At 41.2% G+C, this 240,667-nt stretch overlaps 18 protein-coding genes and 1 non-coding gene across 29 annotated transcripts; 8 read left to right on the forward strand and 11 right to left on the reverse strand.

Moving 5' to 3' along the window:
- Nucleotides 1-377: 377 nt before the first annotated feature.
- On the reverse strand, nucleotides 378-1,899 carry LOC115796081 (transcription factor HES-1-like). The gene is made up of 4 exons (XM_030752314.1): nucleotides 1,599-1,899; nucleotides 1,401-1,496; nucleotides 1,055-1,142; nucleotides 378-968 (listed from the first exon to the last, which is right to left on the reverse strand). The coding sequence occupies exons 1-4, from the start codon at nucleotides 1,704-1,706 to the stop codon at nucleotides 517-519; spliced, it is 744 nt and encodes a 247-aa protein (XP_030608174.1). The 5' UTR covers nucleotides 1,707-1,899; the 3' UTR covers nucleotides 378-516.
- A 6,850-nt stretch (nucleotides 1,900-8,749) lies between these two features.
- On the reverse strand, nucleotides 8,750-31,219 carry LOC115796175 (probable cation-transporting ATPase 13A3). Of its 3 annotated transcripts, XM_030752456.1 has the most exons (33): nucleotides 30,948-31,215; nucleotides 28,149-28,218; nucleotides 25,721-25,894; nucleotides 25,223-25,402; nucleotides 24,960-25,030; nucleotides 23,883-23,966; nucleotides 23,714-23,783; nucleotides 23,473-23,607; nucleotides 23,245-23,317; nucleotides 22,945-23,076; nucleotides 20,996-21,163; nucleotides 20,699-20,856; nucleotides 20,426-20,614; nucleotides 19,541-19,602; nucleotides 18,353-18,503; nucleotides 18,100-18,222; nucleotides 17,976-17,993; nucleotides 17,612-17,762; nucleotides 17,397-17,517; nucleotides 16,559-16,683; nucleotides 16,300-16,463; nucleotides 15,422-15,553; nucleotides 15,221-15,300; nucleotides 15,074-15,116; nucleotides 14,710-14,819; nucleotides 14,456-14,552; nucleotides 14,050-14,122; nucleotides 13,783-13,960; nucleotides 12,803-12,984; nucleotides 12,438-12,526; nucleotides 12,183-12,263; nucleotides 11,806-11,901; nucleotides 8,750-11,246 (listed from the first exon to the last, which is right to left on the reverse strand). In XM_030752456.1, exons 2-33 carry the CDS (start codon nucleotides 28,191-28,193, stop codon nucleotides 11,007-11,009), a joined length of 3,795 nt encoding a protein of 1,264 aa, XP_030608316.1. In that variant the 5' UTR covers nucleotides 28,194-28,218; nucleotides 30,948-31,215; the 3' UTR covers nucleotides 8,750-11,006. The 3 variants fall into 3 exon arrangements, with proteins under 3 accessions (XP_030608316.1, XP_030608317.1, XP_030608318.1); XM_030752457.1 differs by lacking the exon at nucleotides 11,806-11,901 and having other exon boundaries at nucleotides 30,948-31,216; XM_030752458.1 differs by lacking the exons at nucleotides 8,750-11,246; nucleotides 11,806-11,901; nucleotides 12,183-12,263; nucleotides 12,438-12,526 and adding an exon at nucleotides 13,376-13,410 and having other exon boundaries at nucleotides 12,808-12,984; nucleotides 30,948-31,219.
- A 199-nt stretch (nucleotides 31,220-31,418) lies between these two features.
- Nucleotides 31,419-43,422, reverse strand: LOC115795780 (nucleolin-like). Of its 2 annotated transcripts, XM_030751856.1 has the most exons (16): nucleotides 43,307-43,422; nucleotides 42,811-42,868; nucleotides 42,612-42,722; nucleotides 40,890-41,006; nucleotides 38,835-38,906; nucleotides 38,601-38,724; nucleotides 36,626-36,783; nucleotides 36,223-36,294; nucleotides 36,015-36,138; nucleotides 35,749-35,906; nucleotides 35,096-35,222; nucleotides 34,120-34,280; nucleotides 33,911-34,000; nucleotides 33,643-33,766; nucleotides 33,342-33,550; nucleotides 31,419-31,716 (listed from the first exon to the last, which is right to left on the reverse strand). In XM_030751856.1, the coding sequence occupies exons 1-16, from the start codon at nucleotides 43,319-43,321 to the stop codon at nucleotides 31,661-31,663; spliced, it is 1,776 nt and encodes a 591-aa protein (XP_030607716.1). In that variant the 5' UTR covers nucleotides 43,322-43,422; the 3' UTR covers nucleotides 31,419-31,660. The 2 variants fall into 2 exon arrangements, with proteins under 2 accessions (XP_030607716.1, XP_030607717.1); XM_030751857.1 differs by lacking the exon at nucleotides 40,890-41,006.
- Nucleotides 43,423-43,426: 4 nt separating this feature from the next.
- Nucleotides 43,427-55,846, forward strand: gk5 (glycerol kinase 5). 3 transcript variants are annotated; one of them, XM_030751859.1, is made up of 17 exons: nucleotides 43,427-43,674; nucleotides 43,787-44,070; nucleotides 44,167-44,260; nucleotides 44,754-44,829; nucleotides 44,939-45,032; nucleotides 45,219-45,350; nucleotides 48,333-48,408; nucleotides 48,803-48,864; nucleotides 48,962-49,035; nucleotides 49,633-49,693; nucleotides 50,004-50,130; nucleotides 50,217-50,321; nucleotides 50,478-50,572; nucleotides 50,956-51,059; nucleotides 52,776-52,835; nucleotides 53,141-53,274; nucleotides 53,893-55,846. In XM_030751859.1, exons 2-17 carry the CDS (start codon nucleotides 43,945-43,947, stop codon nucleotides 54,063-54,065), a joined length of 1,593 nt encoding a protein of 530 aa, XP_030607719.1. In that variant the 5' UTR covers nucleotides 43,427-43,674; nucleotides 43,787-43,944; the 3' UTR covers nucleotides 54,066-55,846. The 3 variants fall into 3 exon arrangements, with proteins under 3 accessions (XP_030607719.1, XP_030607720.1, XP_030607718.1); XM_030751860.1 differs by having other exon boundaries at nucleotides 43,427-43,575; XM_030751858.1 differs by having other exon boundaries at nucleotides 43,427-44,070.
- Nucleotides 55,847-57,710: 1,864 nt separating this feature from the next.
- Nucleotides 57,711-64,155, forward strand: atp1b3a (ATPase Na+/K+ transporting subunit beta 3a). 2 transcript variants are annotated; one of them, XM_030751880.1, is made up of 8 exons: nucleotides 57,711-58,015; nucleotides 59,243-59,371; nucleotides 61,192-61,290; nucleotides 61,450-61,640; nucleotides 61,858-61,908; nucleotides 62,446-62,532; nucleotides 62,621-62,770; nucleotides 63,345-64,155. In XM_030751880.1, exons 1-8 carry the CDS (start codon nucleotides 57,904-57,906, stop codon nucleotides 63,402-63,404), a joined length of 879 nt encoding a protein of 292 aa, XP_030607740.1. In that variant the 5' UTR covers nucleotides 57,711-57,903; the 3' UTR covers nucleotides 63,405-64,155. The 2 variants fall into 2 exon arrangements, with proteins under 2 accessions (XP_030607740.1, XP_030607741.1); XM_030751881.1 differs by having other exon boundaries at nucleotides 57,712-58,015; nucleotides 62,621-64,155.
- Nucleotides 64,156-67,495: 3,340 nt separating this feature from the next.
- On the reverse strand, nucleotides 67,496-74,154 carry grk7a (G protein-coupled receptor kinase 7a). Its single transcript, XM_030751291.1, has 4 exons — nucleotides 73,558-74,154; nucleotides 71,933-72,388; nucleotides 69,063-69,343; nucleotides 67,496-68,812 (listed from the first exon to the last, which is right to left on the reverse strand). Exons 1-4 carry the CDS (start codon nucleotides 74,152-74,154, stop codon nucleotides 68,473-68,475), a joined length of 1,674 nt encoding a protein of 557 aa, XP_030607151.1. The 3' UTR covers nucleotides 67,496-68,472.
- A 4,764-nt stretch (nucleotides 74,155-78,918) lies between these two features.
- fbxo36b (F-box protein 36b) lies at nucleotides 78,919-81,132 on the reverse strand. Its single transcript, XM_030752606.1, is given in 5 exon segments — nucleotides 78,919-79,104; nucleotides 79,107-79,554; nucleotides 79,765-79,937; nucleotides 80,268-80,376; nucleotides 81,005-81,132. Coding segments are annotated over 5 exon segments (879 nt in total). The 5' UTR covers nucleotides 81,101-81,132; the 3' UTR covers nucleotides 78,919-79,051.
- Nucleotides 81,133-82,684: 1,552 nt separating this feature from the next.
- agfg1b (ArfGAP with FG repeats 1b) lies at nucleotides 82,685-93,609 on the reverse strand. Of its 3 annotated transcripts, XM_030752774.1 has the most exons (12): nucleotides 93,275-93,609; nucleotides 88,877-88,970; nucleotides 88,511-88,626; nucleotides 87,724-87,862; nucleotides 87,435-87,591; nucleotides 87,131-87,238; nucleotides 84,671-84,833; nucleotides 84,289-84,368; nucleotides 84,092-84,184; nucleotides 83,710-83,868; nucleotides 83,074-83,162; nucleotides 82,685-82,964 (listed from the first exon to the last, which is right to left on the reverse strand). In XM_030752774.1, exons 1-12 carry the CDS (start codon nucleotides 93,439-93,441, stop codon nucleotides 82,905-82,907), a joined length of 1,425 nt encoding a protein of 474 aa, XP_030608634.1. In that variant the 5' UTR covers nucleotides 93,442-93,609; the 3' UTR covers nucleotides 82,685-82,904. The 3 variants fall into 3 exon arrangements, with proteins under 3 accessions (XP_030608634.1, XP_030608635.1, XP_030608636.1); XM_030752775.1 differs by lacking the exon at nucleotides 87,131-87,238; XM_030752776.1 differs by lacking the exon at nucleotides 83,710-83,868.
- A 775-nt stretch (nucleotides 93,610-94,384) lies between these two features.
- Nucleotides 94,385-100,951, reverse strand: LOC115795927 (probable flap endonuclease 1 homolog). Its single transcript, XM_030752069.1, has 11 exons — nucleotides 100,683-100,951; nucleotides 99,222-99,288; nucleotides 97,979-98,081; nucleotides 97,726-97,780; nucleotides 97,534-97,595; nucleotides 97,298-97,434; nucleotides 95,483-95,543; nucleotides 95,209-95,340; nucleotides 94,974-95,119; nucleotides 94,664-94,802; nucleotides 94,385-94,571 (listed from the first exon to the last, which is right to left on the reverse strand). Exons 1-11 carry the CDS (start codon nucleotides 100,762-100,764, stop codon nucleotides 94,515-94,517), a joined length of 1,041 nt encoding a protein of 346 aa, XP_030607929.1. The 5' UTR covers nucleotides 100,765-100,951; the 3' UTR covers nucleotides 94,385-94,514.
- A 71-nt stretch (nucleotides 100,952-101,022) lies between these two features.
- On the reverse strand, nucleotides 101,023-109,443 carry LOC115795928 (mitochondrial fission factor homolog A-like). Its single transcript, XM_030752070.1, has 7 exons — nucleotides 109,295-109,443; nucleotides 108,456-108,676; nucleotides 108,068-108,246; nucleotides 106,079-106,170; nucleotides 105,763-105,933; nucleotides 104,259-104,334; nucleotides 101,023-102,509 (listed from the first exon to the last, which is right to left on the reverse strand). The coding sequence occupies exons 2-7, from the start codon at nucleotides 108,670-108,672 to the stop codon at nucleotides 102,378-102,380; spliced, it is 867 nt and encodes a 288-aa protein (XP_030607930.1). The 5' UTR covers nucleotides 108,673-108,676; nucleotides 109,295-109,443; the 3' UTR covers nucleotides 101,023-102,377.
- A 2,296-nt stretch (nucleotides 109,444-111,739) lies between these two features.
- stk25b (serine/threonine kinase 25b) lies at nucleotides 111,740-116,525 on the forward strand. Its single transcript, XM_030752568.1, has 11 exons — nucleotides 111,740-112,156; nucleotides 112,647-112,877; nucleotides 113,020-113,076; nucleotides 113,227-113,335; nucleotides 114,093-114,250; nucleotides 114,384-114,569; nucleotides 114,958-115,103; nucleotides 115,249-115,354; nucleotides 115,443-115,514; nucleotides 115,967-116,103; nucleotides 116,196-116,525. The coding sequence occupies exons 1-11, from the start codon at nucleotides 112,127-112,129 to the stop codon at nucleotides 116,233-116,235; spliced, it is 1,272 nt and encodes a 423-aa protein (XP_030608428.1). The 5' UTR covers nucleotides 111,740-112,126; the 3' UTR covers nucleotides 116,236-116,525.
- A 1,681-nt stretch (nucleotides 116,526-118,206) lies between these two features.
- Nucleotides 118,207-127,646, reverse strand: septin2 (septin 2). 2 transcript variants are annotated; one of them, XM_030751400.1, is made up of 13 exons: nucleotides 127,505-127,646; nucleotides 126,690-126,734; nucleotides 125,925-126,039; nucleotides 123,654-123,740; nucleotides 123,413-123,536; nucleotides 123,055-123,189; nucleotides 122,817-122,934; nucleotides 122,471-122,572; nucleotides 121,741-121,886; nucleotides 121,469-121,591; nucleotides 120,364-120,424; nucleotides 119,595-119,689; nucleotides 118,207-119,394 (listed from the first exon to the last, which is right to left on the reverse strand). In XM_030751400.1, exons 2-12 carry the CDS (start codon nucleotides 126,711-126,713, stop codon nucleotides 119,603-119,605), a joined length of 1,122 nt encoding a protein of 373 aa, XP_030607260.1. In that variant the 5' UTR covers nucleotides 126,714-126,734; nucleotides 127,505-127,646; the 3' UTR covers nucleotides 118,207-119,394; nucleotides 119,595-119,602. The 2 variants fall into 2 exon arrangements, with proteins under 2 accessions (XP_030607260.1, XP_030607261.1); XM_030751401.1 differs by having other exon boundaries at nucleotides 121,508-121,591; nucleotides 127,505-127,645.
- Nucleotides 127,647-129,523: 1,877 nt separating this feature from the next.
- trnap-ugg (transfer RNA proline (anticodon UGG)) lies at nucleotides 129,524-129,595 on the forward strand. The gene has a single exon. It is a non-coding gene; the product is annotated as a tRNA-Pro (tRNA).
- Nucleotides 129,596-138,218: 8,623 nt separating this feature from the next.
- LOC115796308 (transcription factor Sox-14) lies at nucleotides 138,219-138,944 on the forward strand. The gene has a single exon (XM_030752640.1). The coding sequence runs from the start codon at nucleotides 138,219-138,221 to the stop codon at nucleotides 138,942-138,944; it is 726 nt and encodes a 241-aa protein (XP_030608500.1).
- Nucleotides 138,945-140,994: 2,050 nt separating this feature from the next.
- cldn18 (claudin 18) lies at nucleotides 140,995-144,048 on the forward strand. The gene is made up of 5 exons (XM_030752917.1): nucleotides 140,995-141,214; nucleotides 142,435-142,599; nucleotides 143,405-143,552; nucleotides 143,636-143,749; nucleotides 143,952-144,048. The coding sequence occupies exons 1-5, from the start codon at nucleotides 140,995-140,997 to the stop codon at nucleotides 144,046-144,048; spliced, it is 744 nt and encodes a 247-aa protein (XP_030608777.1).
- A 3,044-nt stretch (nucleotides 144,049-147,092) lies between these two features.
- selenof (selenoprotein F) lies at nucleotides 147,093-155,257 on the reverse strand. Its single transcript, XM_030751638.1, has 5 exons — nucleotides 155,160-155,257; nucleotides 153,276-153,443; nucleotides 148,875-148,938; nucleotides 148,375-148,424; nucleotides 147,093-148,255 (listed from the first exon to the last, which is right to left on the reverse strand). Exons 1-5 carry the CDS (start codon nucleotides 155,205-155,207, stop codon nucleotides 148,124-148,126), a joined length of 462 nt encoding a protein of 153 aa, XP_030607498.1. The 5' UTR covers nucleotides 155,208-155,257; the 3' UTR covers nucleotides 147,093-148,123.
- A 264-nt stretch (nucleotides 155,258-155,521) lies between these two features.
- On the forward strand, nucleotides 155,522-185,014 carry hs2st1a (heparan sulfate 2-O-sulfotransferase 1a). The gene is made up of 7 exons (XM_030751002.1): nucleotides 155,522-156,162; nucleotides 177,512-177,762; nucleotides 177,906-177,991; nucleotides 178,240-178,378; nucleotides 179,225-179,322; nucleotides 181,073-181,230; nucleotides 183,685-185,014. The coding sequence occupies exons 1-7, from the start codon at nucleotides 156,039-156,041 to the stop codon at nucleotides 183,906-183,908; spliced, it is 1,080 nt and encodes a 359-aa protein (XP_030606862.1). The 5' UTR covers nucleotides 155,522-156,038; the 3' UTR covers nucleotides 183,909-185,014.
- Nucleotides 185,015-191,584: 6,570 nt separating this feature from the next.
- On the forward strand, nucleotides 191,585-217,814 carry pkn2a (protein kinase N2a). 2 transcript variants are annotated; one of them, XM_030751157.1, is made up of 23 exons: nucleotides 191,585-191,717; nucleotides 197,897-198,061; nucleotides 198,409-198,544; nucleotides 202,570-202,724; nucleotides 207,171-207,300; nucleotides 207,438-207,583; nucleotides 207,808-208,021; nucleotides 208,417-208,602; nucleotides 208,822-208,931; nucleotides 209,046-209,189; nucleotides 211,795-211,870; nucleotides 212,167-212,323; nucleotides 212,874-213,000; nucleotides 213,465-213,601; nucleotides 213,922-213,997; nucleotides 214,212-214,303; nucleotides 214,391-214,567; nucleotides 214,692-214,754; nucleotides 214,843-214,919; nucleotides 215,129-215,271; nucleotides 215,375-215,482; nucleotides 215,635-215,715; nucleotides 215,812-217,814. In XM_030751157.1, exons 1-23 carry the CDS (start codon nucleotides 191,697-191,699, stop codon nucleotides 216,013-216,015), a joined length of 2,925 nt encoding a protein of 974 aa, XP_030607017.1. In that variant the 5' UTR covers nucleotides 191,585-191,696; the 3' UTR covers nucleotides 216,016-217,814. The 2 variants fall into 2 exon arrangements, with proteins under 2 accessions (XP_030607017.1, XP_030607016.1); XM_030751156.1 differs by lacking the exon at nucleotides 191,585-191,717 and adding an exon at nucleotides 195,236-195,516.
- An 88-nt stretch (nucleotides 217,815-217,902) lies between these two features.
- On the reverse strand, nucleotides 217,903-230,178 carry gtf2b (general transcription factor IIB). The gene is made up of 7 exons (XM_030751158.1): nucleotides 230,093-230,178; nucleotides 226,203-226,315; nucleotides 224,710-224,843; nucleotides 223,000-223,146; nucleotides 221,065-221,194; nucleotides 219,992-220,273; nucleotides 217,903-218,415 (listed from the first exon to the last, which is right to left on the reverse strand). Exons 1-7 carry the CDS (start codon nucleotides 230,107-230,109, stop codon nucleotides 218,282-218,284), a joined length of 957 nt encoding a protein of 318 aa, XP_030607018.1. The 5' UTR covers nucleotides 230,110-230,178; the 3' UTR covers nucleotides 217,903-218,281.
- Nucleotides 230,179-240,667: the final 10,489 nt, after the last annotated feature.

Here is a 240,667-nt window from a genome sequence, read left to right on the forward strand (position 1 = left end):
CTTTTAGCTTCAGCACAGCCACTCAGGTTCCACACCTCATTAGCCAGAAAGCAGATTTCATTAACTGCAAAAGTGATCAAGTGATCATGACACTCAGAAGGGAGCTATATTTAGATGACTGCTTTGTGATGGAGTTTCTGTAAGCAACAGAGACCCCTGAATCTGAAGGCTGCAGAATTACTAATATCATAGTTCATAAAAGTGGGATTGGCGATGTAAAAATCACTTTTTTGGAGAAAAGAAAGTCACCAATGCTGCAAGTATTGCTGTAAACATCATAAAAACATTTTATTTCAGAAAATACAATGCTTTTTGGGAGCTTATCAACCCAAAGGAAAATGAACTGTGTGGTATTAAAAACAGAAAACCACAGCAAGCAAAGAATATATTTCTGATAATGTCCATGTAAAAAACACAACTGTGTCTAAAGTTTCCTCTGAGAAAAAAAATGTACAAAATATACAAAAATATGATTTACTGTGTTAGAGTCCTTTGCTCCTCACAATCTACACCTTCCTACCACGGCCTCCACACAGAGTCTGAGGTGACAGCCGGTGCAACCGGTGACACATGGTGGCTGTTTTGTGCGGTCAGAGGTCCGAGGGCTGCACTGGGCACGAGGAAAGCAAACTGTCCATCAGGCGTAGGCACCACCTGGAAGCCGCCGTAGAGTTTCAACGATTCTGGGGGAGCATGCACCGGTGAGCCGCTTTTGCAAGGCATGTGTGGGGCTGAAGCAACGGGAATCTGTGTGCCAGTCTGTCCGAGTCCCACTGCACCGAGGTGAGGTCCATAGAAGTTCAGAGCATTGATTTGGGTCATGCAGGCTGCCAAGTGGCTGAGGAGGCGAGTTCTCACATCTGTGTTCACCCCTTCACACGTGGACAGGAAACGGGTAACCTCTCCTACACACTCGCTGAACCCGGCTCTGTATTTACCGAGGATGAACGGGTCTGTGTTTACAGCAGCTGGAAAAGAAAGGAAAATTACATAAATATAGATAGATAGGTAGATAGATAGATTGATCGACTATCTAGAAATGGCAGTCACATACCAGTCATCTGAAGTCGCTGCAGGTTCCTGAGGTGCTTCACAGTCATCTCAAGGATGTCAGCCTTCTCTAGTTTAGAGTGTCTGGAGCTCTAAGCAGAAAAAAAAAAAGAAATGATAATTTGGATTTTAATTTGCTCTTTTAATTCCGAATTGTTGAATTTATTGGGAATATTAGTGTGTCATGCTAAAAATTATATGTGCAGAAAGTCGCTTAGAATTTTGAGAGAAAATAATCTACATTTTTTTTTTCATTTCTGCCATCCTAAACAGAAATGTAGATTGTTTTCACTCAAAATTTGAAGTGACTTCAGTTTTCTGCATGTACACTTTTTACTGGGTGTCCTTACGTCTTTCTTGAGCGCATCCAGGATGAGGGTCTTCAGCTGGCCCAGGCTCTCATTGATGCGCGCACGTCTTCGCTTTTCCATAATTGGTTTGGAGGACTTGAAAGAGAAATTAAAAAAAAAAAAAAAAACTTAGTTGAGAATGTTTTCCACAATATAGAAAACAATTAAATTCCAGTTTAAAGAGCTCATAAGGCCTACCTTTCTGCTCTCTGTCACAGTCCGGGGTTTCTCGGGCGTGGAGTCGCCACTTGCGGGGGTAGCGGCCACAGCGGACGGAGATGCCCTTTCTAAAGTACCGGCTGGCATCTTCACTTCAACGAATATTAATAACAGGAACCCAGTGGAAACAATTTATGAATACCCAGCAGCAGAGAGAGAGTCCAGTTCAGGGGAGTCCCGCCTTCTCCTGGCAGACCTCGGAGATGCTCGATGACAACACCACTCAGAAGCGACTTCTGTCCGTTCGCCAAGCTGGCATCCAGTCCGCTCCTGTTACCGGCTCCTCGGGTTTCTTTTATACATCTCCAGCCTGCACGCGAGCGGCTCGTGTGCGAGCTCCCCGGATTTCAGACGTCTGTCCAATGAGCGCGCGGGACACGGTGCCGGGGAGGCGGCGGGCTCGTGCGACAGGACGCTCCCATTGGCTACCTGTCAGATGCTGAAAGAGTGTTTTACGGAGACCAGTCAGTGAGAAGAGAAACGCATGAAAACCGGTGCTCCTGCTGCAAATGAGGCATCCTGCTCCATTAAAGACGCGACTAATGTGTTCGTGGGTGAATAACGCCTCAGACAGCAAACTGCTTTATCTGTTTTTAAAAGAGAGCATTAAACATAAATTAAAGCGTGGGGCTAATAAAAGTTACAGCTTTGGTTTAGTCTCTCCCATACTGGATTAAAAAAAAAAAACAGCAGTTGAAGTTTTTAGTCATTAAATTTTAGTTTGTCTTAATTTTGTTTCTCCTCGAATTAATTCCACATCTTTGCTTTAGACTAATTTAACAAATTTAAGATTCATTTAAGAGCTCTACTGGGTGAATTCAGTTAACTTTCTTGAGTGGTTAATTATTATCTTCATATTTTTAAAGGGAAAAGTTTCAAAGATTTTTCTTTTACTTGGAATATCGCATTAAACTATATAAAATAAAATAAAAAACAATAATCCTTTGAATAAAGAAACAAATCACAGTTACATTAATTTATTTTTGCATGTAATCACTGAGTGGTTCTGAGTTTGAAGTAAAGAGTTTGTCTTCTGACACACTCCAGGCCTGATGTCCAGAAAATCTCATCTGTACTCATCTGTCCTCTCACTGCCTTGACCTCTGACATCTCCTGTCTATTATCAGAGAATTTGGAGCAGAAAGTAAAGCTTAAGAGCTATTTAAAACCCATCTGAAGATGAAAAATAATAAAATGTTTTGTGTTTTATGACAAACCAAAACCTGAAATGATATTTTTACCTCTCCATCTGGCTGCATGTCTATTAGGCTTTCCTTAAGTATTCAGGCTGCTTTATCTCTTGTATTTTTGTGATTTCTTGCATATATTTATTGATGTGTGTGTGTGGGGGTGGGGGGGTATTTTTTATTATATTGTGTAACCCTTTTGTTTCATGTCACTTTGGTCAGTTTTGTTGTTTTAAGTGTGCTTTATAAATAAGTGTGTATTTGGTTTAGATAAAGTATTAAAATACTCATGAAAGACTGATTCTGATTTTCATTATGCATAATTTTGTGTGGCATTTAAATGTCATAATACCTTCTATATTTTTCTTACAGATTTACTTATAATTTTCATGTTTATTTATATGCATGTTGTTCTAAATTGGCAATTATTTACCAACAATCATGCTTATCTCTGTGATAAATCACTCATCTCCTACTATCAGTGCACATGCTGTCTGTAACATGTTTGATTAATATATTTGTTGAGAGATATCTCTGTCTGGTTTAGGTCTATCATGAGCCGGCTCGATCCTTCCAGATGGACTTCAAACAGTCTGCTTAAAGCTCCTAAACCCTCAGAGGTGAAATGACCCCAGAAGCAGGTCACTGTTTGCACCCAAGGCTTCCTCTCTGTGTGAGCCAGACAAACTTCAAGCACCATTGGCTTCCTGACCTGAGTCAGTAACAAGTGAAGCCAAACAAAATTGTCAAACCTGCAACCAAACTGGGGTTAACCTCTTACGTACCGAATTATAACCTTTCCTCTAAATGAAAAAAGTTCTCCAGTTGTCAATAATAAATACAGACAGTGTTTTCTTGCTGTCATTGAGGGTCTGAAAACCAAAGTCAAGTTGTCAGTGGGGTGCTGTTGCATCTTTGTCCTAACAGAAGTTTCACACGGTAGGCAGCTCAGACTCTCTGAAACAAGAAACCATTTGATCTCACACAAACACACACACACATCATCAGATTCAGTGGCTACTTACATTAAATGCTCAGTTAATCTTGTAACCAAATCCTTGCAACGCTGATAAATTACAAAGAGGTTCTGCTTGCAGCGGATGAGACGGTTTGTGCAGCACTGAATCACATCCCACTAGTTCTGCTGTAGCCAAATGAACAGCCCCTAATTGAGCAGATGGTGATGTAAAAATTAGGTTTACAGCACAATCCTGATCTGTATCAGTGTGGGAACTCTGGAGTTGGAGGTGTCCAAGCTATCAGGGTCCAACACATGATAGATAGCATCAAGTTGAAGAAAACAGGGTCTGAAATACATGAATTATTATTGATTTACTTTGACCACACTGTGTCAGAGCAATTAATGACATACAGTCATGGTCAAAAATGTTGGCACCCCTGAAAATTTTCCAGAAAATGAAGTATTTCTCCCAGAAAATTATTGCAATCACACGTTTTGTCCCTTTTAAATAAACGGAAGTTGATGATTACCTCCTATGACACCAGCATGGAGATAGTTCGTTTTACCTGCACCAGCAAAAACATACCCCCCCCCCCCCCCCCCCCCTTTCATTTCAAGCATCTTTTCAAACATTCTTTAAGTCCAGTAGTTTAACCTTCTTAGGTAAATATAGCTCTGGCATTTGAAGCTGCTCAGAGTCCCCTGCCAATACAGTAATCAGCACAGAACGTATCAGCACATAAGAGCCAATGTTTCAAAAAGCCTGTGCTTTCATGCCTTTAGTATAAAGCTGTTCTATAGTAGATAAAGATTCAGCTTTACCCTTGGGACTAATGAGTGGTTCCTTCCTCGGCTCATAGAAAGCAGAAAAAAGTAGTAAAACTAACTAAATCTCATATTTGGATAAAACGTCAGTGTTTGCAGTGGGTGGTGTCTACAAATAATAGGAAGTGGGGCAGCAGTCACATTCCTCTCCATCTTCACCTGAAGGCTGCGGCCCTGCTTCCTCCTCCACCCAGTCACCACCTCCATGTGGGCAGTGAAATGATCATCCTCATCATCAAATACTGCAAAGATTCCCTTTCAACTGCTGGCATGAAAACATCTCAAGCCAGGAGGGGAGGGCACAGACAGACGGGATCACTTAAACATGTCATCCAGCGCTCGGCTCGCTCTCCGTCTCTCCTTTGGCCTTTGAATTCCCCCTTAAAGAAGGAGGGAGGAGGCCCTCCCTCCCTTTGCAACTCCCAGCCCCAGCTCTGCCCGCCTATTGTCCCCCTCCCTAACACCAGTTTCTGCTCCAGAAGCCTTAGACAAGGCCTCCATTAATTGCAGGCCTGTGTGGAATACACGTGGGACAATGGGCCCAACAGAGTGTCCAGCCCCCAGACAAGGCTGGAAACAAGTGGTACAGGAATCCAGCAGAATAGACGAGTCCTGGCTGATGTCACTGAATACATTTACCTACCTCAGAGAGCATTCACTCTTTGCTTTGTTTTATTTGGACAAAAAAAAAAAGAAGGGGTAGGGGGAGGTAGCAGTATCAATGGAGAAGAGGAGCTTGGTAGGAGGAGGGGGGGGGGGTCTCTAGGATGGGAAATAACTGGTTGTCATGGTGATGTGCTGAATCAAAAATATGGTTGAATTTAGTGGAGGCAGAGATGTAAAAGGGGTAGAGGGCATTAGATTAAACCCTGCGTGAGATAAGAGAAGGCTGAAAACAGAGGTTTAGTTTTTTGGTGTATTCAGCCCTGTTTATACGGCAATAAAGAGCAGACAAAGGAGCGGGAGCTTAGCAGGCTCATCTAGGCTCATGTTTGTCAACAACAACCTGAGCAGTTTCAAGTCAGCTTATTCCAAGTCAGTACACCAGCCTCGGACGGGATGCTCGGCTATGGCAAGTGAAGCTGCGGAGGAAAAGGGGGACCATAGCAACTGGTATTTCAGCACAACAACCTGCCATCTGTTACCTAACATAGAGAGTTTCTTCTTTTAAAAAAAAAAAAAAAAAAAGCCAGCATTTAGATCTTCAACTTGAAGCCAGAGGCAATGAGACTGAAGTCTTATTGAAATCTGGGTCTCCCCCTTTGAAAAGGAAACCCAGTCATCGCCTTATCCCTCATCAAATTGAAAACCGCTTTGAGAAATTCTAAGAGAGGCCTCACATTTAATTTTTAAAACCCAGACATGAAAGTGTTGCCTAAACCACATTCAGCAGTGGAAACTCTTTAAAGCACTAGTTAGCATGTAGATTATATGCATTTCAGTGCATTGTTAAAGTATCTAAGTGTATTTACATGTTAATATGTTCAGGGATACTATCGTCTTGAAAAGGTATTGGGGGTAGATTGGTGAACTGAGTGTTTTTTTCTTTGGGAATGTGATTTCTTTGTGCCATCAAGGTTCAAACACATTCCTGTAAGGCCATGGATATCATGAGCACTGATTCTCTGCAGTTAAACAACCTACAAACCCGATGATCCTGCTTAGAAAAAGGGCTTTTTGTCTATAAATATACCATAAAGTAAACTTAGCTCAGGGTTAAATAAGACCTTTCTTGTTTTGTTTTTAGAGCTATGTTTGTTTATATAAGCAGTAAGCCAAAGGTGTCCCTCAAGAAGAGCCCTGCTGATGCCACATCATGTGGTGCTTATCCTCATCCAAGCTTAGTCCATATCCATGAGTGTGTTTGTTTTGGGATTTATGAATGTGAAGATGCCCTATTCTTGCCACTCAAGATGACTCACAAGACCAGCATTTTGGCCACTTATGCTGTGAAAGCAGCCTGGGGGATGCCCTTTCAGCACTCGAGGACCTCTGGCTGAGTCCCCTTCACACAGCAGATCAGCCTCACTTGGCAAAAAAAAAGTCCCTGCTCTTTACAGAGGGAGCCGTCCTGAGGGATGGCTCGCTCCTTGTCCCAGGGCCTCCCTTCTTCACCTGCCGGCTTAGCACTCATCACTTATGCACATAATCCCTGGTTAGTGCATGTGATCCACCAGCCCGGGCCCAGGCCCCTGGCCCCCAAGCCTCCCCTGCTCACATGCTTGCTGGGTGGCTCCTGGGTGGCCATGGCAACTCTCATCTTCTCATGACAGTTAGGCCTCAGTCATGCCTCTAAGTCCCTCTTCAGTCACAGTGCGTCTTTTTCTGTCCACTGTTTTCTGTCCTAAAGCCCTCCACTGTTTGTGTGTTGCTCTATGTATGGCTCTCTGTCTCTCCTTTCTCCCATTTGTGTCTGTTCCCATGCTTTGGCTCAGCTGAGCCTGAGAAAACAGCCATAACTCAGCAGCTCTGTGGCACCTTCTGGGGCCGCAGAAGTGCATCAATTCTATTCTAGTTCAAATTTAAATAGCGTCACTTCAAATTAAGGCCTGACCTGATTTTATTCTCAGTCTGATCTGTAAATGGAGATTGTAAGATACACTTGTGCGCTCCCTTTCAGTTTGGCCAGTGCAGGCCTCCGAGTGCAGATCATCTTACTCCAATGCAACCCTGCAGCCTCAACCATTAGTTTGTTTAAAGCGCTGAATATCGCACAGGCCCTCGGGGAGAGCAAGAGAGGAAAACCGGCAATGTTGTGTGGCCTCACTCTAACAACTGTCGCAGTGATCCGAACCGGTCCTCCCCCTGTGTGAACGCCATGTGAGAGGCGGCTCCATCCATGCCCCTGCCACCTCCGCACAAGGCCCTCCATTGACTTCTAACCTGATGAGAGACCACAGGAGACAAAGGGCCGCGGGGCGGGGCCCATCCCTCCGACAAGCCTGTGAACAAACGTTAACACGGCTGCAACTGTCCACCCCCTGAATCACTGAATTTATTGACCAACCACAGAGCCCATTCAGGCCTGGAAGGACTGATAAAGGAAGAGGGACAGGAACACCACGATTGCCCAGCGAGGGAACCCATGCTTATGGGACAGAAGGGAGGAGAAGGGCTTTGTGACCGTCTGGTGGGTCACAGACCTTTTACCAAACATGGGAGCCTTTGTGTCATCTGTAAAATGAGGCCAGGCGTAAGCGAGCATCAGGTTGGCCTTGTGTCCTGAGTATTAATCAAGACAAGGGCCTTGAGAGTGTGCAACAACTGTAGAAACTGCAGCACACTGGTGTGCGAAACTGTGTGTAGCACCTTAAAGAACAATGTGTGGTGGAGAAAAGTGTGTCTCAGGGGTCCTTGCGATACAAAATATTCTGAGCAGGCTCTGTTACAAACAGGAGACAGACTGTGCGCACAGGCCCACATCTTGAAAGTACACAACAGACAAAAAAAAAGAAAAAAGAAAACGAGTGGGGGAAAGAGAAAGGAGAAAAAGTCTAAAATGCTTGAAATAGCACACGTCTGAGTGCAAGCTTGAGAAAATCTTTTTCAGCGAGTAGCTAGCTGTGAGGAAGAAAGACTGTGTGTTTTAGCTTCTTTATGTCTTTCTACCACTCTCCATCTGTTCCCCTACTGATACAAAAGGAATACAGCAGAGAGTACACAAAAACCCATATTGCTTTGTGAAGAGGCAACACTATCCACAAAACTACATCGCAAACAGAGATAGAAAGCGAGACATCATGGCTCTGTACACATCGGTGTTTACGGAAAAGATGATCCCCGCAAGTTACAGAGACACACATGAATTCATGATGCCTCCTCATCCTCATCATGAATATTCCCAAAAAGGCTCTTCCCCTGATCTGTGGGAGATTCTTTTCTTTTTTGGTACAAGCGAGGACCCCCTTCTCTCATTCACAGTCCCCCCTAAATCCACCCATTCACTGCCTATAGGCCCTGATCTCCACATGAAATGATACCCCTCTTTCTCCTCCACTCTGGCGCCTTTAAGCACCCATATGCCAGGCAGCGAGGAGGCTGGGAAAGCCCATAATTGATCAGTAAGACTTGGCTGAAAAAGTGTGACCAAGGTCAGCCCCCCACGAAGCACGCAAGAGTGGCTTCATATACAGATTTATTGCAAAATGTAATGGAAGTTCTGCAGCACGAACACAAAACATTTTTTGTCACATCGTTGAAATAAGAAAATAAGCACAAATGCCATGTTACAGTTTCTGTTAAAAATGTTCTATTTTCGCATTAAGAACGAACATTTCATTACAGTGATTTAACGTTTTTTTAAAACTGACGTAAGATATGTTTACAAAATTAGATTAAAATCAACTGTTAAAACATTTTTATAGCAGCAAGTTTTTTAAAGATCGGCTCTGATTAATTACATCTGTTAAATTAATCAAAACATTGCTGTACAGTACCTTTGTGATGCTAAATGGCATAATCCAAACTTTCCTCTATTACATCCATAGATGCCTAATTAAAAAAAATAATAGTTAAAAAGTGATGTTTTTCTGCTTCTTGCTTCCACAGGAAGAAATTCATTCAGAGCAGCTCCTAAAAAAGAAAGAAATGCAGCAGTGGAATGTGTTCTGCCTCAGAAATAGGAAAGTACCAGTTACGCTCATGAACAGGCATTAAATCGCTCATGTTTCTTTGACTTTTTCTTTGAATTTGTACACCTTTGAAGTTCTAGCAGCAGCCAATGAAACTGAATGATGAAAAGAGCAGGAGGACAGTGGATCCATATGATAGATCTGATCTTTTGTTCAGTGTCAGACTTTGAGATATTTCAAAGAGTGGGACATAATGAAAACTCAAAACAATGGAAAGATTAATCTGATAATTCCCAGTGTCTAGTGTCTAGAACAGTACTTGCATTTTGTATGCTTCTAAGGATTGGGATTACATGACAGTACCATGTTTGCACAGTAACCAACAGATAATTAGCTTAGCACCAAGACTAGTAGCAAGAGAAAAACACCTAGCCTGGAATCTGATCGTCAGTGAACCTAGCTTTGCACAGAGACAGGCTACCCAATAAAAATGCCCGTGCAGGCCCACAGTGGGTAGGTGTGAGTGAACGGCGGGCCTGTGTGGGCAGGGAAAACCCATGCAGGCCCCAAGTAGGTGTATCCATAGGACTCACAGCTGGTTTGCCTTTTGGGGCTTTCTATGGGCAAACCACTATGTGTTGCCTACAGAAAACCCTCATGGGGACCCAAAAGGGCAAAATTGCTATGGGCCCTGTGTGGGGACACCCACCTGGGATAGGCATGGGATAACTGTGCGTTTGCCCTACCCACACAGCTCCACAGGGTACCCACACTTACTCGCTTTGGGGCTACACAGGCATGTTTGCTGCTATTACTTATAATAAAGAAACAAACACACACACACACACACACACACACACACACACACACACACACACACACACACACACACACAGGGAATTGTGACTCTTGTGGAGAAGAGGAGGCAACTGAACATCAATGGAATTGGAAGTTAAACTGGATCTTATTGATATACTGCAAAATAATTAAAGAAGTGAAAGTTATCAGGCCATATTCCATTTTCTATGATAGAGTAACTTGTTTGATAGGATCTGAGGGTTTTGGGGGTTTTATTGGGGTTATTTTTGGAGTGAGTGGCTCCACGGTGTAGTGGTTTACACATTTACCCAACATGAAAATGTTCCCTGGTTTGAGCCTGGGAGGAGATCCTTTTGGGGGTTGAGTCATGAAAAGAATCTGGTATGAAAATCTGCCAAATCAAATGTGGCGCTACCTGCTCTGGTGAGCACTTGTGAATAAGGGAGCAGCTGAAAGCAACTTCTTGTTTTTTGATATTCTGGTCAACTCTCCATACCAGTTGATGGCAGTAATGTACCATGGGGCACATGTGGGCCCCTCACTGTGGGGCCTGGGTATGAGTGTGAAATGTAGGGCGTATCTGGGCCCTGCACTGTGAGGCAGCCCATAGCATGGTCTGACTGTGGGCTGCAGAAGGACTCACAGTGGGGCCCATTGTAGGCCTGCAGCTTACCCACAGTATGCCCACACTCTTGATGTGGGCTGCCCTACTGGGACTATGTGCCCTACATTTCACACTGGTACCCATAGCTCACAGTGGGCTCTCCACTGTGGGCCATGTGGACCTGCCCACAGTGACCTCACACAGGTCCCAAGGTGGCACATTTACTGGGTAGCTGCTCCCCTTGTTTCCAGCCCTGGTGCTAGGCTAAATTAAATGGTTGAGACCTTAAACATTTACCAAAAAAGCAAATAATGCCATGCTATTCCTTTAGCAATCCTCTGGCTCAAGTTTATGCAGTGATAGCACAGCTTTAATGGAAGTGCAGGGTGTTTGTCCATTTTGATGAGGTGAATTAAACCATCATACAAGCTTCAGGGAAGCTTCAGGTTTAGCCTGTGTTGCATTTTGCTTGGCAGTCACGTTGAGGTCAGAGATGCTGGATCTTGGGTCACTGGCATAGGTGACAGTGGAGGGTTTGGGGGGCCAGTCACCATCTTCCTGCAGCTCCAGAGCCAGATGCATATACAGCGCCCTTGGTGGCTTGTTTCTCCGACAGAACATCCAGGAGAGGACAGACGAAGCCCAGCGGTCATTGGCCTCCTGAATGTGTAAAGTGTAAAATAGCTACTCAGTGAGTTACAATGTCAGAAACATGTCTGGAAGCATTCTTAACTGAGATTGCAAATCTCAGGTGATTATTTGATAAAGTTGTACACTGAGGTCTGTGGTGGGATTAAGTTGAGCCAGCCTTGCAAATTGGTGATGTAGTCCCCAAATGGATCATTTTCTGGGACTTCTTTTGTGAACTGATGACTTTAATCTCAGATTAAAACCACTGGTTTTGGATGGTTGTTGAGCTGAATATTACCAGCACTCTTTTTTTAATTAAACACTGAGGATATGGTGACAGAAAAAAAGCTAAATGACAGAAAGAACAGAGCTTCGAGCTGATGGGTTCATGAAACCAGCCAGATTTGTTCATTCATCACCTGCTGAATAATGCAAATGTTAACTTTTTGTTGCCTATATAATCAGCATTATTGACAGGTTATGAAGTGCGAAACAATTGGTGCAAAAAAGAAGGAGAATCAGAGTTAAGGATGATATGTTACTATCTACATGGCGAGAGAACAGAAAGTGTAGTGAAAAGCTTCCCAACCTGTGGTGCGTGAGCAGAGGAGGGCCGAGCAGGGCGATACGCCCCGCGATTGCCTCTGAAAACTAGCCTCCACAAGATGATGTCAAGGATCAAAATCTACGGGAGATTTCAGCAGGAACTTGAGAATCAGCTGATTATGAAGTTTGAGTTAGAAAGACAAAAACATCTTGAACCGAGAAAAAACAAAAAAAAGATTCACCGATTTCATTATTTAGCAGCAATGCACCACCGAGCACTGATTCAGTAAGAAAAAACAAAAGAAAAAGAAAAAAAAAAAAAAAAAAAAAAAAAATCAATGCATGCAAATCACAGGTTCCAGATTCTAAAAGGAGCTCAGTCACAGAAAGCATGTGGAGCGTGATGTTTCTAAGACGTACCTCCAACAGGAAAGAAACAGCCGCATTCCCAATGATAATGATGACCAGAGTAACACGCCAGTCATGGGGAACACACACGATCTGGGGAGGCAGAGGAGGACGGAGAGTGAATGCAGCGCTTCTGAGTCGCTGCAACATCCCTCACATATTCAAGCTTTCACGCGGGTGTTTCTCTTTTTCGGTCCTAATACGAGGCAACTTAAAGCCTGCGGCACGACAGCAACACGCAGAGAAAATGAGAGAAACAAAGTTTACCTCCAGGAAGCTGTCGACGGCGGGGAAAGGATGCAGCATGATGAGAAGTAGGAAAGTATACAGGCCGATGCAGGTCAGCATGAACGGCCCTCGTGGAATAAAAGTACAAGAGTTATTTTCACTTTTGCACCACATGCGACACATATGTGACGAGGTAGAGTCAACAGAGTCTCAAATTATATACATTTATACAAAAGTCTACTTTTATATTCCTTTTCTGTCTTTTTAAGACTGGATTAATGACTCCTTACTCGAGGTATGTTTAAAATCTGTTTACACACACACACACACACACACACACACACACACACACACACACACACACCACTGATGAAAAAAAAAAAATATTGCTACATTAGTCTTACAGTTCTTGTAGCTCGGCTGTCTGAAGGGTTTTCCCTTGGAGAAAACAATCGCGACCACTAAATACTGGAAAGTGGAGATGTAGAAGAGAGAGGTGTTCTCATAGTTCCTGATGTTTTTATCATTGTGAGGCCCTGTTACATTAACGCTGACAGAGAAACCAGACCTGGAAACATTACAGGCGCTGCAGGAAAAGAAAAAAAAGGCAGAAAATTATGACAAATGCCTGCTTTCATAAACTAAGAATCTAGGGGGAAACAAGGTAAAGGCAACTGAAAGTAAATGCTTCCCACTTTTCTGTAACCAGCTGATATTAAACATGTTCAGTTAAAATTAGAGCCCGACCGATTTATCAATGATAATGCCAGTGACCCCGCAATTAATATTATTATTTGTCACTCAATCAGCATCTGTATTTACAACTGCCAAAGAAGAGACGGAAGAAACACCCTTCAACCATCGTACGAGTGCTGAGGTTGCAGAGTTTGTCCACTAGAGGGCACTCTGCAAAGTCCCTATTGGAAACAGGTACATAAATACAACAAACCAGCTGATCTGAGCAGAACTTCACTCACCAAATGTTTGGGAAATCTGTTTATGTTTCCTGTGTCTGAAAGAAGAAAATAATCTGATGATATTGGACAGAATAATGGATTTTTAAATCACCAAATATCAGTATCAGTGTTAAAAATCCTACATCAGTCGGGCTCAATTTAAAGTGCTTTTTTTTTTTTTTTCTTTTTAAGCTGGTGTCACCAAAACCCACATTAATACTCCTAACAGACAGTTGAGGAAGAGTTGAAATATTTCTTAAACTGCAACTTTGTATTTAAAGAAGGCTGAGAACGCTCCCCATGATGGTTAAATCAAGTGCATTTTAATCTCTGTTATTTAATGACGTCATCATCATTCATTCAGCAGCTGTTAATTTCAAACCCTATATGTTGTAATATATATAAATAAATAAGCAAATATTACTCACTCTGACTGAGGCGTCCATATCTCGTACCAGCTCTGCTGTCGTACCAGGACAAAAGCCAGGACCTGGAAGACCAGGCAGGTGAGGATCTGGGTCAGAACTGAGCAGAGCAGCTGGCCTGAGATCAGACTGGACGGCGGGCGACGCCACACCAGCTCCCTCCACGCTGAGTTCAGACTCACTGGCAGAGAGGATATCGTCATTAAAGGGCTGTTACTCGAAAACTGACTGAAAACAACTTGATTTGGTGCTCGTCGTCACGCTGCTCACTTGTAAAGGCGATGGTTAGAATGATGATGAGGTCAATGAAGAGAAACTGGAAGTCTCCCAAGTTACTGAGAACCTAAAATATCAAAAGATCACACAGCGACAAATTAATGGCTCTATAATCTAAGCTGACACTCGCTGACTTTAAAGCTAACCTAAATTCCTGTGTCACACTGTGTCATTGTCATCCTTTTCCCAGCAGCGGCGTGTCACTTTGCTGTCACGTTCCTTTGTTTCACCTAAACTTCTATTTAAAGACACAACTTGTGGGAACCATATCAAAGTTCGATATGGTATACATTCCTGTTTGGGACCCTTCCCCCATTTTATTCATGGTGTCTCAAATGACACAATGTTTTCTCAGCAGGTGACAAAGGGAAAAAATTTGGAGGAACAAATATCTATTCACCGAGTAGAGCAGGGTGACACTGATGAACTGGATGATGCTGTAGAGAGCCATGAACTTAAACACGCAGAAAGATGTTATGAGGGCAGCCCGTCCCTCCCTACAGAAGGAAAGAGAGTTCAAATCGAAGCTCAAGGTTTCATGTTTTCAGCTCAGAAACAGAAAGAATCAGCTCAGGATTGGCTGTTTGTATAATTAAAAAAAAAAAAAAGCCATCAGTCTGTGAATCAAGTTGTAAAATACGTTTACTCTTCTACCTGATTAGGTTGGGGACACAGGAGATGTTTGAGGTGGAGGAGGTGAAGGGTGATGCGACTGAGGCCTCCAGCTCTGATAGAGAAATCCCGCTGTGAGCTCTCTTCAGAGCCTAAAAGGGAGAGAGGACTAAATTAATCTGGCTCACTCTGTTTTTACAGAACAACTCTAACCTGGAGATGGAAAGTCCAGGTTGAATGTGCTGCACCTGGATTTGAGTAATTTGAGGATTTGAGTATGACCATTAAATAAATACCTGTGTGTTGGTACATTAAATACTTAAAGGAGTTTATTGTTGTGGGCACAGAGTTGCAGTTTTTTGCTTTAGAACTATCAGTTTTTATTATAAGTTTAACTCATACTTACTCCACAGTCATTAGCACCATCACCACACATCCCAACGGTGTAACTGGAAGGCAAATAAAATATGTGAAAATACACACAGGCGACGAAGATCAACAGATTTTAATCAACAGATTAAAAATAAAGCCACAAAACAGGACAGTGACTCACTCCATGCTCTGCAGGACTTCCACAAGTTGAGTCTTCTGGTCTGGAGCCATTCGAGCAAACACGGTGGCTCTCAGCACAAGCTGCAGTGCCACCATGAGGGGACACAGAGAATTACATCACTTTACACAGGTACAAAGCTGATGGGGTCCTAATAACAGCCTGAGTATGTAGATGTTCATGTGTCCAAAGACGTGCCTGTACCTTCTGGATGAGATGAGGAAAGTGTTCGATGATGACAGCGAAGGCCCTCCCGCTCACAGCAAAGTGATAACTCTGCTCCTGATGAGAAACAGTCCCGTCCCAGGTCCCTTCACCCAGGTCAATTTCCACAGTCTGAAGCAGAAAAAGATGAGGCAGCCATACCATGGTACTGCTTTACATGAAGAATAAAACTTCTGATTTAACCCAACAAATCTTTTAGTCTTTTTTGCTGACAGATTCATGCAACTGAACTACTGAAAAATGTAGAAATGTATTAAAAGGGCTCTGCATTAATGCATTAATGCTTCAGTTCTCCCATTCTACATGAACCCAACACACAAATACTGTAACGGTAAAGAGATGCCTCAACATGTAGGTGTCAAAGCTAATGCAAACAGCAGAGTGGCTGAACAGGATTTAGAACATGATTTAAACACCTTAACAAGAGAAGATAAATCATCTGTCCAGGCATGTTGTGTTTGCTTTTAATTATAGTATCATGCAAGAGTCTCAATAAATCCCTCTTTTTTTTTTTTTTTGCTTCCAAGGAGCCAGATGTTTTTATAGTTTTTCTGTCTTTAGGCACTTTGTTACTGCCACTGTTACTGCCTGCCGCAAAAACACATCATTTGTTTGCATTTCTTTAGTTGAATCACAGTTTGAGAGGCATTTTTGCACCAACAAGGTGATTCCCAAAGAGCTACTAGAAAGCTTGGTATATCTCAGCATTCAGAAATGGGGGGGGGGGGGGGGGGGGGTCCAGCCACGTCCTGATGCAGGACGTGAGACATGCACCTGACCCTTCATCCATCTACTGTTTTTAATCCACTGACCGGGGATTATTTATTTCTCTGTGATTTTGAGACCTTCCCTTTTACCTCATTGTCCTTGACAGCCTGAGCTCGGTTTTCAGTGTATTGCCACGTGATCCTAGCAGGCTGGAAATCTTTGGGAGGCACAGCATCTGCTATTATGACCTTTGCATGTGGACGGACCATTCCACAGTCTCGAGCCACCGATATAGCCGTCAACATATTGTCACCTGACAGAGGATAACGGGGCGGGCAGAGAAATGAGAGGCACAAAAATGTAAAATTTCAGTCAAAAATGAAACACAGATTCACTGAGCTGGGTTACCTGTGACCATCAATGTGCGGATGCTGGCTTGCTGCAATTCACATAAAACTCCAGCAGTCTCTGGTTTGATTTTGTTCTGCATGATGAGCAGACCGAGGAACTCCATGTTGGTCTCTATTACGTCCCTATGAGACGAAAATCAAACACTTCTCAAAATTCTGCAGCTATTTGTCAGAAAAGTCATGTTTAGGGAAAAACTGTAACACGCTGCAACTTTTGATTAGACATCATAAATCTGTGGTTATCACTGCATCAATGTAGTTCAGGAGCTCAGATCACTTTTCTAACATCCTGCCTTCCTGTTAAACTGTCTTTGACTTTAGTTAATGATTTCCTACTTTTATCAGACGGACCGCAAACACCCGGAAACCAACACTAATACGCTGCTGTTCACCAAACAGCTCTGAGAGCACAAAGTAACCTAATAAATCATTCATATCGCAGTCATTCATATCCTCACCGCAGACGCCAACTCAGACTGTTTGCTGTCTTTGGACGGCGGGACATTGTGATAGGATAACAAAACCGTAGGTGTCAAATCATTCATTTCAAATATAAAAAAACTTTCAAATACTTCTATAAAACTTTCAAATATTACTATAAAAGCTGACACAAAAACTTTTCTTATCACGTTTCATAGAACAAGAACATTTTCTGCCCTGCAGCAGAAGCATTGTAAATATCCTCACTGTCCCAATCTGACCTAAGTTACTCGAGGAGCAGTTGCCAAACAAGCTTCATCAGCAAAAGATGATGTGACATGTTACAGGGATTTTTAGGTTGGGGCTAGCCACATGTACTGTGGACAGTATTATCTGAGGACACAGGTGTACAGTACCTGCTGAGGCTCTGGACTTTGTGCCATGAGAGTTTGGACTCTAGCTGACGATGTGCCAGGGCAATAACCCTGAAGCCCTGCCTAGTGTAGGTCTCCAGAGTCTCTGTGAACATCTGTGGGACTAAACAGAAGGTCAAACTATGTCAGTGTGGCCTTATTATATAACAGCAGATAAGAAATTCTTGTGTTTTATAGACAGGGAGGGCCTGTCTGACCTGTGTGCTGTCTGCAGAGGCTGGCCACGACCTCCGGTGCTCCTTTTAAAAAGGCGTCCATGTGTTTGACTCCCAACCTCCTGACCACCACACTCATCCTCTGCAGCGCCGAGGAGAAGGGGAACTGACGCACGATGCCGATCTCACAGGCCTGAAGAGCAGAAGCCACAAGTTTGAACTGAAAAAAATGTTTTGTCTAAAAAGATGTTGATTTTAATTTTCCCATAAACAACCAGTTAAAATTTGACAGCTGGTTCCAGGTTTCGTGCTAACCTATTGTCAACTAGCTGCGTCATATTTATGAGATTTAACACTCTACACACTACCCAAAATGTAGCTGCTTTCATGAAAAAAGGCAACTTACGGATAATTCAGAAAGCTCCTGAAAAAAAAACAAAAAAAAACAAATGTGTCATATTAGGAGTCTCAAATCAGGCAGGACTTACATATATATGTTTATATTAATTAACACATGGAGGTCACGGTACCATGCTCTGAGTTAGTGAATTGCTCTGATGGGCTTCAGGGGTGTTGTGCTTCGGAGGTCGTACGACTGTGGGCATTATAGGATTGTGGAGCGCGGTTTCTTCCTCTGTGGGTTCCTCAAGGATCTAAAACAAAAACATCATCTTTATGTCTCAAATCATTGAGCCATTTTCTGCCAGAGCGTGTGGCTGCAGAGCTCATTTATAGGCCATCAGTGCAAGCTATTGGTAACAAACACTGAAAATCGGCGCCTACCCAGCCTGTAGCACTGAACATCTTGAGGTCCAAAGGATCCCCGGAGAGTTCTCCTTCTATTTTGGTCAGTGAGTGGCAGGTTGCCATGCAGGCCACAAATGCAGTGTTCACCAGACTTTCTTTAGCTACCTCAGACTCAGGTGAAGAAAAGCTGTAATGAAGAAGGAAGCTCTGACTCAACAACTCGAGTCTTTGTGGGCGTGAAAGAAGGAAATCATCAAGAGCAAGGATGCTGTGCGACAGTGTGAAAACAACAGAAAAATATCATTTCATTGACAGACCAGATGGAATCTTTTCCAGGCCGAGATAAAAATCAAGGCAATTAATAGAAGCCGACAGTAACTACTGATGGAAAAGGTTTTGGATTTCTTTGTCCAGTGTTATAGTTAGAATTTACATAGTTATAGTTATAGATTTTATATAAAAGATGGATCTACTGGTTCGTGGACTACCATTTTGAAGTGTCAACTTGAGCACGGTCCTTGTTTTCCTTCTGAAAGTGGAAGAAATTAGCGAGGAGCGGCTCCAAATGAGAACCTGAGAAAAACTGCACACTCATACAGTAGCAGCAAGGTAGCCACGCCCTAAAGCATATGCTGTGTTACTTTAAACAGGATCAAAGGAACACTATATTTAATAAGACTTGAAACTAGTGACTTTGTCCATAACCTCACCAGGAAAGGATTTAGCGAGGTCATAAACCAAACTGAGCAGTAGGGTAGTTTTCTCACAGACACTCCCCCTGCTGGCCATCTACTGTATACAGTCTGTGACCAAACAAGACACACAATTACCTTTTCTTCAGATTTCTCAGGTGTAAAGTTGAGAAAATAGCAGTAAAATAGATGTGCTGTCTTTGTTATTCAGTAAATTAATAAGCTGACAAATGAATTCATTTTAAAGCTGCGATGCAAAAGTCATACATAAGTGCAATACTGCCCTATATTTGTGTCATTTTTAGTATTTGTATTAACAGGACAGTACAGAGAATAGACACAAAAGCAGGGTGCAGGGGAACGCCATGCAGGAAATGGCCTTGGGTGAACTCGAACCAGGGTCCCAACAATAGCCTTTTGGTTGCCCGCTCAACCAGGTGAGTTACAACAGCACCCTGCAGCCGGTTATTTGTAGGGAACTAATCCTAAAAGGAGTGTGAATGGCAGTACACCCAAAGAGATCACCTCCTACCTGCCATCCTCTGCCCTCTGAATGCCCCACAGGTCCAAACCATCCTCAGTCAGAGTACCAGTCTGAGGGATAAAAACAATTAGCAGCATATTAAGAGTCCAAACCAGGCCTCGTACTTCTCATCGACAAAAGCAGGAAATCAATCTGAACAGCCAATAATGACATTTAACAGTTTGGTCTCACATTCAAATTATGACTTTCTCAAAGGACTGAAATGTAACTTAACACGTCCATGTGAATGATTTTACTGTTTAGTACAAACTCTTACTACCAAATGAGGTCAATGTTAAAAAAAAAAAAAAAACCCTCTTCAATCCCTAAAAGCAAACAGATCCATCACCGATGGGGATATCCTCCTACGATTAATGAAAATATAAAATAAAGGTAGAAGCTCCAGTTCATGCTGCACATCTTTGAAGAGTAAAGAACATATATGCCAAATTTCAAGGCTCAAGTCCTTGTAGTTTTAGAGTCTGTAGACTGTAAGGTAAAACCTCACAGATGGTACGCCTGGAAGGACGGTATGACAACAAGATCTTCCCGCTTTATTTAGCATGGGAGGATATAAAACTTTGAATAAGGTCTGTGTCTTATTATTTTCTGTTTCTTTTCATAAAGAATTGCATAATCTAGTAAATGGTGGAAAATACTGGAAACAAATTCATCTTTATTGATCAGCTGGATTAGATTTAAGTGTATTGTCATTGCACAAGTGCAAAGAGTTTATGAGCTGGGTGAGAGGCATCCTTGACGAAGCGCTTGAACTGGAAGTGGGTTTGGATGCATTCTGACTGAGGGCTGAATCCAAGTCAACTATTACTCCCAGTAGTGATTCTGAGCTACTCTCTAAATCCTCCTACATTTTCTCATTGCAGATTAAATCACCTTGTCAAAGCAAACCACGTTAAGTTGACCACACATGTTAATCCTCTGCGGACTGATACAGAAGATGCCGACATGCTTCAGACGCCGCTGTGCATAAACAATACCAGCCGTCATGGCTGCCGGTAAGGCCGGGGGCACAGTGATGGTCACGATGTCCAGGGATTCAATGATGATGGTTTTAGCTGGAACCTGGACACGTTCGAGAAACAACCATCAGCATCTGGAATTTAGCTCATTAAAGACATTCATACGCCTCTTAAAGAGCAGTAATACCTTGTTCATGATACTGTGGATGATGGTGTATATGAAGCCGATCCCTGCTACCCCAACCAGACACAGCAGGAACAGATATGCGTCGTGGTACAGCTTGAAGTCAGTGGGTTTAGGGTAAAGAATGGAGCGCACCAGTTGGCCTTTCTCCGTACTAAAGCCTGAGGGAACACGCAAGTAACACCTGCTGATTATTTTCTTTCTCTCTTTTGAGTGTGCTCGGTCTGTCTGCAGCTAATGCTGGACCATCACTGAGGTTACAAGGTGTTGTTAATCCCAGTCTGTCTCTCTCCATCTTACCTGTTCTGACCACAACAGCTTTCACCAGTTCACCAGTGTAGAAGCGAGTCTGAATGACATGGGTACCACAGTACAGGGTGTGCTTCTTGTGCTCCTCCATGTTGTAGATCCTGACTCCATCCTTGCCGGCACTGGGCAGGCTGGTCTTGGTAACTGGTACACTTTCTCCTAAAAGAGAATTTTAACAAAAAATCAAAAAGAACAATTGCTGTAATGTTTGCACAAATATGAAAACTAGAAAATCACTTTTACTAAAATATGACAGAATAACTGATCATTTGTCAACCATAATTATTAATCCTGGGGGTATGCATATAATGAAGGTCTCCAGCTTTTAACATACAGGCATCTGAAAAAGAAAGTTTGGTTTCAAATAATACCAAAGTACATGCAAAAAATAATTTGAAAGTCCAACCATACAGCAGAGCACGAATTAAAGACTTACTGGATGGTGCTCTTTGCTAACTGACTGGTTTGGCTGGTAAAAGTCCAGTTTCAACGTACATCAGCGTGTTGTTCTTTAGTCAATGGAGAGTAAAATGTGAATGTGCAGAGATTCTTGCTTTTGATCCAGGTACATCTGGGTCCAAATTTTGGTCGAGTGCTTGACTTGGGTTGGTAGTCTGCATGGACCCCTTCATAAGTGCTTGCAATTCTAGTTTGCATTTGTATTCATTTAGTTACCTAACAGAAGTGACACATATAATCAATACTGTGCTTACAGGGCTTCTAGCCAAATCTACTTTGCAGACTATGTCCCTCGTTAGGCTGTTAAGATATAACATTGTAATACAAACATAAAAAGAGGCCGCACAAAAAAAAAAAAAAAAAGAAAAGAACAGCTAACAGAAAATAGGGTTCAAGGAGAAGGGACATTCTTAATATACTCAACTCGGGCACACAGGTGTGAGTGTGAGCACAGAAGCCCCACCCACCTGCTCTTCAAACCTTCTGTTTGTGAGGGGCAGCCAATCAGAAGAAAACTAAGTTAAAGGGAAAACAGCAAATACACAGTCCCTTCTGAGAGGCAAAGATCATTGAGAAGAATACGCTGGCTGTTCGAATCTATGGATCTATTAAAAGCAAGGAGATGAACTTTATTTAACTTTTTTAGCAAATCGGCCATGATACAATAAGATCATGAATGACAACATGGGCATCTTTAAAAAAAATAAACACAAAAACATTGGGCTTTAACATCAACTACTCATTCACAGTAATGGTCTTGGGATATCTTCCGGATGATCTTACTACAGACAATGCTTATCTTCTGAAGATCCTCCTAGTATCTGCTAAAAAAGCCATAACAAAATGCTGGCTTTGCAAATACCCTCCCACCATAAGCCTCTTTATATCCATAGTGGTAAACATTAAACTGATGGAATGCATGACTACGGGGGGGGGGGGGGGGAGGGGGACTGGGTAACAGATGTTGGAATTAATAGCAGGGCCTTCTACACAGTGACAGTGCACAAAAACTAACATAGCATGGATGTAAAGCCATTAACACTCTCAAACCTATGTGTACCTGATTATTTTTGTATTTTTTAAATCATTCCCGGACCTCATAATGTTATTGTTGCTGTATATTGTTCAAAATGTTATAAATAAAAAGTTAAAAAAAACAAAAAAAAACAGAATGTCAGTGATGTATTAGCTCACCAGGTTATTCCGTGTAAAATGACAAATGTGACCTACATTCCTGTGAACTGTGGATGGACAAAGAGCGCCTCGCCGCTGAGCTAATCAGTCCTTTAACTGAACGAACTAATCAACCTGATTAATCTCTGATATACTGCAGCAGCGATGAATGTACCAGCTGCACATGACCAGAAATCACAATGAGTAAAGTGATAAGTGATCAATGATAATCACCGCTTTGTGGCAGAACAGCAGTAAATGACTTTTCTCCATGACGAGCACCGTGAAAGAGCAGGCAGCAATCTCACCTGTCAGCATGCTCTCGTTCACAATGCAGGTTCCATGGAAGAGAACGGCGTCGCACGGCATTATCATCCCATTCACCGGAATAACGATGACATCCCCGGGCACGAGCTCAGTCGACATGGCCTGTTCGATATCTGTGGTCAAAATAATGAATGAAGACTTTGGAAGTGACATAATAAAAACACACACTCTTTCTCTGCAGCCAGTGACAAGGCAATAATTAGAGATCAATAAAGTGATTCATGTCTTTTCACTAATGTGATCACTGCAGCTTTGTATGATGATCAGAGATGAAGACATGCCTTTATTTTGTCTGCACACTGAGACACGAACCACGCTGTGCGCTGCGACCATGTCATGCAGCATGACATATTGCTGAAACAAGAAGAAAAACAAATACTGAAACACAGCATGACTTTTCTCCATGACTTTTCTCTTTGCTTTCAGTGAGCTGAAAGCAAAGAAAGGTTTCCCTTAAATGTGTCGACAAACAGGTGACCGAGAGCAAAGCCGTCTCAGGTGTGACTCACCTTTTTAATGGTGTACAGTGAAGTAACGATTGAAATGACAGACATAAAAACGATGGCTGAGGCGTAATAATAATAGTCCTCAAGACTCCACAGAATAATACTGAATAGCTGGAAGATGTAAAAAGGGTTCAAGACCTGATGTGGAAAGAAAAAAAAAAAAAAAGACACAAAAACAGGCAGTATAAGAAGAAATTATAGGTACGCTAAAAGAAAAGATATTATGCAAGAGCTTGAAACCCACCTCCTTTATGAGAAGCTTGAACAGAGAGGGCACTCGCACCGCAATCTCATTCTCCCCGAAAAACAACCTCCTGATGAACAAGAATCCAAATTAATTCATGAGTTTTTCCGCTGCTTCTTCCATTTCTTTTAAATTAGCAAATGACATAAGGAAACGGGCCGGCGTGTACCTGTAGTCCTGTAATGCTTTAGAAAGCCCAGAGCTGTGGTCAGAGTGAAGGCTTTCACAGCTCACATTCAGATCCTCCAGGCCTCTAGAAAATTAACAGAGAGCCATTTCTACTGCAGCTCAGCGGAGCAGCGCATACACCGGATAATACAGAACCTGGCAGAAATTATGCAATCATCGAGAAAAACACATCACAATTGCTACTTTGCTGCACCTCCTCTGGCTTTTATACGGCCCGAACTCTTCAAAGCATTAAAAGGGCATCCCATCATTTTTTCCTCTACTTCATTTGGGGGAAAAAAAAGTTAAAAGTGCGCATTTCACTAATAAAAACAATATTCTCCACCAAGCTGGTTCCAGCTTTTACAGATTGTGGAATGACAGATCAGTTTTGCAAGATGGACCCATGGCACTGGCCTTTTTTTTATTATTATTTCTACCATAAATTTAATCAGATTTAATGCAATTTGCTCTGTGGCATTATCATCCTGACTTCATCATCCCCCCCCAAGCTACTTTCTGTCGATTTAATGACATGTCCAAAATGTCAGTGTGCACGTGTACTTACTGTTGAGGTAATGATTACCACCTTTATCTGACATGCAACCACATATCACTACTGAGTGGGGAAATTTGCTTGTTTTGCTCAGGCTGTCACTTTTATGTGTCTCACTGGAACAGCACCAGGCTGAAGTTCCAGCATCATTTCCACGGCCAGTGCAGATTCATCGCTGAACACCACTTCCATGCAAAGCATCCGCAGCCCACGAATGTGTCTCTTTAGCTCAATTTAACTTTGTTTTCCTCTGTTCATGTATGTGAATCCATTTCATTCAGTGGTTAACACATTTCCAGTCAGAAATGGAAACGTGTTAACCACTGCACTATTCTTTTACTAAATCACTAAATACAGGGGAGCAAATAAGGGAATTCCATCATTTTAATTTGGGGGGAAATGCAATTAATAAAAAAAAATAACTGTATTTGTTGAATTAAAGTTGAATTAAAATTTTCCAAGTGCAGTGATTTCAGAATTATAGCCAGGGGTTGTAATAGACAGCACATACACTCATCTTACTTATATAATTCAAAGTTCTGCATCACATCATTCCAGTAGTATCGAGTGCTGTGGTGGGTGAAGTAGTGGACCTAAGACGGGGAGAGGAGATGGAGGTGATCAGACTTCACAGACATGCTTCAAAACCAGCTGAGCCCTGATCAGCAATCCATACACTTCCATACCACATATTTGTTCCTTAAGCAAAATGTTCAAAAATGTTAACCTGGAGTTTCAATCAGAAAGCAATCAAATGGTAAAAGCAGTCACATCTACTGAAGTACCTGAACCAGCTGACAGTGAGAAAACGGTCCATAACGGTCTTCATGTGCAGCGCTGACACTAAGGTCTCTGTCTCCATTTGGTAGCTGATTTTCACACTGGGAATCCAAACTGTCAAAGGGCTTCTTCCCAGAAGCCAGCATCACGTGTACTTTGGCTCGAAACCACTGTCTGAACTCATCCTGTGATAACAATATAAAGAAGTACAGTTTTGCTGTTTGTGGAGGCTATGCTGAGTTTATCAGACACAGTACGCAGAATGGTATGAGTGCCAAAGTATGTAAGAACTAGATAATCTGTTTACAGCAGCACATGAATGAGCTCAAAAGTCTGCAAGAGAAGCAACAGAGTCACACACATAAATCTAATTTTGGCAGCATCTGCTTCATCACATACTTTCCTTGTAGGAGAACAATGTACATGAGAAATACTGCTTTACAAATAAGAGCTACGCAAGTCAGCCATTTGGAAGAGCGAAGCCAGGCCTGCTGTTTTCCTACCGTTGTCCTGAGCAGCACTGTGTGTGCATCCTTCAGCGAGGTGTGTGTACAGGTGCTCTTCACACCCCACTCAGGCAGCCAGTAGAGGAGCAGCAGCAGGAGACCACCGGAGCAAACAGCACCTACCCCCACCAGGATCATCTTCCACAGGCAGGGCCGGTACCCCGACACCTCCTGCACAGGTACACTAACATGTTCACACCTGGCAGTATGCGGCATTCAAATGCACGAGTTAAGGGTTTATTTCAGCCACAGACTAACACACGTTTGATTCTCCAGTGAGTACAGCAGCAGGACAGCGTTTGTGGGGATCAATCAAAATAAACTACATCGTCCAGTGCAATGAGAGAAACTGTGACCCAGTTCAGCAGTGTGTCTCAGTGACATGTTTTTTGATGAGGTCTTTGGCGCTGAGACGCAGATTACTACAATCTTTGTAGAATCTGTTTGTTGACTGAGGAAACTTTTAAATATAACGACCCTCTTCTTTAAAGTAAAAAAAATGTGACTGTCTTGTCTCAGTAGTGTCTTGCGTGTCTGCCATGAATCCGTATCTAACTGCATTTTGCGACTCCTCCTGTAACTGAAGGCACAGGTTTAAAGAAAACTACTGGCTGACAAGGAGACATTTCATCCAATCACAGTTCAAGTCTTACTAAAGTCCTCAGTATTACACACATTAGTGCATGCTATTCTTTCAGCTGCTCCCTTATTTCCCGCAGGGTCACCACTCCAGATGAAAGAACTGGAAATTTGTCCCACTTTTTCGGTGTCTCCTTCCGAACTGGGGAGCTTTCACATGTAAGCATGTAAGTTCTCCCTGTGAGTTTCCCTCAGTGTTTCTCTGTTGTGTCAAGTCTGCATTACGGTCTCCATGTTTAGCTGTTTCCTGATTTACTGTCATTTTTTTCATCTCTCCTTCTTTGTATTTAGTTTTACTTCCTTGTCTCGTCTTCTGCGATTACTTTCAGCTGTGCTCCCACCTGTTGCCTGTTCCCTCGCTATCCCTCTGTGTATTTATTGTGTCACTCTCTCCTTGTCTCTTGTCAGAGCATGTAGTACGTGGCAGTGTAGGTTCCTGTGGAGCCTATCCCACCCACTGTAGGGCGAGTGGCAGGGTACACCCTGGACAGGTCGCCAGTCTGTCACAGGGCTAAAACAGAGAGACAAACTTCACACTTTTGGGCAATTTAGAATCACCAATTAACCTAACCACACTAACTGCATGTCTTTGGACTGTGGGAGGAACAGACACAGGAGAACATGCAAACTCCATACAGAAACACCCCAGCCAGACAGTGGATTTGAACCCAGGACATTCTTATGGTGAGGCAGTAGTGCTAACCACTGTGCCGCCCCCTGAAATAGACTGAGCTTCACTCTGAGTTCTTGGCCAACTTTGTGTTTGCGTGGTGTGCGGCTGTTCGCAAGAAGCTAAATTTGTGTTAGCAGTATAATGCAGTTGTTTCTGTCCTGGATGCAGTTTGCACTTTACTCTCTGCACATTAGCTGAAATCAGAGGATTGTAGCACAAGTGCGCAGAAAGATAACAGGATGTTTGTTTGATGTTTATCTGCGTGCAGATAACTGAAGAACCTTTGTAATGCAAGTAACAACATAATTGTAATTTTAATGTGATTACTGAATTTAGTACAGTAATTACATCGTATTATATTACTGTGTTATGTCATTTGATAACACTCGGCTCTGTTAATGTACACAGCAATATGATACAAGTGGCCGAAGTGCTACAAACTGCAGTTCCTCTTGTGGCCACTTGAGGGTGGCAGCAAAAGTAAGCCAGCAGAGCTCCATGTTAAAATGCCCACATTTTAGAGACTAAATTCAGTCTCTATAGCTAATTTCTGCCTTCACAACAACTGTGCCAGGGGTGTATCTTTTTAATAATGTAAAGGCTTTAAAGGACGTGGCCACTTCTGTAACTGATTGGCTGTAGACAGCCGCTGTGATGGAACTGGACATCTCTACCGTGTTTGCACTGTTGGTGTATTGGAACATTTTAATGAAATTATCTACAAATAATATGGCCTGCTGAGCATGCAAAAAGTTTTGGTGCCCAGTTTTGGTGAGTGAAATCAGTTTATGACTTCCTAGCGTTAGGGGATAACCTAGCACTCCACCCGCATGTCTCAATATGGTAACTTCTGGATCTAGTAAACCAACATGCCAACAGTAATAAAGATAAACTTGAGGCTTTGAAATGCTAAGTCCACAAAGCATTGGCTGATGTCCATCTGGAGCAAAAGCACAACCAGTTTCCTTAAAAAAAATAAATAAATAAACCAAGCAAACACTTCCAACTGACTGAAAAAAGTTCTTTTACATGATCCGTACCACACAGCGGTGCATTTTCAACAAATGATATAATGATATGAGTAAACCAAATAATAATAGAAATGATATTCACCATCTCGTCCTCCAGGCCCTGGTTGATGATCTTCACCTCTTTCATCTTTATGTTCTCAGAAGTGCCACAACTATAAAGAAATGTGGAAAATTATAATTTTTTCACTATATCTCCTGCAGGTGCCTCATCATTTGCAGAAGCTCTTTAGCACTGAAGGATCTCTTCAGCTCTGTTTAGTCTGCCCTTGACCACAATACTCCATTGTGATCAAGGGCATAAAATGATTTAGTTTTATAGTTTCTCAAGAGAAAACAACCTAAACCCAGGAGGAAGTCTGTCAGTCATTTATTTTTTTTATTTTACTTTTCATCAGTGGAGACAAAAACAAAATTCAACTCGAGCCAAATAACTGTTAACAAGGAAAAATCTTATCAAAGCAATAACTGATGAGCCTTCTGTAAGGAAAAAAGGACTGACTAACCCGACTGAACTGCAAGATCCTACCTAAAAATGTATTCCAAGCATCCTGTGACACTTATACAAACATATACCTTCATTAAGTCCTGATAGTTCAATCTTAATATTGTTGATTTTCATGTTGGAACATCAGTGTTATTGCACTCAATTTGACTCGAAGCACTTAAACATTTCAAAATTGCTTGTTTAGAATTGAAAACAAACATTAGCATGTCTAATCTACACAATTCTACTCACACGTGTCTCAGTCTGCATGATCCCGGTTCAACTGACAACTTCAAAGGTGTGTTAATTACTCAGAATAAACGTGACAATAGTATTAGAGCGTTAAGTAACAATCGATGCAGGATAAGCCGCAATACACAGAAACCTTTGCACCATAGTCAAGTTCAAAAATACTCACAACTGCAGTAATGTGTGACTCATCGACCTGACCCAACCTATCGTTAGCTCAGTAACGCAATATCTAATAAATAAAATGTACTTTTTCATTTAGCTCCCTTTGAACTTACAAATTAAAAGTTTAGTATCACAGTGCATTGATTTTAATCCATGGTAAAATGTTACTTTAACACTACCTCAATGTTAAATGGAAAACAAATAGACCTTAAGTTTCTATGGCAGAAATCTGCAGATGGAAACCTATGCAGGCACAGGAGGAACAGACAGGAGCATCTCTAAAACTTCAGTTATTTAAGAAAGTGGACATTTTTATGTATTCTGCTACAATGTATGAAACTTAGTGAGAGCTTACAGCTCAAAAAATAATTTTTAAAAAATCTCAAAATATTAGAGGATGTCATATCGAGTTTGAGTAAATATTTAACCAGTATAAATACCATGTCCCTCATGGTTTGGTTAAGTATTTGCAGCCACAATCATGGGGAAACCTGCTGACTTCACACTTGTCCAGATGATGATCAGTAACATCCTCTACAATGTGGGTGAGCCATTGCTGAAAAGGTTGGCTGCTCTGAGTGCAAGATAGAAAAGAAAAGGTGCACAAGCAACCACAGCCTTGAGAGGACTGTCAAAATAAAGGTCAATTCAGGAACTCAGGAGAACTTCACAAGGAGTGAACTGAGACTGGTGTCAAGAGCCATCTGCACAGATGTCTTCAGGAAAGGAGCTACAAATGTCAAACCACTCCTGGAATCAGAGATGATATCAGAAGCATCTTACCTGGGCTAAGGAGGAAAAGAACTTGACTGTTGCTCAGTGGTCTAAAGTCCTCTTTTCAGATGAAAATCAATTTTGCATTTCATTTAGAAATCAAGGTCCTAAAGTCTGGAGGATTGGACTCACTCGATCTGAACCCCCTCAGAAAATGTACTGAGAACTGTTAAGAGGAAGATGAGAAACACCCAACTCAAGAATACAGTAACACTGATGCAGTAATTTGTGGTAAACAAGCACCAACCAAGTACTGAATGCATAAATGATGATGATGACAGATGAAATTGGTCTCTGCCAGCATGGCAATCTGTAGGTAATGAGGTGTAACTGATAGGTCTGATAAATATGGAAATCATAAACTATGGCCTTCATAGCAATCAGATCTAATATAAGACTTTTAGAAGAACAAGTTCCTGGAGGACCAACGCTGATGTCCATTAAAACAGGTCTGCTGTCAAGTAGTAGCCGAAAAGCTTAGAGACACTTTATCACAGCTTTCTTTCATTTTTAGTCCATGTGCATATAAAACCACTTCCACGAGGCCAAACCTTTTATCACCATTAAAACATAACGTTACCATTAGTGAACACATGATGCTATGGGGAAAACTTGTACGGGTAGACATGAGATAAACCTGAAACAGCACTAAGAGTGCTGCAGAACCTGAGAACATTTGTATGCAATGGCTTCCCAACAGCAACTTTAATGTAGTGGAGCGGCTGAGCTGTCCAAGCACCAGTGTGCAACATGAGAGAGCTGAAATACTTCTGCACATAAGACCCACACTGACCCAGGTGTGCAGCTGCTGTCTCCACGGCATGCTTACTATTGAGAAGTTGACGTGACTGGTGGGTGTCAATTAATTCCATTTGAGCCACACTGAATGATTTTAAAGTTGTAAAACAAATCCAGCACCAAAAGGCAGGAAACATGCTGCTTTAATGAGGAAATCCTCAACTTCTAACATTTTAGACGGAGCAGAAAAGCAGATTTCCACGGTTTCAGCACAACAGCCGAACACTGGACGTAAAGCACTTTCGAGTCTCACTTTATAACTTTAACCAACATGGATCAAAGTCGTTTAAAACTTTTCCTAAGTTGCTGTGAAATTGAGGTTTGACGGATTTGCTTAAAACCTTTCAAAACAAAACAAAAAGTTACAATGATCGCGTAAACAAGCGTAAATTCATGCGAGTTAAGACTTACCGATGCCTCCCCTCTCTGCTCTATCAGCTCAGACGCTGCATAGGGAGCTGTTGCATGAAAGTTTGCTTGGATGCCCTCTGCAGCCCGCAAACACTGCGGATCATGCAGCGTGCGCCCGAAGAAACGCGCGGACACAGCAGTGATCCACGCTGCGCGGCGACCCGGACCGTCCCAAACCGGTCCATTTACAAGGAAGTGGGAAAACAGGATGTGAGGTCATTAAAGGACACCGCGTTTGGGCCGAATATCTGCAAGTTGCAACAAATCGGGAGTAAAATCCAGCGGCGTGTGTGAGCCTGACTGCATTAGAGTCGAGCATTCAGCAGCCCCGCGACTTGTTTCTTCGTGGGTTGCAGATTAGGGCATGTTTAGCTGTGAGAGTGGTGTTATTTCAGGTCAACGGCAGAGAAGAAACAGTTTGTGACTTGGCTGAGGTTTAAAAAAAAAAAAAAACCACACAAAAACAGTTGGTTTCTAAATAAATGTTTTATTCACATTTTAAAACGTCATCATCTCATCAAATCTTAAACTTTTCACATGAAACGGCAGGCTGAAAATAGGTTTTAATATACTTAGGAAACTGCATGGTTTAAAGTACAAAATATGACAGCTAAATTTAAAGCTGTCAAATGTACAAGTATTGACAATTGTACACCAACCACAGGTTTCAGATTACATCAAGAGAAAAAAAAAAGTCTTGTATATATGGAGAGTTAGTTTTCCTGCTTCACTTCAGCATCCTGCGATGTCCCACCTCCACGTCCTTTTCCTGAAACAAACATACACATAAACATAGTTTCCATTTAATCTAAACCACAGCAAAAAAATTTTAAAAAAGGAAGAAAGCTCCAAATTAAATGCTTATCTAGACAGGGATGAGCTTTCTTAGTCTATTGTCTTGAACCTATCTGCATGATTCTGAAGATTTGTAGTACTGGAAACTTTCTGGTTTCCATTTGTAGTCTGCTTGTAGTTTGACTGCTACAGACCAATCAAAGCACACGCAGGCTGCAAACAGTTTGTTTAGAGAGCAAAATAGAAGCTGCCAAAAAGAAATCTCAAATCTTCCTATTAACCTTTTTTATTAGCATGTTTATGTACAGTACCAGTCAAAAGTTTTATAAATACGTGTGTGTGTGTGTGTTTTCACTACTCTGCAAAAATTGTGTCTACAAATTGTGGAACAATTTCAGAATAACGTTCCTCAACATTAAATTGGAAAGACTTTGTATATCTCATCATCTACACTACAGCATATAATATGAAAGGATTCAGAGAGTCTGGAGAAATCTCTGTGTGCAAAGGGCAAGACTGAAAATCAATACTGGATGCCCGTGATCTTTGGGCCTTCAGGCAGCACTGCATTAAAAACAGGCATGATTCTGCCATGGAAATCACTGCATGGGTTCAGGAACACTTCCAGAAATCACCGTGTGTGAACACCAGTTCAATGTCCCATCCACAAATGCAGGTTAAAGCTCATCATGCAAAGAAGCCATATGTGAACATGATCAAGAAACACCACCATCTACTCTGAATCAAAGCTCATTTTGGACTGAAGCGAAGAGGAAATCTGTTCTGTGGTCAGATGAACATAAATTTGAAATTCTTTTGGGAAAACATGGATGTCGAGTCCTCTGGACTAAACAGGAGAAGGACCATAAAGCCTGTCAGCACTCAGTTGAAAAGCCGGCATCTCTGATGGTATGGAGGTGCATTAGTACCTATGGCATTGGCAGCTTGCACATGTGGAAAGGCATCATCAGTGCTTAAAGATATATACAGGTTTAAGAGCAGCCTAAGCTCCCATCCTGAACATGTCTTTTTCAGGGAAGTCCTTGCCTAAATCAGCAAGACAATGCTAAACCAGATACTGCAGCTATTACAGCAGCATGGCTTCATAGTACAAGAGTCTGAACTGGCCTGCCTGCAGTCCAGACCTTTCACCAACTGAAAACATTTGGAGCATCATGAAACAAAAAACACGACTGTTGAGCAGCTAGAATCCTATCAGACCGAAATGTGACAACAATCCTCTCCAAAAGTCCAGCAGGTGCTCTCCTCGGTTTCCAGATGCTTATGAACTGTTGTTAAAAGAAGCAGGGATGCTACACAACGGTCCCAATTTTTGAGATGTGTTGCTGCCATCAAATTCAAAATTTTACGTTTTCTTTGTTCTGTTATGAATAAAATATGGGTTTATGAGATTTACAAATCATTATAATCTGTTTATATTTACTTTTTCCATAGTGACCTGACTTTTTTGGTATTAGATTTGAATTACGCACATTATTTAAGCTACACTAATCGCTGGTTCTTTGTTTTGTTTTGGGTTTTTTTGGAAGCTTTTAATGCCAGTGCAAAAAGTTCTTCCTCCTCTACTGGCTCTTTCACCTGTCAACTTTCCTCCTCCTTTGCCAGCTCCCTGACCTACAGACTGTCCAGCGGGGTCCCCCTCCAAGCCATCTTGGGCTTGCCGGCTTCTTTTACCCTTGGGATGTGCATAAGCGATGGTCACTTTGCGGCCATCTATCTCGCAGTCCTCCATGGCTTCTTTGGCAGCTTTGCAACTCTCTTCGCTGCCAAAGTTCACAAAGCCAAACCTGAAGAAAATAAAATGTAAAGCACATCTAAGTGAGAATAACAAACTCTCGTTTAGGCGGTTAATGTAGTAAAGAGACTTCGTACTACCAACCTGTTTGAAACTTCTCTCTTTTTCGCAATGACTCTCGCACTGACGGCATCTTCAAAGGCACTTTTAAGTGTCTCTGCACTTGTCTTCTCAGTGAGGCCCATGACGATGAGTGTTTTTGACAGAACTAAACAGAACATTTTTAAATACTTTAGCACCACAGGTTTTACTCAAACTGACATTTTAAAGCTGAACATTAATACCAGACTGGTGTGATTAAGCAGCCAATTTGATAACACTGAAATGAGTGATATGAAAAGGACACAAATACCGTTTGCTTTCTCTGGCTTTTCGCATGATTGTGCTGTGGCTTCTTTTTTGCTGGCCTTGATATTTTGAGATGACTGCAAGGCCTTTTTATCTATGAGAAGAAAAAAAAAAACACGTAAAAATGCAAAGTCCAGATTAAGTTACTAATGTTTAGATAAAAAGCATATTTCAATAGCTTCAGTACATTTAATTTCATTTACAAAGATTTACCTTTTCTGATGTTGCGTTCAACATCAGCTTTAGTGACTCTACAAACATTTGCTTCTCCTACGCGGTCAACAAGCAAAACCCTGTTTTGGAACTTAGCTCCTTGTTTCTGCTTCCACACCTTCTGGGTGATGGATGTATTTTTGAACTCCACAAAGGCAATTCTGTTATAAAATAAAGACATTTAATTGAGAATGCGTTACAAATAACAAGGGCACCTATCATTTCCAGCTTTTTATCTTTATTTTTGGACTCTAATAGAGTAGCTTTGTATGATTCACTGTTCAAAACAATCCTTAATTATAGTTTACTGAGACGAGAGTTCAGAGTGGGCTGAAGCCTAAGCTGTTGGCTCACAAAGATTACTTGTACACACATCGACCTCATTACTAGAAACTCTCCACAGGTTTAATATAAAATTCCACCGTTCTAACAGGACATTTATGGCTGAAATAAAAACACTGCTGGCCACCGGTGCCACCCCTCAGCCTCCTGGCAGTAAAGTCTTTAGGTGGCACAAAGCCCCTGTTAGTACGAGGTCTAAAACACATAATTACCAGGTCTCAGTAGATCTTAATGGGGTGCACATGAGCCTCGGTGACTTTATTCATCATATGAATTCAAAAGCAAAATGCTAAGTAAAAACCAGGAATAAGAAATGCTAAAATCATAATAAATATAAACCACAGAGAGTACTGTAACCTTCTGTGATTGGCACTATCACGGTAAGAACAAACTCATGCAAGATTTTTAGTAGATACATCTATGCCATGGATTTGAACATCCTTGGTCACATCGTTAATGAGTTATTGCATTCACAAAGTTGAAAAATGTTTGCCCGCCCAGCAGGGTGATGGCAATACCCCATCAGCCTTTTTAGTGTGAAAAAGCATAATAGGACCCCCCTTTAAAGTATAAACAAGTAATGAATGATTTGCTCATCTGACGCCGCTGTATGACAGGAAGTTAAAACCCTCACCCTTGGCTCGGGCCTTCAGTTCCACCAGGAAACCGGACGGTGATGGCCTTGTGGAAGATCTTCAGAATGTCTTGTTTTGTTGCTTTGTAAGGCAAGTTCTTTACAAACAAACATCTGGCATCTTTGGCTGCAAAAATACAGGACAGTCCTCAAGTTCCACCATTAATATATTCAAGATGACGTTATTCTTTTTTGGTCCTTGCAGTGTTTTCTATTTCAGGATCGTCACATCATAAATCCAACAGGTAAGTTGATAAAGTTAAACGTTAAGTTGGTGGCCAATGAGCATATCCTGGATAACCCTCTGTTCTGACACTTGGAATACCCTAAATTTACAAGATGGACTTAACATTTTACTCAGTGTGACCCAAAACAAGCGACTGAGCCTTGAAACTCAGCAGGAAAGTGTTTATTGATGTCTCAGCTGAGGGACATCTTTCCAAAGCCGTCTAAAGGACTGGAAGTCTTTTTCCAACCCCAGCCACCTTTAAAAAGAACACAGCCTTATGGCACTCATGGGAAACTAGATCCATCTTTTATAATATGTGATAAATGTAGGGTACATGAGTTCTTAAAGCTCAATAATGAGTTCTTGAATTAGGTAACAGAACATAAGCAACACAGATTGAACAAATGATTTTGTAATTTTTTACCTTGTTTTTTCAGTTGAGGAGATTTCACCTTCACTTGGTCCTCACTTTTGATCTTTGCTTTGGCGATCTTCATTGGTTTATCAAGCAGCATCTCTCCATTTAGCGCCAAAGCTTTAGTCAAGTCCATTTCTGAGAGTACATTTACAAATGCATGTTTCCTACAATAGCAGAAAATTACTTGAATTATTTTATGTAGCAGAGGAAAAAAAATCCAATTATCTCACATAGAAAGAGACTGAGCATAAAAAAAAAAAAAATGTACTCACCTGGATCGGTCTAATCGGATGTCTTGAAACAGGAGACTTTGTGACATCAAGTATTTTTCTAATGACTCTTTGACTTCTTCTGATTTTTTAGAGGTGTTCAGGTTACCAATGAAAAGACAAAATCCTGAAGCAGAATAAAGCAGTGAGATGTGTAAAGGCATCACCTTTTCCAAGTTAACCTATAAGACAAGTAGTAATGGGTTCATACCATCATTGATGACCTTTGTTTTCTTTGATGGGGAATTCTCAGTGACAGGCTCTGCCTTCCTTTTACCGTTTACTGCAGGGGATACAAAATGTGATAGTTGTTATGAGGAAATAAATACAGATAAAAATAATCAAAAATATGCCAAAGGAAGTAAATGTAAAACACAAGAGACGAGCGACTATCAAAATGAAACAGGAAGTGAGAACTGTAACTAAACAGGGAAACAGACAATAATAAACTTGACATGGGGAAAGACAGAAGGCAAAGAGGAAGACAGGAAAGAAACTAATAAACTAATACCAACAGAAATTTCAACTAAGAACTAAACACTCAAAATATAAGGAAATATGAGATGAATAAGTAAACAATAAACCAACTAATCTTTGTGTCTCTACTTTTTTACCTTTTTTGTCCGGTGAGGGTGCTTTCACATTCAGTTTATCCTCACTTTTGATCTTTGCTTCAGTGATTTTCATTGGCTTATCAAGGAGCATCTCGCCATTTAATGCCAACGCTTTAGTCAAGTCCATTTCTGAGGCCAAATGTACAACTGCACGTTTCCTACAACAGAAAAAAAAAACTTATTTTATCTAGCAGTAGCATTTACAAAACACACTATATATTTTAAGAGGTGTGATTAAAAAGACCTTTTGCCACTGTGCTTTTTTCTTCTTTTTTTTTTAATTTATGAAGTCATGTGTTAAATCTGCAGTCTGTTAACTTGAATTTGACCTTGTGGAAGAAGATGAAGTTAAAAAAAATATGACAAGTAATATGGATGGTGAGTGAAGAGTGTGTTGGTGTGACCATAAAAACTGCTCTTAATGCACTCTAACAATTTAATTTATTCTTCTGTGTTGAATCTATGTAGAGCCTACAACAGTGCACACAAAAGTGGCCGATGTCACTGCCAGTATTTATACCTGTGCTGATTGTGCTGTTGTTACGTGTAGTCACATTTCTAGGGAGGTGCATGTCAGGTCACAGAGTTGGTTACGGTGTAGGGTTTGTGTTTATGCACCTTCTTCTTCCGGCTTCTCCCTTTAGGGGTCGCCACAGTAAATCATCTGCATCATCTCACCCTATCCCCAGCATCCTCCTCTGTCACACCAACCCTCTGCATGTCCTCCTTCACTGCATCCGTGAATCTTCTCTATGGTCTTCCTCTTTCCCTCCTGCCTGGCAACACCATATTCAACATCCTTTGTCTAATTATATCCACTATCCCTCTTCTGCAGATGTCCAAACCATGTCAGCCTTGCCTCTCTAACTTTGTCTCCGAACTGTTCAACCTGAGCTGTCCCTCTGATATAGTCATTTCTAATTTTGTCCATTCCAATCACTTCCAATGAAAATCTTAGCTTCTTCAACTCTGTCATTTCCAGCTCGGCATCCTGTCTTTTTGGGAGTGCCTCACTACCATCTGTCCCTTTCACTCTTGTTGCCATCCTACTGTCTTAAATCACTCCTCACACTCGTCTCCAACCACTCCACCCTGCCTGCAGTCTCTTCACTTCTCTTGTGCACTGCCCATTGCTTTGGATGGTTGACTCCACATATTTAAACTAATCTATCTTCACTATCTCTGCTCCTTGCAGCTTCACCTTTCCACCCGCCTCCTTCTAGTTTACACATGTATTCTGTTTTGCTTCTACTGACTTTCCTTCCTCTTCTCTCCAGTGCATACCTCCTCTCTTCCACCTGCTCCCTACTCTCACTACAGATCACCTTATCTGCAAACATCATAGTCCATAGAGACACCTATCTGACCTCATCTATCAGCCTGTCCCTCACCATTGCAAACAAAAAGGAGCTCAGAGCTGAGCCCCGATGTAATCACACCCCCAACTAGAACCCATCTGTCACTCCTACCCCGCACTGGTACCAGTACACTTCTTCTCCAGTCCTCAAGCATCCTCTCACTCTCCAGAATTGTGTTAAACAGTATAAACAATTAAAGTCCACTGCCCTCTCGTCTAGACATCGCCATAACTTCACAGGTATGTCACCTGCCTTTCCGCTCATCATCCATGTACCTACAGCTTAGATTTAACACAGTAGGTATGCTGAAAATCGTTGTTTGGTCTCTGTGATTTAGCCAAAAACTCAGTTCTCCTCATGAGTAATAATCCTCAACATACAGTAAGTGTTGGGTCATTTTAACACACATATTGGTGTTTGCACAAGTTTGAGGTCTTTATTGAGATTGCAAATACTTTCCCAAGCACTCTGCAGTGATCAGTTGCAGCTACACTGGAAGTGGTCCAGAAGTGCATAAGGAGACGATCAAATTCAGATCAGTTTTTTGCTTTCATGGGCAGAGAAATTTTTGATCACACCTCTTGGAGAACTGAACATGAAAAACAAAAAGAACTTACCTGGATCGGTCTAATCGGATATCTTGAAACAGAAGACATTGTGACATGAAGTATTTTTCTAGTGACTCATTGACTTCTTTATATGTTTTAGCGCTGTTCAGGTTGCCAACGAAAAGACAAAAACCTGCAGCAGAATTAAGCAGTGAAATGTGTGAGTGTAACGCCTCTCTGGGAATATTAGGCACTATACCAAAAAAAAAGAATTACACATTTAGCAGTAAGATGAATTCTCACCATCATTGTTGACCTTTGTTTTCTTTGATGGGGGATTTTTAACTGCAGGGCCTGCCTTTTGCTTCCCATTTACTGCAGAGGACAGAAAGTATCACAGATGGTAAATGGACTGGTACTTATATTAGGTACTGGCAATCAAAAACTAAAAATCAAAATATAATGTGGAAAATTGATTTACTAAAATTAAGAGGGCACCAAATATACACACACAAAATTTCAGCCCAGTATCTCAAATGGTCTTTGAGCTATCTCATATCAAAGTAACCCCCTGCATGCACCTTGGTAAAATTGTAAACAAGATATAAAAAAAGATAGCCATGTAAAAAAGATAGCCATGGTTTTTTTCTGTATTCCTGTCAGTCATACTTAATGAGAAGGAATATTTATAAAGTTATGGCCTAGAAAAAAATGCCTTCCTGCCCAATTGCTCCCTGATGCTTTGGACAAAATGACATTTTTGAAAGCTCCCTACACAAAATGTGTGCACAGCTGAAGCTGGAAACCACCATTTACTCAATTAAACATGTAAGGAGAGTTAGCCTATTTTTTTTAAGCAGTTAGGAAACCAAACCTTTAAGATATTAATATCTAAATATGCTTTCAGGACATTTTTCTGCCCTCGCTGCATCTTTCAGATCAGTCATTTTTTTGGAAGAAGCCTATGAAAATTGGCCTGTAAGGGAAATTTCCCATCATTGTTATTACCATCTTCATCATTCAGGCTTGATTTATGCTTCAGCGGGAAAAACTACACTATGTCATAACTACAAACCTTCCTGCATCCTATGCTGTAACCATCCCATAACCCGACGTGCACCTCCCGAGAAATGCAACTACAGGTCAGGTTGACTGAGGCGTGCTCAGCACCATCGGTTCCACCTGTGGGTTTCTGGCTACTTTTACACCGCAGTTTTTGGATTTATCGGTGTGAGAATAACAATCATAGCATCTAAAAAATGTCAGTAGAGTCCCCAAATTTGATTTGTTTCTATCAGCCGGCACTGCATGTGAAACAGCGGGACATGACCGCGCGGTAAGGTAGGTTACGGCTCCTGTTGAAGCATACGTTTAGGCAGGGACTCATATTTTAAAAACGATCACGCTCTGTCACCGCTGATTCAATGTTATTGATACGAAACTTTTTTAAAAATCTGTTTTTTGCACTTTATGTTGGTACCAGATTTATGTTTTTTTTTTTTTTTTAAATCATTTATATCGTGTTTTGACATTAAAATCTTTGAAATTTCTGACGTCTTCCTAAAATTTTATCCTATGTATAGTACATATGTATCGAGAGCTGGGCTTCTGGGGATGAATATGAAATTTGTAAACATTGCCTAAGGTCAATGGCGACAGAGCGCAGAGGGATTTTTGAAGGGTGTCTGTACTCTGGAGCGGTGCAATCAGGAGGAAATGAGTGAACATTGACTTTTCACATTCTTATTTGAGAATCAAAGGATACACCAACTCATATGATTTTATACAATTGGAAGGAGAATTAAATTTTCATTTATTTAAAAAAAAATTTTATTGGGCCTGGGGTTTTGTTATGATAACGCTACCTGAAGTTTGCCCAATTTCACCCACTCACTGCATGGCCATTGTTTTCCAGCGGCATTAACCTGGACTTGCGGTACCTACTTATATAGTACCTTTTATTAAGCCTCATTCACCCAATCTTTGTTTAACATTCGCGCGCACACTTGCATGGATGCATCGGGGGCAACCTGGGGTTTAGTATCTTGCCCAGGGATACTTCAACATGCAAACCGAAGGAGCCGGGAAGCAAACAACCGACCCTCCGACTGGTAGACTCTACCAGTCTACCTCCTGAACCACAGCCAATAAAACACCACAACTACTGCCAGCTGAGGCTTTTATGGTCTCTGGAGTTTTTGGTCTTATACACCTGACACCACAACTTTATAGTTTACAATAACTCTCTGAAAGAATTTGACAAAGTCTGGGGTAAATGAAACCTTAAGGTGGAAATGAAAAATATTTAGAGCCAAATTGAAGTGAGGCCTTCATGTGCTGGTGTTGTATTTGCAGTACCTTGTTTAACTCCACATTTTTTAATCTTCTTTTTCATCTTTGTCTCTGTGGTCTGGCTCAGAGCTCCCTCAGTGGAACTGGCTGCATCAGCTGGAGAGACGATCAGCGACTGTTCGTCTAGTAAAACCAGACGTGCCATCATTTAAAGACACTGTAAAACTGACTGCTGTCAATGCAATTTTTCTGAGAGGGCAAACTAGATCTTTTGTGTCCTCAGTCAAAAGGGTGCATGTTTCCGCTTTAAAAATAGTATATTGACCTCCAAATGATGGACCTTATTGCTTTTTAAATTATTATTACATATGCACATTTCAAAGGAGGAAAAGAATATTAAGAATTTACATCATGCAGGAGTAACATCCAGTAAACATCCTTACAGCAGTCATGGCAGTAATCAGATGACTTGCATTAACTATCTTTTGTGAATCATCACTGTGTCCTTCCTCATTTTTCTTCTGCCAGCATACAGTTACAACGGGAGTGTTTCCCTTAACTTGTGTTTCCCTTAACACAGTGTTCATCTGAGGTATTTGAATTACTCACACAGCTCAAAGGCAAACATGCTGTGAGATGTAAACTCACTTGCCACTTCGTTAGGTACACCTGTTTAAATAGCTTTTAATGCAAATCTAAGCTAATCTAATCAGCCAATCACATGGCAGCAACTCAATGCTTTTAGGAATGTAGACGTGGTCCAGTCGAGCTGCTGTTCAAACTCAAAGTTCAAACTCAGCATCAGAATGGGGAAGAAAGGTGATTTAAGTGACTTTGAATGCAGCATGGTTGTTGGTGCCAGATGGGCTGGTCTGGGTATTTCAGAAACTCCTGATCTACTAGGATTTTCCCACACAACCATCTCTAGGTTTTACAGAAAATGGTTTGAAAAAGAGAAGTTATCCCATGAGCGGCAGTTCTCTGGGTGAAAATGCCTTGTTGATGTCAGAGGAGAATGACTGGACTGCTAAAAGCTGATAGGAAGGCAACAGTTACTCAACTAATCACTTGTTACAATCATATGCTGACAAGCATCTCTGAAAACACAACCTTTGAATTACATGGGCTACAGCAGCAGAAGATCACACCAGCTTAACTTTTCAGCTAAGAACAAGAAACCGAGGCTGCAGTTCCCAAAGGCTCATCAAAACTGGACAACAGAAGATTGGAAAATTATTGCTTGGTCAGAGGAGTCTCAATTTCTGCTGCAAAGTTCGGATGGTAGGGTCAGGATGAAAACATGGATCCATCCTGCCCTGCACTGTATCAACAGTTTCAGACTGCTGGTGGTGTAACGGCATGGGGGATATTTTCTTAGTACCAGCTGAACATTGTTTAAACACCACAGCCTACCCGAGTATTGTTTCTGACCGTGTCCCTATATGACTACAGTGTACCCATCTACTGATTGCTGCTTCCAGCACGATAATGCACCATCTCACAGAGCTCACATCATCTCAAACTGGCTCCTTGAACATGACACTGAGTTCACTGTATTCAAATGGCCTCCACAGTCACAACATCTCAATCTAATGCAGCACCTTTAGGATGTGGTGGAACAGGAGATTCACATCATGGTTGCGCAGCTGACAAATCTGCAGCAACTATGCCATGCTATCATGTCAACACAAAGCAAAATCTTTAACGAATGTTTCCAGCAAAACAGAGTCTGACCTAGAACAAGCAAGCTGTACCAAATGAAGTGTCTGCTGAGTGTGTATGCAATACCTTGCTTATCTTGGTGCTCCTCCACCTGTGTCATGTCCACGTCTGTGCTCTTGGTGGTACTGTCTTCCTCTGACCTTGAAGAGGCAATCTCAGTCTGCTCCTCTGAAACAACTATGATTGATTCATACTTATTGATATTACTCAGCTTAAACAGACATACCAACTGTGAATTCCCAGCTGTTTACGGGGATTGACTTACCAGTGTGGGCGATGTCCTCTTCTACAACTTTGCTCTCTCTTTTTCTTCGTCTGGTAGCCTGAAACAAACATTTTCAACCATATACCGACCTGTCAGTCAACTTTTTTCAAAAACCCAACTTGAAGTCTGCAAATCCCCCTCGTGCTGTCTACAAACACTCCAAACGGCAGACGTTCATGTTATTTTTAATGGCGTCATTAAAGACATATATGTTTAATTTAGGAGGCTTGAACGAGGATGGTCTGTTATTCCTGCATAAAAAATAAACAATTACTGGGCTTCATCAATAGCTGTACTTTCAAATGCAATAACGGTTTTATGTCCGAGTACCATACTACAACTAGACTGATCTTTGGTGTAATTTCATTCACCGGTAGCTCCAGCAGCTATCTTGTGCGCTCGCACCGACCCTAACAAACAACGGTTATCTTAAAACAATATTATATCACCTTAAAGCCTGTTCGTGTAAGCAGTATAAGTGTAGTACAATTCTTACGTCTGTTTTTGCCATGTTGTATGTATGAACAGCACAAAGTCACCCCACACACGCGTTCTCCAATGAAAACATCCACATGCTACTGAGGTGAGCACTGCGCATGCGAACGATGTACTACGGGTGCCCACACGGATAGAGCCTTTCGGGTTTGCGCGCTTTTGCGACTCAAACTTTCACCGTCCCTTTCTCGTGAATAGGTCTCTGTATCAGCTACACGACATTGAGCAGATAATGAGAACGGACACGGTCGTAAGGAAACCGTTAGACAGGTTTGAGGATGATTTTCGAAGCTAATAACAGTTTAAATGTCACGTAACCAGTTAGCTTTAGCTTAACCTTTGAGTTTGTTGAACTCGCGCTTCAGCAGGGTAATTTAGTTTTTGGCAAACTCTCTACCCACTTTCACTTTTAATTACTGCATTTGGTGATGTGACTGTTCCGCTTCAGAATCAGATCGTAGCAATCTGTTGACTCAAACAGGGTGAACTGGAACCAGAGTCCAAAGGTGGAGTCGCTGCCTCAGCTGGTGAAGATAAGCTATTATCGGGTCATTATTCAGGCTGTACACAGGACCACTGTGAGATGACCATGAGTGTCTTGGGACGGAACTGAGAACAAATAGGACAAACTTTCCTACGATGGGGAGTCACAGGAACGGTTTCAGGAAGGAAAGCTTCATTTTGTCTGTGGACATAGGTACAACTTCAATCAGATGTCACGTCTATGACAAGGAAGCAAAGGTCCGAGGATCATGCTCTACCAAGGTATTCATCTATTCTGTCGAGTTAATTTTTCACATAAAGCATCCACCTGCTGAATAAATCCGATGCAGCATCCACATAAACTTGATCTTTCCCCAGATTGTTCTCCTCTATCCGGAGGTAGGACATGTGGAGATGGACCCAGATGAACTGTGGAAAGGGTTTATCTCCGTGGTTAAGGGAGCCGTGCAAGGTACATACACACCATCAGTCCATGGTTTATATAATAAGTGTGCGGGTTTGTTTGGGTACGTTAACTTGTATTTCTTTGTAAGGTTTTGTTGTTTTTATTGCTTCAATACATTGTAGAGCTATATAGCTTTTTTTTATATTTTTATCTTTTGTGGTATGCACATTGAGTTTACGTGTAATGAAATGTGCTATACAAATGAAATTGACATTGATATACAGTATGCATGTCATAATACAAGCATAAAAGATGAAACAGTACAAAATTTTCATTATAGTTTCATGTTTAAAGAGAGCGTATAGCATGCAAAAGATCATATCCTGAAATGCCAGTTCCTTAAGTACACTTGGATTTCATACATTATTGCAATTTTATTAATTTAACATTTACTGTGAATGTCTAATGCTAGTATAAAAAATTCTTGCATTCGATGTCTTCATTTTTCTCTGATCAACCATTTTGGGCATGCACATGTGTTGTTGTACTGATCATATAGATGCAGGAATACAAATGCACCAGATAGAGGCCCTTGGGATCTCCACTCAGCGTGGTACCTTCACAACATGGGACAGGTGAATAACTTTATACCTACTTTGAATAATTCAGCCACTTCAGACGGTTGAAATTCATGTTCTATCTTCTTCTCTAATTAATTTCCCTTCTTCTCCTCTGCTTTGACAGGAGAACTGGGGTTCCTTTCCACAACTTCATCACCTGGCAGGATCAGAGAGCTGCAGACCTGGTGAAATCCTGGAACAGATCCTGCACCATGAAAGTGAGTCCGCATCCCATCTCTACCTTTCATGTTCTTTAGTAAATAAATTTGGAGGTTAAAAGGTACAGTAAGATGTGAAAAAATTTCAAATAAATATAATGTTGCCTTGTTTTAAAAAGAAAAAAAAAAACCTGTGAGCCAGTGCTTTTCTTTCATCAAGTCTTGTTGTTTTTACAACAATTTCAGGCAATCCACGGTGCGATGAAAGTCCTCTACTTCATGACCAGGCAGAAACGGTTGCTTGCAGCGAGTGTCATCGTCTTCTCCACTCAACATGTCACCTTTCGCCTCGTCTGGGTCTTGAAACACTACAACCAGGTGTGTGGATGGCTTAACTGGCTTGAACCCAAACCTAGAGTGACTGTTGTACATTTGAGTGCATAAACGCTGGGAATAATATGGGCCACTGTTTAATCGGATTAACTTGATTACGTGAAGTTCTCTCATCTGAACCCAGAAGTTCATAGTTTACTGAATATAATCATTTCCATTAAGATTGTCAGTAGTTATGAATGTTCATCAAAGTTTCTCAAATCTCAAGATGTCATCAAATTTAAAAACTTGAAAAAAAAAATAAGAATTTTTGTTGGAAATGACTTAAACAATTCAGTGTCTCTTTAAGTTATCAACCATTCATGTAAAGGTTTAAGTAGCTATTTACAATTTGCAAAAGCTTTTCCACCTACAGTAGTTTGCCAGTATGTGTTTCTTTATGCATAGTTAAAGTAGATTTATGGAGTAATCATCAGCAACCTTCTGTACATGGATGACACACTGTAAAACAGGCGTGAGTGAGACATTGACTCACTGACCCTCTGACTGGATAAGTGTGACTGAATGGTGTCAAAGAGAGGGAAGGTGATCTGGACTGAAGGGGTTTCCGGAAGGCAGGATGACAGGCACACAGAACAGCTACAAGTACCCCATGGGTATGCCTCCAGAAGTTCAGACAAGTGCTAAGAAGCTGAGCCTACCAGTCATCACATACCCAGCTGTAATAATAAAATGGACACAGGAGGAGATGAATGCTACTGATGTGTCAAGATACAAAAAAAAACTCCTCATGATGCACGGAGGTCTCCACCCTAAGTTCAGCACTTGAGGCTCTATGAGCAACAAAAAGAGGGTTGATGAGGTTTAGTCAGTGACAGAATATACGTGAAACAAGGAGCATACGTGAGTGAATCAGAATACTTTATTGATCCCAAAGGGAAATTACTATTGTTACAGCTGCAACCGTTTCATTTAAACGAGTAAACCTAAAACACAGTAACATACACTAAAGGCATAAAAGTATAAAGACTAAAGAGATATTTTGACTATATACACATCTAAATCTATACACATATGAAAATTGTGAGTGCAAAAATTTTTAAATAGGTGTCATTATATATATATGCACAGTCCTTTTTTGTACAATGTATAAGTGTATGTACAATGTATATAGTGTATGTACAATGTATATGGAAATTTAAACAATTTTATGTACAATTGAATACTGATAAGTGAATGACACTGATGAACCACAATGTCACCTATTAAGGGAGGAGTTATAGAGTCTGATGGCCACAGGTAGAAATGACCTCCTGTGGCGCTCTGTGGTGCATTTTGGTGGGATGAGTCTTGCACTGAATGTGCTCCTGTGTCCCATCACTGTGTTGTAGAGTGGGTGGGAGCCATTGTTCATAATGGCCTGCAGCTTAGACAGCATCCTCCTCTCCGACACTGCCATAAGCGAATCCAGCTACACTCCCACCACATCACTGGCTTTGTGGATCAGTTTATTGAGTCTGTTGGTGTCTGCCGCCCTCAGTCTGTTGCCCCAGCATGCAACAGCATAGAGGATGGCACTCGCCACCACAGACTCATAGAAGATCCTGAGCATAGTCCGGCAGATGTTGAAGGACCTCAGGCGTCTCAGAAAATAGAGGCGACTTTGGCCCTTCCTGTATAGGGCATCAGTGTTCTTAGCCCAGTCCAGTTTGTTGTCAATGTGTACTCCCAGATATTTGTAGTCCTCAATGGTGTCCACACTGACCCCCCCGATGGACATAGGGGCCACCGGTGCCTTGTCTTTCCTCAAGTCCACCACCAGTTCCTTTGTCTTTGTCACGTTGAGCTCTAGATGGTTCCGCTTGCACCATCCTTCACTGTCCTCCTGTACTCATCCTCATCACCCCTGCTGATACATCCAACTATTGCAGAGTCATCAGAAAACTTTTGAAGATGGCAGGTCTCTGAGCAGTAGCTGAAGTCTGTGGTGTATCAGGAAGATGCATCAGGAAGATGGGCAACATGAGATGAGCCGCTACAATAGTACCTCAGGCAGCTGAAGACAGACTGAGGAACAGGAGGAGGAAGTATCATGGAAGACCATGCACCTGTATTGGAATGTACCATCAACAGATAGAAGAAGTGGTGACATCAAGAAATCTTACCAGTGGGTAGAAAAGGCTGGCTTAAAGGACAGCACAGAGGTTCTGATCATGGCAGCACTAGAACAGGCCCTAAGCACCAGATCCACAGAGGCAGGAGTCTGCCACAACTGACAGGACCCAAGTTGCAGACAGTCTCTGGGGTACCTTTGCACAGTCAGCACATAGTAGCAGGATGTAAGAGGCAAGCTGGGAGGCAACCAAATGGCTGAGACAACGTACAGGAACATCTATGCGCATATGGATTAGGAGTCCCCACCTTCCAATGGGAGACACCACTGAAGGTGGTTGAGAACAACGGGGCTAAGGTCCTGTGTGACTTTACGTTCCAGACAGACAAGCAGCTTCTGGCCAACCAACCAGACATAATGGTGGTCAACAAGGAGCAAAAGACCCCAATTGTAATAGATGTGGCAATCCGGTGTTAGCCACATCAGAAAGGAGGAGCACGAGAAAATGGAGAAGTACCAGGGCTGAAGGAACAACTGGAGCAGATGTGGAAGGTAATGTCCAAAGTGGTCCCAATGGTAAAAAGAGCATTAGGAGTTGTGACCCTGAAACTGGAAGAGTGACTCCAACAGATTCCAGGCACAACATCCAATATCTTTGTCCAGAAGAGCGCAGGCCTAGGAACAGCTAAGATGCTGCGCAGGACCCTCACGCCTCTGGTAGAGAACCCGAAATTGAGAGGGAGTTTTTTATTTATTTATTTTATATATTACAGTGTTCCTTTTTAAAAATAAATGTCTCTTGCTGCCTATTATCCAAAGGCTCGATTAATAAAAAGGAAACCTAAAGCACAAACAGGCTTCAGTATTAGATGGTCTTCTCTTTTCAGCCGCATCATGTTTCTTACTTCTTCCAGGTTTGTGAAGCAATAGGTGAAGGTAACTGCTGCTTTGGAACAATAGACAGCTGGCTCCTGTTCAAGCTCACAAAAGGTGGGTTTGCATTGTTTGGCTCTGTTTCCCAGACACAGAATAAGCCTACTCCTAGACTAAACTTTTCTTTTTCTTTTCCAAAGGAGAGTTTCATTGAATTTTTTTTCCAGCCATTCATGTTTAGCCTCTTGAACTCAATGGCATCTGAAAAGAGTTCAGTAATATAAGATTTGTGCAGTGAACTGCGTTTTGTACAGGTTCCTAACAGGATAATAATCCCCAGACAGAATGTCCTTTGTCTTGTCAATCCTACTGAGTCGCTGATTGGGTAAAATTCCTCAGGAATGTTTCAGCTCACTCCTGGGGGGAGCTGGAAAAGTGACAAGCCACTCAGGTTTTTTGTTAATTAACCTTTTTTAGAGACTGATTATATGCATCTCCTAATCTGTTTCAGGACATCTGCATGCCACAGATTACTCTAATGCCAGTTCAACAGGAATTTTTGACTCCTATCAGGTCTGATGTCTGTCATAGTTATTTACTGTTACTGTGGTTCGTTTGTGGGTTGTTTTTTTGTTTTTTTAATATACTTCTAATGAGACTTTCTTCACAGATGTGCTGGAGTGGGTTTCTCTCCTCTCTTGTGTCTTTGCCTCTTTCTATTTTCCCCAAAGTAGAAAATACAGGGTGAGTGGACCATTTGCTTCCAGTTCCATCTGACACTTTGTTCATGTTGTACCCAGCAAAATTCACGAGTATTAATTAATAATATCACAGTAATATTTGTCTCAGCATTCAGTTTTGTTTATTTTTTCCATGCTGAGGTACGTTTGTTTGGTGGTTCGTTGTCTTTCTGTTTGATTGCACATTTCATGAAACTTTGCGGAGACAATGAGCACCGGCAAAGGGAGAACCCATTAATTTTTAATGTGATTCCAGATGAGACATTGAGTTTGGCAGAGACCGCAAGAGCCCTTATTTTTATACCCATTAGAAGTCATCAAGACTCTAAACCAGTCTTGTCCATGCAAGGTGTTGTGATAGGGCAGGAAACAGACAAATGCCTGAGGTTGTATTTATTATTAGCTCGGCTGTTTCAAAGACAAAGTCAAGCTATAGTCATAGTTTCATTTACACCCAGCCATTGTAATATAGAGTAACTGTAAAGCAGAGCATCTCAGCATGTGCCCATGACCTGTAGTTTGCCTTTAGAATAAAGTTCTGATGGAGACTGAGCTGATCCACTGTGCCTGATTTCTCTGGTTTCTTCTTGTGACACGCCAGCCATGACTTCGGTTCCACAGACCCGTCCATCTTCGGCGCGTCCATTCCTATCACGTCAGTGGTGAGTCAGCATCTTAGCATAACACAAGTCTCTCTGCATTACAAGCCTCTGACTGGTTAAACCCAGCATGTCACCACCATTATGTTGTAACGGGGTGTTTTACAAAGTTAGCTAATCAGCAGCAGGTTGCATCGCTCACTCTAAGCGTGCTATTCGACTACAACAGGAAACACCCTGACGCTAAAAAGAAACACATAAGAAGACACAAGAAATTAATTGAAACAGTATATTTCACTACCCTTAGAGATTTAAGCGCTGACTTTCGTTTTCATCATAACATACAATTATCTCCTCTGTCCATGTGCCTTAGATGGCAGACCAGCAGGCAGCCATGTTTGGAGAGTGCTGCTTTGATGTGGGCGATGTAAAGATCACCATGGGAACAGGCACCTTCATGGACATCAACACTGGGAGCAAACCACATACATCTGTAGTAGGTAAAAGAGTCCACAAACACGCATATAGTATGTATACATTCACATTCACTTATTCAGGCTTACCATAACCCAACCCGTCTTTATAGGTCTGTATCCCCTGGTGGGTTGGAAGATCGGCTCAGAGGTGGTGTACCTGGCCGAGGGAAATGCAGCAGACACAGGCACTGCAATCAAATGGGCACAGAAGCTGGGTGAGCACTGAGGTGTACTTTATACCTGTGGCGACTTCTTTTTTTATTCTTTTCTCAAGAAAATCGTAGTCATTTCTATTTTTTCACACTGAATGCTGAGCATGGCAGTGACTGACAGATCCGGGGGTTGTGTGTGACACCGATGTGTTGTTTCAGAGCTCTTCTCCGATGTCCAAGAGACCAGCGCCATGGCTTACAGTGTAAGCGACTCAGACGGAGTGTGTTTTGTTCCTTCCTTCAGCGGTCTGCAGGTATACACATTTCTGTACATGTTTTTTTTTTTATTATTATTTGTATAGGAACTAAATTAACCTATATATCTTCTAATGTGTTGTTTCTTTTAACCAGCACACTCATTGAGTTCTTTATCTCTCTGTAACATGATGTTTCTCTTTTTTTCTCTGCCCTCCATTGTGAACTGGCCCTTGTAAGTGTTTATTCTGGATGCTTAAAGCTTCTATTTTTTTCTTTTATACAGTAACCATGCAGAACTGCATAAAAGCACCCCTTTCTGACTGTCAGTTGTTGAGCTTGACTTTATTGTAAAGACATGAGGACAGTTTCAAGACATTTTTTCGCCTTTTCTTTAATGAGTCCAGTTTATTAACTGTTTTGTGTAAATATTTTATTAAAGGCTCCTCTGAATGATCCCAAAGCATGCGCTTCCTTCATGGGCCTAAAACCTTCTACGAGTAAAAGTCACCTGGTACGGGCCATTCTGGAGTCTATTGCCTTCAGGTCAGTCGTTTTGAAAAGATACAGTACTGTGCAAAAGTCTTGAGCATTTTTTTTTTTTAATATATATTTGTTTCCAAGGAGCCAGACTTTCTTGTTATTTTTAAAGTGGTGCTGAGCAATAGTTCTCCAGGCCTTTCAAAGTTTTTCTTTGGGCATTGGCTGCTTTTTCACTCCTTTTCAGTTCAGTCATTGTACCTGACCATTTTCACAGGAATCCCTAAGAAATAGATTTTTAAAAATCCAGTAAATATCCAAAACAGGACCTGAGAGATCCATCTGGCCATTAAGTTGATCCATCTGCTGTTCACTGAAGCATCATCAGAAATGGTCTCAGTGTAAGGGTGGCTGTCAAGAAGCCATTCTTAAGGAGGCGAAACGGGGAGAAAAGGCTGAGGTATGCCAAACTGCACAAAAACTGGATTGAAAATCAGTAATAAGAGGTGTGATGGAGAGATGAATGTAAATTAGAAATCTGTGGTTCAAATCATCAATAAAAGAGAGATATCAATGAGTGAGTGTCTACAGCCATCTGTAAAACATGCTGGAGGCTCTGTCATGGTTTGGAGCTGCATTTCAGCCAGTGGTGTTGGAGATCTTGTGAAAACTGATGGAATTATGAGTGCAGAAAAGTACCATCTGTCATGAACTGCTTCGGCTGGCAGGAGTGAGGACCTCTAAGCAAAACACCAGAGACGGGGTAAACTCAGAACGTAGCTTTATTGCTGGAAACAGGGTGGCAGAATAATAAAAGGGAGCAAACTTAAACTGACTGACAAACTGAGTAACTGACTGATGACCACAGCAGGAGGAGAACCAGTGACGATGACGCGACAAAGACTGACTGGAACACAGACATTATATACACACTAGGTAATGAGGGGATGAGGAAGACCTGGGAGGGAGACACAGGAAGGAAAACTAAACACTCTGCACTAGAAACCAGACTACCAAAATAAGACAGGAAGTAACTAGACAGAGACGGAAACGTGGACTTGACACACTGCAAAGGAAATAAACCACAAAACACAAGACCAGAGACATATCAGAGAGACGGGACAGACAGAGACGCTGGGGAGACAGGGACAAAGGGAACTAGGAAAACAATACGAAAACAACTATAACTAAGAACAAGACAGGAACTCAGATGTATGAACAAAAGCAAATACAAACTGGAAAACATAACAGGAGCTCAATGAAAACAGAAACCGAAAGAACTAAACACAAAATGCTGGGCACATGGCCCAGGACCATGACACCATCTGGAAAACATCTGGCAGCGTCTTCATTTTTCAGCATGACGATGATCCCAAACACCCTGCCAATGCATTAAACACTCAAATCACTCAATGAAACACTATCAGTCATGGATCGGCCTCCCCAGACCCCTTACCTCAACATTATAAAAGCATTGTGGGATCATCCTGACAGAACAGAACAAAATGCAGAGCTCTGAATGTAATTCAAGAAGCCTGTAGAACTGTTCCTGAAGACTACTGAAAGAAATGCCAGAAAGCTGCTTCAGAGCATTCAGGCTGTGCTGAAGAATAAAGGTGGTTTATATTATATACTGTATTTCCATGTATGTTTGCACCTATATCCCATTTAGCTGAATATAATGAAATGAGTGGTGGCTCAAGACTTTTGCACAGTACTTTAGTTTCTGTATTTATCCCTTTACTGTTCATTCTCATTCATTCTAATTTACATTCTTCCCAGAAATAAGCAGCTGTATGAGACAGTGCTGAGAGAAACCCGTATTCCCATCACAAAGATCAGGTACAGTTTTTCCTCTACTTTGTCATTCAAAGAGAGTCTGATATAGTAACTGTGCATGAAAGAAAAACTCTATATTGGCATTTAACTCATACAGAGACCAGGAGAGACATATGTTTGATATTTTAGTGTAGTATTTGGCTTTTAGGCAACAAGCTTGGTGTAACAGAACAGACTCTTGTGTACTCTGCTTCTACTAATGCGGTTTATTTTTTATTGGCATTACATTATGGTTTCATGTTTCCCTGATACTCTTACAGTAAAGTGAAGGAAAGTCTAATTGAGTGCTCTGTGCCTGTCTCTCTCAGGGTGGATGGTGGTGTTTCCTCCAATGACTTCGTCATGAAGCTGACCGCAGACTTGTTTGGTAGAAAGATAACCAGGCCCCAGCACCATGAAATGTCCTGTCTGGGGGCTGCTTTTGTCGCTGGACTTGAAGTGGGTATGGAAACAAATAAATTTCAGTATTTTAACAGAACAAATATTTCTACTGTAGCCGAGTATTTTGAAGGAGCAGTTCATTTGCAGCTGTGTGAAGCTAAGGTGTCTTAGAAATGCTGTTCAGCACTAACTGAGTGTTCTGTCGTGCTGCGACACTCCGGTGTTACTTTCAATGTGGTTTTTCTCTAAAAATATTACAGCTCCTGACGGGTCCATTTGAAAAGTTTTGATCAAAAGTCCTATTTTTATTCTTGCTGACTTTGGCAAGAGAAGCAAAATTAAGTCTTGCTGCTTGTTATGTAACCTGTTTTCCATTTAATTATTCACATTATGTAATTAGATTGTTATATATTAGTCAGTGTTTAATCAAATCAAGCAGAAAAGATGGTTGATTTGTTCTGGGTGTTTCGTAACAGGCCAGAAGCAGGTGGTGCTGATGACTGAAAAATGAAATGAATCATGTGTCCGAGGACCATGGGTCCTGAGTGGATCAGTGCACAATAGAGTCGATAATTAAATCATTTGTCCACCACTTCCAGTTTTTTTTTTTGCAGCATTACACCCCGGGTGGTGCCACATCCTGCATTTATAGTCCTGTCGGTGTTGTACATTTATCCAGGTTTCTGGAGGACCCGTGAAGAGTTGAAAAGGCTGCAGTGTGTCGATGAGGAGTTTTTGCCCCAGTGTGTGGACAAGGAGTGTGCCGGCAGCCCGAATGGGGAGTACATCCCCATCCTCCAGAGCTGGGAGAGAGCTCTGCGGCGCTCCATGAATTGGTACAACAAGCCTTGACACTGGATGTGCGCGCACACGCAGAGCACACGCAGAGCCCCTAGAGTTGATCAAAAGGAAAAATGGAGACGTGAGATCTGACAGCATTTGAAAGTAGACAGTTGATTTTTAAACATAATTACTGTTTACAAAATAACAACCATTAATTGTGGCTTAATTTAATGGTCAAAAATGAATCCTGGGCCACTTATTTTAGGAAAACATGGTACAAAGTTTGAGACTTGATCCGCTGCCAGTCTTTGCCAGCAGTTACTTAGTTGCACTAGTGAACATGACAGCAGATTATTTTTCTCTGAGGTTTGTTTTCAGTGCTATTTGTTTGTCTGCAGGTTTGCGCATTAACTACCTAGCTGAATTTTCTGAAGTTTGGTGGGCAGGTGTAGCAAGGAAGGAACCCATTCTGGACCACTTTCTTTAGAAGTGACAAAGTAGGGCATTGGTCTTGGACCAACACACTGACATAATGCTACTGCACTGATTGAATACTGTTGAAGTCAGGTTTGTATTAAATTCACATACCAATGCAGGTCAGATCCAAACCAAAGGAACCATCAGCCACCATTACTGTCGTTACTGCTCCTTTACTTGATTTCTTCTCACACAGCAGCCTGATCAGAAGATTCTTATTCATTCCAGATAGGATGTCACTTGTGCTGCTTCATATTTTTTTTTCAGCACCCCCCCCAGCTGAAATAAGATTTTACATTTTCCCACATGGGGGTGCTGATGGCCACCTTTCCATCTTTTTAAGTCTTGAGGTCACCATAGCAACCACATGCCAAATGTTCATCAGGAGCCGCAGAGTAAAAACATTCATATCAGATTCACACATGAGCCTCAGTTCCTGACACCTCAAGATTCAAAAGACTGCGCAAAGGAAGCCCAGATTCACAATGTTTGAAAACTCATATCAGCTTAATGTTTCTCTTTTCATGTAACCTCTTCATTAAGCATAGTATTCTTTTTTTTTTTTTTTTTTTTTTTTCATTTCAAGAGGACGTTGGCCTCTTAAAGTCATATGTGTTATCTTTTTTTTAACTTCATCACTATGTGAACTTGCCATCAAATTATATTCAGTGGCTAAACATGAGATGACATGTAAATATGACTAGAACAAAAAAAAAACAAATTGTACATTTTTTTTCTTTAAATGTGGGAATTTAACTGGAGTTTATGTTTAAATGTTCTGTGTTTCAGATTAGTCGATGCAGTGTACCTCTTGATTGGCAATAAGAGCTGGGAAAAGTATTAGATTTGACTGTAAAGAAACCCAAAATGTGTAATTTTGTCCTTTTTTGATGATATCTGTTATTTTGTTATAGGAGTGGGGGGTGATCAAGGGTACAGATCAGTCTGTGTCTCACAGTTATTCTTTGTTAGTATGGAGTACAGCCATGCAGATGTCATATGATAATGTTTTGACTCGAGCCTTGACCTCGACTTGATGAACTCTGATGACATTGTTGAAAACTCTGATCGTGCTGAAATTGTATGACTACCTAGACCTAAACTGTGAATCTCTGTCTTGACTTGTTCTGCTCGCTGTGTAATGTTCTGGTTCCTCGCAAAATGATACTGTGCATAACTCTGAAATTAACCCCTGCAAGACACATTTCAGACCACGTGTGAGATTTTTCTAACACTTGTACTTTCTGAATGGCACCTGTCATCCCAACATGCTGGGGCATAACAAATGAATACGTGTGTAATTATAAATTTGCCTGAAAATATCAAGCACCTTTGTTGCTGGAAGGGGCTCCTATTAAAAACCTGAATTGTCAGCCGTTGTGGTTGTGGTGATTCGGGCGTCTCGCACACTCAGCTGCACAGGTGTCGACGACGCAGCGAGCAGATGCTGCCTAAAGTGTTTACCTCCGCACGGACCCTGGGGAAATGCTGCTGCCTCGCGCCTGGGGGAATTATCAGAAACACGGGCTGCCGGATGAGTCTGGGGATTGAGTCCCATTGATGTGAGCAACCTCGCTGTGAGGGTTGCTATGGCAGCTTGCGGATGGAGTGACTGAGAACAAATGGGGTGTGTGTGCTCATGGTGCTGGTATGGCGAAGGGGGCGCTAATTGAGTGAGCAAAAGGGGGTTTTTCCTAAACAATGGGAGGATTGTGTGTCTGTTCACTGAGGGGAAGAGCAGTAGTGAGTTTTGTGTACATCGTGTGGATCCATACAGTATTTTTATTTTTTGGCATAACACTGCAGCAACACACATGCTTCCTCTTCTGTAACTCAGCTTTCTCAGTTTTTTTAATTGTTACTTTGTTTTCCTAGCCGTGGAATGTCTTCACAGAGAAGTGTGTGTGTTTGTGTGTGTGTCAGTCCCGTCTGACTAGCCCATGAATCAGTGCTGCTGGTGGCTCTCACGCTAATCAGTAAAATGGGTGTGTGTGTTAGTATTGTGCCTGATTCCTGGTGGACTCCTTGCCTTGTAACAAATTTAAGCTGACAGCAGGAACTGTATGCAGTGCGACCACTACTACAGCCCCCCCCCCCCCGAGCTGAACCCTGCATCAAGGGTCATTATATAACTCGCTCTTTTCTCTCCCTCCCTGTGACACACTGGGAGTGTTCAGCTGAGTGTCAGAGGGGCTGGAAGTTAAGCTCTTGGATTTTTTTTTTTTCTTTTTGTTTCAGCCCCCTTCTTCCTCATCCCCACCCCCCACCCCCTTCTGCATAGGCATCTAAATCCTTTCAGTCATCTCTTGCAAAGCAGAGAATTTTATGTGCATCAGCATTTGCCATTCAATGATAGAGGGACCGAATAAAGCCGGAATAGGATGGCATCCTTGCCTTAGTCTGCAGTGGAAAAAATGTGGTTCTGTGTTAAATTGGTCACATCTGTTTACAATCATGCACTCTGAATCCTCGTCTTTCTTCCTCTTTCTCACACACACACGCATACACACACAGACAATTTGCCATAGCAACAAGGGTTGGCAAATGGTCCAAATATCTGTTTGGGGGGGGGGGGGGGTAAATCGGTCGCAAATCGCATCCCGATCGGCTTCAGATCTGCTGATCACTCGCTTTCATGCTCCTACATATTTATGTGAGTGTGCCTGATCGTCCAGAGCTTTCTGCGGCGTGATTAGCAGCGCGTCCCGTGCCGCTGAAATACACCTCATCCTGATTGGTTATTGGTTTGATGACTCACCGCTTATGACTTGTATGCAGAAGAGGTGTAGTTAATCTATAATAGATCCGAATAATTTTGTAATACCACAAAAGATAAAATATCTTTAGCAGCCTTGTCATTTCGGCGTTTAGACTGACGCACTTTGCGTCCAACAATCCACAGTCAATGCACTTTTTGCGCTTTTCTTATATTAGCTAAAAAAAAAAAAATCTCTTACTTAAAAAATGGAGGTCCTAGCCAATTCCTAAATGGGCACAGTTAATACAATATATAATAAAACCGGATGATAAGAAGACAGTGCGTGCGCCATTTATAATTAGTGCGCGTAACGCTGCGTCGCCGTGCGTCTCCCCGTCATTAGCCAATCTCCATCCATCTGCTCCCACTGCATCAGCTGCCACGGTAGGGCTTGTGTGTACGTCACTGATATTTCTTTTTCCTCACCTTTTTTTCTTTTCTCCAGCAGAGCATCTCTCCCTCCCTCTCTCGCGCGCTCTCTCTCTCCCTTTCTGCTCTCCCTCTCTTTCTACACCGCCCACTCCTTCCCCAATCATTGATCCGACCACTCACTGCCGCCTCGCCGGCTTCTTTTGCCTCATTACATCGCCCGCTGCGCTTTCTGCATTTTTTTTTAGGGAGGAGAAACAGCACATTTAGGGACCAAAAAATAAAAAAAAAAAAAACATCACCATGGCGAGCACCGAGGATAAAGCGGCCAACAAGGAGAACGTGTCCAGCTGGAAGGACTCCATCTACAACCCGAGAACCGGGGAGTTGCTGGGTCGTACTGCCAGCAGCTGGGGTAAGGATCCCCGTTACACAGCAGTCAATTAGTGGCCGTTCTTTGACATTCACGGAGCTTGTGTCTAATCTATTCATTTTCAAAGCGTTTAAAGCCACGTGTCTCTTGAATATAAAGCCTGCCATGTATTCCTTTTTTATGGATGGATTTAAATGAGTGCCACATAGATAGCTGAGAAGCCATCACAGGCCTGTGTGAAGGTGTTAAAGGAGAAGCCTGTACCAAGAGGCTCGCCAAGATAAATGATGCTATCAGAGGTGTGCACTAGTCTGTCTTTGCTGCATAGGCAGAAATAGCTAAGCAGGTAATGATCAATCACAGCAGCCTGGTATTCTTTTTTTTAATTAATAAGCACCATCTGCATTAACAGAGTTATCAGGGACCTGCAACGACACAGCAGAGCCCAGCTGAGAAAGCTGCTCATCATAACTGAGGACTGTGCCACAGCATTCCTGAGCAGAATCTATAGCTGATCAGGCCATATATTTTATGTAATAATTCCCCAGTTATTTCCAGAGTAAGGTAGTAACAGGGGTACCCTCCCTCCAGAAGCCGGCTCCAATAGGCTAGCGCAGGCTGTCAGGCTGCCTGCGCCCCTGTGCTGCTGTGCAGTGGGATGCTCCATTGCAGTTGCATGGCCGCCCACATTAGCATGCCTGTCAAGGTCAAATGGGATTCCCTCTCTCCTCTTTCTCTCTCTTTTATGCACCAGGCAGGTGCATTGTGGGATACTGTTGGAGAGGAATGAGGGAAAGGGGGGGTGTACAGCAGGAAGCTGAGGGGTCCATCCTTCTCCCCCCCCCCTTTTTTTTTTGGCAACTTAGAGGGCATCCGTGCTGTGCAAGCTGGATCATGGTGAACCATTTTGAGTCAGATGTTCCCATAAATGCAGCTTTTTCTCTCCCTGCAGTTATATAAATCAGACAGCAGATGCCCCGAGAACTGCAGCAAGCTTTGAATCATGTCTGGGTTGAAAAGTAGTGAGATATGGCCTTGCATTTGTTAGCAGTTGATGAAATTGCCTCCCAGATTCAAAATGGTTTCCCTCAGAGGGATAGTTCATTCAAATGACCTGAAGATGAGGGGAGATGTTAAAAATCAAACATGAGGCTGTCCGAGCCCAAGTGTGGTTAAAATTCGTTGTTAATTATACATTAATCCCTTTTTATGTCATCCCTCATTATGTTTCTCTTTCTCTTCTGTGTTTCCTCCTGTAACATCCTCCAGCACTCATCCTGTTGTTCTACTTGGTCTTCTACTGCTTCTTGGCCGGCATGTTTGCTCTGACCATGTGGGTGTTGCTGCTCACTCTGGATGACTATGTACCGAGGTACAGGGACCGCGTCCCAGAGCCAGGTTAGTATCTCTCCAGATAAAAGGCACGGGAGAAACTAGACTTTTCCCTTACTGTTCCTGGCAGCATCACTCATCCAGGTATTCATTATTAATAACTGCACCAATGAGGTGCTGTCACAATAATGCACTGCATAACAGCTGCTTTTTGCATCGATCTGTTTTGAAGACTCTTCCTGTGTGATATCACCAGTGGATATTGTTTGGTGAATGCTTTCTTTCCGACTGCATAAAGGGGAAAACATGGTCCTACAGACTACGGACGGCTTTGCTGTCATCTACGGGTTGTAGTTGTTTAGTCACTGGGGGGGCGGTGTCACAAACAACCATGGAGAGGAGCAAAGTTATATAAAGAGCTGAAGTGAAACTGAGCATTAAAAATTATTAGATGTCTGCTGCAGCCACTGTCTGTACATTTCATGCTTTTTTTAAAAAAAATGTTGTTCAAGGTAGTGGTTTACATATTTGCCTAACAACCAAAAGATCCCCAGTTCAATCCCAGGAGGAGACGGAAATCTGTCAGAAAGGGCATCTGGTGTAAAAAATCTGCAGAATAACATATGTGACGCTACCAGCTGTGGTGACCATCAAAGACATCCAAAAGTAGCTGTCCCTGATTTTTTTTTTTTCTTCCTCTGCTTTTCTCGTTCCCGTTGAACTCTGTGCACGATTCCAGAACACTTTTCAACCAATCAGCATTTAGCCGGCGCATAACATCATTCGCGTTGAGCCATTGCTTTTTGGCGGACTGCACTAACTATGCAAGCGGACACAACCGCTGTAGCATGAACTCACCATGATGAGTTTTTTAATAGTGGATAAGGTGGATTTAAGGTTACTTTGGTTCAGCATCCCTGCTCACAGTGTGGTCACCACACACATGAAAATGGCTAAGTAAAAGTGGATTTCAGATTTCCAAATGAATCCTTGAAAAGCAGCAAATTCTAATAGAATAGTAGATTTCTTTGTTGGCAAGAGAACAGAAGGCTAACATTTATTAAGTTAACGACTGGGTATATTAATAGTGTGACATGCCTTTTACACTCTTCTGCTTTGCCACTGTACCGTCAGCACAAATTACCATTACCCTGTTACTAAGTGGTAGTTGATGCTATGCCTTATCATCAAGATAGTTTGTGTCTTTCTTAACAGCCAATGCAGAGCTGCTACTGGACAGTGGTTGTGTAAATTGTGGCATATTTGTTATCAGATTTTCAGTGGTTTTGCCAGGAAATAACAGTGTTTGAAGGTGGCCCGATAAAGAGCGTGGTGCACGTGCGGTGTTGTTTTTGCTGTCAGCTCTGGCACTAAACTAGTGTTGGTAGTTTCATCTTAATCATTGATGTTTACTGTGTAAATCTGGCTTTCCTTTGAGCTGATGGCTGGGCGTCAGTGAGTTTTCTTAGAGGATTGATTGTATTCTTGCCTTTTATCTTGGATGGGAGGAGTTAATGGAGCTTTCAGAAACCAACATTATTCTTTATTCAAGTATTTGACGTCATTTTAAAGACTATCATTGTATTTCAAAACATTAGAGCATATATCATTCATACAGCTCTTATTTTAGCTTTAGTGTTCCATTGTGTAGTGATTTACACATTCACCTAATAAGTGAAAGCTCCCCAGCTTGATCCCGGGAGGGACACAAATCCCTTTGGGGTTGTGTCAGGAAGGGCATCCAGCGTGAAAAATCATCCAAATCAAATATGCGGAGCTGCCCGCTGTGACAACCCCACAGCACCCCCTACCTGAAACACATTCAAGGTAGGGGAGGGGAAGGAGGTTCACCTCTTTCCTTTTTTTTTCACTTTGTCTTCTTACAGGGTTGGTGATTCGTCCAAATTCACTGGACATCGTTTTCAACAAATCTGACCCACACAAGTATGCACAATATGTCCAACATCTGGAATCCTTCCTGCAAAGTAAGTGCACGTCACTCTAATGCACGGATAAAATAAACAGATTGAAAGCGAGCCGTAATAAAACGAATAGCACTCTCCCTCTCGCTCATCTTTTTCCGCATGCTCTTGCCAAATTTCTGAATGTACTGTAACGTCTATCCATCTCTGTGTCTGCATCAGGATACAACGATTCAATGCAGGAGAGTAACGAGGAGTGCGTTTCAGGAGAGTATTACAAGCAGGACAATGGTGACATGACGAAGAAAGCTTGTCCCTTCAAGAGGACATCCCTGAGTTTGTGCTCTGGCCTTTCCGACACCAACTTTGGATATCAAGAAGGAAAGCCCTGTGTGCTGCTGAAAATGAACAGGGTAACACCCGCTTTTTCTCACAGATGGAATCAGATTGAAGCACTTTGCACATCCACAGAAATGTACAGCCTTTTCCTGTTTTCCACACAGCCTCTATTCTCCACTTATTTGTCCCTGTGCTGACAGTTCCCAAAATAAATGATTTCTAATTTTGGACCCACACAAGCAGCAGCCATGCACGGTTTCAACCCTTCTTCCTGTTTCTCTCCCTTCATAGATTATTGGCCTGATGCCAATTGGGGATCCCTATATCAACTGCACAGTCAAAGTAAACATTTTCTCTACATTACATTCTTCCTGCTGGCTTGTATGTGTATTTTTGTCTTTTTATTTCTTTCATACAACACATAACAGTTTCACTATTTTCTTTCTGTTGATCTTGCTTTCATTTCTTCCTTCTTTTTGTTTGTTTTGTGTCTGATATCTTCCTGCATGCTGTCACTGATGGCTTTAGGGTAAGATAAATATGTAAATTTTGCAGGATAAGGCCAGTAGGGGTGTTAACACATTTTCATTATGTAACGTGTCATTATGCAGGTGCCTCTAAACCAATCTTAGTGCCATTCTAAAGTCTATTTTAATCTAATCGGTGTAAGTTTCTGCCAGAAATGTCACTTTTTCAGATTGAGCGGAACACATCCTGTTTCACACTTCATTTAAACCTCCTCACTAACAACAGAGAGTCCTCGCTTTTCTGTCTCGTTACGTCCTGTTTCACGTGGTCTTGGAAAATGTCTCATTAACTTAACATTAAGCGAATTCCTTTAATGTAAAATTTTACTCTGAGATGTATTCTTCTTTGCAGAAAGACCACCCAGTTCAAATGCAGTATTTCCCAGTTGAGGGGCGCATTGATAAGATGTATTTTCCCTACTACGGCAAGAAAGCCCATGTAAGTATTTAAGCCCTGTTGTACATCGTCTGTTAACCTGTCCACATTGACGTATTATTGACAGACGGCTGCTTCTGTCCTGATGCAGGAGAACTACATGCAGCCCCTGGTAGCTGTGAAGCTGCTGCTCACCAAGGAGGACTACAACAAGGAGTTGGCTGTGGAGTGCAGGGTAGAGGGCACCAACCTGCGCAACAATGACGAGCGGGATAAATTCCTGGGCCGTGTCACCTTCAGGGTTAAGGTGGTGGAGTAAAGGCAGATACAGCCTGTGAAAGGAAATCTAATTGAGGCTGCCCACTAAGGATTTATGTTTCTTTTTTTTTTTTTTTAAAGAAAAGGAAGGAAGCGTCAAAACGTCACAAAGGCGGCATTTTGGGATGTGGCACAACACAGCCAGTTACACACTGACACCACATGCTGCTTTCATGACATTTCTGACCTTTCTTTTCTTAATGATTCCTCACTGACCTCCTCAAAGAGTCTCATATCAAACCACAGGCACCGCTCCTGAGCCCATCCATCCACCCCACCCCCCATTCACCCATTGCACTGTTCATTCTCCGCTCAGTTATTTTTTTTATTTGTATTGACGTGATTAGATAAATTATAGCCATTGCAACCAAGCCATTTGGAGCTGTTGTGTAATCGTTGACAAAACCCTTTTTTATTATTCGCTTTAGATCTTCCTGCTGTTGGGAAGAAAGTGTTGTTTTCATCTCTTAAACTGTATGAAGACAGTATTATCATCAGTGTGGAGAGGATTTTTATCTTGCTGTATAGTATAACTGAGAAAGTAGAACATCTCCAGGGTATTACTCATTACACATCACAAAGACTTCATGGAAACATACCTTGATAATCAAGTATAGCCACTGTATCCCTGTATATGAAATGCCAATTACAAAGTCCCTTTCTACTATAAATACATTGTGATCCTTAACATATTTAGGGAATTATAGATAGATCTTTGTGTTGTGGTCTCCGTAGCCACAACCCGGTCTTGTGCTGTGTGTCTGTCTGTCTGCATGTCTGTCTGTCTGTCTGCCCGTCTTCCTGTTTACTCACCTCTCCACTGCAATAGCCAACATGTGGGTGAGCCCTCCAGGACTTGAGACCACCTCGCAGGGGTGCTGTGTGTCGATCGCGGTTTGAGGCGACACACACGCACGCTCACGAGAAGGTACGGTGTAAAAAAAAAAAAAAATTGCTTTTAAGGCGGAGAGGCGCTGGAAGAAGCGTTTCAAAAATAAAAAGTTCACTGTAACTATGTACTGTATATCTATACGTGATCTGTATATCTATCTGGGTCTCAAAGATTGTTAGTTTTTCTCTCTTCTTCAGCCTGTTGATCTGATTGTCTGCCAATCTATTACTCTTCAGTGTATATATATATAAACTATCTACCATATTTACTTAATTCACACTGTATTTTTGTCACAAAACACAATGTCTGTGCACTGTAAAGAAATAATTTAAGCAAAGATTTACAGGAAAATATCTTATTCAAAGCTATGTTTACACAGTCTTAAAAGGAACCCGCGTTTGAACGAACAACTTGTAACATCTCTTCAGGGTGCCTTAAGACCTGATGAAATAAATTGTGGGATAAGTGATTTTGAAGAAAAAAAATAGAGTCTCGTGTTTGTTTTTCCTGTGTTCAGATTCTACCTTAAATTCTGTCAGTATCAAAGTAAAACTGCAGTGAATCTGTGGAAGCATTTTGAAACAACTTGCCAAGGCATTTTTAACTTCTTTACTTACAGTTAGTATAAACTCACTGGCCACAGAAATATCTAATAATCCAGTCATATGGTAGCAACTCTGTGCATTTAGACATTTCGACATGGTCAGGATAACCTGCTGAAATTCAAACTGAGCATCAGGATGGGGAAGAAATGTGATTTAAGTGACTCTGAATGTAGCACGGTTGTTGGTGCCAGACGGGTTGGTCTGAGTATTTCAGAAACTGCTGACTTACTGGGATTTTCCCACACAATTATCTGAAAAAGAGAAAATATCCAGTGAGCGGCAGTTCTCTGGGGAGAATGGCCTGACTGCTTCAAGCTGATAGGAAGGTTAACAGCAATTCAAATAACTCATTACAACCAAGGTATGCAGAAGAGCATCTCTGAACGTGCAACACATCAAACCTTGAAGCAGAAGACCGTACCAGGTGCCACTCCTAAGAACGGGAGACTGAAGCTACAATTTGCTGGTGAGTCTCTGCTGCCATATTCAGATGGTAGGGTCAGAATTTGAACAACTTGAAAGCATGGAGACATCCTGCCTTGTACCACTGGTTCAGGCTGCTGGTGTTGTAATGATGTGGGGGGATATTTTTCTTAGGACCCCTAAGTGCCAACTGAGCATCATTTAAATACCACAGCCTAACCTGAGTATTGTTGCTGATCATCTCCACCCCTTTATGACCACAGTGTGGCCATCGTCTGCATCTCAAACTGGTTTCTTGAACATGACAGTGAGTTCACGGTACTCAAATGGCCTCCACAGTCACCAGATCTCAATCCAAGAGAGCACCTTTGGGAGGTGGTGGAATGAGAGATTCACATCCTGCACTTGACCAAATCCGCAGCAGTTTTGTGATGCTGTTGTGTCATTATGGACCAAAATCTCAGGAATGTTTCCAGCACCTTGTTGAATCTATGGCAAAAATAAACAAGGCAGTTTTGAAGGCAAATGGGGGTTCAAGTTGGTACTAGCAAGGTGTACCTAATAAAGTGTCCGCTGGGTGTAGTCAGTAGCTTAATTTTATCCTTTGATTAAGGAGTTGGCCTTGAGAAAAATTCAGGAGACCATGCTGTGGCAATAAACAAATAGTAAAAATGGGGGAAAGGAGCTTTTCTTTATTTTGTGGAATAACAGATATTTGACCTCTTTTGTCGCGGAACAGTTACATAAATGAAGCCATGTATGAAGACAGAGGGGAAATCTGTCTTTGGAGGAACTGATAACAACTCAGACACCTGATGCCTGCTGCTAAACTTAGGCACTTTTTTTTTTTTTTTTTTTAAATGGGTCACAAACCAAAAATGCTGGGAACCACTAGTTTACTCTTTAACAAGGGCATGTATTTCATGCATTTATCAAATCATTTTTAGATCAACTCTTAATTTTGCTCACCACGTGACTGCACAAAAGAATGCTTACTTGGACTTGCGGATTCTTCATAAAATGGCATAAATGGACTTGTTTAAATTCCAAATTCTGCTTTATACCTCTGGGAAAGAGCGAGCGTGAGGGATCGCCGTCGCTTAGAGAAGCCTGGGATTGTTTATCGTCAAGTCTGTAAGAACTGTCACCCTAGTTGTAGTACATATTTGCAGGCACACGAGGGAGCCAGAAGCAAGACAGTTTTGGAGAGAGCATGGCTCAAACACAGCACTGCCTGCTGGACTAAAGAGCTGCAGGGAGCAGGTCCTTGGTGTGGCATTAAAGGTTAGCAGGTAACTGCTTAAAAAAAAAAAAAAATCATTAGTGCGTAAATATTTGCTAATTTTTCAAAGTGAATGCAAAATGCATCTAGCAAAAGAGAGAATCACCACTCAGACCCTTTATTATTTTGTATACCATGTGCTGTAACATATACTTGCACCACGGTACACCCTGCAATTTTAGCTCTATTTCTAATTTGTTAAAAATCTAGTCTAGCCTGGTATTTGTGCAAGAGGCCGGACCTTTAACTGAACCTGAAATGGCTGCAGAGGTCAAAATACATCAGTGGAAGCATTCAGATCACACCTGTCTGCTCTAATTTCACAGCACCTTCATCTGCACAGCTCCTGCAGTGCCCCTGGGCTGCAGCAGCTCAGTCCTTCATTGTCAACAGCAGTCTGAACCCAAGTCCTGCTATGTGAGATAATCTGTTGGGGTTTAGCTGTAGCAAGAATCCACCTTAAGTTCTACTAAGCTCTCACTGTCCTTGAGTTTTAGTGTGGTAAACAACTGGTATCGGAGGCAAAAGAAAATACACAAAGGAGGTGTGCAACATGCGCTGGGAAATATGGAGAGCAACAAAAACTAAAGGTCTGGCATGAAGATCTCACATGTAAATGAGTGTTTTATGTGTTGGCCTCTTCCAAGATTATTTTGGTAAGATTTGCTGAGAGATACCGTCAGTATTTACCCAAGTTTTAGGATTCACTTGTCATTTCATTCATGCTTCATTTTCCACACAAAAAAAAGCAGAACTCAAATGTCAGCAAGCTGTAAAACAAAGTTTTGCACTTCATCGCATTAACGTTTGATTTTTGCTCAGATTCTTGGCAGTAACATTGAAATGCTACCAAACCTGAAGGGATTTAAAGCTGATTTAAGCAAAGAAGGCGCAAGGATAACACTGGTTATCGCCTTATCAGCTATGAGCTGAACATGCCAATTTGCGGCGGCCTGGAGTACAGCCTGGCAGTAGTCAGCATCCTAAAGGGATTAATGCGGCTGATATTTTTAGGTTTTACTCCAGAGTTCTCAGCAGCACTTTCCCTGTGGTTATATTTAGCCCAGAAAACATGCGCAGCTCGACTCAGTTTGGTTCTTTGACGCTGATGGTAGAAATGTTTAGGCTTCAAGGCGACAACACATAAATATTCATAGTTACAGAAAGATGCTTTTTAAAAGACATTTTAATTTATTCAAATGAGTCACGATTTAAGGAAATTTCTGCTGTACTGTACATCTTCTAGTATAGCAATTCCTCTCATTTTATATTTACATGCATAGTGTGCATATTAAAATTACCTGTAAAAACTGAACTCTCATCCATAAATTTAAAAACTTACCCTGGGACAAGTACGCAAGAACAACAAGAGATTTCTCTGAACTAAACCGAGTCTCTAGATTCAGCTCAATCACCCAAACAGCAGAATCTTTTTCAGCATCATCTTGAACTAAGAAAACAGCCCAGAATGATTGTTTCAGAGGCAAGAATAAAGCAACCTGTGCATTCCTGGTTCAGCAATTTATTGCCCAATCCATCTAAATTTTCCTCTTTCGTGTGCAGCGCTGAGCTGCTATTTCAATATTCATCTCTTCCTCCAAACTCCCAGGGCTAGAGTCTCCATTTCTCACTAATGTGAGGCTCACAGCACCAACAGCAGAGGGACTCACTGAAGAGATTTTTGGTATTCTTCATTTTCTTTAAAATACATTCATCCTACATTATAAATTACTTACATAAAGTATTTCCCCTTCTCTCTGTGCATATATTTTTATATATACAATACATACAATTGCAACAATTGGTCTTATAAAACTAAAATGTTGGGCAGATTGATAACCACTTTGGTGTAAATGCAATCCTTACTGTAAAGTTTAGGATCACTAAAAACCACAAAGATCCACGTGGTGTTAAAAAAAGTGCTTTCACTTCAGAAAGAGTGTGGCCTGCTGATGGCATCAATAACGGAAAGTGCTCTGAAATTCTGCAGTTCACTACAAATGAACCTTCTTGAGTTCTATTTCTACGTGTGTAGTTATTCCTCTTTGTTTATAACACAACACTGCACATACTGAACTTCTTAGACAGGAACTTCATAAAGTAATAAGGTATTTCTGGCATGAACATATTGCTTTAACTTACTCCTCTAACACTTGCATCATTACTGAAATCTTTGTAAAGCTTTCTTCTAGCAGCCGTTTATGGTCAAAGCGGTTGCAAATCTACAACATTAGATATCATCAAAAGAAGCTGTGATCCGGAGAGACGATGCTCAGAACACATCGTCGCACCTTTCATGTTTTACTGCCTCTCTATGCCATGAACATCCTTACGAGAGAGGGACAGTGCATTTTTCTCAGCAAAGACACTCGTGCTCGCCTCTCGTAAAACTTTTTTTTTTTTTTTACATGAGTGGTATGGAGCCTGTAAAAGAAACAAAATACTGAGTGTAAAGATCATTCTTTCATATCAAACGCAGCTGCTCACAGCACTGTACACGTGCCAGACTTCTTGTCATCATCAAGACCTCCTGCACCCTCTTTCCTGTTGGGATCATTGAGCTCATCAAATAGTCCAGTTTCAATCATCTCCTGCTGCCACTGAATGGGTACAGCACCTGTGCTAAACTCCCTAAAGAATTTCTCGTCATTGGCGTCAAACTCGATGCCCTTGATCTCGGAGAACTCGGCGATGTCACCAGTGTCCTTGGCATAGACGACATTGGGCTTGGGGACCCACGGAGGATCCACCAGCCCCGCTTCCAGGCGGGGAAAGTTGATCGTCTTGAACCACTCGTGCTTCCTGGGATCCTCCATGTTGTTCCTAATGAAAAGGCAAAAAAATATACTTCTCCATCAGAGTTTGCAAACTGCAGTGTCAGATCAAATTGGCTACCCAAGGATAGCAGCAGGATGTGCGTTATACAAGGGATACAGGGAAGTTCTATTCTGCAGTCATAAGAATATATAAACTTATATCAAATATCAACGAAATACTTAAATTATACACAAATGACATAAATAAAACAAAGTATGAAAGAAATTCAGCCGTGCACTGCAGAAGAGCCACTTACTTCATGCCCAGACGCTCGTCTATTTTTTTCTTGAGGAACTGTTGGATGATGTCCTTCGTTACTGCATCGAAGTACTTGTGCTCCCACTTTGGCTCCTCATTTTGAATACGCCGCTGCACCTCCTCCTTCTCAACCTTCTCCTTTTTGCTCTCAGGGCCTTTAAAAGGTGTGTAGCCAGCCACCATCTCATAGATACTGCAGCCCAGGGCCCACCAGTCCACTGATGTCCTGTATGGAGTTTTGGTCAGGATCTCAGGGGCCATGTAGGCTCCAGTACCAGCCTGGACAAGGGAGAGGAGGTGTGGGAATATTAGATATAAATAAAAAAACATCCATTAGATATTTTATCACATGGAAAGCATTGCATTTTTTTTTTATGATTAGAAACTTTTAAGACCTTTTTAGGGCGCGGCACTGCACACTGAAGCAAAGCAGGCATAGTATTATATAGCATGACCATACCAATTAAAGGAAGAAGAGGAGAGCTAAAAATCTTTATAAAGTATTTACATGTTGTCTCTTTAACATTCATCAGTCACTATTCCTTGTTTTCCTGCCCTTCTGCTCCTGTCTCACGCTTGCTTTCCTTACATGACCCCACCTGTAGCCCTGGACCAGGAGCTTAAGCCTAATGCTAAGCCTACTACCTGTCAAGAGTTGTGTGTGTCTACGCACTGACAGAGTTGTCCAGCCTCTTATATAAGGGACAGCCATTTCTGGATACTATAGCCACGAGAAGAAATATAACCAGACAGCATGAATTACTCATGGAAACTGGCACAAAACTAAAATCAAGTAGCAGGAACTACAGGAAGCACTGCCCTCCTATAGTGGCACCTAAAAAGCTTTTACTATGTACTCAAAGTATTTCTGCTAATGTTTGGCTTTGATAAAGGTATGAACGTGTGGAGCTTGGATGCTTTCCATGAATCCTCCGGTGCTCCACCTCCAGTCCAAAGACAGGCAGATTCAGTGAATGGAAGCTCTAAATTGTTGCCTGTTAAATGCGTGGTCTGTGACTGACTGGCAGCCTGTAAAACCCTGCCCCTCAGCTGGGAAAGGCTACAGCTTTCTGTGAATCTGTCTTATATCTAAGTCATGGATGGCACTTTCAGCTGATAAACTCATTTGCATCACTTGGCCGCAGAGTCACTAATATGTCCGGATAGACCCGTTTGATCATTAGTGAAGCCATGACCGAACTTAAGCAGGTTTGAATGTTAAATGTTTAAACATTAATAGTTTATGCTACAAGAAGACAAGCATGCAAATCTAGCAAAATGCATTCCCCCTTTTGTAACTACAAAAAAGAAAACTCTTATGTTGTTCATGACGCAAATTTAGACTCAAAGTTTGTCTGATTTTAGTTTGATTAAAGACCTGTTCTAGACATGTTTGCAAACTATCACGTCTAAACATATTTAGTGTAAGTTTTACCTGGATCTGTCAATCTAATCTGGGACAGACTTGTGTAATTCCACTAAGAGGATTAGGGGTCCAAAGCCAGCCTTGCCTGTAAAGGTTAGCCTAGTCATTTTGGCTGGCTGAGGAGCATCAGAGTACTGGATAATGAGCTTACTGGACTTTCATATAGCCAAGAGCTTACTCTTTGCTGCAGCAAGTAAGTCCTGAAGAAACCCTGTTGCAAAATCTTTTTTTTCAGGTCCACGGGTTTGTACAGATCAAGTTTAATTTTATGACCTACCTGGTGTCATAAACAAGTTTTTGTCAGGACCTCACAAAAAAAAAAGTAATTGAATGTGCAGCCAGTGTGGTGTGGCACCTGTATTCTCTTCTCTTGGGGGTAAAAAAAAGAGAGAGAGAGAGATTCATATAATTTAGCTGTGTTGTGGAAAGACGCCACAGCACAATGAAGGGAAGGTAACAGAAATAACTAAATCTCTGTGACCAGGTTCCTCAGGGAAACCTTCTTACACTTAGCAACTGCTACTTTTAAAAGCACTGGACCTACAAGATCTCTAACATAACCACAGAGCAAAATGGTGGCCTATAAATAGCCCAGCTATATTCTGACCACGTACGGATCAAATGGCTTATATAATCAATTCAAAGACTCCCATTGAACAGATCCCTAAGGAATCCAGTAATCCCTGTCCGGATTTAAAGTAAACACCAAACCAGTTTTTAACCTCCAACCTGTCAAACCCATCTTCAGAAAAATGAAGATAACAAGGGGGAGATCAGAGTTTGTGCATGTATACGCGTGGTTTATGATGAATTGACTAAAAATACTTTAATCTAAAAATAAGTTACCCTGGTTTTAGTTTGATAATATGGCTTCTTTTTTTTAGTCCTAGTATATATTTATTGTTCATTTAGTGGTTGATGTATAGTATATGTTTTGTATAACCTGTACAGCACTTTGGTCAACTGAGGTTGTTTTAACGTGCTATAGAAATAAACTTTGACTTGACTTGATAAGCTATAAATAATAGAATCAATCAGCACCGGATTTAAGGACTGTGACTTAAAGGCCCTTATGGTAGACATTTTCTACCATACTCTTGGCTCCTTCCTTATTCACAAGGGGTCACAGCAGGTAGCTCCGCATGTTTGATTTGGCAGCGTTTTTACTCCGGATGCCCAGCCTGATCCAACCCCAAAGGGATTCGTGTCTCCTCCGAGGATTAAACCAGGGCACTTTTGCTTGTTAGGTAAATGTGTAAACCACCACACTGTGGAGCTACTATAAATTCCCATAATCATTCCTGGCACCATCGAGCTGTGACTCTCATGCAGATTCCTAACAGTTTGAGAGTGACACTTGGCATACTTGGTGTTCTGTATTGTGTTTAAAAAGTGTCATCTGAATTTAAAATATCACTCTGTTGTGCAGGAAATCTACTCACCATCTGGGTGACAGTCTTCTCTGGAGCAATCTCTATGGCCAGACCCAAATCTGAAAGTCGGCACTGGCCTTGGCTATCAAGCAACACATTCTCTGGCTTCATGTCACGATATATAATATTCATGGCGTGCAGATGCAGGAGGCCAGTGGAGATCTGCGCTGTGTAGTGGATGATGCGCTTCATCTCAATGCCCTTGTCCACACCCTTGCCATCATAGCCTATGTTGTAAATGTGGTATTTGAGGTCTCCTCCATTCATCAGGGTCATGACAAGGCACAGGTGGGTCTTGTTGTCATAAGCGTACGCCAAGTTGACCAGAAACAGGCTGTTAACCTTCTCTAAGATTTGCTTCTCCAACAGGGCCATCTTCTCACCTCTCTTCTTCTTCAGTCGCTTTTTACACAGCTTCTTGCAGGCATACATCTGGCCCGTGTTCTTCACCTGAACAGCACATACCTGGAGGAAAACATTATTTGATAAAAATTTGAGCTTCTCAAGATCAAATGTTAATAATATCGTTTAAATTCATTATAAAACAGAAACAAAGCACAGTCTTCTGGTATCAGGTCGGCAGACAGACCTCTAGGCCTCTTTAGTTCCCAGTCTCAGCTTTAGTATTGTCAAAATGTATCTAAGGGAATAACATTAAACATACATTTTCTTATTTCTGAATTTCACACTGAATATGATTACAACTAATCTTTGTTTTAAATGACCACTGATTCTGAAGCCAGACAGTGATGTAGAACTTAGGGTTGATAACCTAGCTTGACCCTTGCCAGCCATGCCTCAGTACAATCTGACACCTCTCTTACTATCAAACATCTCTAGGTAAAGAATTACTTCCCTCATCATTCCTACTACTTCAAAGGTGATTTTCACTTCACGAGTTAAATGAAAAAAAATTGCACTTATTGTTTAACTCTCAACCATGCTATATGCTGTTTAGAAGAAAACAGTGACAGCAAACTTTCATCAGGTTATAGGCAAAACCTCCACATTATTTAAAAAAATACATTGGTTTGGTTCTATATTTGTATATTTAAGCTTGTTTCTTGGAGCTTGACTCAATAAAGAGGTTCCTCAAGGTTCAATTGTAGGTCCTCTGTAAGTGCATTAGACACTGTCAATCTAAGCCATTTTTATATATGTATATATATTTTTTGAAACCTCTAAATATACTTTATATATGCCATTTACACAATCTTATAGTGCTATTTTCTACTCCATTAATACAATTACTGCTCAGTCCAAATGCTTACAAAGCAGTTTTTCTTTAAAAACAAATGCTTTAAAACATATTTTGGTTACTGGCTTGATAGTTCTTTAATCATCAGGTATTTTGAAAAGACACATTCTATAAAGTAGTTTTAAAAAAAGTAATAACTTGTGAAACAGAAGCCAAAATTCAAGAGGCATGCCTGTACAGTATGTGGCTTTATGGTCAGCCTCATACAATGTAAACCCTAAAGATAATTATGTAATTTGCTTAAAAGCAAGTAAACCTCTGTAGCTTAGATTTATCCTAGGAATAAATCAATAAAACTATACTCCATAATCACAGACCAAGGATGACCCCTGCGACTAAAAAAAAAAAAAATATCATAATGTATTTGCATGCTTACCTCTCCAAAGCCTCCTTTTCCCAGGGTTCTGAACTCATAGAAGTATTTGTCATTGATGGGCTGTTTCTCATACTCTTTCCACTGGAGAAATTTATCAAAGAACAGACTGCTCTGATACTCTGTAAAGGGTTTGCCTTTCAGAAATTCTCTTACACCTTCCTGGACCTTGCCTTTCATCACCTCCTCAAAGTTGGCATCTGTGACAGATTTGCATTTGTCAGAAATCTCTCCAGTAAGAAATGACAAAAAGCTCTTGGAGTCAGGCTTGCAATACTTGGTCATGATGTTTTGGCGTGCCTTTTCTTTTGTTGTGCTTTCAGCCAGATCCCAGTCATACAACTCATCCAAAAACTCTGCAGCAAGCTTAAACTCATTGTTACTTGAGAGGAACTCACGGAAAAACTTTTTGCCAATAGGCTGCCTTTCACAAAGTGATGTAAAGTCCTTTTCAATGCTAGCTCGTAGTGCAGAGCATGTCTCAGGCTTGGGGAGAGACAAGCTGCGACGCCGCTTTTTCATCTCCTTGTCATCGCCACCCTGGGCTTTCAGGTAGGCCGTGTTGGCCACCAGGTTGTCCAGTCCCCCCATGTCACACATCTTGGCGGCTGTATGTGGTCTGTCCCCCCTAAGAAACTGGGTTCTTCAGCAGGTACCAATGGATAACCTCTTACTTTCAAAATGTGTGTGTCTGTGTGTGACAGCGCAATCTGCTCAAAAGCCAGCGCGTAAATGAGCTTCCTTACCCAGCCTACCTGCAAACCTAAGACACACTGACACACCCAGTAATTACTCATTTAGAATTAAATACCAGGGAGGGATTTTGGCTTAAGGATCTTTGTGTGGTCTATTCAAGGATGCTGAGCACGGAAAGGGAATCGTAAGCGGGCTCTATCGTAAGAGGCTTTGCAGCCCTCTATATTTGTTCATGGTATTCAGTAGTCTTCGAGTGGTTCAGTGAGTTCTGTTGACTATGCATTTAATGGTGAGGTAGTAAAAGATCAGAAATCAACAGAAACTGGGGAAAGCAAGTCACCATTAAATGACGTAGTCAATAGTTTCATGTGGTTCTATTCTGCGTATTAGATATTAGCTGAGTAAGGCAGTTTTTGTTTGTAATATAAGCCTAGAAAAAATTTACTATTAACCCTTGAGCAGCACACTGATAAAAAACAAAGTCTTCAGCATCCTTCTGTTTCCTCCCACCCAGACTCAGCAGAGCAGGTACATTAGAGAGCTTACTCCTAATCTGTCTGCTTCTTTTTCTGCCCTCACGCTTTCATTCTCATGATTTACCCTCATTCATCACTGATCAGCACTTCACAAGAACACCTGGAGGACATTAAAAATGACTTTGGATTAGCTAACCTAAAGACTGTATTTTCTAAGACAATAGTTAAATGTTTTATTTAGTCAGGTTATCAAAAATAATACTTTACAGATCACTGATCTGGGCCATTTTAAACTGAGTAGTTGTTAAACAGACATGTGGATTTGATCTTTGTAAACTAATTTGTTGCATGTGGAGGCCAGCACTCCGAGTTTTGGATGTTTAAATTTATATTATTTACTATATAAAACCTATAAAAATGTAAATTCTATTCAGTACAAGTACCAATGAGCGGTGACAAACACACCAGTCCATAACAGTCCAATCCTGGGAATTGTACATGTGTCATCGTAGCAAGTGAAGAGTCAACACAGAAACTCACAGGATTGGATTAATGTGGCCCCAGTAGCTCTGTACTAGTTCATTTATAAAAGCCGACAAATACGACCTTAATCATGTGAGAGACTTGGCTACCATCTAACAGTCATTGCAAGAGAGGAAAGGCCAAACCATGTGTGTTTTTCTGAGCTAAATGTGCTACATTAGGCTGCATTACACATACACACACACACAGATATAGAATTAATACCACGTATATCCATATAAATATGGCATAGATGGTATACGATATGGATTTATACCATATGTATTAGGTCAACATTTGCATTTCCCTGCTGCAATATTTTGTTCAAATTAATTTCGGTTTTTTTTGTTTTTTATAAATTTACCTCAAAGAACTTTTTCCATAAGCAAAATGGCGATTTGCCATTTTCGTTTTGTTGCTGTTGGCAGGAACCCTACAAGCCAGCTATGATAATGCAGGCTAATTCAGTAAGATAAACCATGGATAATATTAGCTAATCCTTTCTCAAATGGTCTCAATCTCTGAGTGCTCTGCAGAAGATCAAGGGCTTTGCTTAGTGTTTGAAAGCTCCACCCTTTAAACTTTCAGTCTACAAAAGAGCAAGCAGTGTGAAAGAGCTGAAAATCTCATAAAATATAGTACAATTAAATCATAGTTTTCTTTACATGTGAATTTCCTAATCATTTGTTACAACGAGGAAAGAAGGACGTGAACACAGTGCCAAAGAACCTTAATTAAACTTAGACCTCATTCACTAGTAATTCACTAAACTCTAACTAAAAAAAATGACAGAGGGCTCCACCTGTTGAAGACACTTTAAAGCAGTCAACAAGTCAAAAGTCAATCATCTTGTAAATGGATCAGTGTCAGTGAAGCACTTAAGTCTTCTGAGTGGATGAAAAGAGACCCTAGGTTTCATCTTTTACTAGGTCAGAGAAGGCAGGGAAAGGTAAGCCGAAAGCTCAGAGGCCACTCTGTAGGCTCCCGGTTACTTTACAAACAACCTCTGCTGATCTGTGTAACTGTCACAAAGGGCCCATACCACATTAATGGATTCAGTCTAACATATGTGCGGTATAAACAAAGGATGGAATGACACTGGAGCAACAAGGGAGTATTTTACATGTTTGACCTTTTCTGGTTTACATAATTGATCTCTGAGCAGGCTTCGCCTTGAACAGTCACATGATTAGCCTGGCCTCAGGTAGTAAAGGTTAAGATGGGCAGAGCATTCTCATCCTCTCTCCCACATGGTCCATTATGTGGTCTTTACATGGTCTGACTCAATCCTCTTACCGCCTTTCTCAACCACTCCACAAAAAGAGGAGGTGGACAGACAGTATTCCCAAAGCAGCAGTTGGAATACACTAAAAGAAGGCAGTTATACAATGAACAGGGGTTTATCTGGGACAGCTTACACATTAGGTATACAGAATGTTCTAAAATATTAAGACATTATTATCTAACATCCTCTTCATCCTTTCTTAATAAGCTTCAAGAGAAGTGTGTTATAGGAGCAAAAGAAATAACTATAGTTGAAAGAGCAAGACAACCACCTGAAAATGTTCAGTAACAGAAGGACTCCAACTGTACAGAGGAGATACATTTTCATTTAAAAAATAATAATGACAAAATGTTAGGTTTCCAAGCCACACACAACACAAACAGAGTTCATCAGCAGTACAAATGTGACCTAAGGAGTGGTGTTTACAGCCTTCACCTTGTGACCAACTGACTCTCACAATGAAAACAGAGATAGGCTGGAAATATAATGCATGACCTCTATTGTTTTGTCCCACCCATGCAAGGTGGCAGGTAGGGAAGGGGGGTAAGGCAAAACTTTAGGTGGAGGCACTGCAGCTTGATGTGGAAGTAATGGCAGGTGAAAGCTTCTCCAAATAGCAATCACTTATTATAAAGTGGGAATTTCACACATATAGAGTAGCCATTCCTGTTAGAATTATGTGTCCACCATCCATATTTGGCACACTGCAGTGCAGTGTCTTTACAGACGAGTCTGTGCAGTCACAAAAAACTGACAGGCACGTAAACTACTGCACAGAGCCGCAAAGAGATTTTGCCTGCCCTAGTACACTCACTCCATGACCCAAAGGTCAGTGTTTGGCTTTCCTGATGAGGAGGTGAAGAGAAGAAATTAGTTCACTACCAGATTACCCTCTGGCAGAGAGCTGGCACAGACAGGTCACTGCAACTCTGATTTTCAGGAGTCTGTTCATCACGATTCCATCAGGCGCACTTAAAACAAAGCAAAATGATCAGAACAGCATTCGTCTGCAACCCTGATAGTTTATAAAGAAAACTGTCCGGCTGAACAAGGATGTCCACATCTGGCTGGCATCATGAACTCAGGACTCAATAGGAAGCTCACCGACAGACTCAAAAAATCAGTTTATGAGTTGCAGATGGGAAACCTTGATTGTGGCATGATGACTTACAGGGTCCCTTCTACCGTGCATTCACAAGACAGTAGAGTCATTTGGAAAAACCACGAGCATAGACAATAGAACAGACATAGTAGTAAAATGTTGCTTTAAGGAGACAGTGCAGGTGAGAAGCACAGGTAGCTGAACCTTCCTTCTGGCTAATCCCTGCTCAACCTATCCAGAGCCCACAGTTTTCTGCCAAAAACCATCTATGTTTCAGTGACAGATACAGACACCCATCTGCACAGAAATATGAGCCTCTTGCTTTTGCTTGTTTTTGTTCATTGACTTTTTTTTTAATTACAGTAAGAATAACTGTTTTTAGCATAACAGAAATTTAAAATCTAATCAAGAAGAAAAAACAAAACAAAACTCACTTCGACTTTTGAGCATTTATAGTAAATCAACATGAAGTAAAGCACACAAATAGGAAGGCAGAGACAAGGACAACACCCAGAAATGAGCCCAGAATGGACCATTAGCTTTAACAGCTTGTGTCTCCTAGAGTTTTATTTTTTGTAAGCACTATACTAATGTCCTTTGAGCAGCAGTGAAAACAAAAGGTATATTTATCAAAAATGTTCTATATTTAAATACATATAGCAGTCAAATGGTACTTCCACTTAAAAAAAAAAAAGAACTTTAATGAAAAATAAATAAAAATAAAATAGGTGTGATTGGACAAAGATACTTGAGTACCTGACAAGGATGGCCAATAGGAGAGCAGGGAGCAAACATCTCCTGGCTAGTTGGATAATACCACGTGATCTCACAGGGGCTGAAGCAGCTCCTCCTTGTTAAGAGTGTAACACTGACAGTAGCAAACATTACTGCAGACCGCTGTGTAAGTAACACGGTTAAAGTGAAGCACAGCAGAATCCAGTTAATGTTTCTTGATAAAATCAGGACTTAAGACTTATCTATTTCCTAGACAGCTGCTAACCTAAGTACTAACCACACTGTCAATGAACTGTGTGAACATGTCTCTTTGAGCAAAGCTGATCCTCCGTGCAACAGTAGCAAGTATACACTGAGACTCATAACTGGTTAATGAATGATAATAGCCAGACAACTGAAGTATATATTTGACATTAAATTTATTTCTATTTTCGACCTACAATAGTTTATATCAAAACAAAAGCTTCTACAGTGTACTTTTCAGCATTTTTGGACTATGCTCCTTTGCTATGAAAAGTTTAAATTAGACATACTAATGAAAACTGACAATAAGTTTACAATTTATTAATCACAGATAACTTCAGATAAAAACTAATTTTAGGCTACTGAATATGCAGAAATGGCATAGTAATGTAAATAGTAAACCTAAACTACAGGATTTAGGCGCATCTGATAAAAGGATTAACTCAGTATCTTGTCTGGATCTGTACTGCACTCTCCTATTTCAGTGCTGTGCTCTGTGTAAGGGCTTCAACCTGACAATAGCTCGTGCCCTCAAAGAACTGGACAGGCAGAGACTTGCTAGAATCAGAGCCAAACTCTCGTTCAGAGTTAGGATCAAGGTCAGCATCACGGTGAGAGCTGGACTCAAAGCCATCACCAGTGTCAGTGTCGAGTTTAAGATTGCAGATGTCAAGGTGAGACTCTTCCTCAGAACAGGATGCCTGGTTTATCTCCAAGCTTTCATCAGAAGATTCTTCTTCTGTGTCTGAGTCGGAGGCCTGTCCTTCCGGTTATGCCTCGGTCTTGAGCCTCCTGCGCCTCATCGACTTCTGAAGCTGTAACCTGCTGGTGAAGAAAATGGTACGCCAGCCCACTTCTAATGCTAGAGATGCCACCTCAGCCGAAACTGTGTTGCAGCACCGACGCACCGTCTGTTCCCAAAACTCCTCTGACCCACATAGCTGAAGAGCAGAAGGGGAAAAGATAAATGTGTGCGGACCGTAAGAGGCAGTTAAAACAATATGACAATAAAATGCGAGTTTAAGACCTGATGATTTATAATGAAGACAAAATGTGGACTGGTAAAAACCTCCCAACAGACTTCATATTTAATATCCAATGATACAGTTTATTTTTGGGAGCAGGTTTATTTGCATGTCTATTAAATTCACCTTTCTGAACCTGCGTGACGTTTGTCCAAGCTGACCCACATCCTCGAGCTCCAGATAATTTATTATCCGCAGAAGTAACGAGTCAGACAAGTGCTCCAGATAATTATAATGGCCTTGGCACAAAGCTTTGGCATACTCTAAGATTCGAAGGCCAAAAATCATATGGACCTCACCTGTTAAAAAACAAAAACATATCAGTCATCCATATACAAACATTCAGTTTGTTGTCCCATACACAGAGTAGGATATTGATGTGACATACTGGGAATGATGAAAATGCTAAAAATCAGAGAGTAAGCAGGGCGACAGCCGGTTGTGACTGGGGTGAGAGGATACTGTGGTTAACAGGATTTATGAAGGAGTTATATCAGAAATCTCTGATAACCCTGATTACTAAAACATGTCACTGTAGGAAAAGCAGAAACATCTTCAGTGAGCATGGCCACTGCTTTCCCTTTTCTTTGTGATGTGCTCTGCATACAGGCCTGAAGATAAATTCTTACTGTGCAGCCGAGTGTCATCCAAGAAGTCCTGATGAGACTGCTTCAACTCCCCTGGCCTGGAATGCCTGTCTGCAGTTCTTGGTGATATTTTCCACCATCTCCATATCACCTAACAATAACGGGGGGTCAAAGTTTTATGTTATGATTTATGTTAACAATATTCCCCACTATCAAAAGACACAGGATTCTTCTTTTTGAAAAAATTTTTTCCCCATTTGTTAAAAGTGCAACTTTACAATACTTACAGTATGCAAGGAATACTGTAAGTATTCAAATAATATCCTAAATGAACTGTGATGTTACATTTGTTGTAATTACTGCTGCCCTCTTGAGCAGATCTGTCTGAAAAATGATATTTTTAATGACAATGAGTGCCAAAAAGTGATCGCAGCCTCTATCTTGCGACAGGAGTGTTGTTTCTTCTCGCTAAAGATTATTTGATATCATCCACGAGAGACATGTTTGACAGATAGGTCAACAAGTCATTTACAACAGTTTAAATAAAGCCAATCATTTTTTGGCAAATACCGGAAATCACTATTTGGCAATCACTTTTTGGCACAACACCGGTAGAGTTTCTAACGTTAATTCAAGTTTCACGGATAAACCAGGGTTCGCTGACCGCAGCTCAAACTTAACTTAGGGCCGTGAAGTTACTGAATTCGAGCAAACGGCTTCTCCGAAACATTTCGAAAATATTTTTAAGCAAAATATGTTTTAAAAATTATATTACTTACATCTGACTTAGTGACAGAAAAATGATAAAAGTTCTGATTGGGTGCAGGACCCTGTCCGGAGATTTCCAACAAAGGGTCTGTTAAAAGGGACGCCATGTCTGTTTGTGTGTTGCCGTGACAACGACAGGTTGTCAGCTGGCTTAAAAGGTCGAAGTACAAAAACCGCGTTTTGCTGTATGTGAAACCAAAAAAATTGCAAAAAGAAACCTTGGTATAAACTCATCTGCTTGTATTTTGATGAAACTATTTTGCTTTAAAAAAAAAAAAAAAAAAACTTGCAACATCTTCAAAGGAGCGGATTCGACATTGACCCAACCTTCCCTTGACCTTTGCACTGCCTAATAATGGCTCTTTTTACATAAACTCCACAAGCCAGAAATTAGCAAGTCATCTAAAAGCTCCAATGACCATTACAACAGTCACACATATTTTAGAGTCAAATAAACAGCACTGAAAATTTCTAGTTAAAAATCTTTTATTTATACATATATTTATATATGTACACATATATTCACCTACTCTTGTAAAGACAAGAAACACATTTTCAAATTCATTGTTAGTCACTGTGGCACAACTGAGATCCTCAAGAATCACAGGTCGATTCAGTAATGCAATAATCCCTGAATGTATGTTCTTTTCTTCTGCCTTATTCCACTGCAAACTGGGTCACTTATTCTCCTCATTCTGTCCCTCTCTTCAAAGGTTTTTCAAAAACAAGGCAAAGAAGAGGACAGATATCAAGGGAGCGCAGTGAATCCAACATAACCAGCAGCTTACAGGTCATGTTGCATGCGTTTGCCTAGGCAGGATCTGGTAAACCTGTCGTTCCCTGTCAAGAGGACAAGTTATCTACGACCATGTTAAATTCTTTGTTTTGAGGTAACCCTTCTGGATCATACCCACACCCTGAAGCTTTCATTAACAGTCTTTCCTTTTCTCTTTACAATATTCCTAAAATATAATATCTGAAACATCCTCCACTGACATCTTCAACCAGCAGAAGTGAGGTTGCTAGAGTATACTCAACACTTTTATCAATGTTTTATCGATTAGGTAAACAGAAAAAAGTAGTACTTAACTTAATGTCATTTCCTCCATTTGTGCTCTAGCATACATGCCTGTCTTTTTATCCTTGCAGCTGAAAAAGTTCAAATTGTCTGCTGGCCCAATAACTGAAGACTTGCACTTGGTTTCAAACTAAAATTTAGGCCATACCTTTGACTAACAGTGTAGGACCACTGCTGTGTCCCACTAACCTGCTTGAGATGTTACTTTAAATGTCGCTGGATGTCGCTGCTTTGGATTACAGGTAACGTTAGTCTCTTATGGACTATATACTCTGGAACTGCACGTTAAAAGGAATCACCTTAGTGCCAGTACAGTAGCAGTAAGCTAGAACAAAAAGAGATCCCTTTTTAAAAAGAAACACCTGCATCACCGAGGCTGCATCAAATACAGATCATGAATTTAAATGGAACCCTGTTAATAGTCTTTAAATGTATACCCTTACCTACATAGATAGTGTGTAGTGTTTTTTTTCTCCACAAGGTGTATGTATACTCACCTTTGTTAATTCAGTCCTTGTTATACACAAACATGTACTTATCTGTGATTACAAATGGTGATATGCACAGAGCATAGAGTTATAAACAAAAAATAAAAAGCATATAATGCATCGTATATGGTCCAAACAGTACATTTGCCCTCATAACAGTCCCTTAGTCTTCAACAAAGTCCTTTGTACTCCTTCATAGTGTTGTAAACTTTTTTGATGAAGAAAAAAAAATCAAAACAAAATAAAATAAAGTCTTTCAGAAATGTACTGCCACTAGTCATGTGACTGAACGGTGTTGAATATGTGCTGCATGCTGCCCTCTGGTGGCAAGGACTGGGAGCTGTGCTACAGGAAAGGGTTGGTGGATGAACCCCCTGAAGGGAATGACCCGCCTGGTGCTCCCGCCTGAAATAAAAGAGTGAGTCCAAAAACATCACTGCTTTGAGACAAATATCCAGAAAAGCTTCCAGCAAATAATCAGTCCATTGTTTGAAAACACACACTGCATGCTCACCATGAAAGGGTTATTGGACATGCCAGGGACAGCCACGGGCTGCCCAAAGGGTGCGATCGAGGGCTTGTTGTAGACTGGGAATGCAGGGCCTAGGGGGTGACAAAAGGGAAAGTGGTTTTAAAATATTTGAGACTGCTCTCTCCAGCAGTTAGCCAAGGTTTAATAAGAGCTTCAATTTTCCTTTTATTTTACTGCAACACTTTTATCACCATGCCATAAAGATAAAATCATAAAGCATGAAAGACAATCACTTTACAATGATTTAATGGCAGGAGTTACCCATTAAAAATTATATAGGACTCGAAAAGAAAGGGGGAAAAAAAAAGATAGCGAGCCTGATTGCATTCAGGTGTAAACAAAGCCTTATGGGTATTTTGTTTATTGTTGTCTTTCTGGACTACTGCAGAACCCTAAAGCTTTGCACACTAAATGCAATCTTTTATCACTGTGCAGTAGCTGCCACTGACAGGTTGCACTTTAATTTGGGGCAGCAAGGCTTCAACTCAGTTCTTAATGCAGAGAGCCGTTATGTAAATAAAGTAAATAAAAAAGGAAAGCATGCCAGAAAAATGTTAAATGGCTGGTACTGCACAGACTCAGGGTTAAGAGGACAGAGGGATGTGGAAGGCCACTAACCATTAGACTGAGGGTGATAGGCCCCCGGTTGAGAGTAAGGAATGGGGGCTTGACCAGGGAATTGTTGCTGGAAGTTTCCGCTGAAACTGGTTGGGAGGCAGTAGGAAGACGCATTCCCAAAGCCTGCAGGCATGCTCATAGAGCCAGTACCAAACGAGGCTACAAGACACACACAGCATGTGTGCACAGTCAGTGTACACACATACCCACCACAGACACACGCGCGCGCGCACACACACACACAAAGGAGTAAATTCTAGATACCTTGGCAAATCACAAAGCTAACTGTCAATGTAACTGGGTTACATCAAAGTAACACAAATGTCTAAGTAAAAAAAAAACATTTATTGTGCGGTACATTAAACTTCAAGTGAGCTCACACCTGCAGCTGGTGCTCTGCCGTTGGTCTGGAACGGGTTGGTGGCCATTTCTGGGGCAATGGCTGCAGCAACGAAAGGATTTGTGGATGGGACAGCTAGATGAAAAACAGCCACAAAATGTGTGTGTGAGCTAACGGGACAGTAAGTAAATGTATGTTAATTCTGTATGCATCATTGTAGTAGTGATCACCATAACCACCTCCAAAGCCAGGCTGCATGCTGGGTAACACAGGAGGGTTCTGAGCTGGCGATGAACCCAGTGCTGGTCCAAATATGTTTCTGTACAGAAAATGGTGCCATTGAATGTTTAATAAAGGAGATAAAAGGCATTATCAAGCCTTCATTAAATACACTTCTGCATTCATATCAAGTACTCAGCTACACCAGGTGAGAAACATCTTTTTAAAAACAGAGATAAATAATCAAATTCATGTATTACTCTTACAATACTTTTTCTAGGTTTGAAGAGGGGCTACATGAAGAAATTCAGTGTTCCTGGTAAACCTGTGTGTGTGTGTGTGTGTGTGTGTGTGTGTGTGTGTGTGTGTGTGTGTGTGTGTGTGTGTGTGTCACTTTCTCACCCTTGCACATTGCTGCTTGTGGAGGCAGAGGCAGAGACAGAGACAGAGGAGCTGAGCTCGTTGTCTAACTCAGCCAGAGCAGCATAGCGGTCCTCTGGCTGGCTCCCTGTCTGGGACTGGGCAGTGACGGCACTAGATATTGACGGAATTGGCACTCCTCCACCTTTCAACAAATATTAACATAAGAGAACAACTCAAAAAAAAAAAATTGAGTGCCACATACATAAAACAGAAACACCCAAATAATTAAAAGGTTCAAGGGCAATATTCCTGCTGGGATGCCTTCTTCACAGTCCTTTGGGGATATCTTTCTCAAATGAGCTCAAATTATAAGAATGTGCAGGCGTGTTCACAACATTTCTAACAGCCGGGTTCAGACTACACAACAACAGCCCGATTACAGTTTTACATGGACAATATGGGGCATCGCTTTGGGTTGGGCGACACTCTTGTCAACAGCGTGTCATAATGAACAAAAACTGATGATGCCCCCGGGATGCCTCATGACATGACATGCCAACCAGAACACCAGGATGTTAAAGGCCTTCCACAACAGTTCTGTCACTTCTGTGAGCTTAAACATCATAAACACAGAGCGCTCCACCAGCTGTTTAGTTTTTTTCTGCCCCTCAGCTGTTTACAGCAGTAAACAAAAGAGAAATGATGTTGCCAGTTCTTCTGGATGGAGCGCTAACATGGATCAGACAGTATTGTACATACCCGTTTGTCTGTTTACATTCTTTCTCTGCATCTTGCAGCCTGCAGCCTGATGATATGACACACTTGGTGAAAGCCAACAGTCATGGCACAAAAAGGGATACGGAAAGGTAGGATTTTATGAGTCTGTAACTGCCTAACCAACAATTGCCATGGTAAGAGGAAAAAATATTGTACAGTCAGAGCCTGGTGTGAAACTTTACACATTTGCAATGGTCTGCTAGGGTCCGAATGATGTGAAATACGTCAGGAGAGGATGTCATGTTTGAGGTGGCCATCACACTGCAGGGCAGTGATTGTGCTGCATCCTCCAAATGGACTCCACGCAGACTAGAAAGTAGTAATATAAATACTGAAGTAACAGTAACAATGACCAGCAAAACCCCAGAGCATCCAGAATGTATTCCCAGCTACAGAAAGATTTACCCAGTGGACACAGTGAGTAAGAAAAAAGTACCGTATTTTGCGGACCATAAGGCGCACCGCATTATAAGGCGCATCATAAAACATATGTAGAACGAAACAAAAGCGTCAGGTAAGTTGAACTTTATTCAACTCATTCAAAATAACTCCGAATATTGTTCAGTTGTAACAAATACAGAAAAATACATTTTAAATCATTCATCTTCCACAAATCCATCAAATTCCTCATCTTCAGTGTCTGAACAGTTGGGCGATTGCATGCCGGGTTCCCTCTCGTCATTATCCGAGTCAGTCTTGTTGTTGTTACTGTTTTGTTTTGGTTGCGGCACACAGCAACCATTTAATTGTTAATAAAAGTTCAACTTTTGCTGGCAATCTCTCGCCATCTTCTTCAACATCTTAACAGATGCTGCAATATATTCTTTATAAATGAAGGTAAGAACAAGTCATTTCTTCATTTTATATATAAGCCCTTCACAGATCCTGTGCACCAGTGTATTTACTGATATAAGCAAAGAAAAAGCATTAAAAAAAAAAAAAAAAAAAAAAAAAAAGAGGAAATCCCTTTTTGACAACACCGGAAACCTGAAAACGCCGCTGTCACCGTGTTTTGTGTACATACAGCGCTCGTACTGCCTCCCTTCATACACTGTGGCATCGCCCGGACCTCTCTTTGGCACCGAGGGGGACAGCACACACACCCCCGGACCTCAATTTGTCCTTTAGCTACTTCTAGCGATTTTTGAGACAGCCAACAGTAGGTTTGTTGCACAAAAGTTGGCAACAGTGCCGATCGCCAGATTACGCACAAATATACGGTTTGGCATGATGTCCTATTTTAGAGAATTCAACAAGGCCTTTGAACTGATCCGCCAGACCTGAGGCCATATCGCTGCAGACCACGCAATGGTGCAGTGGTGTGGATGCCTTGGCCATTGGCAGTCAGACGGCAGCGCTCAAATTACACAGACCGACCGATATTTTCTAACTATTTGAAAAGCTGGGTAATCCCCTCCCCCCCATCATACCCTTTGTAAGCTCTGGAAAATGTTGATATTTGTGAAACAACCCTTACCAAATTCGCACTAAAATATTTTGACAGATTTTTGAGCGCAGTGTACCACATAAAATTGGTTCAAGGTCAGTGAGCACAATAAAAATTCATACATAAGGCGCACCCGATTATAAGGTGCATTGCCGATTTTTGAGGAAATTTAAGGATTTTAAGTGCGCCTTATAGTCCGAAAAATACGGTACTGTAGTGAGGGTGAGTATGTGTGGAGAAGATGGAGAAAAAAAAAATGGCAGGGAGGGTGGTACCTGATGAAAAGGACTTTGAGGGAGATGATGTGCTCTGATGGGATGGAATTGCAGTGTTTCCAAATGCGTCAAAGTTGGCAAAGTTGGTATTTGAATTACCCTGAGGTGCTGCAGCCATACACAAGGAAAAATTAACAAAAACAATGAATGTGCGAATAAAAATAATGGCAGGAGAAAAATGTAAGGAGCAATGATGAAACAAAGAGTGCTTGCATATCTCTATTATTTATTAGTTGGATCTCAGTAAAAAAAACAAAACAAAAAAAAAAAACAGACCTTATGGGAATTGTGAAAGCTATCTTACCTGACTGGTTTGGAAAATGTGCAAAGTTGGCAAAGTTGGTAGAGGTGGCAGTTTGAGTGGGTGGAGCAGCAAAGATGTCACCTCCCAGGTCTGAGAGCAAGTCAAATTTCTTCTCCTGAGCAGCACTCTGAGCCTGGGAACGACCTAGCCCTGGAGACTGGGTGGTGCAATCGAGAAGAAGGGGAAAAAAAAAAAAAAAAAAAAAAAAGACTTTTCTTTAACTGAAAATGGAATGAGAAAAGGCAAAAGGTGGTTGATCTGAATGAGGCTCAGCATGCATTCCTCTCACCTGGCGCAGAGGGGTCTTGTTGAGATGCAGGGTTTTGAGGGGCTGGACTTCTGGTGTGCTGCCAGTGCTGCTTGCTGAGGAGCCGGACACAGAAGCCTGGACATTTGCCACTGCCCTTGCTTGGTCTGGAGGAACATACCTAAGCATTCAGGGAAGAGCACCAGCACAAAAGAAAAGTAACATTTAGTCCCAACACACACAACCTATCATTTTAGGTGCCACAAATATCTTTTAATAGATCTTTACATATATGGCTGCTTCACTTACTTACAGTACTGGATAAATAATAGGGTTTAGGACCCTTGTGACTCAAAAGTTGGATAAGTGGTTGAGAAAAATGGATGATGGACAGTATTTCAATAATAGATCAAACTGGGCCTGGTTTTGTACATATGAGTGTTTGAGAGTTGTACTTTAAATCCACAAATTCTGCAGAAGAAGCAGGAAAATGACGTGGATACAGGAAAAAGCCCTAGACAATGAAGAATGTGCTGCCAAACTCAAACATATGGTTAAAGTCCACAGCAACAAGACGGTTTTTGGCAAAGGTGATGCTGAAATCTCAGTAATCTTTTTCTTTGCTGATAGTAACAAGCCAGGACTGCCCAGTGATCTGCAGACCTTGAATTCTTAGCACTCTAAAGAATTTCCCACCTTTCTAACAACATAATCCAAAGTTTGCAAACAGTTAAAAAAAAAAGATATTTATCAATAAAACTGAAATAAAGAATATTAATGCGATTTCTCAAATCTTATAAAACAAATAAAAACAACAAGATCGTGTTACCATCTCTTTTTTTCGTATTTTTCCTGGAGGAACTCTTTTACTTTCTGCGGTTCTCGGAAATCTGGAACAACTGATGTTCTGTCGTCATAGAGGCCCAACCAGATGTGTTTACAGACCTACAAGGGGCACAGGAATGAAGGGAGTGGGAGGCAAGAAGAGGATAAGGGTGGGGGTGGTGGCACAGCCAAGAACGAGGTGAGGAAGAGTAAAGGGGGGGTAGAGAAATGTGAGTGCATAAAAAGGGGAAAGGAATGCCAATAACTTGAATAAGGAAGCCTACTGCTAAATTAGGACATGACTATAAAAATAATGTTTTACAATGTAAATGAAGGTGCTGAGCACGTTGTTGTAAAGTGTGCGTGATACCTCGTTGCTGTGTTTCTGTAGGAACTCGATTTCCTGCTGTGTGAATGTGGTCATAGAGATGGACTTCACTCTGTGTGGGGGATTCAGTCCTCGCCTGTGGGTGGAGGAGGTATATGTTGTTAGCTAAAGAACAAAAGAAGCAGGATGCCAACCAGAGCTGTTCATTTACAAGGAAAAAGCAAACAGAAATCCAAACCACAGAGGCCCCAATACATTTTCTTTTCAGAGTGAATGCACCCTCGAGTATTTTATGCCATTTTCACACATACACAGCATCCCTGAGCATTTCATATCATAGATGAAGAACACAGGTGTCCCATGGAGCCAAATATTAAATGGTTTTAACCTGTCAGTTCACCGTGAAAAGTCTATGTGATTTCTAACGGTGCTGATTTACACCAGTGTGAAAAAAGGTGGTAAATGTCACAGGGACAGAGTGGTCATCATGTCTCCTGTCTCTTTTAGACTCCACCCAGGTGACTCCCTCACCTGTACTACACAGATTTTCCAACACATATGAAACGGACTTTCTCCTGCTGCATCAATAAATAAACTGTGTGGAGATTGCATGTTCTCCCTGCACTTGCATGGGTTCTCTCTGGGTACTCTCGCTTCCTCCCACAATACAAAGACATGCATGGGGTTAGGTTCATTCTAAACCAGCCATAGGTGTGAATGTGAATGTGAATGGTTGCTTCTTTCTTTGTTAGCCCTGTGACAGACTGGTGACCTGTCTAAGATGTTCCCTGCTTCTTGCCCCATAACAGCTGAAATCGGTTCCAGCCCATCCTGTGAGCCTGAATTGAATAAGCGGAAGAAAATGAATGGGCAGATAATCCAGGTTTCACAGTTTCAAAACATTAAATCACAATAAAGATTTACTTGACATGGATACACTGAAAAATTTAAGTTAAAACAAATCTCCATCAACTCATCAGAAACAAATAATTAGTACTTGAACTTGTGACATGTATAAATCCAAATTTAAGAAAAGCCTGAGTGTGTAATTAGGGTGTAAGTAACTGGTTTAACAGTTTAGTTTGTGAGTTTTATGGTAAATAGTAAATTATGACTTAAAAAAAAAAAAAAATCACCCATGTGGATATTCTCCCACAATTAACGGAAATATAAAATAAAGGTAAAGGTCAGCATAATATCACAGTCTACCAGAGGGGGGAACGAGGTATTGTTTTTTTGTATTTTTGTCTGTTTGTTAGCAATACTACAGCAAAACTACTCATCCAAATCATACCAAATTTGCACAAAAGATGGCCAGTGACCCCTAGATTACCTGATTAAATTTCTGCCATAATTGGGTCAAGATCAAGGTAAAGGGGGAAAAAAATAATAAATCAGAAAAACTACAAAAATCCCTCTTTAACACTGAGCAAAATTAAAAAAAAAAAAAAAATCAGAAGATTCATCTGATATTCAGTACACAGTTGTAGCAGACCAAGAACTAGTGCCAAACTGAACACCATCTGGAACTGATCCAGTTTTTGGATATGCAGGCTGCTTGAGTTTAACATGGGAAACTCAATTTAACACATATTTTTGGTCATATCTCAGCTGAAAAAAGACACATCATCCTCATTAGTTGCAGTAAGCAGCATATCACTGTTGTCCATGGACATGTAACATTTGATCAGAATATGATCCAGATATGCAGTGGTGGCCAAAGTACTGACATTCTGTACTTAAGTAGAAGTACAAGTACTTGTGTTAAAAACTACTCTGGTAAAAGTTGAAGTACTGGTTCAACTTCTGTACTCAAGTAAAAGTAAAAAAGTACAGGCTCTGAAATGTACTCAAAGTAAGAAAGTAAAAGTAGCTCCTTGGAGGACGTTTCTACCTCTTTCTTCCATCTTTCTCCATCTGAGTGAAGTTATCGCTCATTCTTTGCTCTCCCTTAAAATACAGCAGCTGTTCTTTTAGCTAGCAGACACTGTGTGACAAACTGCACACGTTTTTTTTGCCCTCTACGTTTTCAGTCATTTATTTTCCTCACCGTTCCGGCGTGCAGCCTCTATGTAAAGCGCAACTTCCTCTGGCTCTTTCCGGTCTCCGAGCGAGCGTTGCAGGAGCCTCTCCCTCTACCTGAAAAATCTACTTAAGTACAGTAACGGAGTATTTGTACTTCGTTACTGTCCACCACTGCAGATATGTGACTATATGACAATTTTTGAATTCCTATCAATCCGATCACTCAACTCCCCTATTATCGCCCACCTGACAAATCACATATTTTCTCATTATAAGAGAAAATGAAAATTACTATAAACTGAAAGTTATTTTACTTCAACTTTTTAAACCTTGAAAATTGGACAATAGGACCTATGTGTTATCTCAGTGATTCAATGTTTGCAGAGTGACATGTTTGTGAAACGGACAATGTTCTAATCAGCTAAAACGGCTGCTGGGGGCGGAATTGTTGTGCCCGGCACCACTTGTTGATTGTTTGTGTAGGACAAAGATCACAAATACCAAAATACCAAAAAAAAATACACTACCACCACCACATACACACAATCAATATAGTAAAGCTACATTCAAAACAAAACAAAAAGAAAAAACATCCAAACCTCAAGCAGGCAGTTCTTAAACTAATCTAGGCTTTGGCAAAACCAGAAGTACTGCTGAAAGAAAAACACTTTAATTTTAAACAAACTGAATTCAGCTCAACAAAGAAACACTGTCAGTGGAAACTGGGAGACATGGCAAAACATGAAAACTATTCCACATAGAATAAAAATCACTTCAAGAAAAGTGATTATTCATCTAATCATTTGCAGTTGCCAGAAAGGAAAAAAAACAAAACAAAACTGTGAATGCTAAGACTTCTTGCAGTGACTCCTCATAAAATGTGTTCGCTTGAGTCACAAGTATCTACATGCAGAATCTGACTAAACGAATAACTCTCAAGCATGTATTTACTCAACACGGTGATTAATCGCTCACAGTCCATGCTGTACAAAAAAAAAAGGGATGACGAATTATCTAACTGGAAGTATCAACGTTCACTAAACATTTCCTGTAGCTGCTTGCACAATGAGGCCGAATTCTGGACCATTCCTCCTACAAAACGGTTTCACTTCACTATTTTTTCTGGGATGCTCCGTTGTTGAGCTCCTTGTGTGAGTTGGGTAACTGTCTTACTGTGTCATCAAAATCTCCTAAGCATCAGATGGACTGATTGTTTGGTATAAAAAAGTATAACAGAGTAAATGTATTCATAAACAATGTATAAAGTGTCAGTGTTAGTCATTTTTTATCCTGATGTCACTTTTTCTAATCGATGTGCTGCAATTTTTGCAGTCTCACACAACTTTTAGACAGCATGTTTAAGATCCCATTCACCCTTTTCCCTAGTTTGGGCTTCGTATGATGTCAGAGAGAAGAGATAATATGGTCATCTCAAGGACACTGCTCTGTCTGTGAGCATACAGGTCCCACTGCTGTCCAAACCTTCTGTTTGTGAGGAGCCGCCAATGTTAGCTTTAAAACAGCTTGTTTTAAGCAGAGGATGAACTGAAGGGCTGCGCCAAAGCCCAGTATAAGATAGATAAGGTTTATGTTGAACTGTCAGTCATGCAGAGCTAATCTAGCAGAACTTAAGAATTAAATAAAGAGCTAAAAACTGGCATCATAAGTCCAATTTAAAGGGTAAACACCGACTACACACAGGCTTGCAGCACCTTCTCTTAAGTAATTCACATGTAGTATACTTATAGCACGATGCGCAGAAATGTTTGCCTCAATATGAGCAACTTAATGGGCGTAGGCAGACAGCATACTGCGCTGATCTGGTTTATTGCCTAAATTATAACTGTGATTTCACAATGATTTGGCATTTTGAGGAAGAAGCGGCTCAGGCGCACAGCAGTTATAGACGACCTACTGGCCCAGTTCGTCTTCGACTGCATTACAAATTCAGACACCCCCCCTGCTTATCTGGATGTGTCTGCTTGCAACATGCCTGCTCAGACAGAGGTCGAGCTAAAGTTCAACTAGACGTGCTGTTTTTGAACTCGGTGGTCAAATACTTGCCTGTCAGCCATAGTTAGGACCCAGCGTTAGACGTGCTAACCTTGACACATAGTGAGCCGCTGACACAACCTCTCACACTCAGCCTGCATGTTTTTGTAATAACTTACATTATCGCACTAAAAAGCAGTGATGTAAACAAGCCAATCTGCTAACACCGCCCAGCCCAGCCCAGCCCAGCCCAGCCCGGCGCCCCCCCGCTGAATCAAAGGTAACGTCTACCTGTCCTGACTTTAACACTAGCTAACTAGCTAACGGTACCGCCAAGTCAGCGCTGGACCGCACAGCGCCGCCATCCCGCATGTGGGACACTAAATTATAAATTTAACACTTTCGCCCCAAAAGGACACTCACAAGATCCCGGAGCAGGTGGTACAGACGAAGGAGCCCACTGTCATGTTGACATAGGTCGGGCCGCGTTGGTCGCAGTCGAAGCATTTCCTATTCGCGGGGAGGCTAGTCATTTCCCGGAGCATCTTCAGATGAGTCTCCTCCTGTTTTCGCTTCGCACTCGTCGCCATGACGGAAAAAAAAAAAAAAAAAACCGACAGGTATCACCGCGGGTTAGGAAAGTTTGGTCAAGGGACCCCGGGCAGAACGGGTGTCTTCAGGGTAAACTTGCCGCGTACGACGGCGGTAGCGGTGGTCCGGGAGACACCTTACTGTGAGAGGGTTACAGACCGACTGGCAGACTTCTTCTCCTACGCAAAAGCAGTGAGAGCCCCGGGAACTTCTCGGGCACCGGCGCCATCTGTTGGTTTGGAATGACGCCTCATGTTGTGGTTAAAATTAACACTTGCATTTGGAAATTCTTCAGAAAATAATGTGCTACGAAAACACAGCACTTTAACAGTTTCCATCCACTCATAAGCACATCACACAACAAAATACAGTCAAACACTGTTTTAATTTAAAAGGGCAAATCGTGTTGCATATAAAAATACAAATCATAAAAAAGGATATACATAAATTCTGCCCATTGATTTATACATCTGAGTGTCTCTTTTAAACATGATACCACTTGTACATGTTTTAATATTCAAGTCTTTGGTCCCTGCCTTGGCACACTTTACACAACAGGTGCTCATTGAATATCTAGAGATGAGACATCCCCTGTCTCCAGTTTTGGCCTCCCTGACAGTGATCACACTGTTCTCTTTCATAGCCATCCACCTCCTGCTCTGCTTTTCTTGGTGGCTTTGCAGGAAACTGCTGGACACACTAAAGAACTGCTCAGTGATTTGCATTGTTGTGGACCGTGGTGTTCAGATCAGATCGAGTTACTGTACTGTCAGAGAGGCTGGTGCTCTCAAAGACCTTCCCATGTCCTGCGCGATGCCTATTTTGGCTTCTTCTTAAAAAGTAAAAAGGCACTTCAATATGCTGAATCCTGTCGAAAAGAATGATAATTTCCCACATGTAAAGCACCTGGCCATGAAAATGCTTACATTTCTAAAAATATTAGTGTCACACAAGATCAATAACATTTCTCTTATGGCGTGTATACAACATTGAAACGGTCCATGATTTTTTTGAAGTCCAGACAGAAGTCAATAAGGCTTCCATCCTTGAGGGGCAGACAACTGCCACATGCTTATTTTGACTTTGCTCTCTTTCCATTGCTGGTTGAGGAGCTTGCAGCTTCCGCAGGCTAGAGGAAAAGCAAAAGAAGCAAATTTTATTCAAGTTATTATTGCTGTTTCATCCCTAACAATGCACACATTCACTGTTTCCTGAGCTCACCTGTGCTCTCTTTCTAGTCACTCTAAAGTAGTTTTCCATGCGAGTCTGCCTGCCATTACCCTCTGCCTTTTCCTTCTCCTCCCGTTTATTTTCCAGCATGTCACGGAATCTCACCATACGTTTACGGATCCTCTCCTCCCTAAATACAAACCAACATGAGTGTCAAATTGTTATATTTTTTTAAAAGAATTATATATATATATATATATATATATATATATATATATATATATATATATATATATATATATATATAAAGCATGTGCAATGAATAAAGGTCTTGAGGAAAACAACCGCAATGTGAACGTACTTAACTCGCTTGGTGTGACAGAGGAACTCAACCAAGGCCTCCTCATCTGGCTCCTTCCAGATGAGCTCAGGAGCTGGGCTTTGTGGTGATTCCAAGAATATCTTCCTTGCTTCTTCGTACTTCCATAAACGTGGTACAGGATGGGTCTGAAAGGCAGCAGATAGCATTGTCTTGTTAGATTTTAGGTTTTCTTTTTGCAACAGAGTAAAAAGTAAAAGGCTGTCCCATCTGATACCTGTCTGTTGATATGCAAAACCACATTCTCTATGGTACGGTGCTTCTGGATCAAGGTCAGCGCTCTCTTAGGACCCAAACCGGGTATCTTGTCACAGTAGTCGCAGCCCAGCAAAATGCACAAGTCAACAAGCTGGCAGACAATTGCAAAATAAGAGAATAAAACAGTTAAAGGTCCTTTTTGTATAGAGTATTTCTGTGGAGTGATATGGATATACAAACACATGATATAATACAAACATATACTTTAAGAAATCTGAATGTTTTAGTCTTACCTCCTTATGAGTAATTTGGAGTTTTTCTAACAGCTTGGGTAAGGAATATTCAATGACTTCACTGTGAAAAAGAGCATAAATAAAACATTAAGTTCAACTAGAAACTTTTTACTCAAACAGAATGATAAACAGATTTGTAAATAGTAGCACGAGTCCCCTCATAAGAGATGTCATTTTTTTAAGTGAAATACACAATCTAAATTCCTTGTTACAACTGTTCCACACAGATAGATAGATAGATAGATAGATAGATAGATAGATAGATAGATAGATAGATAGATAGATAGATAGATAGATAGATAGATAGATAGATAGATAGATAGATAGATAGATAGATAGATAGATAGATAGATAGATAGTTGATACTGTAGCTCTCCAAGTACAGTTTAGACATTGATTATTTTGTGCTTTGTAAGTTCAGTGCATGACCAATCAAATCAGAAAAGCTTAAGGCGTGGAGTTTAATGAATAGTTCATTGGTTTGTTCATAATAATCTTCATAATAATTTTAATTTATTCTCAATTATCACCAGAAAAATATTTCCATACATTATATTTCAGCAACATTCATCACAACTTAGCTGTTATTTATATTTGTCTGTTAAAAAATATTACATACTTTGTTTTGCTATAATTTTGTGATAATTATAACACTTGGTGACTGATACCACAAGATGCTTACAATCCTGCCTAAAATGTGGACAGGTCGGCTCCGGAGCCATTCTGATGGAATACACGCTGAGCAGAGTTCGGCGCTGACTTGCTGAAATGAGCAAGTCCGTCCCTGAAATACACATTTTCTGGAAGGCAGCTTATGTTCTGCACATAGTTAGCACAAATGGTGCCTTCACAGATGTGCAAGTTACCCATATCAGGTGCAATAATGAACCTCCATGCTATCATGGATGTTGGGTTTTACATTTTCATTGGTCAGACCACGGGACAGTTTTCCATCTCAGTCAACCTAAATCAAATCAGATCCAAAAAAGGGCATCAACATTTTTTTTTTTCTCTGCACATTTTAACTAGCATTTGCAAATGCAGCAACTATGTTCACTGTTGTTGGTTTGGAAGGTTTCCTAAGCTCATACAGTGACTCCCTCTGCAGGCTTATTAGTGGTTTTAGCGCATCTTCTTAAATTGCTGAACAATTTGCCCATGCAGCCTTTCACAGGGTGGTGAACCTCTCGTCAGCTTTACATCTGAAAGCCTCAGCGTCTTCAGACATCTCAGCCACATGACTGACCTGCAGCAGATCAACCTAATGGCCTCTGAAACGTTCCACCAGGTGTTTTTATCCAGCAAAAGACAGCAAAATCCTGACATGGAATTTTTACTTTTAACATTTGATAGATTGACTATTTGTACTTACTTTTTACAGAGTATCTCAACATTTTGGACACTTGGTTGTAAACCACCTGCTAATGAGCTGCATGCAGCTTATTTCTGTTTGACAGGTCACTGCTGTCTGCAAGAAAAAGTAAGGAGCAGATTTCCTTTTCTTTTCTTACGGGACATTAAGCTGTGGCTTAAAATAGTTCACCACCAGCTGCCAGGAAGTACATTATGAGACTCTGTCTCATTTACTGTAAAATACACCAAAGTGAGCAGATTATTACAATAACCTGAGTTCCTAATAATCTGACTTAATAATTTGCACATAAACACCTGTATGAGGTGTGATCATAAAGTTTTGGGTCTCAAAATCCCTACCTGGTTCTGAACACTAATTTTTTGCAACAGTCATAGAAAACTTTAGAAAATATTCTTTCTTTTTAAAACTACTAAACGAAACATGAACTGCACAGTTCTGACCTGTCCTTCTTGGCATTCAGCTGACGAATAAGAACACTGGCTCCAAACGGCAGCGTGTCCATGTCCTCTGACGCCACAGCGTACACAATTCCCTCTCTCACCAGCTGAGCACACAGTGCCTCAGCGTCCCCTGGAGCCTGAGAGACAAAAATGAAGCGCATGAAGGGAAATCTGCAGAGGAAGAAGAAGAGATGAAATATTGTACATATATATATTTATTATTCAGCAGGTTGTACCTGGATAACAGGTACGCCCAGACACTTCAGGAGCTGATGACATTCTTTGGTCTGCGATGACGCTGCAGTGAGCACAAAAAAACCCAATAATTCAGTTAAGAGAGAACATCAAAAATAACATTCCAGGTGGGTCTCCCTGTTCTAAAAACGACTGAAAACTAAAGTCTTTGTGCATTTTCCAGAACAACATACCTGCGCCTGTCCGGTTTGAGTAATTCCAACCAGCTGTCTCGGCTCGCTTCTCAAGCTGCAGAAACAAGTTTCAATCATCTGTATCATACCCTGGCATCTCTGTCATCTGGTACTGATTAAATTCACCTACATGTTTAAAATGTTTGATTTTAGACTATCTCTCTCTCTCTCTGACTCAGGACTGTCTTAAACATGCCATGAGGAAACGTTTAGTATCATGAGTCAAATAATACACATGCAAAGTGTCTCTTACAACAGGCGTCTTTTCCCCAGGAGGCTTTCCATCAAACACAAAGACCGGTTTTATGCCATGTTCCAGGAAAGTGAGCGTGCGAAAGAAGAGACCTGTCAGGGGGCTGGACAGAAGAAATCAAGAGCATTTCTCAAAAATACAAGAACAGAAACCTTTGGTTTGTTAGAGGCTCTGAGGTCCTGATTAACCTCTATGGGTACTGGATTTTTAAGCACTGTTTTTTAAGCCATTTCTTATATTTTAGTGTTTCTAATATTTTTGATCATATGCTAAAGACAAGATAGCATAGTGCTGCCTGAGAAAGTACAAATTAGTAGTGTACTTGTATTTTAATTGCACCCACTAGCCGCTTTGTTAGGTACACCCCTTCAACTGCTCATTAATGCAAATATCACATGGCAGTAACTCAGTGCATTCAGGCATGCAGACATGGTCAGGATGAGCTGCTGAAGTTCAAACCGAGCATCAAAATGGGGAAGAAAGGTGATTTTGTGACTGAACATGGTATGCTTGTTGGTGCCAGACAGGCTGGTCTGAGTATTTCAGAAACAGCTGATCACACACAACCACCTCTAGGGTTTACAGAGAATATTCTGAAAAAGAGAAAATATCCACTGAGTGGCAGTTATCAGGGTTAAAATGCCAGAGGTCAGAGAAGAATGTCCAGGCAGCTTCAAACTGATAGGAAGGCAACATTGGCTCATATAGGTATAAGACCACACCAGGTGCCACTCCTGTCAGCTATGAACATGAAACTGCAGCCACAATTTACACAGGCTCACCAACAGAAAATCAAAGAGATGTTGCATGCTCTGATGAGTCTCAATTTCTGCTGCAACATTTGGATGGTAGGGTCAGAATTCGGTGTAAGCAACATGAAAGTCTCTGAGGAATGTTTCCAGCACTTTGTTGAATCTATGCCTCAAAGATTTAAGGTGGTTTCTGAAGGCAAAAGGGGGTCCAGCACAGGACTAGCAAGGTGTACCTAACAATGTGGCCAGTGAGTGAATTTTGTTGGGGTGTATGAGGTCTTGATTACACTACATGACTGTATGGCTGTAGGCTTTTGATCATACACTACTGACATGATAACACATGAGAAACACTGAGAAAGTACAAATTAAGTGAACTGAATGTAAACACAAAGTAATTTTTGCCTATTTAGAAAAGTTATGGCAGAGTTATCTTAATTAGCAGGTACAAGTTTTTGTATTTTTAACGTCACAGATGACCACATGCTCACCTCAGTGAAGGCGTCGCTGCGCGGAACTGGTTCAAAATAATAGAGGTATCGAGTGCAATTACTCTTCCTGTGGAGTATAGTAATGCAACAGCAGCAACATGAATACAATTTCCCTTTAATATCTATTCAAAATAAAACTGATTAAATTCAACCAAATGCACCTGCACTGATCTACAGTATTAGGTAAAATATGTTTGTGTACCAGTCTACACACAAATTTTACTGTACTCCATTTACTTGTCACCAATTCATGATGGAAAAATATTTCAGTATATTTAATGTAATGTTACATAATGGTAACAAGTTCTGCCTGGCACAGCAAACCTAATTTGAACGTTGTCACTCTCTAACACTGAATCACTGAGATGACACACAGGTCATATTTTCCATGCTCATAATTTTCCAAGGTTTAAATAGTTGAACTAAAATAGCTTTAATTTTATGGTCATTTCAGTTTTTGTAAAAGTTTTATCTCTTATAACGAGAAAATACGGGATTTGTCGGATGGGCGATAATAGAGGAATTGAGTGATGGTACTGACAGTAAAAAGTTGCGGTCATATATTCACATATCTGGATCATATTCCTATCAAATATTACATGTACTTGGACAATAGTCATCTGCTGCTTACTGCAAAAAATGAGGATGATGTGTCTTTTTTTTCCAGCTGATATGGCCAAAAATATGCGTTAAATTGAGGGGTTTTTTGCGTTTTTTTGCAAGTAGCCTGCAAAATCTCGATAGGATCCTGATATTCGGTTTTTGCGCTAGTTCTTGGCCCTCCACAACAACTGCGTACTGAATACTGATCGGTTTAGATTGATACAAAAAATTAATCAGGCGATCTAGGGGTCACTGGCCACGTTTCCTGCAAGTCTGTTATGAATCAGACTGGTAGTTTTGCTGTAATATTGTTAACAAACAGTATAATCTGCTGTTTTGAGCTTTGTCTCCTCGTTGTCACACTGCTCAGCAGTACAGATTTCTTTCACAGTGTCACGTTACTCCAAGTATTAATGCCACAGTTATTGTAAGTGATGCTGTGCTGTGTGCTCAGCACTGCCCCTTGTTATACCGAATATTAAGATATATATTAAGATATATTACGAATATTAAGATACTAATGTTTTGAATGCGCTGTGCTGATTAGCATGTAGAACTGCAAAGAAACGGGAAATGGAAATCCTTCAGACACAGGTAGATTATTATTAACGACCTCAAAATATTACTGTAGCGGCTATATTTCATTTTTAATCCTTAAATTTATGCGATATATATTCAGAGAACAGTTAATACATTTTAAAACTTTTTTTTTTTAAAAGTCGGTTTGTATAATTGTAGCTCGACTACAGTTATGCTAGTAGCCAGGGGACTGTGCTAACATTAGCTGCTAACAACAGCCACTGTCTAACTTGACAGAGACTCAGCTGCTGCTGAAACCGCGACCGATCGAGTCCGTACCTGTGTAGTCAGTGATATCCTTATAAGATATAGAACCAGGAGCATCTGAGCGTATTAAATCAGCCAGTTTAGTGATCCCCATTGTGCCGCTGGTTTCCGCTTTGAGTTACCGTTCTAGGTAAATTTTAGAAAAAGTAACGTAGTGGTATTTTCCAAATAATAAAGTGGAAGATGCTTTGCTTAGTAGATTCTCACGGGAGCTTTAATTGAATGATGCCTCTCTACACCTATGTCAATTTAAAAATACATCATCATCTCCGTCTTCCTGGTGCTGCATGCCTGCCACCTAATGGAGATTGTAGGAGTCAACACTGCACACGAAAACAAGCACACACAGGGCTGAAACTGACATCCAGTATTTATTACAACAAACATATTTACAAACATCAAATGTATTCTTATATTACAAAATAACTTAAATGTTTAACTCAAACCTCCAGCTTTCAGTGAGACACGTAGGTACAGCGCTTCACAGACAAACAGCCACTCACACCAACTTTATGCACCTCATTATTATGTGATAAATAAACCTGCATTAAATACACATTTAATTAATTATCAAAATAAAATGTCTTTAATATTTCAACAACATTGTCATCTATTATGCATGATCACACACACACACACACACTGTCTCTTTATATCACACTGAATGATGTATAAAACGTCATAATCCATGCTTTAATTTTGTAGGTAACTTGGTGGGAAAAACAAATGTACACTGTGCAAACAGCACTTCACAGTACCCTACCCTTGTTATTTTGGTTACCGCATCATCATATGGCAATCCCTAGGCAAAAAGTTAAAATAAATAACATTAAAGACAGATGAGACAGGGTGTTCAAATGCTCTAATGTACACAAAGGTTTTCAGTAACGAAGGGTGACTGTTATGGCAGAGTCTCTCCATGTAGTTTGACACTTTAAGAATGGTAGTTTATAACCTGCTTTAAACAGACAGGTCAGGTTTAGTCCTGCAACTGTAGTTCCCAAAACATTTGTCACTTACATAAATCCTTGTTTGCCATCTAATAATTTGTCCAAAGCTAAAAAGTCTAATTTACCTATGGTAAGCATCACTGTAACACAGTTCCTTCTGTGCAATGGATTGCCAACTTTAAAAGGTGCAAACAGCAACATTTGAATAACAATTGTATCTGTAAGAGTTGTTGCCAATTTTTGTCGGGCACTCTTCCTATTTCTGTACCATATTTAATTTCTCTGTGATTAAAAAAAAACAAAAAAAAAAAACACGTGCAGGATTTGAAAGTGGAGACAGCATTACCTTAACCACTGAAGTGGCTGTTGGTGCTGCTACAAATTCCTCTGCAAAATCATTCAGTTGTATTGTCATTGTTCCTTGACTTGCCAGTTATTAAAAAAGAAAAAAAAAAAAAAGAAGGAAGATACAGATAAGTAGCTTTACTCCTAATTTTAGTCCTGTAAGACACCTCAATAACATCACTTTGTAGTGAGCCCTGCACCTGTGGATACTACTATCCACTGTGAAATGCCGTCACATTGACTTGACATACAGAAAACAGTGTTTATCTGTCTCATGTTTTGCCTCATGAGTGCTAAAATTGACATGTTTAGGTCAAACCTCTGTATAGAAATTGCTATAATTCAGTGATCACACCTTTAACAAGGAACTGCTTTGGTTTCCGGTGTTTTGGGAGACTGACTGCTCACATTTTTAGCGACGGAACCAGATCCAGGTGTTAATCAGCCAGAAAGCCACTGTGGCAGAATACAGGATCGCCTCTCGCTTGGAGCGTTCTTTGTTTTCTTCCTCCAAAAGCTGCAGACGCCGGTTTAGCTTCACAATCTAGAAAAAAAAAATTTTTTTAACACCAACTGAAACTCTGCTTTATGCTGTGCCTGGCTAAGATTTACTGAAATATATGCAGAGAAATTTCCACGTTTCATTTTAGCGCATACAGCAATATATCCGGTCACAGCTGAACAATACTGCCAGTCTCAAATCAAATCTCTGTGTAGCTTCTTACTTTTCAATTGTTTGTGTTCCTTGTTTTTGTTTATTTAGAGCTGAGTGTCTAATGACTGTAACTGAACACTTGCTGTGTGCCGCTCTGTCAGCATTCATCAAAAGGAGCCCCATAACCATACACTTCACAATATCCATCCATCCAGTTCTGCTGCTTATCTGAGACCAGGTCATGGGGGCAGCAGCCTAGACAGAGAAACCCAGACCTCCCTCTCCCCGTGAAATAAACATTTGCAATGGAAAGTTTATCGAGGGGAATACCACGGCATTCCAGGCCAGCCGAGAGATATAATCTCTACAGCATGTCCTGAGTCTGCTCCAGGGCCTCCTCCCAGGTGGACATGCACGGAACACCAATAAGCGCCCAGGAGACATCATAGGCTACGTTCACACTGCAGCCTGAAGTGACCCAATTCCGATTTTTTGTGAAATCCGATTTTTTTTTTTGGCGTGGTCGTTCACATTTCCAAATATATGCGACTTGGATGTGAGCTGTGTGTGAACAGCAGACGAACCTTAAAGTGTCCCGCATGCGTAGTAGAGGACGCGATAACGTTACATGTAGCGAGCGCTACAGAAGTCACACGTTTTCCTTTCGGCGTCCGCGTAACGGGACGCAGAATAGTGACGTTTGTCAAGTATCAATGACGTGCAGGTCGGATGAATGCGACCTGGCTGTACACACTCAGGTCGCATTTGAAAAGATCGGATACGTATCGGATTTAGGACCACATATCCAAGTGGCCTGGGTCGCATTTGAAAAAATCCGATCCGTGTTGTTCAGACTGGCATGAAAAGATCGGATACAGGTCGCATGAGGGCAAAAAAATCGGATTTGGGTCACTTCAGGCTGCAGTGTGAACGTAGCCATAGTCAGATGCCCAAACTACCTCAACTGGTTCCTTTCAATGTGGAGAAGTAGCGGCTCTATTCTGAGCCCCTCTCAAATGGCTGCACTCCTCACCCTCTCTCTGAGGAAGAGGCCAGCCACCCATCGGAGGAAGCTCATTTCCGCCGTAAATTGACAGCTTTGTTTTTACACTCAGCTTGCTCTTTACCACAATGGACTGATGCAGCGTCTCCATCACTGCAGCCGCAGCTCCAATCCCGCTCCCTTCTCCCCTCACTTGTGAACAAGACCCTGACACATTTATACTTCTCCACTTGGGGCAGCAATAAGTCCCTGACTCACAGTGGGGACTCCACCCTTTTCCGTTTGAGGACCATGGCCTCAGACTTAGAGGTACTAATTCTCATTCCTGTCGCTTCACACTCAGCTGAAAACCGCTCCAGTGCGAGCTGGAGATCACCACCTGATGAAGCCAGCAGGACCACATCATCTGCAAAAAGCAGAGATGAGATTCTGAGACCACCAAGGCAGAAGCCTTCCACCACTTGGCTACACCTAAAAATTCTGTCCATAAAAATTATGAACAGGAGCGTGACAAATCGATCACTTCACAATAGTTTACTATAAACCTGAAAAAATAGAATATATTGGAACAATACCTAAATTATGTAACACCAGTCCTTTTCATTCACACAGAAAATCAGCATATGACACATTACCTGTCGCCGCAGTGAGGAGGCATCCACTAAGCCAGACTCATCTGGGTTTATATCCAGGGCGAGGTCCATGTGCGTCCTGTGGAGATGAGCACATTTTCATTCAGGCTGTTGACAAGGGATGCAATGATTTAATGGCCAATATCCACCTTACTGACTGCTTCACCATATCTGCAGATCACCTTCACCTATGACAATTCTGCTGTGCTTAAATCTGGGCTACAGTTTCATAGGTTTGTATGTTCTAAATTGTGCTCAGACACAGTGTGGTAAAGGGCTGAAGGACTCTGAAACAGTTACTTGTTTATAATTATAATTATCTGTTCACCTGGCAAAAATGGGGAATAAGCAACAACAAACAGCTATAAACAAAATTGTTCTTTTAAAAGTAATAGTTGTAATGACAGCAGTGATGTTTTTTCTTAGCTCAGAAACTGTGTACATAGTTACAAAAACATTTATGTATAAGAACTACAACCCCAGTTCCAAAAAAGTTGGGATGCTGTATAAAAATGTATAAATATAAACAGAATGCAATGATTTGCAAATCTCATAAACCCATATTTTATTCAGAATAGAACACAGAAAAAATATCAAATGTTTGAACCATTTCATAAAAATAACATATGAGAAAATCAGTACTGGATGTCGGTGATATTCGGCCTTTGGGCAGCACTGCGTTATAAACAGGAATGATTCTGTCATGGAAATCACTGCATGGGCTCAGGAACACAGTCTGTTTCACTGTCCCATCCACAAATGCAGGTTAAAGCTCTATCATGCAAAGAAGAAGCCATACGTGAACATGATCGAGAAACACCACCATCTTCTCTGAACCAAAAATGGACTGAAGCAAAGAGGAAAACTTTTCTGCGGTGATATGAACAGAAATTTGAAATTCTTTTTGGAAAACATGGATGTTGTCTCCTCTGGACTAAAGAGGAAAGGGACCATCCATGAAATGGTGCGTTTTCTAAGTTTAAACATTTTCTATGTTATATTGTGACTAAAATATGGGTTTATAAACCCCAGGCATTTTTATTTACATTTTACACAGAATCCCAACTTTTTCTGGAATTGGGGTTGTATTGGCTATGCTATTTGCTCATGTTTCCCATGGAAACATCAAGGGAAAATAATTTGATTTCTTTCTAATAAATGAAAGTTGTCAAACAAAGGGGGACGTACACAAGTCAGGACTGTGAAGTAAGCAAGTTTAAGAGTCGCTGCTTTTATTGAGAAACATTAACAGGCTTCAGGTGTAGAACTTTACTACCTAATGCAATTAATTATAAACTTTCTCTTGTTAGAACTACTTACTTACTTTAACTATATACACACACACACACACACACACACACAATAAAAAAAAATTTTAAAAAATCACCTTAGTTCATGATTTTCCCAGGATTTCACCACAAAAACCATCAGTTTTTTCTGAGAATCTTTCTGAGTGCAAAGATTTGTAAGAAATTCACAAAGAAAAAAAAAGAAATAAATAAATCACCTGCGGTGGCTGTCATCCAGAATTTCAAGGACCTGCTGGTAAGCACGGCGTGTCGTTGACTGGACGTACGACAGGAGCCCAGCAGCTGTAAACAGGTTGATGTTTGCATCCTCGGGAGAACAGAGGGGAGGGCACAAGCGGACTGGGGGGGCAGAAGGGGAAGGGGTTACACTGGCAGGGAGATACATGGGGAGAAATATTAAAGAAAGAAGATGCTTTTATAAATCAAGAGTGAAATAATGATTTAAAGTGGAACAGCAGCAATGGTGGTGAAGCAGTGCTTTAACAGGTGTTTCAAATGTGGCTGTGCCCATACCTTACATCACCTCTGCTGATCTGACTGCTGTGACGGGCAGATATGTTGTCACTCACGCTGCGCTCCCTTCGAGACCGAGCATGAAAGCCAGCCTGTCATTAAATGAAAGATTTGAAATATTATCAAGCTCACTTTGTAGGTTAATGGCATTTCAATTAATGCATGATTACTGTATTGATGAACAACCACACATAGTTCAGCCTGACTGAAAAAATAAAAGCAGTGATTTTTGACACTAAAGAAAAATATTTTATTGATGCCTTTTCACTACTTATGTGTTATTTTTTCTATTGTGTTGTAAGAAACACAAACCATATTCCATGGAGAGATCAAAATGTTGGAAAAGCACCAGAAGAAGTGCAGCACTGCACAAAGAGACTACTTAAAGGGGATCAGTTACAGTTTTTATTGTACTTCATAAATCCCATAAGCCCATGCAGTTTTTGTAAGCAACCAAGAACCACACTCAAAGCACTTTTATCTCATAATTGAAAAATGCATTTACTCTTGATTGTTTAGTAGCAAAGGTTAAGTACCCAACAAAAGGAGTCTAACTGTAGGACATAAGTGAGGAAGTGTGTAGCTATCATTTCTTAAATTCTAATCCAAGTCATCCAAGATTTCTTCTGGAGATAAATGTGCACAACAGGTCAGTACAATAAAAGTAACTTTCCTCTTTTAGCACACACCATTATATACATTTGGCTGATCTCCTGTTGCTGCTATATTTAGTTCACTGCCTGGAAGTCTCGTTCAGACCAAGTGCACTGTGTAGTCAAACTTGCACGGAAAGAAAACATTAACTTCTATTTCAAACTGCCTCAAATTTCATAGGAAGATTCATCGCTATTGATGAGAGCTGGGTCTCTCACCTTTCGGTTAGAGTCACCACATTCAAGCCTAAAGGCAGCACATCTGGCGAGATAACAGAAGAACGCTCATTGTTTTTTCAACTTTCATAAGGTTCTGCAAACCAGTCCACATGGATGAGACTGCCATGGCTGAGATTTACTATACCATCTCCATACTAATGGAGAAGATTCTGAGGAAAGTGCCTGAACTGTGGACTGTGCCAGATAAACCAAGTTAAAGGATCAACATTTTGAGCCAGTGGAGGACATCCAACACACATCGCAGAGCCACAGGTACAGGGAGGACATAATCAGACTGCAATACATTTCAATAGGCCAGCTTTTCATTCTAACTTCACAGCCTCTCTCAAACTAATCTCACTTACATCTCATTATTAATGCTATGTTAACTACACTGATTTAATTTTAATTATTACTGTGAAAAGTGTCAAAACACAATAAAGCAAATTTTAACTGCTTCCTTATTCACGAGGAGTCATCACAGTGGGTAGCTCTGCATATTTATCCTGAAGCAACCACAAAAGGACTTGTGTCTCCTTGCAGGTTCTAACCAGGGGATCTTCCACTTGATATGCATAAATAATGACACTGCAATTGTGTACGTTTGCTAATGTATTTCCCTACAGACAGCATACAAATGTGTTCCTGTGCAGACCTCCAAAATCCCTACTGCATATTGCTAGACATGCATTGGTCAAATGCTGATTGGGACACAAGTAGGCCAGAACAGGGAAGGAAGCGACAGCGGAGCTCACCGGGAATGGGAGAATCAAAAGATACAGCATGAAAAGCACAGACAGTGGCTGCAGTGGACACTTTTCGTTGTTTTTAATACCCAACTGGCTGACAGTCCAACAACAGCACAAGCAAGAGTAGCCCACAGACTGGTTGTACTGCATATTTTGTACACTACCTCCATCGCCAGCAGACACTCTCTGCAGGCAGACAGGCTGTCCACAGACTACCAGCGGACTACCACTGCTGAACCATAATTTCAGCATAAGTTGAATGTGTATACCACTACACTATGGATCCACTAAAAGTTTAGAACACAAAAAATAAGTAAATTCAATGCGATGAGAAGTAAGCTGAAGTTGGGTAAGGTAAGAAACCTTACTGCTTGGCTGGGATTGCGCTGTGAGGTGACAGTTTGGTCAGTTTCAAGCGAGTCCAGAGGCTGCTCTGTAAGGGTGAGGACCCGCGGAGGGGCCTTCATGTTCAGGAGGTCCACAGGAGGAATGGACTGAATCAGATCCAAGTCTCTTGGACATGTGAATTGAGGATCTCCATCATCACCTACAGACAAACAAGGGTTGTGAAAATTTTATACACTGTATGGTCATTTGTCATGGTTCCCACTTTCCATAGTTCATGGTGTTAGAAGAGCTGTTCCCCTTCACAGTCTACTTTCACTCCTTTTATATTTAAGTTTTTTTTATTATTTGACCAATATATGGTGATGGAAACATAATACCTCAGACACGGCTACCAACTGTTGTCCTCACCTGCAACAACGATCCTTTCAGGAACCTGCATCAGTGTTGTGTGAGTGGGGAGGGGTTGCTGAAGTTGCACGGATCCCGTTTGGCTCTCCGGAGCCACTTTGAGGGTCTCGGGGATTCGCATGCGCTGGCTGATGCCCTCTGTATACTCCAGCTCATAGTGGATGCGGTTCATCTCAGCCACCTCTGCAGAGGCGGTAGTGAAAGTTGCCCCACTCATCCAGCTTTTAACACACAAAATGGAAAACAAATGAAACGCACATTACAGATACTAACCAAAGAAAGTGTGGGTGTGAGCGCAGCTGATAATCTCCTAATCGTCACAGAAGCAAGAGTGCCCCATGTTAAATATTCTCACCGAAGCTCATGTAATTGAGTGAATGTTAGAAGCCGTCCTGCCTGATTTTTATTACATGCTAATTTAAAATGGCACACATGTTGCGGTTAACCCTGAATTTAGCCAGTTAGCTCAGTGGCAAATGGTGCTCCCTAGATCTAAACCATGATCACCAGCCCGTGTAAAAGGCACCTGCTCCACAGGAGCTCGATATGAACACGGTGTAAGATAGAGGGGTGTAGGTCCGCCCTAATCATAAAGTATGAGAAATAGCATTTCATGTTATGTCGTTACATAACAGCGACATGAGGTGTAGCAGTTGCTGGCACGCTGCTTCAATGTCACAGGAGTGAAAATCCACGTAAGACGCCATGTCTAGCCTGTATGTTAGCTATCTAGCTGATGGCGTTACCGCCGTTAGCTAGTTAAATATTGCGCTGTAAGCCGGGGGCTGTCTGCACTAACATGTGGGTCAGCCAGAGCTCTGTCGCCTGTCGGTACTCACCGTTATCGCCTTTACCACCGGGCTTTAAACTGACATGCGCCGACACGCTGTTCGTGCTGTCACACAAACAGCAACAGAGACGGACGGCGAGACTGGACCAAAAATCCTCACCGCCTCTAACCGGTGTGGGTAGAGCTGCTAATACTATCCCGTGTGACCGCTGGGGCGGCTACTACTATGAAGCGCACCGTCAGTCACCGCCGGTCGCAAGAACAGGTGACGCCTAAAATCGAAAGCGAACGCACACTTAAGATTAGCCGTTTCACTTGCCTTATTTAGTTTATTTAGATTTCATTTTCACAGAAGTTAATTTGTCAGGACTATAAAAATAACATTTTAGCCTCAGTAAGATTTTAAAAACTAGAAACAGTCAAAGTTACCGAAGTAATTTGGAAACCTGGCTTCATTAGTGCCAGTGAAATAAAACAGAAAACGCTCAAAAGAGCATGCGTGTTTTGTAAAATATAGTTGGGAGCCTGACTTTAAATTATGATGTGCTTTCTGTAGGTCAGCGATGACCGCATCCCAAGAAAGTGTAGGGTAAATAGCCTGTTTGTGTGGGACACACTGAAAGACAGTGGCTGCAGTGGACACTTTTCATTGTTTTTAACACTGGGTTTCACTTCAGGTCTTTGTAGATTGCAGGTTAAAGCTCTATCATGCCAAGAGGAATCCATATGTGAACATGATCCAGAAACACTGTTGTCTTCTCTTAGCCAAAGCTCATTTAAAATGGACTGAGACAAAGAGCAAAACTGTTCTGTGGTCAGACGAAGTCAAATTTGAAATTCTTTTTGGAAAACATGGATGCAGCATCTTCTGGAATAAAGAGGAGAGGGAGTATCCAGCTTGTCATTAGCGCTCAGTTCAAAAGCCTGCGTCTGTGATGGTATGGAGGTACATTAGTCCCTATGGCATTGGCAGCTTGAACACGAAAGGCTCCATCAATGCGGAAAGATATACAGTATACAGGTTTTAGAGCAGCATATGCTCCCAACCAGGTGACTTCTTTTTCAGTCCAGATGCTGAACTGGTAGTCCAGACCTTTCCCCAACCAAAATCAGCCAGTCAAAATGTAGGGCACTGCTTCAATATGTGAATTAAAAATGCACCAAATACCCGGCCCGTTCTTATTGGGGTATTTTGGGGAAATCGCTTTTCAAAAATTTTTCATGTAGCTAGGTGGTTTACCTCCTGATTTTGTTTTTGGCTAAATTCTTAATTTATAAAAGTACATTTAATAAGAGATCTCCTTTAAAAAATCTCCTCAAAAGTCTATCAAACGTTAAATTTATGTTCCACTTACAACCTTTTTCTTTTTTAAATGTAGATAACCCCTGGTTCATCTGGGTCATCTGTTTGTTTGTTTGTTTTGTATACTTTTCACTGTATACTTGTTGCATTTTTTTTTTTTTTTTGATAAAGTTACAAAAAAAATAGGTGGTTTACCTCCAGTGCAGGCTTACAGTTGGAGAAGAAACAAAAAAAGGCATTGTATTAAAGGTGGACCTTTTGCATTGTCGGTATCAGTAGTTTCTGGATGATGAATTTAGGTATGATGCCGATCCTTAAAAAGCTCATGTACATATTTTTGATTAATAAAAAAAATTGCAATCATCCAAAAGATATTACTCATGCCTAATAATATGTATGTTGACAACGTCTTTCTCCACACTGTCCACTGTGTTCAAATTCATGCTATTATAGCCTGGTCACAGGGCATTTTCAGTCTGAAGATGAGACTAAGAAAGATTTACTTCCAGATAATGTTTTTGTTAAATTCAACCAACAGTTGTCTGCATATCCTGAATTTGCCTTAATTTGAATCTCCAGTTCCTACAATGCAAAAGGTGGACCTTTTGCATTGTCGGTATCAGTAGTTTCTGGATGATGAATTTAGGTATGATGCCGATCCTTAAAAAGCTCATGTACATATTTTTGATTAATAAAAAAAATTGCAATCATCCAAAAGATATTACTCATGCCTAATAATATGTATGTTGACAACGTCTTTCTCCACACTGTCCACTGTGTTCAAATTCATGCTATTATAGCCTGGTCACAGGGCATTTTCAGTCTGAAGATGAGACTAAGAAAGATTTACTTCCAGATAATGTTTTTGTTAAATTCAACCAACAGTTGTCTGCATATCCTGAATTTGCCTTAATTTGAATCTCCAGTTCCTATCAATTATTTGGCAGCGCTCACAGACTTTGGTTTGATTTGAGTACAGATAAAACAGTTTTCACAGAAATTGCATGTGTTGGTGAATTAAATTTGTGAATGTCGTTTTAAAAATTGATTCCCCCCGTGTATCGTTTCCAGAGTAGCTTTAAAAGTTTGAACAAATGTGCCTTTACAAGTGTGAAAAAGTGTAAAGCCGAATACGCAGCATGCAGAAATACAACTCCCACAATTCCAACAACTGAGGGGGGATACTGCGCATGCGTTCTCGATCTGGGCCATTATTTTGTCCTCCTCAAGCTTCAAATGAACAACGGGCTAAGCGCTCCTTGAAATGAATTAATTATTAATTCACGGAAAGAGCTATTTTTTCCCTCCGTTTCAGACCACCGACACACATGGAGTGTCTCGATCACTAGCTCGGTGCCTCGCAGGGCTGCTCAGTCCTCCGTTTTACCCGGAGGCCGAAAGCAGTGCGCGGACTGACAGCCCCGTTAAAGCCAGCAGACTGGGTGTTTATCTGGTTGGCTAGCCACCTAGCTAGCTTCCCAGACAGCTACTGGGGAGGAAAAAACCCGAAAGGATAATTTGTTAACTTTTCAAAGACAGGACTGTGGCCGTCCCTGTCCCGTCCAACCAGCAGAGGGGATGGCACACCTTCGAGACATGCAGAACCAGGTACAGAAAAGGTCTTTTCACCAACTGTCACCTCCCTGCTTCTTATCCAAGACCAGCCGAAACCCCGTGGCTGTTAGGCTTTCCATGAATAACCAGGGTGGTGGTCTAGGCCGTGAAAGCAAGTGTTACTATGCATAAATATGAATTTATTAATGTCTAATGTTCTTCCTGCTGTTACGGAGAGACAAAACAGCTGAACTTTCAGGTGTCATACTTCTTAAATTACATCTTGGAACAAAGCTCGAGCGTAGGTAATTACGGGGATGCGACTGAATAAATGGGCACTGACAGATAAGAAGGTTAATTATCAATCATATTTTATATTTGGGCAGTGCATGCAAACATTATAATATGGAGATAACAGATGATTGTGGACATGGCTTCTGTGTTGAGACTCGCCCACTCATAAATACACACATTAAACTGGGGGGGGTTACCATCGTGGCATATACTCAGCAGTTTAAAGCTTATTTTGCTCTCGCTGGACCAGAATACCCGGTTGGACCCCGAGGAGTACTTCACCAAGCAGGAGCGGATCGGCAAGGGTTCTTTTGGAGAGGTCTACAAGGGCATCAACAACCGCACAAAGGAGGTGGTGGCCATTAAAATTATAGACCTGGAGGAGGCAGAGGATGAGATAGAAGACATTCAGCAGGAGATCACGGTGTTGAGCCAGTGTGACAGCCCTTATGTTACCAAGTATTATGGCTCATATCTGAAGGTGAGAAAATAACGTAAATACTGAAGTGAGGCTTGCACAGATTATTTTATCATGCAGATGCTCAGAGATATAAATACACACAAGCAGTGGTTTTAAGTCTCAAACTTGAAAACTCTTTTATCGAGTATTTCCCCCTCCTTAGGGGACAAAGCTGTGGATTATCATGGAGTATTTAGGTGGAGGATCTGCTCTGGATCTAGTAAGTAGATTTATATTTTTATACAGCTTACAAAGTTTTTGACAACTTTTACAGCAATGTTCTTTTCATTCTCAAGAAGAAAAACTCATCTTTTGAGCTTTCTTCTCCCAACCTTGTGTGACTGCATTTGTTGCACTGTCATCATCCTAGCTCCGTCCAGGGCCTCTTGAAGAGACTTACATTGCTACTATACTGAGGGAAATACTAAAGGGGCTGGAGTATCTGCACTCTGAAAGGAAGATTCACAGAGATATCAAAGGTAATAAGCACTCCGTCTTTACACTAAGAATCTCACAGCTGTCAGCTAATGCAATTTTTAAGCTCTGCCATGGTCCAAACTCAGGTATAATACAGAGCTATTTTATAGCGTATGCTCTTGTGAGTAGCAGTTCTCAGTGATGTGATTCAAGATTTTATGTCAACAACTAAATGCTGTGATAAAAGAGCTGCTGCACAGCCAGCCTTAACCAGATGCTGCAGAGAAGAAGTGCACACACTGAAATATGCTAACAAGCTGTACACATTTTTAACACCATCTGTGAGCTCGAAATCTCACAACATGCTGAGTGTTTTAATTGTATACACTTTTGCTTATTCCCATGTGTGGAGCTTTTTTTGCTCTCTTTCCTTGTGATGAAAGAACGGTACCACGTTGTAAGTAAGCAATCACACAAATAAGGAGATTAAAACTTGGATTTATTCTCCACTTATAATCTGTGTTCTTGTGCTGATCATCATCATCATCCTTATATCTACTACTGCTTGGGGAACTAGACAGGAGACTCCAGACTCCAAAATTAATTAAAAATTAATTTTGTATTTCAAAAATGACTTTTGGCCTAAATAAGTTGTAAAAACATTGTTCCTCATTATCTCAGAATGGGACTCAATCAGATGTGTTGGCCTCATCTTATTTTTAGCTTGTTATATTACCCAGACTGCTGTAACAGATACCAAATGCAGACCCAGATTCTTTCATTTTTTAACTGCCCGTGTTTTCTGTCTCTTTCTCCCAGCTGCCAATGTGCTCTTGTCAGAGCAGGGTGATGTGAAGCTGGCAGATTTTGGGGTGGCAGGGCAGCTGACAGATACTCAGATCAAGAGGAACACATTTGTTGGCACGCCTTTCTGGATGGCCCCAGAAGTCATCAAGCAGTCCGCCTACGACTTTAAGGTGTGGCGAAAGTCTGTGGACAAGCTGTGTCTATATGAAAACATAAGGTTTTGTTGTTAACCTCTAGGAACTGAATTTTAATTCCTCAAACAGCTCTTTGTGTATTTATGCACTTATTTTCTCTCCCACTCAGGCTGATATCTGGTCCCTGGGGATCACTGCCATTGAGTTGGCCAAAGGGGAACCCCCCAACTCTGACCTACACCCCATGAGAGTCCTCTTCCTCATTCCCAAAAACACTCCGCCCACATTGGAAGGCCCCTACAGCAAACCCTTTAAAGAGTTTGTAGAGGCTTGTCTAAATAAAGACCCCCGTTTTGTGAGTAAAACACCTGCAGACATCTGCAAGCACTGGTCATAACTGCTTCACTAAGAGACATAAAACATGGATTCTTTATCCTATCAAATATTTTTGGATTAGCATGTTTGGTCCTTAATAGGAATTAGTTTGTTCTGTACTTTCTCAAATATTCCAAATCACACTCCTGAAAGGCACCAGAACCTTTCAAAGTAATTTGACATTGAAGCTTGATTCAGCATGTTTGTGGGCAGCAGTACTCCAGCTCCAAAAACTACATGCCATGTGATCTTTTCCTCTATTGTTCAATTTTATGCTTCTCCTGTTTTTATTCCCTGCAGTACAAAGGGCTAAAGTTGTGATTTGATGCTATATAAATGAAATTGAATTGAATTCATTGTTTGCACAGAGGCCAACAGCCAAAGAGCTTCTGAAACACAAGTTCATCACACGATACACCAAGAAGACGGCTTATTTGACAGAGCTCATTGACCGCTACCGCCGCTGGAAATCAGAGGGACACGGGGAGGAGTCCAGCTCTGATGACTCGGACATGTTAGTCTCAAGAACATCACACTTATTCATATCAACTGTCAGGATGAATCTGTGAATGTATCCAGGGACAACTCTGCCTGATTTGAGCTCACTGTTTGACTCTTCCTTTCAAACCTCTCCCTCTTTTTGTCCCTGCTTCCTTCAGGGATGCTGATGGTGATGTAGATCAGTGTCCCATGTGGACCTTCCCCACAGTCAGGCCCAGTTCTATGAACAAGTTACAGAAGGGCTACATGCACACAGATTCAGAGGTAATGCGCACAGAGCAGAGAGAGACACTGACACCAGGTCAAATCTTTCGGGTTTTTTTTCCCCTTACACACTGTTTCCTTTTTGCAGTCAGGAGATTCTGTGAAAAGGCAACCAAAGTCACAGTGCTTGTCTGCTTTGGTAACACCCACCTTCAGAGAGGTAGGCCATACTCTTGCTTTTTTTTTATACCATCTCATATTCATTTAGACACCAGTTAACACATTTACTTGGCAAGTGAAAAGTCAAATCCCCTGTGGGGTTGCATCAGGAAGGACGTGCAGTGTAAAACTCTGCCAAATCAAACATGCTGTGGCAGGGGAGCTGCTCAAAGTAGCGTTTAGATTTATTTAGACAAAGGACCAACATCAAAATAATATGTGAATCTCTGCCCTATCTTTTACCACTAACATGTAAGAGTGAATTGTGACTTTTAACGTATTAGTAAGAAGCGCACACCCACAGAACTTGTCTCATTTTATTTATTGTAAAATGAAGGAAGTCTGGTTGAAATTGAACTGTGGTGAAAGTCCCCTTTTTTTTTTCTTTTTTTCCTCAAAGTTTAAAAACTGCGCAGCATACCAAATTATTGTTTTGTTTTCCTTTACAACCAGTTGAAGGAGAAGCGGCGGGCAAGTGGTGGCGGAGTAGGAGCCATTGAGGAACTGGAGAATGCCTTCAACCTGGCAGAGGAGTCCTGTCCGGGCATCTCTGACCGTCTCGTCACACATGTGATGGAGAGAGTGTGCAGGTGATGTACCAACCTCTCAGCTGGGTTATTTAATATTCAACAGCAAACACATTCATTTTATTCTGATCTGCTGCTTCATGTCATTCTTTTAGGTTTTCTTTAAATGGTAACACCACTACGTCTTCACGGTGAAGGTCCAGCTGGATGTAACACGACCCTTCCCCCCTTTTTCAGTCCCCCAGAACCACACAGCTTCTCAGATAAGGACCACAGACGAATCCCCACCCACCTCCATCCCCCTCATAGCTGTACACCCTTCCAAGTCCAGTCCCTGAAGAGCTCTTTTAATTAGTTATAATTAAATATTTTTACAGTTTTTCTTTATGAGCGGAGAGTATTTAAGACAAAAAAGCCATGGCAGTTAGAGTTGTGTATACCTGTTAGTGAGAAAACAACTATAATAAAGTCTATGGAAAATGTTACATTATCTTTAGTGTCATTATGTCATTAATTTAACTGCTGGCTCGTGTTTCATTTTATGAAGGATAAAACATGGCTGAAGTTTAAACACAATGCTCAAAAAGATCAAGGGAACACTCAGTCATCACAGTATAACACACATTCAGTTATATCAATCTGATATCAATACATCAGTCTGGCCAGTTAGGAACCACAAACCATTGTGAATCCATTCCTGCTGCTTTGGTGTAAATGAAAGTGATGGTGTGATGCATGATTGGGCTGGCATTGTCCTGTACCTGGAGAAACCAGGGTCCACTGCACCAGCAAAAGGTCTGACTGTGGGTGTAAGGATTTCATCCCTGTACAGTAATGGTAGTCAGTCAGTCTGGTGCTTCTTTTGTCGTCTTTTGTTTTTGTTTTGTTTTGTTTTGTTTTTTTAGCAGTGTATTTATGTCAGTGTATCCACAAGCGAGCCAAAAGAGCTCAGATTTAGACTGCTCTCAGTTTCAGAGGGTTTTTTTTCTACTCTTGGTTCTGTATGGTGTGATAAGCTAGCCTTATTACAGTCTTCTCAGGGGCACATGTCTACCTGTGAGCACAAGCCCCACCCATTTCCCCTACAAACCCATATATGAGGAGCAGCCATTCAGAAGCTGGCTTCAGGAGAGGGGGATGGAAACTAAAAGCTTGCTTCAGAGAAAAAAACAAAAACAAACTCTGTTTTTGCCTTATATATTTCATTTATGTTTGCATGTTTCAATAAATCACTGCACCTATATTCCATTGTCCAAAGAAATTATGGGTAGCTCAAGACTTGTGCACAGTACTGTATCAGTCTTCATCTAGCCTACAAGCCCACCTTAGTCTAGTGTTGTAGATAGCTTCCATTAATATGATGTAAAAGGTACTAATCTGTGATGTGCATCTGCAATTCACATTTTCTTTTTTCTAAAACTTGTTAAACTATCAGTTGATTCTGTTTCCACTTGTCTTGCTGTACATGAGAATATAAGCTTGGAGGTTTGGGTAATTAACCTCTCCTTATATCTCACAGTAATTAGTGACACCCTGTTACAATCAGGGCAGATTTGCAGTGGTTCTTTCAGAGGTAATTAAACTCACTGAAATAAAAAGGAGAACATCACCTGATGTGCATGTTGAGTAGCTTCGGACTCCTCTAATTTTATAAAGGTTAAGGTCTAATTGGTCACAAGCAGACACTGATTAGGTGACAGTGGAGTTAAAGTGGGAGATATGGTCAGCCTAAGATCCAGTGTAGCATACACTGGGGAAAGTGATTCAACTCAAAATAATAAAGCTGAGATGCCATTTTATCAGTGTTGCTCCTGAGGTATACTACTCTTTATAGATTTAAATAAAATTGACATTTTATTAAGTGTTACATGACCGTTCACACTGTCATGGTTGCTTTCCAACCTCTAGTCATAGTCTGCAGGCAGAATCTGGGAGGTACTTCAGCATCAGCAGCTTCAAATCAGAGTGATGACTCACACAGCTAACAGTGATCATGGAGACCACAGCCTGCTCTTCATTAATACTACAAACTACCTGGTTTGCATTCTCTCTCCCACACACATGCACACCCCTACATTTCTTTCTTAATCCAATCTCATTTGTTGAGCAGTGCTCACCATTACAAATAATAGCATGAAAAAAAAAATGGCTCAACTCACAAAGCAGTTTGACATTTAATAAAACCTTTATTACAATTTATGTATCAAGAACAATATTTGTCAGATTAAAAACAGCACAAAGAGGAATGTCTGGGCTGGTGGGGTTATTGTTGGCTACAGTGACCTCATCAGGTCGCCTTTAAACTCTGTGGTCACTAAAACCACAAAGCACTCAGCAGTTGGGACAGGTAGAAGTTTATACTTCTCATTGTACCAATAACACACACTCCACTGCTTCACTGCTCCTTCACATGACTTCACTTTACACTGGCGAGGACACATGAAAAGGATTAAATGCATCTAGTTATGTGAAAGCACCAAAGAGGCTTAACGCCTCATTTGTCTGTCCTTCATGTGACAGGTGTATGGGAAGACTATAAAAAGGTTACGAATCACAGTTTAATTTCTCAAAAGGAGCTGAACCACACTTGAAGGCAGTTGTACATGGTGACACCGATGTGAGAAAAGCACAAATGGAAGAAACAAGGAAGGAAGAAGCTGATCTCAAACACTGTTAAAATTCATCCTAAATTTTTTTGGTTGAGAGTTGCATGCATATGAGCGGGATAACATCATCAATATGAAGCAAGACTATTTAATGGTAAGCTCGTGTGGTCAACTCCTAACCAGAGGCTATGTTAAATAATGTTTTCTCCTGACAGGAATAATATTAACACAATGATGTAAGAGAGAAACAAAGGAGGTTTTCAGCTACTCCTGCTACTACAGTTTGCTCTCTCAATGAAACTCTTTCACAGAGCATGTGCTAGTATGTGCTCCGACAGATGCTTCAGAACTAAAGTCTTCAAACAGAAGCAGCAATACTTTGGTTTTCTGAACAGCAAATAAAAGGAAAAGTAACTAAATCCCAATATAAAATATGCAAGCATCCTAAAATATTGGTCATGTTACTTCATTTCAGTAAACGTTTTCTAAAGTGGTAAAATTAAAAAAAAAAAAAAAAAAAAAGAGGAAGAAACAATAGAACCGTGATTGAATATATAAATGTAACACTGTCAAATATACTTTACTGTACGCATTAAAAAAAAAAAAAAAATCATTCCAGATCCCACTTGGAACTGAAATTAAAAAAATAAAAAATAAAATAGTGGCAAGCAGTAGGAGTCCATGACCAGGCAGCTTTACACCTTTTCCATCTCTCTGGTCAAACTCAAGCAGTGGCTCAAATACCTAACTGGGACAAAAAGGAAAAGGACCATATTAAAATCTGGACATTAAAATAAAAATCAAGCCTGTGAAACATTAAAGGACCGATATCTGAAGATAACCAAGTGAAAAACTGTAGCAGGCTGTGTTCAGTAAACAGAGTAAAATAACTGATGATGTATCTGCAGTAGAATCGGCCTTAAGTGAACCCACAGGTCTTTCTCTCACCATCACTATCACACGTGTGGGCCGTCTCCCTCTCCGTCCCCTTGTTTCTGCATCTGGGCCTGCATCTTGGCGATCATCTCCTGCATTCGCCTCAGCTGTATGACAGAACATCAAAGGTGTGAGTAAGGGGAACAAGTGCCCTTAAAACAAGGAAAAGATGCTCTCATAGCTGTAACTTCAAAGTGATGAAGGCAGTTTTGTTTATTTATAGTGTCTTTTTCTTATAATTTAGTGTAACTTAGTGCGTAATTATTTGTATCTGCAAATTTGTCTATTAAAAAAACTGCTCGGATGCTGTGACCAATGTACACCTGAATCATTTAGCTCTTTTCAATCACATATTGTGATTTAAAATTGATTGACTTATCAGTTTTTAAAGTGAAACTATTGTGTTTTATGCTTATTTTCAAGTCCTTATTACATTGTTTATAGCTCTGCATGATTTAGAGTTCAAAATAATCCTTATTTGTCTTATACTAGGCTTTGGTGCAGGCCCTCTCTTCATCCTCAGTTTGAAAGACGCCGGTTATCCATTTAAAGCCACTCTCCTTTGGTTGCAAGGGGCAACAAATCTTGTGATTGGCTTCTCCCTCATAAACAGAAGCAGGCTTTGTGGGGCTTCTGTTCTACCACTAAATCTGCCTCATCTTTTATCTTGGCTCAAAAGCAAGACTGCATTCCCCAAAATTTCCTTTATAAATCCCAAACAACTGAGAATAATGATACAACACATTTCATTTAAAACAAGACCTGTAGTTAAATGTCTCACCTCAGCCTCCTTCTCCTGCAGGATCATATCCTTGTCCATTTCCTCCGGCTCGGGTCCCTTTCTGCTTAACAGACACAACTATAGTTACTGTGATGCTGTGTACTGCAAAATCAATGACTTTTAATTATGCAGAACATCATCATTAAGGCAAATGCACAACCAGAGAGGTTATAAATGCACAATCACTTTTAATGATTTCTGAGGCATGATGACAGAGTCACCAGAGAACTTTTGTGTTTTCTGCGTGAGAGAGTGTTGCCATTTTAAGCAGCACTAAGCAAACATGACAAAAGCCACATTGAGGAAGTAGAAAAGGGGGTCAGTGGGTTAGTTTTGTTTGCAGGAACATAGCTTCTGAGAGAAAAGCTGGCAGCTACAACAAATAACTACAAAGAAGTGAAAGCATGAAGATTCAAGAAAGAAGCAGTGCAAAAGTCAAGGGAAGAGCGGTACCTCCCCCAAATAAAAAAATAAAAAATAATAATAATATGAAACAGTACCTCCATCAGTCCACTCACTGGAATAAGGCAATTCAACCCCACACACCATCTTTGGACAGATGGCACAGCAATATGAAGACAGTAAAACCACTCCCTTCTCCTGTGTTGGCTTTAGAAGAAGAGTCTAAAACAGTTCTTTGGGTCTACAGTAAGGGTTAACTAATGATGTACCCACACTATGTTAAATGTTACACACGGTAATCTTGTTTCCAACCTGTGCAGAAACGTAAACTACACCATGCCATTCATGTAACAATTAAATAACCAGATAAAACCTGCTACAGTTAAAAGCACTAAATTCACCTCCTACTACCTCTGCTACAGTCAGACTATTACAGTTCACATGCAAACTCTTGGGTTAGAGCTACTGTACTACAGAACTGATACTAGAAAAAAGGAAATGAATAACTGGACTAACCATTGAACAGGAATAACTCTTATTTTCCCCTTTGGTAATGCCTTCTCTGCTTGGTCTAGCTGGGTTTTGTTAAAGTTTCGCCTTGTGTGCATGTGCATTTCTACACTATCACAGCGCACACAGCTCAGAGATTTGCTGTTTGAGGAGGGGGAGGTGCAGAAAAGCAAGCAGACAGGGAAGTACGTACGCAGGAGACAGAGGCAGAATGTAACCATGGGAGGACAACCTGCCACCCCGTTTGAGGCGGTCCGAACGGAAGTTCTCGTAGTGCAGGTCCTGGGTTACTTCCTGGAGATCCTGCATATGGGTTCTGTGGGGTTGAGGAAAAGTCAAACAATAAATAGATTTGCAAACATTTCAGGCACTCCCTTTAAAGGCAGGCCGAGGCAGTCTGATTCTGACAGCTGGAAAATAAGACTACACTGTGCGCACAAATTAATCACAAAATTCACCACTCACATCAGCATGGTCCGCAGTTTGAGGAAATCATTGTGCTCTGGGTTCTCCACCTCCACCACTCCCCAAGGGTACAGACGACCCCTCACCTTCTTCCCTTTGGCCTCAATCTGCTGGTTGGACCCCACCACTGCAAATGGGATACTAGCCTGGAAAAGAGGAGCAGTAGCTCATATTTCTGCAGTCATGTTTCAACCATGCAACATGAATGATACTTAAAAACAGAAGCAGAGCAGTCGCAAACTAACAGTGAATAATCAAATCTTTGCCAGGTAAGCAAGAGGGTACTAGACCGGCAAATCCTCCAGTTTTGAGAGGTAAAATTACTCATGCTGTTAATGGAGTCTGGTTGTTTTGACAAAAGTGCTCCTCTTTACTTTACAGCAGGTAACACACTGACTGTTTACCCAGTGAAAAATCTATCAAAACTTTAAAGGTCAGAGTAAAGGATGAAAACTGCCAGTTAGAAAGCAACTGCTTTTAAACGTGACCTATGAAATGTGGTTATTTTGCATTTTATTTTGATGTGTTTTAATAAAAGCACATGTGACATCTCACAAGTTAACTGACAGAAAATGCTGAGATAGAAACTGTGTGCTGCTGTTCCCCTTACAAACACAGAGATGTGATGTTTTATTCATTTCTCCCCTCCCTATTCATGTGGCAAAAAGACAAATAAACTTTTTATTTTCATTGAAGGTTTAAATCCTTTGTAGAGAATGGGAGACAGTACCTTGAGGATCCTGGTCTGCTCTTTAAAATCTTCATCTTCGTCTGACTCAGCATCGGGAAGATGGTAGATTTTGATGCCATGCTCATCGATCTCATCGAGAATCTTAATACGAAATCAACAGTTATTACCTGCTATGTTAGACAAACGACAATTCTACGTTTTCTGTTGACTCAAGACGCGAGATAATCATGATCAAAATCATTTCTCATGACCTCTTTAACACCTGCAATATTCTGACACACCCAATGGCTAAAGCAGTGAGTATGATAACATGATACTGTAACTACTGTTCAAGGCAGGAAATGGAAAAAAATCCCTGAACAATGGTTGTCTCTGGTGTTCTCACCCTGCGCTTGAGCCTCTCCCTCTCTCTGAGGGTGAGTGTGTCGGCTTTGGCGATGACAGGAACCACATTGACCTTGTTGTGAATGGCCTTCATGAACTGGACGTCAAGAGGTTTCAGGCTGGGAGGGAAAGGAAACAGAGGGTCAACGAGAGATAAAGAATCTGTGTGAACAGAGGACCTTCACTGTAATAACTTAAGCATATACAGTATTTATGCAAGTGCATAGAGCAGGACACACCCGTGGCCAAGTGGGGAGATGAAGTAGAAGCAGCAGTGAACTCTATTGTCAACAATGTGTCTACGATTTAGGCCGCTCTCGTCGTGGAGGTAGCGCTCAAACTGGTCATCGATGTAGCTGATAATGGTGCTGAAACTGGATGGACAAAAAAAAGAAAAGAAAGTCAGACACTACACTGAACAAATGCAATCACAAAGCCTGGCTAAAAATAAATTCTCCTGCTATCCTTATGGCGTCAATACAGTTTTATTTTTAGCCATCCAAGGTTAGTGGATCATCACTATTCACAGATCACAGGAATTTAAAGCCAAAAATATCTCATCTTCTCATCAGCCTCCACCCTAAAATGATTTCTTACCAGTCCTGGCTGTTGATGGCATCTCCGTATCCTGGTGTGTCAACCACAGTGAGGCGGAGCTTCACTCCTCGCTCCTCAATTTCTACAGTAGATGCCTCGATCTGAACCGTCCTTTCTATCTTTTCTATATTTAAAAAAAAATAAAATTGCAGGTTTGTCAAAAGGCTTTAAAAAAAAAAAAAAAAAAAAAAAAAAAGGGGGACACACTGAAATCATAGATGAAATTAAGTGTGTGTTTTACCTGCTGCTCCAGGAATGACCCTCTCAGGGTAAAGGTCAGTGAGGAAGAGGCTGTTGATCAAGGTGGATTTTCCAAGTCCAGATTCACCTTTAAACAGTCACAAGAAGCGTATGAATGCTGCATGAATGTACTACTAATAATTACAAATACACAGTGAGGAGCCGGTTAGTGCAAGGCTCTTCTAATGCAGAGCTCAGTTTCAACCAAAAGAACAAAGAGGGCCTCAGTGCGCTGCAGGAAACGAGGCATCTGCCTGTGAAACACACTAGACCTCACACCACACGGACATACACATCAACAACTCTAAATCTGACTTCAGCATTAATCTTTCCCCAACTATCAGGCGGCTGAAACCTTGTTAGAACCTGGGAGGGAAAGAGATTTGTTCTCAATCAGTCAAAGGAACCAAAGTAATTCTGTTCAACGGTAAAAACCCTGAATGATTTGACGAGAGAGGTTATAGGACATGGCATTCCAAACATCCTGGATGGCAATCTACAGAATTCCAAAGAGAACCAATCAACAGGTGAAACAGGAAATATACAAATCAATTGTGTTGCTGTGTGGATGCATGAGTACAGTAGTTTAAATGTGCAGTGGCACGCATTTCTACCTGTTAATGTGGTGAAGATGTAGGCATGTGTCCCTTTTTACTGTTTTGACTTGAATTAGCAGGTCAGTTGTTTTGTGCTCTGGTGGGTTTTGCAGAGATGCTAATTGTGAGGGCACTTAGGTTTGAGTCGCTAATAAAGCCATGATGTTGTGTACCCTTTGCATATATGTAGTATATGAAATAGAGCTTGTAGGAAAAAAAAAAACAAAAAAGTTTTTAAACCAATTTTGGCAAAGCAATAGAAACATGAAAATTTTTCAAAAATAACTGCCAAGTGGCAAGTTGTGCTTCTAGAAGGCCAAATTTCCATCTATCCATCCATTTTCTTAACAGCTTATTCAGTTCAGGGTCGCAGGGAGGCTGGAGCCTATTCCAGCTGTCACAGAACAAGAGGTGAGGTAGACCCTGGACAGGTAACCCAGTCAATCACAATACCTCAGTTGATATCATCTATGAATGAACTACACATCAGTATCAAACAATATCATGACGGACTGCCGGTTTAACCGGCTGTATGAGACAAAATTGAAAGCATGTTTCCATATACCAGTAGTAGGTGTTACACAAGTGAAAGAAGACTGCAATTCAGTGTGATGATCAGGCCAAGAAAAACCTACTGCATACCACACAAATCTCTAATCTTACTCATGATCCACGACACTGTTTCAGTCTAGCACTCTGCCTGTTGTCTGTCTGGAAAACACAATTTAAAGCAACAGCAAACCAAACACAAGAAACTACTGTTTAATTTCTTAGCTTGTCCAACTAAAAGCAGAAGTCAAGCAGACACTGAGTCTTAAACATCTGCTACTGTTGTCTCCCGCCAGGCTGTGAAAAAAAGATTTAGTGAGGTCTTTTTTCAGTGGCAATTTGCCAGAACGTCTTGTATGGGAGAAAAGTGACATATTTATTATGCACACTGTCAGTTCAAGAATATGTGGGAAACCATGGAGATCAATGATTTGAATGTTCATTATAACAATATAATTTCTATCTGTGGAGCAAAACTGCAGCTAGCTGATCATCCAGGAAAACAGTGATTTAATTTAATAAAGGGGGTTAACACAGAGGGCATCACTGCAGTGCAAGGACCAGCAGGCCTCGCTGTCCACCGTGTGAATGGGTCCCTCGAGGCACACAGGCTACATTCCTCTCTGGTTTATTTTAAAGCAGAAGGATGAGCAGTGTTGAGGGCAGCTTCTACCCTCCCCCATTCCCAACAAGCACAGGGGTTCACATAGTCACAGGAACCCAACCAAGACTTTACACTGCAGTCAACATCAGCTGAGCAGCTACACTGATGTATCTGAGCAGCAAAAATCTGTGCACACTAAGACACTCAAGTGCACGCATATGAATTATAGAATGCAAAACAACCAGCTTACTCATGATGTATAAACAAAAAAGAGATACAGAAGTCAAAGAGCTCAAATAGCAACAACTGTGCATTGCTCAGGCGACCAGCCAAGATCCCACCATGAATTTAACCCAATAACATGAGCGGAAAAGGACAAAATACATTCCACAAAATGTCCATGTTTGCTCTAGCTTGAACCTTCTTATCAGTGAGATACACTACAATTTTCCAGACTAAATAAAGCCAGCGTCACATCACAGGAAGAGGAAAACGGGTGTGGGAAAAGTGTTAAAACACTCACCTACAACCATGAGGGTGAACTCAAAACCCTTTTTTACAGATTTTCGATGAACCTGATTAGGCAGGTTGGCGAATCCAACATACCCCGGGGTCTCAGGGTTGGTGAACTGCCCCTGCTGTAGAGATACGGGAGGAAATGAAAAGAAAGGAAAGCTTAAGATGATTATTACTTTAGACTGAACTATGCAAGATGACATTACAGCTAATTATATGCAAGTAAGCTCAAATCACTGAGAAGACTTGTGTGTGATGTTATTCAAGAGTCTATCTGCAAAAGACCTTCCACCACACTGTCTATCCAGCATTTATGGCCCTTTTCTACACACAGCTCATCAAACCAAGGCATTTACCCTGTGGTTAGGCAAGCTAGACAGCAGAAAATTCAAATAAAATACAAAGCTGCACCTTCCTTATTTACTTTGTAAGAAGTCCTTTCATTGAAAAAGGTCAAGATGGGTGAGCTTGATAAGCAGTGTGTTCTTACACTGTCCTCAGCCCTTTCAGCACAAAGAAAACTGCATGCCTGAGTCATGAGGATAATAAGCAGCATGCAGACAATGTACCCATTAACAGGACAGTAATATCTGTGCCTAAAAAAGATTAAGTTTCGACTCTGTGGGCATGCTAATCTTTCCTTCTCACGACCATTAATGCTACAGCAATGGAGTAGACAGCCAGTCGCTGAAGCACAGGCAGGAATCTAGTATTACAGCATGCCTTATTGGTTCAGATAGAAAAACTGGTTTGTTTGTTGTACATAGCTTACCTTCATTTTGTCAGCTTGAGACATTTTTTTTCCTCCTTGTTTGACCTAAAAGAGAAGAGAAACGGTAAAAAACAAAAAAAACGGCTTTTTTGAAATGGAGGGGGGGGGTGAATTTATGCAGTCACATACTCAGAGGCTTCGCAGTATGAGAGACAGGAAGTCTGCTTGGCTTCTGAGAGAGATGTGTCTCACCACAAAAAACTGCTTTCCTGCTTTAGGTGGCTGCACTACAGCTGCATCCCACTACAGCACTTCGATCAGCGGGGAAGAGATGAGCCAACCCCAGCGACTCTGTAATTACAATCATATCTGTCTACTACTCTTTTGATAGTTGCGTTGCAGGCTGGTGTATCTTCTTCGAAACTCCCTGAATTAACTGAAACTGTCAAACACACCCACACAGCAAGAGGGAGAAAACTGGTTCTTTTCCGGCGGATTAGCTAAATGTGTTGCTCAGGTAGTTTAGAGGCTAGTTAGACATAGTAACACGATGAGGATTACAAGCCAGCTGATTTTCTGGTTTTCTAACTGTACCTGATGTTACTTAGTTAACCAGCTTCGGGAATTTTTTTATGTATTTACTTTTTTTTGTAGCGGTAACAACCCTTCAGGTCATCATGAGCCAAATCAACCCTAGTCCAAGCTAGCGGCTCCGTAAACTGTTACAATAAGCTTTAATTACTATTAACCAGCCGGGCAGGAAATCAAACCGCTAATGTTAGCTTCGTCGTTTTAACGGCGACGCCACGATTAACGCAGCACCGAAACACTCGGTGATAAATAAGCGACGAAATGCTGAAATAGTACAGGGTTACCTTAAAGAGCAGATGGAGGTACAGAGAGAGCAGCCAGCGATGAGCGGCAGACTTGGCGGACACCTCAAATTCTTCAGATTCCGCTGCAGCAGCTTCCTTTAGCGCGCAGACCACAATGCACTGGGCGAGAGGCGCAGCGGCGGCGCGGCGCAGCCCTCCGCCGAGGCTGTTACTGCTCACTCTAACTAGGACCGAGGGGGCCACGCAAAACATCTTTGTCTAATCAAATCAAAACAACAACTACATATTAGACTAAAAAAACATGCAACTAAAACAAAATAAGCACAGGGTGGATGGCTGTTAATATGGTTGCGGTATTGGTGCAGAGGTTTATTAAAAAGATTGGGAGGAGGGGGACGCTTGGCTGTGACTCAAGTGTTTTATTGTAAGACCTGATTTGAATTGGACTAAAACTAAACATTTTCAGACTTATAAAAACTAAGTTGAAACAAACAAACCCACTCTGGAGTCTAACTGAAACTAATTTAAATTGAAAAGTAAAATTCAATTTAAAAAAATCAAATTAATAAAAATACAAAACTATGATAACTTTGCCCTGGACCCTGTGAGTCAGCAAGAGCCTGTGTCATTCACAAAATCAGCGATTAGAAGTGTGTTATAAAAGATAAAAGCCCATCACACAGATCATAGGGGTTATTAACAGGTTAAGTTCCTAAAGGGAGTATTTGTGCATATAATAACCAGTCCATTTACCATGTATTATATGGTAAATGGACTGGGCCCAGGAATCAGAGTAAGTTCAACATAGGGAATTCTTCTTCTTTCAGCTGCTCCTGTTAGAGGGCACCACAGTAGATCATCTCCTTCCATCTCACCCTGTCCCTAGCATCTTCTTCTGTCATACCAACCCTCTGCATGTCCATAAACCTTGACTGAAGTCTTCCTCTTTTCCTCCATTCCTGGCAGCTCCATAGTCAACATCCTTTGTCCAATATATCCACTATCACTCCTCTGTACATGTTCAAACCATCTTTAAAAAAAACAGCTTTGCGTCTCTAACTTCAAACTGATACACTCATTTCAAATCCTGTCCGTCCCGGTCACTCCCTGTGAAAATCTTAGCATCTTCAACTATGCCACCTCCAACTCGGCCTCTTGTCTTTTTGTCAGCACCATTTCTCCAAACCCTATTGAATTAAGTTGGATAAAATAAATAAATAGTAAAAAAAAAAAAAAAAAAAAAAAAAGCACATTATGTGAAATGTAAAATTATTCCACTCCTCACAGTGTTAAGAGGAATGAATGAAAGTCTAAACATCTACAGTATTGTTAGCTGAGGTTTCATGAAGGTGGAAGATTGTGTGACGCATTCAAAAACTTCAGACCTTGTTGCGAGATTTTTTTTTCTCATTCATTTTGTAGTATTTTTATAGGTGTATTTTTATGATATTTTCAGAGTCTGCTCATTTATTCTGTCACACTCTGGTTCTCACTCAAAAAGGCATCAACTTCAAAGAATCGGGACAACTTGCAATTATAGCTTGCCACTGGCTTTAATAATGGAATTAATATGCCAGTATTATCTGCCTGGTTTATCTCAGTTACCAAACAACAGACCCTCCAGACCAAGCAGATAGATTTGGGTGGTGTGGGTTATACTGGAGATCGGGATGTGATTTGAGAAACACTTCCATTTGTCAGCCTGTTCCAAATGCTTATCATTACTGGTATTTTTTCCTGACAGCTTCTCAATGATGTCAACCTCATGCAGTGCAGCTGCTGCACAGCTGAATTAGACTGTCTTTTCTTGTTTCTAGATAATGTTATGAGGTAATAAACCATGCTGATTGCCTTTATAAGAGAATCAGTAAGGAATCTAAATAATAGCAGACCTGAACCCTTGACCCCTGCAGAGTGAGGGGACCTGGTAGCACTTTGGGTTTTGGCATAGTTTGGGTCCACTTGTCCTCTCAGATGGAAAGGTCACATTTCTTTTCTGATTCTACCTACAGACGTAAACATAGTATATAATTAATGTGTTAGGGTTGGTTTTCAGGTGGCTCGTTGGTCTAGGGGTATGATTCTCGCTTTGGGTGCGAGAGGTCCCGGGTTCAAATCCCGGACGAGCCCAGTATTTTCCTACCATGAATCACAATTATTTTTTTTTCCACAGCACGCAATAGTTTCTTAAGGACGTGTATTACGTTGAATTATTAGTTTTAACAAAAGGTTTATAGAAATAGACATCAATTATTGAGTCGTTTTCTAAAAATACGCTAAGCTCGCAAGCGTCCTAACACTCAGCATTATACTGATCTCTTGTGGATTTCTGGCAGTACTGCGGGCAGGTGTTTTGCTGTTTTTGATATTCTAAATAGATTCCTGGTCAAAAGACAATAGTCAAAAAATAAATAAATAAAAGTAGTTCCTTTTCCTCGCTCATCTGTTATATATTATGAGTCTGTGTCACCTGCCCACCTGCCTCTAATCATTCTGTAGCCTACATACTCTAGTGGCACAGAGGGACCATTAAAAATCTGCTCTCTTGATACCTTTCTGTCTTCATCCAGTAAGGGCTTATCAGAGCCTTCCATTGTGACAGCATCTCTGCCCTCCTCCCTCTAATGTAACTCAGGAAAGCCTCTGCTCAGCCTCTTTCCCCTTCTGTAACAGCGAGCATATCATCGCTACAGAAGCTACATTATTTCTATTGTTTCCACAAGCCTCCTTGTGGCAGCACGCTCTGACATTTGTATTGGCTTCATAAGATGAGGCATCTAAGTTTTTATATATTTTATGTGCCTGTTTCCTGTACCCAACCTGACAACATGGCAAAGGACTCCTGTTCAGCTTTGGATAAGAATTAAAGTTCCCGTGTGAGAGAGCAAACAAGAGAGATCCATGTAAAGAACCACAGCAATGTCTCTGCTTCTTTTCTTTGTTTCTTCAGTCCAAAAGAAACTTCTTAGCAGAATTTCAAACAAACAGGGACACAAATTCTTCTCTAATTTATGTATTTATTTTTGTCAAATTTAAAGTAGAAGATGAATACAGAGTAACATGCAGTTAGTAAACATGTTTTACATTTTTATTCAGTCTTCTTTTAGACATTTTAAACCAGGCAAACACTTCCAGCCTCTGGTTCAGTTCTCGCCTCCAACCATCACCACACCCGTTTAACCAGTGTGTCATTTAAAGTAAGCAGCTGCCTGCTTAGCCGGCACCTTTCACTTTTCAAGCAGCACTTAATTTACTGCAGGACATTTTAAATCTCTTGCCTCCGTGGCACTGAGTCGCTGACAAATGCCTGGTTGCAAATGTATCTCATTGACTGCTGACTGGGTTGTATTATGAGCTGGCTGATAGGGGCTGCCACAGTAATGTGGCCCTCAGGTTTATCCTCAGATGTTGGAGGAAGTGTATTAATTTAGTTTAGATGGGGCCTTATGAAAGCGTACTGGCAGGCAGACACGAGCCGATCCCCTTCCCCCCCTTCTCTCTCTCTGTCGACCTCGGATTGAAGCTATCTGCCACAGAGCCGAAGCATATTCTACCATCAATGTGTCAGGGGAAAGCTATTAAAACCGCTTTACTTTTCCTAAGTATCATGAGAATAAGCACAAGATTTAGTGAAATCCTCCCCGGAGCACTGAAAATCTTGAGGATTTTCCCGCTGAAACGTTTCCTAATGGGCTGCTCAGAAGTGTCAGAAACTCTTGTTAAACTCGAATGGTTCGGGATTTCAGTGTATTTATTTGCAGCTGAAATGGCAAAATTTTAAGTCTGAGTGCATCAGAGCTTTCCACATCATCAGATGGAAATGCATTCACCAGTGGAAAAAAAAACAGAACCCTAAGGTGGACTCAGTGTAGGTTACCCTTTCTCAAACACTGTCAGTACACCCTCAGATCATGGACAGTGATGTGCAGCTAAGCACAACAGATCGATGTGGTCAACCACTTGGGCCATTTTCATATCAGGATCTTTATCTGCTTCTAAGACCTTCACTGAAATCTTATAAATAAGCTCAAAATTTTAATTAAAAAAAAAACAAAACAGGAGAGAAACTATTTTTTTCAATAAATCATTATTTTTTCACTCTTCTGCTGAGTTTGTCTGTTGATATATGTGATGACTGAGGTTACAGGTGTACATCATCAGGAAGTCTCACGACAAGCTCAACATTTTGATTTATTACACAAACTTTCCCCATGTAACTTTTTTAATAGGTATGTAACTGTTCTTAAAAATTAAGATTGCCATTTAAATTTTATTCTGGTTGTGGATATATTTGGATATATTTTAAATATTGCTGATTGTACAGTACGCTTTTTGGTTAAATTCAAGTGCTCATCAGTCACTTCAGATATTATCACTTGTGCCTTGTTTTCATGATCTTTTCTTTATCACATGTAGGCAGTGTAGAACTCTAACTTCACGATGTCAGGCAGAAGCCAAATATTCTAACTGTTGAAATGACGCCATTGCTTATTACTTATCATGCATAAAACCTTTAAGGTGAGTGTTTACCTGCTCCTGATCGGCATTAGCAAGACAGTCTGAAAATGATTTTATATTATCTGCCTTTTTGTTTACAGTGAACAAGGCATCACTCTAGACTGCCCTATTTTTACTAACGGAGTGATAGTCATTTACTCAGCAACCCACTACACTCATGGTGTCACAGCTTTTGTAACATTAAGGTTAAAAAAAAAAACCCTCAGCCTTAGGAACTGACATGCAAATAAAATCAGCGGGGGTGGGGTGATTATTTGATCCCCTGATGAATTTGTAAGTTTGCTCTCTTATAAAGAAATGAACAGTCTCTATTTTTTATGGCAGTTTCATTTTAATGAAGAGAGACAGAATAGCAACAGAAAATCCAGAAAAACACATTACATAAAAGTTATAAATTGATTTGCATGTCATTGAGTGAACTAAGTATTTGATACACACGCAAAACATGACTTAGTTCCAACAAGGGTGGAGAAACCTTTGTTGGAAAGCACAGCAGTAAGATGTTTCTTGTAGCTGGTCACCAGGTTTCCACACATCTCAGGAGGGATTTTGCCCATTTCTCTTTACAGAAACTCTAAATCATTTAGGTTTCCTGGCTTCTGCTTGGCAACTTGAAGCTTCAGCTCCCTCTACAGATTTTCTAGGACTGAGGTCTGGAGACTGGCTAGGTAGATTCATGTCCTTCTTCTTTAGCCACTCCTTTGTTGCCTTGGTGGTATGTTGTGGGTCAGTGTCATGCTGGAAGACCCATCCACAACCCATCTTCGGTGTTCTTGCTGAGTGAAGGTACACGGCCCATCCACTGGCCTCTCAATGTTGTGAAGTCATCCTGTACCCTTAGCAGAAAAACAGCTCCAAAACATGTTTACATCTCCATGCTTGACTGTGGGGATGGTGTTCTTCACCACTCAGCATTTCTCTTCCTCCAAATACGGCGGACTGAGTTGATGCCAAAGAGCTCGATTTTGGTTTTATCTGACTATGACACTTTCACCCAAGCCTTCTCTGAATCATTTAGATGGTCACTGGCAAACTTAGGACAGGCCATATATGTGCTTTCTTGATGTAAGATTTCAATCCATCATGGCGTAGTGTGTTACCAGTGGTGTTCTTGGTAACTGCAGTCTCAACTGCCTTCAGATCATTAACAAGCTCCTATCATGGAGCTTTGGGATGAGCCACTACCTTTCTCATGATCATCCTCACCCCATAAGGCAAGATCTTGCACAGAGCTCCAGACTGCGGATGATTGATGGTCATTATATATTTCTTCCATTTCTAAATAATCGCACCAACAGCTGTTACCTTCTCACCAAGCTTCTTGCTGATGGTCTCGCAGCCCATTCCAGCCTTGTGCAATTTTGTCCCTGATGTCCTTTGACAGCTCTTTGGTCTTGCCCATGGTGGTGGAGAGGTTGGAATGGAAGAAACAGATTCTGTGAGCAGTTGTCCATAATGAGTTGACATCAGGAATATCTGTATCTTTATCAGGTACACATTGCTATTACCAGCATGGACTGCATGTTTGTTGGCTGCACATCCATGATGTAAATCTCCTGTTCCACCTATTGGATTGAGATCTGATCATTTTAGTACAATGAACTCATTGTCATGTTCAGTAAACCAATTTGAGATGATTTGAGTTTTGTGACATGGTGTGTTATCCTGCTGAAATATTGCCCACACCATTACACCACCACCACCAGCCTGAACTATTGATACAGGCAGGATGGAGCCATGTTTTCATGTTGTTTACTCCAAATTCTGACCCTAATGTCTGAATGTCACAGCAGAAATTGAGACTCATCAAACAAGACAACATTGTTCTAATCCTCTAATGTCCAATTTTGGTGAGCCAGTGTGAATTGTAGCCTCAGTTTCCGTTCTTATCTGACAGGAGTGGCACCCGGTGTGGTCTTCTGCTGCTGTAGCCCATCTGCTTCAAGGTTGGATGTGTTGTGCATTCAGAGATTCTCTTCTGCATATCTTGGTGGTAACTAGTGGTTATTTGAGTTACTGTTGTCTTCCTGTCAGCTCAAAGCAGTCTGGCCATTCTCCTCTGACCTCTGACCTCAACGAGGCATTTGCGCCTCAAAAACTGCCGCTCACAGGATATTTTCACTTTTTTTGGATCATTCTCTGTAAACCATAGAGATGGTTGTGCAAGAAAATGCAAGTAGATCAGCAGTTTCTGAAATACTCACACCAGCCTGTTTCAAAGTCACTTAAATCGCCTTTCTTCCACTCAGTTTGAACAGGCTGTCTTGATCATGTCTACATGCCTAAATCATTGAGTTGCTGCCATGTGACTGGGTGATTACATATTTGCAATTCCAAGCAGTTCAAGAGGTATACCTAATAAATTGTCCAGTGAGTGAATATTCATGTTAAATAAATATGTTAAAGTAAACTGGGAAAAAAAACAATACAGCACATCATAGCATGATATTTAAAGATATCCCCCATGAAGGATGTTAAATAAATTTAAGTAACAGTTTTTCTCCAGTCATATGTTATAGGCTCCTATATCTACCTTTTATATCATTAAGAAAATGATCTCATTGTTTCATTTCCTATCATCAGCTTAAAGGAGCCATTGTTTGTAAGCTATTAGCTTTACCCAGTCAGCAAATTCAGGTCATGCCGTGCTCTTACAAGAACAAAGTATAATTGTAGCTGCAAGCCCTGTCAGTACCAGACCAAATTCTGCTAAATACTCCTAGTAGCAGCTTTGGTCTACCTCCCAATAGACAAGATTGGGCAGTAGTAAGTTTGTAGTAAGGATTTTCAAGCCATTGGTGCAATTTTCTGCAATGATCTTAAGAGGGTACCTTCTTCTAAACTATGATTAATTGGTTAAAATAGGTTCATTTTCTCTTATTGGACTAATCAATTCAGCTGACGTCCAACTGACTCTCACTTAAAACAGTGAATATGAAGTGGGGCTTTATTTTAACAATGCACCATGGTATGATCCATCCAGAAAGTAATCAGCTCTAAGGGACAGTCTTGAGGAGCTTCCATTAAACCCAATCTCATGCTGGAACATCAGTGAACAATATACCTGTCAAACTCATCAGTCTTTCATTTAACAAAAAAGCTATTTCATTAGATTAAGAGTTATGTAATTAGTAATCAGGTCTGCCAATAAATATGCAGTCAATTAATGTGGTAAATTAGCAGAAACAGTTTTCCCCTCAACATTAACTTGACTTAATAGATTCTTTTCTTGCCAGACGCTGGCACGCTCCCCGGCTCGAGTGCCCGGCCTGCCTCTCTGTGTCGTCTTTCATTTCCTTTTCACCCCCAGGTCTTTCTGTACCTGTCAATTTCTTTCTACAGTGTGACTCCTTAATCCACCTGAGTGCATAGAGGACAGTTTTGACATAAGAAGAAAAGATAGACTCCTAAGGAGAGGACCAGTATCTTTAGAGCCTTGGGGATAACCGGATTACGACAGCCATTTTGTGCTGCTGGCAGTTTTTCTTATAACCCATTTTTTCCCCCCACATCATCTCTCCAGAGTTGAAATGCTGCCCTTTCTTAGAAGTCACTCCAAACACTGACACACACAACACATGTTTTTTTTTTCCCCAACTAAAACAACAGGGAGCTTTGCACAGGATAAAAAAAAAAAAAGACAAATACCAGTGACAAAGATAATTTCTCCACGCTGCCCTTCATGCAGTCTACCTCGCACGTTGCTGTTCTCAGACTGTCAAAAACCCTCTAAAACGTGGTCCCTCTGTGGAAGCAATAATTGTCTCTGTGTGGCAGTGGGTGCCTCCTGCGTGCGAGGGCCCGTCTGAACCTACCGCACAGGAGATAACAGCACAGCTATGAGGAGACAGATCAGCTGTCTGACCCCTGCTGCCAATCACTTTATCCCTCCAGCCCGTCTGCTGTGGGGGAACCCAGAGAAAAAAAAGCTCCCTGAAAACGTCTTATCATCTCCACCACTGATGCGTTGCGCCCTACTGGATCTTTTATGTCCATTTATTTTGCCTTTGAAGAGGCCTGCGGTGCCTTTGATTGTGGGAGGTAAATGAAATAAAGGCCCCCTTCTTGCTGGTTCCCTGATATGTGAGTTTATCGCTGCAACCAAAACCTAAACCCTGAGCTTCAACTGACCACCACAGGCCTGTTCACAGACAAACACGTCATGCTTCTGTTGTGGATACAATCCTTTTTGCAGAAGTCATTTTGGGTGCCTTTAAGGTGGGCTGGAAGCTTTCACTTAGACACCCAGTTATAAGTTGTGGAAAAGAGCCTATGCAGTCTATATATTCTACACACTAACCCACTATTACTACATTGAATAAAAGGTAATAATAAATTATATGTACATAAACTACATATAGTTTATAGTTAAGTTACTGCCCAGTTTCTAACAATGTCATTTCAATAACAGATGAGAAAGCTGAAGCATAAATGTGATCAGATAAGGTATAGTAATTATTAAACCTGTAACAATCAATGGAGTCACCCAGTGCCTGTGAATTACAGCTCTGATTAATATTGATCCCATAGAGTACGAAGGAGGGAGAGATGGGCCACTCATGCACATATTGATATATAATAAACCTGCATTGTGTCATGGGATAGAATTTAAATGAGGATTGTAAAAAGTAAGAGTAAAAACGGATTTTGCAGCAAACGTGGAAGCAAGTTTGGAGAGAACAGAGGCCCGCTGGGTGGCTTTGCAGAAAAAGGAGGGTGAAAGTTTGAGAGTTTTCACAAAAATGTATTTTCTTAAGGCTGGACCACGTCACGAGAGCAGCTGTCCGAACTGTCAGTTTCATCTGTGCCGGAGGTCTGATCATTGTCAGTTTTACAGCCTACTTACCGATAAAGACATTACCCCTGGCATGCAAAAGTCGGACGTTAAGGCAAAGAGGCAAAAAGCCACGCTGACAGGTTTCTTTCTAATAACCATCTGGCTGAATATGGAAATTAAACTCAAATTGATGAAATAGCACTTATTTATAAGTCATCTCAGGCTGATCATTATATGGTTTGGAAATGTATTGTTGTTGTATTCCTTACTAAAGACAGGAGAAGCTCCAACTAAGACCTGCGGGCTTTCCCATTTAATTTTTGTTTAATGCAGGGTCATATTTAAAGAGACGGGCCGTCTGAGTTTGAGGGAAATCTGAATTTTTGCAGCTTGAGAGGAGTTACATGTTGTAATTCAGTCCTTTAGGCTGATAGCACTGTTTTTAGACACAGTATTTTTTTACACTATACATTTAAAATCAATAGGAGCTGGTTAAACATGGATTGTATGTAAGTACGCAGGAATGCATGGAATAAACAGTAAAAAAGTAAAAAGAGGACAAAGAGTAGAAATAGAAAAAAACAACAGCTACAAAAATGTAATTTAAAAAATGTGTAATATAAAATTATAATGCACATAAAAACAACAACAAATAACAAAAAAGACAAAATAAAATAAAGAGAGATTTCACAGGATCTACATGGCTCCTCGGGCAAGAACCGATGTGGTACTAATTGTGAGGCAGTTTTCCCTAAAAATAGTGTACAGTTTCAATAAAGCTGTCAGAATAAACAATCAAATGTCTAACTATGTTGAAAAAAAAATCCGGGTCGGGTTGTGAGTAAGGGGTAGCTGACTTCCTTTTTTTCAAAGGAGGACAGGCTCTATTGTGCACATGAGGTATTTAGAGCCACCGGCAGCTGTAGTGCAAAACCTTTCAAACCACTCATACAAATCCTTTTAGTTTCTAGTTTTCTGCAGTTCAGTTTCTTCCCTGGTTTTCATGCCTGTGCTTGTCTCAGTAGAGATTTGAAGAGACTAAAAACTGTTGGAGAGGGAAAAGAGGGGTGTCCCTCAAATGTTGTAGGCCTTTACAGTCAGTTTTTGTGAGGGGATTACAGTGCTCTCTCTCATTCCCATTGGCTTGGCCCGCCGTGACAGCGGTGTGATGATGAGTAGGATGACATGCCCTGCATCATCCATAACAAGCTTCCTCTTGGTTCCATCTGACTCCCATTCAAACGCCGAGGCTTTTGCTTTATGAAGTTTTCAGCTCCACTTTGTGCGAATGCTTCAGTCAATTTGGACTTAGTGTTTTCTTAAAATATTTCTCTGGCTATCCCCGAGAGTTCTTCGCACTTTTCCTTTTAGGCACCAGAGAAGCATGAGCTTTTTGGAGGACTAAGTTCATTTAAAGTACGGTCAGTAAGTGCTTTAATTAATGTGTCAGTACCTGCGATGGCAAAACCTTTAGATCACATCAAGAGACCTATGAACGCCTTCATGGTTTGGTCCAGAGGCCAGAGGAGAAAGATGGCCCGCGAAAACCCGAAGATGCACAACTCTGAAATCAGTAAGAGACTCGGCGCGGAGTGGAAAATGCTCCCTGATTCTGAGAAGCGTCCCTACATCGACGAGGCCAAGAGACTGCGAGCCCAGCACATGAAGGAGCACCCGGACTACAAGTACAGACCCCGGCGCAAACCCAAGAGTCTCCTGAAGAGGGACCGTTTCGTTTTCCCGTTGCCGTCTTTACTGGGGGACGCAGCGGAACACTTGAAGGGATTTTCCATCGACTCTTTTCTCGTTCCCGGGGATAAAGCCAGAGCTCTACTGGCTCCCGCCTCCTCCGCTTCCTCATTCTCCCTCCTGGAGCCGGTGGCACATTTCAGCACCGGAGCTGTCCAGCGAATGGCGGACATACCGCACGCACTGACCGCAGGCGCTGTGCCCTACAACGCGCACACTTTTGGATACCAGACTGGAGGTTTTGGGGGTCTGCCTTGCCCCGGACAGCACACCCACACTCACCCATCACCTACCGGCCCGGGATACGTGATCCCGTGTAACTGTGGCGCCTGGTCTGCAGCTAGTTTACAGCCTCAGGTGGCGTATATTCTCTTTCCTGGAGGGATGACCAAGAGCGGAATGGACTCGTACACTTCATCCAACTCCAGTGTGTGACAGACTGGATACGCATAAAGACGCACGGGCAGGAGGGGGAAAGGAGCTCGTTTAGAGTCACACTTTCATCCTAAAATTATTAAGCAAAATTATTACATTTAAATATTAGTGTCACCGCAGATATTTCAATCATGGATTTACAAAAAACAAAACAAAACAAAAAAAGCAGTCCCTATATTACTTCTCATTCCATGTAAATACAGAAAAAAATATTTGAGGGGACTGTAATGATACTAAATTGTTACTCTTTTGCAAGAAAAACCTGCTCAGTTTAAATGCAGTGTACATACATAACACAGAATTGAAACTAGGATCAACACAACACAAAAGCTGAATTTATAGACCCCTCCCTTACCACGCTTACAGAAAAGTCAGATTTTGTGGTTTTGAGACATCTGTTCTTACATTTGGACGGTCGTTCCACGGAATACTTGTCGGGATCAGTAGGACTGTTTTCACTGATTTATTTATTTGTACTTTGGAGTGGGACTAATAAATGTTTTCAGAGGGGCTGCCTTATAATTGTATGTTGGATGCTGCTTGTAAAGAACTGCATTAAGACTGTGTAAACAATTTTACTTCATCACGTAAAGCAGCGGGTCAGTTGCTGTTTGATAAATAATATTAATGAGAAGCCGGTAATCATAGTTTATGTCACACATTAGTCGTAATAATGACTTCACTGTTACCATTGTGTTAAGCCTGGGGGGAAGTTTGCAGTGTGTTTGCATGACTGAACCGACTCATTTAAACCATCTCCTGATAAGCTGTTTTACAGACTTACACTGAAGACAAACAGATACTAACACATCACAGGCACTTCACAGCAACTGACAAACATTACAAAATTACATTTTCTAGTCCAGTCATGTTTGACTACTGCATGACTCTCTCGCTCTCCCTCTGTGTGTGTGTGTGTGTGTGTGTGTGTGTGTGTGTGTGTGTGTGTGTGTGTGTGTGTGTGTGTGTGTGTGTGTGTGTGTGTGTGTGTGTGTGTGTGTATGTGTGTGTGTGAGCGTGTGTGTGTGTGTGTGTGAGATGATAAGCGAATAATAGAAACTTATCTCATGCCCCGTTTGTTGACCAAGTGATAAGCAGAATCATGGAAATTGTATGAGGTACAGTTTGTTTCACTTCTGTAAAGCGAGAAAGAGAGCACAGAGTGAAAGCACAGAGTTTTAGTCTCGATGTACAACAGCTCATAACAAGTGTAATGTGTTTGGAAGTGTAACTTGAAAAATCATGCGTGTCTAAATATGTATTTGTTCACTAAATGCATCTTAAAGCAGGGAAACTGCAGCTGTATCTTATCCTCTCGGCCACGACGACGTCTGAGGCAGAGGGTTTTTACGTGACTCCCTGCAGCTCCAGAGAGGAGAGAGTTGTTAGGATAAAGTTTCAGGTTTAAAGTCTGCGTGTTGATGACAATCATCTTAACCAAAATATCAGATCCTCCTGTGTGACCTCTAACCTCCCAGATGGGATCAACATTTTTACATTTATCTCTTGCAGTGCATCAACTCAGACCTGATGGGTCACTTCTTCCTCACCTCTACATATTTCCACATTAATTTTCCTGCATTTTTTTTTGGGGGGGGGGGGGGGGGGGGGGGCTGTGAGGGAGTTACTAACGACTCTGCACTGACAAACGGTCTGTAATTCACTGAAAGCTGTTTGAAACAGTACCCTTGTTTCTCATATTTACATTAAAACACTAGCAGAGGAGCCAGGTGTGCCTATCGCCACTGTGTCCACACCTCTTGGTAGCCCAACCCTTGCTGTCGTATCACCCATGGGTGAAACTCAGTCTCCTCCACCCACCGCATATCACCATCACTACAAAGCACCTCGTTGCCCATCTTGATTCTCTACAGCACACCGCACATCAGCTCACCTCTGACACCTTTATCTAGACTCAATTATACTTAAGTAGTATCTATTAATCTATTTAAACTTGACGCAACTACCCTGGGCAGACTCTCTCTCACACACACACACACGCGCGCTCTTCCAGAAGTATATTTTCCAGCTTCTGAAGTACTGAACAACGATGGCGCCTTCAGTTCTACAAAATGGTGGCTTCATCTTGGGCTTGATCGGTGCAGCCGCACTCATTGCAGCCACGGCCATGAACAACTGGAGTGTGAAGGACAGGCAGACGGAAGTCGTGACATCTGTTTATACCTATAAGGGTCTGTGGCAAGACTGTGAGACGACATCTGCTGGGCTCACAGAGTGCCGCCCGCTCTACGGCCTCCTGGGCTACTCAGGTATGACAAAGTTCTCATGAGTCTTAATCTGCAGATCTTATCCAGTGACTGATTGTTTGGATTCCAATTAGTCTAAATTATCTTAAATATTGAAAATATTCAGACTGTTAATCTCCCTCACTGACAAGACCACAGCTGCAGGAGTTTTTCTTACCAAGGAAATGAAAACTCTCCTCTGTCTGCTCTAAAAAGAGATCCTTGACTTTCACTGAACATAGGAGCAACGCTGTAATTTACTAATTTTAATGCTTTAAAGCACGAGTTCCCAGTAGATGGTTAGGACGAGGGTGTATGTCAAGATCTAATAGGGCCTAAATGGTTCTTCTCAAATAACACAGGACAAGGTTGTTTCAGATGATCATTGAGGCTATGATGAAATGTGTAAAAGCAACAGAAAAAGATCTCTTCCCTCTCACGTCCCTTTTATGCCACACATTTGTAAATCGCCGTGAAGAGCCGCAGCTTCTTAACCTCCCCACTCCAAACCTTCCAGAACCTTTACAGAGTGAAATGTCATTTTCAGGTTGTTATACACTTGTTGTACCTGTGGAAAAACAAACAAACAAACCAAAAAACAACTAACTGAAATTATATTTTGCACTTACATATTTTTCTTTAGCTTTACTTTCTGATAATTTGGTGGACATAAAAACCTGACAAGGCTTTATTGAGACTCAGATGTCTAAATGATTCTGTTTGCTGTCTTCAAAAAGAGTTTTATATATATATATTTAAAAACTAAGTAAAGAGGAAGTTAAGACAAAACCCTGAATCCAAACTGTCCCTAAAATAGATCAAACCTTTGGTATTGTGAAAACTTTGGGCTCCTAGATTAGGACATCTCACTGTTAAAAAGAAGATATATTTTATGGCTTTTATGCTCACATCCTCAAACTCCCTCCAGCGCAGCGCCCACACCTATCACTGTTTGCATTAGCACTTCTGTCCTAATGGCCAGGCCGAGACTCAGTTATCAGAAAACAGAACAAACAACAAGCAAAGGGCACCTCCCAACAGTACATCTACTGTAAGAGAACACACTTCACATCTTTGAATACACATTTTATTTGGATAATTAGTCCTATAAAAATTAAAGTCTAACTCTCAGATAGATGATTACAAAGTGACAGCACTTTGTAATGCTTTTAGACTCATCAGTGGTTTTAGGTTCATTAAAGTCAGCATAACGTGTTAATGTCTGTGTGTTTTCTGTCCACCAGGTTTCTTCCAGGCTGTGCGAGCTCTGATGATAGTGGGTGTGGTGCTGAGCGTGCTCGGGGCGGGGATATCAATTTTCTCCCTGAGCTGCCTCACAATGAACAAGATGCAAGACACCGCAAAGGCCAAGATGAGCCTCACTGCTGGCATCATGTTCATCATCGCAGGTATCAGTGCTGACCAGACCTAAACACTCGTGCATATTCAACATGTTTTTGTTTGTTTGTTTTTTTCAATTAAAAACTGAACTGAAATTCTGAGGTGTGAAAACATGAAGGTTTTTTTTTTTTTTGGCTTCTGAAGAGATCCATAACAACAAAAAAAGTTTAGAGATAAAGAAAATATGTGTACATCTAACAGGAAACATTTGAAGCAGACCTATTATGCTCAGCTCCATATTTCTAATCTTGGACTCTACTAGAGCATATTTGACTAATAAGTGCCAAATTTGAACCCACCACTATGCACTTTGAGGGTCTGTAACTAGAAAAATATTCATAGTATGGGGGTAAAATTTTGCATACCTTCATTAGATGTGAGTCTGAGTGGGTTGGTTGTGAACTTTTCTCAGATCTGGTTAATTTTATATAGAATGACCCACTGACACCGTGCATGACAACACACTGCACTGTAAAAAAGTACATTTCTCTAAAATACCGGCAGCAGGGTTCCCAGCACTTTTATTGTAAAATTTACAGTGACCATACTGTAAATTATTTTAAAATCATTATGTAACTTTTACAGCAGTTCATTAGAGTGCAAGAGTAGACTGTCTGAAACTGAGCACTTAGATGAGTCTGAAGCCCGAGTTTATGGCCCACAGGGGTTACTTCAACCTCATTATTCAAAACTGTCAGTGTTTAATATGAGCATCCACTACATCCATTGTACCAGTGTGTGACAAAGCTGAGTTTGGCAGTTTCTCCATGAGGTAGATAAATCACTGAGCTCCTGTCTTTCACTTTCTCTCAGGTGTGTGCGGCATTGCAGGAGCTTCCATGTATGCCAATCAAATTGTGGCCAGTTTCAAGATGTCCACCTACTCCAACTACGGAGGAGGAATGATGGCAGGGGGGATGGGCATGGGAATGGGTGGAGGAATGGGAGAAGGAATGCCCACGTATGATATTATTTTGCTTGTATGTAATTGTATGTATCATTCCACTGTTGGGCTTACAACAGGTCTTGTTTGTCTTTTACCAGTTACACATTCGGCCCGGCACTGTTTGTGGCCTGGATCGGAGGGGGCGTTCTGCTCATTGGTGGCATCCTGAAGTCTCTGGCTTTCAGGGAGATGGTGAAGGATGAGAAACCACGGTAACTCCCCTCAGAGATTTATAATGCTACAAGCTGATGAGACTGTAAACTTTTTTTTAAAGTATAACTAAAGATTGAAAGAAAATGAACTTTCTGTGACAGTCTGTGCTGCTGTTTTAATTTGAAGCATTCCCTCGCAAATTATAAAAAATAACTTTTCAATTACATTTTTATTTTTTTATGCTGTTTGCTTCCTTTCCAGTTACCCAGGGGTTGCTTACAAACCTCAGTCCAACAACAAAACTGAGCTGATGGATTACCATTCAGAGGGAGGCAAGAAAAACCAGAATTATGTGTAACTTCAGCCACGGCGTTAACACCAACGGTCTGAATTTGCCAAAGAAATGTGTTTTCAGCTTTACACATTCAGCATGCTTCATGTACACATTCAATATCTTTTTATTTTCTGATAATACAAGTCAGTAATGTCTCACATCCTAACATCTGTCCAGCTGCAAGAGTTAAGGAAATAGTTGTGGCTACATATGTAGTTTTCACATGCACATCTCAGACGAAGCTGAAGTATCTCAGTGGTTATGAGATACTCGCACACTAAATGTATCTGAAGCTTTTTTTTTTAACTTGAGTTTTGTGTAATCATTATTTGTCTGAAAATAAAACACTGATTCCTAAACTATGTGTGCACAGTGGTCGTCATTGCTCCAAGTATTTATTTACTGATAACTTACTGAATATGCATATGGGGTATGTAAAGTAGGATTATTTGCAGAATAAAGTATACAGTGGCTTGCAAAAGTATTCATACCCCTTGAACTTTTCCATATTTTGTCACATTACAACCACAAACAGAAATATATTTCACTGGAAGTTAATGTGAAAGACCAGCACAAAGTGGTTTACAATTGTGAAGTGGAAAGAAAATTATACATGATTCAAAACATTTTTTACAAATAAAAACTGAAAAGTGTGGTGTGCAAAAGTATTCAGCCCCCTTTTCTCTGAGTGCAACCAATTGCATTCAGAAGTTGCCTGATGACTGCTAATGACTAAAAAGAGTCCACCTGTGTGTAATCTAATTTCAGTACAAATACAGCTGCTCCGTGATGGCCTCAGAGGTTGGTTAAGAGAATATTGGGGAGTAAACAGCATCATGAAGTCCAAAGAACACAGCAGACAGGTCAGGAATAAGGTTGTGGAGAAGTTTAAAGCAGGCTTAGGCTATAAAAAGATTTCCCAAGCTTTGAACATCTCACGGAGCACTGATTCAATCCATTATCCAGAAATGGAAAGAGTATGGCACAACTGTAAACCTACCAAGACAAGGCCGTCTACCTAAACTTACAGGTCGAACAAGGAGAGCACTGATTAGAGATGCAGCCAAGAGGCCCATGGTGACTCTGGACCAAATGCAGAGATCCACAGCTCAGGTGGGGGAATCTGTCCACAGGACAACTATTAGTCGTGCACTGCACAAATGTGGTCTTTATGGAAGAGTGGCAAGAAGAAAGCCATTGTTAAAAGAAAACCATAAAAAGTCCCGTTTGCAGTTTGCCAGAAGCCATGTTGGAGACACAGCAAACATGTGGAACAAGGTGCTTTGGTCAGATGAGACCAAAATTGAACTTTTTGGCCAAAATGCAAAACGCTATGTGTGGTGGAGAATTAACACTGCACATCACTCTGAACACACCATCCCCACTGTCAAATATGGTGGTGGCAGCATCAGGCTCTGGGGCTGCTTCTCTTCAGCAGGGACAGGAAAGTTGGTCAGAGTTGATGGGAAGATGGATGGAGCCAAATACAGAGCAATCCTGGAAGAAAACCTGTTGGAGTCTGCAAAAGACTTGAGACTGGGGCGGAGGTTCACCTTCCAGCAGGACAACAACCCTAAACATAAAGCCAGGGCTACAATGGAATGGTTTAAAACCAAACATATTCATGTGTTAGAATGGCCCAGTCAAAGTCCAGACCTAAACCCAATCGAGAATTTGTGGCAAGATCTGAAAACTGCTGTTCACAAACGCTCTCCATCTAATCTGACTGAACTTGAGCTGTTTTGCAAAGAAGAATGGGCAAAAATTTCAGTCACTAGATGTGCAAAGCTGGTGGAGACAAACCCTAAAAGACTTGCAGCTGTAATTGCAGCAAAAGGTGGTTCCACAAAGTATTGACTCAGGGGGGCTCAATACTTTTGCACACCACACTTTTCAGTTTATTTGTAAAAAATGTTTTGGATCATGTATAATTTTCTTTCCGCTTCACAATTGTAACCACTGTGTGTTGGTCTTTCACATTAAATTCCAGTGAAATTTATTTGTTTGTGGTTGTAATGTGACAAAATATGGAAAAGTTCAAGGGGTATGAATACTTTTGCAAGCCACAGTAAGTACTTAGTTTACGAGTAGCAGTCTGTAACCAACTTGTAGTAATGGTGTACATTTTACTGATAAGTGAAAGGAACAGATAGATCTGGTAAATTCTGGCATTTACTACACTTTTTTTATCTCTGTGTCAGTGTTTCCTCTTCCCTTCACAAACAACCCAGTAAACAAATATATTGTTGTAAAGTGAGATCTGTAATAAGGTCAGGCAACTTTAAAGCTGACACAAGCAACCAGGCAGGTATGGGTGTAGTAGAAGTTTGAATGCACTAAATATGTTCTGTAACCAGCTCACTATGCAGTCAGTGAATCCAATAGGCTGACAAATAATTTTTCACCAACACGGTGCTGGTGCCCAAAAGCTGGAATCAGCACCAAAGTTATAACCCCTGCTATCAGGTGGCTATGGGAGGGGCAACTATGAGAAATGTCCCGTGAATGGCAGATACAGCCCACAGGTAATCACCGTGATTTTCTTCCTGTGGAAATGACTCCAACTTCTGTTAATGTTCCGTAACAATCAGTCCTCAAACCTGTAAAAATGTGGGCTGGGTCTTAAAAGGCACCATCACAGAACTGGAGCCAGTCCAGTACCAACAGCTGCATCACATCAGTGGAAATGAGGTACAGGTGTCCAGGTTTTCATTGAGACAAGGTAGCACATCTCAACTGGCTCTGTAATTGTATTGTTCTGTCTATATTTGATGTTATGGGCATGTTTACCAAAACCCAAAGATGACTGCAAAAGAAAGTAGCAGCTGAAAAAAAAATCTTTTAACAGTTATTGTGATAGAAAAGGGGGCTATATGAGTGTGACAAGACCATTTAAAAACATGTAATGTCTCCGCCTATGCTCACTGGACACAGCACTGACCTGATATGTCATAAAAAACCCACTAGGTGTCAGTAAAGTCATACCTTCAGTTTCAAAACCTGAACCCACAATCATGTGCTTAAGACTACAAATGTGTTAGTGTTGAAAAAAAGAAAAAAAAAAAGGCTATCAGATATTTCATTTATTGTTGCATATTTAGTCCATCACTTCACCAGCTGATAAGCTTCCAAAACAAATCCAGTTTCTCTTTAAGAGCAGAAAATGCAGAAAAAAGAACACAAATTTACATCAGATCTCACATCCCAAAACTGGTTTCCTGCGAGCTCTTCACTAATGTGTGCCTCTGCAAAGACATCTGCATTTGGAGAGGAACTAGGATTCATTCACTCATACGACAAACGCCATTAATCACAATGTTGAGCAGTACCAAAAAAAAAAAATATGAGAATATCAGACAGACAGATAGGGAATGTGAGGTCCCGCAGACGGACAAAACTGATCATGATGTGCAAGACAGTTTCAAACCTAAAGGTGTGAGCAATGATTGATCTGTAAAGCTGAAACTTTAGACTCAGATTAGGTTGTTTCAGTCTCACATGAGCTGCTTGGTAAAATCCAGATGACAGTCATGATTTTCAGATACAAAATAACCAAACAGTCATACAGAGCAGAGATTCAGCAACCAGCTATAAAAGGCCAAGTTGTGTACAAATTGGTAAATAGCTAAACATTCAGTTCACACAAACTACAAAAATGTATCTGCTCACTTGCTTCTAGTAATCTCCAACCATGCAGAGAGATCTTAATTTTCTGAAGTCTCCTGAGTTCTCTGCCACAAGCAAATAAATGAGATTAACTGAATTTCATTTGTTGGTATTAAAATGTGGGAAATTTGATTTACAGCAACATCAGTTTACCTGCTACCTTCATTTGGTGTGTATGGTGTTAATCTGCAGCAGCCTGACCACAGACAAGCTATGAATGATTATTTGTATGAATGTGTCAGAGGACCACAAACAAAATCCCCTTCACCTGAAGGTGGAGGCATAAACCTCACAGAGAAACTATCTGCACAGCTAGATTAAACTACAAAGCAGTGAATAAATAATTATTTGTAATTTGGGGGGACTGAGCTGTTTTGAGTATTCCAAATTTTAAAAAAAGAAAAATTTAAAAAAATAATAATTGGACTCCTGTCTATATTCGGTCTAACTTTTCACTCAGGAACTCCTCCACGCTGTCTGTGTTCCACTTGAGGATGCTGAGTTCTTCAGCAATGTTCCCGTTATCGTCCAAAAGCTTTAGAACAGGATCTGAGCCTCTGACGTACTGCAGGGTGAAGAAAAAGAGAGGCTCATTTGATCAACATAATCTGGTTTATAATTCCAAAATTAATTACTGTGCCAAAAAGATGCTGGTACATTAGCAACATGATTCATCATGATTACCTTGATCTGAAGACCCTTGAACATCTTCGGCTTTTCACTCCTGACAAAAGCTGAGGAGAAACACAAAAAAGACAAATGGCAGGTAATAAATCAGTCAGTTAACACTTTATATTTTAGTTCTGAGGTCTGGAATGGGTGACAACTGCAACAGAACCCAAGAATAGAGTCTGAACAGCAGAAGAGACAGTTGAAAACACAGGATGCCCACAGCTGAAGCAAACAAACATCAGCCATATGGCACAGGCGGGGATCCAGACGTCTACCCGCATACGAGCTGCAGCAACTACACCGCTGTAACCTGACACTGAATTTAACCACACGTCTCCATGTGGGAGACAAAAGATAAACAAATCTTCAAAAGTCTGTTTGAAGACAGTCCTGCTGGCATTTTAGTCCCGTTGTCCCTTCCATTACGACACAGACTCACACAAAGCACAAGATCAGTTTCAGGAAAAGCTGCTGTTTCAAAATAAATAATGTTGCCTCAATAGAGAACTCACCTTGGACTTGAGGGAACCGCCCCAGTTTTCATCCACACACCTCGAGGATGGCTCCAGCATAGAGCTGCAGAGAGAGAAATACAATGTGAAGCAGTCCAAGAGATTTTCACTCAACACATTAGTGCCTGCACACAGTCTGAGGGGACTGAAGCTCTGCTGGGGGTGGAATGTCTGCCCGAAGGAGTAATTTGATTCAAGCAGCCTGATTCATAAATGTGTCCGGGCGACTCCTTGGGGGTCATTAAGCTGTGAGGCTGTGCATATGGAGTGGGGCTGATGGATGGCAGTTTGTGCAGGGCTCACTTGTAATCAAACCTCCAGCACCAACACACAATAAGTTAGAGGAAATTGGAGTGTCACGGCAGTATTTCAAGGCCACGCTCTGCGTGTCGTTTTCAAGGAGGAGAGTGGTAAATGGCCTGGTTGGCCGGTTCACACAGCAAATTAAATTACGCATGCAAGGCTAAGATCCTCTCCTGTTCTCTCCCTGTCCCACCCTGTGTCTGTAAACCATCGGGCACAGCTGAAATTAAATTTCCATGCTTTTCATTTTATCACACACAGTAGATCAGAAGATTGGTGGAAAGTCACGACTCGGTTGGAAACAGAAAACTAACGATGAATCGCTTTACCCAGACCTACTGCAGCATTTTAACATTTCAAAATGTTGTTAATTAGTTACTCACCCTCTCCATCAGTGATTTCAAGGCCAAAAACGTGCTTTAAAAGCTTGACTTTAGCTCTAGCATGTCTTAATCCTACGGTTATCCTATCAACCACAGAGAATAGCTTTGATGGATCAATATTAATGCTGAACCATGTGAAGTCATCAGAACAGATAGCACTAAAGGTTTACAGGAAATATTCAGATAAAGTATAATCCCATGTTTTAATCCACAAAGCTTTATTGTGTTTGGGGACACAGCAAAGACTTTAAAGGACAAAAGGTGCAAAGTAAATCTTTTCCTTACACTGGGATTATGAACATGATTCAACCTTTTCTCTTTGAATTATCACAATTATTCAGCATGCATCTGAACTCCCTCTCTACAAATCACCACCTTATTGTGGTGGAGGGGTTTGTGTGTCCCGGGGGTTTTGCCCCCGGTAGGGTCTCCTATTCCAAATTCGTCCCGGTGAAGGGCCAGACAAAGAGCGTTTCAGACAACACTTACAAGAGGAAGACCAAGGGAGCAGTTTGCCCTGCCTGGCACAGAGTTACCGGAGCCGCACCCTGGAGCCAGGCCTGGAGAGGGAGCTCGAGGGAGAGCGCCTGGTGGCCGGGTCTTAGCCCTGGAGCCCAGCTGGGTGCAGCCTGGAGAGGAGACATGGGCCTGCACTCCTGTAGGCGCACCACCAACAGGAGGCACCGTAGGGGTTGGGTGAAGTGTATGTCAGGCAGCCGCCAAAAGCAGAGGCCCTGGCAGACCAATCCCTGGCTATTGAGGCTGGTGATTGGGATAGAATGTCACCTCTCCTTTGGGGAAAGAGGCTAAGCTAGCGCGTGAGGCTCAGAGATATCGGCTAAATCCTCACCTCTACACACAGACTGGGCTCTGGAACCAGTCTGGAGTTGCCCTCAGTGAGAGGCAGAGGGCTGGGGTGGACATCCTTATGACGAGAAGGAGAGGGTCGCTTCCCTACACCTTCAGGTAGTGGAATGGGTCCTGACTGTTGTTTGCACTTATGTGCCGAACAACACTTCAGAGTACCCAGCCTTCTTGGAGTCACTGGGTGGGGTGCTCGAGGGTGCTCCATCTGGTGGTTCCATTGTCCTTCTGGGAGACTTCAGCACTCACGTGGATGACAATAGTGAGACCTAGAGGAATGTGATTGGGAGGAATGGCCTGCCTGATCTGAACCTGAGTAATGTTCTGTTATTGGACTTCTGTGCAAACCACAATTTATCCATAACAAAACACCATGTTCAAACATAAGGATGTGCATAAGCGCACGTGGCACCAAAACACCCTAGATCGCAGGTCGATGATCGAGTTTGCAATTGTATCAACAGATCTGCGGCCATATAGCTCTGGACATTCAGGTAAAGAGAGGAGCTGAGCTGTCAACTGATCACCACCTGGTGGTGAGTTGGAGCAGGTGGCGGGAGAGGATGCTGGACAGACCCAGCGCACCTAAACATAAAGTGAGGGTGTGCTGGGAACACCTGCAAGGTCTTCAACTCCCATCTGCGACAGAACTTCAACAGCATTCCAAGAGAGGCTGAGGACATTGAGTCCGAACGGACCATACTCCACACCTCCATTCTTGAGGCTGCTACATGGAGCTGCAGCTGCAAGATGGTTGGTGCCTGTCATGATGGTAATCCCCAAACCAGATGGTGGACACTGGAGGTAAAGAGAGCCATCAAGCTGAAGGAGTCATCCTATTGGGCTTGGTTAGTCTGTGGGACTCTGGAGGCAGTAGATGGGTACCAGCAGGCCTAAGGGAATGTTCTTCAGATGGTGGCTGGAGCAAAAACTCAGGTGTGGGTGGAGTTCAGTGAGGTCATGGAAAAAGACTTTCGGACTTCCTCGAAGCAATTCTGGCAAACCGTCAGGGGAAAGCGGTGCTTTACCTACACGGTGTATAGCGCAAGTGGGGTGCTGCTGACTTCAACGGAGGATCCAGTTGGGTGTACCGGTCGAGGACCTCCTTAATCCCACTGACATGCCTTCCATAGAGGGAGCAAAGCCTGTTTTCCAACTGCTACTACTGGATCATGGTCAACTTATAAGTGACATCACTCCCAGCTCCCACATGCAACTTCCAAGGAAAAGGAACACAGCATTAGGACAAGTAGACCCTACTGGACAAAAGCTCAGGCTTGAGACTTCTCTAAACACTTGGTTCCTAAATTTTTTTTTTACAACTCTTGGATCTGTATGTCAATCAAAGGCAATATCCTTAATATGGTCATCTCAGATACTAAGCTCTGGGTTGTGAGAACAGCAGCCCCATTCACCTGCTGCTCAACCCTTCTGTTTGACAGACAGAGGGGCAGCCAATCAAAGAGAGAGGAGCTAAAACTGTTTCAGACAGAGGAAGAACTGAGGGGCTGCATGAAGGCTGAGTAAAATTTAAATAAGGAATATTTTGAACTGTGAATTGTGCAAAGTTACTCTAGCACAGTTCCAAAAAAAAAAAAAAAAAAAAAAAAAAAAAAAAAAAAAAATTTAGAGCTGGAAATTAGCATAAGTAGTTCACTTTAAAGTCAAGAAACTAAAGTTTCCAGTGTTATTGTCATCAATTGTGCACTGGTGTTCTGAGTGACTCTCATAAAGGTTTAGCTGCTCTACAGAGATGTAATACATCATTCACACCCCGAGGAGCTGAGGTGCTGCTACACCCAGGTGCTCTGCAGAGAAGAGCACATTTGAAGATGAGTAAGCACAATGCCCTCCATGCTCAATGAATCTTACTAATCGACCAGACTGTGCAGTAAGCCATTTTTCTGAAGGTTTAACAATACGGCACTGATGTCAACTGAGACACTGAAAGGAATTCTTAAGGCAGATAATTGTTGCCGCCTGAGGATAAAATGTGCTTAGTGACGCTGTCGTTTCTATCGGAGACCTCCGAGTGCAGCGAGAGACTGGCAACTGCTCTTCTAAGTGACATTTTCACTCAAATGCTGAAGAGGAGTAATCTCTGCTTTAAGTGTCTGTCTGAAACACAGTTATCATCAAGAGGTGTAATGAGGTGTGTGCTACACATTTCCAAGGTGCTGTTGCTAGGATACCACACACACACACACACACACACACACACACACACACACACACACACACACACACACACGGGGGCCCTGCTTAATCAAGGAAAAATTACATTGTTTTTCCACCATCACTTAAGTCAGTGTTTATCTGCCCGAGCACAGCAAGGCGGGTCCTGACCATGCTGTTATATCCAGAGCAGTGAGCATACAGTAACACTGCATCACAGCTTACAGACATGGTAACACCTGACACTTCGACCCTGAGCTGAGCTGAGGTTAAGGAGCCTCGACTCTGAACATCGGAGAAAGATTGAGACGGACAGCCAGTAACAGGCTGCGTGTGACACAGCTGCAAACAGTGTCAACAGGAAGGAAGGCTAAAGCTCGGCTGTTTTTAGTAGCAGTGCAAACGAGGAGGGACGTGGCCCTGTCAGTAAACGTGACGCATTTCGACAGAGGTCCAGCTAACAACTGAGGAAAATTTTTTCTTTTCAGATCCCACAATTGGGAAGACCTTCTCAATTTATAATTTCACTGTATGCCCTTTATTTAACCTTGTTTCTGGTTACACTTGGCCTATCCAGACTGAATCTCCATGTATCACACTCCATGCTGTGCCCTAATCTAGACAGGCAGTCGCTTTCTGTCGACCTGCTCGATGAGCCCTCCGTTTTTCCCTTTACCTTGCGTGCTTCCATCTGGGCCTCCTGCTGGCAGCACTGACGGCAATTAGGCTGGAGCTTGGTGAGGCTGAACTCCCCGAGCAGGTCACAGGAGCTGCACAGCAGGTTGCTGGAGAGGCCCAGCTCCCTGCAAGCCTCAGACGACAGCTCGGCTCCGTACGCCGACAGCTGGAGGAAGGATGAAGGACAAAGATAAAGGGAGGAAGAAACAAAAGGCAACATTTTCCTAAAGTGCTTACTTCTCATGAGCAAAGGTGTGGGATTACAACAGTAGAACTACTAATAAAGTTCAAATTAGCAACAATGATTTTAAAGTACTAAGACAACTGATACACTATTACCATTACCCCAAGAATAAATGTGTTAGGAACAACATTTTAGCAAAATATTAATTTAATCTTAAAAATATTTTAGATATTAATGTAATTTTAAAAAACAGAGATCATATTATTATTATTACTACTACAGGCAAAGCTGAAGTTTATTATTGCACAAAACCAAACTATATATGATTTATTATAATTTGTAGCTTTTATTCTAAGTAAAAGCTAAATTGGTACTTAAAAGGGTAGTAATCATGTTGTCATTCTAGGAACATTCAGGTATTTGTGTAATATTTATATGGTGAAATCAATATGCTTCATTTTGCCCACAATCTAAAATAATTTAAATAAACCCAGATTCATTAAAATGTCAACACTGTTAACTTTGTCTTTCAATAAAAACTCAAGTGAGTATGCCCCACTGTCAGCTTCTACATAATTTGAAATTATGTAGAAACTATGAGCAGTTATGTCACATGATTTTGCCTCATGCTGCTATACTTCTACATCTGTCTCCTTAACGACAGAGTAGCGTTTCCTTATGTTCTGTTGTATATACACACACAGATAAAATGGTGAATTCTCACATTAAACATAGAACACAGTACATATGCGAGTAATCACTGCGAGACAAAAGCTCAGGCTTCATGCGGCTCAGTATGATGGCATAAAGGGGGGATAGCCCTTATATGGTCATCTCTGGCACACAGCAGCTCACCTACCAGCTGATTAAATATTTTGCTTGTGAGTCGCAGACAATCAGAAGAAAAACCTGAACCCGGAGGCTGCACCAAGCCCACAGTATAAGATAAACCTGGAATCATTTTAAACTGTAAATGATGTAAATTTACTCCAGCAGAGTTCAAGATGAAATATATGGTGCTGTAAAAGAAGATATCGCCCCTTTAAATCAAAATACACATCTGAGAGTCCCAATGACGCTAAAACACTGGTATTTTAAAACACAAAACAATGATCTGAAGTACTGACAGGACTGGGGGTAGAATAACAACACTGAGCTGCTGTTCGTACTTTATTACTTTAACAGCTTTTGCTTGAAGACGCCAACAGGAAAACATGATCCGCTTTCGTTTCAGCGCCCTCTTATATTTAACCACCCCACAAACACTTTCATATTACAGTCTAACTTTTGCTGGAAAGGTTACCTTTAAATTAATCTACAGGAGTTTGACCCGGCGCTGAGAAGTGCACAGGTTTAATAGGCAGTTAATTTAGTACACCGGAAGTCTTCTTTTTGTCGTCGACTTTCTCCTTAAAAAATAATAAAATAAAAACACACAAGGCTCGAAAAAAATAATTAGTTAATAAACAGCAAAAATCTAACAACCGCATCCTAAAGCCACCGCTTCCCGCGGGGCTCGGGGGTGTTTTCGGAATGAGCCACGTCAGTGTGCAGCTCCGGGTACAGCTCCGGGTGTAGATCAGGGTGCAGCGGAATGCGGCTCACCTGAGGATGAACGCAGGCCCGCCGCCCCTACACCCACTGTAAGCAGCTCAAACAGCAGCCGGCGCTGCCATTTTTCAGCGTTAACAAACTCACCGTCTGTAGCAGCGACAGGAGCCACAGGAGATACACCTCTCCCGACATTTTGGAGCCTTCGCTTTGTTAGCGAAAACTACTATTAGGACCTCTTTATTCCACTGAAGGTCGGCCCCCATCGCGCCTGAGTGTTAAATGTTTTTGATGTTAATTTCTGACATATATTTTTAACTTTTCATGGCGAAACACAACTAAAAAAAGCTTTATAGACGTTTTGTGCAAATATATTAAGTGATAAGAATACTTATTTTATTTTATGGGCTTTTTTTTTTTTTTTTGCATTTTGGCATATACCAAGGCAGCCTCAAAAATTCTTCCTCCTCTCTGCTGTCTCATGGTTCTAAAAAGAAGAGCGACGCCTGCTGTCCGAGTCCGGGTCACACAGGGAAATCGGTCCAATCCGAGAGAAAGAGACGGCCACAGTCGGCGAATAGAAAATCTCTGCTGCGTGGTGGACTGTTATTACACCCAATGGCCTGAGTGGTAGTAACAGTGTGTCCGTGATGCGGCTGTGAACACACTAGATGGGACGGGACAACTCCGTATGGGGGACGCAGGCGACAGCGGCTGGTACCATCGCTCTTACATGCCGGAGGGACAAATCTGCACTCTCGAGAAATCTCTAGGGCTTCCCGACTCCCCTCTGTCGAGATTTAATGTAATGAAATAACCATACCGAGTATGAACGCATCGTATTTGAGGTAACCACAGGATCTGAACGCTGGGAGATATTCACACACAGAGGGAGATAGAGGGCCATGCACACACTCTCAGCCGCTTTGTAACCGCCGTGGTCGCCGTGTGTGTTTTTAGTGTCTCCTCCTCCTTCCTCTCCTTCTCTGAGCATGGACTGACCAACATCCCTCTCTGGATGATTTGATGGGGCTCCTCAGAGTCATGATGCCGCCCAAGTTGCAGCTCCTGGCGCTGCTGGCGTTCGCAGTGGCCATGTTCTTCCTGGAGAACCAGATCCAGAAGCTGGAGGAGTCCCGGGGAAAGCTCGGTAAGTTTAAGGGGGCCCAGCGATCCTCCGATCCCTTCCTGTTACCACACTCAGGGACCAGGAACAGGCTTTTGTGTGTGTGTGTGTGTGTGTGTGTGTGTGTGTGTGTGTGTGTGTGTGTGTGTGTGTGTGTGTGTGTGTGTGTGTGTGTGTGTGTGCGCGCGTGTGCGCGGTCCCTGTATGGGTTCTGTATAGATGTGGGCATCACCATTGTTTGCATTTGGGTCAATCAGAGCTTCCAGCTTCTTTCATATGTTCCAAGACACGTTTGAGGATGAGAGAGCTGTCCTGCTGAACTTTGCATAACTGTGAGACAAAAATATTGAACGATTCTCATGTACAGTGAAATCAATGCATGCAAATTGAGTCGACCTCTAATCAGATTTTATTCAGTGCAGTGTGAGACAGAAGACGGCTTTTTGTCCGCAGCTTGATGCATAGCCGTGTATACCTAGTATTTGTTTTCATTTCAGATTAACCTGACAGGTATTCTCTGTGCTTAGAGCTTAATGATTTGGCCTTTGCATTGTTGGAAGTGATGGAAACTGATCTTCACAGTTTTCAAAGGTTCAGGTAAAGATCCAAACCACAAAGATTACACACTTTACATTGTTTAAAAAGAAAAGCAGCAGAGCTTTGTGAATCTTTACAAGCCTCTGCCTGGGAAATTACATAAATAAGTACTTCACCAGCTCCCTATCATTGGCTTACATGATAAATCAACTGCATGAGAATTCATCAGCTAATTTAGGAAGATGTGACCATAAACTGTCCATAGTGGCGATCTTTGGCTCAGGCTGTAAGCCTGGGCGGTGAGTGAGGAATATATCACAGTGCTCACAGATTAGCAGCCGAAAATGGCTCCTTGCTTAAAGTACTTTTTAGTAAAATTTTGTATTCATGGGGGACACCGCACTGCTGCAAATCCTCTCCAGCCCCTTCACCAAACTCCTTCCTCTGATTGAAACGTGGCCGCCGCTGCCTTCAATTCCCTTCGCTGGCTCCCATCAGGGGCTCAGTCCCAGTAAAGATCTGGGACATTGCAGGATTATCTCTCTGGTGCCTCCACTTTGGGGATTTTTTTTAAAGTGGTGCAGACACTGTGAGAGTGCAGCCAGCGTACCTCAGGGGTTCACACCACATCCTTTTTGAAGGGAAGGCAGCCAGTGGACCTTTTGACATTCGACAGCAGGAAAAGCACAGGTGTCAGTCTGCAGCAGAGATGATGGCAAGAATCAATTCAATCCAGGCATGGCAGTTTAGGGTCTTGATGGCGCAACAGGGGTGCTTAAAACTGGGGTAGGAAAAAAACCTTTTGGCAATCTTAAACAAAGAAATCCGTAATAGCATGTCGGTATTTTGTAATTCAAGTGGTCTGAAAGGGAGCAAGGCTCCCGCACCTCCTCTGATCTGTTTCCAGACTTTCCAGAAAATCTAGCCCACAACAAGGGACGCTGGCCCATCAGAGCTCTTTTCAGATCACATTATGTGAGTATTAGAAAGTTGTATAAAGAGCAAAAAAGCTCTGAGTAGGAAGTGCGGTGCAGTGGAAGATTCAGTTAAGTAAAGGTGTGAGCTGTGACCTTATTTTTTTATTTTTTTTTACTCTATAAAGCATGTGCACATGTCCCCTCGGGCAAGAGGGGCTTTTCTAGATTCCTGCCTCCTTCTGCTTTGATGGAACAGAGAAATCACTAATGCTGTTACTAATCCCTGTGGTTTTTTCCTGCTGGGACACATAAGAGTTTGAAACATGTCTCTTAGCCTTTGAAATTCTTGGTAGGAATGCAGATATTTTTCAATTCAGGACCCATACAGTTTAGGACAATACAGATATTAGTTTCAGTCCTTTTATTCTGAACTTGGGGAATGCAAGTTTCAGATCTTCATCACACTTTTTTTCTTTTTTTTTTTTTTTTAACATTTAGCCCATGCAAAATTGGTCTGTATCTTCTTTGGTGATATGCCATCATCATCATCATCATCAAATTTATCAGTGCACCCCCAGCTCCTGCTCTTTCAGATGTGTTTCTTTTTTAGCCAATTAGAGTGAAGTTTGTTGGAGCGTTCCTGGGACATATGTGCAATCTGAATATTGGAATGTGTGGGATCCCCATACTCTATATATTCATAAGAAGAGTTCCAAGTTTCTACATTGCAGAAGACAACTAGTGACAATTTCTGAATGGTATTATATTTGAATTTCACAATAATGCAAAATAAAACATGTAGAATAGTTTCATCTGAATAGAACAAAATCCTGGTGTTTCCACATGGCACTTTAATGATAATGAGAAAATAATTTTGTTAAGTATGTGCATATTTTTCATTTTCGACAGTAGGTAGAGAAGGTCTCAAAAATGGAAAATATAATAAAATTTCACAGCAGTCATTATATATGTTCAAACTTTGGATCATAACATTTTTAGGTAAATTAAAATACTCAAAAATATATATTCAAAATAAATTGATTTGAGATGGAATGACAGAGGTCTCAAAAAAAAATATGCACATATTGAACAAAATAATTCTGGGAACACCATAATTTAGTTCTATTTGGACAATCTACTGACACTTGTTCTTTTTTGTGGTACAACTTGTCATATTTGCTCAATTCAGCATGAAAGTTGGATGAAAATAGCATTTTCTTCATTTTTGTGACAGAATTCCATGTTAAAAAGTTTTCTACTGCTTTATTTTGCATTATTGCGAAATTCACCTATATCCCATTCAGAAATTGTCTCTAGTTGTCTTTTGCAATGTGAATTTTTCTATTAGGGTGTGCTCAAATATGGGACTTTACAGGTTTGATCCCAGAGGAGACACAAATCCCTCGGGGGTTGTGTCAGGAAGGACATCTGATGTAAAGATCTGCCTGCCGTGGTGATTTCCTGTCACTGCGAGAGCAGCTGAAAGTAGCTTTATCAGCCGTAACTAAGCTGCCTGTATTCCTCTCTGCCTGGCAGCCTTAAGGTGTAGAAATAAAAATTGTAGCTTCATTTTACATCTTTTATTTTTGGAAAAGTGTGTGTGTGTGTGTGTGTGTGTGTGTGTGTGTGTGTGTGTGTGTGTGTGTGTGTGTGTGTGTGTGTGTGTGTGTGTGTGTGTGTGTGTGTGTGTGTGTTGTTGTTGTTGTTGCTGTTACCGTGCTCTGGAAAAACTTTGGAATTCACTTTCATAATGAGATTATATGACATCTGCTGCATTTGTTTGGATAAAACAAAAATATGTATTAATTAGACTTTGAAAGCCCCAAATCCTGGATACCACAGTGGATCTGTTATTGCCGTTTCATTGTCCAAATATTTATCTCTTGGACTTTACTAGAGTAGCTTTGCATAATTCACAGTTCAAATTAATCCTGATTTATCTTCTACTGGGGTGCGTTGGGGCCTCTTAGTTCTCCCAGTGTCTGAAACAAGCTGTTTTAGCAGCTCTGTAAGAAAACTTTCTTCTGATTGGCTGCCCCTCATAAACAGGTTTGAACAGCAGGTGGGTGGAGCTTCTGTGCTCACATCCAGAGCTGTTTGCGTGTGTGTGTGTGTGTGTGTGTGTGTGTGTGTGTGTGTGTGTGTGTGTGTGTGTGTGTGTGTGTGTGTGTGTGTGTGTGTGTGTCAGAAAATAAAGAAAAGCATAATAGGTCCATCTTTAGGGTAACTGATTAATAGGTAGACTTTGTAAGATGATGTGTTGTTGGAAGGCATCCAGGCTGGATAATAAATAAAATGGCTAACAGTCATCTTAATTGAACAAAGCTGAGATTTCCCATGTTGGAACAATCAGGAATCCTGCAGGGACAGATGGCTATATGGGACTGTGACATAGTTTACTGCTGCCGTAAAGAGCTATACTTTATACCCAGTGAAAACCCAAACACACACACACACACACACACACACACACACCCAAAGCTGAAGCAGAACCTGAGAGGCCTTTCCCCTGACCGCCCACCGCCGCGAGAATCTGTTGACTTTGCAAAAAGCAGTCTGATGGATGACCGGACCGGGCAGACTTCTGTATACCGGAGCTCTGAATTATGTGCTGCATAGCCAAATAGTTTTGACTGATGCTTTCACTCGCTGACAGACAGCCACGGGGCCACATTATCAGGTACGCCTGTTACAGGTCCATCTGTGTAACAATGAAAAACAAAGGTGGAGTCCAAATCTAACTGTGAACACCGCGAATAACTCTTCTATGATTTTTTTTTTGGGTGGGGGTGGGGGAATATTTGAAAGATAAAGCTCTATGTGACCATCCTGTGTCATGTTTTTACATGTTCACTATGAGATCTTTGTGGGACGGAATAACCGGCGCCCACTCCTCACAGCGTGGGATTGTATTACTCGGCATCCAGGTTGAATCATTTCCCCCATTAGACACCTCCCGCAGGGCAGACAAGCTGTGATTTGCTTCCAAGCTAATCGTCATCCCAAGGTTTCACAGAGGAGCTTCCTGCATTACAAACACGCCACCGTGCAGCTGCGTGTCCTGCTGTGGGCCTAATCCGTTATTCTGACAGGATTTCTCTCCGGCTGCTCACCGGCACGGCTGCCGAGCGGGGTCAGCAGCAGCGCGGATGGACTTGTGCAGGAAGGGACGGATGGAAATAAAGTTTCTTTAATAAAGAGCCGCACAGAGGCGTCGAAGGCTTCACTTTCCCTGTCAGGGTTGTCATTAATTTTCTCTCAGTTCAGGCCTCACCTTGAAGAATTTCACTCTGCTTTATTCTGAAGTTTCAGACTGAAAATCAGGAGTAATGCTTCACTAACAGGAGACAAGCACCTGAATTTGATTCAGCAGGGATTGGATCATCTCCAGAAGATGAGAAAAATGTAATGATGCGGTTGAAAGCGAAAGCAAAACAACAAGTCTGAACTTTTTAAATCACCTTGAAGCAGAGAGGATCTCAGTTTCTCTTTAAGAAAACGACTAAAAGTGACCGATTGCAGCAAAGATGTAAATGTAAATCATCGCAGGGTCACGGCGCAGTTGAATAATCTGTATTTGTCAAAACTGCGAGTGCCTCTTTTATGTTGGAGCTATCTTGATAAATGGATAGCAGTGCCTTTCCACTTTCAGGAACACTTTCTTCATCTCTCATCTTTTCTGCCTGAAAGCATGTTCATTACATAGATGAGTGCATCATTATTTGTGCCTGTCCTTGCTACCTGCTTTTATCAATCGAAGCCACGCTAAACTTATTTCCTCGGGGAGAATATTCATAAATATGGAGAGTTTTCATCGTGGAGAGGCTTTTCAGCAGCTTTAATCCTTGTTTTAAAGCTTTTTAGATCAGTCAGGAAGAAGCCAAGGGTATGCAGCTGTATGTGGCAGTTTAATTCTAGAAGTGAGTTAGACACTGAGGCCTGTGGAAACAGGAACATTTCTTATTAGGTTGTCAACTTATGGCCCTTGTAACTGGAGAAGAAAGACCTCTTCAACCCTCTGCCCTGCAGGCCATGAGGCCTGCGTGTCTCCCAGCAGGACACATGCTCAAAGACTACCCCCCCAATCGGCATCATCGCTTTTTATCTGCTGCCTGTTATTCAGCCTGATTAAAGGAATTCAATTTCCATCTGTTGCATGGTGATATTCAGTTCCAGACACAAGCGGCTCTGTGATGAGCTCTGAGAGAGAAGAGCGGTGCTGTTGAATGCAGAAGAAGGAAGCTCTGCAAATGGGCCTTGCGCTCATTGTCGGCGTGTTTGCAGAGCTGACGCGAGACGTTTAAGCATTCATTTGTTGCCGCAGCCCATCGCTCCGGGGCCCGCGTTTGAATTTGACTTTGATTGTTATGCCAGGCACTCACAGCCCACCCTCACACTCCAGTGCTCAGGGGGATGTGGTCAGGAATTTGCTCTTGAAAGGACACCGGTCAGGCACCGCTACCCTGTCCTCACGCATGCCCTCGCAGACTTTAATTAGACAGCTTTATAGCTTTCGAGCCGGCCCGCCTCTGTTCCTCATCCTGTTGCTTATCGAGATGCTGTTGTGTTTGAATTTTTACTCTTTTTTTTTTTTTTTTTTTTTTATGTCTCTCTTTACTCCCACGCATTTGTCAAGTGGGTGTCAGCTGGTGTCTGTGACTCACTCGACACCAAACGGTGGCTCCCTTTCTAAAGTTAATTGGTGACACGTTGGCAGCACTCAACTAGGCCCGGTTCTTGCCACAGCTCCAGGTGCAAGCCTGAACCTCCTGAATGTGTCACTTCTAGCTTTTCTTTCTCTTTTCTTGTCCTTTCTTTGGATATGTCACTCAGATTCCCTTTGAACTCTCCCTGACACCCTGCATCTCTGTTTTTAGCTTCCCTAAGTGGCAGAAAGGGTGCACGAGTCATTTGCTTTCACTCTGCACCTTGCCATCTGCTACCATAAGCAGCCGGTAGCATCTATCGCCTGGACCTGCCTGCTCAGTCACTCTCTGAATCATGCCATTTGAGCAGCTAATGGAGGAGAGCCCACTGAAGGGATGGGCATAGGTGTCAGGGAAGGATTTGTTATAGGAGACTGGAAGACAGAATGTACTAATGGTCATACTGGGCTTTTTGCCTTATTGTTAGAAGCAGGCTCTGATTGGGGCAGAGGATTTATGGCCCCTGGCGTGCATTTTGTGTGACAGGAAATGCGCTCCTGCAAAGTGGAGCACACAGCAGCAACCGGAGCCGGCTCAGCGTTTGGTCCTGTGGCAGGATGACAGACAGGCTAATCGGGGTGTTATGGACGGTTTCACACCCTGGATGTAATTGGAGGCTGTTCTAGAAGAGCAACCCACTCTACTACCACCCCATCACTCCACTCGGCTGGCCTGTCCCCAATACTCCCTCCCCACCTCTTTGCACACTCTTCCTTCCTGACTGTCTTCATCTTTCCAGCGTCACTGTCGGGCAGAGGTGTCAGCTCCCTCAACGTGACAAAACTGGCTTTGAATATCATGCGACACCAAAAGCCTGCTGGCCACGTTGTATTGACCGAGCTCATTTTGACAAGGGGAGCTGTGACTGACAGCTGCTGAGATATTATTTAATTAAAATGGGAAAGTGGAAAAGCGCAAAAGTGAACAGTGACCCTGAGTGATAATTTAACATGTTTGGGTCACTTAGGGTAAAAAGAAAATGTGATAATAACTAATATGTAAAGCCTTTAATTTTTCAAATTTAAAGGTGTAAGTTTAGAAGAAAAGAAAAATCATGAACTGACAAAAAAAAAAAAAAAAGGCTTGACATATATTTGCTAGGAGACCATATACAGCATTTATTGTCTTAAGTAACCACATTGCTAAGCTGGATTGACCTCAGCAGTGACAACATACTGATAAGGAGGCTGTTCTTTAATACGGATATTTGGTGATTTAAAAATCAGTTTTCCAATATTTTGGCTGATATCTTCCTTTTTTTTTTTTCCTGTTAAACACATGGATTGTGAACAGATTTCCCGAATATTTGTTATGTGTAGTTATTTATTTACTCATGCTCATATCAGCTGGTTGTTTTATTTGTGGCATTGTTACCAGGAAAGTTGCAGAGTGCCTTCTGGTGGAAAAACTATGCTACATCAACACTCGTAATATGTGGTTGAAGGGTGTTTCTCCCAGCTCTTCTTTACTTTTTGACATTTTTATTTATCGGCTGTTGTAAATGCTGATATGATACATCAGCAAAAGGCTAATATCGGCCGATAATATCAACCCACTAATAAATCGGTCGGGCTCTAATGCATGCACACTTTGAGAGGCTATTATCAAATCTTGGGCCTTTTCCCAAACATAAATACAGATTTTGTGCATCAGCTCCTTACTAACTTATGTCTGCTTGGCAGCATTTTCCAGTCGATTGGTGGTTCCTATGTTAAAAGAAATAAAAATTTCCCCCTCAAAATCGTTTTTTCCTCTACATTTACAACTTTAATTTTAGAAAATATTTTTTAAATTCCTTTAATCATGAAAATATCGAGGGTTTTCTTGGAATATTATTCCATTTCTACAAACTTTATTCTGTTAACCTGCAATTACCCTAACGTGCCTCAGATCTCAGAAATAATCTGTCTTTCACTCTTCACACTCACATGTCAAAAGCTACATGAACAGATTTAGACCGGAGGTGTGAGCACCGGGCCATGCTTAGTTAAGCCCATGGGTTCCTGACAGACGACGAAGCCTGTGGTTGTAAACACGTGACAGCAGGTGTCAGTTTCTCTTCTGCAGACTTAGTAGGGTTTCCTTTTTCCTCCTCCTCCTGACAAGAGGAAGAGCAAGGGGCTAATAAAACCTTGCCATGATAATGACTTATAATGGCACTGCTCTCATCCAGCTCGTTCTGGATCAATACTTGTAAACAACTTCTTTATTTGCTCTCTGAGCCCCTTTTATGGTATTCAGATCCCTCTTGTGTCTTACTAACCCCATTGGACGAGCACACGGAATGAGAATATCTGCTGCCGGATTTGGAAACAAGGCGCCATCAAAGGAGGAGGAAGTGAGGTGGCGGGGGGGACGGGGGATGAAACGCAAGAGATGATTTAATTTTCATTGTCGCACAAAAATATTTAAAGCCCCGGCTGGTGGAAATGGTAAGTCTCTGTAGAGGAGGGGGGAGAAAAAAAAGAAAGAAATGAAGAAAGCAAGCCTGCAGCAATTTTACAACCCATTTCATCAGAGCACAGAGGGATGTAGGGGGAAGGAAGACTGAGCAGTGCTGCCCTTGTTCTTCCTCAGCCTCCGGTTCAACTTTTGCTCCTAATTGCTGAAGAGTGGGCTTAAAGCTGCCTTTAACACATTCACCTGTTATGTCCAACACCAGGCGTCTTCGGGGACGAGCTTTTAATTTGACGCCACCACACTGTTTCCAATCGGGCTTCTTCACATCTGTGCATCAGTTTCTTTATATTTCTTCTTTGCTGTTCCTTTCCTCTCGTCAGTGATGGAGTGCCTGGCATTCAGCTAGAAAGTTAATTAGTCAGAATACAAATAACTAGAAACACCTGCGTTGTGAATGTGTGTGTCTGTGAGTGTGCAGCACTTATTAATGAAGTATCTGGGCTGCTGGATGTACAGCTCCAACCCTTAGACCCGTATCCCTGCTGTGAGAGGATAAGCAGATTTGCGTGTCGGCATCCCTTTCTGTTTTCCATCGACCTCTGCTCAGGCTGTGAACACTACGCACCATATTGATTGATTGAGGAGGTTTATTTTTTTTCTCAGTGTAGTGTCTGTGTCTGCCCTGCTCCTCCTGACCAATACTAATGTGCTAAAGCAGTGCGCTGGATTAGATTCCTGCTAATTGTGACCTTATCAAACAGATTGGCTATCGGCTTGGCGTGATCGAACGGTGCTGCATGTGAGTGTTGCCTGAAGGGAGTAATGAAGGGCCTTTGCACTGTTCAACAGTTCAAGTGTCCTTTTATTCCCCCTTATTTCTTTACAGAAGCTTGCGGCTTGTTTACAATGCAGCCATTACTAGGCATATTAATAGAAAACTATCTACCCGAGGAAGCAGACTATAAAAGGAGTCTGTTTATGCATGGAGTAGTTCAAAGCCTTCTTCAAAGCCAAAGTGCAGTCTGGAGGAGAAGTGAAATACCAAAAACCCAAAAAAATCTCATTTAACCAGGAGGTGAAACTGTTGAGATCAAGAATCTCTTTTGCAAGAGTGCCCTCGGCCCCGATATGCACTATTAACCCAGCAGGTCAGCAAGCACAGGGAGAACATAAAAACTCTGCACCGAAGGGCTCTAACCACTGAGCCACGGTGCTGCCAAATTTTAAAACTCCAATATTTCTCTTTCTTCAGAATCACACGTAACCTTCACAGCAACACAGCTACAATAAAAAGGTTTAAACAGGGTTTAATCTGTGCTGATCACCAAACATCCAAGACGCCTGCACTAAGCACTGCATTGTGTCTTTTAAAGATTATGGGACTTCCACATGACAATACGTTCTCTTTAAAAGATGTAATTTAAATGGATTCCTATTTATAAGGTGTTCTTCTACTTATACTGAGTGCTTTTTACACCAGCAGCCACAGCTGCCTCAGTCACTCAACAACACGGTTAAAATGTGCACAAGCTTCAAAATCCTGTTGCTATATTAAGGTTTACACTTATTACGGATGCCACCTCCAGTCACTTGTTAATTCATTCAAGTGCCATTTACATATTTTTGCATTATCCCTGCAAACTGCACAATTAAATTGGTATTGTCATGTGGCCTAAATAAAATAAATAGGAATGCAGCTGAGAGCCTATACCAAGAGTACCCTAGCAGACCTAAAGCTGCTGTCCTTCTTTTATATGAATTCTACATCACAGTGTGTATAGAAGATGGACCCATTGGTTGCTAGTTTCTTTTTTGTTTGGCTTTTGCAACCTTGTTATTTTTGAAAACAGAAGTGGCCATATTTAAAGAAGAGTGTGAAATGCTGATTCAGCAGCTAACGCTCGCTCGCTGCAGAATTTCACTCACTGAAAACAGAGCACAGACTTCTTGGATGGCCCGTGAGCATAATTAACCTCACAAAGGGCTTTGATTTGATATCGGATTCAAGTAGAAATGCTTCAGAAGGCACACTGCACTCGTGAAAGGTGCGGTTCACTGACACTTTGCTGTGCCCTTGATAATGTAAATTTTAAGCCTTCGCCCAATTCACACTGTGGAGTTACAGATCCCAGCCCCACCCATAGAACCCACAGAGTGTGCACAAATGGGAAAATTACTTACAGAGACCTGAACTGTTATCATACCTGGATGTTAATGTGTTTATTTCTGCTGTGAAGTTGGGCAATTTACCGTGGTAGTCTATGCCTCAAGTGGCCAATTTTCACCTACTTTACCCACATTGTAACACAGCCAAGAGACTTTGGTGTTACACTGGTCATAACTAGCAGAAATAAGTAGCGGGCTACAGGGATCTGGAGGGTGTACTATGAAGGTTAGTGAGCTCGGCTGAGCTTAAAGTCAGAGTTTTCAGTGTCACAAAGGTGGTTACGTCATCATGGTAACTCACGCTGAACACATAACCTGGTCTGGAGCAGGCTATGTTCAGAGTTTGGGTTTAGCTGTTGAGCTGCACTGGACTGATACCACTGAATGAAGCCCAGCTGGAAAATAACAGCAGTCCAAACTGTGCATTGCATTATCGGAGGATTTGCGTTCATTCAGTTGGTGATGCAGAAAATGCTTGAATGTTTTTATGTTTGGACCTGATCTGCAGCTCTTTTACGCTGCTGTAACTGCAGCTGATGGAGCTTAGATTAGAAAATTGATCAGTTATATTTGTGGGCCTCCCCTTGATTTCACTTTAATCTGGCGACAAACTAAAGTGATTTTACATCTTCTTTTTTAGCCTACGAGACAGAGTCAAATCTGACCACACTCAGTGGCATTTAATGTTCATATCTGATGTTCATAAATGGGTACAGATTAAAGTTTGAGAGCTCTTATGTGCAGCCATCACTTTAGAAATAAACTCCACTGAGCAGTAAAATAAATATATTTACTTGAGATAATATATTTGTTTAACTGGTTGCGCTTGTGATGATCATGAACTAAAAGATTAATGCTAATCTGCAGCATTACACTCTCTCTCATCTTATTTGCAGCACCACTGTTGCATTTTTTGCGTTTTTAAATATTTTGTGTAGATCTCTATCACCCGTTCCTCTTATAATGTCTCTGATTAGAGTAGGCAGCACTCAATCGATCCATTTAGCGAGGAAGAAGAGCTTCAAATGCCTCTTTTTAGTGAGCCTGAAGCACAGAGGCTGAAGCAGGAAGCCTGAGTTAACAGAGAAAGCTGAAAAACCATCGGGGTTTTAGGTTTTGTCAAGCCAGCTAACACAAAGAAAGCCTGGCTACGTTCAGCTTGCTTCGCAGTTACACCCCTCAGATCTTCTGTTCTAACTCCACATCCTCAGATGGTCTTCTTTTTCAGACTTGGTCTTTACACAAAAGAATCATTTGAATCAAAGAGTTTGCACAGCTGCTGACCTGAAAGTCCAGAGGGTATTTTCATGTTTTCAGATGAAATTCCCCTTTTAATACTGCTGTCAATGTGATATAGATAAAAAGGATCAGTGATTTATTTTATTTTATTTTTTATGTGCACTCAGAGTTTCTGCCATCTGGATTACGGTTTGTCGAGCAAAAGATTTTATTGAGCAAGCCGAACTTGAAAAGAGCAGAAAACTGGGCAGGATTATTTTAGCAGCAACTTAGGAAGCCGTGTGTATTTATATCCTTGTGTGACCTTACACACACGGCGGAAAGTTTCATATCGATCCACACAGTGAAGTTTATAGACTTTAAACTGGAAATAGAAAGCAGAGATTCAACACTGACCAAAAATCCTGAGTTTAGACCTGCAGCTGAAGAGCAGAGTGGGACCTAATCTCCTGATGGTGAACACAGTCCAACACCCTCATTTGATAGATGGCCTGCAGATGTTGTACATAACGAGATGAAAGAAGAGAGACGGGGAGAAGCCTGCAGAGATGAGGCGATCACTGAACGGAGATGTTCTGTATAACGTCAGTGCTGTGCCACCTGCCTGTGTGGGACAGGTTCTCTGCAGCGTTCAACTGTCCCTCCCACTCATCATTAAACCTATGAATAGCTGCTGTCAGCTCCATCTAATAGAGTGTGGAGTTTTCCCCGGACTCTCATATATGCATTATTAATTATGTGTTGCAGGGCGAACAGACGGAGAAGCACAGTCAACTCAGGATATCTGAGTTGCACTTGCAACCAGATCTGCGCTGTTATGCAAACATTGTTGTTATATTAAGATATGAAGGCTCTGAGGTAGACTGCAAATCTATACACGTTCAGCCACTTCAGATTTCTTCCTCTTGATATGCACAGATTTGGCTGTGGTGTTTGTTTGTGAGCTTGTGTGTGTGTGTGTGAGGCATTTAGCAGTGACAGAGACCTTCCTGCTGTGGTTTCTCCTCCTTTTAGCAAATGCATTTACTGGCTCTTCCTCTTGACAGATATTTTCTCCTTCCCTTTGAAGCACAACTGCCTCTGAAAATGTTGGCTAATTCCCACTGCTTAGTCACTGACAATCTGTGCCAAGATGAGATCTGCTCCAATCAATCGCCTCCCTTACCCCCCCCCCCCTCCCCCCAATGCAACCTGTCAGACCCGCCTTTACTTAACAAGGCAGGGGAATGATGGGATCTGCCATCTGTGTAAATTGCTCCATAATCTCATCTGACTGCCTGTTTCTGATGAAGCAGACAGAACGTGGCCCCCTTTTACTCTTTCTGGTTTTCCAGACATTATTGGCTCACCTGTCAGACAGCACTACTGGCTTCGATCGGGCAAAAGACATATTAGGGTGGGAAATGGCCGGTTGAACCATGACGATTATCATCTCCATCTATCCTGGATTGTTATCATTAGTGTGGAGGCATGCCTCGCATTTTAGACTAGGAGATAAAAATGGCCCACATGTGTTTGGAGCTGACTCAGTGTGCCATTGAGTTTAGTCCCGCTTCTTCATCATCATCAAAAAAAAAAAAAAAAAAAAAAAAAGCCCTTTTGTAGTTTGTAGTCTGAACATCCTCCTAAATGACATTCAATGGAGTAATTGTGAACTCAAGACCCCTACCCCATACCACCTAATCACTGTCTAAGCACTGACAAGGGTGCGTTTTGTGTCATCTCCGTTTCTGAGGAATGCTTTGTAGGCATTTTCTGACAGAGACGCGCTTGTTTTCAGAATGCTACTTTTGTCGGAAAGTTGGGAGGGGAATTTAGTTTTCAAGCTTTACAGGAGGATACGTGACCTTTGCGTGGACTGTTTGCGATAAATTAAATTCCAGGGTCAAGGAGAAATGGCAGCAGCATCTCTCTGGAGGAGACGGTGCTTCCCTCGCCCTCCAGTCATTGTAGGTGGAAATCTGGCTTATGACCTTAAAAGCGTGTCTTCCCTCCTCCTTGTATTTCCCTCACCTTTCTTGCTTTTCTCTGCATCTTCTAGTAAAAGCAGAACTGCCGTGAAAGCCGTAAGAATTTTTAAAAAAAACTCTTTGGTGAGCATTTATAGAGCCTCGCAAAACACCAGTGCCGGGTCCTGGGCGGGAAATATCACATCAGTGTGAAACTTGTTATTTATTAGGATCTGCAGTGTAGCCAGACATTTTATTTTCACACGTCACCTCACTGGCTGGTTTGAAATAGTGGAGCCTTCCTGTTACTTATATTAAAATCTGACTTTGATGCATTGTTCATCATCTTTTACAGCAATCCTAATCAAACTTCCCCCCTTTTACGATCAATCTAGACAACAGACCAAACAGAGACTCATTACATCTTCTTGTAGACAATAAATTTTTGTATGTTTCTGTGCTTTCACTGTCACTTACACCCAGTCAAATGTTAACTTGAATTATCTTGGTTAAATACATGTCAGTAAATCATGGCTCATCCTGGGACTTTAAATCTATGGATTTTTAATCAAAAGATGGATGCAGCCACCATGCAGCTACCCTCTGGTTAATGCTCTACCATTTGCAAGCCCCAGATTTAAGATGTTACCATCTTGTTTGTGGTTAGCAAGGTGCAACCATATACTGCATGGGTGCATCACAGAGACACACATACAGTCATATAAAAAAACTAAGGACAGTCCATCCCTCAATAAGTTGTAGAACCACTATTAGCAGCAAAATTTGAAGTAATTGTTTTTTCTGTGTGACTTTATCAGTCTCTCACTTTGTGGAGGAATTTTGGCCCACTCTTCTTTACAACATTGCTTCAGTTCATTTTAGTTTGTGAGCTCTCTTAAGGTCCCACCACAGCATTTCAATCAAGTTGAGATTTCAGCCATTTTGTTGTAGATTTGCTGCTCTGCTTGGGATCATTGTCCTTTTGGGCTTTAGCCGTCGGACAGATGACCTCACATTTGACTCTAGGTATCACCGTTATATGCCGAGGAGTTCACGGTCGACTTAGGCCCCGTTTACACAACACCATTTCAAAATGAAAACGGCACAGTTTTGATGTGTTTCGGCCTCCCGTTTACACGAGAATGGAGTGAAAACAATACTTTTTTGAAACGGGCTCCAGAGTGGAGCGTTTGTGAAACGCGTCAGCCTCCATTTCCGTGTAAACGGACGATAACGATGCTTTTTGGAAACGGGGGCACTCTTGCACGCGTACTATGGTTGAGCCCTAGAGCCACTCCGCCAGCTTGTGGCCTTGCATTAGGAACTGCAGCATTTTCTGCGTTTTTGCATTTTTGTGTAAATAGAGATCATTTCTAAAACGTCTCCATGTAAACACGTCATTTTTCAGAAACGACAACAGCAAAACAACACCGTTTCCAGTGGAAACGTCATGTAAACGGGGCCTTAGTGGCCCAAATCATCACCCCTCCACCACCATGCTTAACAGTCGGTATGAAGTGTTTGTGCTGATATGCTGTGTTTGGTTTTCTCCAAAGGCAGTGCTGTACATTACATCCTTACTTTGGTCCTGTCTGTCCAAAGGACATTGTTCCAGAATTCTTGTGGTTTGTTCAGATGCAACTTTGAAAACCTAAACCATGCATGTTTTTTAGAAAGAGAGACTTTTTCCTGGCAACCTCTCCAAGCAAGGCATACTTGTTCAGTCTTTTTCTAACTGTAAACTTAAATATTTTACATGCTAACTGAAGCCTTTTTTTTGCAGATTCTCTGGTTTGACCTTGGAGTGAATTTGTTCAGATGTCCACTCCTGGGAAGATTGTGGCATTGTGTTAACACACACCTGAATGCTTCAGACCTGCTTTTATAGAGGCGCTCACACTGCTTGTCGCTCAGAGCACTCCCCTTACATAAACTGTAATGAAGTAAGAAATTGAGGAGCAAATTGTAGAATGAAACTGATTTGCACAAGGCTGTAAACGTGATGATTTCTCCTGGGTTGTGCATTTGAGTGTGGGAGTCTATGGGGATTGACTCACTTTTGGAGGCAGCCTCAGGTGCACATTCACGTTTTTGTCAGTTTGCCAGTTAGTTTTCCATGATTACCTAATCTTAGTGCTCTGCCAGAGGTTCTTGTCTTCAAACCAGGTGGCAATACCTGTATTAGTTTAGTTTAGTCCATTCTGTTGTATTTTTCATTCTATTGACAGGTTGTCAGCCAGCAGATGCACCTTAGCACTCATAAATAACATCACATTTTGGGCAACCTGGAAAATATAACACTTTCCTTTCACCTCTAGTTTGGGCTCCACCAGCTCATGAGGATAATGTCTGTTCTTTTAGCTACTAGTGCTCAGAGGACCAAAGGTTAGAGGTAAATGGAAGCCCATCTGCAAACCTCTTACTCCAGCTCTGCCTTAAAATAAACAGTGACCAGATTCTCTGCCCACATTATTGTCTGTCTCCATCTCAGACCTGGCTCATCCTGGTCTCCCTCTCCTCCCTCCTTCCCCACAAACCCCCGCCTCCCTCTATCTCCCCCAGCTGTACGCTACTGTGGAGGTCCAACGAGTGAATGAGAGCTTTCTTTGAGCGTCAATGTCGCACTTGTGTGTCAAATCCAGCAGTAAAAAATTCCACGGCGTTAGCAATTACCCCCATTTCCTTAGCACTTCAGTCTGTAGACTGTTTTGCGTTTTTTTATTTTTAGTTTTTTTTTTTTTTCATTGAATCAATATGCAATTATATAGAATACAGCATAAAAGTTTTTGTGTGTGGTTTCAAAGTTTAAAGGAAGTTTTTATGCGCTGTCAGTGTGCGTGGGTTTTGCACGTCTCTGTTCCTTTCTGTCATTGTGAGCTCGTTATGACACCTTCACAATCACTTAATGGAAACGGCCTTGTTTATATGTTTCTGTGTTCAGTTCTCTGTGGCTGCCAGCAGTGCTGAAAAGCTGCACCAACAGATTCCTCTCACAGCATGCTTCATTTTCCTTGTCATCACTTAAATAACGGCAATGCAGGTTCTGCTCTGTTTGGTCAGGGCCTGAATCTCTCCCTGTCAGTCTGACTTGTCTCCAGTTTCCTCTTATAATCCCCCCTAAATGCTTCCAAAGGCTGAATTATATTAGAAATTCAGAAGTGCACAATTTATCCAAATATTCGTGAGTGCTGCAGTGGTGACATAACTGTCCCCCTGGAAACCTGGCACTGCAAAACAGTAGTGTGCATCCAAGTCTATATAGAGGGAAACAGGGAGAAACGGCAGCAGACTAACTCGATTTTTATACAGCAGCAACCTAGATCTCCTTCCTGTCATCCTTCATTGATTTTGCAATCCAGCGGCATCCAAGCAGAACCGTACAAGCCCATAGACCTCAGTCTGCCACTGAGCGCCAATCTCTATTACCCACCTAGCTCAAGGCTTTGGTTCGAGGGGCTAACCTTCTCAGGGGAAGAAGCAGAGCGAGGGAGAGAGCTCCAACTGGCGGATCGGAGCAATGATAGATTTATGAGCTGCTTGGAGAAAGGATCATCTTCTCTCCCCCACTTTTATTATCCCATCAGATCTGACGTGATAGCAATAATACATGACAGCCTGTCACATTCTGCAGATCTGGCGGCGAATATGAATGATGATTTCAAATGCCTGCGTCTAATCGGCGTTAAATTGCTTTAGTAAATATGTTCAGCTACTAGCACTCTGTCTCCCTCCTGTCTCTGACTTTGAATGAAGCTCAGAGTAATAGGCTTGTAGTTGTCACAATGTTTAAGACCCGTGTTGGCTTCACGGTTCATAATTAGCTTTTAATGCACATAGTCGGCTTGAGGGGAGGAAATCGACGGAAATGTGGAATGAAAAGAGGCCTGCTGTGTGGCCATAGTAATTCAGGCTTTTGTTCTCTAATTAAATGACCTCAAAAGGGAGCGCTAAGCTTAAGTTTGTATGTGTGTGTGTGGGTGTGTGTGGGGCACCCTCTGGTATGGAAGTTTGTGCCAAGTGTGTTCATTCTTGCAATGAATAGGGCGTCTACTACAAAGCCCAAGAAGCCCTCTCCATGCCTGCTTTGCCTCCTTGTTAGCTGTTGGAAATTTGGCACAAAACACTATGTCTTTAACAAGTGGCTCAGGGCCCTTTCACATAGTTCAAGACACTGTAGTTATGGACATGGTAGCCCCCCCCCCCCAGTGTTTTCTCACTCTTTTATGTTTCTGTTTAAATAATGATTTACCTGCAAGCCAAAGCTGCATATAGTTTTACATTAGTGTGTTTATTCCACAGCAAAGCATAAAGGGAAGCTTACATGATTGCATGTTCTTCTCTTTGCTCCTGATGTCTGCGGTTCAAGACTGACATCAGCTGAAGCTGATTTATTTGTATTCTTTGTATTTAACCATGTGGGCTAATTTGGTTCTAGTTTAATTTTTTTTTTTTTTCTGTCACGTGCACACTGTTTTAAACACGTGTATTTAAAATCAATACAGCTACAGTCAAAGCACTCTCCTCCTTACTCTGGGTAATCCACAGACCTTGCTGTCAACAGTTCTCACTGGGAGTATTTAATTTAATGGAAAATAGTACCAGTAAAAAAAAAAAACCCTGACAGCGAGGTCTGTCCGACAGAGTAACTGGATGACTGGAAAAAGTTGCTGTTGAATTTTTTTTTGCTGTTTTTCATGCTGTAAGCACTAAAAACACATTTTCATTCATAATATATTTGGCATGTGGGAAGTGAGGTACATATATGGATTAAAGCAGCTTTTATGTTCAGATGAGAAACTTTTTCTAAATAACCAGTAAGAATAGAACACACCACCTTGTGATTGCTTGGTTGGTCGGTAGCAGAGCAAAAGCAATCACAACGCGATTCTCCCATAGTTTGCATGGACGACGGCAACTTGTCTGCAGACACTCGCCACTCACTCTCTAACCGGTAGTGAAACTTGAAAAAGCGCCACACAAACTGGTAATGGGGGAACATCATCTTCAAAGTAAAAATTATGCGTTTCTGCCAGAACCAACGCATTTCAAAAAGTGCAGCTTTTACCTCAAAGGCAATTTGTCTCCTTTTCCAGTTTGCGTTGCATTTTTCACAGTTTCACCACCAGCTGGTCCGTAGTTTGCCAGTGTTTGCAGACAAGTCAGCATCTACGAAACAGAGCATCTGCCAAACAGAGCGATCAAATCAATCGCAAGGAGGTTTTTGGTGAAGCACCTTGTTACAACCAATTTTACACTAATGACTTCCAGCAACCACTTGCCAACCGGTTGCAGAATACAGATTTTCCCCTAGTGACAGATGGTTGCCAGTGAGTCATCGACTGGTCTCTAGGCTTGTGTGACTGCGGGCTTAGCAATCAATTTCAGTGACTCGCAACTAGTGAGGGAATGCTCATTTTTCCCTCGTAGCCAGTGGTTGCCAGATGGTCTCTAGGCCTGTGTGAGACTGTGGCCTTAAATAACAAAAAATGTGTCATTTTCCAAATAATATATGGACCTAACTGTGTGAAGTTTATGAAAAATATCTAAGAAATCATATAATATTTGGAATAATCAATATCCAGATTCCCCTCGTTCATATGAGTCAACCTTCTTTCAGAGCTTTTGAGAATAAAGAAGACCTTCAGACACCTGGCACAGCATGTCAGGCTAGAGGCTCCTAATATTTATGACTCGTATTGTCACGAGTTGCTGTGAAACTCTTTTGTCTGTGTCACTCTCCGTCTGCCTTCACGGTACTGGATTATAAAAATAATCCAAAACGACACTTGATCCCAGGTGGTAAAGTTCCAAGATAGCAACTGTTATTGCTGTTGTTGTTGGCTAAGGCGCACTTTGGCTGGACATGTGAATGAATGTCTCCATTACAGCTGTTCTGCATGCTGACAGGCTTCAGCCACCTGGCACGTCTCCACGCCATCAGACCAGTTGTGAGCGTGAAGAAGTAGCCAGGCCTTCTCAGTAACCAGATTCCGCTTTGATGAGTGGAACATTAACAGCTGCTCAGGAGGTTGTAAGAGACGGGGCTGGGAGTATGCGTGTTCACATTCACACAGATGAAGGAGAGGGTGCTGGAATCACAGTGACATCTTAATTGGCCTTTGGTGCCAGGTGCCAGCCTGGAAGGACGGCCAGGTCAGGTCCAAGTTGTAACTGTGTCTCAGTTGCCAGGCACGGCTTTAGGCAGAGCTTTAGGAGCCCAGTGGCTCCGCTGGGAGCTCCCACGGGTATTAGGTGCTCCAATGTTGTGCTGCCTCCCCTCCTCACACAAACGCCCTTCTTCTCTCTCCATGCTTCCTGCAAAGCACTCTGAGGCTTTGTCAACACCCGTCAATCTGAGGCGAATTCAGATAAAGAAAAGCCCAAGGACGACAAAGGCCAGGCCTTCTTTGTGTGCAATCTATTCACACTGAGGTACTGGGGTCTGGCTTTTCTGCAGCTTTGTGCAGTGTTTAGGTGGAAATACCCCCCCCCCCCCCCCCCCCCCCCCCCCCCCCCCAAAAAAAAACCTTCACCCTCCTCATTTAAACTACATTGATGTCCTTGTAAATGTCCAGTTAGCCACCAAATAACAGCCAATCTCTAACCCTAAACTAGCTCTTACTGTTCACCTTTCCACTTCTCTTTATGTGATACTTTTCTTAGAAGATATACTAGTATTATTCCAAATGAAAGTACATTTATTTGATCTAAAATATGACCACGCAGACAGTCCACTCTGCAGTTAAATGAGGACACTGAAAGTAAAGGTAGGGGGCTGATATTAAAGTTGAATCTGATTAACGAACAAGAGAAGCGAGACCACGGTGTGAAATGGGCTGCTGACAAAATGATTACCTAATATTCCTGTTTGACATTACTCTTGATCCTCAGCATGAAGGAAAAGAATTTGAAGCTCTCCGACAGACAATGTTCAAATGAAATGAAAATCCATTTTTAATGAAGTTACAGTTTAGTCTCACACAGCCTTGATGCTTCTGACAAGGACAGATGATATTTTAGGGTGTAAGTGGATCAGATTTGAATCAAAGACTATATTTGTAGCATACATATCAAGTATAGTGAATGTTAGATCATAGTTGTAAGTTAAAAAAAACACACACACAAAGCTTTGAAGATTTGGGATGCTCTGAAGTAGAAACCATTGTAGCATGCAGTCTTACTGTTCCCCGCCTACTTGAACAACACTGATAGTTTGATAATCAAGACCTTTTTCACAGTTTCTACTGTTATTCTGCTTCACAGGGTGGTCAAAGGTCAAGTTCAGTTTGAGAACAGATTCACCTGCCTGCAGCTTGTTTGAGTAATCAGTAGCTTAGCGAAGGACATGTTTTTTTTTCTGCTCTCTTTTTCATATTGCAGCCAACTATCATTTTTTTTTAAAACAAACAAAAAAAAGCAACCTAACCTGTGCATCTTGAACTCGCCGGTATCTCCCCAGAACGAGCCATCGCCAGACACGAGGTACGAGAGATCGAGCAGAGGCACACGCAGGACGGCCTGCGGGAACGGGACTCGGCAGCAGCACTGTCCAGCAGTGAGGATGACGTGGTCATCATCTACAACCGCGTACCCAAGACGGCCAGCACCTCCTTCACCAACATCGCCTACGACCTGTGCGGGAAAAACCACTACCACGTCCTGCACATCAACACCACCAAGAACAACCCGGTTATGTCCCTCCAGGACCAGGTCAGAGGACCTTTCATTTGCAACACAGATGCGTGTTTTCTTGGTCTTCATACATTATTTACACCATTTCTTTTTTTTTACCCTGATAAACTTTGTCTGCTAAGGAGGTCATTATTGTAATATGATGATGTTGGTTTGTTCAGGTGCGGTTTGTAAAGAATGTGACTGAATGGAGGGAAATGAAGCCAGCTTTCTACCACGGACACGTCTCCTTCCTGGATTTCACCAAGTAAAGAAACATTAATTTCACATCATTTTGGTTTTTTTTGGTTGTTGTCTTTTTTTCCCCACAGCACTATAACCAGTTAATTTGCCCTGCTGTGGCTTTGATCAGCTGACTCCACCTTGTGGTCACTTAAAGCTGTTCATTCTCAAAGTGAATATTTAAGAATGCAAAACTGCATGAAAAATAAATTCTGTTTTATGTCATTTGATTTATTTCCTGGTGAGTTTTCTGACCCAAGTAATTCTCCTCAGGTTTGGGGTGAAGAAGAAGCCCATCTACATAAATGTGATTAGGGACCCAATCGAAAGGCTGGTGTCCTATTATTACTTTTTACGTTTTGGAGACGACTACAGGCCCGGCTTGAGACGCAGAAAACAAGGAGACAAGAAGGTAAAACAGCCTTATTGTTTTATTTAAAGAATAGATTCAGAATTATTATGATTTACCTTAAACCAAAGAGGAAATCTGAAACTGCAGTCAGTGTTTTTCTTGATGTTAAATGTTAAAAGATCCTTTCATTTAAATAATAGTGAAGTAGGGATGTAATCAGGAATGTATTCAGAAGTAAATAGTTGGCTTAAGTGATCAAACCAAGTGTGCAGCTACTAGGATTTAGCATTTTTATACTCCTGTGCTGAGTGTTTTGGGGTATTTATAAATGCATCTCATTATTAGAAAAGGGAAAAACATCAGAAATGCTAGCAAAATATGTTCATTTGGACTCAAGGATGAACTCATTCAAATGTAGCAGTCAAGGTCAGAGTGAGCTCACTAAAGTTGAGAATTTGGAGTCTAATTATTGCTAAATTTCACACAAATGTTACTAATAGGATAAATTGATTAAAGGGTGACATTTTACATCTGAAAGGTCCAACCTGGACAGACATGGTAATTTTAGTTTAAACAAAAGTTCCTCTTTTGCATATCTTTGGAATGTGTTTGGAGATGAGCCGAAGTAGAAGAATAATTACCGGGAAATGGAATTTCTGACTAAACTGTGGAAAATATCCACTTAAAAAGCAACTTGTAAAGCCTCAGTTTAGTTTCAGGATTACATTTGTGCACAAAACTAGTTCTGGATGTTGCCGTCTTTCTTATGTAGTATTTAAGTGCTTTAAGAGATATGAATGTTAAATATGAAGGAACTAAAACCAGTTTCAGCAGGTTCAGCGGGTTCATGACTGCTGTGAGCCCTTTCCTCTGCTTTCTTCATGTTTTTCATGTTCTGTGTTTCAGACGTTTGATGAATGCGTATCAGCTGGTGGCTCAGACTGCGCTCCGGAGAAGCTGTGGCTCCAAATTCCCTTTTTCTGTGGTCACTACTCTGAATGCTGGTGAGAATTCAAACACCTTCTTCTCAGACCACATTATAAAATGTGTCTCCTGTGTTCTGGTGCACGTTTCTGAATTAAAGACAGAAAGCTTGATTCTGCTCATCGTGACCTTTCCGTTTACTCTTTTCTCGCCATTTGGATGTTGACAGGATAAGTCTGGTGATATTCCAGCCAAAAGCAATAAGGATTGGGCTAGTGAAACAGCTTGTATAGCCAGTACATTAATGTAGCTGTAAAGCAGTACAGTACTGTGCAAAAGTCTTGAGCCACCCCTCTTTCTTTGTATTGTGTTTCCAAAGAGCCAGACTTTGTTGTATTTTTAAAGTGGTCTTGAGCAATAGTTCTTTTCTTTGGACATCGGCTGCTTTTTCACTCATTTTCAGTCCAGTCCTTGCACCTGACATTTTCAGAGGAGAATACACACACTTAACCCTCACCAGAGCGGGATAGGATAATAGTAATAATAACAACATTTTATGCAAACTTTGTTAATTAAAGCAATCGATTAAAATAATTTATACTAATTTAATTACATAGAATTATGAAGGTCAAAATCCAACATGGCAGATCATATGTTTAACTCAGGTACATTGTCCCTCAAGCTCCATTACCACCTTTAGAACATGAACAAATAAACCTTTAGTTCATTTTAATGGTGTTTTAGGTTTTATATTGAAATGCATATATTGATAAAAAAGATGGCAGATCCAAGATGACCGCAACCATAACAGCAAAGCTATTCCTAAAAATACTTTATAATTTTTTTTTCTGACTCCTTGAAAGTAAAACATAAAGAAATGAGGGGTGGCTCGAGACTTTTTAACAGTATCATATGTTAAGGACATACGTGATTGGGCTCCAGTTCAGCACCACAGTTAGGGTATGAATGAATGAATTCAGCGATAGGATAATTCATCTGTTGTAAATAACAAAAACAAAGAAAGTCAGTTGCTTTATCTTTTCCTCCCTGCAGGCCGTTAAAATAGTTAAGAAGATGTGCTGGATCAGTTTTGTTCCATAGAGCACCACATTAAGCCTCGTCCTTTTCTACTTCTGTTACACTCTCTTCTCAAGGTCTCTGATCGCTTTTTCTCAGCCTTGAGCTGTTCTCTCTACATTGTGATGTTTTTTTGTTTTGTTTTTTATCAGTCTCTGACCTCTCTCATCCCTCTCACCCTGCTTAATCCTTTGCCAACTCTGCCTTCCATCTTTTAACCATCTACCCTCTTGCTGACTGAAAGTCTGAGTGTGTAGGATTTAGCGAGCAGTGTATTAAAGTAATGGAAAGGCCCTTGGAAACATTAAATAAATAGTGAAGACAAAAAGCTGAAGTCAGTGCTGCCAGTCCTAGATTGATGTGTTTAAGAAGGCCTTGCCAACTAGTTACGTTCTAGGTTTAAACAATCCATATTTTATTTTCACAACCAAGCTTTTTATTTTTTTTTTTTCCCTTTCTGCTTCATCTTCTGCTCTGCTCCTCCTGTTGTCTCAACCCCCTCTGGACTCACAGCTCACCTAATCATTCTTCCTGTCTGTCTTTCAGCTCCTCTCCGCTGCTCTTCTCTCCATCACGTCCTCCTCCTCCATGTCAGGCCTTACATCATTCTTCCCCTCCATTTCTGCTCAGTTTTTCCAAGTGTTGTGGAAATTTTCCATCCAGCAGAGCAGCGACTCACCCAGAATAAAGAGAAAATATCCTCATTTGCTTGATTTCTTTTTTTCTTTTTCTTTTTCTTTTTTTTGTGTGTAGGAACGTGGGCAGTCAGTGGGCTTTGGAGCAGGCGAAATACAACCTGGTGAACGAGTACATGCTGGTTGGTGTAACAGAAGAGCTGGAAGACTTTGTCATGATGCTGGAGGCCGCGCTACCACGCTTCTTCAAAGGAGCCACTGAGCTGTACAAAACAGGTGCGGCTCCCGCTGCACAGTTTAAAAAACGTTCGCCGCTTCCCTCCTCTCACCGCAATTTAGCAGCTCACTCACATTTCAGGGGCTAAATGTTGTGTGTTCATGTGTGTGTGTACGTGCTCGGGTTGCTCATTAGCAGTTTGAATTGCTCTCCTGAGAATTCGGCTGTGATCAAAATGCAGTCGGGCCGCTCGCTGATGTAGTTACAGATTAGTTACAATGAGTGCAGCAAGAGTGAATAATGGAGAAGACAAAAGGATCCAGTGTGACAATCATGTCGATGCACAGTGACTTAATAAACCCAAAATCATTAATCGGTTCATTTGAAGGCTGACTCTCTGATTCTGATGTCATGTCGTCTCAATCTCAGCTGAGAAAAAGGAAAAAAAAAATCATCTTTGTATGCTGACTCATGTTTTGTGAAGGGGTGAAGATAAATTACTCAGCCAGCACCCAATCGCTAGGTTTGTGCTAATGGTTACCCCTGACTTTTAATTATGTCAGACTGACAGACTGCACATAACACATGGTGATGTGTGGTGACTCCTCTTTTTATTTTAATTTTCCTGACAACTGCACAGTGATGACGAGACTCGGGTTGTTACTGGGCTTAGTCAAGTGTCTGGCAATCAGCACTCTATAAAACAACTGCTTATTTTACACTCTGTGGGTTTTTTGTTTAAAGTAAACAAACATGACACTACTTAGTTTCCTGTTTCCAGAATTAAAAGGACAGATGATTGCAAAGTAAAAATTTCCATATTTTTCATCTGGATTGTAAGAATATTTGTTACTTTTTAGCTAGTTTTGGTGTGAGTTGCCCAATTTTAGAGATACTGGCTGTAGAACTGCCTGCCCCCCCTCTTGATTATGCCTTTCTTAGATTTAGGAATATACGCAGAACACAACCAGTTGGCCTTTTTGTGGTGCTCAAAGCGGTAAAAACAAAGTCACACATTTGAGGGGGGAAAAAAAAAAACCACAGCAATCTTTTCAGAAATTATGATGCTGTTAAGAAAAGAGAAACATCTGCAAACCTCAGCTATATAACTCTACTTGAAGAGAAGCCATGGACAATATATAGACAGTTTGCAATTGAATGGGTTCAAGTTGGCAATTACATGCAATATGTCTGTGGTAACACCACAATTAACTATGCAACTTTGCTTTTATATAGGAATAAAACCAGAATACAACCAGCTTGCAACCAGGAATCAGTCACTGAATGTGAAGAAATTCAATGCAATCATCAAGAAACCTTAATTATAAGGAGGTTGCCCTCTCATTTGTACTTAGTGTGACTAAGCCATTAATGACTTGAAGTAGTGGATGAGGCCTAGCACAGTCTGGCTGTTGATCTACTCGGCCACGCCCCCAAACTGTCATCCAGGAGAATGAGTTATAAAAAAAATTCATCCCTCTCAGAGTTTTTATGAAGGGGGAAATATCCATAGAGGCCAAAACTGTATTTTGTACCAGGCTGTAAATATGGTTTTTAATGCTGTAAAGCAGATCATTTTAATATGGCAGTCTGTGGGGAATGACTCCTTTTTTGGAGCCAGTGGCACTCAGAGGAAATGCGCTTTCCTCTAGGGAACTTCATTTTTCAGCTTCAGAGATCTCCCCTTGAATGAAGCTCATGTAGGTGACTGGATGTAAAGATTAATTGCATCCCCATTCATCTGGGCTGTAATGTTAGCTACCTGCACACTTCCTTTACTTAGCAGATATAGAAAGCAGAAACAAAACAGTTCCTACATGAAAATGTTCATAACCATTTTGTGGGGGAGCAAGTTATAATTTCAGGAAACAAATTCTGCTGCTGTTTTTTAATTTTTTTTTGGTGGTTTGAGTACCACACATATTAAAGAGAAGGCTGACATTCTTTAGTCTCCATTATCTCCAAAACAGGGCATCACACACCAGAATAATCTAAATGAATAAAAGGCATATTTTGAGGTGAACTGGCCCTTTAAGCTAGCCAAGCCACATTTAATTGTTAGCTGTATATTTAACATGCAGATAAGAGTGTGATGTCCAGTGTTTCTGTTGTCAATTGTGCAGTTTATATTTGGAAAAGCACACAGTGAGCATGATTCACTGTTGAGGGCTTATGGAGCTTTTTTCACAGCAGCCGTGAAGCAGCAGGAAATCACATTAACGAAGGCTGCGTGCCTGAACAGAACAGAACCTGCTACTGTTTCATGTGGAAATGGCAACTGGTCAAGGGTCTTTAAAAAAAAAAAAAACAGTTTAGTTCTGATTGATGTTGCTAGTTAATAGTGCCACTGGATTAACAAAAGAACTACAACAATCACCTGTGCAAAACTAACAAAAATAACACTTAAGTGCATTACCGATAATTACAATAGGCTGCATGTGTACAGTATATAAATACTGAATGATTGAGTTCATGTCCCAGGATGCCTTTAATTCTTTTTTCTCTCATCACAGGCAAGAAATCCCACCTAAGGAAGACCAGTGAGAAGAAGCCGCCCACAAAGGAGTCAATCGCCAAGCTGCAGCAGTCCCCCATCTGGAAGATGGAGAACGAGTTCTATGAATTCGCCCTGGAGCAGTTCCAGTTCGTCAGGGCGCACGCTGTCCGAGAAAAGGATGGGGAGCTCTACCTGCTGGCCCAAAATTTCTTCTATGAAAAAATCTACCCCAAAAACTAGAGGGAGATACACATCTGTAGAAGAGTGTTGGGTGTTTTGGAGGAGGACAGGATAACTTTGTACATGCTCAGTTGTGCACTCTTGAGACAAAAGAGAAGTGGGAGTGAGGTGAGACTTGGAGGATTAGCTGTGTGCCTCGTTTCTGTGTGTGATTGAGAACATAGTACGGAGCTGCAAAAACAATCTGGCTGTGGCGCAGCGATCAGACTGGCAGCAGTTGTTACTCCCGTCTTTTGCCAGCCAGCTGGACGAGGAGCTCGTGTTTCTTCGTCATCAGGTTGCGCTCCCAGCAGCTCCTCCACTCCCTTTCACTTCGATGCCAAAGGTCGTCCATGCCGGGGGGGCCTCTCCCGGCACGTGTCTGTAGACAACTGGCCAGCAGCTGATCATCCCTCCACTCCTGATTGGCTTCTCTGTTCTTCTATCCAGAAGATTCTCATTGGCTCTGTACTGTTTGGTTGTGTTTGGTTGTATTTTATCTCTTTGTATGTAAAGACGTTGACAGTGATGTGACATGCCCATGCCTCATCACCACTACTAACTTAAAGAGACTATCCTGTAAGAAACTTTGCTGTATTATTGGACTCGAATAAGGACTTTTGTGGTTTTTATGAAATAAAAGTCCTGTCAACATGGACCGTTTCCCGGAGCAGGCGCGTTTTATACTGTACTTGACGTGTGACTCTTGTAAATGTGCAGCTTTGCCTGGAGGGCAATGAAGGAAATGTTTACACCTTATATTATTGAAGTGAGGTGAAGATGCTGCTTCTGTAAATATTTACTACTTTTTGAATCCATTACATTTCCTGGCAGGCAGGTTACGGCAGCCATGTTCTTTTCCCTGTAGAAGCACTTAAACATGGGTGTCCGCTAAAATATTCCCTTGCCATTTGAAGAGTTGGGTCAGATATTTGGAGAAATGTGTTTTTCTTTGTTTTCTTTGGTGAGCAACTTTTCTACCAGTAAATTTAAGACTTTTAGCAACTAAAGCATGAAGAGTAGAAGTGAGGAAGAACCCTTTCTGGCTTTGGGTGTCACCTAACACCAGTATAAGCCCAAACTTTTCCTTCCATTTCCTTTTTTTTTTTTTTTTTTTTTTTTTTTTAACACGTGAAAAAATTATGTATCAATTCAGAAGCTTCAGAAGTGCATTCCCAGTCAAAGCCAGACTGATTCTCACCATTTTTATGCCAAGCTAACGCAACCAGCTGCAGCATTAATTATGCTTAAAAGGCTGATAAAAGAGTGGGATCAGTCGTCTTTTATTATCTTGAAACATTGGCTTTATTTAGGTTCTGATGGCCTTTCTTTTTGCTCATGTAAAGGAAACAATGAAAACGACAAGTCTTTAAAAAAAGGCACGTTTTGTTGTGACGCCAAAAAGCCACTGCTTCTCCTGGATATACTGCCACTGTCAGTATTTGTACGTCCAGGTGAGTGGATGCTCGCTGATCATCTGAGGACATGCTGTAGTTAACCACTCAGTCTTGTGTGCCTTCTCTACAGTTCGCCTTGTGTTGCAGGTTTTTCTGATGGAACATGAAGACAACACGGCTGTCATGTCTGCTTTCATCTTTTGATTGAAAAACAATATAAAGAAGATTTTAAAAACCTACCAGAGGTTCATGACTTTTTTTTTTTCTTTCAAATGTTTGTGTATCATCATTATTGTGTATATCAGAGCAGGGATTTTGTGAGGTGATAGAGATAAACCTAAAACACTAGTATTTCAGGTGTCCTGCAGGGGGAGGTAAAGAGCCTCCAGGTCCACCCTTGCTGGTCCCTGTGTGTGTGTTTATCATTTTCACATGACTTCCATACCGCATTTGATGACTGCAGTGAGACAGGTGTGCCACTCACCTCTTTATATTAACAGCACATAGACACATTCAGCATCTTCTCTTGTTGTAGTTCCTGCAGCTGAACATCATAAACAGAGGGTACTGAAATAGGAGCGTGGTTATGTGAGAGGACTCACCAGAGGCCAGGGAAAGTTTATACGAGCCAGTGCTGCCACTCAGCATTACTCATCCATGCTCTCAGATAATCCCTGGACAGGCATCAGCTACTGGACTCATCGCCAGTAATCTCAGATCATTCTCCAGTTACAGCTCCCTGGTCTTGGCCCTCTGACCTAAATAAACATAGACAATGACGCCCCCCTCTTACTCTGGACCCTCAGTTACAGACTGCCTTTTAATATTAGACCAGGGACTGACTGTTTTTATGAGGTTGTAATAGAAAACCAGAAGTGGCTGCTATCGAAAGCTCCATGTAAACAACCTAAAATAACTATAATAAACCAAACAACACCCATATGTACACAATCGTTTACCATACATGAGCTTGTGTTTTTGTGAGTCAGATGTGAGGGTGCTTGCCTATTATTCCCTGCTGACTGGATGATGTATAAAACTGCTTTAGATACCAGGTTTCTTTTACATTATTTTATTGTTAATCAGTAAAGAACTGAATCGGGGGGTTCTTTCAATTTAGGAGAGCTGGTCAAGAGTTAAATTCACCCAAACTGTTACATCCTGGGGTTTTTCAGTCAGTCAGTCTGGTAACTTTTCCATGCACTAACTATGTTGTCATGTCAGCCATAACCACTCCCACCTACCTGTCCTTTCTTGTTAGAAGTGTCACCTGACCTGCCTCTCCTCTCCACTCACCTGCTCCTGTTCAGCCAGTCAATACTGCGGTCTCTCATTAGAAGTACACCTACTTCTAACAAGAGTCAGTGCCATAGCTTTCCAGTATTCTGATTCTTACCTTGCCTGTATTATTAGAATTTGCCTCATCTTGAGCTTTGTTTGCCAGTAAAGTTTGTTTGTTTTTACTTCTTTTTTTTTGCAGAATAGAGTCATGTTATTGGGTGAACATTTCTGCCTGGAAAACCCATGCTATGTAATGCTATCCATTATGTTTTGCTTAGTGTTGCATCACATAGAGGTTTGACTTAGAATAATGCATGAGCAGAGTTTCACACATAGGCCGTGGATACTGACCTGAGAAACATAAGAAAGGAAAACAAACATGGGTTTGCTGATATGAATCATTTCCTTTATGTATTTTTATCATTTGCTTTCCCAATATTGTTTATAACTTCATCCATTACTTTTTCTTCCACTTATCCAACTCAGGGTTGTGGGGGTGGATCCAGCTGTCATAGGGTGAGAGTGTCAGGCAAATTAGGACCCAAATTCAGGACCCAGGAGGCTGAGTGTGAACTCCAAACACGCAGCTGGTTAGGCATGGCATAAAAAGAAACTTGGAAAGCTCAACAGGAGCAAATAACCCAAGAAACTAGGACTCTAAGGCTAATGTACAACAAGGAAACGCACTACCTAGGAAGGGACAACATGACAAAGAACAAGGGGAAACGCAGACAATATAAACACTCCAGGTAATGAGAGAAGAGTGGAGACAGCAGGGGAGAACAGGTGAACAGAATCAGACTAACGAGACAAAGGAAGCAAAACTGGACACAAAGCACACAATACAAGGGACTGGCAAAGTAAAAGAGGAAGTAAGTAAACATGGAAACAGAAACATAGACTGACAAAACAGGGAAGGTAAGCACACTGAGGAATTACCATCCATCCTCTTCTACTTTTCCTTTTCAGGGTTGCTGGAGCCTGTCCCAGCTGTCACAGGGCAAGAGGCAGGGTACACCCCAGACACTGTCACAGGGCTAACACAGACAACCACTGACACACATTCCCACCTATGGGCAATTTAGAATCACCAGTTGACCCCAAATCTTTGGACAGTGGGAGAAAAATGAGAGAAATCATGGGGAGAATATGCAAACAAAACACAGAAAGGTCCTGGCCAAGGTGGATTTGAACCTAGATTGTCTTGCTGTGAGGCAACAGTACAACAGTACTAACCACCACACCACGGTGCTGCTTCCTGGGAATTACATAAATGAATATAACACAGGGCAGACACACAGGAAAGAACATAAAGAGGGAACTAGACACTAAGGCATTAGACCTGAGAGCACAACTAAATATACTTAAAAAATATACAAGAAATAATATCACAACCTAAGGATCTCAGAAAAATAAACAAAACCTCAAAATCACAGGCCTGACAGCGAGGTGGGGGTACACCCTGGACAGGTTTGCAGTCTATTCCAGAATACAGACAATCATTCACATCTACCCCCAATAAAAAAAAAAAAAAATTAAATAAAAATTCTTGAAATCACCAATTAACCTTACCCATGCATGTCTTTGTACTGACCAGGTGTTGGATTTGAACCCAGCACCATCTTGTTGGGTTAACTACCACATTACTGGGGGGCACAGTAGTTAATTAATTAATTTATGGGGGTGACTCCTGAAAAAAAGAATCTCACAACAAAAAATTAACTGTAAAAATACACATTGACTGACCAGGTGTGCTCAAACTATAGGCACTGCACAGCCTTTTTGGTCATATTCATAAACCCTTGAGCCACCAGGACAATTTCTACCTAAAAGCCTGAACATCACATATAGGATTCCTCTGCTTTTCCTAATTTAATCCTGTCTGAACCATAACCATCTCACAAAAACATCATAATCACCACGTTAATTTGGATAATTATCATTTGCTATGTGTTCTAACACACCCACATCTGTCTCATTTGACTGAGAAAACAGAGGTGGAAAACCGGAGGGCGGAACAACACAGACGCACAAGTGTTTGATAATGGCTGAAATCAATATATATAAACAAAACCTGACAGCAAATTAAATCATCTCCATTTTTTTTCCTCCCACACCAAGCACTGAACCTAAACAGTTTACAGATTGTGAATACTGATGATAGATCATTGATATATGTGAAAGGCAACACAACAACATCCAGTCCACCCCCACCCCTGAACTCAGTGGGCTTGTGGAGAATGACCTTTTCAGGAATTTAAATTGGAACATGTAATTTAAAAGTCTACTCAACAAGGCCTTTGTCATTTTTACTATGCTGACAATGCTCAGTTTATGACTGAGAAAACCACCAATAAATATATGAGACACTATGGCTATAAGCACAGAGAGAGCCCAGTCTCTGAGACATATGGCTGGTAATGAAGACTGTGCCTCTGTGGGTTATGTAATGCTGCAGTAAGTCTTCTCACTGAGGTGTGACATTTCAGGCACTGGCCCGGATGGAGGAAAGTGAAGTGTTTGTGCTCCTCCTGATCTATCTGGCTTTGCAGCTCAAAAGTAAACTTGTAAGGCCAGCCTGTGTCTGCGAGTATCTGAAAGATCCTTTTATTTGCATTATTCTCTCTTAAAGTTTGATGATCAGTGTTCAGTTGTTGTCAGTTTCTACTAACTAGCACTTTTGACGTGCTGTATAAATGTACTCCACACAGTGATTTACATCCTTTTTTTTTATACAGCTTAAAAACTATTCTCCTAATATATAATGCACATGCCCAAGGTAGCAACATTTGTGAGGGAACCACTAGTGCTAAATGAAATATGTTGCCATCCAAACAATGCCTATCCACATTTTGCATGTATGCATGTAACAGCACAGATCCTTAATAGAAACATTTTTAATAAAAACTCTAGGCACTAAACAGGCCTGCCTGCAGTCGAGATCCATTATATACTGACAACATCTTATTATAAAACAAATATGACAAAGAAGGCCTCAAATTGCTGAACAGCTGAAATCTTACAATCAGCAAGTATAGGGAAGCATTTCACTTCTAAACCACCGTTTCTTTTAAACATGTTGTTTAAAATGAAATGGTAATAAAGCACAGTGGTAAAGAAGCCCCTGTGCCAACTTTTTGAACAACGTACTGGCATCAAATTCAAAATTCTAAACCACTAAAAAAAAAAAACATAAACCATTGACATACATGTCTTTGTATAATTTTTAGTTACAGAGATGGTCAGTGAGAATACCCAGGTAGGCTTTGGCATTACACAATGCTCAGTTGGTACTAAGGGGCCCAAAGTGTGCCAACAAAATATCCACCACGTTATTACGTTGCCACAAGCAGCCTGAACCAGTGGTGTAAGGTAGGATGGATCCATGCTTTCATGTTGCTTACATTAAATTCTGACTCTAGCATCCGAAGGTCAGTGCAGAAATCTTGACTCATCAGACCAGGCAACATTTTTCCAATATTCTATTGCCCAATTTTAGTGAGGTTGCGTGGACTGTAGCTTCAGTTTCCTGTTCTTAGCTGACAGGAGACCCAGTTGGTTTTCTGCTGCCATCTGCTTCAAGGTTCAACGTTTTCTGTGCTCAGAGATGCTCCTCTGCATACCTTGGTTGTAATGAGTGGTGATTTATTATCAACAAGGCATTTTCACCCACAGAACTGCTGCTCGTTGGATATTTTCTCTCTTTCGAGTTTCAAAGCCCTGTAAATATCACCTTTCTTCCCATTCTGATGCTCTGTTTGAACTTTAGCAGGTCGTCTTGACTACAGCTACATACCTGATTAGAGTGTCTGATTAGATATTAACAGCAGTTGAACAAGTGTACCTAATAAAGTGGCCAGGGAGTGTAGGGTTTAATTTCAAAATTTTTTTTTTTTTTATTGTAATTTTACTTACCATCTCAACCTTTGGAAAACTTCTGCTTATGTGATTTTATAAAATAATTGGAACTTTTACTTTTAAAAGCATTTTTATTTAAATTGATTATTGTTACCTAAGTAAAATAAATTGATATCTCTTCCACTTACAATTACACAATTGTTTGCTATAGAAGTGGTCAGTGTATGAAACAGTAATACAGCTACTTCAGTTAGCCTCAGTTTGAATCACATTGATTAAATTGGGATTTCCAATGTTTTTTTTTATGTATTTTTATGTGTAATATATTGGTAAATAGACCAGATAATATTCAACAGGATTTATGAAGGAGTTATATATGAAATTAAGAAATGTCTTGTTTCGCAAGTATCTTTATGACTCTGCGTTATTGTAGCTACATTATTATCAATTCAGTACTTTTTGGCCACCTCAAATATCGTTATAAAGTTGTTATGTTATACTTGTTGCAATTTCTGCTGTCCTCTTGGCCAGGTCTGTCTGAAAAAAAAAATGTAATGTCAATGACAGTTTTTTTAACCTTAAAAAATAAAGAATGTATACGTCACTTTGCCAAAAAAGTGACTTCAGCTTCTACAGGAGTGTTGTTTCTGGCTCAAGATAGCTTCATATCATTAATGAGAGATATGTTTGACACGGATAACAGGCCAAAAAGTCATTTACAACAGTCTGAATCGAGCCAATCGGGTTTTTTTTGGTTTTTTTAGCAAATACCAGAAATCCCTTTTTTGCAGAGGATCCGTATTTTGCACAACACCGGGAAGATTTCAGGATATGATCCTGAGGTGAGGCCAGCCTTTGTGCAGTTTCTGATCACATGTGTAGTAAGTGTCCGGGCAGAGAGCAACGGGAGAGCAGCGGTGCAGCAGCTCCTCTGGGCGGACTCTTCCACTCTAACCACCGCCTCTTTCTCCAGCTGCACTGGGACAGATTTATACTTCAGTCTTTTATTTATGAGCGCCAGTCCACCCTCCAGGACTCCGCTAGGACGGTGTGAGCGCGTCAAAGAAGCGTGAAGACGGCATGGGAAGCCCCATGTACCCGAGGTGACCGATGGTTTGGTCAAAGTAGTGAAGTTTTTTTTTTTTTTTTTTTTTTTTTTTTTTGGTCCTTTGGTCGCCAGAGAGGGAAACTTAAAACAAGGCTTTGTTTTTGGAGCCCCAGCACCCCTCCCTCCTCTCTCCCTGTAGGATTTGATTCAAAGGCGAAAACCAAGATGGCCGCCGATTCCGTGCAGGTAGGAAAAGTTGACAACTGTTGCGAAAAGTGCGCAAACTTGCTCCAGACGTGCAGTTATACGTTAGCTAACAGTTTCAGCGATTTAAAGTTAGGCCTACTGCGAGTCAGTAGGATAGTAGTGAAGTACAGGGCCTCTGCTGGATCCCAAAAGGCTGTCTGGGAATTATCCATGGATTGAGGCCTGGCACACAATTATCCAAACTAACTTATTCAGACATTTCCAACTTTTAAATGGAGGGGGGGAATTTTTGTGCGGAAACTGCTGTGTTAATTAATGTAACGGCCGCCGTTGTAGTAAACAGGTTTTAACGTTTTTGTAGCTGTAAAAGCTGTAAAATAGTGGTTGTTTTAACGTTAACGTACAGCATTGTAATCTAACGTAAAGTTAACGTGCGTTACTTTTTGGAAAATAAACGGTGCCGCCGTGTGCTTAGATATTGGCAGTGTGACGAAAATGTAAAAAAGTGCGTCTGTCTAAAAAAAATGCTTTATTTAAGTGGTTTTACTGGAAGTTTTCTTCCCCAGACACGTTATAAACTGGTTGAACTTCTAACCAGCGACTCCCCTGCAGTCACTCAGTGCCAACTGCAATACAAATGCTCGTTTTTGTGTTTAAAAAAATGAGGCTGAAAGTCAGTATCACACACTCCTTTTTGGTTCAGTGTGAACAGTTATGACTCACTCATTAATGCAGTTTCACTTGAGTGACGTCAGGCCTGAAGTGCATCTTTATGTAGGGAATGTTGTTGAGTTGTGTAACAGCTCATCCATACAGCTTGTTACCCTGCTTTATCAGTACCCTTCAAAACTCATGTTAAACCTAAAAGGAGTCTCACCACTGACTCACTGCCACAGGTGGAGGCACCTAATGCTGTGTTTGCCTTGTATGGGTGCAGACATCTTTAGTGCTTGAACGCTGTATGTATTGTATAAGGATAGACATTAATCTTAAGATCAGACTAATCTTATTGACATCTGTGGTTAAAAAATGCCTAACCATGATTTGGTTTATACCTTGTTTTATTTTTTCAGAGCAGACAAATAAAAAAACAAAACAAAACAGGGGAAAGTCTTCCTCCCTCATGCTCATTCACTTCATCATCATGGATCATAAACAAAACTAACCTCCGTTGTACTGACCTGAATTATCTTGATGTATTACAGCTTTAACCAGCTCCATGTGGCAATCACGGTAGGGGAATTGTGGCCATGTGGATCGTAGTTTCAGTCCAGCTTTCAGAAATATTACGTCAGTTACACAGTAAAAAGATTTATCACTTTTGCTTTCTCAAAGGTTACCAGTATAATCTGGAGTGAAATCTGATACAGTACGTTTATGATTGTGTGTGGATGATGGCGAATGATAAACAGTCAGCATAATGTAACAGCAGTTGGTGTCAAATTTGTAGTGGTATTTGATAAATAACAAGAGGACGGATAAAGAATGCTTATTTCGGTGTCCTGACTGTCAAAAGTTGTATGTAGTCCAATTTTATCTTTGACGTCCTGCTAAATTTCAACTTGTACTTCTGGAGATTTGGACTCAAACCAGATACACTCAGCCAGGTCAACAGGTGCAGCAGGGCGGTTTACCTCTCATTCAGGTTTTTGGACGCCTACTGTGTGAGGAGCTCAGAAATGACCTTTAACTGCTGTGACGTGACATGCAAAGCGTTACCCGCAGTTTGACTTGGGATATGTGCAAGGCTTGCGTGAAGGTTGCACTTGTAGGAGCTAGCTTTATTAGCTTGTGTTGCTATTTTTGGCCACAGCAGAGTACAGGGCTGTGGCCAGTGCTCTGCAGCCAGCTGTGGGGTAAGATAGACCGGGTGTCATGTTGTAGGCTGAGATAGGCCTTGCACAGAAATGGCAAGGGCTTTGCTTTTTTTAATTTATTTTTTTTAGCACGAACTTTGATAATAGCCTCAACCTTTGCATTGTCCTTTTGTGGTTAGCCTCCTTCTACCTGAGATTCAAACCAAATGTTTGCTTTGAACTCAGTTGCCTTTCATGTCTCGGCCACTAAAGGAGCTCTTTTACAAAGGTCAACATTTGTAGGTCACTCTTGCCCTACCTATGTAAGAATATTATCACCTTTTTTTTTCTTGCTCAAGCACTAAATGGTTCCCTTACCAGCAGGTTTGTTTTTGTAACATTAAGCAAATTATGTAGCCACAAGATTTTAGGTGCTGTTTACATTTGTTGTGCAGCCTTGAATGTTTCACAGCACAGCCAGCAAAACCACACTGACAAGTTCCCTCCATTTATCATAAACTGTATGCACTGTACCAGGAGTGGAAACATTTGCTTACAATTCCTGCTTTGCTCGTCTTTGAACCAAATAAGTTTTGAGTTCCTGGTGTGACGTCACTCCTCTGACGAGGTGCTATGTCCTAATGGCGAGAACTGATAAAGAGTAGTACAGGTAAAAGAGCAAGTCATGGAGGTATTACAGCGAGAGGAGTGCTTGCTCTTTTTCTTTCAGGGTAGTCTTTTTATTCCATCTCAAATTAAAATCCAGGCCCTGCAGGGTCTTCTAGCTGATTAATTTCTGCCTTATCTGATTGGCCTTTAATGGATTTCCTTGCATTGTTGTACAGTAAAATAGGCTTCTTTGGGTGTCCTCGTGCTATCGTTAAACCACATTGGGCAGACACAGCTACAGTGCAAACAAGTTTTGCAGGGCAGTGAGCTTCAGAAGAGGACTCCCCCCTCCCAGCTGTGACCTCCATTTTACCTATGTGTCTTCCAGGAGCCTTCTGGACCAGGATATGTGCAAACTATAGTTTCCTCTGAAGAGAATACTTGTAGAGGAAAGGACGTGGTGGGGGAAGGGAAGGAATGAGCCAATGGAAATCCCTCATCTTACCAAACGTGATGTGTTTTTCCTAAATATAAATCTGTCAGTCAAATGCCGAGTGCTTGATTTAGGGTTTGCTCCAGGTAACTGTATGGTTAACTCCAGATGTAACTTGTGTCACGATCAATTCAGTTAGATGGTGATGGTTCTAAATATAGTTTTCAATTTGAAATATGGGCTCTATCCTTGGAAAGGAAGTAGGTGTGCTACTGGTGTGAACAAGGTGGAAAACCAGAAAGACAGCACTGTGGGACTGTGGATTGGACATTTGATTTTCTTAAAGCCAGCGTGGATAAAGGGCACTATAGCACATATGGTGCTTATTTTTTGTCATTTATTCGTTTGTTTGTTTTAGTGACAACAATGTAGATAAATGCAGATTTTTATTTATTTTATTTTTTGGAGCAGTTTTGTTCCTGCTGTACCACCACCTGCACCAAAACAGTTGAACATATTATTTTTCTTTTGTCTTATTTGAGAACTTCACCACCACCACACACACGTTGTTTTCTGGTCTGCTGTAGACGGCCAGCAGTGTGTTTTTAATGTGGGTTAATTTTAGCCACAGCCCTCTGCATGGAGTCAGATTAGGTCCCATTCTGGGCTGCTCTGACCTCACAGAGTGAGAAGCTAAGCGGGATTTGGCCGTCGCTGCTCAGACGGTTTATCTACCCTGCTGATGTCAGTAGTCTGTGTGAAAAAGAAAGTGTGAAGGAGGAGGGAAAAAAAAAGCAGAGTGAATGATCGTAGCTTTGGGTAGAGCCTCGGCTAGTTACGCTGTAGTCTCACCTCTGTGGCAGAGGATACTGTTACCTGTAGTAGACAATAGAAATCCACTGGAGTTGATGAGATGATTGTAGCTGGTCAGCAGAACATGCGTGGACTGGTTTGTTCAATGGATCTAGAGATGGAATTGGCTGAAACTGATGAAGTTGTGGTAAGACAGAAAGATCCTTTCAGCATCCTCTCCTTATTAGCCACTTTAAATGATAGTAGATCTCGAAACTGAACATTTCTGGTTAATCCTGTATATGTTTGAGTGTGCAGATTTTGTAGTGATGGGTCGAAAGCAACAAGAAAGATTTTAACAAGTCATTCTTTGTAATGAATGGAATAAGTTAATACAGCAAAGAGGCCTTCAGGAGGCAGTGGGTTTATTTCATGTTCTGTTTATTATTTTACTATTTTTGCAAAAACAACAAACCACACTTGCATTAACTAATAAGTGAATGTATATTTCCAGAACAGAATGACTGGGTGTGCATCAGAAGTTAGTGAGCACTACCTGTACAGCTTACTAGGGCTACCCTTGGAAAAACCCAGAATCTATTCTAATGGTCATCAAACGACGTCTTTATTGATATATTCTCAGGTGTCAAAACTCATCATGAGGGTACTGGGGAGGTCATCAAAGGTCATCTTTAGGGGGGAAAGCGTTAAACCCAAATATCTTTTGATTGATTGACTTTATAATAAAATCTAATATATTGATAATAAGACCTAAGATGCTCACATACTAGTGGATCATCATGCTGTACTTATGACCTTTAGAGCTGAAGTATTCAGGAAGTAACTTCTAATCCTTCTTTAGTTAAGGTGATGGCTTTAAGGAATGCAGGTCATTGGTGACTGACAGCAACAAGGAAAACAACACGCACAGAGGCTAGCTCAAGTTCAAAGCTCACCACTATGCTGGAATCATGCCAGAATACCGTGAATGGGCTCCCAGTGCCGAATTTCTGAACCTCATGTTTTATCAATAGATAGTTTTGGCGTAGTTAAGTTGCTATAACTTATGTACACACACACACACGCATATATATATATATATATATATTATATATGAGAGAGATGATTGGAGGGGTCCCATAGTGTAGTGGCTTATGCATCTCCCACAGCAGCGCTATCCGCTGTCGCAACCCCTTGTGAGTAAAGGAGTAGCTTTAATATAGAAATGACTGGTGATCACTTGGTGACCGGGATCAGATCACAGAATTGTTGGGGCTCCAGCGCTTTTAGTAATCAAATATTTAAATCTTTAGCCAGGAAGGGGATTATGTAATTGCAGTGTTGTCTGATTCAGCATGTGAAACTTAACAGCTGTGCTGTGATTTGTTACTGAAATAGTCATTTAAAGAAAAAAAGAACAGCAGACTGTCTGATCCGCTTTCTCGCTTAACAGAGGTGAAGGATGAAGTTAGCCTCACTCTGCAAGGGGAGTTTTTCCAGTTCTTTTTACAGATTTTTATTTTTTTGCGAGGTGGATTAAAGGCTATGAGTAGTCACTACATCTAGCTACAAATTCACAAAGTTGGTGACACTTCAGGTGAACTGAATTGTGATTATTGTGTAAGGTAGATGTGTGATGGTTTAAAGCAAATAATGACCAAATTCTGAAAATGAAAACTAATTATAAAAAAGTATTTGAAATTACTTGAAGTGAGGTGTTATGTACTCAAGCATAAAATACATTTTTGTTTATCAAATGGCTAAAAATGGCAGGAAAAACGTGCAGACTTCTGTTTGATATCACTATGTGACTATTATTTTTGAAACTCCTCCGAACTGACTGTCCATAGTTGTGGCATGTGACATGCTGGCTTTACCCAGAGCAGTTTGCACTGGACCTGATTTTTGTTTGTTGTTTAAGAATTCAAACAACACTTTTCAGCAGCCATCGTCTCTGGCTTTGCACATTTCTCCTGCTTGTACAGTGCTATCTAATCTCATCACATCTCACACGTTTCAGTGTGACGTCTGGTAGTTAATAGCAAAGTCTTCTGCTTTTGCTGTTTAACAGCAGTCAGCAAACAGTATCTAGATGCATTACCACCATCTTCTCATGCATTCAATCTACCAGGTGGTTATTGGCAGTTTGTGTATTCAAATAAATCCTACTATCCCTACTCTGCTAATCAGACGTGCTTACACGCATAGTCACCACTCAAAGGCTCATTTTGAGTTAGTAATAATTCTGTCTCTATCAGAATAGTTAAATATTTGAGTGCAGCAATAGTTTCAGCTGTTTTATAATACTGCACTTTAATGGAGTGCAATTTTGTTCTCTTCTTGATAGTTTAATATTGATAAGACCGGGTGATTAAATGCTAGTTAAAAATGGCAGTGTGCAGAGTCTGTGGAGTACATGACTGACCTTTGCTTGTCCTCTCCTCTCCTCTCCTCTTTTTTTTTTTTTCTACCATCCCTTTTCCCTTCTTCTCCTCCCTTGCTTAACTCCTCTAAATGACATTCCACATCTTTGCCTTATCTACTCATTTTTAATTAATTAATTTTTTTTTTTGGTCTTCCTCCTCCAGGGGGATGCCCGGGGCCAACAGGTGGCAGAGCGCCTCGGTCTGGGACACAACCTGGACCTGTCGGACACCATGGTCCAACAGAAGCTGGAAGAGATCAAGGAGCAGATCCGCCGTGAGATCCGCAAGGAACTAAAGATCAAAGAAGGTGCAGAGAACCTGCGAAAGGTAATATTACAGATTTGGTTTTACAATAGCCTTGGTTTCTCTCAGAATATATTATTAATAGGAATGTGCTTCCATACAGCTATTTGTTTGTTTGGTTTTTTTTGTTTGTTTTTTTAAAAAAGACATAGTATGATGAAAATCAAAGTCTTGATTTTTAGAAAAGCATTGTAGGTCAAGGTTTAAAGTCACTGGATACTATTAAAATATTTTATGTCAAAGATCTCCTAGAATCTCTAAATATATTACGAAGTTATCTCTTATCCCATGACTAATAACATCACATTAATGATCAAGGCAGTGGAGTTACTTTTTAAGTCTTAATTGGTCTCTCGTTTTCCACCCCTCAGGTCACCACAGATAAAAAGAGCCTGGCTTACGTTGACAACATGCTGAAAAAATCTAACAAGAAGGTCGAGGAGCTTCATCAGGAGCTGCAAGAACTTAACGCCCACATTGTGGTCAAAGACCCTGAAGAAGTGCTAGGTAACTACACAAGCACTGAAGGAGAGCAGCGGCAGATTTAGTAGATAATACCAAAGTAGGACGGGGTTAGTATAAGTAGACAATAATTGATCATCAGAAAAATAAGTGCTATTTAGTGCAAGGGGCATTGCATGTAAAATCTGGTAAAAGTTCCCACATTGTTTATGTACAATAACTTTAGTACATGTAATGATGCCATGCAAAAGTTAGCCTTCATACTATGAGTATTTTCCAGGTTACAGGTCCTGCAAGTCCATGGGGTGGGTTGAAATTTAGTGCTTTTTAACAGTGTTTTTTTTTTTTAACCACTCATAACTTCATAATTACACAAGCTGGCCACATCATATTTTCAGAGCTGAAAAACACATTTAAGCTCTGGGAAAAAAAACTGTAACCAAGTCAATATTCCCATTCCATGTGTCAAACCATCCTTGTTTCATGGAATGAAAAGTTGTGTTTGTTTTTTTTTGTTTTTTTTAAAGCCGAATATTTGACATTTAGTACTTTAAGCTTCACATATACACAGAATTTTTGTTGGTATGTTTTTTGTTTTAATGTCTTAGTTAACAGATGAAGCATTGATGAAAAACTGTAAACTGTAGTTTCAGTTCTAATTTGGAAACCCAACTTTATGTTTATTTCTGGCTTGTTGCAAATCTCACGGACTTGGACGCATACTTTTTATATTGTAATCTTATTATAAAGGTCACTTTCTTTATATGTTTTGTTATGTTCACATTTATTGTCGTCTTTGCTCGCAGCCATAATCATACAGTGGCGTTCTTGTGCGCAGCCGGTGTTTTAAAGAGAAATTCATTCTGAGCTTTAAGTTTATCCAGGGGGTTTTGCAGGTATGATTTTGTAGGTCACATAAGGCAGTGGTCCGGGCTTCAGTTAATATCTGTGTAGCAGCTTTGTGGTTTGTTGTAAATACACAGCATCAAACAATTTTGGCTCTGTTGTGTCAGACGAACACCTATATAAACACACAGCGCATTCAGTGTTTGGAGGTGACTCACTCTCCAGAGGCTGACATTGTTGCATTCCACATTCCCGTGGCAGTTACAATGAGCTGTCGATTGTTCCTCTGCGAGGCTGTTGAAAGCCTGCTCCTTTGCATCTGTTGACAACAGTGGAATTTGGAGAGAGTGGACCACAATGGCATCTGTGCGTTCAGTGTGTTTTTTTTGTTACAGTAGCTGCCTTTTAGGGTAGCTGTTGGTGGCAAATGTCAGCGTGAATTCAGGAAGAGAAGGAATGGTATTTGTCTGCCTGTCGCCATCACATTCTCCTGGTTCATTTGACAATAGGAAGTTGATGAGGAGGGATGTGTATGTGCGTGTGTCTGTGTGTGTGTGTGTGTGTGTGTTTGCTGGAGGAGGGAAGGGAAGTAGTCTTGGTAAATGGTTATCTTAAGTGAAAACAAATTTAGCCTGACTCTGCGACCTATCTGGTGAACAAGGGCTTTCTTTTTCAGTGACGCAAGGCCAGTGGAATGTCGCTGGCCATCGCAAAATGACCGAGAGGGACTGAGTGCAGTTCAGCTTCTTAGACATGAGACAGCTTCTTGAAATATGTTCAGCTCTTGTTTCCTGAATTAGCAGGAAGGAGTTGCTCTGCCTCTGCGAGCAGCCAGAATGTGTTTTTGTTCCAGGAGAAACTTGAGGGGGCTCTGGTTATTCTCCGCCACTCAGCTGAGGCCAGAAATGGTCTGACTTGCGCTCAGGCGCTGTCTAGGACCAGCAGCTCTGATGCAGGGTCACCGGTCAGGTCCCTCTGTCACATATGATCTCATTCATAAAGAAACTAGCCCCAAGATCAGTCGTTGTTAAGTCTGTTTGTCTTCTAGTCCAATCAAGTTTAAGGTCCAGGTTTCCCACTCATGATAAACTAGTTTAGACAGTGTAAGCATATTTCTCATTGCCTTCTCATCAGATGCATATGGGGTTAATCTGAGGGAGGGTTCCCTTTGTCAGTTGTCCAGCAGTGACATCAGCCCTGCAGCTATCTTGTCCTACGGCCCAGCAAGGGCTGACTCATTCTTAGGAGGGGCGGGGGTTGTAGTCCTTAAATTCTTGGCTCGATGTGACCTCAACTGCCCCCGCCCCCACCACCCCTGCCAAGAGGAAAGCCCCAAACGTGTGCTAGATGACACAAGCAACATTTCTACATGTGTCTTTCTAAATGTGTGTCCTGTGACAGTTTTGCCCCAAGCACCTGTAAAATGCTCACCTTGCTCCACAGGCTTTTCTGCAGATACTGTGTATTCCCTGTCTAGCCCTGCCTCTTCATGTGTGTCACTATATCAAAGCATTGGCCTGGCGAGGCTAGCATCTTCCCCTCCTACACATTAACTGAAAACTCAGCAGTGAAGTGCTCTCTCAGCTTATTAAGTTTCATTAGATGAATCATTTAGACTTTTAATCAAAAAAAAAAAAAATAACACACTTCCTTTTTGCCCATATCCCACAGTTGTTCAAAGGAATCATTAGACAGTGTTTTGGTGAAGCGTTCGGACTGAATGAATCACAGACCCGCCTGCTGGCTATTGTTATCTGCATCTGGCAGTGTCTCAAAGTACAACGGATTTTCTTTGCTAGTGTTATTTTGGGTACTGCCAGTCGGGCATAAGACACCTTTAGTGAAGCGCTGATTATTTGTTACGTCATGTGACTTGTTTTCCGTCTTTGGATTTTACAAACCTAGATGAAGAGAACTGAGATTAGAGGCTAGACGTTAAATACACAGTGAGGTACTATGGTGAAGGACCTTGTGACAAATTGGAAGTGTTAATGTTTGAGATGTGGGCTCATTTAAAGAATACTCTGAGTCCTTTCTAAGATGACAACATAGACTCTGAAACTCAACTTGCAAGTCAAGTCAGGAGAAGTCGGGCAGGTTTTTTTCTTGCCCACCTCACCTGTGTGTGTGTGTGTGTGTGTGTGTGTGTGTGTGTGTGTGTGTGTGTGTGTGTGTGTGTGTGTGTGTGTGTGTGTGTGTGTGTGTGTGTGTGTGTGTGTGTGTTCTGCTCTCAGCTGCCATGATTAGTGTGAGGAGGGTTTTTCCTGTACCTTTCGAGTCCAGACATGACAAAAAAAAATACAACAGAACAGTGAACCTATCCACCAGAACTGTGGTCCATCTCTGAGGGTAGACAGCAATGGTTTTGATTTTCACTTTGTGTCTGTGTGCATTTGTGTGGTGTATGTGTAAAAGTAACAAAAATCAAATGCCTACAGATGTGTTGACAGAGTAGCGTTTAGTTTTTGTAGCCTGTGGAATCTGGATGGACACAATCTTTAAAGAATTTATATTCTGTTGGATGTACCTTTTTGGTTTGCTTTGTATTTGCACATATAGTAAAGACACTAGTGTAGGAAATCATCTGCATGTTCACACTTGTGTCATTTTGTTGTTCTTTTTTTGAATTGCCTAGAATAGAGATGGCCGCAGGGGTTTCCCTGTGCCGTTGGAGCAGTGCAGACTTCAGCAGAGAGCCAATATGAAATGACATCCTTTCATATTACACCTCCTGAACACCAAAGCATCAGAGTCAAATTCACACTGAATCTTTGTGTGCTTGGTCTTTTGAAGGGTTTCTGTTCTCTGAGCAAAAACTTGTCAAGAAATCATTTAAGGATAATTGACAGTGGATTTCTTAATCTTAATGTTATTGACTTCTAAAGTTGTTGGTTTTGTGCTGACTCAAATGGAGTCTTGTGCTAACAAACCTCATCAAATCATAAAGGGGGCATCCTTCTTAGTCTGTCATGTGTCTGCCGAAGTTGCTACTGGAAATGTTTTATAAGCAAAGATTATAAATCATTTTGCAGAGCTGCAGGACCTTTGAGCTAAATAAAAAGGGCACACATGCTCAGGTAATATTTGTGGCCTCTGTAGATTTGTGCCAAACTTCAGTAACATAAATGTTGTCATGTCTACAGTTGTTTCCAGACAGCCATAAGATGCTAACTTGTCCTTTTTTTTTTTTTTTTTTTTTTTCTCTCTCTCCTTCTTTTACCCAGAATGCCCTTTGACACCAGGTACTCCTAACAGTGAAGCGAGAATGTGCACCAGCAGCAGCCGGCTGGCGGCCCTAAAACGGCAGATTGACATTGAGCTCAAGGTCAAACAGGGCGCAGAGAACATGATTCAGATGTACTCCAACGGGTCCTCCAAGGTAGGCACAGAGTTCCACTGAGATTTGGGCTTTTTCTACTTCATGTCAGGCCACCATCTGTGGAAAATCAGACACACATTATACTTTATTTAATTAATAGATTCACGCTTACACGGCTGAGCCTTTGGTCAGTTAAAGTAATGTTGTAATGTAATTGCTGACCTCTTGAAACTAATATTAGCCAGAATTGACTATAAAAGATGATGTAGGTGGGTTGTAAAGTTATTACTTTCAAGGAAATGTTCTATGGATTTATTTACAGTCACCGGGTACATTTCGAACCAGCCGGCATAGTGCTGGTTTGACCTGTGTGGGTTTAGCCTGAAACTCATTTAAATCCATCAACCAAAAACAAAATGTTCTGCTCATGGCGGCTTAAAGCAAGCGAGCAAAAAAACACCACCTGTAACCACCGCATGATGATTTTTGTCATCTGAATCCAGGGGAAAATTGTTCTGTGTGTAAAAGTTTTTAAAAAATAGGTGACACATCTTCACTGCTTTGTTGCATTTTATTCATCATCCAGTAGAAATTCAAAATGATCTGTTATCTTGTGAGCTGTCTGCATTTTTTTTGTAGATTGCCTCCCACCTTATTGCCTTTCCACCACCACCAAGTGGCCCGCTGCCATGATCACAATAGGACTCATCTACAGTTTTCAACCTGACCTCCCGGTCAACAATAACTGATCATAGTTGTCGTATTCACTAATTTTCCTTTGAAATTAATGATTATCTATGATCTAGATAGTTTTTTCATTTTTGACCAACTGTCTGAATGTCCGACCAGTTTTTTCTTCCACAGCTCGGCCCCACGTTGTCGTTTTTAGAGGTCTCAGCTGTTACTAAGATGAAAACAAATTTATTGAACCTTAGCACAAAAGAGGGGTTTGTTTATTAAAGTAGTCAATTTAATGTTTTTTTTTTCATTGTGACTTAAAGAGATTTAAAAGAGGAAAAGGAGACACAAACAGAATGAACATAAAATTGACATTGTGGTTGCAGATATTAACATGCAAATGTGTATGTATTTACTCAGAAAATATGTTTTGACAGCACAAAGTGAGCCCGTCTTACAAAGACCTTGGCATGCTTCCTTACACTGATGAATGAATTTAGTTAATGGGCCGCCACTATTAAAAATCCTTGATGCTTCATCATGCAAATCTTGCTTAATTAAAGTTATTATAAGCAAATAATGAGGCTTGCTAGTTAATCTGAGTACCTGATTTGTCCTTTTTCCAAAACACTACTTAGTGTAATTTTTGTACCACAGGTTGTCAACGTTTCCAGACTCATAATCACAAGCGCTTAGACTACTTAAGGTAGAGTCTTTGCAGAAAGGTGCTGTGAGTATAATCACATGTAAACTGGAGCCAGCTGGCCTGGTGCCATTATGAATACCAGCCTGCTGCATGGCAGGTTTGCTTTCACAGCTTCACTGTAGGGGAGGAGGAAACAGGAGAAGGTACTAACACATACTGTCTTATATGCACTGCTGTTTGTTCACAAACCTCTTTTGGTCCTTGTGTGTCCCCAAGTCTTCAGAGTCAGGAAAGACTATAATTTTGTTGGGAGGTGTGCGTTAAGTCACGAAGACCAGTAATAATAGCCGAGAGCCTCTCATGTTCAGCTCAGCCCTTTATCAGCCAGTCGTAATTCAAGCCACTGTGTAGTAGGTGGTGTAGTGCAGTGTGTGGTTTCAGAAGTGTCATCTCTATTCAGGGTTTCTACTGCATTGAATTGGAGTCGTTTGCAACCCCCCAAAGAGGTTTTAAGCAGAGCCGAAGGAAGATTACTAGGATTGTAATAAAAATGATTTCTAACCTTTTTAGATAAGTGGGTTTTTAATTTCCTGAAAAATAACAGGCATCTTGTGGAAATCTTTTTACTTTGCACACAAAATTGCCTTTGGTTTCATGAAACATGCACACTGACCATTTTTGTTCTTACAACATGTGTGTCTTAAGTGAATTAGAATCATTCTAACCTGACAGACATGCTCTGTGCTAGCGTACTGCCACTCCCTGGTTTCTCTATCTAAGACAATGTTTGCCTAAAGCTATACCATGAAAAGAGTGGTGAAACTGCTTTAAGAGTGAGGCCTAGACACTAAAGCAAAAAATAATTTCACAACTGAAGAAACTGAAACAAAAGCATCTTGAGATGGAAGCTTGGAAGAGCTGCATTCTCAGGACTGACAATGACTTAGAAATAAAGTGTCTGTGTCCCCTGAGATGCACTGCAGCTCAGGGGTTGACATTTAAAATTGTGGGGCTAGAGGGGTGGAGGGATAAGGAAGCAGGTGGAGGCCAAGGACCACCTGATCTGTCCACCCAAGATGAGAGGCTCACTGCAATTTTGGCACAATCATCCATTAACTGTGAAAATGATGAAATCCAGTATGATACACTATATTGCCAAGTATTCACTCGTCTGCCTTCACACTTATACTTGAGTGACATCTCCTTCCTAATTTTTGACCATTCTTCCAGAAGCACATTTGTGAGGTCAGACACTGATGTTGGACGAGAAGGCCTGGCTTACAGTATTCTCTCTAATTCATCGCAAAGGTGTTCTATAGGGTTGAGGTCAGGACTCTGTGCAGGCCAGTCAAGTTCTTCCACACCAAACTCGCTCATCCATGTCTTTATGGTGCTTGCTTTGTGCACTGGTGTGCAGTCATGTTGGAACAGGAAGGGGCCATCCCCAAACTGTTCCCACAAAGTTGGGAGCATGAAATTGTCCAAAATGTCTTGGTATGCTGAAGTATCAAGAGTTCCTATCACTGGAACTAAGGGGCCGAGCCCAACTCCTGAAAAACAACCCCACACCATAATCCCCCCTCCACCAAACTTTACACTTGGCACAAAGCAGTCAGACAAGTACCGTTCTCATGGCAACCACCAAACCCAGACTCGTCCATCAGACTGGGTGATTCGTCAGTCTAGAGAACACGTCTCCACTGCTCTAGAGTCCAGTGGTGGTGTGCTTTACACCACTGCATCTGACACTTTGCATTGTGCTTGGTGATGTAAGGCTTGGATGGAGCTGCTCAGCCATGGAAACCCATTCCATGAAGCTCTCTACACACTGTTCTTGAGCTAATCTGAAGGCCACATGAAGTTTGGAGGTCTGTAGCGACTGACTCTGCAGAAAGTTGGTGACCTCTGTGAACTAAGCACCTCACTGACCACTAACAGCTGAATTTGGATTATTTAGTAGCAAAGAAATTTAATGACTGTACTTGTGGCACATGTGGCATCCTATCACGGTACCACTCTGGAATTCTCTGAGCTCCTGAGAGCCATCATTCTTTCACAAATGTTTGTAGAAGCAGTCTGCATGCCTAGGTGCTTCATTTATACACCTGTGGCCATGGAAGTGACTGGAACACCTGAATTCAGTGATTTGGATTGGTGAGTGAATACTTTTGGGAATATAGTGTAGGTTATTGTCATTTTAACCTGTGTGTGTGTGTGTGTGTGTGTGTGTGTGTGTGTGTGCTTATGTTAAGTTTTGAAGTAAACTATGTGACTTTTTGAAGACAGCTGGGTTATCATATCATGTCATTTTTTATGGGGAGTTTTTTGGTTTTTTTGTTTGTTTGTTTTTTTTGTTTTATAAATTCCAGATGTGTGAGTGAAACATTCATTTTAAGTTCAACTTTGTGTGTACCAACCATTTTTGAATGAGGCCCATTGTCTTTGCTGTACTCACAACAGTCTTATTTATGTAATCACCAAGACCGGGAAAATCTGCACTGCTTTGTCAGTGATATGATTTAGAATTTTATTACAGCTTATTAATAATTAAAGCTTATTAAAATTAGGACATAAAAATTGGAGAGTGCTGGAATTTCTCCCAAGAAGTGTGGGTCCGGGTGAGTGTACTTTGAAACGTGTACTGCAGTAAAGGGTAAAGCTAGTAAAGCTGAAATTGAATCACACTGTTTGTCTGGGGGTGTGTGGGGGTGGGGGTCACAGTGTTTTGTAAGCAACCGTTCCCAGTCAGACAGACGGAGGCACCTTCCAGTTGGAAATAGTCCTGTCCTGATGTCAGAGAGGAAATGCCTGCTGGACAGAGGGCTTTCCTGCATGCGCAGATATCAACAACCAGGATTTAAACTTAACAGGAATTCGGGGTCAAGTGTGTGTTTGCACGTATGAAAGGTTCAGCAAACACATCGCATACTTTGTTGTTGTTTTGTTTATTTTGTTTTGGTGAATAAGATTTTCCATGTGCTCACTTGTACTTTAGGTCCAATTAATGGCATGATCTGGCATCTGGGTTTTTGTGTTACATGCGACAAAACACAAAGAGTGTAGAGGCATTACAAGCATTTAGACAAAACATTGTGGAACCCTCTGAATTAGTCATCAGTTTATGTACAGATAAAATACTCCCAAATGAACAGTGATGGCTTCATTTCTAATTTTACTCACAGGATCGTAAGTTGCTAGCAACCGCCCAGCAGATGCTTCAGGACAGCAAAACAAAGATTGAGTTCATCAGGATGCAGATCCTCAAGGCCAGCCAGGCCAGTGAGCTGAGCTTTGAGAACAATGATGTGATGGGTGAGCCTTCCCTTCCTTGAGAGCTGTTTTTGATTGTTTCTTTTTTTTTTTTTGAGATTAAAACAGAAAGGCAGAAACGATAGTTATAAATCAGGTGTCATCAGAGTAAATGGTTAAAGTGTGACCTTGTACTCCAGAAAAGCCCATCATCAGCCCTTTAGACCTGCGGGTGGAGGAGCTGTGTCACCACGCCAAGATAGAGGCTGCAGTAGCCGAGGGAGCCAAGAACGTCATGAAACTTCTGGGCTCTGGAAAAGTCACAGAAAAGAGGGCACATTCAGAGGTAGATTCATCTTTGTGTGTCTGTAAAATTTAACAATGCATACACAAAATCAAAATCTATCACCTTAGAGCTAAAGGAGTCTCAGACTTCAAGTTGAAAAGTATCCCTGGACTGCTGTGCTTAAAATAGTAAAATAGACCAACATTTAATGTTTTCCTTTTCAATCTGTTCTTACTCACCACCTCCTCCTCTTCCTTTCCTTCCTTGCTGCTTTTCTTCTTCAGGCCCAGGCGCGTTTCAATGAGTCCAGTCAAAAGCTCGACCTCTTGCGATATTCCTTGGAGCAGCGCCTCGCCGAGTTGCCTAAAAACCATCCTCGCAGCAACAGCATCATAGAAGAGCTGTCCCTGCTGTCGTCACCAGCCCTAAGTCCCAGATCCAGTATCATCTCCACACAGAACCAGTACAGCACCGTGACCAAGCCTGCAGCACTCACAGGTAACTAGACTTAGGACAGATGTCCCCACTATATTTCATTGTTCCTAATCACTAACGTGCCACTTAAGTGTATTGATCTGATCTGTGTGTACTGGTTGGATAAAAATGGATTTTGACAAGAACTCAGATTTAGAGATATAGAGATTGTCATTATACAGAATGTACAATGAGATTTATTTCTTTGTCAGGACTTTTGAATGTAAATAAATAAATAGAAGATCCTTTTTCCAGCTATTTTTGAGGTTAATCTAAGGACCAGCCTAGGAACAGACCAGAAGACTGGACTAACTCGTTACACTAGTACATGGTGTCACTTGAAGTACTCTGAAGTGGAAATAAATTTGTACAGGACAGGTTGTATAAAGTATATGTGCACTGTCGTCGCTCACCTCCAGGCACGCTAGACGTCAGGCTAATGGGCTGTCAGGACCTTCTGGAAAATGTCCCAGGTCGTTCTAAAGCTGCGTCTGTTCCGCTGCCTGGCTGGAGCCCCAGCGAGACACGCTCGTCCTTCATCAGCCGAGCAAACCGAAACCGCGGTGTGAGCTCAAGGAACCTAACAAAGAGCGAGGAGCTCTCCAGTACGTAGATCTGACCTTAGACACTGCCTGAAACACAAACTATTTATGAAAGGATAAACTTTGATATCGTGTTGATTCCCATAAAGTGTGAACGTGATTCCATAACAAATTTGCACATGGAACTGTAATATTGGTCAAATGAAACAACTTTGTCTTTAGTACCAACTGGATTCTAGTCAGATTTAGGGTTTTGTTAATAGCTCAGTGCTTTTTCTTCAGATGAGATCAGTGCAGTGTTGAAACTGGACAACACAGTGGTAGGACAGACGAGCTGGAAGCCGGTCAGCAACCAGGCCTGGGACCAAAAATTTACATTGGAGCTGGACCGGGTAACACACACATTTCCACCCTTGAACTACACCTCACTCTGTTTATGCGGCACAGTCGGTGAGTTTCACATCTATTTGTTGGCCTCTGTCTGTCTGCGTGGTGCTCTCCTATAGTCCCGGGAGCTGGAGATTGCTGTGTACTGGCGGGACTGGCGTTCACTCTGTGCTGTCAAGTTCCTGCGGCTGGAGGACTTCCTGGATAACCAGCGTCATGGAATGTGTCTGTACCTGGAGCCACAGGGGATGCTCTTTGCTGAGGTACACACATATTTCAAGCAGTTTAATTCCATAAAAGGGTGTTAAGTAGTTGTATAATTGTCAGCATATTCTAGTAATCTATGGATATACACAAATCAAGCATAACATTATGGCCACTGACTGGTGAAGTGAATAACACTGATTATCTCCTCATCATGGCACCTGTTAGTGGGTGGGATATATCAGGGAGCAGGTGAACATTTTGTCCTCAAAGGTGATGTTAGAAGCTGGAAAAATGGGCAAGCGTGAGGATTTGAGTGAGTTTGACAAGGGTCAAATTTTGATGCCTCGGGCGCCAGGGTGGCTCAGTGGTTGAGCAGGCGACCATATATGCTGCATGGCGATGCGGACGGCGCAGGTTCGCGTCCTGACCTGTTGCTGTTTACCGTGTGTCTTCTCTTGTCTCTCTCCTCCCACCTTCCTGTCTCTCTCCACTGTGTACTATCAAAAATAAAAAGCCGTAAAAAAGGCCAAAAAAATAATTAAAAAAAAAAAAATTTTATAAAATTGTGATGGCTCGACTGGGTCAGGGCATCTCCAAAACTGCAGCTCTTGTGGGGTGTTCCTGGTCTGCAGTGGTCAGTATCTATCAAAAGAAGTCCAAGGAAGGAACAGTGGTGAACCAACGACAGGGTCATGCTGGCCAAGGTTAATTGATGCACGTAGGGAGTGAAGGCTGACCTGTGTGGTTTGAGTTGTAGTTCAGATTGCCGAAAAAGTTACTGCTGGTTCTGATAGAATGGTCTCAGAATGCACAGTGCATCACAGTTTGTTGTGAATGAAGCTGCATAGCTGCAGACCAGTCAGGGTGCCCAAGCTGACCCCTGTCTACCGTTGAACGCCCCAACAGTGGGCACATGAGCATCAGAACTAGACCACAGAGCAATGCAAGAAGGTGGGCTGATCTGATGAATCCTGTTTTCTTTTATATCACATGGATGGCCAGGTGCATGTGCAACGCTTACTTGGGGAACACCTGGCACCAGGGTGCACTATGGGAAGAAGGCAAGCTGGTGGAGGCAGTGTGATGCTTTGGGGAATGTTCTGCTGGGAAACCTTGGGTCCTGCCATCCGTGTGGATGGTACTTTGACATGTACCACCTACCTAAACATTGTTGCAGACCCTGTACACCCTTTCGTGGCGCCGGTATTCCCTGATGGCTGTGGCCGGATAATGTGGCAAAATAATGTGCCCTGCCACAAAGCAAAAATGGTTCAGGAATGGTTTGAGGAGCACAGCAATGAGTTTGAGGTGTTGACTTGGCCTCCAACTTCCCCAGATCTCAATCCAATCGAGCTTCTGTGGGATGTGCTGGACAAACAAGTCAGATCCATGGAGATCCCACCTCGCAACTTCCAGGACTTAAAGGATCTGTTGCTAACATCTTGGTGCAGATACCACAGCACTGCAGGGTCTAATGGAGTCCATGCCTCAATGGGTCAGGGCTGTTTAGGCAGATGGTCATACCTGATCAGTGTATACACATATAATACAGTGAATAAAAGTGGAAACATGGTGAAATATAATGAAATGTATTACTTTGATTGTGTCATTGTGTGGACTGTTGAGTGATTTAAAAGCTTGCTTTTAAACGTATTATAAATTTATATAAGAAATAAATATTTTTGAAAGAGAGAAACTGGAATCTTGGTGAGGTCTTGCTAGTGCTGCAGGATCTGCCCAAGAAAAAAATACTTAAACTCCAGAAAAGCGATGAATCTTTTGAAATAAAAGACAACATATACCAAGTACTGTATTCTTCTTCACTGTTTATTAAGACAATTAGAAAACCAGAGCTGATCATTAAAGTGATTCTTTTAAAGTTGACCCTATTATGCAGATGTCCAACCAAATATTTTTATTTTTGGTCTATTAGAGAAGCTTTGCGTGATTCAGAGCTGTTTTAGCTCCTCTGCCTTTCAACAAACTTTTTTCTGATTGGCTGACCCTTGTAAACAGAAGGTTTGAAGAGTAGGTGGGTGCTCAATCAGCTGATATTAAGGATATCCCCACTCACTTATATTATACAGGTCCAGGGTAGAAAAAACTACCTTAAGAGTGGTGAAACTGAAGCCTGATGAGCTCTGAAATGATAATAATGTGACTTAACAAATCCTAAATGTAATTGTTAAGCTGTCGTCGCAAGACAGGGTTGAAACAAGCTCTCACAGATCAAAACAGCTGTCTCAAACAGTGCCTGTATTACAAGTGTAGTTTAATGTGTGATACATGTAAAATTACTAAACTATCAACTGAAAGAAAAAAAAAAAGGTGAATAGTAAAAGTCTTAATAATCTGACAAAGCGTACTCTAGTATCATATTAAATTCACGAAAAATGATCAGTAAGATTTCACTGTGTAATATACGATTGCAAGTCTTGGTTAGGTGTGAGTTTTTGCAGTGTGACCTAATCTGACAGAAATCTGTAAAGTGTTACGGGTGTGCGTGATTTGGCACACTTTTGTATTACTACATCACCCTCTAAACTGTATGTTACTTTCTAGTCTTGCAGCAGCGTATCCTATGTTTGTACATAACTACACACATACATATGTGCACATAAACTACTTTTTTTTTGTAATATATTTTTTATTTCTCTTTAGGTAACATTTTTCAACCCTGTCATAGAGAGACGACCAAAGTTGCAAAGACAAAAGAAGATTTTCTCCAAACAGCAAGGTGAGTCATTGCTGTGAACCCATCAGGTACTGTTTGTAAGGCAGCTGTGATGGAAACTTGGACTCTTTTAAACATGGTTGGCTCGTGTTAATCATATTTATTAATTTTCCAGTATATTTACTAAGTACAGTATATTTTTTCCCCAGATTACTTACTGATTTAATGGGTTAAAAAAAAAAGGATGATTATACATTATGCATATTCTCAATTCTCTTCTTCCTGTTGTTTCCCATTATTCTTGTTTTCCTTAACACACCCCCCCCCCCCCCCCCCCCCCCTTTTTCTTTCTTCAACAGGTAAGACCTTCCTGCGAGCCCCTCAGATGAACATAAACATCGCCACCTGGGGCCGTCTGGTAAGAAGAGCCATACCAACCGTCAGCACAAACTCCTTCAGCCCGCACGCGGCTGAGACTGGACCCAGCAGCCTGCCTGGTTCACCCACACCCAGCAGGTATGCAGCCACACAGGAACCACAGACTGTATATAAAAGATGGATGTATCCACTCTGACATCAGCCACTGGTTTTGAACCATGTATTTTGAAATTCAGTGTTAGTGTTTGTTTTTTGAGGCCAGAAGTGACCATATTTGGATGAGAAAGTAGGGTGCTAAGTTATAAACTAATGCTAGCAAGTTTGGTTAGCAGCTGCATCTGTTAACTATATTGATGCATTGCAGAGACATGCATGCCTGCTAATTAATGCTATACTCGAATTTCACTCACCAGAACTTCTTGGGCAGGCTGTTCTACACAGAAGGTGTTGTGGTTAAGTTAAAAGGAAAAGTTGACTTTAAAAAAAAAAAAAAAAAAGTTTACAATAACAACGGTTGATAGCTGCTCATTGCTTTCTTTGTTGGTGCTGGTTGGAGCACAGCTAAGCCACTGTTGCTGGTATGAAAAACAAATGTTTGATTGTTCCACTTGCACAGAAGTTTCAAGAGACAAAAGGAATTTTAGTAGCTGGTGTCTCACTACTCTGCTGTACCTCTGTCCTCACACAGCGACCCACTGGTGACCAAGCTGGACTTTGACAAAGAGCCCACTCCGGGGCCCAAACGCTACCCGACACCTGATGACATCCGAGAACCACAAGTGCATCACAGGGTTCCCGACAAGGAGGAAGAACAGGTATGGTATTGTTAAAGGAATTACAAGCATTGGTGATAAGACACTGTGAACTGATCTAATCACAGATGCCGCTATGCTGAGTTCTCTGAGGCTTTGGTTCGTGTAAAAGTGCACCGTGCTGTGCCTCATTCCTGGCAGTCTTAAAGAAGTTTGTTGTTGTCAAACAAGTGAAATTAAAAGGAATGGAAGGAATTATTAGGTTATGTTACACAGAGAGAAATGACATTTGAATTTTGTCAGCTAGTGTCTTCTAAAAAACAAAATGCTCTGTTAGTTATTATCAGAAAACCTTTTGTTTCTCCAACATTAATGTTTCCTTAAAGACCAAACTTATAAATATAAAGACACAACAATCGCAGCTGTAATTTTCCTTTTGTCATGTTTAGTTGACCAACATTTCCATTGTTGACTTAAATGTATTGCCTCATCCTCTCCCTCTGTCCTCCTGTGTTTCCTCTCTGCAGGACGCACTTGCCTCATTTGACTTCCTTAACAAGAGAAACAGCACGGTGCTGAAGCCGGATATGGATGGAGTAGTCCACCATGAGCTCCAACATCCAGACCTGGAGCTCACAGCCATTCAGAAAGACACAGAGATAAGGTAAGGAGGGTCACTGCTCATCATGTATATGCTACTCTTAAAGCTTTGAATGACTTTCACATTTAAGTGGAATAATGTTTTTATTTGGAGGAAACTGGTCAGTGTTGACTTTTCTGACTGTGAATGAAGCCACACAGAAATACTTTATTTTTTTTCTCAAAAGGAAACTCACTTTTCTGCTGTGTGAAGAAGCAGTAGTTACACTGGGTTAAACACTGCCCCCTGGCTTTGGCTGTTTGTCAATGAATTTATTGTAACTTTAAAGCTTCATGCAGGTGAAATGAAGTGATACACTGATGTATACACTGATCTCCTTCTAGGGAAGAAGAGCCATTCCACTTCAGTCTCCAAGACTTCAAATGTGTGGCAGTCCTTGGACGCGGTCACTTTGGAAAGGTACTTTTAATAATAATGTCTGCCGCAGGCTTACAGCTAATGATTTTCTTCATTATTGGCTTATCATTGACATTTCTTTGAATAATTTATTAAGCAGTTTTTCTTTAAATATGACTTAAGCTATAAGTCAATGCAAAAAATGGCTTTTAGTAGCCAAATCATTTCAGGTCTAGTCCAGTGAACAGGCAGAAAGCTGAAGTATTCTTCTCTGCAGGTGCTCTTAGCAGAATACAAAATCACTGGAGAGATGTTTGCCATCAAAGCGCTGAAAAAAGGAGACATTGTGGCTCGCGATGAGGTCGACAGGTAATCATTTAAAGCTCCCTCTCAGATCATTCTCACAAAGAATACTGTAAGATCGCTGTGACTCTTGTTTCCTCCTCTCGTTTTCAGTCTGATGTGTGAGAAGAGGATCTTTGAAACGGTGAACAGCGTCCGCCACCCGTTCCTGGTCAACCTGTTTGCGTGTTTTCAGACACAGGAGCACGTTTGCTTTGTGATGGAGTACGCGGCGGGAGGCGACCTGATGATGCACATCCACGCCGATGTTTTCTCTGAGCCCAGGGCCGTGTGAGTGACCGGAGCTTCACCGCTGTATCGATCACGTCTGAGAACTGGACCATAAATTCTCACGATGAATTGTTCATTGTGAAAACAATTCATGTAATCTGCTCTGTGTTTTGTACCTTTGCAGATTTTATGCGGCCTGCGTTGTTTTGGGATTACAGTTTTTACATGACCATAAGATTGTGTACAGGTAACATCTGAGACATTTTAACACTGAGAAGTATTTCCAATCCAAGCATCAATATCCCAGAAGTATTTTTTCTCTCTGCAATTTTCAGAGATTTGAAGCTGGATAACCTGCTCCTGGATACAGAGGGCTATGTAAAGATTGCTGACTTTGGGCTTTGCAAAGAAGGTAAACAGAGATGGCATCAAACTGAAACTTTGAGCGTTACTGAAAGCAGTCTGTGGTAAATGAATGTTCACTAATTTCTCTGAACCTTTGCTTTCCCATGTGCTGTAAGACCCTTAGAAAGGCAGCTTAATTAAATTGCTACATCAGTTGTTGAAGGGACGAACATGGATTTGTTTTGGAGTGATGGAAGTGCTCTGTGCTGCTTTCAGGAATGGGTTTCAGGGATCGCACCAGCACGTTTTGTGGCACGCCGGAGTTTTTAGCTCCGGAGGTTTTAACTGAAACGTCGTACACCCGTGCCGTGGACTGGTGGGGGCTGGGCGTTCTCATCTTTGAGATGCTGGTTGGAGAGGTGACCGCATGTTTCTTCAAGATGTCAAGAATCAGTCATTTATTTGTTGTACTTTGTTCTTCACGTCCTGTCGTCGTCTTTGTCCTGGCTCGTCTCTTTTCAGTCGCCCTTCCCCGGCGATGATGAGGAGGAGGTGTTTGACAGCATTGTCAATGATGAAGTCCGCTATCCACGGTTCCTCTCAACTGAGGCCATCTCCATCATGAGAAGGGTGTGTGGACAGACAAACGAATACACCCAGTTACAAAACTGCAGCTCTGCGTTCCCCTCCTAATGCATCCTTAAGGAAATGGGCTCTTTATGTTTGTGGGAGTGAACCAGTTTAACATTTAATTTTATTATGTTTTTCCTCTTTGTGCTCAGCTTCTGAGAAGGAGCCCAGAAAGACGTCTGGGAGCAGGAGAAAGGGATGCAGAGGAGGTTAAGAAACATCTCTTCTTCAGGGTAAGAAGCAAACAGAAAATCAGCAACGTAGCAATCCCAAAGAAAAAAAAAAAAAAAAACACCACTTACCCTCTCTCCCTGTCTCTCCACTGACAGACCATAGATTGGACCGCGCTTTTGGCCAAGAAGGTGAAGCCGCCCTTCGTGCCGACCATCCAGGGCAACAATGATGTCAGCAACTTTGATGATGAATTTACCTCAGAGGCTCCGATCTTAACCCCACCCAGGGAACCCCGAGTGCTGAGCTCCGAGGAGCAGAACCTGTTCTCTGACTTCGATTACATCGCTGACTGGTGTTAATTTCACCTGAATACCTTCCAAACACACACTCATACATATACACACACACACACACACTGTGAACCAGCAAGCACAGCAATGACTGTAGCTTTTTTTTTCTTTTCTTTTTTTAAAACAACAACAAAAAAGAAACACTCTCCTCTTCCTTGCCCAACATGTTTGGGGAGGAGCAACAGGCGTGGCTCCCTGAGCTTTCGGGCAGAACTCTGTGCCATTGAGAAGAAAGTCCAGATGCCTCCTGAGGACCCACTTTTTTTTTTTTTTAACCTACATGAAGAACATTGTTTTCTTTTTTTTTTTTTTAAGGAGGAAATAAAAAAGAATAAATTCTATTGTTGGAGAGTGAAGGAGGAGGGACGTCCTCCTGTACAGACTGCCATCGTGTCCGTTGTCTGACCACTGAGAATGTTTTCCATATGAACTCTGAGAAAACGGCAACTTCACAATCGTGTTATTTAGCGTCACTGTTTTCGGCTTTTTTTTTTTTTTAATCTGTACAGATTATATACAGTCGTATATTTTATTGTTTTTTTTTTCGTTAGTCTCGAAGCCCTCGCCATACCTTATCTCACTGTAAAGTTCTGCAGCAATCATGTCTGAAAGTGGCGTTCATTGAATTTGAAGTGCTTAAAGCATCGTCACTGAATAGTCAACATCTAAACATCTTGACTACTACTACTACTGCTTCTTGACTTGAAAACCAAGTAAGAGTATTCACTACGTATTCTTTCGGGTCTAGTGGTCCAGTCTTTTGTCTGCAGTCTAGTTTACCACCTTCTCCCTCTCTGTGTGTTCACCTAGAGCTTCTATGTCTGTGTTAGCGACCTCATTTTCTGATACTAAACTTGCTTCATGCAGCCTTACACACCACCTACCCTGGTAAATGAATTGCTGTTTATTTGGAACTGAGCTCATTAAAAAGCCTTACGGCTTTAAAAATGATGAAAGACACTAAAATTATCTTCTGTCTGATGCATTCTAGTGGCTCTGGAGCTTTTGGTTCATATTCACTTGAACTCAGTTATAAAGCTAATACAGTATCTGAGTATCATGATCAAACCATAAAATTACACGAACTTTGCTCTTTGATTTGAACAACCATTCGTGTTGGACCGGACTTTCTTTTCTTACCTCAGTAAAAACACTAAAGCGACTCGCCCAGCTACAGCTACAAAAACCAAACTCATCCTGTCCTCCTTGGAGTGGCGGAGGAACGGCTCTCCGTAGTTTAAACAATCTGACAGAGTTTACATAAAGGCAGATTTAGCGAGAGGGGAGGGGGGGTTGCGCAGAAATCTGTGTCGAGCTGTTGCTTTAGAAAGGAGAGGCTACAAAGCTCAAAGTAACTTCAGGTCTCCATCAAAACGCCAGTTAAACGCTTCCTGGTCAGGTTACGTTTTGTAGCTGGCACAGTGGGCGCAGCACAGTCTGTGTGCATGTTCTGTATAAACTGACTCAAATGTTGCAGACCTGTTTATGAATCACTACAGAGGAGGGCAGGGTATATTTTATATAAATATATATACATACTGTATGTACACAATTAAGCTGAAAGCACTAATTTTATCAATAGTTTAATTATCAACATTTCCTAATGAAAATAGATTGTACAAAGTGTTTTTTTTATTCTTTGCTTGTGCATGTTGTTGCCAGAACAGATGAACTTTATGGATGGTACACCCAATTACAACAGTCGCTCTTCATCCTCCGGTGTTTAAAAAAAAAAAAAAATCAGGTATTGTTGCAGTTATTGTTTGTTGCCCATCATGAATGCACAAATTAAACATTTGTAACAGTGACTTTGTTTTTGAGGGTTTTTTTTTCTTACATCACATCCAAACTACCATCACTGAGCATTTGGAGTCTTGTGGAAACAGATGAGATGTATTCAAGCACTGATCTGGTTTAATGAAATTTTTTTTTTTTTTTTAAATTACCCATAACAATTCAAACAAACTAGAACCTGGTAATTTTCTACAACAAAAAAAACAAAACTTTTGTATACAGTATGAAATCAGCCTAAAATTGCAAGTATCAGTTACACTTTCCCACTTGGACATATATACATCGTACAGTATATACACTCAAATGAAATACTGTAAGTACAGTCTGCAAGCTGTTTAAGCACTGGAATGTGTGTCTGCTGCACCTGTCACACTTTGGTGTAGTCCAAGGCAGGACAAGAGAAATCTTCCGAATCCAAAAACATGGAAAAAATATTTAAGTGCAGCAGAAAAATATCGTTGCTGCATAGGAGGAGTATTCTTCACAGCTGGGGCAGTTTATCAACAGGTGTGTCAAATTTGAAGTCTGGAGGGAAAAGCTCTGCTGCCCGTGGATAGACGAGTCGATAAGACTGTCTGATCGTGACGTCTGCAACACCGGCTATATCTCCAATTTCTGTGGGAGAACATAAGAGATGGTTCAGCTGATAATTGCTTTTGATTTTGCTACACAAAATTGAGAAAACGGCAAATTTTTTACTTTCGGTCCATTCAGGAAAACGTGAGCTACTGGTCAGCCTAAAACTATTTCCTTAATGTGCAAATATTACCTAACCCATTACCACAGGTGCATAAAATCAAGCACTTATCCATACAGTCTGCCTTTACAAACACTTGTGAAAGGATGGTGTGTTCTAAAGAGCTCAGGAAGTGTTTAGGAACCACAGCAACTCAGCCCTGAAACTGCAGAGCTTCAAACCTCCTTTGGCATTAACATCAGCACAAACACTGTATCGGGAGCTTCAGGACACGGTTTTCCATGGCAGAGCAACTCCTGTAGGTGACCCAGGACTTTTTCCTTAGTGTAATGTCTGTGTAATCCACTGGCTTCAGTAACTTTGCATAAGACTGCATGAAAATATATTTTTGTCTCACTAAATATGAGAGTGTTATGTTTAAAAGAGGAGACATTTAAATAAAAAATAAGGCTTTAACTTACCACTGAATTTACCATCTATGAATGCAAAACAATCTAATCAAGGGAAGCTTTGAAAAAGATGAGCTTTGCGTATACAATGAAAAACAAAATCCATCAGAGGTTTTCAGCCTCAGATCCAGGTAGTGTCCCACGACAACGGTTCAATTTTCAGTCAGGTCAGAGTGTGGGAACGTTCTCCACAGCTGCATTTCTGATGAGGCTTCAGTGAACAGTAGTTGATCAGATGAAGGGTCAGTCTCATCTCTCTGCTCCTGTGTCAGGGCTTTGCTACATTTTTATCCTGTTTCTTAAGGACACGACTTTCAGAGACTGTTCATAGTTTTTTTTTTTTAGGCCTCGCACTTCTTTTGTCCTCCAGTTTCCTCAAAAGTTTCTAAGTACACACTGCACACCTTGCTGAGATATGCCAAGGTTTCAGCCAACAGCTCTTTGGGAATCACCGTGCTGGTGCACAAATCCTATTTAAATGTCAGACTGAAAGAAATTGGAACAAACTTTTGTGACAGGCTGCTAGTAACAAAGTCCCAAAAGATACAATTTAAAACTGGTTCTTTGCTAAGTCGTCTGTTTGTGTAGACAACACTGGTTCATCCCATGATTCAGTTTCTTTTTTCTTTTTTACACTTAAACGATTCATAGGTCAATTTTAAGTCAAAGGGAGGGGTCAAAGTGCTGTTATAGTAAAGTCAATGAACAAGTCTGAAGTTTGACGGTCTAGCCTGAACAGTACGCATTTATGGTGTGAATCTGAACATCCTAGGTGAGAGCGTTTGAGTTACTGTGTTCACAAGATTTTCAGAAAACTTGACCTCTGACCTTTACCTTCAGGTCAAGGGTGCCAAGATTCAAACTTGTCCAACATTTTTAGTAGATGCATCTATGGTGTGACTTGAACCTCTTAGGTCACATCATTCTCAAATTATGGCCAATGTTCACGTTTTTGTGAAGCAGACAATAACTCGACTTTTTGCTTCGAAACAGATGAGCTACAAATCCACCTGTTGTCTAAACCCAGTCCTTCATCATCACTCACCTTTCTGAGTCTTCTTCTCTGCAGAAGCCTGGGAAGCCATGTAGATGGCAGCTGCAGCTACCGATATGGGGCTCCTGCCAGGCACGAGGTCGAGCTCCACAGCCTTCCTGGCGATGAAGGTGGCCGCCATTTGCACCTGTTTAGGCAAGCCGAGGTTGGAGCAGAAGCGGGACATGAAGTCTCCTGTGGTGATGAGGTCCACACTGGTCTCTAGTGCCTTCAGGATCAACTTGAAGCACCTTCCAATTTCTTTCTTTGAGATTCGGGACACGGCGCAAATCTCTGCAGAGGAAAGGAGATGGAGAGTTGTTTGGATGGACTGAAGTGACAGTTTCCTTTCTGAAAGTTTTTTCCCCACAATAAAAAAATTAAGCAGATCCTACATTTCCATCAATAGGAAGTGACAGGAATAAAATAATGGTGCCACATATTTAACCTAGTTAACAAACACTTGGAGTCTTGGGTCACATTCTTCCATGAAAATGTGAGCAATTTTCAGAGAATATAAATTAATATTCAGAAAATAAAGCACAGCGGTTGGAGGAAAAAATGCATCATTTAACAAGAAGTGTCAATGCATCCAGTAGGACATGCCATCATCTGAGAGGTGTCCAGGAAGCATCCTAGTCAGAGTCCTGAACTACCTCAACCCGCCCGTTCTGATGTGTAGGATTAGCAGCTCTACTTTGAGCCCCTCTAAGATGGCTGCACTCTTCACCCTATCTCTAAGGGAGAGGTCCGCCACCCTTCGGAGGACGCTCATTTCTGCCACTTGTATCTGCGATCTTGTTCTTTTGGTCACTGCCCAGAGCTGGTGACCGTAGGTGAGGGTGGAGACGCAGACTGACCGGTAAATAGACAGCTTTGCTTTCATGCTCAGCTCTCTCCTTACCACAACAGACAGGTGCAGCATCCGCATCACTGCAGCCACGGTCCCAAATCCATCCGTCAACCTCCCGCCACCTTCTCCCCTCACTTGCGATCAAGACCCCGAGATACTAAACAACTCATCCCTGAAACCTAAAGATGGCACATCACTCAAAATCTCACAGGAAAAATGTATTTATTCTGACCTTTAAAGGTTCGCGGTACACCCTCCTGTCTGCAGGCGATGTAGAGACAGGCTGACGCGATGGCATCGTTGGCTCGGCCCTTCAGGCTCTTCTGTTCATAAACCTGCTTGAATAAGTTGTTTGTTCTGTCCTGAAGGGGGAAAAAACATTAAAGTTAAATTTCAATGTTATGTTTTTGTTGGAATTAAACTGAGCTTAAACAGTGTTTGTCTTGACAAACACAAACTTTTTTTCTTTTAAACGAACATGACCTTCAAACAGGGAAGTCTAATTTCAGTTTAACAAAGTTGCTCTGTGCCTGTATATGTGGCTCTTTTTGGTCATATTTCACAACCTATCTGTTTTGCTCCATTTCAAATCAAATCGAATCAAAATTAAATGAGGGGCGATGTCTGAGTTAATGTTCTCATGAGGCATGTGTAGGAACATAACTACTAGGACTTTTTTTTAAATGCATTTTTGGCCACAGCTGCTTTTATTGACAGTGGAGAGAGACAGGAAATGGAGGAAAGATACGGGGGAAGACACGCGGTCAAATTGGCGACGGGGCAGGACGTGAACCTGTGCCGTCCACACCACAATGCGGCATGTGTATGTGGTCGCCAGCTTCACCACTAAGCCACCCAGGCGCCCACTACTAGGACTTTTTAACAGACAGGATTCAGGTGGTCAAATGTAACAACATCAAATCCCCTAACCATCAATACGGGGTCTCCACAGGGGTGTGTTTTGTCACCACTCCTGTTTTCATTGTATACAAATGACTTTATCTCACTGTCAGTCAGTTAAACTGTTCAAATTCAAACACGACATTACAGTAGTGGGTTTAATCACAAGAGATGATGAATCAATGTTGTAAATTTATTATGTTTTGGAAACAGGTCTCTCTTGCAAATGAGACACTGAGTCTCAATGGGACTACCTGTATAAATAAAGGTTAAATAAATAAAAAATAAAATCAATGTACAAGACCAAAATTTCATCTCTGGTGGACCGGTGCAGCACAAATAATCTGGAACTGAACATTTCAAAGCCCAAGGAAGTTACTGTGGACTTCTGCCGCAAACACAAAGACCATCTTCCTTTGGTCATCAACAACACAGAGGTGCAGAGAGTGGACAGCTATAAATTCTTAAGTGTTAACATTTCATCCACCTTGAAATGGACGGACAACACGGATTCTGTTTTAAAAAAATCTCATCAAAGACTGTTCTCTTTCAAACAGTTAAAGAAGTGTGGTGTGTCCAGGAGAGGTTTGTTACAGTTTTACAGAGGAGCTGTGGAGAGCATTCCAGCTTTTCCCATAACTGTCTGGTTTGGGAGTGTGACTGCTGAGGAGGAGAGGAAAACATTTTTATGTAAGAACTAAACAACATTCACAGTCTAGTTTACCACATTTATGTTTTTATTCTGTTTTATAGCTTAAATTTTTATTGCATCCTATTGTGTTCTACATTTTATCTCGGTATTTAGTAATTAATTTTATTGTATCACATTGTGTGTGTGTTCTTTGCAATGTGTGGGTCTTAAATTAAACAAATTCCTATCGACATGTCGAGATGACAATAAAGTATTGACTCTTGAATCATACTTTGTTCCTTTAAATGAAAACGTCATCAACAGGAAAACTGTGTCTTTTGCACAAAAACTACCACAAAAACTGACGTAAAAAAAAACCCAAAGGAAATGAAATTAATACCACAGTTCTCTGCACACAAGTGTGGTTTTCGTGTCTCATGGCTCTCTGTGAACTTTTAACATCTCATTAGATCCAGTTTCTATTTCTAACAGCCACCTGTTCACAATGATAAAAATGCAGGAGAAGCAGGATTTCTCTGTGCTGACCATCTTTCTCTGCTCTCAGTGTGATTGTTAGGCCACAGCAGCTCCAGAAAATCCTTTCAAAGTCATTTTTACATATTTTTTGTTACTTACTACAATGTTCCTCGGCAGGTTGATGCGATCCGCCATGGTGCTGATCTCTTTGAAGGCGTTGAGCATGGCCCGGTCAGAGCTGCTCATGGTTCGCCTGTTTTGGTACTTGGAGTTTCCAAATTCATCAAAACTGGCAGCTCCTGTTCCCTGTGGACATTTATCAGTGAAATATTACACTTCATGTGAAACCACAGTAACTCTGCAGCTCCAGAATAAAGCTCAGCTCAACTATTAGACAGTGAGGCCTCTGCTGATCACAATTTGATCCAAACGCAGAAGAGAAATGCTCCAAATGTCAATGTTAGACACAAAAATGAATCAAGACAGTCTTATAGCCCCTGTAAATGAACCTCTGAACAGAGTGTCTGTGGAGGTTCTCAGTCATCCAGGTCATAGTAGTTTCTGGAGCTTGAAAAAGGGACAACTGGACTTCCTTAAGTTTCTTGAAGATGTTTCACCTCTAATCCAAAAGGCTTCTTCAGTTCTCAAACCAGAAGAGGTGGATAGTCCAGGTATTTTTGGACCAGGAACACAGACTGTTTGAAAAAGGAAGGAGTTGAAGAAGCCATCTATGTCCACTGTGAACAACCATCACTGAACAGAGGAGGTGGATTACATCACCAACCTTCCCCCGTCTACAATGCTGTCCTGAGTTCCCTCCCCTCAGGCGCCTCAACCCCCATTCACACCTTTGTTCAGGTGACCTCAATAGATCACTTGATAGAATGGGGCAATCTCCCACATTGGTTTTACCCCAAACCACTGACTGTGGTGACCCACACCTTCTTTCACACCTTGGCACATGTGATTATGCACATGAACAATAGTAGGTCACAACCACCTCCAGAGGACAACCCCCACTGGAGCTTAAATACCTGGGTCCCTCCACCTTCTAGTTTGAGAACTGAAGAAGTCTTTCGAATGAGAGGTGAAACGTCTTCAAGAAACTCAAAGAAGTACAGTCGCTCTTTTTCAAGAAATCTGTTAAAAATTAGTTCAAAACTAAAAATTGCTGAATTTACTAAACTAAGTTAACATTTTTATTCATAAATTCAAGCCAGCACACTGGACTTCTAATTAATTTGTTAAGCATTGTATGTTCTGTTACAGTGGTGGATACTCACATTAAACATAAATAAAAATATTAAATAATGAGATGAGCCTGTGTGAGAGTAACCCTGGATTCAAAAGCTCAGAAGTCCGACGGCTCTAAACGCTCAGTTTCACATCGTTTTTTTTCTGCTCTTGGATCTGTACATCAAAATTAGGGAACATCCCTAATTTGGTCATCTCAAGCACAAAGCCCCTAACAGCAGCCCCACCCACCTCCTGCTAAACCCGGCTTTCCAAGGGCCAGCCAATCAGAAGACATTTTGCTATAATGGGAGGAGCTAAAACAGCATGATTCATACAATGGTTGAACTGAGTGACTTCATGGAGGCCCAGAGATAAACAAAGCCTTGATTATATTACATTGCAGACACGAACACTGTTATACTTCTACCTGTTATAACAGGCAGAAGTATAACATGAAGTATATCTGTTATACTTCAAAGTAGCATAACAGATACTTCCTGTTATACTACTTTGAAGTATAACATAGAACACAAAGTATAGTACTGCTTACTTTGAACTGTGAATCTACTTCAGAAGCCATCTTTAACAGGGTGAAAACAAAAGGCTGACTTTTTAATTTCAAACATCTCTCACCTTGCTGATCATTGTGGTTAAGTCTCCTCCATTGAGTAGTGGGTTCTGGGCGTCTCCCACTCTGGAGGGGTCTTTGAGGGCTTTCTCATTGGAAAACGTCCTCCACTCGGAACCTACATCGATTACACGATCACCTGATAAAACACAGTTTGAAAAAATGGATCAGCATTCATTTAAAAAGAAATTAAAACCTAAATGTTTACTAAGCAAACTATCAATGGCACAAGATGAAGTTATTGAGCTGCAACATTTCACTGTATTACAGCGTGGACTGAATGGGGCTTTTCTGATGAAGATCTGTCTTAAATAGTTGGTGATTATGTAATTTGACCCAAATTGATGACAGAAATTGAAATACTTAAGCTTAAAACTTGACTTTAGACTCAACTGCCTCACGTTTGCGGCTTCATTTTCTGCTGCTTGTTTCTTTACCTGTTTTGATGTCAGGCTCCACCCACTGCTCTAAAAAGGTATATTATTAGATCGATACAAACTAATTAAATGTTAAAATAAAAAAGTAGTTGATCTTAAAAAATACCAGTGGCTTAAAAAACTAGACTAGCTTTCAGTGATTCACCAACACTAAAAGCTTTGATGGCTGCTGGTGCTGCTTGCGTCTGGTAATATTTCATCCCTTGGAAAAACTGACCACAAGGTGGTGCAATAATCTAAGTACATTCTCTCATACAAAACCATCCTCAGACTTAAAGTCTCAAACGCTGCAACGTCAGTCCTCTAATGTCTTGCTTTGCCTCTTTTACATGTTCTACTACTATACTGCATTACTACTACTGTGGTTTTGAATCCGGCTCAATCATTTCAGATCATCTCTGTCAAAAGGAAAGTGGCGTGACAGCAGCAGTGAGGCAAACTGAACAAGGCCATTACATTCTTCCAGTTATTATGACTGTCTGTTCCTGGAACTGTGTTATGGGGCTGAGGATTAGATTTGATTATTTTAATCCTATTTTTTTTTTTGCCATCCATCAGTACTCCTAATATCTAGAGGCAAAGTGACATTCATCTCCTTAGAGGCTAACCAAAGCTATGGAAACGGGCATGGAGGGCACTTAAGCTTGCATTAGAGAGCGCCTCTCCCGTCTGACCTGGTCTGTGCTGTGGGGGCTCATTAGAGGAGAGCTTGTGTGTTCCCTAAGGCTTTCAGCATCAAGATTTTTGCCTCTTACATTTTATATCTGCACCTTCAGGTTATTAAAATAACAAAAAAACATTTACTATTTTAAGCAAATCCATATGAGAAAACCCTGTCCACAATCATTTAGGGATAATTCTAAATAAAATATTTATTTTCTTCCACACTTTTAGAAAATGTGGCCTTATTTAGCTTGACATTTGCGGATGCAGCCATGCAAATGATAAAACAAACGGGTTCAACAAGACGTATGCTGAGTTAGTTGAGATAACACATACAGGAAACCAAATGCAGGGTGTGTTCAGTGGAAAGCAAAAAGAAAGAGGGCATATATACTTGCCTACAACAAGGCCACATTCAGGGCAGATCATGTCCCCTGCTCTGTAGTCCTCCACCAGGCACGCATCAGGGTGGTTGGGACACTGAACTCTGGGAAGGGCCAGAGCATCTCCGCTGTAGAAAAAAACAAATAAGAGGAGAAAAGAAAGGGAGAAAAAAGGCAAAGATGAGGGGGGCAGAGAAATAATGTGCACAGTGCAGGCCACAAAACATAATTTATACCTACAAAGTCTAATTTATAAAAAAATATATCAAAGATAAAAGCTGCCAACTGATAAAAGATTAGGAAAACAAATGGAAAATAGTACCAACTGGTCTGAGAAGGTAAATTTACATACTTAAAGACTACATGACTTAGTCTAAATATAGTTCAACTTTTCAGTTTCCGTTCCCCTTTTTGTGTGTAAAAAAGAACTGCCTAAGTCAGGGGTAGGGAACTCCAGGCCTCGAGAGCCGGTGTCCTGCAGGGTTTAGATGTGTCCCTGATCCAGCACACCTGACTCAAATGACTGAATTACCTCCTCAGTCTGCAGTCAAGTTCTCCAGAGTCCTGCTAATGACTTCTATATGTGATTCAGGTGTGCTGGATCAGGGACACATCTAAAACCTGCAGGACACCGGCTCTCGAGGCCTGGAGTTCCCTACCCCAGGCCTAAGTGTATATTCTTCAACAAAACATCTTAAAGCGAGTGACTCCATCAAAAAGCACAAAGACTCCATTTAAAAAAAACAAACAGCAAGCTGCAGCAAGCATCACTTTTAAGATACACTAGTGCTTAAAGGTTTGAGGTCAAACTTTTTTTTTTAATTGTAGAACAAAAGACAGGATGCAGAAAGTAAAGTACTGGTAAAACATTCATATCAATGTGTGTATAAGTGAGTGCTACATATTAGGCTACAGCGCTACTCAGTCTAAGAAGCTGGGATTTATAAAGGAGGGATGTGATAAGAATAATGGGGACCCAAGATGATGGTGTGGAGATCGGACACAACCAAATTGACTCCTACACAAATTATCTTCTACCTGCACTCCAAAAAAAAAAAAAAAAAAGTTGAACCAGTGATAAAGGACAATAAAAACGTGAACACCCGTATTGCTCATGACACAAATAATCCTACTAGCAGCGATGACCCACCCATGTGGTTTCATGAGAAAAAAAATTATTTAACAAAATTCAAACTGCTCTGAACCAAAAGTTGAACACTGTGGTTGATGCAGTGGAAAAGCTCATCAACAACAAAAAAAGCAATGAGACAGCCAGTTAAAAGAAACTGAAGATAAAAAGGGCACCCACACTGAAACCTTTGACTTCTTACACAGAGACATTAGTGACTGTTGTGGATGCTCATGTTACATTTCTGGTTCGTTCTTGCTTTTATCGCTTATATTGTCCTGTTGAGTTGTGTCATACTCTTAACTGAAAATTGTTGTTCATGCCTTCATTTCATCACATTTGGATTACTGTCATTTTTCATTCACTTGTCTGAGCAAAAACTGCATAAAATATCTGCAGGTTGTTGACAGTGCCACTGCGAGGCTTCTGACTAAGTACTCTCATGTCACACTGTTGCTAATTCAGCTACACTGGCTCCCCAGTGTCCACTTTAAGATTCTGGTTTTGACTTCTAGAGCTCTGCATGAACAAGCACCAGTGTACATCCATACATCCCCCCGAAAGTCCCTGAGGCCATGTGATAAAGGACCGCTGGCTGCACATCAGACAAGGCTGAGAAGCCTGAGATCTGTGGACTCTGAGATCTCTTTGAAAAGCAGATACAAACTCATCTTTTTAAACTTGCTTTTTGGGTAACTTTTCTTTTCATGTTCTAGCATTTTTTTGTAAAGCACTTGGTGATGTTTGTTTTTAAAGGTGCTATATAAATAAAATTTTACTTACTACCAAAAAAAGGAAGAAATTAGTGGTCTGAAAGAAACCTTAGATGGCTTAGAGAACAAGGTGAGGAGACAGAACCTATGGCCAGTTAGCTTCACTGTAGAGTGGAAAAACACCAGCGCTTAACTGGAAGAATTAATCCAAAAATATCAGACCTGGAGTCCACGGACCCAAAAGAGAAAGAGGACTACTATGACCTGGACGACTGAGAACTTAAGTGCTTGAGTTGAAGCCCACTGGACTTCTTTTAGGTTCTTGAATACGTTTAACCTCTCATCTGACAGGCGCCTTCAGTTCTCACACCTGATGGGGAGTCCCAACTATCAGTCACCTTCCCAGGCGACTCAATGACCCTAGCAAGTGCCATGATTACAAGGTGGGTCAGTGACCCTCAGGTCCATCTCCAAGTGACAACTTCACTAGAGGTTAAATACCTGGGACTTCCCTCCAACCGAAGAAGTTTTTTCGGATGTGAGGCAAAACATCTTAAAGAAACCAAAAAGGAACCAGTTGCTCTCAACTCAAGCACTTAAAAACAATGTGCAGTGGTAGTCCAGGCCATATAAATGTTATTCAGCCAAGACTGAAAGGGTTTTTTCCTGAGTTATATACAGCTGTACAGTATTCTTACTCTTATTTTAGGTAGTCTGATTTCATCTGCAAAAGCAGTCAGTGTTGTTACTACACATGATAATGGAAAGTAACGGCCATCTGTTCTTTTTACATGTCAAGCTGAATTCTACTCCTTACTTCTGTTTCCTTTGATTAATTTTATTATGCCAGAAAAAACTGTGTGCAGTTTATCAAACTAGCCATGATAGCTGGCAATAAAAGTAGTGCCAAGACCCTGCCATCTATCTCCAAATCACTTTAAGCTCCTCTTGGAATATTTTTTTAATGTTTAACATAAAAAGAAAACCACATCTCTTTGACAAATGTTGAGCTGATTTTACATACAGCGGGTTAACAAATTGCCTGTGGTGGATTTATGACTAGAAACGTGTGTTAGACACAAATGTAACGTTCTGTACTGTCAAACACTTATGGGTAAAAACTGCACCCCACTTTTTTTTAACTTACTAATGGTACCTTTTTTCAATGTTGGTGGATTTCTGTGTTTTATTTTTTTAATGTATTCATTGTTTTTATATTATTGTCATTTACTTTACATCTTTCCTTTGATATAAAACTTAATATAGCTCTTGTATGGTAGTGGGTTAGAGTGGGAACAGTCTTTTCTTTCTTTTACTGTATTACTGATTTATTGTTACTTTTGTCTTGTAAATAGCCTCAAAAATCTCAAACACATATTTTAAAAAAAGAAATACACAAGACTATCTCATATTGGGAAATATGAGCCCCCATTGAATAAGTCAAGCGTCGGGGGCTTAAACAAACAAATTTCTGTCAATGAACTGCATTTTACTGCTTCATACTCACATCCTTACTGCGCCATTAGATAGGATAAATAATACCGTAATAAACTTTTAAAACCAAAAACATTTTGCTAACCTACAGGACACAAATTGAGAGGAAGCTCTATCAGTCCGTTGCTGTGTAAACGCAGATAAGTTGCAGAGGAAACTGCGTGTGTTTACAAACGACCCGGGCCGAAGCTGTTCGCTGAGTGCTACCGTTAACAACACACAGAAGTTTCAGATTCAGCCTCACTACACGAGCCTTGTTGATATACGCAAAAGCTGAAATGGTGGCAAAACAAGTCTACAATGCAAAGCCGATAACGTGACCACCACCAGCAGCACCGCTGTGCGACAAAAACAGACTTCTGGCAACATCCGACGTTAGCAGCTGGCTAGCTAACTAGCTAGCTAACATTTAGCACAATAGAGCCAACGTCTATGTTCACGGCGTTTTAGCGCTAGCACCGCAGTACCATGTCATCATGCACAGCAGGGCTTGTTCTTATCAAATAACATCCTTAGAGCCACACGTAAAAAAATCATAGGTATTGCATTTAGTTGAAGTTGGTGCGTACCGGCTTGTAGACGCCATGTCACTCCTCACTCTGCCCCCAAGTCAAAGGAACAAATGAGGACAGCACCTATATTTATAACCTTTTCGATCACGTGTTCTTGTGAGTACGGGAAGTGAAAAAGACCAAATAGTGTAGTTTTCGTTTATTTGGCGTTTCTTTGTGCTGAGCACTACATAAAAAAGCGTTTTGTTTATAAAACACAAAGTACGAATTGAGATGAATGGCTTAGCAAGTTTTCTGTCACAAAAGTGGTTCTCCTTTTACTTGGCTACATCGCCGTAGTCTACTAAAATTAAGAATGAAGCGCATGACAACAATGACAACATTAATGAATGTTGTGACCTTGGAGGTCGCGTCTGTCTGTTAGCACGATAACTCGGAAAATTATAAACAGATTACTCTTGGCACATGTAGGTAGCAGATATACAGGTCTGACTCCGCACTGCACGAGTCACATTTCTTGGCCTCTAGAGGGCACACACATGTTAATGACACAAAAATACTGGAATTTAAAAAGTTATGTTTGCTCGTTTTCCCTCTTTTGATGGTTATGAGCCTAGGTGGGACACCAGTGTTTTCTCCATGTCTCCACCTCTGTCTTGCTCCAGGATCTACCTGCCTCTGTGTTCCTATATTAACATATAGGAATATATGTACACAGCCCAGAAAATTGTTGGCTGCCCTCTGCCCTCCGTTGAGGAGATGGCTGGTTCCAAGTGCCCAAGAAGGTCCACGGCTATTCTCAATGATCCCTCCCACCCAGCGCATCACCTGTTTAAACAGTTGCCTTCTGGTAAACAATACAGGTCATTGCAAGCCTTCACATCTGCTGAACTGGACATTTACTCTGCCAGTGTCTCCATCATGTGCAATACCACCTTGATGGTTGCAAGTCTGTGCAATACATACCAAACTGCTGCTACTGTTGCTAATAACCAACACACATCTATACCCAGAAAACATCCGTAGTCATATTCTTGCTAAGTATAATCTTTATTGTGATATTTTCCTTAACTGTGTAAATATAATTCCTTATTTGTATAAAAAACTCCATAGCTGTGTAAATATAACTGTGGGGGTTTTGTTTTATCTTATTCAATTGTTTCTTTATACTTTATACTTATTTTGCTGCACAGTGGGAGAAGCACCTGCAATTTCATTATATGTGACATATGACAATAAAGCTATTCTATTCTATGTACTAAAAACTTGAACTGAAATGTAAATAAGTGATCTCAGGAACATGAAGTACTTGTCTTTTATGAAAATGGGAGATTGGTCCTTCACAATTTCATTGGAATACACTGAGTGCCATACATGATTTTTGAGAATTACACAAGTGGGTGTGACATCACAGTATTGTAGGTATAATAAGGAGCACACCTGTAATGACCAAAAATTATAATAATCATAATACTCTGTGTATCTCGGTTAAGTCCATGTGATGTCTTTTTGATAACTGCTGTGTAAAGTGTAACAACACAGTACACTGATTTGCAAATTAAACACAACCATATGTTATTAACAACAGAACACAGAAATCAAAAAATGCTTAAACAGATATTTTTCTACTCTATCTTAAACCTGTATGTCCTTTTCAGGACTGATCGTGCCTTTCCACATGTGCCAGCTGCCAGTTCCACAGACATTTATGCACCCCAGTACCATCAAAGATGCAGGTTTTAAACCTAGCACTGATAACAAGCCACATGATCCCTCTCTTCTGTAGTGTGGATGATGCAGCATCCATGTTTACAAAAAAGAATTTCAGTTATGGGTTTGAATGACCTCAGAACATTTTCCCACCATGCCTCAGTGTCGTCAGCAAACTTTATGATGACGTTGGACTCACAGTCGTGGGTGTACAGTGAGTACAGTAGAGGTCTGAGCACACAGCCCTGGGGGGATCCGGTGTTGAGGGTGAGGGAGGATGAGGTGAGGTGACCCACTCGTACCACCTGTGATCTGCTGGTCAGGATGCTGTGAACCCACCTGCACAGGGATGGGTCCAGGCCCAGGTCTAACAGCTTAGAGACCAGCCTGGAGGGAACTACAGTGCTGAATGCTGAGCTGTAATCTACAAACAGCACTCTCACGTAGTTCCCCTTACCAGAGTCCATTTAGGAGAGGGTCTTACGGAGGAGGAAGGTTATGGCGTCATCCGTGGATCTGTCTGTATGTGAACTGTAGTGGGTCGAGGGTGGTGGGCAGTGAGGAGGTGATGAATGTCTTGATGAGTCTCTCAAAACATGTCACATATAATAAAATTACAGGTGGTTCTCCCGCTGTGAAGCAATATAAGTATATAGAAACAATAGAATAAGATAAATGAAACACTACACATAGGTTGAAGTTATATTTACACAGCTTTGGAATTATTTACACAAATAAAGAATCATATTTACACAGCTAAGGAAAAATATCACAATAATGGATATACTAATCAAGAATATGACTATGAATGTATTATTAGCAACGGTAGAAGCAGTTTGGTAGGTACTGAGTTGTAACCAACAAGGTGGTATTGCACATGATGGAGACACTAGCAGAGTAAATGTCCAGTAGAGCAGTTCTTTAATGTTCTAATATCCCACGGCACAACTGATGGTTTCTCACGGCATACTTATGTGCCACAGCACAGCAGTTGGGAAACACAGTTGGGAAACACTGCTGTAGAGGTGAAAAAATGTGACTGATGCAGTGAGGAGTCAATTCTGCATATGGTACCTACATGTTCCTGTGTGATGAATCAAAATAATAATGTTCATAAGATTATTAAATTCCAAAGCTGCTATTATATAGTGATATAGAAAACTGTATTTCAATAAAAGTTAATGCCCCCACTTGTTTCAGAAAGAGCATTCTGTCTTCTTCTGGCTTTATTATGGTTTAAAAATATAAAAATGCATAGTGGGGTTAATACATAAGTAAAATCTGTGACAATGGTTTGCTTCAGAATGGATAGAGTGGGCCAGAGCAAGCAGTTATTTTGCCGCAAATTGAATCTGTGATGAGCTAGTGTGGTCTGCACTTGGTCTTCTTCGATTGGTTGACTTTAATAAGTAAAACTTAAAGTTATTCATTGTGCTGACTATTTGGGAATTTGTCAGATTTGATTGAACTTGGATTTGTAAGTCATCAATTTGAAAAAAGGAGAGGGGAAAAAAGGCGGGTGTGTGGGATTGTAGCTACAGAAAAAAAAATATATTTGCAGTGACTTTTGAGTAACTGTTTTCTTCAAACCAAGGCAACATGGAATAATGGGAATAATAATTCATCCAATAATAATAATTATTATAATTATGAATAATAATTCATAATTCATGCTCCACTATGCTTATTGTTAGTTCATATCCTGACAACAGTTTGTTGAGCTCCAGTCCTAAGTGCTCTTTATTTTAACATTGGATGAAAACATAGTCAAGAACAATATATAAGAACAAAATTAAAAGTCAATATTTGAAATTAAAGTTTGTAATTCTTGCAGGGTTGTTGCAATGTACTGCATATGTTTTAGCTAACCTTAACACAATAAAATAAGGGTTTTTAGAAATCACATGTTGAATGTCTGTCTGTACTTATTTTTTGTTGCTAATAGTAAACTGTCAGCCACTTCATTGTTAAATAAATTGTTAGTCCAGTTTGTAATTCATTAGTCTAATTGATGTAGTTCTAGTGTTGTTAAGTACAAAGTGTTAGGGGTCTACTGCATAGAAAAAATATTTTGGACAATCATGCTACTGATTTTAGAACAGAAGCAATTTTTTTTTTTTTTTTTTTGTAGCATGTTAAAATGAAAAATGGTCAGAATGTACAGTAGAAGCTAAAGAGCGGTAATATTTGGCATATTTTTTGCAAAATCACAAAGTGCAACCATTGTCACATTTTTAAGGATTAAACAATTTAAGAATTTAGGAACTATATATTTTTTAAAAATTGGTTTCATTTTGTTTAACAGCCAAATCATTTTTGTTTACAGAAGTGAACAATGATGCCCAGCTCATGATTTTGGAACTATTTGCAGTGACCTTCCTGGAGCATCTAAGGTGTTACCAGCTCACCAGAAGAGACCCTGCAGCCCCTGTGGTTGTTGACCCTGACAATCTCAATGACTACTCAATCTCTCCAGCAGTAGTACTGCAAGCCCTGGTCCCCCAAGTAGTGCAGATCCAACAGAATGGCCTGAACCATTTGTTATTCCACATTTCTCTCATGATGCTGAGTATCAGCTGAGGGTAGCAAATGATGCCTGTACCAGTGATGAAGCTGTGATGGTTGTCTCAAAGAGTGTGAAGAGTGAAATACTGGACAGACTGGCTGATTGCATTGCCAAAATCACTCCCTATCCTACTAGAGACAACAGAGAAAGTGTGGCTAAAGCTCTTGTGGTCAAGCACCCTTGCCTGAGGGAGCCAGGGTCTGGTCAAGGATGGTATTGCTGGAAGTTCAGCTTGGTATTCAAGATTGTCAGAGGATGATGGGAGCTGGATGCCCAGAAGTTCTGGTACATAAAAGAAAAAGAGGAAAAGGAAATGGCAAACCACTCAAGAAGCCAAAAGAGGGAGAGATCCACTATTTGCCACAGCCACCTGAGGGACAAACTGCCGTCAAAGCAGGGAAGGATCGTGACACCATGGCTCTACAAGTGCAGAAGAAGGATCCAGATTTTTTTTTTCTTTACACAATCAGCAGCATTAAACATTGCTTTATAGAAATAACAGCATTTTGTGAAGGGAAGGTTTGCATACAGTGAATGGGTACAAGGGTGAAATTAGAGAGAAGCTTTCATTTTACTGTCCTTATTTTTGCCTTTCTCATTTATTAGCAGTGGCAGCTCCAGAAATATTTTTCTGCAGGTACTAAGGGGGGCTAAGCATTTTACTGAGGGTGCTATGAAGGATCATTTGTTCTTTCAGTTCTCAACACACACAGACACAAGCTATTTTCTTGGGGGTGCTACGGGGGATGCTATGACTTTTTCAGGGGGGGCTACAGCAAGAAGTGAATGCATGAAACATTAGTAATCTAAAAACAAAACAAAACCAAAAAAAAAAAGAATTATTCCAAATGCTAATTCTATTAATTCAAAGTTTTCTGGCTCTAGTAATCTTTGTATGAAAGCTGCAGTTCTTTCCCAGACTATGTGAATAGCTTATTGAATTGCAGTCCCTCAGTTTTTTCTATTAATTAAATTAATGCTAAAGCTGTTGATCTTTTTGCTCTAAAGCCATATTATTTTTCACTAATTAATTTATATTTTTCTAAAAATATATTTAATTTTTGAGCAAACCACTTTTCAAGGATTTTAGAAAACTGAGAGAGCAATGACACTGGTCTATAGTTGTTGAATTGATGTATATCTTCATCTTTAAAAAGTGGTACAACTTTAGCGATGCACACTAACAAGTGTAGGGTCCAGAAACTGCCTAGTACTTTCATGCAGCCTGAATAACAATCAGTTTGTTTTGCAAGATGTTTCACAATGTGAAAAACATCATAGGCTCAATATCAGTATAAAGTACCTTTTGGTGTCCTCATCAGAATCAATGAATTATTGTTAACATGTTTCAAAATAATGAAAATTTTAGGTATTATTATAAATGTGGATACACTGACACACACATCAAGTTTCTTAAAATGAATTTCACTAATTTTATACCATTTTCTTTGGTTGGATGTATCTGTTTTTCCTATGTCCCACACGCTGGTCTGCTCCTTTCAAGCAGTGTAATAAGGCAGTAAATGGCACAAAATGAAAATACTTTTTAAATGTTCTTATTACTCTTACCAAATTCTTGGGTAAAACAAACCATTTTGATTTTTTTGTCTCCATTTTTATTATTTTATTTAACATTTTGTGCATGTCCCTAAAACTACTGTCCACCCTGTCATCATGGAGTAATTGCCTCTCTACGAGACCAACTAATGAAATCAGTAACATCAACACCCTGAATCTGTCTTTCTTCAATGGAGGTTGAAACATCTGCGGCAGCTACAGTGGGCAGCTACACTTATATTTCCTAATTTTCATGTCATTGTGTTTGTAGTTAGGTGTGGTCAACCTTAACATGTCCACCCTGTCAGAGGAAAAGCTGATTAATAGAAAAAGTTTTCAGAAAGTTTAAATATATTTTGAAAACAGCATGTGGTCTCCTTCAATAACCAATAACTTTGGTAGCTGATGGTCCACCGTGTGCTTCTTAGATACTAAATTCATCCAAAAATGTCCACCCTGTCATTGTCCACCCTGTCGCCAAACCCCACACGACAGGGTGGAGTTTGTATTGTATAGTTGGGATTTTCTTTTATTTTTTTACATATTTTGATGAGATGTGATAATTTAAGAGTTCTTTGAACTTTTTTCTCAAATTAGGCTCATACTGCTAAAAATGGTCAATCATTGGTGAGTTTTGTATTGTTTTTTTTAAAGTGTTTTAAAGTGTTTTTAAAGTTTTTTGAAAATAATCAAGTTATCGTCACAGGTTAGTAAAAGCTTTTCACGTTTCCTTAATAAACTAATCACTGCCAAATAATATTGTTTGAAAAAGTGATCAGATTGCGGTTTTTAGAGATTTTATTTAAAAAGGAAAACACAGCTATCACAGATTCTTTGAAGACACAAGCAACTTGCAATTATTTCCTATCGGACAAATTCAAACAGTTTCTGAAAGTTGAGAAATTGCGCTTCGCATTTAATATAGGGTTTATTACAGTAAAAGTCCACAAATGGCGGCACCTTTGTCCCTGCAGCTTCAGGGATGGAAATCAGAGCAGGTCTCCACCGCTGTGTTTGCAGCTGCGCTTTTTGCTGATAAACTGGACGCACTGCGCAGTTTATGCAGCGTTTTTTCCGCATATGAGGCGCAAAAATTCACGTCACAATTTCTACCTGAAAATTTTTCATCAGCTTGAAATATTCTCATTTTTCCTGATGTCATTTTTGAAGAAAAATATAATTTTATATTTTATTTAATGTGTTGAGGAAAAAGTTGCTGTATTCTGACCATTCAAATCATATTGCTGATTAAAATTATTTTTAATTCTGTTCAGCCCACGACTCAGACTGTGTCTTCACATCTGGCCCTTCATATGATTGAGTTTGACACCCCTGCCCTACAGGGAATGGTGGGGAGATGGGATCTCCAGGAGCTGCAGTTGTATCTAAATGTTCTGAGGTGTGTAGAGAAGGATTCAGTGGCAAATCATGTTCCAAGATATGCCTTGTAAATGTTTACCCTGCTGACAGTCACAAAGAGATGTACGCCATGTTGAATGACCAAAGCAATAGGTCATTGGCACGCTCTGAGTTCATCGAGATGTTCAGCTTTAATGGTCCCTTAGCCCCATACACTCTCAAAACATGCTCAGGTGTTGGAGAAACAGCTGGTCGCCGAATGGGTTTGTTGTTGAGTCTGTAGATGGTGCTCTCACCATCCCACTGCCCACTCTCACTGAGTGCAACATGATTCCTAATAACAGAGATGAAATTCCCACTCCTGCAGCTGCACTTAGTCACTCTCACCTTAAATCAATAGCCCATGAAATTCCAGTGTTAGATAGCAGTGCTGATATCCTGCTGCTACTTGGGAGGGACTTGCTAAGGGTCCATAAAGAAAGGGAACAAATTACTGGGCCCTCCGATGCAGCATATGCACAGAAATTGGATTTAGGATGGGTGATCATTGGTGATGTATGCCTGGGCAGCTTCCACAGACCTGAAGTTACTAAGACTGTTGAACTCTAAGAACGGGTCATTTTTACTTGGTTTCTGCGTGTTCGTATTTATTTTATTATTTATTCGGTTAACTAATGTTGCTGCCTACAGAAATATTTGACATTTTTCAAGTTCAGCTGCACTGCTGTGTACTGCCTGAAATGCTAGCAAATTAGTGGAATTAAGTTAACTAATAATTACTTTTCTTTCATGACATCCTCGAAAATCCTCAAAAATAAAGCTTTAACTACTAATCAAACCAAGCTAAGTAGGAGACACATGATGACACATGCATAACCTAATAAATACAAACCTCACATTTCACCAGAGTGTGACACACAGAGTGTGGTTAGCGTTATGCTGTAACACAAACCCATAAATGGCTCAATAGTTGAAAAGAACAAAGTTAACTGAATATTTAAAGCTTCTTTATTAAAAACAAATCTCTAAATTGTACTATTTTTTCTTAAGAGGCAAAGGTCTGTCAGATTGTTGTCAGTTTGTGTGACTCAGTACCTGTCTGTGACTGCATTGTGACCATATTCTTTGGTATGTGCAGGAAACCCCAGTCACAAAGAGTCACTGTATTTGGTTTTGTGGTTGTAGAATAGAAAAAGCTACAAGATTCTTGGTTCAGACATATTCAAAAAGTTGAGGATAAAACAATAAATGTGTCCTCATGTTCTCAGCTTATGATAGCAGCTAGGTGTCCTCACTTTTTTTTTTTTTTTTTTTTGTCTCTGTGTGCTTAAAAGTTTTATTTACTTGCTTATGTAACTATTTGCTCTTTCCAGGAGATCACAGGACCATGACAGTTCCCACTGCCTCTGGTGAAAAAGATAATCATACAGGTTAAAGTCGTAGGAGTTTTAATATCCATGTATCTGCTTTGTGGATTGATGTTGATAGATAGCCTTTATTATTCCCACAGTTGGAAAATTCACTTTGTTACAGCAGCAGAGTGGACAGAGCAGAAATAAATAGCTGTAACAGGCTGCCACTATGAATCCATTATGATCCAGTAAGAATTATGTTTTCAACTAAAATTGCTTAATGCTTAATGAAAATGCTTGCAGTTGCAATCCGCAGCTATTACATTATAATTACATCAGTATATCAGCCAGGAGAGTCAGTGTGCATCAAGGCAACAGCAGATGGAGTAAATCAAAGCAGTGACTGAGTTGTGGGAAATGCACATGTTACAGGGGCTCAGCAGTGCTTTATATGATTACAGTTATTAGTTATCATTCAGCACCATTGAGCTCAGGTTTGCTTGGATAGTACCATGACAATGAGACTGTGAGACTCTGATGAGTGTATACATTAGTTGTCATCTTATATCTCCAAAGTGCATGATTTTGGCTCAGTGGACAACAGCCCTTCTATGTTATCCCACCAGTATGATTAAAAAAACAAACACTCTAATGTGTTTCTGCTGATCAGGAAGCAATACATGTGTGCAAATGATACTGTACAAATAATATGTGCCTGACACTTGGGTTCATGTCTCTAATATGCATGAATCAATATTTGATGTCTGCAGAAGCTTTATTGATTTATTTAACAATGATAAAAACAGAGACAAAGCAGAAACATAAAGCAAAACCAACGGGAAAATGCTCCTCTTAGTGATAAATATTTAAAATAACAAATATATATACATATGCAGCATGTGGCAGTCTGTGAGGTTTGTGATGTAGTGAGTGTGCCAGTTACTCCTTTAGAGACAGAATAGCAGCCAGTTATTTTATACTTTGAAGCTGTGCTTTGCTTCACTGTTGCAGGTAGAAACTGGTTACACTCTAGCATGTTATGGCATGGTGTTACAAAATGCTTTTCTTACTCAAGATCCCTTTAATCTTATAAAGATCTTTCACTTTAACACCTACAAAATACCCCAAATCACCAAGTGCTTCTCCAGCCTTTTCTCCCTGTTTACCCTCCTTAAGAATGCCTTCTTGACAGACACCCTTCCCCTGAGACCATTTCAGTGAACAGTGGATGGATCAACTGAAGGGCCAGAAGCATCTCTCAGGTCCTGGGTCCAGTCTCTTTCTTAAAGACATGACTTTCAGAACCTGTGCATCTGCTGTAGATTTATTTTTTTTTTTTTAATTTATGCCTGTCATTTTGTGTTTTGTCCTCTACTTGACCAGTTTCTTCAAATGTTTTAAGAACACACAGATAATGTTTTTGCTACTGGCTGCTAGTAACAAAAGGCCTGAAGAGAAAATGTAAAATTAGTTCTTTGCTAAGTTGTCTGTTATGTGTAGACGTAACTCTGGTTCATTCCTTGATTTACACTTTAATCATTCATAAGCAGTTTAACAAAATTTAAAAAGTCCTCTGAAAATGGTCAGGTACAAGGACTGGACTGAAACTGAATGAAAAAGCAGCGAATGTCCAAAGAAACACTTTGAAAGAGCTTCACAAAGCCCAGAGAACTGCTGCTCCAGAACACTTTAAAAAAAATAAGAGACGTCTGGCTTCTTGGAAGCAAAATATAAAGAAATGAGGGGTGGCTTGAGACCTTTGCACAGTACTATAACAAACCAAACAGTTTGGTTTACAAGGATAAATTATTCAGACTGGTTTTCTGCTATAGTCAAATCTTTAAGTGTTCAAACAAGGTCCCCGAGCCTTTTAAAAATATATATATTTTAAATTTTCTGAATGTCATTCTTTCTAATGGAAGGTTTGCCTAACTCATGCTTTTTAATATCACTAATAATGTAAAACCTTTGATGGGCCAGTTGTTTCTATGCAAATTCCACTTGGAGAAAAGGTTACGAGTCACAGCATAATGGCATAAAAATGGTAATGGGCTCAGTCTGCTTCTTTGTCTCAAACATATGCACTAC

This window comes from Archocentrus centrarchus, chromosome 17 (genome assembly GCF_007364275.1).
Source record: "Archocentrus centrarchus isolate MPI-CPG fArcCen1 chromosome 17, fArcCen1, whole genome shotgun sequence".
Classification (NCBI taxonomy): domain Eukaryota; kingdom Metazoa; phylum Chordata; class Actinopteri; order Cichliformes; family Cichlidae; genus Archocentrus; species Archocentrus centrarchus.

Excerpts from the sequence above, each read along its gene's own strand:
- LOC115796081 (XM_030752314.1), bottom strand. The coding sequence starts at position 1,706 with ATGCCAGCCGGTACTTTAGAAAGGGCATCTCCGTCCGCTGTGGCCGCT. Across the intron at positions 1,497-1,598 it reads CTGTGACAGAGAGCAGAAAG|TCCTCCAAACCAATTATGGA; the intron begins GTAGGCCTTATG and ends TTCTCTTTCAAG. Across the intron at positions 969-1,054 it reads GCAGCGACTTCAGATGACTG|CTGCTGTAAACACAGACCCG; the intron begins GTATGTGACTGC and ends TTTCTTTTCCAG.
- LOC115796175 (XM_030752456.1), bottom strand. The coding sequence starts at position 28,193 with ATGAAAGAGGTGAAGATCATCAACCAGGGCCTGGAGGACGAGATG. Across the intron at positions 16,684-17,396 it reads AAAGTCCAGAGCCTCAGCAG|GGACGTAATAGAGACCAACA; the intron begins GTACTGTACACC and ends TTCGTCTCATAG. Across the intron at positions 12,985-13,782 it reads ATATGGACGCCTCAGTCAGA|CGCCTGTAATGTTTCCAGGT; the intron begins GTGAGTAATATT and ends CTTTTCCTGCAG.
- LOC115795780 (XM_030751856.1), bottom strand. Across the intron at positions 38,907-40,889 it reads AAAATGTGGAGTTAAACAAG|TAAATGGGAAGCAAAAGGCA; the intron begins GTACTGCAAATA and ends TGTCCTCTGCAG. Across the intron at positions 35,907-36,014 it reads ATCCGATTAGACCGATCCAG|GAAACATGCATTTGTAAATG; the intron begins GTGAGTACATTT and ends CTGCTATTGTAG.
- gk5 (XM_030751858.1), top strand. The coding sequence starts at position 43,945 with ATGGGGAGTCACAGGAACGGTTTCAGGAAGGAAAGCTTCATTTTGTCT. Across the intron at positions 50,322-50,477 it reads CAAATGGGCACAGAAGCTGG|AGCTCTTCTCCGATGTCCAA; the intron begins GTGAGCACTGAG and ends GTGTTGTTTCAG. Across the intron at positions 51,060-52,775 it reads CTGGAGTCTATTGCCTTCAG|AAATAAGCAGCTGTATGAGA; the intron begins GTCAGTCGTTTT and ends CATTCTTCCCAG.
- atp1b3a (XM_030751880.1), top strand. The coding sequence starts at position 57,904 with ATGGCGAGCACCGAGGATAAAGCGGCCAACAAGGAGAACGTGTCCAGC. Across the intron at positions 59,372-61,191 it reads GGACCGCGTCCCAGAGCCAG|GGTTGGTGATTCGTCCAAAT; the intron begins GTTAGTATCTCT and ends GTCTTCTTACAG. Across the intron at positions 61,291-61,449 it reads TCTGGAATCCTTCCTGCAAA|GATACAACGATTCAATGCAG; the intron begins GTAAGTGCACGT and ends TGTCTGCATCAG.
- grk7a (XM_030751291.1), bottom strand. The coding sequence starts at position 74,154 with ATGTGTGACATGGGGGGACTGGACAACCTGGTGGCCAACACGGCCTAC. Across the intron at positions 69,344-71,932 it reads AGAAGACTGTCACCCAGATG|GCTGGTACTGGAGCCTACAT; the intron begins GTGAGTAGATTT and ends TCCCTTGTCCAG. Across the intron at positions 68,813-69,062 it reads GACGAGCGTCTGGGCATGAA|GAACAACATGGAGGATCCCA; the intron begins GTAAGTGGCTCT and ends CCTTTTCATTAG.
- agfg1b (XM_030752774.1), bottom strand. The coding sequence starts at position 93,441 with ATGGCGACGAGTGCGAAGCGAAAACAGGAGGAGACTCATCTGAAGATG. Across the intron at positions 83,869-84,091 it reads CGGCAGAGCACCAGCTGCAG|CCTCGTTTGGTACTGGCTCT; the intron begins GTGTGAGCTCAC and ends TGTGTCTTGTAG. Across the intron at positions 83,163-83,709 it reads CTATCACCCTCAGTCTAATG|GCCCTGCATTCCCAGTCTAC; the intron begins GTTAGTGGCCTT and ends GTCACCCCCTAG.
- LOC115795927 (XM_030752069.1), bottom strand. The coding sequence starts at position 100,764 with ATGGGGATCACTAAACTGGCTGATTTAATACGCTCAGATGCTCCTGGT. Across the intron at positions 94,803-94,973 it reads TGTCACACCAAGCGAGTTAA|GGAGGAGAGGATCCGTAAAC; the intron begins GTACGTTCACAT and ends GTTTGTATTTAG. Across the intron at positions 94,572-94,663 it reads TGACTAGAAAGAGAGCACAG|CCTGCGGAAGCTGCAAGCTC; the intron begins GTGAGCTCAGGA and ends CTTTTCCTCTAG.
- LOC115795928 (XM_030752070.1), bottom strand. The coding sequence starts at position 108,672 with ATGAGTGGGGCAACTTTCACTACCGCCTCTGCAGAGGTGGCTGAGATG. Across the intron at positions 108,247-108,455 it reads TGAAAGGATCGTTGTTGCAG|GTGATGATGGAGATCCTCAA; the intron begins GTGAGGACAACA and ends GTTTGTCTGTAG. Across the intron at positions 106,171-108,067 it reads AGCGCAATCCCAGCCAAGCA|GCTGGCTTTCATGCTCGGTC; the intron begins GTAAGGTTTCTT and ends ATTTAATGACAG.
- stk25b (XM_030752568.1), top strand. The coding sequence starts at position 112,127 with ATGGCACACCTTCGAGACATGCAGAACCAG. Across the intron at positions 113,077-113,226 it reads GAGGATCTGCTCTGGATCTA|CTCCGTCCAGGGCCTCTTGA; the intron begins GTAAGTAGATTT and ends TCATCATCCTAG. Across the intron at positions 115,355-115,442 it reads ACATGCACACAGATTCAGAG|TCAGGAGATTCTGTGAAAAG; the intron begins GTAATGCGCACA and ends TCCTTTTTGCAG.
- septin2 (XM_030751400.1), bottom strand. The coding sequence starts at position 126,713 with ATGTCTCAAGCTGACAAAATGAAG. Across the intron at positions 123,190-123,412 it reads GCCATCAACAGCCAGGACTG|TTTCAGCACCATTATCAGCT; the intron begins GTAAGAAATCAT and ends TTGTCCATCCAG. Across the intron at positions 121,887-122,470 it reads AGCAGACCAGGATCCTCAAG|GCTAGTATCCCATTTGCAGT; the intron begins GTACTGTCTCCC and ends CCTCTTTTCCAG.
- LOC115796308 (XM_030752640.1), top strand. The coding sequence starts at position 138,219 with ATGGCAAAACCTTTAGATCACATCAAGAGACCTATGAACGCCTTCATG.
- cldn18 (XM_030752917.1), top strand. The coding sequence starts at position 140,995 with ATGGCGCCTTCAGTTCTACAAAATGGTGGCTTCATCTTGGGCTTGATC. Across the intron at positions 141,215-142,434 it reads CGGCCTCCTGGGCTACTCAG|GTTTCTTCCAGGCTGTGCGA; the intron begins GTATGACAAAGT and ends TCTGTCCACCAG. Across the intron at positions 143,553-143,635 it reads ATGGGAGAAGGAATGCCCAC|TTACACATTCGGCCCGGCAC; the intron begins GTATGATATTAT and ends GTCTTTTACCAG.
- hs2st1a (XM_030751002.1), top strand. The coding sequence starts at position 156,039 with ATGGGGCTCCTCAGAGTCATGATGCCGCCCAAGTTGCAGCTCCTGGCG. Across the intron at positions 179,323-181,072 it reads GGTCACTACTCTGAATGCTG|GAACGTGGGCAGTCAGTGGG; the intron begins GTGAGAATTCAA and ends TTTTGTGTGTAG. Across the intron at positions 181,231-183,684 it reads CACTGAGCTGTACAAAACAG|GCAAGAAATCCCACCTAAGG; the intron begins GTGCGGCTCCCG and ends CTCTCATCACAG.
- pkn2a (XM_030751156.1), top strand. The coding sequence starts at position 195,430 with ATGATTGTAGCTGGTCAGCAGAACATGCGTGGACTGGTTTGTTCAATG. Across the intron at positions 213,602-213,921 it reads CAGAAAGACACAGAGATAAG|GGAAGAAGAGCCATTCCACT; the intron begins GTAAGGAGGGTC and ends ATCTCCTTCTAG. Across the intron at positions 215,483-215,634 it reads CCATCTCCATCATGAGAAGG|CTTCTGAGAAGGAGCCCAGA; the intron begins GTGTGTGGACAG and ends CTTTGTGCTCAG.
- gtf2b (XM_030751158.1), bottom strand. Across the intron at positions 221,195-222,999 it reads ACCTGCCGAGGAACATTGTA|GACAGAACAAACAACTTATT; the intron begins GTAAGTAACAAA and ends TTCCCCCTTCAG. Across the intron at positions 220,274-221,064 it reads TGTACCGCGAACCTTTAAAG|AGATTTGCGCCGTGTCCCGA; the intron begins GTCAGAATAAAT and ends TTTCCTCTGCAG.